At 42.4% G+C, this 243,793-nt stretch overlaps 4 protein-coding genes, 37 non-coding genes and 1 pseudogene across 41 annotated transcripts; 1 reads left to right on the top strand and 41 right to left on the bottom strand.

Annotated features, from left to right (window-relative positions):
• Positions 1–2,112: 2,112 nt before the first annotated feature.
• Positions 2,113–33,551, bottom strand: LOC146625876 (uncharacterized). Its single transcript, XM_085362214.1, has 6 exons — positions 33,510–33,551; positions 31,087–31,192; positions 29,506–30,102; positions 4,843–5,439; positions 3,240–3,836; positions 2,113–2,688 (listed from the first exon to the last, which is right to left on the bottom strand). Exons 2-6 carry the CDS (start codon positions 31,102–31,104, stop codon positions 2,113–2,115), a joined length of 2,385 nt encoding a protein of 794 aa, XP_085218340.1. The 5' UTR covers positions 31,105–31,192; positions 33,510–33,551.
• On the bottom strand, positions 24,228–29,325 carry LOC146625877 (uncharacterized; annotated as a pseudogene).
• Positions 33,552–45,726: 12,175 nt separating the features above from the next.
• Positions 45,727–82,390, bottom strand: LOC146625875 (uncharacterized). Its single transcript, XM_085363007.1, has 6 exons — positions 82,342–82,390; positions 80,365–80,470; positions 78,396–78,992; positions 76,787–77,383; positions 47,713–48,309; positions 45,727–46,343 (listed from the first exon to the last, which is right to left on the bottom strand). The coding sequence occupies exons 2-6, from the start codon at positions 80,380–80,382 to the stop codon at positions 45,765–45,767; spliced, it is 2,388 nt and encodes a 795-aa protein (XP_085219133.1). The 5' UTR covers positions 80,383–80,470; positions 82,342–82,390; the 3' UTR covers positions 45,727–45,764.
• A 9,241-nt stretch (positions 82,391–91,631) lies between these two features.
• LOC146625874 (uncharacterized) lies at positions 91,632–140,832 on the bottom strand. The gene is made up of 6 exons (XM_085363008.1): positions 140,444–140,832; positions 138,430–138,713; positions 129,631–129,646; positions 115,244–115,540; positions 92,799–93,395; positions 91,632–92,247 (listed from the first exon to the last, which is right to left on the bottom strand). Exons 1-6 carry the CDS (start codon positions 140,459–140,461, stop codon positions 91,669–91,671), a joined length of 1,791 nt encoding a protein of 596 aa, XP_085219134.1. The 5' UTR covers positions 140,462–140,832; the 3' UTR covers positions 91,632–91,668.
• Positions 140,833–164,160: 23,328 nt separating this feature from the next.
• On the bottom strand, positions 164,161–164,242 carry trnas-aga (transfer RNA serine (anticodon AGA)). The gene has a single exon. It is a non-coding gene; the product is annotated as a tRNA-Ser (tRNA).
• A 908-nt stretch (positions 164,243–165,150) lies between these two features.
• On the bottom strand, positions 165,151–165,222 carry trnag-ucc (transfer RNA glycine (anticodon UCC)). Its single transcript has one exon. It is a non-coding gene; the product is annotated as a tRNA-Gly (tRNA).
• A 1,353-nt stretch (positions 165,223–166,575) lies between these two features.
• On the bottom strand, positions 166,576–166,657 carry trnas-aga (transfer RNA serine (anticodon AGA)). Its single transcript has one exon. It is a non-coding gene; the product is annotated as a tRNA-Ser (tRNA).
• A 908-nt stretch (positions 166,658–167,565) lies between these two features.
• On the bottom strand, positions 167,566–167,637 carry trnag-ucc (transfer RNA glycine (anticodon UCC)). The gene has a single exon. It is a non-coding gene; the product is annotated as a tRNA-Gly (tRNA).
• A 1,353-nt stretch (positions 167,638–168,990) lies between these two features.
• trnas-aga (transfer RNA serine (anticodon AGA)) lies at positions 168,991–169,072 on the bottom strand. Its single transcript has one exon. It is a non-coding gene; the product is annotated as a tRNA-Ser (tRNA).
• Positions 169,073–169,983: 911 nt separating this feature from the next.
• Positions 169,984–170,055, bottom strand: trnag-ucc (transfer RNA glycine (anticodon UCC)). Its single transcript has one exon. It is a non-coding gene; the product is annotated as a tRNA-Gly (tRNA).
• A 1,353-nt stretch (positions 170,056–171,408) lies between these two features.
• trnas-aga (transfer RNA serine (anticodon AGA)) lies at positions 171,409–171,490 on the bottom strand. The gene has a single exon. It is a non-coding gene; the product is annotated as a tRNA-Ser (tRNA).
• A 908-nt stretch (positions 171,491–172,398) lies between these two features.
• trnag-ucc (transfer RNA glycine (anticodon UCC)) lies at positions 172,399–172,470 on the bottom strand. Its single transcript has one exon. It is a non-coding gene; the product is annotated as a tRNA-Gly (tRNA).
• A 1,353-nt stretch (positions 172,471–173,823) lies between these two features.
• On the bottom strand, positions 173,824–173,905 carry trnas-aga (transfer RNA serine (anticodon AGA)). The gene has a single exon. It is a non-coding gene; the product is annotated as a tRNA-Ser (tRNA).
• Positions 173,906–174,813: 908 nt separating this feature from the next.
• Positions 174,814–174,885, bottom strand: trnag-ucc (transfer RNA glycine (anticodon UCC)). Its single transcript has one exon. It is a non-coding gene; the product is annotated as a tRNA-Gly (tRNA).
• A 1,353-nt stretch (positions 174,886–176,238) lies between these two features.
• On the bottom strand, positions 176,239–176,320 carry trnas-aga (transfer RNA serine (anticodon AGA)). Its single transcript has one exon. It is a non-coding gene; the product is annotated as a tRNA-Ser (tRNA).
• A 908-nt stretch (positions 176,321–177,228) lies between these two features.
• Positions 177,229–177,300, bottom strand: trnag-ucc (transfer RNA glycine (anticodon UCC)). The gene has a single exon. It is a non-coding gene; the product is annotated as a tRNA-Gly (tRNA).
• A 1,353-nt stretch (positions 177,301–178,653) lies between these two features.
• Positions 178,654–178,735, bottom strand: trnas-aga (transfer RNA serine (anticodon AGA)). Its single transcript has one exon. It is a non-coding gene; the product is annotated as a tRNA-Ser (tRNA).
• A 908-nt stretch (positions 178,736–179,643) lies between these two features.
• Positions 179,644–179,715, bottom strand: trnag-ucc (transfer RNA glycine (anticodon UCC)). The gene has a single exon. It is a non-coding gene; the product is annotated as a tRNA-Gly (tRNA).
• Positions 179,716–181,068: 1,353 nt separating this feature from the next.
• On the bottom strand, positions 181,069–181,150 carry trnas-aga (transfer RNA serine (anticodon AGA)). The gene has a single exon. It is a non-coding gene; the product is annotated as a tRNA-Ser (tRNA).
• A 908-nt stretch (positions 181,151–182,058) lies between these two features.
• On the bottom strand, positions 182,059–182,130 carry trnag-ucc (transfer RNA glycine (anticodon UCC)). The gene has a single exon. It is a non-coding gene; the product is annotated as a tRNA-Gly (tRNA).
• Positions 182,131–183,483: 1,353 nt separating this feature from the next.
• On the bottom strand, positions 183,484–183,565 carry trnas-aga (transfer RNA serine (anticodon AGA)). Its single transcript has one exon. It is a non-coding gene; the product is annotated as a tRNA-Ser (tRNA).
• A 908-nt stretch (positions 183,566–184,473) lies between these two features.
• trnag-ucc (transfer RNA glycine (anticodon UCC)) lies at positions 184,474–184,545 on the bottom strand. The gene has a single exon. It is a non-coding gene; the product is annotated as a tRNA-Gly (tRNA).
• A 1,340-nt stretch (positions 184,546–185,885) lies between these two features.
• trnas-aga (transfer RNA serine (anticodon AGA)) lies at positions 185,886–185,967 on the bottom strand. Its single transcript has one exon. It is a non-coding gene; the product is annotated as a tRNA-Ser (tRNA).
• A 908-nt stretch (positions 185,968–186,875) lies between these two features.
• trnag-ucc (transfer RNA glycine (anticodon UCC)) lies at positions 186,876–186,947 on the bottom strand. The gene has a single exon. It is a non-coding gene; the product is annotated as a tRNA-Gly (tRNA).
• Positions 186,948–188,300: 1,353 nt separating this feature from the next.
• On the bottom strand, positions 188,301–188,382 carry trnas-aga (transfer RNA serine (anticodon AGA)). The gene has a single exon. It is a non-coding gene; the product is annotated as a tRNA-Ser (tRNA).
• A 908-nt stretch (positions 188,383–189,290) lies between these two features.
• Positions 189,291–189,362, bottom strand: trnag-ucc (transfer RNA glycine (anticodon UCC)). The gene has a single exon. It is a non-coding gene; the product is annotated as a tRNA-Gly (tRNA).
• Positions 189,363–190,715: 1,353 nt separating this feature from the next.
• Positions 190,716–190,797, bottom strand: trnas-aga (transfer RNA serine (anticodon AGA)). The gene has a single exon. It is a non-coding gene; the product is annotated as a tRNA-Ser (tRNA).
• A 908-nt stretch (positions 190,798–191,705) lies between these two features.
• On the bottom strand, positions 191,706–191,777 carry trnag-ucc (transfer RNA glycine (anticodon UCC)). Its single transcript has one exon. It is a non-coding gene; the product is annotated as a tRNA-Gly (tRNA).
• Positions 191,778–193,130: 1,353 nt separating this feature from the next.
• trnas-aga (transfer RNA serine (anticodon AGA)) lies at positions 193,131–193,212 on the bottom strand. Its single transcript has one exon. It is a non-coding gene; the product is annotated as a tRNA-Ser (tRNA).
• Positions 193,213–194,120: 908 nt separating this feature from the next.
• Positions 194,121–194,192, bottom strand: trnag-ucc (transfer RNA glycine (anticodon UCC)). The gene has a single exon. It is a non-coding gene; the product is annotated as a tRNA-Gly (tRNA).
• A 1,353-nt stretch (positions 194,193–195,545) lies between these two features.
• On the bottom strand, positions 195,546–195,627 carry trnas-aga (transfer RNA serine (anticodon AGA)). The gene has a single exon. It is a non-coding gene; the product is annotated as a tRNA-Ser (tRNA).
• Positions 195,628–196,535: 908 nt separating this feature from the next.
• Positions 196,536–196,607, bottom strand: trnag-ucc (transfer RNA glycine (anticodon UCC)). Its single transcript has one exon. It is a non-coding gene; the product is annotated as a tRNA-Gly (tRNA).
• A 1,353-nt stretch (positions 196,608–197,960) lies between these two features.
• On the bottom strand, positions 197,961–198,042 carry trnas-aga (transfer RNA serine (anticodon AGA)). The gene has a single exon. It is a non-coding gene; the product is annotated as a tRNA-Ser (tRNA).
• Positions 198,043–198,950: 908 nt separating this feature from the next.
• Positions 198,951–199,022, bottom strand: trnag-ucc (transfer RNA glycine (anticodon UCC)). Its single transcript has one exon. It is a non-coding gene; the product is annotated as a tRNA-Gly (tRNA).
• A 1,353-nt stretch (positions 199,023–200,375) lies between these two features.
• Positions 200,376–200,457, bottom strand: trnas-aga (transfer RNA serine (anticodon AGA)). Its single transcript has one exon. It is a non-coding gene; the product is annotated as a tRNA-Ser (tRNA).
• Positions 200,458–201,365: 908 nt separating this feature from the next.
• On the bottom strand, positions 201,366–201,437 carry trnag-ucc (transfer RNA glycine (anticodon UCC)). The gene has a single exon. It is a non-coding gene; the product is annotated as a tRNA-Gly (tRNA).
• Positions 201,438–202,790: 1,353 nt separating this feature from the next.
• On the bottom strand, positions 202,791–202,872 carry trnas-cga (transfer RNA serine (anticodon CGA)). Its single transcript has one exon. It is a non-coding gene; the product is annotated as a tRNA-Ser (tRNA).
• A 575-nt stretch (positions 202,873–203,447) lies between these two features.
• trnag-ucc (transfer RNA glycine (anticodon UCC)) lies at positions 203,448–203,519 on the bottom strand. The gene has a single exon. It is a non-coding gene; the product is annotated as a tRNA-Gly (tRNA).
• Positions 203,520–204,872: 1,353 nt separating this feature from the next.
• trnas-aga (transfer RNA serine (anticodon AGA)) lies at positions 204,873–204,954 on the bottom strand. The gene has a single exon. It is a non-coding gene; the product is annotated as a tRNA-Ser (tRNA).
• A 2,949-nt stretch (positions 204,955–207,903) lies between these two features.
• trnag-ucc (transfer RNA glycine (anticodon UCC)) lies at positions 207,904–207,975 on the bottom strand. Its single transcript has one exon. It is a non-coding gene; the product is annotated as a tRNA-Gly (tRNA).
• A 1,354-nt stretch (positions 207,976–209,329) lies between these two features.
• trnas-cga (transfer RNA serine (anticodon CGA)) lies at positions 209,330–209,411 on the bottom strand. Its single transcript has one exon. It is a non-coding gene; the product is annotated as a tRNA-Ser (tRNA).
• Positions 209,412–227,896: 18,485 nt separating this feature from the next.
• Positions 227,897–231,865, top strand: LOC146625836 (myelin-associated glycoprotein-like). The gene is made up of 7 exons (XM_085362523.1): positions 227,897–227,936; positions 228,173–228,559; positions 230,363–230,668; positions 230,752–231,033; positions 231,191–231,269; positions 231,418–231,457; positions 231,623–231,865. The coding sequence occupies exons 1-7, from the start codon at positions 227,897–227,899 to the stop codon at positions 231,863–231,865; spliced, it is 1,377 nt and encodes a 458-aa protein (XP_085218649.1).
• The last annotated feature ends 11,928 nt before the right edge of the window (positions 231,866–243,793 follow it).

Genomic DNA, 243,793 nt, shown 5'->3' with positions numbered 1-243,793 from the left:
TGAACAATAAACTGGACTGGACTCATAACTCAGATGCCCTCTACAGGAAAGGGCAGAGCAGGCTGTACCTGCTGCAGAGACTCAGGTCTTTTGGAGTGAAGGGCCCACTCCTGAAGACCTTCTATGACTCTGTGGTCGCCTCAGCCATCTTTTACGGTGTGGTCTGCTGGGGCGGCAGCATCTCTGCTGGGGACAGGAAGAGACTGAACAGGTTGATCAGAAGGGCCAGCTCTGTTCTAGGATGCCCTCTGGACCCAGTGGAGGTGGTGAGTGACAGGAGAATGGTGGCTAAGCTGTCATCCCTGTTGGACAACATCTCCCACCCAATGCAGGAGACTGACGGCACTGAGGAGCTCCTTCAGTGGCTGCGGCACCTACGATGTGGGACGGAGAGATTTCGCAGGTCTTTCCTCCCCACTGCTGTCAGACTCCACAACAAAGACTTCAACTGACTAAGCACACACATCCACACATGTGCAATACTCTTTCTGGCATCGTTGTATTATACTCAATTGTAAATAGTATTTGTATTCTATTTTATTCAATTGCATGTATTATTTCATTCTATTCTATTGTGTACAGTATCTCATGGATATATTATTCCAGTGTTTTTTCTTAAAATTTTCTATGCAACTTTGCACTGTCCACTGCTGTAACAAAACAAATTTCCTACGCGTGGGACTAATAAAGGTTATCTTATTTTATGCAACCAAGACTACATATCTCCCGTACTGGCATCCTTACACTGGCTGCGAGTTAGGTTTTGAATTCATTTTAAGATTTTATTATGTGTTTTTAAGGCGTTGCATAGGTTAGGACCCTCAAACCTTTCTGATCTTTTAAATTTGTTCACTCCTATAAGATCACTGAAGTCTGTGGATCAGATGCTCTTAGCTGTCCCAAGGTCCAGATTAAACACAGAGGATAAGAAAGGTCTGGCCTCTCTTATCTGGAAACAAAATTAACAAAATTGATTGAAAAACCTGTTGCAAAAATTCCTTTTTATTTTGTTTTGTGAAGCTACAAACTGATGAACTAGATTACTGGTAGAATGATGTATAAATTAAACATGATTTGCCGTCTTATGCATATTGTATTGATGTATCATGACCAGTGATGTGCAATACCACTGATTTCCTTTCTGATCCAATACCAAGTAAAATTCAGGGTGGTATCGACGATACTGAACCAATACCTAGTAGAAAAACGTATTTTTTTTTTTTATTGTATCTCAAATTTTAGCGTCATCATGATTACAGGACATCAGACTACTTGTTCTTATCACATAATAAAGCTGAATTCATCATGGCTCCTTTAAGTTCAGTAATTACTATGTCCTCTGCCTCATGTAATTAGGAGCTGGTGTGTAGGAGCCATTTTTCTTATTTCCCTGTCTTTAACACTACTAGAAGGTTGCATTTCATTTTATGTACTGGTTATGGCAGTGGTAGGTACAGGGTTATTTAAGGTCAAGGGTAATTCTGTCCAGGTGTTGCTGATGAGAAGGGGCAAACCATTTCCTACTGTGCTTAGTCTAGTTACTTGTTGTCTGTGTTTAAATGGAACTTTAAATGGACGTTGCAAAGGAAATAAAAGTCCCCTTAGGCCCCCTCCTTGATTCAGAGTCTTTCCCTTTTGACGTAAATGGTCTCCTTGACTCTGGTCTCAAACCGGCGTTCCTCGCTGTCCAGGATGTGTACCTGTGTTCCTGGAGGACAGGCGGGTCCATGGACCAGTCCACAGCTGAACACCGTACTTGGGTTAAACTTCCAGTGAAACTGAGGCCACAGCTTAGGACAATAGAAGATTGAAAAATGCTGCCTGGTCTAATGGGTCTCAATCTCTGCAACGTTCAGCTTTCAGAATTTGTCTTAAACAGCATAAAAGCATGGATCCATCCCACCTTGCATCAGGAAAACATTGATGAACTTTGAGCAAATGAAACCACAACTTTAAAAAATGAATTCCCAAAATTAATTGTTTCGACATCTTAAACACAAAATCATAAGTTTTAATACCTACAGCAAGTTTAAGGAAAAATAAAAGATTTTAAAGATCTTTCAACCTTTTTTCTCAAATATAAAACAGCTGATGACACTGACATGCATCTTACTATAATGGGAGTGATTTCAGCCCTGAGTGATCACGGTGATGTTTGCACAGAGCAGACAATGAAGTGAATGTTTTGGCACATTGGTAACAGTGAAAGAGTTTATTAGTAACGTGGGATCGTTTGTGTTTGGAGTATGAACTGAGATTCTTGAAGCTCTTGTCACACTGGTCACAGCTGTAGTTTTCTTCCATGTGTGTATGTTCATGAAGGTTACGATTAGCTGAATGTGCAAAGCTTTTGTCACAGTGTCTGCACTTGTATGGTTTCTCTCCTGTGTGGCCTCGTTTGTGTCTTTTAAGGTTGGTTGCAGTAATGAAAGATGACCCACACTGATCACAGACGTGCTTTTTAACCCCACTGTGAATCAGTTCATGTTGTTTTAATCCACTTAATGTGCTGAAGCTTCTCCCACATTCTTTGCAGTATTTCAGTTCTTCTCCAGTGTGTTTACGCTGATGTACTTTTAGACTGTCTTTTCGACTGAAAGCTTTTCCACAAAGGTCACAAACAAAGTCTTTCCCACCACCACAGTGATGACAGGGTTGAGAACTGGATCCATCTGTGTCGCTCTGCTTCTAAACAAAGACACAAAGACGGTGTAAGTCAGTCCTTCAACATTTTTATCCTGAACGTCGCCTGAAATAAAGAGCAAATAAAAAACAAACAAAATCATAACTGAAATGAAAATCTGAATAATCACTCAGAGCTGCTTTTTCATGCAGTAGAATTGCCAAAACATCAGAATCAGTGAGCTGCAAACTTTCAGCCCCGACTGTGTCTGTGCTGTCGGGTGAGAAAGGCGACAACTCACTGATTCTAATCCGCAGGTCTGCGCTTTGTGCAGAATCCGTGTACCTCCTCTAGTTTACTGTTTGAGCTGTTTGGTGGTTGTCAAAATTTTGTGAGGTTTCACCTGAGATTCGGGCGTTTTGGGAAAAATAAAATTATATTAAAAAACTCGATTCAGGATTTTAATGAATTGATGTCACGTTATCCAAGCCAGACTCGATTTTAATTGGTAAATCGATTATCAAAACCCACCCCTAGCTGAGACAGTTTAATGAGCAGAGTTGTTCCAAACAGTCAGGCTAAAATGACAAGATAAAAATATAATATAAAAACATACCTCACAGTAACTGCACTTGGAGAGTCTCTTTCTGGTGTGGATCTGTTGGTGTTTTCTCAGGTCATGTGGAGATTTAAAAGTCTTCTCACACAGGTCACATTTATAAGGTCTCTCCTCAGTGTGGGCAAACATGTGTTGTTGTAACTGCGTGTTGGTTATAAACTGTTTGCCACACTGTTCACAGCAGTACACATCATGTCTGGTGTGAATGCGTAGGTGTGTATTTCTGCTCTCAATCCGGCTGAAAGTTTTCCCACAGATGTCACAGCTGTATGCCTTAATTCCAGAGTGGGTAACTAGATGCCTCTGTAAGTTGCTACTGTGAGTAAAAGCTCTCCCACACTGATCACAGTTGTACACTTTAACTCCACTGTGGATGAGTTGGTGTGCTTTTAGGGAAAGCTTCCAGGAAAAAGACTTTCCACACAAGTCACAGCTGAACGGTCTCTCTCCAGTGTGGATGACCTGATGCTGTTTTAGTGAATCCTTCCCAATAAAACCCATCCCACACTCATCACAGGTGTGTTTTTTCTCTCTCTTTCTTCTGTGAGGTTTGTCGGCCTCCTGAGAGCGCTGACTTCTCGCTCCATGTTGGTCCTGCAGTGACAGAGATACAAACAGAGGCAGTGAGTGAAATGCAGTCGTGGAACAAACTCAACCTTCAAACTCCCTCCATTAACACTAGTTTTAAACCTGAAGGTGGAGTGTGGCACCAAACACCTTAAAGGTCTCTTATCCCCACCTGCTGGTAGTTCTAACACATTACATCCAACCTGGTGTTAAAAATAATTCATGACTGTTCAAACACTCTAAAATATTTTTCCTTTTTTTCCCTTACTTTTACTCCCCACAGAAAAAAAGACTTTCTACTCATTATATTTTCAAAACAGACTTTTTACTTTTGGTTTGAGGAATTTGAGGGGAGTTATTTCATCACTAAGGGCATCAAACTGATTTGAGCCTGAAAAGTAACACATGAAAGAATCCTGATCGTGTACTAATCACCAGGGTTTGAAACATAAAAAGAGATGAAAGAGGCAAAACTGTGAGTCATAGTCAGGAGTTAAAGTGAGACGTTGTTCTTCTTTCTTTTTTGCACAGCACCTGAACAAACAGGTAATTTCAAATGCAGCGTTTCTATCAACAAACATCAGCAAACACACAAACTGTTTGTGTGCAGTTTGTCTCACAGTGTGTTGCTGGCTAAAGGTCCAGCTGCTGTACATCACAGGGAGAGAAAAGAAAGAGAGCTAACTTCACTCAGAGATGGAGAAAGATAAGACACACAGGACAGGAGAGGAAGAAGAGAGGTTAGATTTAAAGGGAAGGACTGCTCAGTGGGATTTGATCAACTGGAGATTAAAGCTTACATGTAAGTCCTCATGTGTTGAAATCAGATATTGGGTCTGTACATGTTACATTATGGGTTTTTTTTTTCAGATTATGAAACATGCTGCAAAACAATCTGAGGCAGATTAACTGTGCCGCCTCAGATGCAGCCTTTTCCATGCAGTAGAATTGCTAACATGCTAACACAGTTTAATCTGCAGAGTTGTTCCAAACAGTCAGGCTAAAATGACAAGATAAAAATATAAATACATACCTCACAGTAACTGCGCTTGTAGAGTCTCTTTCTGGTGTGGATCTGTTGGTGTAGTCTCAGGTGATGTGGAGATTTAAAAGTCTTCTCACACAGGTCACATTTATAAGGTCTCTCCTCAGTGTGGGTAAACATGTGTTGTTGCAAGCTTGAGTCTGTTGTAAACTGTTTGCCACACTGATCACAGCAGTACACAAGATGTCTGGTGTGAATGCGTAGGTGTGTATTTCTGCTCTCAATCCGGCTGAAAGTTTTCCCACAGATGTCACAGCTGTATGCCTTAATTCCAGAGTGGGTAACTAGATGCCTCTGTAAGTGGCCACTTTGAGTAAAAGCTGTGCCACACTGATCACAGCTGTACGCTTTAACTCCACTGTGGATGAGTTGGTGTGCTTTTAGGGAACCCTTCCAGGAAAAAGACTTTCCACACAAGTCACAGCTGAACGGTCTCTCTCCAGTGTGGATGACCTGATGACGTTTCAGGTGACACTTGGAAATAAAACCCATTCCACACTCGTCACAGGTGTATGTTTTCTCTCCCTTTCTTCTGTGAGGTTTGTCGGCCTCCTGAGAGCGCTGACTTCTCGCTCCATGTTGGTCCTGCAGTGACAGAGATACAAACAGAGGCAGTGAGTGAAATGCAGTCGTGGAACAAACTCAACCTTCAAACTCCCTCCATTAACACTAGTTTTAAACCTGAAGGTGGAGTGTGGCACCAAACACCTTAAAGGTCTCTTATCCCCACCTGCTGGTAGTAGAAACAAATTACATCCAACCTGGTGTTAAAAATAATTCATGACTGTTCAAACAGTAAAATAATTTTTTCCTTACTTTTACTCCCCACATTAAAAAAAAAAAGGACTTTCTACTCATTGTATTTTCAAAACAGTCTTTTTACTTTTGGTTGGAGGAATTTGAGGAGAGTTATTTCATCACTAACTGTGTTATTTAAAGACTGCATGAAGATCCTCTGCAGGTTAGTGCAGGATAAACAGGTTCGTTTGCTGAACCGTGATGGATTTAAAGTAAAGAACAGTGTGACTGGTGCACAGTGACTGTGGTGCTCATGTCAGAGTTAGATTACATCAAGTGTAGCAGAGATTCATTTAAACTGAAGCTCATGATGCTGACATTCATTCACTGAGTTCCACCTTCATACCAACAGTATAGTGTCTAATATAAAGACAGTGTACTGTCAGTGTAGAGAATGGAAATCAGCCAGGACAGCTCATGAAACATCTGCTGACATCTGGTTGAATTCAGTTGTGTACATCCACAGAGAGCAGCAGGTCAGCTGATCACAGCCTGTACTTTAACAGGGCTCTAGAGTGCGACCAATCTGGTCGCAAATGCGACCAAATTTTTCAGTGGTGCGACTAAAAAAAATATTTGGTTGCACCTGTGCGACCAACTGTTCGGGTAACAAAAATAAAATAAAAATCTCTGCAACTCTCTGTGTGGTCAACAACAGACACACATTATGCCCCTATCGTGGACTAAACTAGAGATGGACCGATCCGATATTACGTATCGGTATCGGTCCGATACTGACCTAAATTACTGGATCAGATATCGGAGAAAAATAAAAAATGTAATCCGATCCATTAAATATCACGAAAGCACCTCACAAAACTTGCAACACGCCGTAACTCACCTCAGAACGTTAGCACGTCGGAGCAGTAGGCATCACGTGATAGAGCGGCTGTGGCATGCGGGAGCTGTCGGTGGTCTGGATAGCATTTGGAGCTTAGCTACCAACCCGGCATTTCATCTCCGACAAAGTTATCCCGAGAGAAGTAAAGCAAGTGTGTAAGTCCATCTCTGAATGTTTGTAAAGCATTCCTGCGTTAAGCTTAACAAGCGACTGCCTCTTCTTGCTGCTACTTCAATCATGAAACTGCTTAATAATCAGCTGATTGGCTTTTCTGTCGCGAGTCCGTCTCTCTTGTTTGTTTTTGGCCCACTTTGCACCAGAAAGAGGAAACCAGCGGCTGAACAACAGCAGCACGTTTAAGCTTGATAAGCTTTTGTTAGAATTTATTTAATATTACTTTCTACACCAGGATCTTTTTCTACGTAGCTGACGGCTGGTAACTGTGCAGGGGCGGATCTAGCAAAGTTTAGCCAGGGGGGCCGATAGGGCATTAACAGGGAAAAGGGGGCACAAAGACATACTTTTCTTTCTTATTCTCATTTAAAATGTCTAGCTTTTAATAAATAATTATCTGACACCCAAAGTTTTAATTTGATGTAAAATGAATAGAAGTCAATTACTGTATATAGTAACTATTAAGTCTAATATATATACCCTAGTAAGCTATAGTACTTTTTCCTTTGGGTTCAAGGTTCAAGGTTCTTTATTTGTCACATGCATAGTTATACAAGTATAACACACAGTGAAATGTGGGAAGGTACCATCTGTGCAGTCTGCAATTTTGTTGAAGAAAGATGTTGAATCTATTTAATATTTCTTGAAAAATAATTGATTTCTGTGCATTTTTTTTCACACTGCATCAAATTAAGGTTGATTACGTCGATTAAGCATCATGAGGTGGAGCGTGAGAGGTGGTTCCCTATTTTTTATTTATTTATTTTTGTTGTTGCTGGGAGTTGGAACCCTATTAGTTAGGTTGCTTAATATTTACGCTAAGTACTCTTTAAAATACCAGAATAGGGAGGATGGTGTAGGTTTAAGTTTATTAGATTGATCAGTATTGCTGAACTATGAAATATTTTTTTTTGCATACAGGTATAACAGAATAGCTTTAGTGTAGTTGTTGTTTTAAACTTGAGTATGAACTTATACAAAATGCAGCAAGATATTTAAAAAAAACCAGTTTTGTTGATTAAAAAACACTGTATCGGATTCATATCGGTATCGGCAGATATCCAAATTTATGATATCGGTATCGGTATCGGACATAAAAAAGTGGTATCGTGCCATCTCTAGACTAAACCAATCAGAGATAGTAAGGGGCGGGACCTCTCTGATTGGCCGTGGTCCAGTTGAAAGTGCAGGTGGAAGTGGGAGGTGAGTAGCTTGAATAAAGCGATATCGATTCATTTAATCCTGAATCGACTTTTAAATATAACTGTGTTTTGCCAGAAACGCCAGATTCTCAGATTAAAGCTCACAAAACAATTTCAACAACAACCAAACAGCAAATGAGAGCAGGTACACGGATTCCACACAAAGACGTAAACACAGACCCGACGCATCAGAATCACCTTCGTCTTTCTCGGCTTTCTCACCCGACGACCCGTAGACGGACACGCTGTCGGAGCTCTGTGTTTACGTCTTTTTGCGCTGATTCTGAGCTGCAGGTTTTGTCTCTCCAACCAAAATTCACCGAGCCAGCAGCAAAAGAAGCAGCAAACTGCGCTTCACATTTGATCAATGTCATCATGAATTTTGCTGTTTTGCTTCCACGACTATTAAAATCACACTTCATGCACAGCTAGCTCTCTCTCTCTCTCTGTACTTCAAGAACAGTTTCCCGTCTCCAATCTCTGTTTTCTGTATTATTCATTCGTTTATTACCCAGCAGTCTACCGTTGTTTACAGCGCTGTCTTTTTCTTTTTTTTCACTTAAATGACCTCGGACAAGAAAGCCTAATTTTTCTGTTGTTCAATACTGAAGTAATTTAAACTTTATAGGCAGAATATTGCAGAATATTTTTAAGGTTATCTGCTATAAAAAGCCAGACCAGAAAAATCTCCTTCATGTTTTTCTGTGTTTTATTCTCAGTTACTTTGACACAAAGGCATCTGCTGTGATGTTCACAATTCTGATGAAGTCTCACATGTATCAGTACTGATAAATGATCAGAATTATAATATTTCTGACTGTCTGAGGCTAAGTTGAATCAAATCGGGACTTTGAAAACCGGAATCGAACGGATTATAGAAATCAGTGATGATACCCAGCCATAGTGAGCAGCCTAGGCACGACAGAAGTGGATGTAGCTGTAATAGGAAAAGAAGTATTGATAACTTTTCTGTTAAGTTAAGGCCTGATCCTTCTGAAATTCATAGCCAGTGCTCTGACATGGTGTCATCAATCTTTGAAAGCTGAAAAAGCACAGTGTATCCAGAAAAACACATTATATTATATCAATTATTATATAATTTGTGTGCGCCTAACTTTTGTGCCGGTACGCCTAACTTTTTAAAGTTAGGCGTACCGGTACGCCCATGGCAAAAAGTTAGTCTAGAGCCTGTACTTTAAGAAAATCTACTGGAGCTCTCAACAGAAATTATTGTGAGCTGTGATTCTTTTCCCCACGCTGAGCCACTACAGCTGATTTTAGGGTTCCCACCTGCTCAATCCCACTTTAACCTCTTCCCTGCTCATGTTAAATAAATGGTAAATGGCCTGCATTTGTATAGCGCTTTTCTAGTCCCTAAGGACCCCAAAGCGCTTCACACTACATTCAGTCATTCACCCATTCACACACATGTTCCTGTTTAGAGGCAAAGTCACCCTCTACAGTGTAGGCAACAGAAAATACACATATGTTTTATTTTCCTTCATTTTCTACTTAACTGATTCAAACAGAGAACCTTTATTAGAAATAAAGAGTTTGTACTTCATTTACTAATCTTATTTTATTATTACATTAATAAAGCACAAGGTTCAGTTAACTTTGGATAAAAACATGTGGTTAAAAAGTTCTTCAAGGAGCTACTTTTAGTTTTTTACTCTGATTACATTTCAGAGCCTGTACTTTTTCACTGTTACTTAAGTAAAGAAGGTGAATGAATACTTTTACTGAAGTATTTTTTAACACTAATATCTGTACTTCTAGTTAAGTATAGAGTAAATGTACTTTTGCCTCTGATCATTTCTATAATATTATTTATATCAGTGATGGCCAAATGAAGCTTTCTGAAACACTGAAGCTTGTATTGAAAAAGGTTCATTACTCGAAGCTTTTCAACACAGTCCTCTTTGGTGACATCTGCTGGCCAAAAATATGAAGAGCAGCTTGAATCTACAAATTATAATATAGAGTTTCATAATAATTGCCCACTCTACAGAGCTCAGCTGACAGCTTCTGTCTGATGTTGGGCTGCTGTTGTGGTGCTTTGAACGTGTATTTTTGGGGATGATGAAAAAAATGTTTTGTCTATTTGATTATTAATAATTTTGATGAATAAACCTTCCTTATTTTAACATGTGCTGTGGTCTCTAAAAAACAACATAATATACAACACAGTCATATAACAGGTTGGGAGGATGAGAGTTTTAGACGTGACTGATTATTTGGTGAAACTGTGATATTTTCCTCACCTCCTGTGTTGAGCTCATTGTTTCCTCTGTAGTGACTCAGCTGAGTCCAGATGGCTGAAAATGTTCCTCTGCTGCTCCGTCAGACTCTTCTCCTCCTGCTGATCAGCTGGGACACAAAACAGATCTTTGTTAGGCTCCACACTGCACTGAAGAGTCAAAGTGTCTCATATGTTCATCTGACAACACAAAGTACAAATTTCACTCTGATTGCTTGTAGAAATCTTGTGAGACGTGTTGTGCTGCAAAGTGAGGAAACTCTCTCACTCACTTATACTTCAGGAGGAACTTTGTGACATTGGCTCTAATATTCTAAGCATCCCTTTACTATGACAGGGCCAGAAAGTCCTATTTGAAGGTTTGGGAGAAGGACCATGTTAAAGGTGGATTGGGGTTTATACACTTTGTTATGATACAGGTAAGGCTGTAAGAGCCTGAGAAGGTGTCCTGAATGAACCTCTAAAACCAGTTTTCAGCTAACGACTCTGCTTCAGTCTGGAAAACAGCAACTACAAGTTTAAAGACTCCATCAACAACTCACACCCAGCAACAGCCTGAACAGCTCCTCCTGTGGTTTCCACAAACAGGGACAGACCTGTTACTCCCCCACCCCACACTTTCAACTCCTTCAGCCCCCCAGTCCCACCACCTCCACCATTCCCCAACAACCAATGATTAAAGCTCATTGATCAAATGCTGTGATTGCAGCGACTCACTCACTGTGAACGGTAATCATGGCCATTGATTAATGAGCTTTGATCAGTGGTTTCAGTGCTTTCCTTCCTGCTTTGACTGCAGCTGTGTTTGACACAGGAAGACATTTTTACATTCTTCACGATTATACTTTATTCTTTTTGGGGGAAGTGCAGCTTTAAACCTTCACATGATTCAAGTCAACCCAACAAATCAATCTGAACGATCACAGGTGGGAAAAACTTCTGTAGACAAAATGAAATAAAACCCAACATTCAATCCACAACATGATTAGAAACATGATTCTCCCAAATCACGAAGAGCTGCACATTAACCACCACAATATATTTTATTCTCTGTGCTTTCAAATATGAACACTGTTTACTTTCATCTCTGTTTCATTAGTTTTTGTTAACATCTTCCTGTGCATCACTTTACAGCAGCCACACTCATTAAAATGAGACTTTGTAGGAGTTCACTTCCTCTCATGTGTTCATCCACAGCAGCTGGACAATAAAGTTTATTGTGACCCTGATACTGCAGCAGATCGCTCTCATCCATTTCCTGTTATCACTTCAAATAGAAATGAGGTTGTAGAGGTTTGGTGCAGGCAGAAAAACAGCTGCAGGGACAATGAAAAGACTTTTCTGCTCCAACATCTCCCAGCATGTTGAGCTAATGATTAGCTGGTGTTTTTCTCCAAACACTCTCTCACTCTTCTCTCAACGTGTTCACAATAAACTGTGAACAGACACCGAGGAGAGCAGCAGAAGACCTCATTCAGGAGCTAAACTCAACATGAACTGAACTCACAGTAAAGTTAGCTCGGTGCTTACCTTTAGATGAGCCCACAAACCGAGAGAAACTCCGCGATGAAGCTGGAACTCTTTCCAAACACAGGAAACAGATCAGGGAGCAGAGACCCACGTGGTTCACGCTGATCTCAGCTACGATCCAGGAGACAAGGGTGGGCAGATCGATGCAGATATCGATCCAAACGGTGGTTTAGTTTGTTTTATCATCCAAAATCAGGATTTTACTCGCTTAGGATGAAACGGTAACTCCGTCTGCGTAAACTGTGTCCAGCATGTGATCCCGGAACAGACTTCTTCTTCTTTGTATTGGTAATTGGCGGTTGTCAAACACCAAAATGGTGCCTTACCGCCACCAACTGGTGTGGAGTGAAACGTCGACACCAGAATCCTCCCTCAATGTATACTCTGTTTTAAAAACTGGAATAAGGCCTGACAACTTTCACTTCTTGAACCCTTTTGCAGTAAACTTACGTTTTGAACAGCGGGCGCGTCAACATTATCCCCCTATTCAGCTTCTCGGCGACTCAAAGGTTTGACAGTCACCAATAGTAGTGATCAAACCAGTATGTCCAAATCTTATTCCAGATATGACCACCTCCTCTCTCCTACTCCTTCCTGTGCTTCTCATTTCTCCTACCCTCCTTAAATTTCTTTCTCCCTCCCACTGTTTTTGTCATGTTTCCTTTATTTCTCGCCTTATTATACTCATTATCTCTGTCTGACAGAAGTTAATAGCCAGTTCAGTTAACCCATGTTTTGTGGCTTTCTTCACAACTCTGTCGTTTCATTTCCTCTGACTCCATAGTGAGCTGGAATCCATAAAAAGCCAACTATAAGTCCCATCATGTGTATTTCGTTAAATGTTTGCTGAACCTCTGTTAGTACATCTGCTCTACTTTCTGAGTGGCTACACTGTAAACTGGCCAATGAAGAGCTTCAGTCTGAACAAATGCCTGATTGTAACGGTCACATGTCTTCTACCCACTGAACAGCTGACAGTACTGGAAGCATTTCTCCAGTGTGTACTGACGGTCCACCATTGATCCTTTTCAGGTACCACAAATGCTACCCCGGTTTGACTGGCTGTATTCTTTGATGCATCTGTATATATTTGTACATAATTATAATACTGATCAATGTAAGTCTGTACTGTATGTAAGTTTAAATTAAATTCCCTATTCCTGTTCTTCTTCTCATGTAATGTGAAATCTACTGTGGCATCAGTATATTTGGCTCCAGGGGAATTTATCATCTTTCTGTCTGGTTGGGTTTTTTTTTAGCATCTATTTTTTATTATTTGGTAAGAGTGAATTCTGGTCCACACTAGTTAGTGGTGGCAATGCCCCACCTCCTTATTTGCAAAACGTCAAAAAAAAGTGAGCATGCACCAGGAGAGGAAGACTGTGTCCAAATTCAGGGGATTGATACTTCAAATGCCGTATTTGTAGGCAATTATGTCACAGCGATGCGATGAAGGCTTTCCAAAGTCGAAGAGTCCTCCGAATGTGGTGACGAACGTGTCCTACTTTTCCACACATTTCAAGGATGGGTCTGGTGTATCCTTTGTGGCCCACCATATCCGAGGATTCACTGCAAGTCATACAGGAGAATTTTTCTCATAAGAATACCAAACGAAGTAGGAGTTAATGCTGGAGAGGAATACACTATTAAATTAAGTATATGAAAATCTGGTTGTATAAAAGTTACATTTTTGTAGTGGTTGTGTTGTTAGACTTTGGGCATTTGCATATGGTTTTTACAAAATTAATATAATCTTTGTAAAAACTGCTCGTAAACTAGCTTGTATGGTGGGTCTTGTGATTTTTCATGTATTGCCGCTAACACACAGCTGATTTTGATTTTTAGAATTAACCTTTTTGTGATATGCTTTGGTACCAAAGAGCAAACGGCTCAATTTATTAAAATCAGGCAATAACAATCACCTCTTCACTGGGGTGAAGAATCCAGCCACTGTGGCATGGAGGTACAAGAATAAATCAATTTACACATCATATTGATTTGGGTACAATTTATTAACCCTCATGCTGTACAGAACCTGTGGTGTTGTTAAGGTTCAAAATTGAGGAAGGAGAGTACAAACCACCCTTGGTCCAGAAGCTCTTGGTCAAACAATGATTTTTAATTCACACGTGGGAAGATCACTAGAAACAGCAATTGATCTTCAACTTAATCAAAGCATAAACAGATATTTATACCGTCAGGGCTTAAATTTAATGACGCCCCTTCAACGTCACAGATACATTTTATACATAGATCAAATCAAAACCACAATGACTTTTGACACCGTTTAAAAGAACAATTGTCTTCTATCTTCATAACAGGTGCTTCCTGTCACTGCCGGATGCTCGCCTGTCATCCTGACACCTCAGCAGCAGTTCTGCGACAAACTGCTCTTTTTGCAACCCCAAGCAAAACATGATTAAACTTTCACCTATAAATGATTCTCTAACTGAGTGTGTGTGTGTGTGTGTCTGTGTGCTAACCACAATTGCACCCTGTTTCACCTCGCGACTAGCTCCTGACCTCTAACCAGACAGAGAGACAGAAGCCGCTCTGATATGTAACAACTGAAACTATGTATGTGTCCTCTACTAAATAAATGTTTTAATCAAGAACCCCTACTAAAAGCTTAATACAAGAATATGAACATATAAAAGATATTAAAATGAACTGTTGTGTAAGCATGTATTGCAATTCCTTCTATGTTCTAGTTTTCCCTCAGCATGGATCATCTAGACACTCTCACTAGGTGAAGCTTTAGACCATTAATGAACCTGAACATCAACTCAAATAAGCACAGATATGCATTGTGTATAAAATAGTTAGAACTGCACCTGGAATACAAAGTTAACATTATCATAAACATCTTAAGGCCATCTTAAAGCTATCTGTTACATTGTTAAAGCAATGATCAATTTGAATAACCTAGTAATTCAAATGGCCTCGTCTGGCCTAAACTACAGATTATATTATTAATGCAATGGTAATAATGATGATTATTTAACAATAGCAGTAAAATAATTTCCCTGCTCCACAGTGTCCAGATTGTAGATGGATTTAGGGATAGATATTTGATGGCACCTGTGTGTGCTGCTTGCCGTCAGCTGTTACCTGCTTTGTTTTTGCTAGCTTTGTTTACATCTGTTTTCTTCAAAAATGTCTGTACACTTCTGGTTTATGACTTCCAATCGCTACTAAATATCAGAGCCACTGAGGTAGAGCAATTCCGACTGGCCCAAGGACGTGAAGATTTTCATATCCCACCTGTGTTCGAGACTGTACCACTGTTCCTCCGGTGCGATCCACAATGCCATCCCACCAGGAAGAAATGTCAAAGAAGGCGAGGGCAACAGGGCAGTGTATTGGTAAAATTCAAAAATTGCATGGCTGCTTCACCAACGGCTAATCCTTACGCTGTTCTGAACAAATTTGCCCCGGAGATCAAGTTGTTCATCTACGGGTGATCCCTGGAATTGGTGCACCTATTGGAATTGGCCAGCAACCCTGTATTAGCTAGATTGACTCTGGTTAATGCGAGGTGCTAAAAAAAGATAAAACCTTTATTTTGAACGACTTCTTCACCACTCATCGCTTAAATCTTCTTCTGGTGACGGAAACTTGGCTAAACTTGGGTGAGTTAAGCTCGCTTTCGGATGTTGTCCCTCCAGGCTGTGAATATCTGAAGTCGCCATGAACTACTGGCCAGGCTGGAGGGCTCGCCATAGTTAATAAAACTATTTCAACTGTCAGCATTGGAATGCTCTTCTGCTAGATTAGGGGATACATTGTCCTCAAAAACCTAAATTTTTTGTGGGGTTCCCCAGGGGTCCATTCTTGGCACAGTTCTCTTTTCAATTTATATCCTCTCTATGCGCTCAATTTTTTAAAAAACATGGCATCTCACACCATTGTTATGCAGACAACTCACGGATTTACCTGCCACTGAAACATAAATCTGTGAGTCCTTTGAAGGGATTGCTGGATTGTTTGGAGGATGTTAAGGCGTGGATGGCTTTAAATGTTCTCAGTTTAAACGAACAGAAAACAAAGATCATTGTGTTTGGTCCCTGTGACCACTACGACTTTGGGCCCTTAGGAATTTATTTTGAAAGAGCCCTTGGGAGGAACCTAGGAGTGAGCTTTGATAGTAATCTAACATTTGATAAACATATTAATGCTGTCATCAAGACCAGTTTCTTTCATCTTCAGCTACTTGCAAAGTGAAGCCAATTCTCTGTTTTAGAGACTTTGAGATAGCTATTCATGCCTTCATTTCATCTCACCTCGACTTATGTAATAGTCTTTACTCTGGTGTTAGTCTGTCATCAGTTAGCCGACTGCAGCTAGTCCAAACGCTGCAGCACAGTTACTAACTGGCACATGGAACTACTTTGAACACCGGCGCCCCCGTGCGTGGCAGCTTGTTACAGCAGCTCCGCTCATTCTCAGCTTCTTTCTTATCTCCTCTTTACTTTTGCCATTTTTTTTTTGTATCTAAAGTTTCAGCTGTTAGATTCTGCAGTCATGGACTACCGTTTTGTGCTAGTCTTGGTTGTCTTTCTCTGTTTTTTTTTTCAACTTTTGTTGGCCGTGTTTGGGAACCCGGCACATGGATATGGATCCTTTGTTTAGTGTAGGTATTAGCTGTTACCGCTGCGTCCCGCAGCAGAGCTGCCGGTGGACAAACACGACATTCCCAGCAAGCTGAGAAGGACACAACGTGGGTGTCGTGCTGGGAGGGAGCGCTGTCGGCAGAGAAGGAGACGCTACAGACCATCTGCCCCTTCTGTAATCACTGGAAACGTAAGATCTTTACCAGGCACGTTCAGAGGGGGGGCGCAAGGGGCTTGAGCACCCGTCCCTTTCCTGATGGGAGCCCAAAGTGCCCGTTTGTTGAGGCATTTTTTTTTTATGTGTGTGTACTTGTGGAGTCCTGTCTGTGCCCCTCAAAAATAATATTTAACTATCAATCATAGTTTTTGCTAAATAAAAGGATCTGACTTGCATCAGTCACATGATCGCCATTAACCAATGATTGCCCTTGATGGCAAAACGCTCTGGTTACGAGCGTTCTGCTACATGGACCAGTTGTTGGAGAGGTATTCCAGTATAAAAATAATAATAAGCACAATTGGAATGTTTTGCTGCTGTCAGAAATTTATTATAGATTAAGTGCAGGAGTTGTTAGGTGTGGATAATTACATAATAGTTAATTGCAATAGCAAGTTGTGCCTTGTTCTCAAATGGACACCAAGTGGAGAGTGATAGATGAGATGAGGGGATGTCATATACTGGCATGAATTCAAAATTCTGCTCCTCACATACAAGGTCTTAAATAATCAGGCCCCGTCTTATCTTAATGACCTTGTAGTACCATATCACCTTATTAGAGCACTTTGCTCTCGCACTGCAGGCTTACTTGTTGTTCCTAGAGTATTTAAAAGTAGAATGGGAGGGAGAGCCTTCAGTTTTCAGGTCCCTCTTCTGTGGAACCAGCTTCCAGTTTGGATTCGGGAGACAGACACTATCTCTACTTTCAGTTCTGTTCTAGGATGCCCTCTGGACCTAGAGGTGGTGAGTGACAGGAGAATGGTGGCTAAGCTGTCATCCCTGTTGGACAACATCTCCAACCCCATGCAGGAGACTCTGACAGCTCTGAGCAGCTCCTTCAGTGGCTGCGGCACCTACGATGTGGGACGGAGAGATTTCGCAGGTCTTTCCTCCCCACTGCTGTCAGACTCCACAAGAAAGACTTCAACTGACCAAGCACACACATCCACACATGTGGATTCGATTGTATGTAGTATTTTATTTCATTCTATTCTATTGTGTATAGTATCTCATGGATGTATTATTCCAGTGTTTTTTCTCAAAATTTTCTATGCAACTTTGCACTGTCCACTGCTGTAACAAAACAAATTTCCCACACGTAGGATTAATAAAGGTTATCTTATTTTATGCAACCAAGACTACATATCTCCCATACTGGCAACCTTACACTGGCTGCCAGTTAGGTTTTGAATTAATTTTAAGATTTTATTATGTGTTTTTAAGGCGTTGCATGGGTTAGCACCCTCATACCTATCTGATCTTTTAAATTGGTTTGCTCCTGTAAGATCACTGAAGTCTGTGGATCAGATGCTCTTAGCTGTCCCAAGGTCCAGATTAAACATAGAGGATAAGAAAGGTCTGGCCTCTCTTATCTGGAAACAAAATTAACAAAATTGATTGAAAAACCTGTTGCAAAAAATTCATTTTCGTTTTGTTTTGTGAAGCTACAAACTGATGAACTAGATTACTGGTAGAATGATGTATAGAATGATTTAGAATGATGTTTTTTCTACAGTTGACAGGCTAACAAACCCTCCTGTGTCAGTGGCAGCTGAACTTCATTCGACCATGACCTGCAATGACTTTGCCAAATTCTTCACAGAAAAAATCCAAAAGATTAGACAAGCAATTGGTACATCAACAGCAGATTCAGGATATGTACTGTGTCCACTGAAAAACTGTTTAAACACTAGAGGTGGGAATCACCATACATCCCGCGATACGATATTATCACAATACTTAACGCACGATACGATATTATTGCAATTTTTTAAAATATTTTGCGATATTCAGATTCTGTACATAAAGGTAAACTTTATCAATATTCATTTTATCTAATATCAAAGTCTCACACTCAGTCTTTCTCTCATTTCAGTCAGTTTTATTGTTGACAAACTGAACGGTTTGTATTACAGTCTAGTCCAACTTAACTGAATGCAACAATCTGGTACAATTATAGCTATTCTGAACTATGCAATTTATGAAAACTATGCAGCCCATTCAGCAACTGAAGAATTTGAAAGTAAATTAAAACAAAATATAATTTTACATTAAGTAAAAAAGTTTTAAACTTAATTAAAATAAAACATGTCTTAAATTAAAATAAGTAAACTGTCATGTTTATTGCTGCCAAAAAAAAAAGTTAAACACATTTGGACAGTGAAGGAATGTCAGGATTCTTGCTCAGAAAAAGGAGCTGATCAACATGCTCTGAAGTAAGAGCATGTTCCAGTCCACAAAAACTTTTTTTGTAACAAAATATCGATTTCTGCTGTCCCTGTATCGATACATTATTAGCAAACAAAATATCACGATGCTACACAGTATCGATTTTTTCCCCCACCCCTATTAAATACCATCAAACAGTTTCACCCTATTAACAGCAAAGACCTGGAGGACATCTTAGGTCAACTGAACTCCTCCTCCTGCTGTTTAGATGTCCTGCCAACAGGTTTTTTCAAAAAGGTCTCAAAGAGTCAGACGTGTTACAGATCGTCAACTTTTCTTTAATGTCAGGTGTGTTTCCAGAACCACTAAAAACTGCTGTAATTAAACCTATACTAAAAAAGGACAATCTTGACAAGACACAAATGAACAACTACAGGCCGATCTCAAATCTCCCATTTTTAAGTAAAATCATTGAAAAGCAGTTTCTCAACAGCTCAATTACTTCTTAAAACAGAATAACTGCTATGATGCCTTCCAGTCAGGTTTTAGACAGAACCACAGCACTGAAACCGCTCTGACCAAAGTGTTCAATGACATATGTCTGAATACAGACAGTGGAAAAATGTCAGTCTTAGTTTTACTGGATCTCAGTTCAGCATTTGATATAGTTGACCACAACATATTACTCAAACGACTGGAGAACTGGGCAGGTCTTTCAGGACTGTACTAAACTGGTTCAAAACATACTTAGAAAACAGGAAATACTTTGTATCAATAGGTAACTTCACATCTGAGCAGACAAGTATCACATGTGGAGTTCCCCAAGGTTCCCTCTTGGGACCCCTTCTGTTTAACATTTACATGCTCCCACTGGCACAGATTATAAAGCACAACAAAATAAACTGTCATAGCTATGCAGATGACACACAAATATATATCACAATGTCACCAGGAGACTGAGGCCCTGCAGGCTCTTGGTAAATGCATTGAGGAAATTAATGACTGGTTGTGCCACAATTTTCTCCAGCTAAACAAAAACAAAAATGAGGTAATAGTCTTTGGTGCCAAAGAAAAATGATTACAGGTCACCAGAGAACTTCAATCTATACACCTAAAAACCACAAACCAGGCGAGAAATTTGGGTGTAGTGATGGATGCAGACCTAAACTTAGAAAAACACATTAAGACAATAACAAAATCAGCTTACTATCACCTCAAGAATATTTCAAGGATAAAAGATCTAATGTCCCAACAGTGCATGGAAAAACTAGTCCATGCATTCATCTTTAGTAGGCTTGATTACTGTAACAGCATCTTTACAGGTCTACCTAAAAAATTCAGTCAGACATCTACAGCTCATTCAGAACTCTGCTGCTCGAGTCCTCACTAAGACCAAAAAAGTGGACCACATCAGTCCAGCTCTGAGGTCTTTACACTGGCTGCCTGTCCGTCAGAGGATAGACTTTAAAGTCCTGATGCTGGTCTATAAAGCTCTGAATGGTTTAGGACCAAAATACATCAGTGACCTCCTGACCCAGTATGAACCTTCCAGATCCCTCAGGTCATCTGGATCCGGCTTTTTATCAGTTCCCAGAGTCAGAACCAGACACGGAGAAGCTGCATTCAGCTTTTATGCTCCATATATCTGGAACAAACTCCCAGAAAGCCTCAGATCAGCTGAAACACTGAGTTTATTTAAATCCAGGTTGAAGACTCACCTATTCTCAGCTGCATTTGAATAAAACACCAAATCCACACTTTTAAGCTTAAATTTCAAAACTTACATTTTAACTACTGATTTTATCTACTGTTCTGATTTTATCGACTGTTTTTTAATCAATTTTAAATCATTCTTTTTATTTGTTTTTGTTTTTGAATGTCTCTGTAAAGCATTTTGAATCACCTTGTTGTGGAATTGTGCTATATAAATAAACTTGCCTTGCCTATAAATGAAACATGGTTTGCCCTCTTATGCATATTGTAAAGATGTATCATGACTAGTAATGTGGGATACCACTGATTTCATTTCTGATTCGATACCAAGTAAAATTCAGGCTGGTATCGATGATACTGAACCGATACTGATACTTTGTACAAAAAATTATTTTATTTATTGTATCTTCTATTGTATCTCCAATTTTAGCGTCATCATGATTACAGGACATCAGACTACTTGTTCTTATCACTTAATAATGCAGAAGTCATCATATAATAAAAAAACTTAAGTGGTGCGCTATTTGAACACTTTGCCTGCCTGCAGCATTAAAGGACTCCGCGAGAGACGTCTGTCTCGCCCTAGCAGCACCTGTCCTCTCCACTTCAGTTCGCCTCAACATACACTCATCATATCCTGCGATATGATTTACTCTCAGGTGTTTGACGAGGTTAGTGGAGCTGCCATGACACCTCACTTTCTTACCACATGAATCGCAAACCATGTCTCGGCTGTTTGTGGAGATAAAATACGTCCGCAGATGACCCCAGTTATGCTCAGCCATTGTTGTGAGTGCGCACGCCAGGCTCTGCGACACATTTATACAGCCGTATTTCAAACATGACTATGAAAGGCGGAAGAGGAAGTAGTTCCTTCCAGTGTAGACGATCCAAATGGTATTTCTTTATTTTCTTTCCACTGTGTTCCTCTTAATGATGAACTACAAATTTACCCTAAATTACTAAAATATCGATATTTTAATATGAGAATCGATTCTAGAACATAAGTTACTGGTATTTGAGGAATCAATATTTCAGTATCGATCCACGCATCACTAATAATGATTTATTATGCCTCCTTTAAGTTCAATAATTACTATGGCTGTGTCCCAATTAAGAGACTGCACGTTTGAAGTACGCGCACTACGCGTACTACGTACGGTGCGTACTATAAGTACGAGAAGTGCGGAAGTGAGAGGCTTGTGAAATGGGACGGTATACGCTTCGTCGCGCTGTTCAGGTTGCCTAGCAACCATAATACTAACCGCGAGACACGTTACATACAGCTTTGTTTGACAGAAATGAAGGAGAAAAATGTTTTGTTGGTCATTCATTTTTGTCATGACATCACTTTGATTAGTTGAGTATCTGAGGCTGAGACCACAGGACTGTAAAACATGATAGTTGGGCTTCATTTCTGTGCTGAATAGTCATTTAAGATTAGTTAGTAAATAACAATTAGTTAATGTTGTTCATGAGACTAAAGCCATCTCACTGTGGTAATGTAAATATAATATGGCCAATATTATAGTATTGTCAGATTATTATATATATATATATATATATATATATATATATATATATATATATATATATATATATATATATATATACACACACACACACACATATACATATATCACTGACTTTCAGGTTGTTGTGTTTGTGGATATATGACTGACTTTACTTATTAAACATTCGCACATAAATAAGTGACGTCATATTCAGTACTTTTGACAGTTCACTCTTCGGCCACTCCATCTTATTAGGGAAATTCCACATACATAAATGTAAATTTCAAAACTCAACCCCATCATTTAATTTGTTTTTGATTGAAATTGAATATTACTTAAACTCTCTTAAATTAACTTCCAATAAAAAAGGTTTATCATTGATTGAAATTCATTCAGAAATGTTTAACGAATGAGCTGTCACAACTTTCAAGTACAAAGTTGTTATGAAGTCTGTCACATTCCCCCCCTTTTTTTCTTTTCTATCCTTTATTTATTTATCCTTCTTATTTCATTGTACTGTATATTGTTACTCTTATTTGCCTTGCATGTCTACTGTACAAACTGAACTGGAATGACTGACTGTTCGCTTTATGATTTCAATGAAGTTTGGAAAAAAAAAAACAACCTCTTCGGCCGCTCCCTTCTCCCGTATTTTGCGGCACACTTCTCCACACCCACCGCCGCGCTATGAATTGTGGGATATATGGGACCACGAAGCGTGCACCGGACCACGCTTGATATTTGGGGAAATCGACGGCGCATTTGGAGTATGCATTTGAAGTACACTTTGAATTGGGACAGCCGTCGTCGCGTGGCGGTGACGTAACTGCACTTAAAATGCGTACTTCAAGCGTACAGTCTCTTAATTGGGACACAGCCTATGTCCTCTGCCTCATGTAATTAGGAGCTGGTGTGTAGGAGCCATTTTTCTTGTTTCCCTGTCCTTATCACCACTAGAGGGTTGTATTTCATTTTATGTACTGGTTATGGCAGAGGTAGGTACGGGGTTATTTAAGGTCAAGGGTAATTCTGTCCAGGTGTTGCTGATGAGAAGGGGCAAACCATTTCCTACTGTGCTTAGTCTAGTTACTTGTTGTCTGTGTTTAAATGGAAATTCAAATGGATGTTGCAAAGGAAATAAAAGTCCCCTTAGGACCCTTCCTTGATTCAGTCTTTCCCTTGTCATGTAAATGGTCTCCTTGACTCTGGTCTCAAACCGGCGTTCCTCCCTGTCCAGGATGTGTACTTGTGTTCCTGGAGGACAGGCGGGTCCATGGACCAGTCCACAGCTGAACACCGTACTTGGGTTCAACTTCCAGTGAAACTGAGGCCACAGCTCAGGACAATAGAAGATTGAAAAATGCTGCCTGGTCTAATGGGTCTCAATCTCTGCAACGTTCGGCTTTCAGAATTTGTCTTAAACACCATAAAAGCATGGATCCATCCTACCTTGCATCAGGAAAACGTTGATGAACTCTGAGCAAATGAAACCACAACTTTAAAAAAATGAATTCCCAAAATTAATTGTTTCGACATCTTAAACACAAAATCATAAGTTTTAATACCTACAGCAAGTTTAAGGAAAAATACAAGATTTTAAAGAGGTTTCAAATTTTTCTCAAATGTAAAACAGCAGATGGAACTTACATGCGTCTTTTATGGGATTGTCTAAAAATATCTAAATTCTGGCTCTGCATCAACAAGGAAATGAACTTGATACTAAACTGTAAGATCTGTAAAGATCCGGGTCAATTCTTACCACAGTTGCTGCCTCTGAATAAAAATCTGGACAAAAGAGATCCACATTATTAAATAAGCTTATGTTTAATGTCAGGAGATGTGTTATTGAACTGGATTACGGAGCAGCCCCCCTACTGTAACTCAGTGTTACAAGGAAATTTTTCATAACTTTCAGGTCAGATTTTTAATAAGCTGCAGGAACCCTGTTCAGTGTGAGTGGAGAGCAGCCAAGTCTCCTCCTCTGATAAACCTCCATCTGTGCCACTGAAAACAGTTCATCTGACTGACTGTAAACATGTTTCCATTTGTCACTTCAGCCTTTACTCTGAAATACAGGAAATGAAATCACAGCTCAAACTTCTTCATCCAACTGCTGGAACAAAGCGAACCACTCGACATGAACACTGAAGCAGAACAGTTTAGAAAGCTTAAAATGAGACTAGGGAACCATTTTCATTCATAGTTGCCTCATCAGATCTTTACAGGAGATTCACTCTGAACTCTGTGGAGCCTGATCTCAAGGGTTTTGAGTCTGACCCTGAAACCAGAAGAGGATCTTTCTGTCTCTTTAGATTCACTGTGATCCAGTGATGGGAGTGATTTCAGCCCTGAGTGATCACGCTGATGTTTGCACAGAGCAGACAATGAGGTGAATGTTTTGGCACATTGGTAACAGTGAAACAGTTTATTAGTAACGTGGGATCGTTTGTGTTCGGAGTATGAACTGAGATTCCTGAAGCTCTTGTCACACTGGTCACAGCTGTAGTTTCCTTCCATGTGTGCACGTTCATGATAGTTACGATTAGCTGATTGTGAGAAGCTTTTGTCACAGTATCTGCACTTGTATGGTTTCTCTCCTGTGTGGACTTGTTTGTGTGTTTTAAGCCCACTTGCAGTAATGAAAGATGACCCACACTGATCACAGATGTGCTTTTTAACCCCACTGTGAATGAGTTCATGTTGTTTTAATCCACTTGATGTGGTGAAGCTTCTTCCACATTCTTTGCAGTATTTCAGTTTGTCTCCAGTGTGTTTACGTTGATGTGTTTTTAGGGTGTATTGGTGACTGAAATTTTTTCCACAGAGGTCACAACGAAAGTCTTTCCCACCAACACAGTGATGACAGGGTTGAGAACTGGATCCATCTGTGTCGCTCTGCTTCTAAACAAAGACACAAAGACAGTGTAAGTCAGTCCTTCACCATTTTTATCCTGAACGTCGCCTGAAATAAAGAGCGAATAAAAAACAAAATCATAACTGAAATGAAAATCTGAATAATCACTCAGAGCTGCTTTTTCAAGGCATCTTCCTTGGGGGGCTCAACCCGGGGTAGCGGTCATGTCCGGTTGGGGGCTCTGTTGGCTCTCAGGTGACTGTTTCCTCGCGGCTGCGTGCAGCGGGGCTAGGGGAGGGTCTGTGCTGACGGACGTGGGTTACTGACCTGGTGGCCTGGCTGCCCCTGGGTGGGTCCGGGATGGGCGTGAGGTTCTGGGGGCGCTCCGTCTCTGGGCTGGGGCCCGGGCCGGGCCTCGGGGGCTTGGGTCCTGGTTGGTGTTTTGCCGGGGTTGTGGGCGGGTGGGTGCATGGGGGCCCAGCCCTGGAGCAGGGTGCCGCCGGTGCGTCGAGCCACCTGGGGGGCTCTTCAACTGGTGGGGGAGATGGTCACATCTGCAGGAGCTTTCCTCTCTTCAGGGACTCTCTCTGCAGGAGGGGGAGATACAGGAGAGGTGGAGGAAGATCTCAGCCTGGGCGTTTACTGTCTTATGTAGTCTGGAAGATGAGTGGATGGTGGGGTGGGTGCAGCTTTTTCTGTGGTGGGGTTGGGTGAACTGTCCCGGGCTCTGTGGGGCCGGGAGGCGCTGCTGCACTGGGCCCCGGTCTGGATGGGCCTGGGCCCTCTTTCTCTGGCGGGTCGCGGAGTGTGGGAGTGCCTACTGGGGTCAGCGGGGGAGCTGGCCCCAGGGAGGGGTTACCTGCCCCTCCCTTCCTTCCCTCCCCATCTCCAGCTGCCTCCCTCTTCCCGCTCCACCACAACCACCCACACATGCAGGGCCTTGGAGTAGGGGTATGTCACCAGGGTGCAGAGGAGGCTAACCCCCCCTCTGTCCCCTTCCGGCTGCCTCTGCCTCAATTTTATCCCACAACTTAGACATTCACATTATTCACACTCTCATTACACATACATATAGGATCTTAGGGGTGGGCACAATCACGGAGTCCATATTACCATCAGGGTGTATACCTCACCCCTGGCGTCGTTGCCCACCTCTCAATTTTAAATACACTTAGACATTGAGGGCTATCAGGAGGGACTATGCGCTTACCTGCTGCTCTCTGGCAGGTAGCTCCATGCCCTCCTGGGTTTTAATTGCACCTTAGAACACACATGCATCAACACTACAATGAGCGGGTGGATGGAGGTTTGGAGTCTTCTCCCACCCCCATTCTCTGCGGCCTGCTGGAGCGGGAGGGCTAGGAGGAGTTGGCCGTCCGACTGCGGTCTGGAGTGTGGGGCCTCCCTGCTGCTACGGAGTCGGGGTGGTCTGCCTCTCCCCACCGCAGGGAAAAGGGTAACACCACCTGGGTCTGGGTGCAGTTCCCCCCTCCAGGGGCAAGGGTACCTAGACCCGGTTTGTAGAGTACGCTTGGGGAGTGTGATCGTGTGTACAGCGTCTCTTTATGTCTGTCTCCACGTTGGTTGAGTGTGGAGTGAGTGCATATGAGAGCATGAGGGGGGGAATGGATGTTTGTGTCTGTGTGTGCCTGTATGTCTGTGTCTATATGTCAGGTTGGGTATCAGACACCACCTCTCTGGGGACACCTCAGGCCCTCCAAGGTTTGGAGGCATATCTCCACCCACCACCACTTCCCCTGCCGGTGGCGGACTCCCTCAGGTGTCGGTGCGTTGGTGGTTCTTTGTGTCTGGGGGTGGGCGCCCAGGTACACACCGGCTCACTCCTTGGCGGCCGCTTATCGGGGCCTGGAACCTGGGGCTCGCTTGGACCACTTCGGAGGTGGGGTGCCCCCGGCCTCTCGGCCTGGGGCTCGGTCACTCAGGCACAGCTGGCTGCCGGCGGAGCTCACGGGCGCGTCACTGCAACTCCCCCTGGCTTCTGCTCCGCGGCTGCTGAGTGAACCCTCATCTGGGACTCTCCTCAGCTCTTGCTGGGACAGTGGCGCGGCTGCCCCTCTGTTGGTCTTCCATGGTTTCTTGTGTTCTGGGGGCCTCTGGATGTCTGGAGTTTTGATCTCCTCCATACCTGCTTCATACCCTGGAGGACGGGGCTGTGGGCCCCCCCCACACTCCCTAGCAGATCGTTACATGGAGAAACCTTTGGAATACAAGCACGCTGATCCACACAGGTATGCACACGGGTGTTCACTGCTCGTAGACTTAAATTACACCTTTCTTGGCTACTACTTCGAAGCACATCTGTCCTGCGTGCTGCACAACAACATTGAATATTTAGTATTTACTGCTGTTTACACTTAGCTAGATTAATGCGATGGTGTTGTGTTTAGTATGTTGCTTTGTTTTTTTTGTTTTTTTTGTTTTCTATTCTTCTCTCAACAGGTGATCCAGGAGATTTTTATTTTTTTTCTCCCCCCCTTTCTCACTGTCCCTCTCCCCTTCTGTTTTTCCTTTCCTTCCTCCCTTTCCTATCCCTCACTGATGTCTGTCCCGTCTGTAACATCTGAAAATAAAATATAATAAATAATAAAAACAAAGATCGACCAAATGGACCAATACGGCAATGCCACGAAGATCCATTTGGCAAAGTAAATCCATTGGGTATCCTTGTTGGTCTTCAGACAACAATTCTGATGGCTAAAGAACCAAATGGGACAGGCAAAAAAAAAAAAAAAAAAAAAAAAAAAAAAGAGCTGCTTTTTCATGCAGTAGAATTGACGAAACATCAGAATCAGTGAGCTGCAAGCTTTCAGCCCCGACCATGTCCGTGCTGTCAGGTGAGAAGGGCGACAACTCACTGATTCTGATCCGCGGGTCGGCGCTTTGTGTTTACGTCTTTGTGCAGAATCCGTGTACCTGCTCTCATTTACTGTTTGGTGGTTGTCAAAATTTTGTAAGGTTTCAACTGAGATTCGGGGCTTTTCGAGCAAAATAAAATTATATTAAAAAAATCGATTCAGGATTTTAATGAATTGATGTCACGTTATCCAAGCCAGAATTGATTTTAATCAGTAAATTGATTATCAAAACCCACCCCTAGCTGAGACAGTTTAATGAGCAGAGTTGTTCCAAACAGTCAGGCTAAAATGACAAGATAAAAATATAAATACATACCTCACAGTAACTGCACTTGGAGAGTCTCTTTCTATTGTGGATCTGTTGGTGTAGTCTCAGGTAATGTGGAGCTTTAAAAGCCTTCTCACACAGGTCACATTTATAAGGTCTCTCCTCAGTGTGGGTAAACATGTGGCGTTGTAACTGCTTGTTGGTTATAAACTGTTTGCTACACTGATCACAGCAGTACACATCATGTCCGGTGTGAATGCGTAGGTGTGTATTTCGGTTCCCTAACCGGCTGAAGGTTTTCCCACAGATGTCACAGCTGTATGCCTTAATTCCAGAGTGGGTAACTAGATGCCTCTGTAGGTGGCCACTTTGAGTATAAGCTCTTCCACACTGATCACAGCTGTACGCTTTAACTCCACTGTGGATGAGTTGGTGGTTTTTTAGGGAATCCTTCCTGGAAAAACTCTTTCCACACAAGTCACAGCTGAACGGTCTCTCTCCAGTGTGGCTGACCTGATGAAGTTTCAGGTGACATTTGGAAATAAAACCCTTCCCACACTCGTCACAGGTGTATGTTTTCTCTCCCTTTCTTCTGTGAGGTTTGTCAGCCTCCTAAGAGCGCTGACTTCTCGCTCCATGTTGGTCCTGCAGTGACAGAGATACAAACAGAGGCAGTGAGTGAAATGCAGTCGTGGAACAAACTCAACCTTCAAACTCCCTCCATTAACACTAGTTTTAAACCTGAAGGTGTAGTGTGGCACCAAACACCTTAAAGGTCTCTTATCCCCACCTGCTGGTAGTTCTAACACATTACATCCAACCTGGTGTTAAAAATAATTTATGACTGTTTAAACACTCTAAAATCATTTTTTCCTTGTTTTCCTTACTTTTACTCCCCACAGAAAAAAAAGACTTTCTACTCATTATATTTTCAAAACAGACTTTTTACTTTTGGTTTCAAACATCAAACTGATTTGAGCCTGAAAAGTAACACATGAAAGACAATCCTGATCGTGTACTAATCACCAGGGTTTGAAACATAAAAAGAGATGAAAGAGGCAAAACTGTGAGTCATAGTCAGGAGTTAAAGTGAGACGTTGTTCTTCTTTCTTTTTTGCACAGCACCTGAACAAACAGGTAATTTCAAATGCAGCGTTTCTATCAACAAACATCAGCAAACACACAAACTGTTTGTGTGCAGTTTGTCTCACAGTGTGTTGCTGGCTAAAGGTCCAGCTGCTGTACATCACAGGGAGAGAAAAGAAAGAGAGCTAACTTCACTCAGAGATGGAGAAAGATAAGACACACAGGACAGGAGAGGAAGAAGAGAGGTTAGATTTAAAGGGAAGGACTGCTCAGTGGGATTTGATCAACTGGAGATTAAAGCTTACATGTAAGTCCTCATGTGTTGAAATCAGATATTGGGTCTGTACATGTGACATTATGTTTTTTCTTTCAGATTATGAAACATGCTGCAAAACAATCTGAGGGAGATTGACTGTGCCGCCTCAGATGCAGCCTTTTCCATGCAGTAGAATTGCTAACATGCTAACACAGTTTAATTTGCAGAGTTGTTCCAAACAGTCAGGCTAAAATGACAAGATAAAAATAAAAATACATACCTCACAGTAACTGCGCTTCGAGAGTCTCTTTCTGGTGTGGATCTGTTGGTGTCGTCTCAGGTAATGTGGAGATTTAAAAGTCTTCTCACACAGGTCACATTTATAAGGTCTCTCCTCCGAGTGGGTCAACATGTGGCGTTGTAACTGCGTGTTGGTTATAAACTGTTTGCCACACTGATCACAGCAGTACACAAAATGTCTGGTGTGAATGCGTAGGTGTGTATTTAGAGTTTCTTTCAGGCTGAAAGTTTTTCCACAAATGTCACAGCTGTATGCCTTAATTCCAGAGTGGGTAACTAGATGCCTCTGTAAGCTGCTACTGTCAGTAAAAGCTCTGCCACACTGATCACAGCTGTACGCTTTAACTCCACTGTGGATGAGTTGGTGTGCTTTTAGGCCACTCTTCCAGGAAAAAGTCTTTCCACACAAGTCACAGCTGAACGGTCTCTCTCCAGTGTGGATGACCTGATGACGTTTTAGTAAACACTTCTCAGTAAAATCCTTCCCACACTCGTCACAGGTGTGTTTTTTCTCTCCCTTTCTTCTGTGAGGTTTGTCGGCCTCCTGAGAGCGCTGACTTCTCGCTCCATGTTGGTCCTGCAGTGACAGAGATACAAACAGAGGCAGTGAGTGAAATGCAGTCGTGGAACAAACTCAACCTTCAAACTCCCTCCATTAACACTAGTTTTAAACCTGAAGGTGGAGTGTGGCACCAAACACCTTAAAGGTCTCTTATCCCCACCTGCTGGTAGTAGAAACACATTACATCCAACCTGGTGTTAAAATAATTAATCACTGTTTAAACACTCTAGAATATTTTTTCTTTACTTTTACTCCCCACAGAAAAAAAGACTTTCTACTCATTATATTTTCAAAACAGACTTTTTACTTTTGGTTTGAGAAATTTGAGGGGAGTTATTTCATCACTAAGGGCATCAAACATCAAACTGATTTGAGCCTGAAAAGTAACACATGAAAGACAATCCTGATCGTGTACTAATCACCAGGGTTTGAAACATAAAAAGAGATGAAAGAGGCAAAACTGTGAGTCATAGTCAGGAGTTAAAGTGAGACGTTGTTCTTCTTTCTTTTTTGCACAGCGCCTGAACAAACAGGTAATTTCAAATGCAGCGTTTCTATCAACAAACATCAGCAAACACACAAACTGTTTGTGTGCAGTTTGTCTCACAGTGTGTTGCTGGCTAAAGGTCCAGCTGCTGTACATCACAGGGAGAGAAAAGAAAGAGAGCTAACTTCACTCAGAGATGGAGAAAGATAAGACACACAGGACAGGAGAGGAAGAAGAGAGGTTAGATTTAAAGGGAAGGACTGCTCAGTGGGATTTGATCAACTGCAGATTAAAGCTTACATGTAAGTCCTCATGTGTTGACATCAGATATTGGGTCTGTACATGTGACATTATGTTTTTTCATAAACTGAAAGATGCTGCAAAACAATCTGAGACAAACTAACTGTGTGATTGTATATATACTAAAATACAACACAGTCATATAACAGGTTGGGAGGATGAGAGTTTTAGACGTGACTGATTATTTGGTGAAACTGTGATATTTTCCTCACCTCCTGTGTTGAGCTCATTGTTTCCTCTGTAGTGACTCAGCTGAGTCCAGATGGCTGAAAATGTTCCTCTGCTGCTCCGTCAGACTCTTCTCCTCCTGCTGATCAGCTGGGACACAAAACAGATCTTTGTTAGGCTCCACACTGCACTGAAGAGTCAAAGTGTCTCATATGTTCATCTGACAACACAAAGTACAAATTTCACTCTGATTGCTTGTAGAAATCTTGTGAGACGTGTTGTGCTGCAAAGTGAGGAAACTCTCTCACTCACTTATACTTCAGGAGGAACTTTGTGACATTGGCTCTAATATTCTAAGCAGCCCTTTACTATGACAGGGCCAGAAAGTCCTATTTGATGGTGAGTTACAGTTGTCTGCAACTCCTTTTATTGTATTGATGTTCGTTCCTCACTAACGGTTTCAACACTCTCTCATCCCCATCTGTTTCCTGTTTCTCGTTGTGAGGCCCCATGATCGTATATGACACATCCTCAGTAGGGCCGGGCCATATCATACTGTTCACGGTAATACCGGTGTAATTTTGGGCAACGATAGGAAAATGAAATATCGCGATAGAATATGGGTAAAATGCGCATGCGCAGTGCCTGTGATTACATACGCACATGGCGGCGACGCAGAATGAGAAGAGCGAAAGTGGATCGTTAAATGAAATGGATGAACCAGAATTGGTTTGTAAAAATGCTGCAACTTCAGTGGTGTGGAACTGGTTTAGCTTTCGTCCGTCAGATACACAACAAAGCACTATTTGTGGTAGCGCATGCTAGCGGGCCGCCGTTATTACAGTGTTGTTTGGAAAATACGGCACACTTAAAATCAATCCTTTGATTTTTCTGAAAATCGACAGTGTCCATTATAATCCTGTGTGCCTTATGTAGGAATTCTGGTTGTGTTTACTGACCTGGAAACGATTTTATGTACACGGTGCTCGAAAATCTGTCAAATGTTTCAGTACGACTTTGCTATGCTACGAAGCCACACCGCTTGATGGATTGTCGGAGCAATACGGCTGTCGTAGGCAGGAGCCTCACGGAGTGATACGTACTGTGCTTCAACATAATATTACCGTATTGTGTGTGTATAACCTCTTTTTAAGTTTTGTGGATATTATACATGGTTATGCTGAGGATATGTCGGCCAGTTTCCACTGGAAATGCCTTTTGGTTAAACTGTCAACAAGGAATTTGCACTGTTACATTTTTATATAACTTTAATGCACATAAAAAAAAAAAAAAACAGCTGCTTGTTTAAGTGAAAATACATTGATGTTTTTTTTGCACTAATAAAGTTGTGGAGTTGTAAAGCATTTTGTCTAGTGTCAATTATATTGTCAGTTATATCGTTATCGCAAATTTTCAAATGTATATCGTGATAAATATTTTTGGTCATATCGCCCTGCTCTAATCCTGAGTACATCCTGTTCTAATCTGCGCAGGCACGTATGCAGTTACAAGCAAAACACTACTTTAAATGACTTCCAGTTTAAACCTTCTATCGCCTCTTGATTAATATGGCACTTATTTAAATATTGCAACATTTATATTTCCCACAGTACTGATGGTCTTTGATTAATGAGCTTTGATCAGTGGTTTCAGTGCTTTCCTTCCTGCTTTGACTGCAGCTGTGTTTGACACAGGAAGACATTATTACATTCTTCACGATTATACTTTATTCTTTTTGGGGGAAGTGCAGCTTTAAACCTTCACATGATTCAAGTCAACCCAACAAATCAATCTGAACGATCACAAGTGGGAAAAACTTCTGTAGACAAAATAAAATAAAACCCAACATTCAATCCACAACATGATTAAAACATGATTTCACCAAATCACCAAGAGCTGCACATTAACCACCACAATATATTTTATTCTCTGTGCTTTCAAATATGAACACTGTTTACTTTCATCTCTGTTTCATTAGTTTTTGTTAACATCTTCCTGTGCATCACTTTACAACAGCCACACTCATTAAAATGAGACTTTGTAGGAGTTCACTTCCTCTCATGTGTTCATCCACAGCAGCTGACTAAAGACTAAATAATATTTTTTATGTTCTTGACAAATTTGTTAATTCAGTCGAAGCTGGTCTCTACTTTGGAATCAGGTTTCACGACCTTTTACTTTGAAATTAGGTGTCCGCATATCTCGCCGTAATACTTAGAATACAAAGGAAACACAAAACATGGTGGAGGCTGACTTGACTGTAATTCTCAAACTGGAGGCTGGGTTGACACCAGTAGCATGTTGAGCTAATGATTAGCTGGTGTTTTTCTCCAAACACTCTCTCACTCTTCTCTCAACGTGTTCACAATAAACTGTGAACAGACACCGAGGAGAGCAGCAGAAGACCTCATTCAGGAGCTAAACTCAACATGAACTGAACTCACAGTAAAGTTAGCTCGGTGCTTACCTTTAGATGAGCCCACAAACCGAGAGAAACTCCGCCATGAAGCTGCAACTCTTTCCAAACACAGGAAACAGATCAGGGAGCAGAGACCCACGTGGTTCACGCTGATCTCAGCTACGATCCAGGAGACAAGGGTGGGCAGATCGATGCAGATATCGATCCAAACGTTGGTAGTGGTTTATGATCGATACTTTAGTTTGTTTTCTCCTCTAAGTTCACTAGTTTACTCGCTTTGGATGAAAAAGTAGCTCCGTCTGTGCAAACTGCGTACGGCATGTCACCACGGAGCATGCTTCTTCTTCTTTATATTGTTGGCAAATAACAAAATGGTGCATTACCGCCACCAACTGGTATGGAGATTGAATTGAAACGTCGACTAGCAAAGCAAAGCATGTCAGGGTGGTGTAAAGCCGCAATGCCCACCCGCTCAACACAGGCAACCCAGTATATGACTGTCCCCTCCTTTCTTACTCCCACTGTTTTTGCCATCTTTTCTTGATTTCTTGCCTTATGATACTCTTTGTTTCTGTCTGACAGAAGTTAATAGCCAGGTCAACTACCCCATGTGTTGTGGCTTCCTTCGCAGCTCTCTCTGTTGTTTCATTTGCTCTGACTCCATAATGAGCTGGAATCCATAAAAAGGCAACTATAAGTCCCATTATGTGTATCTTGTAAAATGTTTGCTGAACCTCTGTTAGTACTTCTGCTCTACTTTCTGAGTGGTGTTACGCAGGGCTGTGCAGAGAGGTTTAAAGGGGCGGGTGCTCAAAGTTAAAAAGGGGCACATTGAACCAGGCTGAATAACAGCAACACACATTCATCAAGAATCTAATATGGGAAGGGCAGGGCTGTGTTGATCTGAGACTGTAGACATTAAAAAGTCCATAGGAGAGATGGTAGCTGATTAAACAAGTGTCATGAGATAATAACAAAATGCAAAGATTGGTGACAGCGCTTGGAACCATAAGGCAACAAAAAACTGTGAGAAATAATTTAGACTCTGCCTGTGACTCACTCTTTGCTTCTCTTCTTCCTTCCATCCCATCTTTTCATATATCACTCTCCACTTGCTATGTGAGAACAAAGCACAACTTTCTATTGCAATAAACTATAAGCTAATTATCCACACCTAACAACTCTTGCACTTAATCTATAATAAAATGATGACAGAAAAATGTTATAGCACTGCCTTTAGTAGCCTCACACAGCTCTACTGTTTCCTCCTCATGTCCTTACCAGCCATGTCTGGACAATGTTATATCATGAGTAATATTTTTTTTAAAAATCCATCAAAATAAAACACACACATGCACGCACACACAGTGACATTTTAGACCTTCTTCAGAATACTGTATATACTATGGGCATCATGGTGCTGATCCAGAATCCTTACATTATTATTTATTACTAGAGCTACAATAATAAAGCAATGAGGAGGGGGAAGTAATAAATATGAAATAATGTCATTATGATGATTCCATTTGTTTCACTATCCACTCTGTGCAGGGGCAAAGCTTATTACATGTTTAAACTGTAGAGATACAATAATTTTACTGCTGTAAAATCCAAATTTTGTCTTATTTAAAATATAAATCTAATATAATCTTCTTCTTAATGTATGTTCTTTAAAATACAGCGTGTTTTTTAAAATATTATAATTATAATAATTATTATGTGGACATGCATATTAGATCGTTTTTTAGTGAAATATAATCCCTCCAGAAAGGCAGGAAAAGCCCTGTAACTTACTTTAAAACTAAACATGTTTCTAAATACTTTAAAACTAAATATGTTCCCTAAAACGGTGACAGAGCTACAGACCCATGACAGCCTTACACAGGTAGCCAGCAGCTATGACCAGCACTACTTGTGCAGTTAATAAAAGGACAGGTAATGTTTGTCGCGCTGTTGCACACACAGCACGCTCGTTTGTTTCAGTTCGTCAGTTGCAACAAGACAACTTACCAACATGTACATAATAAGCTAATACTCCTGTGTGCTATACACTACAGTGTGCGCTGTACACCTACTTACTGGTTTTGTCGCATCAGTTTGTGTCTCTGAGTTAACTTGTGTTTCTCCTACAGCTCCGGACCGCTAAAAATGCGCGTGCAAACTCTGTGTCTGTGTGCGTATGCACGAGCATGTGAGTGCCTGTGTGTGCACGTACCTGTGTGTATGTGTGAGTGCAAGTGAGTGAGTGTGCGTGTAGGTGTGGGTGCGTCGTAACAGTCAAAGCACTGTGTGTGTGTCTGTATCTGTGACTTCCTGCCGGTCATATGAGTAATCTCCTCAGCCAAGCTACACCAAATTCCTTTAGACAACACACAAAACACAGTTAAGATATTACATACACTGAGACCCCCACTCTGCATCCACTGGGCCATTGGCCTCTTGTTGTCTTACATTTACAGATAAGGTGGAGAGTCTCCTGCAAACCTACTTCTAAGTTTATAACAATTATGACCGTTTATTAGATTCAGGTTAAAGCATCAGATTCCGCATCCCCCACTGTAGCTTCCTGTCTCCTTTTATGACAGGCAGACCCCCAGTTTCAATAAATTCCTTTGCCTCTACAAAATTACACACACTCTCAGGCCTATAGCTAAGCCAAACTAAAACACACAGACAAATCCTTCCCTATTTCTCTGATCTACTGGTGGACACTCTCATCTAAGCAAATTTAACACATTATATTGTAATAATTGTTTTCTTGTACTCACAGTGGCTACACTGTAAACTGTCCATCATTGATCCTTTTCAGGGACAACAAATGCTACCCCGGTTTGACTGGCTGTATTCTTTGATGCATCTGTGTATATTTGTACATAATTATAATACTGATCAATGTAAGTCTGTACTTTATGTGAGTTTGAATTAAATGCCCTATCCCTGTTATTCTTTTCATGTAATGTGAAATCTACTGTGGCATCAGTAGATTTGGCTCCAGCAGATCCCAGGAACAACATCGGAGATCTCTGCCCAAGGAGCGCAGTCCTAGGAACAGCTAGGATGTGCAGGACCCTCAAGCTCCCAGGCCTCTGGTAGAGGACCTGAGCTTGAAGGATAGACCACCCGCAGGAGCGAGAGGGGAATTTATTATCTTTTTGTTTGGTTTGGTTTTTAACATTTTTGATTATTTGATAAGCTCAAATTCTGATCCACACTCCAAGCCAGATGGTTGGTGGCAGCAAAGCACCACATCCTTGTTTGCCAAATGCCAAAAAAGATAATGATGGAGAAGAAGGGGGCGGAGCAAAGTGAGCTGCTCCAGGAGAGGAGGGCTGTGTCCAAATTCAGGGGGAATGATGCTTCAATGCACTATTTGTAGGCAATTATGTCACAGCGACGTGATGAAGGCTTTCCAAATTCATCGTCTAAATGTGGCAACAAATGCGTCCTACTTTTCCCCAGATTTGAAGGATGGGTCGGGTGTATCCTTCGTGGCCCACCATATCCCAGGATTCATTTCCAGTCATCCAGGAGAATTTTTTGTACACTTTTAAATGCAATTATATGAACATCTGGTGGTACTAATATACATTTTTGTAGTGTTTGTGTTGTTAGGGTTTGGGCATCTGCGTATGTTTATCTTTAAATTAATGTAATCTTTGTAAAAAGTGCCAGTAAACTAGCTTTCGTGTGTCTTGTGGTTTTCATGTATTGCTGCTTACATATGTCGTTGATTTTATTTCCAGATTATGACAAACAGAATTCCAATGAGTTATAGTGATATTGTTGCCAGATGCAGATGAAGTTCTTTTAGACTGTGCCATGTGTTGTGTTGTGTCATGTCAAATGTGTATTCATACCAAGTGGCAGTCCTAGCCTGTTTGGCGCGAACACTCCCTCTGCCCCCACCCCCCACCCCCCCACACACACAGACACAAAACATATTAAGGATTATACATTAACATAAAACTGTTGTCGGAACCATACTGAATTTCGCCAGAGAAACACACACACACACAGACACACATATGAAGAGAGAGAGAGAATGCATTGTATGCAAACGGCTACCAAACAGCCATCATAATTCGTCATACAATGAGAACTGGACGAATCAACGATTGACAACGACTAATTAATATTAAAATCTGTAACATAATGTATTGTTTGGAGTTTAGTCTGTTACTGTTGATATTTTTACCATTTCTTTTTGGAGCAACTGTAACCCACATATTTCCTTAGGGATTAATAAAGTATTCTGACTCTGATTGTTTCAGGATGACCTGCCATCATCCAATCACACATCTGCTTACCTGTATCTTTTGCTCGTTTCTCTTCTTCTTTTCTATTTTTTCTAAACTGAGCACCTGATGGCTTTGAACTTTTCTTGTACATCTTCCATTGGTTTTAATTTTGCACTAGTATGAACACAAATCCCCCAACCCGAGGATCACCACAACATAACCTAACAGACCTACACCTTAGTTCTCAGATTCACTTTGTGTAGGCTTTATTTCTGGGATTTCACACAACCCAGGATTCAAATCATGAATACATAATGGGCTTGGATTTGCATCATTATGAATGAAATGTGCTCTATCTGGAAGCAGCCGGCCCCCCTCCCCTGTCGACAGGTTGTGTGTGAGATCATAAAACTGTAAATTATAAATTTTAAATTGTTATTGATCCCTTTACCCCTGGTCCTAAAGTGCATATTTATTTTCTTACTCTTCTTATATTTGTTGTTTGTTTACTTGCACTGCTGTAACTGGAGCCTCGTCGTCTCGTCTCTCTATATACTGGACTGTATGTAGCGGAGCTGTCAATAAAGTTTACTTTGACTTCAGCAGCAAGCAGGCGCACCGAGGGCTCTCGCGCTCACTTTTCGCCTATAGAATTTCGAAAAAACATCGGTGCAAATTATAAGTCTGTATCATAATGTCTCGTGTTTTCGTGTTTGTTGGTTTTTTTTATTGTTTTATTTTGCCAGTTGGTTATTAAATGCCGCTCTAGCCAGCCAGAGACTCCCCCGCCGCCCCGCCCTCTCCTCCCTGTGCCGCAAGCAGCAGGCGCACCTCGCAAACGGAGGGCGCCCTTACTCCCAGCAAATGGGCGATAGAAAACCGATCGGTGCCTGTGACATTCCCCATATGCGCTGTCTGATGTCGGGGCAACATGAGCACGAGCAATTTATTATTTTTTTTTTTGAATCCGCCCCCACCACGATGCCGCCCTGGGCAACCGCCCGTGTCGTCCGTATAAAAAACCGCTACTGTTCATGCCTCCAGTGTAGGTTGAACCTCAGTATTTGTCCAGCTCCTCCATATTTCTGTTGACCAACACTTTGGCTTGTTCCGGTGTTCCATTGAGTTTAATGAATACTTTACAGTTGGTGGTCCATGTATTCTGAATTTTTCCCTATTTCTTCAAGTAACGTGCTTTCCTGGCAATGTCCGCATTTCTTTTTATCAGATGTTCATTCATGAAGACATCGGCTCCTTTCAGTTTCTTTCCTTGTTTTAACAGTGCTGTTTTGTGTTTTCTGTTAGCAAATCTCACAATGATGGCTGGTTTGTCACCGTCATTTTTTCGGGGTAGAGGGTGGCAAGCCTCAATGTTGTTATAATTCACTTCCACACATTTGTTTGTTTGTTTTTTGTTTTTTTTGCCTGTCCCGTTTGGCTCTTTTGCCATCAGAATTATTGTCTAAAGGCAAAGAAAGATGCCCAACGGATTTACTTTACCAAATTGACCATCCCAGCCTTGCCATAATGGTCCATTTGATTCACCTTTTATTGTTTATTTTATTTTCACTTGCTGAATATGGGACAGACTTGACTGGAGGAAAGAAGGGGAGAAAGAAAGAGGGAAAGAGAAACAGCTGAGAAGAGGGACGGGGGAGAAGGGCAAAAAACAAAAACCAACAGAATGGGCAGGAAAAAAAAAAGAAAAAGAAAATGCATATATCGATCACCTGGATCACCTGTTGAGAAAGAAAAAAGAAAACAAGCAGAAGAGAACAAGAGTAATAGAATAAACAACATCACAATGATATATGGGAATATGACAGTAAATACTAAATATTAAACATCATTGTGCAGCACATAAGATCAACAGAACACAGTGTGCTTTGAGGTAGGAGCCAAAAGGGGTGTAGTTTGTGGGTGTGATCACCCGTGTGTACACCTGTGAGCATGAGCGCGCTTGTTTTTTTAAAAGGTTCCTTCATGTAATGATCTGCTAGAGGGTGTGGGGGGGCCACAGCCCCGTCCTCCAGGGTATGAAGCAGGTATGGAGGAGATCAAAACTCCAGACATCCAGAGGCCCCCAGAACACAAGAGACCAAGGAAGACCAACAGAGGGGCAGCCGCGCCACTGTCCCAGAAAGAGCTGAGGAGAGTCCCAGATGAGGGCTCACTCAGCAGCCGCGGAGCAGAAGCCAGGGGGAGTTGCAGTGACGCGCCCGTGAGTTCCGCCGGCAGCCAGCTGTGCCTGAGTGACCAAGCCCCAGGCCGAGAGGCCGGGGGCACCCCACCTCCGAAGTGGCCCGAGCGAGCCCCAGGATCCAGGCCCCGATAAGCGGCCGCCAAGGAGTGAGCCGGCGTGTACCTGGACGCCCATCCCCATCCCCAGACACAAAGAACCACCAACGCACCGATGTCTGAGGGAGTCGCCACTGGCAGGGGAAGTGGTGGTGGGGGGAGATAGGCCTCCAAACCTTGGAGGGCCTGAGATGTCCCCAGAGAGGTGGCGTCTGATACCCAACCTGACATATAGACACAGACATACAGGCACACACAGATACAAACATCCATTCCCACCCTCATGCTCTCATATGCACTTACTCCACACTCAACCAACGTGCAGACAGACATAAAGAGACGCTGTACACACCATCACACTCCCCAAGCGTACTCTACGAACCGGGTCTAGGTACCCTTGCCCCTGGAGGGGGGAACTGCACCCAGACCCAGGTGGTGTTACCCTTTTCCCTGCGGTGGGGAGAGGCAGACCGCCCCGACTCCGCAGCAGCAGGGAGGCCCCACACTCTAGACCGCAGTCGGACGGCCAACTCCTCCTCCTAGCCCCCCCGCTCCAGCAGGTCGCAGAGAATGGGGGTGAGAGAAGACTCCAAACCTCCCTCCACCCGCTCATTGTAGTGTTGATGCATGTGTGTTCTAAGGTGCATTTAAAACCCAGGAGGGCATGGAGCTACCTGCCAGAGAGCAGTAGGTAAGCGCATAGTCCCTCCTGCTAGCCCTCAATGTCTACGTGTATTTAAAATTGAGAGGTGGGCAATGACGCCAGGGGTGAGGTGTACACCCTGATGGTAACTTGGATTCCGTGTATCGTGCACACCCCCAAGATCCTATATGTATGTGTAATGAGAGTGTGAGTGATGTGAATGTCTAAGTTGTGGGATAAAATTGAGGCAGAGGCACCCAGAAGGGGACAGAGGGGACAGAGGGGGGGGGGGGTTAGCCTCCTCTGCACCCTGGTGATATACCCCTACTCCAAGGCCCTGCATGTGTGGGTGGTTGTGGTGGAGCGGGAAGAGGGAGGCAGCTGGAGATGGGGAGGGAAGGAAGGGAGGGGCAAGTGACCCCTCCCTGGGGCCAGCTCCCCCGCTGACCCCAGTAGGCACCCCCATACTCCGCGACCCGCCAGGGAAATGGGGCCCAGGCCCATCCAGACCGGGGCCCAGTGCAGCAGCGCCTCCCGGCCCCACAGAGCCCGGGACAGTCCACCCAACCCCACCACAGAGAAAACTGCACCCACCCCACCATCCACTCATCTTCCAGACTACATAAGACAATAGACGCCCAGGCTGAGATCTTCCTCCACCTCTCCTATATCTCCCCTTCCTGCAGAGAGAGTTCCTGAAGAGAGGAAAGCTCCTGCAAGATGTGACAACCTCCCCCACCAGTTGAAGAGCCCCCCAGGTGGCTCGACGCACCGGCGGCACCCTGTGCCAGGGCTGGGCCCCCATGCACCCGCCCACCCACAACCCCGGCAACACACCAACCAGGACCCAAGCCCCCGAGGCCCGGCCAGGGCCCCAGCCCAGAGACGGAGCGCCCCCAGAACCTCACGCGCATCCCGGACCCACCCAGGGGCAGCCAGGCTACCAGGTCAGTAACCCACGTCCGTCAGCACAGATCCTCCCCTAGCCCCGCTGCATACAGCCACGAGGAAACAGTCACCTGAGAGCCAACAGAGCCCCTAACCGGACATGACCGCTACCCCGCGTTGAGCCCCCCAAGGAAGATGCCTCCGGGGAACCCCCCGACGCCCTAGGCCTGTCCCTACCCCCACACCAATCACAACAGTGAAGGCGGGACCAAACTATGACCCCCCCACCCCCACTAGGTGATGGAGCTGATCAAAGGAGCCCAGAGCAATTGATCTGATGTGGTGGCAGAGGCTGTATCAAGACTAATGTAATCTAATAGATAATTTCTATATTGGTTAGAATTAAGATTATTTTTATTTTTCCAGTTCATGAGGACTGTTTTCTTGGCTATGCATAGGGCAGTGAAAACCATATGGGCTATATTCTTTTCTGAAGTGACATTATCTAAGCTGCCCAACAAACACACTAAGGGGGAAGTTGGAATGTTACATTTCAGACACTTTGATAAGTCTTCACATATCTCGCGCCAAAACTTCTGAACTGGTGGACAGAACCAAAGAGCGTGGATATAATTGTCCGGTGAATTGTATACACCGGTTTTAAAATGTTAATGACAGGCCACTAAAACCAGAGTTATGATTAAAAAAAAATATTAGCCAAGCTTTTTCTAAATACTTTCGTCACATGTTTTTTAAAAAAGTATTTTCTAAGGACAGCAGAAAAACAGTAAAGAAAGAAAAAGGCCACCTCTTTCCTATTGGTTGAAAAATGTACTATGTCGACCAATTTTTTATAGATTTGGGATTTGGTTGTTTAGGAAGAGGGGAACATTTTGGGAGTGACACCAGAGAGACAGAGAAATTGAGTTTGTACTACGTGGTTTGAGATGTGGGAGATTTGTGACGTTTAGTGTGGAGTGTGTAGTTGGTGTGTTGTGTTGTGTAGTTTTGGCAGATGGCAATGTAAACACAGTCTGCAGGTGGAAAAGAGAAGTGATGAAGCTCCTGTTGTCAGACCTGCAAGTTTATCCCTGTGGTGTTCTCTTCTTTGTTGTGGCGAACAGACACAGATAATTTGTGGGGCATCTTATTGTGACACCAGTGGCCCGTTCTTCGTACGTCGCTTACTACATCCAAGATCAAATGACACATCCAAGACCGAATCATCGCGCTAACCGTGAGCTCGCTAATCCGGTTCTCCGAACACACCTGCTGTTGACGATTAGTACAGCTGGATGAAGTAATGTGAGATCACTGGGTGTCGTAAAAGGGGCTACGCATCGATAGTAGAAACATTGATCGGCAACCCTCTGATTGGCCGGCGAAAATGTCGAAGGAGAGCGCTCGGTATTTTTCGGCAGCAGAGCAAGAACTCTTGAGTGAGGGATTTCAGGAGTTTCAGAGTTTAATCAGAACGCAAGGGAACACTGCAAAGGCTGCAAAAGCAAGGAGAGAGGGCTGGCAGAAAGTTGCTGACAAATTAAACTCGTAAGTGATAATAATAATAACAATAATAATGGAGTGGATTGATATAGCGCTTTTCAAGGCACCCAAAGCGCTTTACAATACCACTATTCAGTCACTCTCACATTCACACACTGGTGGAGGCAGCTACAGTTGTAGCCACAGCTGCCCTGGGGCAGACTGACAGAAGCCAGGCTGCCATATCGCGCCATTGGCCCCTCTGGCCAACACCAGTAGGCGGTAGGGTAGATTTATTATATTACACTATATTATCCAATATTATATTACATTATATTATATTATGTTATATTATATCCCCTTACACATTAGAGCCACAACAGGACCCACTAGAACATGGGAACAAGTAAAAGTGAAATATAAGAATATTCTACAGAATGGTAATATTTATCACTTATATTGCTTGTAGTCTCTTGAAAAGAGACCCTGAAATAATCTGTTTGTTTGTTCATAACAGCAACCAAGAAAAGGGCAGAGCAAAAAAAAGACAGGTGGTGGTCCTGCACCCCCTCGTCAACAAGTTGGTTAAGTGAATAATACCCTCACGGGAATATCGATATCTCTCAATGAGCACACTGTCGCGCTGAGCTAAAGGATCCTGTCTATCCCGCAATATACGCTGAATTCCGAGGACTCTCCTTATCAATCTTGCACCTTCCGCAATGGGTGGCTCGCGTATACGGACAGGACATGGCTGCGACAGGCTTCCCAAATCCACCTTCGCTTTTATAGCCGTGGTCTCTCATCTTGATTACACAAAGTAATTTGCAATTGCTACTCTGAAATATGAATTACATCTGTAATAATCACATACATGTAATAGAATGTTAATAGTACATTTCCCTTTTTTAGGAAATGACCTGTATGTGTGAAATCAATAAATGGATCAGGTGCTGCACTATCTTTAGTTACATTGATGTTATTTATTTATGGTGAAACAGTGGTGGGATATCGCTGTTGCTTTCGTATAAATGAAGCGGACATACCTGCGTGGCCGCGATCTAATCCTGTTTACATAAAGTAAACCTGCTCCCGAGCAGGTTTACGCTTACGGCTCTGTTGCTATGGCAGCAAGTCCCGGATGAGCTTCGGGGAACCGAACGATCCAAGATCACGCGAAATCGTCAACAATCTAATCCAGCTAACCTACTTAGCGAGGTACGAAGAACGGGCCCCTGTTTGTTCTCTCATTTTAGTTATACTACTATTTTTAAATGGTTGTACAAAATAAAAATAAAAAAATGCCAGGTGTGCATTGGCTGCATTTTTAGATAAATAACTGTATATATTTACACAATGTGTGCATAAGTTTTAAAAGTGTACAATTTATATTTGCATTTCAAGTTCTAAAATAATTTACTGAACATGTCTGTGGTTTTTACAGTAAAAAAAAATACTGCTAGGTTTTATGTTTTTTTTATGTGATTTCAGGAATCTTGTGTTAGTACAACAATAACTATATTTAGACACGTGAGTTTGAACTAAAAACAATGATACCAAACAAGGCAGGAAAAAAACAACCTTTCTGATCTTTTAAATTGGTACACTCCTGTAAGATCACTGAGGTCTGTGGATGCTCTCAGCTGTCCCGAGGTCCAGATTAAACACAGAGGAGACCGGGCCGTTGCTGTGACTGCTTTTAAATTGTGGAACAAACTTCACATCAGGACCTCTCCAACACTGGACACTTTTTAAACCCATCTAAAAAACCCACTTTTATTCCTTGGCTTTTAAATCAGGATGAGTTTGTACTACTTTTATCTTACTTCTTACTCAAATCTTCTAATTTTATGATTCCTTTTAACTTTTATCATGTCGTCCTATGTTTTTATCTCTTTTGATGATCTTAAATGTACAGCCCCTTGGTCAACAGTTGCTGTTTTCAATGTGCTATATAAATACATTTGACTTGACTGGACTTGACTATATAGTCAGGAGTGTTGAAATGCTATGGAGGAACTGCAGTATTTGCAGGAGTTAAGCATGCCAGCTAACATTAAATTTCTGATTCAAACTTTTTCATTTAAACTGAGAGAAAAATAGAGAACAAAGGCAAATGAGATTCTCGAGAAGAATGGCCAAAGAGCATGTTTCCCAGATATTGTTTTAGAAAGAAAGTTTCGGATAACAAATGGAGTTTCAACTGTGCAAAATGTTTATTCTGTAAACTGAATGGAGGAAAACCCAGCCAACAACAGATGGCAGACCTGCCAGAGGAAAGAGTGGTTCCAGATCTGCAACCTTTCAGAAACGTTTCAACAAAAGTTGAATTCCAACAATGGCAGCAGCTACTTAGTTGTAATATTACTCTTTCTGGGTCAGAAAATACACTTTTAAGATATTTTGAGGCGTGAATGTAGTTGTGCAAACGTCAGATATCTGCTCGGTTTACAAGACATCACATACTTGCAAAAGTGCTCCGATGTTTTCGGAGATGTATGAAACTTTTGCGAGATCCCGAGTTAGTTTTGTTCATGATCCTACACAGGTCATGAACAAAATGGGGTTTTTTTTTTTCCATTGTGGGCTAAAGCAGTTAATTAAAAGTAGTCTAACATGAATGTAAATGCTGTAATGTGATTATTTTAATAAACCATGTAACTTGGATAGCTTTGATGAACTCTTTGGAGCCTGATCTCAAGGGTTTTAACTCTGACACTGAAACTAGAAGAGGATCTTTCTGTCTCTGCAGATTCACAGTGATGGGAGTGATTTCAGCCCTGAGTGATCACGCTGATGTTTGCACAGAGCAGATAATTTAGTGAATGTGGTGGCACATTGGTAACAGTGAAACAGTTTATTAGTAACGTGGGATCGTTTGTGTGCAGAGTATGAACTGAGATTCCTGAAGCTCTTGTCACACTGGTCACAGCTGTAGTTTCCTTCCATGTGTGCACGTTCAGGATAGTTACGATTAGCTGATTGTGAGAAGCTTTTGTCACAGTATCTGCACTTGTACGGTTTCTCTCCTGTGTGGACTCGTTTGTGTGTTTTAAGGTTGCCTGCAGTGATGAAGGATGACCCACACTGATCACAGAGGTGCTTTTTAACCCCACTGTGAATCAGTTCATGATGTTTTAAGTCCCTTAATCTGGTGAAGCTTCTCCCACATTCTTTGCATTTTATCATTTTATCTCCAGTGTGTTTACGCTGATGTTCTTGAAGCCCGTCTTTTCGAATGTAAGTTTTTCCACAAAGGTCGCAAAAAAAGTCTTTCCCACCACCACAGTGATGACAGGGTTGAGAACTGGATCCATCTGTGTCGCTCTGCTTCTAAACAAAGACACAAAGACAGTGTAAGTCAGTCCTTCAACATTTTTATCCTGAACGTTGCCTGAACTAAAGAACATCTCTGCAGACGTCCAATTACTGTTTCAGTTAACATGCTCAGTTTACTGGGCTGCAATAACTACAATACTACCACCATAATACTACAGTAATACTTATTTCATGTTACAGTAACATCTGAGTTACACTGAAGTACTACCACACTAATATTTTCAGGGTAATTTAAAGGCTACCAACACAGTGCTAAACTACTAATGTAACACTGCAATAATACTAATTTAAAATTAAAAAAAAAAAAATTGTGTGCATGCGCCAACCAGCGCATGTTACAGTTGCTGCAAGGCCAGCAATGTTGTTGGGATGGAGCTGGACTCCCTTAGGGTAGTGTCGGAGAGGTGAATGTTATCCAGGATAAAGACAATGTTGGATTCCCATAATGCATTGCGTTTTCCCCTTCCAGTCCCCTTTCTCACTCACTATATATTAATAGACCTCTCTGCACTGAATCATATGTGTTATTAATATCTGATTAATCTAATTGAAATTGAATTGATAATTCCTCCCACCCACTCCATGACATGCTTGCTAGCCACAGGAGCACGTTCAATGAGAGACTGACATTACCAAAGAGCACCCCTGAATGGCACAGAAAGTCATTCCTGCTTGTGGCAATAGTGTGTGTGTGTGTGTATATTGTGCTATTTCTTTCTTCTTGTGTTGTCTGTTTTTGCTACTGCTTGTACTGGAGCACTGTAACCAACATAATTTCCCGTAGGATCAATAAATTCTGATTCTGACAATACTGCATTAATGACACTGTAACTGTGCATTTAAAGCACTCAGCTGACTGGGACAACAAAAACACTACTACCCCCATGACACTGCAATTATAACATTAAATTAGTATTTTAACACTAGTGTCTAAAAGTACTAAAGTTAAAAACAAGCAATGATACTACTGCTACAATATTACAAAACCGATACAACTTTGTTAACCATAATAGAAGATTACTGAATGTTTGGTTTTGTACTTATTTTCATTTGTGTTTTATTTTATTCCATGTACACCTGACAGAGGAACGAGCCGCTGTAAACAAAATGCCATCTATGCGGAAATAAAAACCATGTTATGATATACCAGGAAACGTTAAATAACACATGAATTATCAATTTTCAGCACTTTTAGTTTTTCATGATCGTGTAAACAAAAATCATAACTGAAATGTAAATCTGAATAATCACTCAGAGCTGCTTTTCCATGCAGTAGAATTGCTAACATGCTAACACAGTTTAATGAGCAGAGTTGTTCCAAACAGTCAGGCTAAAATGACAAGATAAAAATATAAATACATACCTCACAGTAACTGCACTTGGAGAGTCTCTTTCTGGTGTGGATCTGTTGGTGTCGTCTCAGGTGATGTGGAGCTTTAAAAGTCTTCTCACACAGGTCACATTTATAAGGTCTCTCCTCCGAGTGGGTCAACATGTGTTGTTGTAAATGCGTGTTGGTTATAAACTGTTTGCCACACTGATCACAGCAGTACACATCATGTCCAGTGTGAATGCGTAGGTGTATATTTCGGCTCTCTATCTGGCTGAAGGTTTTTCCACAAAAGTCACAGCTGTATGCCTTAATTCCAGAGTGGGTAACTAGATGATTCTGTAAGCTGCTACTGTGAGTAAAAGCTCTGCCACACTGATCACAGCTGTACGCTTTAACTCCACTGTGGATGAGTTGGTGATTTTTCAGGGAACGCTTCCAGGAAAAAGACTTTCCACACAACTCACAGCTGAACAGTTTCTCTCCAGTGTGGATGACCTGATGACGTTTTGGTGTAGACTTCTCAGTAAAATCCTTCCCACACTCATCACAGGTGTGTGTTTTCTCTCCCTTTCTTCTGTGAGGTTTGTCGGCCTCCTGAGAGCGCTGACTTCTCGCTCCATGTTGGTCCTGCAGTGACAGAGATACAAACAGAGGCAGTGAGTGAAATGCAGTCGTGGAACAAACTCAACCTTCAAACTCCCTCCATTAACACTAGTTTTAAACCTGAAGGTGGAGCGTGACACCAAACACCTTAAAGGTCTCTTATCACCACCTGCTGGTAGTTCTAACACATTACATCCAACCTGGTGTTAAAAATAATTTATGAATGTTTAAACACTTTAAAATATTTTTTCCTTATTTTCCTTACTTTTACTCCCCACATTACAAAACAAATCTGTATTTTGTTGCATTTACAAAACAGATTTTTTACTTTTGTTTTTAGGAATTTGAGGGGAGTTATTTCATCACTAAGGGCATCAAATATCAAACTGATTTGAGCCTGAAAAGTAACACATGAAAGACAATCCTGATCGTGTACTAATCACCAGGGTATGAAACATAAAAAGAGATGAAAGAGGCAAAACTGTGAGTCATAGTCAGGAGTTAAAGTGAGACGTTGTTCTTCTTTCTTTTTTGCACAGCACCTGAACAAACAGGTAATTTCAAATGCAGCGTTTCTATCAACAAACATCAGCAAACACACAAACTGTTTGTGTGCAGTTTGTCTCACAGTGTGTTGCTGGCTAAAGGTCCAGCTGCTGTACATCACAGGGAGAGAAAAGAAAGAGAGCTAACTTCACTCAGAGATGGAGAAAGATAAGACACACAGGACAGGAGAGGAAGAAGAGAGGTTAGATTTAAAGGGAAGGACTGCTCAGTGGGATTTGATCAACTGGAGATTAAAGCTTACATGTAAGTCCTCATGTGTTGAAATCAGATATTGGGTCTGTACATGTGACATTATGTTTTTTCAGGTTGTGAAAGATGCTGCAAAACAATCTGAGGCAGATTAACTGTGTTATTTAAAGACTGCATGAAGATCCTCTGCAGGTTAGTGCAGGATAAACAGGTTAGTTTGCTGAACTGTGATGGATTTAAAGTAAAGAACAGTGTGTGACAGGTGCACAGTGACTGTGGTGCTCATGTCACAGTTAGATAAGATAAGATGACCTTTATTAGTCCCACAGGTGGGAAATTTGTTTCGTTACAGCAAAAGTGCAAAGTTATGTAGCAGAAATTAGAAAACACTGGAATGCAATAAAATGAAATAAAATACAATAGAATAATAGAATAGAATAAAATAAAATAGAATACAAATGCTATATACAACTGAATAAGAAAATACAAAAGTACAACTGCTGCAAATCAGCTGCAAAAGTCTTTCTTGTGGAGTCTGACAGCAGTGGGGAGGAAAGACCTGCGAAATCTCTCCGTCCCACATCGTAGGTGCCGCAGCCACTGAAGGAGCTGCTCAGTGCCGTCAGAGTCTCCTGCATGGGGTGGGAGATGTTGTCCAACAGGAATGACAGCTTAGCCACCATTCTCCTGTCACTCACCACCACTACTGGGTCCAGAGGGCATCCTAGAACAGAGCTCTGCCCTTTCCTGTAGAGGGCGTCTGAATTATGAGACCTGTCCAGTTTATTGTTCAGATGAACACCAAGGTACCCGTAGCTGTCCACAGTCTCAATGTCCATACCTTGAATGTTGAGTGGTTGCAGTGGGGGATGTTTGTGCCTGCGGAAGTCTACCACCAGCTCCTTGGTTTTACTAGTGTTGATCTGGAGGTAGTTCTGCTGGCACCAGTCAACAAAACCTTTGGTCAGTTCTCTGTACTCCTTGTCATCCCCATCAGTGATGAGACCGACTATTGCAGAGTCGTCAATAGAGCATCTGTACTTCTACTTAAGTATAGAGTAAATGTACTTTTGCCTCCTCTGATCATTTCTATAATATTATTTATATCAGTGATGGCCAAATGAAGCTTTCTGAAACACTGAAGCTTGTATTGAAAAAGGTTCATTACTCAAAGCTTTTCAACACAGTCCTCTTTGGTGACATCTGCTGGCCAAAAATATGAAGAGCAGCTTGAATCTACAAATTATAATGAAGCTTCATTATAATTGCCCACTCTACAGAGCTCAGCTGAGAGCTTCTGTCTGATATCGGGCTGCTGTTGAGGTGCTTTGAACGTGTATTTTTTGGGGTGATGAAAAAACTGTTAGGTTTAATGTATGTGTTGTAGGTTGCCCTTTAAAAAGCTACACAATGCCATTTAGAAAGCTAGAATGCTTCTGTTTGCTATCTAGGTAACCTACGCATATGACTACGTGCATGACATTGATAAGGGGAACAAGCAGCCTTGAGAAGAACAGATTCTACCAACAACAATCTGGGAGAGCTGCACTCTCATCATATAACCACACACAATGTATAATCACACTTGCACAGCACAATCACTTCGTAACCAGTTATAGTAGTTTCTCATAGGTAATACAGCAACAAGCTTTATGAATATTCATGTGTGTAACCAATAAAAACAACCTGCAGGGGGAAAAGCAAGTTGAAGTGGGTTGGAGACAACTGCTTCCCCCTCGCGAGTGAAAACTTGAGCTCTGTGTGACCTCGTTCCTGAGTGAGTTTCTGTTTATCCAGCAGTATCAGGGGTAAAACTCTGACAAATGTCCATTTGATTATTAATAATGTTGATGAATAAACCTTCCTTATTTTAACATGTGCTGTGGTCTCTAAAAAACAACATAATATACAACACAGTCATATAACAGGTTGGGAGGATGAGAGTTTTAGACGTGACTGATTATTTGGTGAAACTGTGATATTTTCCTCACCTCCTGTGTTGAGCTCATTGTTTCCTCTGTAGTGACTCAGCTGAGTCCAGATGGCTGAAAATGTTCCTCTGCTGCTCCGTCAGACTCTTCTCCTCCTGCTGATCAGCTGGGACACAAAACAGATCTTTGTTAGGCTCCACACTGCACTGAAGAGTCAAAGTGTCTCATATGTTCATCTGACAACACAAAGTACAAATTTCACTCTGGTTGCTTGTAGAAATCTTGTGAGACGTGTTGTGCTGCAAAGTGAGGAAACTCTCTCACTCACTTATACTTCAGGAGGAACTTTGTGACATTGGCTCTAATATTCTAAGCAGCCCTTTACTATGACAGGGCCAGAAAGTCCTATTTGAAGGTTTGGGAGAAGGACCATGTTAAAGGTGGATTGGGGTTTATACACTTTGTTATGATACAGGTAAGGCTGTAAGAGCCTGAGAAGGTGTCCTGAATGAACCTCTAAAACCAGTTTTCAGCTAACGACTCTGCTTCAGTCTGGAAAACAGCAACTACAAGTTTAAAGACTCCATCAACAATTCACACCCAGCAACAGCCTGAACAGCTCCTCCTGTGGTTTCCACAAACAGGGACAGACCTGTCACTCCCCCACCCCACACTTTCCACACCTTCAGCCCCCCAGTCCCACCACCTCCACCATTCCCCAAAAACCCACTAATTAAAGCTCATTGATCAAATGCTGTGATTGCAGTGACTCACTCTCTGTGAATGGTACTCATGGCCATTGATCAGCAGTCTTTGATTAATGAGCTTTGATCAGTGGTTTCAGTGCTTTCCTTCCTGCTTTGACTGCAGCTGTGTTTGACACAGGAAGACATTTTTACATTCTTCACGATTATACTTTATTCTTTTTGGGGGAAGTGCAGCTTTAAACCTTCACATGATTCAAGTCAACCCAACAAATCAATCTGAACGATCACAGGTGGGAAAAACTTCTGTAGACAAAATAAAACAAAACCCAACATTCAATCCACAACATGATTAAAAACATGATTCTCCCAAATCACCAAGAGCTGCACATTAACCACTGTGAGATTATTATTCTATCATATGTTATCCTATGCCTGTAATCGAAATGAGTGAATCATTATACTGCTGTAAGCAGCATCATACTTCTTATTATAGAGAGTATAATTAGTATGTAGCTGTAGTTCTAGTTTGCATTATACTGCTGAATTAAAAAGAATGTGAGAATCACTAGATTTATCAGATAGGTTTGTATTATCCTATACTGTTGATTTACTGTGAATGAGCTACACTGTCTCATGACATTTCATACTGCTGAGTTAAGAAGAGAATACCTTGTGCAGAGAGCACAAAGCACATTCCACAGGAGCTTCACCCCTTGTTGGAAGCAGATAAACAGGTCATAACTCACTGAGAGAGAGAAAGAATGTGAATGTTTAGGCTTTTACGACTTGGTAGGGGCCACTAGAGGCTATAAGAGCTTGAGTAACCCTCCACCAGTTGGAGATTTGCTGTGACCCTCTGCATGCATGTCTCCCCATCCGGATGGTTTGTGCTCAAAGGTGTTGAACTGTATGTAATAAAGTAATTGTTGATTGAGCATTTATACACCGAGTATTGTCCTTCCTTCAGCCCAAAGATCGAAAGAATTGGGAGAAATTAACACCACCACAATATATTTTTATTCTCTGTGCTTTCAAATATGAACACTGTTTACTTTCATCTCTGTTTCATTAGTTTTTGTTAACATCTTCCTGTGCATCACTTTACAGCAGCCACACTCATTAAAATGAGACTTTGTAGGAGTTCACTTCCTCTCATGTGTTCATCCACAGCAGCTGGACAATAAAGTTTATTGTGACCCTGATACTGCAGCAGATCGCTCTCATCCATTTCCTGTTATCACTTCAAATAGAAATGAGGCTGTAGAGGTTTGGTGCAGGCAGAAAAACAGCTGCAGGGACAATGAAAAGACTTTTCTGCTCCAACTTCTCCCAGCATGCTGAGCTAATGATTAGTTGGTGTTTTTCTCCAAACACTCTCTCACTCTTCTCTCAACGTGTTCACAATAAACTGTGAACAGACACCGAGGAGAGCAGCAGAAGACCTCATTCAGGAGCTAAACTCAACATGAACTGAACTCACAGTAAAGTTAGCTCGGTGCTTACCTTTAGATGAGCCCACAAACCGAGAGAAACTCCGCGATGAAGCTGCAACTCTTTCCAAACACAGGAAACAGATCAGGGAGCAGAGACCCACGTGGTTCACGCTGATCTCGGCTACGATCCAGGAGACAAGGGTGGGCAGATCGATGCAGATATCGATCCAAACGGTGGTTTAGTTTGTTTTATCATCCAAATTCACTCTTTTACTCGCTTAGGAAGAAACGGTAGCTCCGTCTGAGTTGTCACTGTCACTACCCGATTCGTACCGTTCACTTTAAAATCATTAATGAGGTTTATCCAACCAATGAATTCTTAAGACGGAAATTAAATTTAGATGTGAACGCCTGCACATTTTGTGAAAATGATATTGAAAGTCTGGATCACTTGTTTTTCAACTGTGAATCAGTGCACTCCTTCTGGACTGACATGTGGAGCTGGCTGCAGTCCAGGAGAATTCAGTTACCACATTTGACGGTGACAGTAATAAAATTTGGAATACTTGCTGAGAATGCAGATTTTGACCTGTTGATTAGGACGATTTTGTTAATGGGAAAAATTTTTATTCACAAATGCAGATACTTTAAAGCTAAACCATGTATAAACAGATGGCTGAATGACTTTAGACTCTGGGCTAAATCGCTGAAACTTGTGAATAACAAGAAAGCCCATAAACTTGTTGTTTTATTTAAAGAGTTTAACCTATGTTAAAAAAAACAAAAAACTCCCTATTTTATAATCACGACTGCCCTTTTTTTGCACGTTAGTTTTTGCCTTTGGTTCGAATCCTTCAATGACTGTTCTTTATTTTTGTGCTAACTCTTTTAACTTTGTGCTTATTGTTGTTGTTTTTGGTTTTTTTTTGTTCGTTTTATTTGTTTTGTTTGTTTTGCTATAATGCTCAACCGAGGATGTAACATAATCGGATTAATGATGGTGCCTTGTATGTTAAACTGTTGTTTGTAAATAAAGTTTAATTTAAAAAAAAAAACAAAAAACAAAAAACCCGATCCGTACCGGAAACCCGATCGGTACCCCGCATGCGCAAAAGGTTTCTACTTCCGGTCGTAGCGTTTTTCGATAGTTATGGGTCAGAGTATCTGTTAAGATGTTAAGAATAACAAGTATATCTTAAAATGTTTGCAATAATGAAGCATTTCAGTACAATGTAGACATAAACGAAAAATAAAAAGAACGTTACGGATCAGGACTCTCCGATCCTTACTGCGCATGTGTAAAGTCTGACCGTACAAATCGGGTCTACCCGATCCGTACCGCGCATGTGCAGATGTTTTCTTCTTCTTTTGTTCGTTTAATGGCAGTTTACTCCCCAGTGTACGAGGATACCGCCACCTGCTGACCGTGCGAATAAACCCTATTATAAACTGAATTATCGTCATTACAAACGTGTGTTAAATCTGATTTAGCGATAGTCGAGTGTGTTTATGCTTGTCTGTGAGGAGAGGATTGCTGGAATAGTGATGATGATGTGCGCTATCACTGTCAATTGTCAGTAAACACTTCATCTGGCTGATGAATCTACACGTGTTTTTTTTTTTCATACTTTAATTAAATTTATGCACATATTACAATCTCTCGTTGGGAGACAAAATTAGTGCAACAACATCTTGAAAAGGTTGAATAAGAAACCAAACGAAATAGTAAAAAAAAACCCCACATATATACATATACATAAATATATGAAGGCCATTTTTATGACATATAACAGTTTCCTTTCTGCGAACACTTTAACATACATGTGGCTTACTTAGTACACCAAAAACACAATCATTAAAAGGATAGAGATTGAGTCCCATTGTCGCATATCAAAGCAGCCTCTTTACATGAATCCCTCAGTAATTCTAAAGATGACAAAAAAGATTTTAATTCAATTTTCAATACAGTTAGGGAAGGTCTTTTACTTTGCCATTTGCATTTGTGTATGTGGTATTTGCCCATAATTATCACCACCTTGTGTAGCATGGACAGTTCCTTAGATGGATCACCATTATTATATAAAACTTGTGTTAGCGTCAGTGGGGTCATCCCATCTATTCTTATACTCAACCAGTCTACTAGATCTTGCCAAAAGTCAGTTGTTACTGAGCAGGAAAAAAACAAATGATCAATACTTTCCACATTTTGTGAACAAAATCCACATGGCTCTACCTCAAACCCAAACCTTTTTCTAAGCATTTCAGCTGCTGGGTAATATCCATTAATTATTTTAAATTGCATTTCTTTGACTTTGGGGGGGATAGGCCAACTTAAAACATGTGTATATTTGTTCGTTATTTTAACGTTACTCCCTTTTAATTTTGTGTTACTGTTAAAATCGTGAAATAATTCATTTTTAAATATTTTGTTTATGGTTTTATTATTACAGTTTTTATCAGTCAAAGGAATCTGATTTAGCTGTAGAGAAGGTAAACTAATTTGTCCCTTAGAGTAATATAAATAGCCTTGTATCAAACTCAACAGAGGTAAGGGGATCGCCTTACAAACCTTGTCATATTCTCTAAGGCAGGGGTGCTCAATACGTCGATCGCGATCGACCAGTCGATCGCAAAGGTAGTATTGGTAGATCGCATGGCATTAAAAAAATAGATGCCAGCCTATCATCCATCCCGTCATTTGATTGATACAGGGAAGCCAGTCAGATGACATCAGATTTTTTTCTGACGCTTAGGTCGCTGCGCATGCGCAAACAGCGGCGCGAAGTGTAGTAAAACTGACAAGCTAGTCAGCGAGTTAACTCCAATTTTTAGCTCTCGGTTTTTTCTCTTAAACCTGGCCGTCAGCAGCTACTGTCCGGACTATGCATCCCTGGCTGATTCAATTCAGTGCAAGTCATCAGAGTAAACTCAGGTAATGACAAAAAATTTACATAGTTAATTGTGTTGTGAAATATTGGATATTGCGGTTATGCATGTATATACATTGTAGATATAAAGAATCCTCAATATATTTATAAATAAGTATATGTTTTGGATTTTTGTAGTGGGTAGATCATTTTGACTTGGTCATTTTATAAGTAGCTCACATGCAGAAAAAGTGTGAGCACCCCTGCTCTAAGGGAACACTGAATGTTAAACTTTGCATTAAAAACACCCACTGAGAGAAACTGTCCCTTTTCATCAAGTAAATCTGTTATAAAGATAATGTTTTTTTCATACCACTCTTTAATGAACAATGACTTCCTATTAATTGTAATGGTCCTGTTATTCCACAAGGTGGAGCAATGTGGTGAAAAGTTATGGGCAAAAACCTTCTTCCAATAAGACAAGACCTGCTTATGATATTCTGACAGTTTCACAGGCAACTTCAATATATCAAAATCACATTTCAGGAGAAAATCCAACCCTCCCACCTTTTTGAAAATATTTTTTGGGATATGGAACCATATGGAGTAAGGTTTCAAGAGGAAGGCTTTTATCCAGTTTATTTTAAATACTCCAACCATTAATTGAAAATCAATTGTCTTTATACCACCTTTAGCGTAATCTTTGACGAGTTGTGATTTTTTAATGTAATGTGTTTTATTGCGCCAAATGAATTGATAGATTATAGAGTTAATCTTTTTAATACTTTTCGGGGTAATGTATAATGAGTAAGCTGGATAAACCATCTTTGAGACGCCCTCTGATTTGGATAATAGATTGCGTCCAAAAATTGTGAGGAACGGATTTCAGCATGAACGATCAGTTCCCCAGAGAGATCCTGGAACGACGCAGGGTCCTCTTCCCAGTCCGACGTAGTTTTATCCAGAAAGGCTCCCGGGCTGTCATCGCCGTGGACCGGCTCTACGTGGACGGACAACTCTACCGCGACCCCGGCACCACTCCATGGCTGTATTGACTGCACACCAAATAAGAATCCGCTGCACTATTCTCTTCACTCACACTCTCTTGTATTAACTTTTGCTTAACTATGTAATATCAGCTTGCTAATTTAGTATAACGTCACTCTCCGCCAATGCCTTAATTGGAATGTTTCCGTTTCTATTTCTTTTTCCCTCTCTCTCTCTTGCTCTTTGGTTTATTTGCTTCTCTTTTCTATCACTATGTCGATCACCTGTTTCCCTATCCATCCACAAACAACACTGTCTATTTCTACATGCTCACTCTGCACGATCACGCACACACATGCATTTAAAGGCAACACATTTACAACAGCCACACAGCGCACACAGATATAGGACACACGCACACATTTGCTCATTTTAGTTATTATGCACACACATAGTCAGACCTATGGAGCTTCTCGCCGCGCATTTTCTTCTCTTTATTTACAAAAAAATTATGTCTTTCCATTTTCCTCACCCGTCTAAGTGAGACACACAGCGTACATCATTAGCCACAAACACACAACTATGGGCACGCTAAGATTTGTCACATGTAATGTGCATGGAGCTGGCTCTAGGGAAAAAAGGTTAAAAATACTTAACCAACTTAAAAAAATTACAGGCAGACGTTTTTTAATTACAAGAGACCCACATGCCTGTCCCAGGTTTGAATAAACTTAAAACGCCTGAGTTTCCTAATCTGTTCTCAGCCTGTTATAATTCTAGACAAAGAGGAGTAGCAATTCTAATGCATAAAAATATTAATTTCACAGTACTCGATACAGTTATAGATCCAGAGGGCAGATTCCTAATCGTCAAACTATCTATACTTAACCAAAAGCTAGGTATTGTAAGTATATATGGTCCAAATGTTGATAACCCCTCATTCTTCCACGTTTTTTTTAGTACACTCTCCGAACACCTAGATTGCACAATTGTTCTTGGGGGAGACCTCAACCTGGGACTAAATGAAGAAATGGATAGGCTCAATACAGCAGGAACTCAGCGTAATTGGCAGTCCACAAATATAATCAAACAGTATATGAGCGACTTTGGTCTTTGTGATGCATGGCGCTCCCTTCACCCCAACAGTAAGGAATATTCTTTCTTCTCACATGTCCATCACTCCTACTCTCGTCTGGATTATTTTCTAGTCAGCAGCTCACTGCTGAGTAACATTTCAGACACTGAGATTCGTCCTATAGCTGTCAGTGATCATGGTCCTGTATCTTTAACACTAATACAGATGAATAATACTACGCCAAGTAAAAACTGGAGATTTAATACATCACTGCTCAAAGACAAAGAGTTTATCAAATACTTTAAAAAGGAGTGGACTCTATATTTAGGCTTTAATGACATACCTGGAACATCAGCATCTGTCCTCTGGGAAGCAGGGAAAGCCGTGATGAGAGGTAAAACAATCTCTTTCTCATCACATAAGAAGAAAGAAGAAAACAAAAATATTCAGGAACTAGAAAAAAACATCAAATTCTTAGAAAAAGCCTATGTGTCACACCAAGATCAAGAAATATTAAACAAAATACGCAAGACAAAACTAGAATTAAATGAAATTATTAATAAAAAGACTAAATTCTTAGTACAAAGACTTCGCCTGCAAAATTATGAACACGGTAACAAATCCGGACAATTTCTTGCTAACCAGTTAAAAATCAATAAAGAAAAAAACACTATATGTGCTGTTAAAGATTTATCTGGGAATACAATATATGATCTTAAAAAAATAAACAAATTTTTTAGGGATTTCTATGAAACTTTATATACACCACAAAAAACCCCATCTAAAAATGAAATTGATCAAGTTCTCGACAACATAACTCTTCCAAAATTATTAGACACCCAAACAATGGCACTGGATTCGCCACTGACACCAGGTGAACTCCAGGAAGCTCTGATAAGTATGCCCAATAATAAGGCTCCAGGTCCAGACGGCTTTTCAACAGATTTTTACAAAGAATTCTGGACGATTCTGGCACCAGTTTTTCACAAGATGTTGCAGGAAATCAAAGAAAATGGTAGACTACCACCAAATATGAACTCTGCAAATATCAGTCTCTTACTAAAACCAGGCAAAGACCCTGTATTTCCTTCAAGCTATCGTCCAATATCCCTTATTAATGTAGACCTTAAAATAATCTGCAAAGCTCTCTCAAAAAGATTAGAGAAAATAACCCCCCTTTTAATTCATCCTGACCAAACTGGTTTTATAAAAGGTAGGCACTCATCAACAAATACACGTAGATTACTTAATTTAATAGACTACTCATGCAGTAAAAACATTGAAACCGTAATATTTTCTTTAGATGCAGAAAAAGCATTTGACAGAGTTAACTGGAAATTTCTATTTGCAACTTTACACAAATTTGGGTTTGGATCCTCTTTCATAAACTGGTTAAAAATATTATATAATTCCCCAACAGCTTGTGTCAGAACAAATGACCAAACATCCTCCAGCTTCTGTCTCCTGAGGGGCACCAGGCAGGGATGCCCACTCTCCCCTTCACTGTTTGCTATTTTTATTGAGCCACTAGCAGCAGCAATTAGACAGGCTACAACAATTTAGGGCAGAAAATGTAAGAATGTAGAACATAAAATCAGCCTTTATGCAGATGATGTGTTACTTTTTCTCCAAAATTCACAAACCAATCTCTCTGGGGTAATTGCATTAATAAATTCTTCCTCAAGTGTCTCAGATTATTCAATTAACTGGTCAAAATCTACAGTTCTTCCGATTAATTGCTCCTTCCATAATTCCTCTCCTTCCCCACTGCAATCTGGAAATATAAAATATTTAGGTATTAATGTCTCTCCTAAGCTTTCAGAATTAACTAAATTAAACCACATCCCACTTTTAAAGACAGTAGAAGGCAATCTGGCTAGATGGAAATCTTTACCCATATTACTCATGGGAAGGGTCGCTGCTATAAAAATGATGGTCTTGCCAAAAATAAACTATTTATTTTCAATGATCCCAAATAAGCCATCACAAGATTGGTTCAGATCTCTAGACTCGTATATTTCTAAATTCCTTTGGAAAGATAAACCCCCACGTATCAGCTTAAAAACACTGAAAAAGACCAAGGATAAAGGAGGATTAGATCTGCCTAACTTTAATCACTAGTTTTTAGCCAACAGGCTTCAGTTCATCTCTAGATGGTTTAAACACACCCTCTTAGATGAACCTTGGATAGATGTAGAACACTGTAATAACCTAGAAATCTCAAACATCCAACGACATGAATGCTTCAAAAGCGTCAGCATCAGCTCTTCTCTGACAGCATGGTGGGAGTTTCTAAAAATGACAGAGTCTTCATTAATCCCATGCAAACGTACACCTATCTGGAACAATCCGGACATATTACAAAACAATAATATGATAAACTTTCCAGATTGGAGTTGCAAAGGAATTAAATACTTGGAACATATATTGGAAGGAACAGACTTTATTTCGTTTGACAGACAAAATATGGGATCAACAAGAAACGATTTTTGGATTATCAACAAATTAAACCCATAGTAAAAAAGAAATTTAATCCCAGTGAAGCTGAATTACAAACACCACCAAGTGTGGTACAATTTTTTTAGTCTAAAACCCCCCAAATTATTGTCTAAAATATACAGAACACTTTCTAAAATAGATGAATCAATATCCCTTGCTATTGCAAAATGGGAAGCAGATTTATCAATCAGCTTAGACCCAAATCTTTGGTCTCAGATATGCTTAAAAACCTTTCAATGGATCAGAAATCCCAGTTTGCAATTAATACAATACAAAATATTACACAGAGTGCACTATACTGGTCATAGGATGTTCAAGATGGGCTATACGCCTTCCAACAACTGCTTGCACTTGCACTGAGATGCACATCACATAATATGCTTAATTGGTAGTAGGCTTTCGAGCCTATACAGCTTGGAGTAAGACAACATGCATGAAGAGGATGATGTGGACAAAATACTCATTTGCCTAATAATTCTGCACTCCCTGTACACCGGACAATTACATCCACGCTCTTTGGTTCTGTCCACCAGTTCAGAAGTTTTGGCGTGAGATATGTGAAGACTTATCAAAGTGTCTGAAATGTAACATTCCAGCCTCCCCTTTAGTGTGCTTGCTGGGCAACTTGGATGAGGTCACTGCAGAAATAAACACGTTGTTTTTACGGCCCTATGCATTGCAAAGAAAATGGTCCTCATTAACTGGAAAAATAAAAATAATCTTAATTGTAACCAATATAAAAACCCTCTAATAGATCACATTCGTCTTGATACAGCCTCTGCCATCACATTTGATCAATCCCTTTGGGCTCCATCACCTAGTGGGGGTGGGGTGTCATGGTTTGGTCCTGCCTTCGCTATTGTAGTTGATATGGGGGTAGGGACGGCCTTAGGACGTCTGGGGAGTCCCTAGGGACGTTTTCCCTGGAGGGCCTAACCCGGGGGATGTGGCCATGACCTGGTTAGGGGCTCTGGTGGCTCTTAGATGGTGTTTTTCTTGTGGCTGCGTACAGCGGAGATGGGGCAGGGTCTGTGCTGGCGGACGTTGGTTACTGGCCTGGTAGCCTGGCTGCCCCTGGGTGGGTCCGGGATGTGCTCTCCTGTGTTTTAAAGGCACTTTAGAACAGCACACAGCAACACTACATATGAGCGGGCGTAGGGAGGTTTTGGGGTCTTCACTCACCCCGCTTCTGTTAGCCATCAGGGCTGGGGGGCTGGGAGGAGGTGCTGGCCGTCAGATTGGGGTCTGGGATGCGGGCCCTCCCTGCTACTGCAGATAAGGAGGTGGTCCGCTTGCCTCCACCCCAGAGACAAGGGTAACATCTCCTGGGTCTAGGTGCGGCTTGCCCCTCTGGGGGCACCTGGACCTGGGATATAGAGTATGTTTGGGGAGTGTGACTGTCTGTGCAGTGTCTACTTGTGTCTGTCTACACGTTGGGTGAGTGCCGAGTATTTGGTTGTGTATATGGGGGTAGGAATGCATGTTTGTGTCCGCGTGCGCCTGTTCGTCTGTGTCTATATGTCAGGTTGGGTCTTAGACTCAACCTCTCTGGGTACATCTTGGGCCCTCTAAAGGACGGAGGCCTATCTCCCCTCACCACACTCCTTGCCGGTGGATGATGCCCTCAGATGTTGGTGTGTTGGTGGTTCTTGTCGACTGGGGCTGGGCGCTCATGTATGTACCGGCTCACTCCTGGTGGCCGATTGGCGGGGCCTGGCGCCTGTGGCCCGGCTGGGCTCCTACCGGGGGGTGGGGTGCCCTCAGTCCTCTGGCCTCTGGGCCTGAAGCTCGGTCCTCTCTGGCACAGCTGGCTGCCGGCAGAGCTCGCGGGCACGCCACTGCAACCCCCTCTGGCCTCTGCTCCGTAGCTGCTGGGTGACCTCTCGTTTGGGACTCTACTCGGCTCTTCCCAGGAGGGTGGCACGGTTCCCCCCCCTTTTGGTGGTCCTCCTCGGGTCCTCGTACTCTGGGGCCTCTGGCTTGTTTTTCTTTCTTTCTTCCCCCTTTCTCACCGTCTCTTCTCCCCTTTGGTTTTCTTTCTCTCCCTCTCTTTCTTTCACTCTTTCTCCCTGTCCTATCCCCCAGTCATGCCTGTCCTGTTTGTAGCAACCGAAATTAAAATAAATACATAATTATAATAAAGGTCAATCAAATGGACCAATATGGCAAGGCCATGATGATCCACTTGGTAAAATAAATCCGCTTGGCATCTTTCTTGGCCTTAAGACAACAATTCTGATGGCTAAAGATCCAAATGGGACAAAAAAAAGAAAAAAAAAGAAAAAATTGTAATATCTCTTGTTAACCAATGATTTAGCGTTTTGGACATACCATCAATTTTGTCTTTTAGGTTTTTTGATTCTCTAGTGTTGATGTCTTTGTTTAAATAAATGCCTAGATATTTGACTTTATTTTTCACTGGAATCGTCCTCATGCTATTTTCCAAACAATCATAAAGTGGCAAAAGTTCACACTTCTTTAGATTCAGACACAAGCCTGAAGCTTTAGAAAAAATTTTAATTACATTCAGTTTCTGGAACTTAATCTAACAATAACAGCTTGTTTTCACAACTCATTGTGGTGTTGTGATGTGACTGTTCAGAGAGTTCATGATAGAAAGACGTTTGCATAAGCAGAAATAGTAAACACTTATCAGTACAACTCAGTTGCATTTCATGACAATAAAACTTAAAAATCCTCTAACAAGTTCAATATCAAAAATATTTATTCCTTCGATGTCTGAATGGTTCACAATGAGGTAAGCCATTAATTGAGTGCAAAGAATAAATAATTTTGGAGAAATTGGGCAACCCCGTCGAATTCCACGGAATACGTCTATCCTAGGTGTTATGCCTGGATTGAGCGAAACATAACTATAAATCTGCTTGTAGAACAGTTTGATCACTTTGCAAAATTTGTTTCCAAATCCAAAAAGTTCTAAAGATCTAAATTAAAAATTATGGTCTATTGAATCAAATGCTTTAAAAAAAACAGTCAATAAATAATATTAAACTTTCTGAATTAATAACGGATCGGTAGTCAATCATATCTAATATTAATCTTATGCTATTATGAATCTGCCTTCCTTTAATAAACGCTGATTGGCACTCATCAATTAATTTGTTTAAGATGCTCTTAATCCTATTTGCATATACTAAGGCTAATAATTTGTAATCATTACATAAAAGTGTTATGGGTCTCCAATTGTGTAGCACTTGTAAATTTTTGTTTGGTTTGGGCAATAAGGTTATTAATCCTGTTTTCATTGTTGGGGATAGTTCTTCATTTTTTAAACAATCCAAAAAGCCATTAAATAACAAATCTTTCATCTCTAGACTATAGAAATAAAATTTATTTTTTCCCCCATGCTCAATCCACTTGGCTTTAGGCCTTAATCAACTACACCTTATCTAGCTGGTGTTACAAAGATTGTAAGTGTTCTGACTCGTCTGCAGTCATACAAGGCTTACCACATAATACAGTGGGGCAAAAAAGTATTTAGTCAGCCACCGATTGTGCAAGTTCCCCCACTTAAAATGATGACAGAGGTCAGTAATTTGCACCAGAGGTACACTTCAACTGTGAGAGACAGAATGTGAAAAAAAATTCCATGAATCCACATTGTAGGATTTGTAAAGAATTTATTTGTAAATTAGGGTGGAAAATAAGTATTTGGTCACCTCAAACAAGGAAAATCTCTGGCTCTCACAGACCTGTAACATCTTCTGTAAGAAGCTTTTCTGTCCCCCACTCGTTACCTGTATGAATGGCACCTGTTTGAACTCATCATCTGTATAAAAGACACCTGTCCACAGCCTCAAACAGTCAGACTCCAAACTCCGCCATGGCCAAGACCAAAGAGCTTTCGAAGGACACCAGGAAAAGTATTGTAGACCTGCACCAGACTGGGAAGAGTGAATCTACAATAGGCAAGCAGCTTGGTGTGAAAAAATCAACTGTGGGAGCAATCATCAGAAAATGGAAGACATACAAGACCACTGATAATCTCCCTCGATCTGGGGCTCCATGCAAGATCTCATCCCGTGGGGTCAAAATGATCATGAGAACGGTGAGCAAAGATCCCAGAACCACACGGGGGGACCTGGTGAATGACCTGCAGAGAGCTGGGACCAAAGTAACAAAGGTCACCATCAGTAACACACTACAACGGCAGGGAATCAAATCCCGCAGTGCCAGACGTGTTCCGCTGCTGAAGCCAGTGCATGTCCAGGCCCGTCTGAAGTTTGCCAGAGAGCACATGGATGATACAGCAGAGGATTGGGAGAATGTCATGTGGTCAGATGAAACCAAAGTAGAACTTTTTGGTATAAACTCAACTCGTCGTGTTTGGAGGAAGATGAATACTGAGTTGTATCCCAAGAACACCATACCTACTGTGAAGCATGGGGGTGGAAACATCATGCTATGGGGCTGTTTTTCTGCCAAGGGGACAGGACGACTGATCCGTGTTAAGGACAGAATGAATGGGGCCGTGTATCGTGAGATTTTGAGCCAAAACCTCCTTCCATCAGTGAGAACTTTGAAGATGAAACGAGGCTGGGTCTTCCAACATGACAATGATCCAAAACACACCGCCCGGGCAACAAAGGAGTGGCTCCGTAAGAAGCATTTGAAAGTCCTGGAGTGGCCTAGCCAGTCTCCAGACCTCAACCCCATAGAAAATCTGTGGCGGGAGTTGAAAGTCCGTGTTGCAAACATCACTGCTCTCGAGAAGATCTGCATGGAGGAATGGGCCAAAATACCAGCTACTGTGTGTGCAAACCTGGTAAAGACCTATAGTAAACGTTTGACCTCTGTTATTGCCAACAAAGGTTATGTTACAAAGTATTGGGTTGTATTTTTGTTATTGACCAAATACTTATTTTCCACCCTGATTTACGAATAAATTCTTTACAAATCCTACCATGTGGATTCATGGATTTTTTTTTTTTCACATTCTGTCTCTCACAGTTGAAGTGTACCTCTGGTGCAAATTACTGACCTCTGTCATCATTTTAGGTGGGGGAACTTGCACAATCGGTGGCTGACTAAATACTTTTTTGCCCCACTGTATGTATGTATGTATGTATGTATATATATGTGTATGTATATATATGTACCGTATTTTCACGACCATAAGGCGCACTTAAAAGTCTTAGATTTTCTTCAAAAAGTACGGCGCACCCTATAGCGCAGTGCGCCCTGTGTGTTGTAATGAGGACGTAGTAGAGAACACCATGAGAACGCTAAAGGGTGAAGTGTGGCCGAGTTGGAGGAAAGACTTGAGCGGTGGATCATCGAGCAAAGAACGAGCGGGAGAAGCGTTTCGACGGTCACCATTCGGCTAAAAGCAGTTTCACTTTCACTTTTTATGAAATGGTGCCATTTTTCCATCCGGACCAGGACTACGGTAGCGCAGCAACTTCCAGCGGATTATAAGGAAAAGCTGGCCATCTTCCGCTCCTATTGCAGCAAACACATCCAGCCCAGCCACATCACTAACATGGACGAGGTCCCGCTCACTTTTGACATCCCAGTGAGTCACACTGTGGAGAAGGGGACCAGCACGGTAGCGATACGCACAACGGGGTATGAAAAGTCTTCTTTTACTGTTGTGCTTGGCACAAAGAGTGGAAGGCAGCGCCGGGCGAGTTACGCCACAATTTGCGAATGGATTGTAGATGCTTGGGCTAACATGTCTGCTGGCACTGTTGTTCGAGCTTTCGCAAAAGCCGGCATCATTTCCGAGGAGCCGCACGGCACGGAAAGTGACTCTGACAGTGAAGAAAGTGAACCTGGAATGTTTGATGGAGATTTAGCGCAGCTGTTCAATTCAGACACAGAGGATGAGGACTTCGATGGGTTTGATTGATGATAAAAATGTGAGTACCAAACTTTGTTTTGCTCCTGCTTTATTTTTAAATACGCACACTTGTATGCTTGTGTGTTGTTGATGATGATGATTACTGGTAATAAAAATGTGAGTACCGAACTCAGGTTTGCTCCCGCTTTATTTTTAAATACGCATACGGTACTTGTATGCGCCCTATGATCCAGTGCGCCTTATGTGTGTGTTAAATACAGTAACGGCACACATAACTGAGACTGCACCTTTTAGCACAGTGCGTCTTATGGTCGTGAAAATACGGTATATATATATATATATATATATATATATATATATATATATATATATATATATATATATACACTGAACAAAAATATAAACGCAACACTTTTGTTTTTGCTCCCATTCCCCATGGGATGGACGTAGAGACCTAAAATTCATTCTAGATACACAATATAACCATCCCTCCCAAACAGTGGTTCACAAATCAGTCCAAATGTGTGGTAGTGGGCACATCTGCTATATTGAGATAATCCATCCCACCTCACAGGTGTGCCACATCAGGATGCTGATCTGACATCATGAGTAGTGCACAGGTGTACCTCAGACTGCCCACAACAAAAGGCCACCCTGGAATGTGCAGTTTTTTGCGCTATTGGGGGTCTGGGGACCCAGAACCGGTCAGTATCTGGTGTGACCACCATTTGCCTCATGCAGTGCAACACATCGTCGCATGGAGTCTATCAGATTGTCAATTGTGGCCTGTGGAATGTTGGTCCACTCCACTTCAATGGCTGTGCGAGGTTGTTGGATATTCGTGGGAACTGGTACACGCTGTCGTATACGCCGGTCAAGCACATCCCGAACATGCTCAATGGGTGACATGTCCGGTGAGTATGCTGGCCATGCAAGAACTGGGACATTCTCAGCTGCCATCTGCCCTGAACAATGTGAACCATGATTCATCCGTGAAGCGCACACCTCTCCAACGTGCCAGACGCCATCGAATGTGAGCATTTGCCCACACAAGTCTGTTACGGCGACGAGCTGGAGTCAGGTCAAGACCCCGATGAGGACGACGGGCATGCAGTTGAGCGTCCCTGAGACGGTTTCTGACAGTTTGTGCAGAAATTGTTTGGTTGTGCAAACCAATTGTTCCAGCAGCTGTCTGGGTGGCTGGTCTCAGACGATCTTGGAGGTGAACCTGCTGGATGTGGAGGTCCTGGGCTGGTGTGGTTACATGAGGTCTGCGGTTGTGAGGCCGGTTGGATGTGCTGCCATATTCTCTGAAACGCCTGTGGAGACGGCTTATGGTTGAGAAATGAACATTCAATGCACGGGCGACAGATCTGGTTGACATTCCTGCTGTCAGCATGCCAATTGCACGCTCCCTCATTGCTTGTGGCATCTGTGGCATTTTGCTGTGAGACAAAACTGCACATTCCAGGGTGGCCTTTTGTTGTGGGCAGTCTGAGGTACACCTGTGCACTACTCATGATGTCAGATCAGCATCCTGATGTGGCACACCTGTGAGGTGGGATGGATTATCTCAATATGGCAGATGTGCCCACTACCACACATTTGGACTGATTTGTGACCACTGTTTGGGAGGGATGGTTATATTGTGTATCTGGGATGAATTTTAGGTCTCTACGTCCATCCTATGGGGAATGGGAGCAAAAACAAAAGTGTTGCGTTTATATTTTTGTTCAGTGTATATATATGTGTGTATATATAATCACTGACTTTCAGCTTGTTGTGTTTGTGGATATATGACTGACTTTACTTATTAAACATTCGCACATAAATAAGTGACGTCATATTCAGTACTTTTGACAGTTCACTCTTCGGCCGCTCCATCTTATTAGAGAAATTCCACATACATAAATGTAAATTTCAAAACTCAACCCCATCATTTAATTTGTTTTTGATTGAAATTGAATATTACTTAAACTCTCTTAAATTAACTTCCAATAAAAAAGGTTTATCATTGATTGAAATTCATTCAGAAATGTTTAACGAATGAGCTGTCACAACTTTCAAGTACAAAGTTGTTATGAAGTCTGTCACATATCCCCCCCTTTTTTTCTTTTCTATCCTTTATTTATTTATCCTTCTTATTTCATTGTACTGTATATTGTTACTCTTATTTGCCTTGTATGTCTACTGTACAAACTGAACTGGAATGCCTGACTGTTTGCTTTATGATTTCAATAAAGTTTGGAAATAAATAAGAAACCTCTTCGGCCACTCCCTTCTGCCGTATTTTGCGGCACACTTCTCCACACCCACCGCCGCGCTATGAATTGTGGGATATATGGGACCACGAAGCGTGCACCGGACCACGCTTGATATTTGGGGAAATCGACGGCGCATTTGGAGTATGCATTTGAAGTACACTTCAAATTGGGACAGCCGTCGTCGCGTGGCGGTGACATAACCGCACTTAAAATGCGTACTTCAAGCGTGCAGTCTCTTAATTGGGACACAGCCTATGTCCTCTGCCTCAGCCATTTTTCTTGTTTCCCTGTCCTTATCACCACTAGAGGGTTGTATTTCATTTTATGTACTGGTTATGGCAGAGGTAGGTACAGGGTTATTTAAGGTCAAGGGTAATTCTGTCCAGGTGTTGCTGATGAGAAGGGGCAAACCATTTCCTACTGTGCTTAGTCCAGTTACTTGTTGTCTGTGTTTAAATGGAAATTTAAATGGATGTTGCAAAGGAAATAAAAGTCCCCTTAGGCCCCCTCCTTGATTCAGAGTCTTTCCCTTGTCATGTAAATGGTCTCCTTGACTCTGGTCTCAAACAGGCGTTCCTCCCTGTCCAGGATGTGTACCTGTGTTCCTGGAGGACAGGCGGGTCCATGGACCAGTCCACAGCTGAACACCGTACTTGGGTTCAACTTCCAGTGAAACTGAGGCCACAGCTCAGGACAATAGAAGATTGAAAAATGCTGCCTGGTCTAATGGGTCTCAATCTCTGCAACGTTCGGCTTTCAGAATTTGTCTTAAACAGCATAAAAGCATGGATCCATCCTACCTTGCATCAGAAAAACGTTGATGAACTCTGAGCAAATGAAACCACAACTTTAAAAAAATGAATTCACAAAATTAATTGTTTCGACATCTTAAACACAAAATCATAAGTTTTAATACCTACAGCAAGTTTAAGAAAAAATAAAAGATTTTAAAGATCTTTCAAACTTTTTTCTCAAATGTAAAACAGCAGATGGAACTTACATGCGTCTTTTATGGAATTGTCTAAAAATATCTAAATTCTGGCTCTGCATCAACAAGGAAATGAACTTGATACTAAACTGTAAGATCTGTAAAGATCCGGGTCAATTCTTACCACAGTTGCTGCCTCTGAATAAAAATCTGGACAAAAGAGATCCACATTATTAAATAAGCTTACGTTTAATGTCAGGAGATGTGTTATTGAACTGGATTACGGAGCAGCCCCGCTACTGTAACTCAAGTGTTACAAGGAAATTTTTCATAACTTTCAGGTCAGATTTTAAATAAGCTGCAGGAACCCTGTTCAGTGTGAGTGGAGAGCAGCCAAGTCTCCTCCTCTGATAAACCTCCATCTGTGCCACTGAAAACAGTTCATCTGACTGACTGTAAACATGTTTCCATTTGTCACTTCAGCCTTTACTCTGAAATACAGGAAATGAAATCACAGCTCAAACTTCTTCATCCAACTGCTGGAACATAGCGAACCACTCGACATGAACACTGAAGCAGAACAGTTTAGAAACCTTAAAATGAGACTAGGGAACCATTTTCATTCATAGTTGCCTCATCAGATCTTTATAGGAGATTCACTCTGAACTCTGTGGAGTCTGATCTCAAGGGTTTTGAGTCTGACACTGAAACCAGAGGATCTTTCTGTCTCTTTAGATTCACTGTGATCCAGTGATGGAAGTGATTTCAGCCCTGAGTGATCACGCTGATGTTTGCACAGAGCAGACAATGAGGTGAATGTTTGGGCACATTGGTAACAGTGAAACAGTTTTTTAGTAACGTGGGATCGTTTGTGTTCGGAGTATGAACTGAGATTCCTGAAGCTCTTGTCACACTGGTCACAGCTGTAGTTTCCTTCCATGTGTGTATGTTCATGATAGTTACGATTAGCTGATTGTGAGAATCTTTTGTCACAGTATCTGCACTTGTATGGTTTCTCTCCTGTGTGGACTTGTGTGTTTTAAGCCCACTTGCAGTAATGAAAGATGACCCACACTGATCACAGATGTGCTTTTTTGTCCCACTGTGAATGAGTTCATGTCGTTTTAATCCACTTGATGTGGTGAAGCTTCTCCCACATTCTTTGCAGTATTTCAGTTCTTCTCCAGTGTGTCTACGTTGATGTGTTTTTAAGGTGTATTGGTGCCCCTCAGGGGTGTGTTCTGAGCCCTCTGCTATACACCCTCTTCACCCATGACTGTATTTCCTCCTGCGCGTCCAATCTCATCTCATTGTAGATTTCCGGAGGAAGGGTCATAACAACCATCTGCCTCTCTTCATTGGCAGTGAGGCGGTGGAGAGGGTGAGCAGTTTTAAATTCTTGGGGGTAACTGTGACCGAGGACCTGTCCTGGGGCAACCATATCACCTTAGTTGCACGGAAGGCCCAACAGCGCCTCTACTACCTGAGGAGACTACGGAGCGCACACATTCCCAGATCTCTGATGTTGAACTTCTACAACTGTGCCATCAGCAGCGTCCTGACGCATGGATTTCTAGTGTGGCTCCCCAGCTGCACCAAGGCCAACCAGCAAGCACTCCAGCGGGTGGTGAAAGAAGCTGGCAGAATTATTGGAACAATTCTGCCAGAGATTAGTAATATCTTCCCCACTCGCTGTCTGAAGGTGCACAGTATCCTGCGGGACCAACATCACCCTGCGCGCCACCTTTTCCACCTGCTGCCCTCAGGGAGAAGGTACAGGTCTATACAGGCCAGAACATCCAGACTGGCCAACAGCCTGTATCCACAGGCTGTGAGGCTCCTGAATTCTGCCCCCCTCCCCTCTCTGCCCCCCTCTCACGGACAATAACCATATCCAACTTCTTAATAGCACTGAACTGGTTTGCATTGGTGCATTATATCTTTATTCTCTCTTCCCCCCCCCCCCCCCCCCCCCCTCCCCTTCTTTCTTAAATAGACAACCATCATATCTCACAGTACAATAATATTGAACGGGTTGCATTGTTGCATTTTGTCATGTTTCTCAGTTCTTTGTCTGAATGTCCTATGAACATTACCTGTCTTGTTCTCATGTTGTTGCTAAGGATTGTCTCATTGCACTGAAGTTACACTGGGTTAAATATTTACACTTGGGTTTTAACCCTTTAAGACCTACCATAGAACCAAGTCCGCCAGAGCTTATATTATATTTTTACATGCTGTGGAGCCATTTTTGGGAGCATTTCAAGTTGCTATATATCAATACAACCATTATAGCCCAGATTTTAATAATATGTATTCATTAAGTGCATAGTAATTACATAAATTGCAAAAAAAGTGCAATAAACTACAAAAAAATTGAAAATCGTTTTTGATTTTTTAACATATATTTGTAGTTAGAGAAATTTAAGAGGCTTATCCCTCAAAACTGTAAATACAAAAAAGTTGCACAAAATAGTTTCCCACCACAGGAAATTTATTTTGAGTGTCTTCATAGTTTTATTTTTGAAATACACCAATTTTTATACACTGCAGGAAAAACGAAAATAAATATTATAGTGCAAATTTGCAAAAAAGCAGCATATGCATCAAAATAAACTATTTCCAGCAGTGCAATATGAGTCCTAAGCATCCCAGAAACGACACAGAAAGTCATAAAGTCAAAGATAACTTTTAAAAAGAGCAGTATAGGCCCTGAGGCCCTGATCGCAAAAAAGACTACATTTCCGCGAAAATGACGTCACTTCCGGTTTCGGCCAGGTAATGGCGGAAATGCAAAAGTTCGCGCTGACGTCTATTCCAACGTAGGAAGTGTTTTGAACAGCTGATCGGACCGGCAAAGCGTGTTTCTGGAATATTATGTTTTTGTTCCTGCAAGCGCTTTTTATGCAGTTTTTGCTAAGCTTTATGTGGAAGGAAACCGTGACCTAGGACAAGCTGATGGCACAATATGTAAGTACAACTCCTCCGGTTTCATATGCAAAAAAAAATTTTGCGCTAGCTTACGTGGTTGCAGAGCTACTGGGATTTAAAAATAGTTACGCATAACAGAGCGTTCCCGCTCCGATCGGCTCTAAAGGGTTAAGGGTTTTTTTTTGTTTTTTTTTTTGTTTTTTTTTTACGGGTGTACGGAAGCCCCAAACGCAATTTCATTGTTCTTTGACAATGACAATAAATAAATACTTGACTACTTGACTTGACTTGACTGCAATTTTTTCCACAAAGGTCACAACGAAAGTCTTTCCCACCACCACAGTGATGACAGGGTTGAGAACTGGATCCATCTGTGTCGCTCTGCTTCTAAACAAAGACACAAAGACAGTGTAAGTCAGTCCTTCAACACTTTTATCCTGAACATCGCCTGAAATAAAGAGCAAATAAAAAACAAACAAAAATCATAACTGAAATGAAAATCTGAATAATCACTCAGAGCTGCTTTTTCATGCAGTAGAATTGACGAAACATCAGAATCAGTGAGCTGCAAGCCTTCAGCCCCGACCGTGTCCGTGCTGTCGGGTGAGAAAGGCGACATCTCACTGATTCTGATCTGCGGGTCGGCGCTTTGTGTTTACGTCTTTGTGCAGAATCCGTGTACCTGCTCTCATTTACTGTTTGGTGGTTGTCAAAATTTTGTGAGGTTTCACCTGAGATTCGGGCATGTCGAGCAAAATAAAATTATATTAAAAAAATCGATTCAGAATTTTAATGAATTGATGTCACGTTATCCAAGCCAGAATTGATTTTAATCAGTAAATTGATTATCAAAACCCACCCCTAGCTGAGACAGTTTAATGAGCATAATTGTTCCAAACAGTCAGGCTAAAATGACAAGTTAAAAATATAAATACATACCTCACAGTAACTGCACTTGGAGAGTCTCTTTCTGGTGTGGATCTGTTGGTGTACTCTCGGGTAATGTGGAGCTTTATAAGGTCTCTCCTCAGTGTGGGTAAACATGTGGCGTTGGAACTGTTTGTTGGTTATAAACTGTTTGCCACATTGATCACAGCAGTACACATCATGTCTGGTGTGAATGCGTAGGTGTGTATTTCGGTTCCCTAACCGGCTGAAGGTTTTCCCACAGATGTCACAGCTGTATGCCTTAATTCCAGAGTGGGTAACTAGATGACTCTGTAAGTGGCCACTTTGAGCAAAAGCTCTTCCACACTGATCACAGGTGTACGCTTTAACTCCACTGTGGATGAGTTGGTGGTTTTTTAGGGAATCCTTCCTGGAAAAAGACTTTCCACACAAGTCACAGCTGAACGGTCTCTCTCCAGTGTGGATGACCTGATGTTGTTTCAGGTGACACTTGGAAATAAAACCCTTCCCACACTCATCACAGGTGTATGTTTTCTCTCTCTTTCTTCTGTGAGGTTTGTCGGCCTCCTGAGAGCGCTGACTTCTCGCTCCATGTTGGTCCTGCAGTGACAGAGATACAAACAGAGGCAGTGAGTGAAATGCAGTCGTGGAACAAACTCAACCTTCAAACTCCCTCCATTAACACTAGTTTTAAACCTGAAGGTGGAGTGTGGCACCAAACACCTTAAAGGCATCTTATCCCCACCTGCTGGTAGTTCTAACACATTACATCCAACCTGGTGTTAAAAATAATTCATGACTGTTCAAACACTCTAAAATAATCTTTTCCTTATTTTCCTTACTTTTACTCCCCACAGAAAAAAAGACTTTCTACTCATTATATTTTCAAAATAGACTTTTTACTTTTGGTTTCAAACTCAAACTGATTTGAGCCTGAAAATTAACACATGAAAGACAATCCTGATCGTGTACTAATCACCAGGGTATGAAACATAAAAAGAGATGAAAGAGGCAAAACTGTGAGTCATAGTCAGGAGTTAAAGTGAGACGTTGTTCTTCTTTCTTTTTTGCACAGCACCTGAACAAACAGGTAATTTCAAATGCAGCGTTTCTATCAACAAACATCAGCAAACACACAAACTGTTTGTGTGCAGTTTGTCTCACAGTGTGTTGCTGGCTAAAGGTCCAGCTGCTGTACATCACAGGGAGAGAAAAGAAAGAGAGCTAACTTCACTCAGAGATGGAGAAAGATAAGACACACAGGACAGGAGAGGAAGAAGAGAGGTTAGATTTAAAGGGAAGGACTGCTCAGTGGGATTTGATCAACTGGAGATTAAAGCTTACATGTAAGTCCTCATGTGTTGAAATCAGATATTGGGTCTGTACTAGAGATGGCACGATACCACTTTGTTATGTCCGATACCGATATCATAAATTTGGATATCTGTCGATATGAATCTGATATAGTGACAGGGGATTTCTTTAAATCACCCTGTAATTCTTCAGCTAAGACACCTGAGTTAGAAAACACAAAGACTGCAGTCGTATTTACACGCGTGGGCAGTCACTTCTGAGATCTGCGAATCTGCGATCTGCCTGCGTGGTACATTTATACATGTCTGTGTGTGTGTGTGTGTGTGTGTGTACAAAAATAACAACGTCACTCAGAGCAACAGAATCAGCACATACACACTTAAGATTATAGTTTCACTTCTGTAAAAAACATGCTCTGCAAACCTGCAGTTTCCTGTCTACACTTTGTACAGAGTGTACTAAAAGCAACGGGTTCTTTCCCTTTTCTACATTTGTACTCAAAAAACAGGAAATGGTTCAGTAGCTGGATAAATTCATCACAAGGTTATTGGGTGAAAAGTCACATAGACGTTTAGCACATTTCATGAAGCTGATCAAATTATATGAAAACAAACATCTCTTGACATATAGTGTGTTTTTAATCAATAAAGCTGTTTTTTTAAATATCTTGCTGCTTTTTGTATAAGTTCATGCTCAAGTAAAAACAAAAAAAAAACAAAAAAAAAAAACTAAAGCTATTCTGTTATACCTGTATGCAAAAAATACACTGCACCCAAAATATTTCATAGTTCAGCAATACTGACCAATCTAATGAATGTAAACCTACTCCATCCTCCCTATTCTGGTATTTTAAAGAGTAAGCAACCTAACTAATAGGGCTCTAAAACTCCCAGCAAAAAAAAACAAAAACAAAAGGCAACCACCCACCCTCCACCTCATGATACTTGCAAGGAAATCAATTATTTTTCAAGAACATTTAAATAGATTCAACATCTTCAACAGATTTGCAGACTGCACAGATGGTACCTTCCCAAAGGAAAAAGTAGTATAGCTTACTAGGGTATATTAGACTTGATAGTTACGATATACAGTAATGAACTTCTATACATTTTACATCAGATTAAAACTTTGGGTGTAAGCTTCGTATAATTATTTATTAAAAGCTAGACATTTTAAATGAGAATATGAAAGAAAAATATGTCTTTGTGCCCCCTTTTCCCTGTTAATGCCCTATCGGCCCCCCTGGCTAAACTTTGCTAGATCAGCCCCTGCACAGTTACCAGCGTCAGCTACGTAGAAAAAGATCCTGGTGTAGAACGTAAATAAATTCTAACAACAGCTTATCAAGCTTAAACGTGCTGCAGTTGTTCAGCCGCTGGTTTCCTCTTTCTGGTGCGAAGTGGGCCAAAAACAAACGAGACGGACTCGCGACAGAAAAGCCGATCAGCTGATCATTAAGCAGTTTCATGATTGAAGTAGCAGCAGGAGAGGGAGAGAGAGAGAAGAGGCAGTCGCTCCATATATCGGTTGTTAAGCTTAACGCTGGAATGCTTTACAAACATTCAGAGATGAACTTACACACTTGCTTTACTTCTCTCGGGGATAACTTCCTCGGAGATGAAATGCCGGATTGGTAGCAAGGCTCCAAATGCTCAAACAGACTGCAGACAGGTCCCGCACGCCACAACCACTTTATCACGTGATGCATACTGCTGCCACGTGCTACGGTTATGAGCCGAGTTACGCCATGTCGCAAGTTTTGTGAAGTGCTTTTTTGATATTTAATGGATCAGATTACATTTTTTATTTCTCTCCGATATCCGATCCAGTAATTTACGTCAGTATAAGACAGATACATAATATCGGATTGGTCCATCTCTAGTCTGTACATATGATTTTATGTCTTTTTTTCAGATTATGAAACTTGCTGCAAAACAATCTGAGGCAGATTAACTGTGCCGCCTCAGATGCAGCCTTTTCATGCAGTAGAATTGTTAACATGCTAACACAGTTTAATGAGCAGAGTTGTTCCAAACAGTCAGGCTAAAATGACAAGATAAAAACATAAATACATACCTCACAGTAACTGCGCTTCGAGAGTCTCTTTCTGGTGTGGATCTGTTGGTGTCGTCTCAGGTAACGTGGAGCTTTAAAAGTCTTCTCACACAGGTCACATTTATGAGGTCTCTCCTCAGTGTGGGTAAACATGTGTTGTTGTAACTGCTGGTTTCTTGTAAAGTGTTTACCACACTGATCACAGCAGTACACATCATGTCCGGTGTGAATGCGTAGGTGTGTATTTCTGCTCACAATCAGGCTGAAAGTTTTTCCACAGATGTCACAGCTGTATGCTTTAATTCCAGAGTGGGTAACTAGATGAGCCTTTAAGTTGCTACTGTCAGTAAAAGCTCTGCCACACTGATCACAGGTGTACGCTTTAACTCCACTGTGGATGACTTGGTGTCTCTTTAGGGAATCCTTCCTGGGAAAAGTCTTTCCACACAAGTCACAGCTGTACGCTTTAACTCCAGTGTGGATGACCTGATGCTGCTTCAGTTTATCCTTCTCAGTAAAATCCTTCCCACAATCGTCACAGGTGTGTTTTTTCTCTCCCTTTCTTCTGTGAGGTTTGTCGGCCTCCTGAGAGCGCTGACTTCTCGCTCCATGTTGGTCCTGCAGTGACAGAGATACAAACAGAGGCAGTGAGTGAAATGCAGTCGTGGAACAAACTCAACCTTCAAACTCCCTCCATTAACACTAGTTTTAAACCTGAAGGTGGAGCGTGGCACCAAACACCTTAAAGGTCTCTTATCCCCACCTGCTGGTAGTTCTAACACATTACATCCAACCTGGTTTTAAAATAATTCATGACTGTTCAAACACTCTAAAATATTTTTGACTTTTTTTTTTTACTTTTACTCCTCAAACAAAAAGGACTTTCTACTCATTACATTTTCAAAACAGTCTTTTTTACTTTTGGTTTGAGAAATTTGAGGGGAGTTATTTCATCACTAAGGGCATCAAACATCAAACTGATTTGAGCCTGAAAAGTAACACATGAAAGACAATCCTGATCGTGTACTAATCACCAGGGTATGAAACATAAAAAGAGATGAAAGAGGCAAAACTGTGAGTCATAGTCAGGAGTTAAAGTGAGACGTTGTTCTTCTTTCTTTTTTGCACAGCACCTGAACAAACAGGTAATTTCAAATGCAGCGTTTCTATCAACAAACATCAGCAAACACACAAACTGTTTGTGTGCAGTTTGTCTCACAGTGTGTTGCTGGCTAAAGGTCCAGCTGCTGCACATCACAGGGAGAGAAAAGAAAGAGAGCTAACTTCACTCAGAGATGGAGAAAGATAAGACACACAGGACAGGAGAGGAAGAAGAGAGGTTAGATTTAAAGGGAAGGACTGCTCAGTGGGATTTGATCAACTGGAGATTAAAGCTTACATGTAAGTCCTCATGTGTTGAAATCAGATATTGGGTCTGTACATGTGACACGTTTTTTTTTTTTTTCAGATTATGAAACATGCTGCAAAACAATCTGAGGCAGATTAACTGTGCCGCCTTGATGCAGCCTTTTCCAGGCAGTAGAATTGCTAACATGCTAACACAGTTTAATTTGCGGAGTTGTTCCAAACAGTCAGGCTAAAATGACAAGATAACAATATAAATACATACCTCACAGTAACTGCGCTTGTAGAGTCTCTTTCTGGTGTGGATCTGTTGGTGTCGTCTCAGGTAATGTGGAGATTTAAAAGTCTTCTCACACAGGTCACATTTATAAGGTCTCTCCTCCGAGTGGGTCAACATGTGGCGTTGTAACTGCATGTTGGTTATAAACCGTTTGCCACACTGATCACAGCAGTACACATCATGTCCGGTGTGAATGCGTAGATGTGTATTTCGGTGCCCTATCTGACTGAAGGTTTTCCCACAGATGTCACAGCTGTATGCCTTAATTCCAGAGTGGGTAACTAGATGCCTCTGTAAGTGGCCACTTTGAGTAAAAGCTCTGCCACACTGATCACAGGTGTACGCTTTAACTCCACTGTGGATGAGTTGGTGGTTTTTTAGGGAATCCTTCCTGGGAAAAGTCTTTCCACACAAGTCACAGCTGAACGGTTTCTCTCCAGTGTGGATGATCTGATGATGTTTTAGATTAGACTTCAGAGTAAATCCCATCCCACACTCGTCACAGCTGTATGTTTTCTCTCTCTTTCTTCTGTGAGGTTTGTCGGCCTCCTGAGAGCGCTGACTTCTCGCTCCATGTTGGTCCTGCAGTGACAGAGATACAAACAGAGGCAGTGAGTGAAATGCAGTCGTGGAACAAACTCAACCTTCAAACTCCCTCCATTAACACTAGTTTTAAACCTGAAGGTGGAGTGTGGCACCAAACACCTTAAAGGTCTCTTATCCCCACCTGCTGGTAGTTCTAACACATTACATCCAACCTGCTGTTAAAAATAATTCATGACTGTTCAAACACTAAAATATTTTTTCCTTATTTTCCTTAGTTTTACTTCCCACAGAAAAAAAAAAAACACTTTCTACTCATTATATTATCAAAACAGACTTTTTACTTTTGGTTTCAAACATCAAACCAATTTGAGCCTGAAAAGTAACACATGAAAGACAATCCTGATCGTGTACTAATCACCAGGGTATGAAACATAAAAAGAGATGAAAGACGCAAAACTGTGAGTCATAGTCAGGAGTTAAAGTGAGATGTTGTTCTTCTTTCTTTTTTGCACAGCACCTGAACAAACAGGTAATTTCAAATGCAGCGTTTCTATCAACAAACATCAGCAAAATTCAGTTGTGTACATCCACAGAGAGCAGCAGGTCAGCTGATCACAGCCTGTACTTGAAGAAAATCTACTGGAGCTCTCAACAGAAATTATTGTGAGCTGTGATTCTTTTCCCCACGCTGAGCCACTACAGCTGATTTTAGGGTTCCCACCTGCTCAATCCCACTTTAACCTCTTCCCTGCTCATGTTCCTGTTTAAAGGCAAAGTCACCCTCTACAGTGTAGGCAACAGAAAATACACATATGTTTTATTTTCCTTCATTTTCTAATTAACTGATTCAAACAGAGAACCTTTATTAGAAATAAATAGTTTGTATTTCATTTACTAATCTTATTTTATTATTACATTAATAAAGCACAAGGTTCAGTTAACTTTGGATAAAAACATGTGGTTAAAATGTTCTTCAAGGAGCTACTTTTACTTTCTTACTCTGATTACATTTCAGAGCCTGTACTTTTTCACTGTTACTTAAGTAAAGAAGTTGAATGAATACTTTTACTGAAGTATTTTTTAACACTAATATCTGTACTTAAGTATAGAGTAAAGAGAGTTTGAAGAGTTTCATAATAATTTCCCACTCTACAGAGCTCAGCTGACAGCTTCTGTCTGATATCGGGCTGCTGTTGTGGTGCTATGAACGTGTATTTTTGGGGATGATGAAAAAATGTTTTGTCTATTTGATTAATAAATATTTTTTATGAATAAACCTTCCTTGTTTTAACATGTGCTGTGGTCTCTAAAAAACAACATAATATGCAACACAGTCATATAACAGGTTGGGAGGATGAGAGTTTTAGACGTGACTGATTATTTGGTGAAACTGTGATATTTTCCTCACCTCCTGTGTTGAGCTCATTGTTTCCTCTGTAGTGACTCAGCTGAGTCCAGATGGCTGAAAATGTTCCTCTGCTGCTCCGTCAGACTCTTCTCCTCCTGCTGATCAGCTGGGACACAAAACAGATCTTTGTTAGGCTCCACACTGCACTGAAGAGTCAAAGTGTCTCATATGTTCATCTGACAACACAAAGTACAAATTTCACTCTGATTGCTTGTAGAAATCTTGTGAGACGTGTTGTGCTGCAAAGTGAGGAAACTCTCTCACTCACTTATACTTCAGGAGGAACTTTGTGACATTGGCTCTAATATTCTAAGCAGCCCTTTACTATGACAGGGCCAGAAAGTCCTATTTGAAGGTTTGGGAGAAGGACCATGTTAAAGGTGGATTGGGGTTTATACACTTTGTTATGATACAGGTAAGGCTGTAAGAGCCTGAGAAGGTGTCCTGAATGAACCTCTAAAACCAGTTTTCAGCTAACGACTCTGCTTCAGTCTGGAAAACAGCAACTACAAGTTTAAAGACTCCATCAACAATTCACACCCAGCAACAGCCTGAACAGCTCCTCCTGTGGTTTCCACAAACAGGGACAGACCTGTCACTCCCCCACCCCACACTTTCAACTCCTTCAGCCCCCCAGTCCCACCACCTCCACCACTCCTAAAAGTTTGATTCTGTGCAGCCATTCCCCAACTCTCTCTGAACGGTACTGTCCTGATTCTTTGATGTTGGGCTGAGAACAAAAAAACATTACTCAGATCTTGTCCAGTCAACAACAATTATTTATTAAGCACATATGTGGGAGATGTACACGACACCACCCTCAGCGTAGTCCAGTAGATCTCAAAGAGGAAGCACTTCGATACACAGTTTTACATGTCAGGGTTCACGCCCCTTCATGCCTAAGCAGATAACATAACATGCACGATAGTTGTCTGCAACTCCTTTTATAGTATTGGTGTTTGTTCCTCACTAACGGTTTCAGCACTCTCTCACCTCCATCTGTTTCCTGTTTCTCGTTGTGAGGCCCCATGATCGTATATGACACATCCTGAGTCCATCCTGTTCTAATCTGTGCAGGCACGTATGCAGTTACAAGCAAAACACTACTTTAAATGTCTTCCAGTTTAAACCTTCTATCGCCTCTTGATTAATATGGCACTTATTTTAAATTACAACATTTATATTTCCCACAGTACTCATGGTCATTGATCAGTGGTTTCAGTGCTTTCCTTCCTGCTTTGACTGCAGCTGTGTTTGACACAGGAAGACATTATTACATTCTTCACGATTATACTTTATTCTTTTTGGGGGAAGTGCAGCTTTAAACCTTCACATGATTCAAGTCAACCCAACAAATCAATCTGAACGATCACAGGTGGGAAAAACTTCTGTAGACAAAATGAAATAAAACCCAACATTTAATCCACAACATGATTAAAAACATGATTCTCCCAAATCACCAAGAGCTGCACATTAACCACCACAATATATTTTATTCTCTGTGCTTTCAAATATGAACACTGTTTACTTTCATCTGTTTCATTAGTTTTTGTTAACATCTTCCTGTGCATCACTTTACAGCAGCCAGACTCATTAAAATGAGACTTTGTAGGAGTTCACTTCCTCTCATGTGTTCATCCACAGCAGCTGGACAATAAAGTTTATAGTGACCCTGATACTGCAGCAGATCGCTCTCATCCATTTCCTGTTATCACTTCAAATAGAAACAAGGCTGTAGAGGTTTAAAGCAGGCAGAAAAACAGCTGCAGGGACAATGAAAAGACTTTTCTGCTCCAACTTCTCCCAGCATGCTGAGCTAATGATTAGTTGGTGTTTTTCTCCAAACACTCTCTCACTCTTCTCTCAACGTGTTCACAATAAACTGTGAACAGACACCGAGGAGAGCAGCAGAAGACCTCATTCAGGAGCTAAACTCAACATGAACTGAACTCACAGTAAAGTTAGCTCGGTGCTTACCTTTAGATGAGCCCACAAACCGAGAGAAACTCCGCGATGAAGCTGCAACTCTTTCCAAACACAGGAAACAGATCAGGGAGCAGAGACCCACGTGGTTCACGCTGATCTCAGCTACGATCCAGGAGACAAGGGTGGGCAGATCGATGCAGATATCGATCCAAACGCTGGTTTAGTTTGTTTTATCATCCAAAATCAGGATTTTACTCGCTTAGGATGAAACGGTAACTCCGTCTGCATAAACTGTGTCCAGCATGTGATCCCGGAACAGACTTCTTCTTCTTTGTATTGGTTATTGGCGGTTGTCAAACACCAAAATGGTGCATTACCGCCACCAACTGGTGTGGAGTGAAACGTCGATACCAGAATCCTCCCTCAATGTATACTCTGTTTTAAAAACTGGAATAAGGCCTGACAACTTTCACTTCTTGAACCCTTTTGCAGTAAACTTACGTTTTGAACAGCGGGCGCGTCAACATTATCCCCCTATTCAGCTTCTCGGCGACTCAAAGGTTTGACAGTCACCAATAGTAGTGATCAAACCAGTATGTCCAAATCTTATTCCAGATATGACCACCTCCTCTCTCCTACTCCTTCCTGTGCTTCTCATTTCTCCTACCCTCCTTAAATTTTTATACAACCATCGTCCCCTCCTTTCTTCCTCCCACTGTTTTTGTCATGTTTCCTTTATTTCTTGCCTTATTATACTCGTTATCTCTGTCTGACAGAAGTTAATAGCCAGTTCAGTTAACCCATGTTTTGTGGCTTTCTTCACAACTCTGTCGTTTCATTTCCTCTGACTCCATAGTGAGCTGGAATCCATAAAAAGCCAACTATAAGTCCCATCATGTGTATTTCGTTAAATGTTTGCTGAACCTCTGTTAGTACATCTGCTCTACTTTCTGAGTGGCTACACTGTAAACTGGCCAATGAAGAGCTTCAGTCTGAACAAATGCCTGATTGTAACGGTCACATGTCTTCTACCCACTGAACAGCTGACAGTACTGGAAGCATTTCTCCAGTGTGTACTGACGGTCCACCATTGATCCTTTTCAGGGACCACAAATGCTACCCCGGTTTGACTGGCTGTATTCTTTGATGCACCTGTATATATTTGTACATAATTATAATACTGATCAATGTAAGTCTGTACTGTATGTAAGTTTAAATTAAATTCCCTATTCTTGTTCTTCTTTTCGTGTAATGTGAAATCTACTGTGACATCAGAATATTTGGCTCCAGCTTATCCCAGGAACAACATTGGAGATTTGAGCGCAGTCCTAGGAACAGCTAGGATGCACAGGACCCTCAAGCCCCCAGGCCTCTGTTAGAGGACCTGAGCTTGAATGATAAACCACCTGCATGGGCAAGAGGGGAATTTATCATCTTTCTGTCTGGTTGTTTTTTTTTTAACATCTATTTTTTATTATTTGTTAAGAGTGAGTACAAGAAAAAAATTATTATAATATGATGTGTTAAACTTGTTTAGATTATAGGAATAAGGAAGGATTTGTCTGTGTTTTAGTTTGGCTTAGCTGTAGCCTGAGAGTGTGTAATTGTTTAGAGAGAAAGGAATTTATGGACACTGGGGGTCTGCTGTCATAAATGGAGGCAGGAAGCTACAGTGTGGGGTTGCTGATGCTGATGCTTGTACCTTTAATAAAAACTCATAATTGTTATAAGTTAGAAGTAGGTTTGAAGGAGACTCTCCACATGCTTATCTGTAAATGTAAGACAACAAGAGGCCACTGGCCCAGTGGATGCAGAGTGGGGGTCTCAGTGTTTGTAATATGTTAACTCTGTTTTGTGTGTTGTCTAAAGTAATCTGATGTAGCTTGGTGAGGAGATTACTTTTGACCGGCAGGAAGTCACAGAGACACACACACACAGTGCTTTAACTGTTACGCACCCACATGCACACTCACTCACGTGCACACACATACACACGGGTACGCGCACACACAGGCAAGAGTGAATTCTGGTCCACACTAGTTAGTGGCGGCAATGCCCCACCTCCTTATTTGCAAACCACGAAAAAAAAGTGAGCATGCACCAGGAGAGGAAGACTGTGTCCAAATTCAGGGGATTGATACTTCAAATGCCGCATTTGTAGGCAATTATGTCACAGTGATGCGATGAAGGCTTTTCAAAGTCGAAGAGTCCTCCAAATGTGGTGACGAACGTGTCCTACTTTTCCACAGATTTCAAGGATTGGTTGGGTGTGGGGCGGAAGGGGCTTGAGCACCCGTCCCTTTCCTGATGGGAGCCCAAAGTGCCCGTTTGTTGAGGCATTTTTTTTATGTGTGTGTACTTGTGGAGTCCTGTCTGTGCCCCTCAAAAATAATATTTAACTATCAATCCTAGTTTTTGCTAAATAAAAGGAAATGACTTGCATCAGTCACATGATCGCCATTAACCAATGGGTATTTTTGAAAATGCAGATTTTTCTATGTGTTTGCACCTTTCGTCCACACGAAAACGGCGTTTTTGGTCACTGAAAACGGAGATTTTTAAAAACTCCGGCCAGAGTGGATATTTTTGAAAACTCAGTTTTTGCATTTACGTGTGGACGAGAAAAACGGAGAAAATGCAGCGTCAAAGATGTGCGCCTTTTTTGATGTCACAGTGTGCGCCACGTTATTGTTTCGGTGAAATGAATTTCTACAATACTATTACTGTTAATTGTGCTCTCTGCAGTGTTTAAATGCTTACATATACACACAGTTACTGTCCCTCCACACATACGACTCGGTTCTGCTTCTATGCCCCAGCTTTGTTTACTTTTTCCCACTGAGGCTTCCAGACTTCTGATTGGCCAACATTTCTGCACGGTTAGGAATATTTTTGCACTGTTGCTTTGGCATGTTCATAGCAGCGTTTTCCTTCATTTCTGCCTTTACGTCTGGACGGGATTATTTTTTAAAACGAAAATGGAAAATCTCCGTTTTCAAAAATACCCGTATACGTGTGGACGTAGCCACAGACTGATGCGACAAAACCAGTAAGTAGGTGTACAGTGCACACTGTAGTCTACAGCACACAGTATTAGCTTATTACGTACACGTTGGTAAGTTGTCTTGTGGCAACTGACGAATTGAAACAATTGAGCGTGCTGTGTGTGCAACAGCGCGACACACATTACCTGTCCTTTTATTAACTGTACAAGTAGTGCTGGTCGTAGCTGCTGGCTAACTGGGTAAGGCTGTCATGGGTCTGTAGCTCTGTCAGCGTTTTATGGAACATATTTAGTTTTAAAGTAAGTTACAGGGCTTCTCCTGCCTTTCCGCGAGGGCTTGTATTTCACTAAAAGCTATCTAATATTCATGTCCACATAATTATGGATGATTATAATTAATATTATATATAATTAATATTTAAAAATCACACGCTGTATTTTAAAGAACATACATTAAGAAGCAGATCATATTAGATTTATATTTTAAATAAGACAAAATGCTGATTTTACAGCAGTAAAATGATTGTATCTCTACAGTTTAAACATGTAATAAGCTTTCTGCCTGCACAGAGTGAATAGTGAAACGAATACATCATGAATACAATATTTCATATTTATTACTTTCCCCCCCTCATTGCCTTATTATTGTAGCTCTAGTAATAAATAATAAGGGAAGGATTCTGGATCAGCACCATGATGCCCAAAGTATATCCAGTATTCTGAAGAAGGTCTAAAATGTCACTGTGTGTGTTTTATGTATATAGATTTTTAAAATTATTATTCATGATATAACATTGTCCAGACATGGCTGGTAAGGACATGGGGAGGAAACAGAGCTGTGTGAGGCTACTAAAGGCAGAGGATTCCTCAGCAGCTGGATTACAAAGAGCACAGGTAACATTAACACATGGACCAGTTGTTGGAGAGGTATTCCAGTATAAGAATAATAATAAGCACAACTGGAATGTTTTGCTGCTGTCACAATTTTTATTATAGATTAAGTGCAGGAGTTGTTAGGTGTGGATAATTACATAATAGTTTATTGCAATAGCAAGTTGTGCCTTGTTCTCAGATGGACACCAAGTGGAGAGTGATAGATGAGATGAGGGGATGTCATATACTGGCATGAATTCAAAATTCTGCTCCTCACATACAAGGTCTTAAATAATCAGGCTCCATCTTATCTTAATGACCTTGTAGTACCATATCACCTTATTAGAGCACTTCGCTCTCGCACTGCAGGCTTACTTGTTGTTCCTAGAGTATTTAAAAGTAGAATGGGAGGGAGAGCCTTCAGTTTTCAGGTCCCTCTTCTGTGGAACCAGCTTCCAGGTTGGATTTGGGAGACAGACACTATCTCTACTTTCAGTTCTGTTCTAGGATGCCCTCTGGACCTAGAGGTGGTGAGTGACAGGAGAATGGTGGCTAAGCTGTCATCCCTGTTGGACAACATCTCCCACCCCATGCAGGAGACTCTGACAGCTCTGAGCAGCTCCTTCAGTGGCTGCGGCACCTATGATGTGGGACGGAGAGATTTCGCAGGTCTTTCCTCCCCACTGCCATCAGACTCCACAGCACAAGAAAGACTTCAACTGACTAAGCACACACATCCACACATGTGCAATACTCTTTCTGGCATCGTTGTATTATACTCAATTCTATATAGCATTTGTAGTCTATTTTATTCGATTGTATGTAGTATTTTATTTCATTCTATTCTGATCCGTGTTAAGGACAGAATGAATGGGGCCATGTATCGTGAGATTTTGAGCCAAAACCTCCTTCCATCAGTGAGAACTTTGAAGATGAAATGAGGCTGGGTCTTCCAACATGACAATGATCCAAAACACACCGCCTGGGCAACAAAGGAGTGGCTCCGTAAGAAGCATTTGAAAGTCCTGGAGTGGCCTAGCCAGTCTCCAGACCTCAACCCCATAGAAAATCTGTGGCGGGAGTTGAAAGTCCGTGTTGCTCGGCGACAGCCCCAAAACATCACTGCTCTCGAGAAGATCTGCATGGAGGAATGGGCCAAAATACCATCTACTGTGTGTGCAAACCTGGTAAAGACCTATAGTAAACGTTTGACCTCTGTTATTGCCAACAAAGGTTATGTTACAAAGTATTGAGTTGTATTTTTGTTATTGACCAAATACTTATTTTCCACCCTGATTTACAAATAAATTCTTTACAAATCCTACCATGTGGATTCATGGATTTTTTTTTCACATTCTGTCTCTCACAGTTGAAGTGTACATCTGGTGCAAATTACTGACCTCTGTCATCACTTTAAGTGGGGGAACTTGCACAATCGGTGGCTGACTAAATACTTTTTTGCCCCACTGTATTATTCCAGTGTTTTTTCTCAAAATTTTCTATGCAACTTTGCACTGTCCATTGCTGTAACAAAAATTTCCCACACGAAGGATTAATAAAGGTTATCTTATTTTATGCAACCAAGACTACATATCTCCCGTACTGGCATCCTTACAGTGGCTGCCAGCTAGGTTTTGAATTAATTTTAACGTTTTATTATGTGTTTTTAAGGCGTTGCATGGGTTAGCACCCTCAAACCTTTCTGATCTTTTAAATTGGTTCGCTCCTGTAAGATCACTGAAGTCTGTGGATCAGATGCTCTTAGCTGTCCCAAGGTCCAGATTAAACACAGAGGATAAGAAAGGTCTGGCCTCTCTTATCTGGAAACAAAATTAACAAAATTCATTGAAAAACCTGTGGCAAAAATTCCTTTTAGTTTTGTTTTGTGAAGCTACAAACTGATGAACTAGATTACTGGTAGAATGATGTATAGAATGATGTTTTTTTCTACAGTTGACAGGCTAACAAACCCTCCTGTGTCAGTGGCAGCTGAACTTCATTCGACCATGACCTGCAATGACTTTGCCAAATTCTTCACAGAAAAAATCCAAAAGATTAGACAAGCAATTGGTACATCAACAGCAGATTCAGGATATGTACTGTGTCCACCGAAAAACTGTTTAAACACCATGAAACAGTTTCACCCGATTAACAGCAAAGACCTGGAGGACATCTTAGGTCAACTGAACTCCTCCTCCTGCTGTTTAGATGTCCTGCCAACAGGTTTTTTCAAAAAGGTCTCAAAGACTTTAGAGTCAGACCTGTTACAGATCGTCAACTTTTCTTTATTATCAGGTGTGTTTCCAGAACCACTAAAAACTGCTGTAATCAAACCTATACTAAAAAAGGACAATCTTGACAAGACACAAATGAACAACTACAGGCCGATCTCAAATCTCCCATTTTTAAGTAAGATCATTGAAAAGCAGTTTCTCAACAGCTCAATTACTTCTTAAAACAGAATAACTGCTATGATGCCTTCCAGTCAGGTTTTAGACAGAACCACAGCACTGAAACTGCTCTGACCAAAGTGTTCAATGACATATGTCTGAACACAGACAGTGGAAAAATGTCAGTCTTAGTTTTACTGGATCTCAGTTCAGCATTTGATACAGTTGACCACAACATATTACTCAAATGACTGGAGAACTGGACAGGTCTTTCAGGAACTGTACTAAACTGGTTCAAAACATACTTAGAAAACAGGAAATACTTTGTATCAATAGGTAACTTCACATCTGAGCAGACAAGTATCACATGTGGAGTTCCCCAAGGTTCCATCTTGGGACCCCTTCTGTTTAACATTTACATGCTCCCACTGGCACAGATTATAAAGCACAACAAAATAAACTGTCATCTGCATAGCTATGACAGTTTATTTTGTTGTGCTTTATAGGCCCTGTACAGGCTCTTGGTAAATGCATTGAGGAAATTAATGACTGGTTGTGCCACAATTTTCTCCAGCTAAACAGAAACAAAACTGAAGTAATAGTCTTTGGTGCCAAAGAAAAACGATTACAGGTCACCAGAGAACTTCAATCTATACACCTAAAAACCACCAACCAGGCGAGAAATTTGGGTGTAGTGATGGATGCAGCCCTACACTTAGAAAAACACATTAAGACAATAACAAAATCAGCTTACTATCACCTCAAGAATATTTCAAGGATAAAAGATCTGATGTCTCAATAGGACCTGGAAAAACTAGTCCATGCATTCATCTTTAGTAGGCTTGACTACTGTAACAGCATCTTTACAGGTCTACCTAAAAAATCAGTCAGACAACTACAGCTCATTCAGAACTCTGCTGCTCGAGTCCTCACTAAGACCAAAAAAGTGGACCACATCAGTCCAGCTCTGAGGTCCTTACACTGGCTGCCTGTCCGTCAGAGGATAGACTTTAAAGTCCTGATGCTGGTCTATAACGCTCTGAATGGTTTAGTACCAAAATACATCAGTGACCCAGTATGACCCTTCCAGATCCCTCAGGTCATCTGGATCCATTTTTCTTTAAATCAGTTCTCAGAGTCAGAACCAGACACGGAGAAGCTGCATTCAGCTTTTATGCTCCTTATATCTGGAACAAACTCCCAGAAAGCCTCAGATCAGCTGAAACACTCAGTTTATTTAAATCCAGGTTGAAGACTCACCTGTTCTCAGCTGCATTTGAATAAAGCACCAAATCCACACTTTTAAGCTTAAATTTCAAAACTTACATTTTAACTACTGATTTTATCGACTGTTTTTTAATCAATTTTAAATCGTGCTTTTTATTTGTTTTTGTTTTTGAATGTCTCTGTAAAGCACTTTGAATGACCTTGTTGTGGAATTGTGCTATATAAATAAACTTGCCTTGCCTATAAATGAAACATGGTTTGCCCTCTTATGCATATTGTAAAGATGTATCATGACTAGTAATGTGGGATACCACTGATTTCATTTCTGATTCGATACCAAGTAAAATTCAGGCTGGTATCGATGATACTGAACCGATACTGATACTTTGTACAAAAAATTATTTTATTTATTGTATCTTCTATTGTATCTCCAATTTTAGCGTCATCATGATTACAGGACATCAGACTACTTGTTCTTATCACTTAATAATGCAGAAGTCATCATATAATAAAAAAACTGAAGTGGTGCGCTATTTGAACACCTTGCTGGTTATAACAGAGGTAGGTACGGGGTTATTTAAGGTCAAGGGTAATTCTGTCCAGGTGTTGCTGATGAGAAGGGGCAAACCATTTCCTACTGTGCTTAGTCTAGTTACTTGTTGTCTGTGTTTAAATGGAAATTTAAATGGACGTTGCAAAGGAAATAAATGCACCTTTAAGCCCCCTCCTTGATTCAGAGTCTTTCCCTTGTCATGTAAATGGTCTCCTTGACTCTGGTCTCAAACAGGCGTTCCTCCCTGTCCAGGATGTGTACCTGTGTTCCTGGAGGACAGGCGGGTCCATGGACCAGTCCACAGCTGAACACCGTACTTGGGTTCAACTTCCAGTGAAACTGAGGCCACAGCTTAGGACAATAGAAGATTGAAAAATGCTGCCTGGTCTAATGGGTCTCAATCTCTGCAACGTTCAGCTTTCAGAATTTGTCTTAAACAGCATAAAAGCATGGATCCATCCCACCTTGTATCAGGAAAACATTGATGAACTCTGAGCAAATGAAACCACAACTTTAAAAAATCAATTTCCAAAATTAATTGTTTCGACATCTTAAACACAAAATCATAAGTTTTAATACCTACAGCAAGTTTAAGGAAAAATAAAAGATTTTAAAGATCTTTCAACCTTTTCTTCTCAAATATAGAACAGCAGATGGAACTTAATTGCATCTTTTATGGAATTGTCTAAAAATATCTAAATTCTGGCTCTGCATCAACAAGGAAATGAACTTGATACTAAACTGTAAGATCTGTAAAGATCCGGGTCAATTCTTACCACAGTTGCTGCCTCTGAATAAAAATCTGGACAAAAAGAGATCCACATTATTAAATAAGCTTATGTTTAATGTCAGGAGATGTGTTATTGAACTGGATTACGGAGCAGCCCCCTACTGTAACTCAGTGTTACAAGGAAATTTTTCATAACTTACAGGTCAGATTTTTAATAAGCTGCAGGAACCCTGTTCAGTGTGAGTGGAGAACAGCCAAGTCTCCTCCTCTGATAAACCTCCATCTGTGCCACTGAAAACAGTTCATCTGACTGACTGTAAACATGTTTCCATTTGTCACTTCAGCCTTTACTCTGAAATACAGGAAATGAAATCACAGCTCAAAATTCTTCATCCAACTGCTGGAACAAAGCGAACCACTCGACATGAACACTGAAGCAGAACAGTTTAGAAAGCTTAAAATGAGACTAGAGAACCATTTTCATTCATAGTTGCCTCATCAGATCTTTACAGGAGATTCACTCTGAACTCTGTGGAGCCTGATCTCAAGAGTTTTGAGTCTGACCCTGAAAGCAGAAGAGGATCTTTCTGTCTCTTCAGATTTACTGTGATGGGAGTGATTCCAGCCCCGAGTGATGACACTGATGTTTGCACAGAGCAGATAATTTAGTGAATGTTTGGGCACATTGGTAACAGTGAAACAGTTTATTAGTAACGTGGGATCGTTTGTGTCTGGAGTATGAACTGAGATTCCTGAAGCTCTTGTCACACTGGTCACAGCTGTAGTTTCCTTCCATGTGTGTACGTTCATGATAGTTACGATTAGCTGATTGTGAGAAGCTTTGGTCACAGTGTCTGCACTTGTATGGTTTCTCTCCTGTGTGGACTCGTTTGTGTGTTTTAAGCCCACCTGCAGCAATGAAAGATGACCCACACTGATCACAGATGTGCTTTTTTGTCCCGCTGTGAATGAGTTCATGTCGTTTTAATCCATTTGATGTGCTGAAGCTTCTCCCACATTCATTGCAGTATTTCAGTTTGTCTCCAGTGTGTTTACGTTGATGTATTTTCAGGGTTTCTTGCCGACTGAAAGCTTTGTGACAAAGGTCACAATGAAAGTCTTTCCCACCACCACAGTGATGACAGGGTTGAGAACTGGATCCATCTGTGTCGCTCTGCTTCTAAACAAAGACACAACGACAGTGTAAGTCAGTCCTTCAACATTTTTATCCTGAACGTCGCCTGAAATAAAGAGCAAATAAAAAACAAACAAAAATCATAACTGAAATGAAAATCTGAATAATCACTCAGAGCTGCTTTTTCATGCAGTAGAATTGCCGAAACATCAGAATCAGTGAGCTGCAAGCTTTCAGCCCCGACCATGTCCGTGCCGTCAGGTGAGAAAGGCGACATCTCACTGATTCTGATCTGCGAGTCGGCGCTTTGTGTTTACGTCTTTGTGCAGAATCCGTGTTCCTGCTCTCATTTACTGTTTGGTGGTTGTCGAAATTGTATGAGGTTTTACCAGAGATTCGGGCGTTTCGGGAAAAAATAAAATTATAATAAAAAATCGATTCAGGATTTTAATGAATCGATATCACGTTATCCATGCCAGACTTGATTTTAATCGGTAATCGATTATCAAAACCCAACCCTAGCTAAGACAGTTTAATGAGCAGAGTTGTTCCAAACAGTCAGGCTAAAATGACAAGATAAAAATATAAATACATACCTCACAGTAACTGCACTTGTAGAGTCTCTTTCTGGTGTGGATCTTTTGGTGTAGTCTCAGGTCATGTGGAGATTTAAAAGTCTTCTCACACAGGTCACATTTATAAGGTCTCTCCTCAGTGTGGGTAAACATGTGTTGTTGGAACTGCGTGTTGGTTGTAAACTGTTTGCCACACTTTTCACAGCAGTACACATCATGTCCGGTGTGAATGCGTAGGTGTATATTTCGGTACCCTATCTGACTGAAGGTTTTCCCACAAATGTCACAGCTGTATGCCTTAATTCCAGAGTGGGTAACTAGATGCCTCTGTAAGCTGCTACTGTGAGTAAAAGCTCTGCCACACTGATCACAGCTGTACGCTTTAACTCCACTGTGGATGACTTGGTGCTGTTTCAGAGCATCCTTCCAGGAAAAAGTCTTTCCACACAAGTCACAGCTGTACGGTCTCTCTCCAGTGTGGATGACCTGATGATGTTTTAGTGAACCCTTCCCAGTAAAATCCTTCCCACACTCGTCACAGGTGTATGTTTTCTCTCTCTTTCTTCTGTGAGGTTTGTCGGCCTCCTGAGAGTGCTGACTTCTCGCTCCATGTTGGTCCTGCAGTGACAGAGATACAAACAGAGGCAGTGAGTGAAATGCAGTCGTGGAACAAACTCAACCTTCAAACTCCCTCCATTAACACTAGTTTTAAACCTGAAGGTGGAGTGTGGCACCAAACACCTTAAAGGTCTCTTATCCCCACCTGCTGGTAGTTCTAACACATTACATCCAACCTGGTGTTAAAAATAATTCATGACTGTTCAAACACTCTAAAATCATTTTTCCTTATTTTCCTTACTTTTACTCCCCACATTAAAAAAAGGACTTTCTACTCATTACATTTTCAAAACAGACTTTTTACTTTTGGTTTGAGGAATTTGAGGGGAGTTATTTCATCACTAAGGGCATCAAACTGATTTGAGCCTGAAAAGTAACACATGAAAGACAATCCTGATCGTGTACTAATCACCAGGGTGTGAAACATAAAAAGAGATGAAAGAGGCAAAACTGTGAGTCATAGTCAGGAGTTAAAGTGAGACGTTGTTCTTCTTTCTTTTTTGCACAGCACCTGAACAAACAGGTAATTTCAAATGCAGCGTTTCTATCAACAAACATCAGCAAACACACAAACTGTTTGTGTGCAGTTTGTCTCACAGTGTGTTGCTGGCTAAAGGTCCAGCTGCTGTACATCACAGGGAGAGAAAAGGAAGAGAGCTAACTTCACTCAGAGATGGAGAAAGATAAGACACACAGGACAGGAGAGGAAGAAGAGAGGTTAGATTTAATCAATCAATCAAAGCTTTATTCACCACATGCAGGTTGCCTTGCAGTGAAATGGGACCCCCCCCGACCTTACACACACAACACAGACATTACATGGGGATACAAGTTGGAGATCGGTAGCGTTACAGAAAAACACTTAAATGTACACTACAATGGGAAAGTACAAGAGGAAAAAAAGAGACCTCTACTCGTGCTGTGCTTCCATGGTAGGACAGCATGAGAACAGGAAACAAAAAACTTCTCTGTACAAAAAGCACATAAATGTCCACAGCACAACTTTGTGAAAGACATGACAAGCCACAGGATTGGGTGAGGAGTGAGGAGTAATCCGAAGCGAACACAGCAGCCGCCCTGCACAGCGCTACCATTCCAGCACACAGACCCGCCGTGTTCCCCCCCAGGAAGCAGGAAACAGGAAACAAGCATCGAAGGCGTTTGGAAAGGGAGGGGGATGAGTGTGTGCTTATCAGTGTAAGTGTATGTGTGTGCGCGTGTCCAGAGTTCAGCTGAGACAGTGTCCTCCGCCCTATCAGGCTAAGTAAACAGTCTTCCAGCCAACCCAGGTGGCCTTGCATGGAATGGGAAGGAACAGACTAAACACAGTCGTTATCAGGGTGTTTTGTTCGGCTCCAGCCTTGAGGCCGCAGCTGGCGCCGAAGGGGTAGCCGCATGAAGTGATGATGGTTTTTACTTTAGTGCGAACAACTCATATGTATTTCAAAGCTGTTCCAACGCTGGTCTCTCAATCTCCCGTTGGAGAGCCGTGAGCTTCTCCATGATGTTATCCAAACTTACGCTCCGTGATGTTGTCATTCTTGTGGTCAAAGAGCAGGTTCTGAGAACTCACGACCGCAGTGCACTTCCCAAGATTTGATCCAATTTGCGCTCAAAGGTGTTATTGGAGCTAGCCCCTCCAGATGTAATCCAGTTTTTCACTCAGAGGTCTTGTTCTGAGTATTCACGGCAGCCATGCGTTCTCCAAGATCTTCTCCGTGCTGCACTCAATGAGCCCATTTTGAGAAACTCACGCCTCGTCCCATCATTTCAATCCCAGCGGGCAGCCTTGTGGGGGTTTGAACAGTCAGTTCCACTTCCGTAATTCTGCGATAAGCCAGGGCCAAGCCAGCTCCGATCAGCAAGAACCCTGTTATCATGGTTCCGAATAGGTAGATATCTTAAGCACTCAGGCTCACCCGAGCCCAGACTTCTTGTTGAGAAGGGGTGTCAATTGCATTCACAGACCAGTTGATCAAATCCATAATTCCTCAAAGGGAAGGACTGCTCAGTCGGATTTGATCAACTGGACATTAAAGCTTACATGTAAGTCCTCATGTGTTGAAATCAGATATTGGGTCTGTACATGTGACATTGTGTTTTTTCAGATTATGAAACATGCTGCAAAACAATCTGAAGCAGAGTGTTATTTAAAGACTGCATGAAGATCCTCTGCAGGTTAGTGCAGGATAAACAGGTTCGTTTGCTGAACTGTGATGGATTTAAAGTAAAGAACAGTGTGTGACTGGTGCACAGTGACTGTGGTGCTCATGTCACAGTTAGATTACATCAAGTGTAGCAGAGATTCATTTAAACTGAAGCTCATGATGCTGACATTCATTCACTGAGTTCCACCTTCATACCAACAGTATAGTGTCTAATATAAAGACAGTGTACTGTCAGTGTAGAGGATGGAAATCAGCCAGGACAGCTCATGAAACATCTGCTGACATCTGGTTGAATTCAGTTGTGTACATCCACAGAGAGCAGCAGGTCAGCTGATCACAGCCTGTACTTGAAGAAAATCTACTGGAGCTCTCAACAGAAATTATTGTGAGCTGTGATTCTTTTCCCCACGCTGAGCCACTACAGCTGATTTTAGGGTTCCCACCTGCTCAATCCCACTTTAACCTCTTCCCTGCTCATGTTCCTGTTTAGAGGCAAAGTCACCCTCTACAATGTAGGCAACAGAAAATACACACATGTTTTATTTTCCTTCATTTTCTAATTAACTGATTCAAACATCCATCCATCCATTCGCTTCCGCTTATCCTTTTCAGGGTCGCGGGGGGCGCTGGAGCCTATCCCAGCTGTCATAGGGCGAGAGGCGGGGTACACCCTGGACAGGTCGCCAGTCTGTCGCAGGGCCAACACACAGGGACAGACAACCATTCACTCGCACATTCACACCTGATTCAAACAGAGAACCTTTATTAGAAATAAATAGTTTTTACTTCATTTACTAATCTTATTTTATTATTACATTAACAAAGCACAAGGTTCAGTTAACTTTGGATAAAAACATGTGGTTAAAATGTTCTTCAAGGAGCTACTTTTACTTGTTTACTCTGATTACATTTCAGAGCCTGTACTTTTTCACTGGTACTTAAATAAAGAAGGTGAATGAATACTTTTACTGAAGTATTTATAACACTAATATCTGTACTTCTACTTAAGTATAGAGTAAATGTACTTTTGCCTCCTCTGATCATTTCTATAATATTATTTATATCAGTGATGGCCAAATGAAGCTTTCTGAAACACTGAAGCTTGTATTGAAAAAGGTTCATTACTCAAAGCTTTTCAACACAGTCCTCTTTGGTGACATCTGCTGGCCAAAAATGTGAAGAGCAGCTTGAATCTACAAATTATAATATAGAGCTTCATTATAATTGCCCACTCTACAGAGCTCAGCTGAGAGCTTCTGTCTGATATCGGGCTGCTGTTGTGGTGCTTTGAACGTGTATTTTTTGGGGTCATGAAAAAACTGTTAGGTTTAATGTATGTGTTGTAGGTTGCCCTTTAAAAAGCTACACAATGCCATTTAGAAAGCTAGAATGCTTCTGTTTGCTATCTAGGTAACCTACGCATATGACTACATGCATGACATTGATAAGGGGAACAAGCAGCCTTGAGAAGAACAGATTCTACCAACAACAATCTGGGAGAGCTGCACTCTCATCATATAACCACACACAATGTATAATCACACTTGCACAGCACAATCACTTCGTAACCAGTTATAGTAGTTTCTCATAGGTAATACAGCAACAAGCTTTATGCTTCATGTGTGTAACCAATAAAAACAACCTGCAGGGGGAAAGCAAGTTGAAGTGGGTTGGAGACAACTGCTTCCCCCTCGCGAGTGAAAACTTGAGCTCTGTGTGACCTCGTTCCTGAGTGAGTTTCTGTTTATCCAGCAGTATCAGGGGTAAAACTCTGACAAATGTCCATTTGATTATTAATAATGTTGATGAATAAACCTTCCTTATTTTAACATGTGCTGTGGTCTGTAAAAAACAACATAATATACAACACAGTCATATAACAGGTTGGGAGGATGAGAGTTTTAGACGTGACTGATTATTTGGTGAAACTGTGATATTTTCCTCACCTCCTGTGTTGAGCTCATTGTTTCCTCTGTAGTGACTCAGCTGAGTCCAGATGGCTGAAAATGTTCCTCTGCTGCTCCGTCAGACTCTTCTCCTCCTGCTGATCAGCTGGGACACAAAACAGATCTTTGTTAGGCTCCACACTGCACTGAAGAGTCAAAGTGTCTCATATGTTCATCTGACAACACAAAGTACAAATTTCACTCTGATTGCTTGTAGAAATCTTGTGAGACGTGTTGTGCTGCAAAGTGAGGAAACTCTCTCACTCACTTATACTTCAGGAGGAACTTTGTGACATTGGCTCTAATATTCTAAGCAGCCCTTTACTATGACAGGGCCAGAAAGTCCTATTTGAAGGTTTGGGAGAAGGACCATGTTAAAGGTGGATTGGGGTTTATACACTTTGTTATGATACAGGTAAGGCTGTAAGAGCCTGAGAAGGTGTCCTGAATGAACCTCTAAAACCAGTTTTCAGCTAACGACTCTGCTTCAGTCTGGAAAACAGCAACTACAAGTTTAAAGACTCCATCAACAATTCACACCCAGCAACAGCCTGAACAGCTCCTCCTGTGGTTTCCACAAACAGGGACAGACCTGTTACTCCCCCACCCCACACTTTCAACTGCTTCAGCCCCCCAGTCCCACCACCTCCACCACTCCTAAAAGTTTGATTCTGTGCAGCCATTCCCCAACTCTCTGTGAACGGTACTGTCCTGATTCTTTGATGTTGGGCTGAGAACAAAAAAACATTACTCAGATCTTGTCCAGTCAACAACAATTATTTATTAAGCACATATGTGGGAGATGTACACGACACCACCCTCAGCGTAGTCCAGTAGATCTCAAAGAGGAAGCACTTCGATACACAGTTTTACATGTCAGGGTTCACGCCCCTTCATGCCTAAGCAGATAACATAACATGCGCCAGTGAGTTACAGTTGTCTGCAACTCCTTTTATAGTATTGATGTTTGTTCCTCACTAACGGTTTCAGCACTCTCTCACCTCCATCTGTTTCCTGTTTCTCGTTGTGAGGCCCCATGATCGTATATGACACATCCTGAGTCCATCCTGTTCATCCACAGCAGCTGACTAAAGACTAAATAATATTTTTTATGTTCTTGACATATCTGTTAATTCAGTCGAAGCTGGTCTCTATTTTGAAATCAGGTGTCCGCGCATCCTGCCGTAATACTTAGAATACAAAGGAAACACAAAACATGGTGGAGGCTGACTTGACTTTAATTCCCAAACTGGAGGCTGGGTTGACACCAGTAGCATGTTGAGCTAATGATTAGTTGGTGTTTTTCTCCAAACACTCTCTCACTCTTCTCTCAACGTGTTCACAATAAACTGTGAACAGACACCGAGGAGAGCAGCAGAAGACCTCATTCAGGAGCTAAACTCAACATGAACTGAACTCACAGTAAAGTTAGCTCGGTGCTTACCTTTAGATGAGCCCACAAACCGAGAGAAACTCCGCGATGAAGCTGCAATTCTTTCCAAACACAGGAAACAGATCAGGGAGCAGAGACCCACGTGGTTCACGCTGATCTCAGCTACGATCCAGGAGACAAGGGTGGGCAGATCGATGCAGATATCGATCCAAACGGTGGTTTAGTTTGTTTTATCATCCAAATTCACTATTTTACTCACTTTGGATCAAGGGCGTAGATTTGGGATGGACGGAAGGGACATGTCCCCACCAATAATTTGATCTCTTCGAGTAAAGAAAAACAAAACCGATAGAAATTTAAAAAAAAAAACAAAACAACAAAACGATCTGTCAGCGTCTCGTTTCACTCACCCAGCGGTGCAGAAAGAGTTAAATTACGTTCTCTACTGGAGTCCTACGTCATGTGACAAATATGGCCAATGTGATTGGCTGAGCCTTTCAGGGAGGTCTGTTTAGTTTTAGCAGCGGCAAGCCTGCGCTGTGAGGAGGAGAGGAGGATGGCAGCAAAAAGATCCTGGATATAAGAAAGTATTTTTTTAATGATGGGTAGATGAGGCCTCATGAAGCGTTTTAGCACAAACTGTATCCATGCTGTGTCGACACAGTTTTGCTGTTTTGCTCCATACTGGCACCTGCTGGACCTTAAATATCATTGCAGGCAACTGACTTGAGACTCACAACAGACACTGATTCAATGACCTAGTCATACTTATATACACTGTATACACTGTAAGGTATTGTACTTTCCATGGAATCATTTTACATCTATATTACAAATATTGTAGACATCTTTAAAACATATTATGAATGACATTAAGTGAAAATTAAAATGAAAGTATTGTGAATGTAATATTACCCATTTGACTCAGAGTTTATTATAAATTTGTATTCAGAAAATTAGGTTTATCCAATGTATTTGCATTCAGTCTATTGCGTTTTTTGTTTTGTTTTTTACACCATTTCCCCAGCTTTGGAAAACTCACAGGAACAGATGAAGCTGGGGTACACAAAAGCTGTAAAGCCAGGTGGATAAGGTTCTGATAATATGTCTTCCTATTCCCTCAGTACGTTACACTCAATCTCCACAATACTAAGGGGTTGGCAGTCCTTTATAATAAAATTCAGGACTGCCTGGTCCAGAACAGTCTTCCTAGATGAAAATAATAAAACACATATTAATTAAAACAAATGATGATAAAGATGTTCAGTGTCTATATAGGCCCACCAGTGTTCATCCTCGGTGTGTTTGTCTCCTCATTTTCATGTTTGGCTCTGTAATGCCTAAACACTGAGGAGGTGCTTTTGTTTGTGTAAGAAAGCTCCGCAGAACAGATGCGACATTTAACCTGCATAAAATGAAATAAATAATTTACACTTCAAGTCACATTGCTGTTTTTCCTATTATGGAAAATAGGACACCTACACCAGGAGATGCCGGACTAGAGCAGCGCAGATACTGAAGGACCCGTCCCATCCTGGCAACAAACTGTTCCAACTTCTGCAATCTGGTAGAAGGTTCCACATCTTCCGGGCAAGGACAGAGAGACTCAAGAGGAGCTTCTATCCCCAAGCCATCCGTGCCCTAAACACACACACCCGCCCTCTCACATCATCTATAATTGACTGAGACAGGACTCTTCCAGACACTAAACCAAGGAACAATGTACATTTCAATTCCTTTAATTTTAAATATGTTTATATTGTCTATCCTGTAAAATAGTCAGATGTCTATTCATATTAATGTACAGAATTCACCTGCTTGCTGCTACTACTGCACATTCACCCAGTGTATATACTATATGTATATACTATATGTATATAGTATATACAATTTTTGCACATGTCGAGGAGCGTGTCAGGCTACATTTCACTGTATGTTATACTTGTATAACTATGCATGTGACAAATAAAGAACCTTGAAGAACCTTGAAGAATGATAGATTACACTGAAACAAAGACAGACAAACTATTACCTTATTTGCAGTTAAAAGATCAAAATGATCCCACACAGCAGAAACATTTCTTTTTCTTTCGGGCTCCATTTTGTTATGGAGAGAGATGTGTATTATTATTATTTTTTTAATCTTTGCGAGAGTAATTTTGTGTTTTTTTGGTAGCGACTCATTCCGTTGGCAGATGCAGATGCGGTACCTTTTAAACACAGATTGGGTCGTTGGCAATGAACGATACAGCAGCTGTGTCGATCACGTGACTTTTTCTTAAAGCGACGCACGCATCGATACAGGCATCGCTAGGTGAGCTTGATACATGCGTCGGTGTGTCAGTGTTGCTGGACCCAGAAACGGCCCTAACCAATCTGGCGCCCTAGGCAAGATTTTAGGTGGCGCCCCCCTACATCAGCAGTGTAGTGTAATGTTGTAACAAATAATATTTCTATTAAATAAGCTTTACTTTGCATTTTAATTAACGTGGGATTATTTTTTGTATTTAGAAATAATAGTACCAACTTTTCTTTTTTTTCAACATTTGTGGCACTGGCGTGGCGCCAGTGCCACAAATGATGGACGGCGCCCTTAGCATTTGCCTATACAGCCTATGCCACGGGCCGGCCCTGACTGGACCCATCACTAGTATTTTTCAAAGAAACCTGTAATTCATTTAAAGTTAAGTTCACTCATAAAATCTGTCCATCATAATAACATTACAGGCTATGCAAGGCAATACATGCCAACCCTCCCGATTTCTCGGACAATCCCGAATTTCAGTGCCTCTCTTATTACTCTTTCTGGATTGCAAAATAAACTTTTAAAAAAAATTTCAGGCGAGAATGTAGCTGTGCAAACTTCAAATATCTGAACCAGGGAGAACAGCAAACTCCCGGCACATCGTTTTAGGCTTTGTCTCACATCAGTCTAAAATTGTATGTAGCCATGAATAACGTGTTGCCATGTCCACCAGGAGAGACTGGACAGTATAGATGTAAAACAAATATGCCAGCAGTTTATCTCAGTTAATGAGAGAAGAAGGCATGTGTTTGGCTGCTTCACATAGTGGACATTCTATCTTATCTTATCTTATTGAGTTGTTGTGTGGGACACCAGTAGTGCATGTCTGTTGCTGCGACAGTAGTTCATGTTTAGAGTAAAACATCCCAGCTCACTGACTTGATAGTGTCACGTCCGGTGTGGCAGACATGTGGAATATATTAGGACCCAAAATGCGGCAGCTCAGGTGCAGGTGAGTATTTATTAAACCAAAAGGAAATACAAACAACAATGGCACTGGGAACATAAAACTAGAAGCTAAACTGGGTAAAACTAACAAAACAAACCAGAAACCAAGATGCAGGGAGGTCCAGGGAAATACATACGGCGAGACGCAGGGAGACCGAGGGGAAACAACACAGCTTGTCGACGGTACGACGCAAAACTGACTCAGAGAAACACAGGGTTTAAATACACTGGGAAGTAACAAGGGGAATGAGACACAGAAGGAGAGCACAGCTGGGGGAAATAAGAACTGACGAGACAAGGAAGCGTAAACTGAACACATTCACATAAGACACGGACCTTCAAAGTAAAACAGGAAGTATGACACAGAGACGCGAACTTGACACGGTGGAGACAGAAACTAAGAAACACAGAGACATAACCAGTAAGGCAGAGGACTCGATGAACCAAAAGACACAGAGGGAAACTCAAACATGCTGACACAGACTTACACAGAACAGAGGGGACACAGAGAGACATGAAGGGCAAGGGATCAAAACTAGAAACCATAGAATAAATCACCTCCACAGGACAAGACTCAGCAGTCCATCTGCATCTTAAGGATAAAGGACACTCTTTCGAGGATGCCAATGTTCACATTTTGGACAGAGAGGACAGATGGTTTGAAAGAGGAGTGAAAGAAGCCATCTATGTCCACTGTGAGCGACCATCTTTGAACAGAGGCGGGGTTTACGACACCAACTCTCTGCCATCTATAATCCAGTTTTGAGTTCCCTTCCCAGACGCCTTAACGCCCACTCACATCCTGGGCCATCTGATCTCAGGAATTCACATGATAAGGTGGGGCCAGGTTTCACAATGAACGCACCCGAAACTCTGGCTGATTGGGACCCACACCCAGTTTCACACCTTGGCTCAGGCGATTAGAGGATCATCAGGGGGTCCTTTTGTCCCTCTGTGGGGGGTTCCTCCCACTAGGTTTATATCTGGGACTCTCCACCATTTGACCTCAGAACTGAAGAAGCTTCACGGATGAGAGGTGAAACGTCTTCAAGCAACTTAAAGAAGTCCAGACGCTTTTCTTTGCAAGCTCCTTTGACTACGATGACCTGGATGACTGAGAACCTTCACAGACATAGAATAAATCACACACACAAGTACAATAATACAAAAATCACAAAGAACTAAAAACACTGGGTCAAGAGACCCAGGACCCTGACAGATAGGGGCAAGAGTGCCTAAAATGTTGCATAATTTTGCTAAGAGATCTGTTACTTTGTGGTAATCTTAGATGAGTAGTTTTATGGACAAAAACCAGCAGGTCATTCAGAGATGTTGGTGTCCTATAACTGAAGTAATGTTGTTAAGTCCTTAAAGTCATATTCTTTTATTGTCATGACTGTATTTTTAAATGGTTTAAAAACACGTAGAATAGCATATGTAGGCAAGTATATTTCTCCTTTTTTTTTAAATCAAAATCCGTCCCCACCAATGCCAAAACCAAATCTACGCCCTTGCTTTGGATGAAAAAATAGCTCCGTTTATGTATATATATATATATATATATATATATATATATATATATATATATTAGGGGTGCAACGATATTCGTATCGATATTGAACTGTTCGATACAGTGCTTTCGGTTCGTTACGCATATGTATCGAACAATACAACATTTGTAATTTATTTTATCAACTTTCCTTCTGACGATGCTGTCTGTGTGGAGCGCTCAGTGAATCTGCGTTCGACTACTCCGCCTAGGCTGCACTGTCGAGCGCAGATCCACTGAGTGCTCCACACAGACAGCATAGTCAGAAGGAAGAGCGCAGGGCACCTCCCCCACCCTCATTCAGATCTGGCGTTTGGAATTATTTTGGTTTTCATGTGACATATGACCCTGAAGGTAAGCGAGTCATGGACTAAAGTAAAACAGTATGTTGGATGTGCCATGCAATGCTCAATTACATGGGTGGGAACTAGTGTGTTAGCGCAGTTAGCTCGTTAACGTGTTGGCCGTCTAGCCCCATGCACGGGGCGACCGGCGGTAGCTCGTTAACGGAGATTTGCCGTGTTGTGGCGTTAAGGTCATTTCAACGAGATTAACCTGAAAGCACTAGTGGGAACACAACGAATATGACTGCACATTTACGCCGACATCATCCTAGTGCAAAGACAAAAACAACAAGCATGCTACTAACTTTAGCCGAGTCATTTAGACAGCTGTTAGCACATGATTCTCCTTATGCTGCTGAGAATATAGCCCAGAAGAAGCGGATAGTATAGCTTTTATTTTGGAAAGAGACATTTCTCTGTAATAAACTCTCTTTTCCAAAGATGCATGATTCCTCAATCAGATACAGGGCTTGCAATATCGCTAGCCTGACGTCCTGGGGCTAGCGATTTTTTCAGTCGGGCTACCAAAATCTATCTCTTCCCTGCCCGTTGGGCTATTGTAGGAAGGAAAAATATATGTCAATGCTTTTGCATTCTTTCAGAAATGTAGCTGGGTAATTATGTCATTGGCATCGGTGAGCCACTGTCAATATGTGACATATTGAAATCGCGTTTGAATTTGCGCTTGTTTTTTTGCTTTCACTTTGCAATTGTGCGAACTGTGTATAGAGAGCGACAGCACTGATCTGTGAGTGATGATAATTTGTGCACCAATTCCTCTGACATCGTCTTATTAATCGTTAGCTTACTATGCAAACATGACAAGTGAAATCTCCCGCAGCTTAAACATGTGAGAGGTTGATCGCGCAGAGAATCGCTGAGCTTATGTGAGTGAGTGTGTAAAAGCAGCAGGATTTATATTTGACTACGATGACCTGGATGACTGAGAACCTTCACAGACAGATATATATTTCAGTTCTGCTGAGCCAAATAAGACAGGTCAGGGTGAAAAAGTGACAGCCAAAGAAAAGCTTACCACAAAACGGAGAAGTTATGACAAATCAGACTATAAGGCAAAAAGAAAGTGCAGCTTTATGGTTTCATGGACAAAATAATTTCTGTGGCTGCAATATGACGAGCTAAATAACCAGGGCTGCACATAAGTGGTCCGCAGGTGCGCATTCGCTGTCAAAATAAAAAACACGCACAAGGGTTAGGGTTAAATTTAAAAACTGTACTTTTGAGTTAAAATATATATTTATAATTTTAATAAATGACAAATTAAAAAGGCATGAACATTTTTTTTGTATCGAAAAAATATCGAACCGTGACACCAAAGTATCGAACCGAACCGAACCGTGAATTTTGTGTATCGTTGCACCCCTACATTTTATATACAGTGGAGCAAATACCAAGAACACAAATCCCTGTGAGCTCACTAGACTCCCATGTCATGTCTTCACCCAAACATTCGTGCTCTCTGCTCTCGTCTTCCCGAACTCCCTGTGTGTGCTTTCCTTTTTCGTCCACGCTCCTCCTACAGGGAAACACTAACTCCCACGGGCATACATGACCAGCCTGACACTACACTTAGACACACACTAACTTGGAGTGTAACTCAACGATCCAGCGTCGAGGAGCTCTAAGCTACACTCCTATGTTACTCCCCTGACAAGTCAGATCAGCTGCAGGTGTGTAAGGTCCTTAGTTGTGGCCAAAAAACAAAACAAAAGCAAAAACAAAGAAACCCTGGTGTATTGGCTCCATTTTTTGATAAATAATTGTATATATTTACACAATGTGTGCATAAGTTTTCAAAATACACAATTTATATTTGCATGGCTGTAGGTGGCTGTAGGTTTGCATGTGAGTGGCTGTAGTTCAGGTGGTAGAGCAGGTCATCTACTGATCGGAAGGTTGGTGGTTCGATTCCTGGCTTTCCCCAGTCTGCATGCCAAATATCCTTGGGCAAGATATTAACCCCAAATTGCTCTCCGATGCATCCATCGGAGTATGAATGTGTGTGAATGTTACTTAGAAAGCAACTAGAACAATGTGCTTGTGCGAATGGGTGAATGCACAAGTTGTGTAAAGCGCTTTGAGTGCTCAGAAGAGTAGAAAAGCACTATATAAGAACCAGTCCATTTACCATTTCAAATTATAAAATAATTTATTTAACATGTCTGTGGTTTTTACAGTAAAAAAATACTACTAGGGTAGTCTTTTGTATGATTTCAGGAATCTTGTGTTAATACAGTGTGTCAATGAAAAAACAAATAAATTCAGACACGTGAGGTTGAGCTACAAACAATGATACAAAGCAAGGCAGGAAAAAACAACCTTTCTGATCTTCTAAATTGGTACACTCCTGTAAGATCACTGAGGTCTGTGGATGCTCTCAGCTGTCCCGAGGTCCAGGTTAAACACAGAGGAGACCGGGCCTTTGCTGTGACTGCTCTTAAATTGTGGAACAAACTGTCACACAAAGACCTCTCCAACATTGGACACTTTCAAAACCCGTCTAAAAAATCCACTTATATTCCTTGGCTTTTAAATCAGGATGAGTTTGTACTACTTTTATCTTACTTCTTACTCAAATCTTCTAATTTTATGATTCTTTCATGTCTTCTTATGTTTTATCTCTTTTATCTCTTTTATCTCTTTTTATGATCTTAAATGTCCATCACCTTGGTCAACAGTTGCTGTTTTCCATGTGCTATATAAATAAATTTGACTTGACTGGACTTGACTATATATTCAGGAGTGTTGCAATGCTATGGAGGAACTGCAGTATTTGCAGGAGTTAATCATGCCAGCTAACATTAAATTTCTGATTCAAACTTTTGCATGCCAAATATCCTTGGGCAAGATACTAACCCCATGTTTGCCTACTGGTGGTGGTCAGAGGGCCCGGTGGCGCCTGTGTCCGGCAGCCTCGCCTCTGTCAGTGCGCCCCAGGGCAGCTGTGGCTACAATGTAGCTTTCCATCGCCAGTGTGTGAATGTGTGTGTGAATGGGTGAATGACTGAATGTAGTGTAAAGCGCTTTGGGGTCCTATGGACTAGAAAAGCGCTATACAAATGCAGGCCATTTACCATTTAAACTGAGATAAAAATAGAGAACAAAGGCAAATGAGATTCTCAAGAAGACTGGCCAAAGAGCATGTTTCCTAGATATTGTTTTAGAAAGAAAGTTTCGGATAACAAATGGAGTTTAAGCTGTGCAAAATGTTTATTCTGTAAACTGAATGGAGGAAAACCCAGCCAACAACAGATGGCAGACCTGCCAGAGGAAAGAGTGGTTCCAGATCTGCAACCTTTCAGAAACGTTGGTCTAGATTATTTTGGTCCACTTGTTGTGAAAAGAGGGCGCAGTATTGTAAAACGGTATGTAGTAGCGTTCACTTGCATAACAAGCAGAGCCGTGCACCTCGAAGGGGATTACTTTTTAGATACTGACTCATGCTTTATTGCACCATCAGAAAAGCTATCACAGGACACAAATGACCTCCAAGCATTAACACCGAACCACTTCCTCGTCATGAAGTGAAAACCAGCTCTTAAGGGCCCCTGAATGATTTTCTCCATCTGGAAAGAACAGGCCTGTTGCAACCTGTAATATGTCCTTTTTCTTGGCATCCTTGCAAATGTCTATTTTTCTTGTTCCTCCTCCTCATCTAGCTCTAACCTGCTTGAAAACCTCAGTGTCTTCATCATAATGCATCCATCCTATTTCTATTTTTCTATTTCTCTTCAGAGCATTTCTTTTATGGGTTGTTTGGAAATGTTCTTTTTGCCATGTGCTACTGCCATCATCTTCAGATAATTTTCTTTTGGACAGTTTGGATTTCAGCCATTCAAAAAGCGCTGACTTGCGGCTGCTGCCCCTCCGTCTGTAAAATCCAAATACTGCTAGACAATCACCGTATGATGGCAAATAAGTCTTCAGCTCCTCATCTGTCATTAGACTTATGACACTGGCATCAATCTAAAGATGGAAAAATAATTTAATTTATTAAAACAACCAGCCTTGAAAATACAATCCTATTTTTAACTTAAGAACAATGAGGAAAAGTTGCATTTCAACCAGTATCTTGTTGGAATTAAGTACCTTCTCATTCTCCAAGGTCTGTATAAATTCCTCAGAGACTTCTCTTTGTTTCAAGAATTCAGTCAAGTCTCCCATGCTGTAAGGAAGGATGTAAATTAAAATTACCTATTATAAAGCCACCATGTTATCATCAAAGTATCTGTGCCTACCTACATTATGAGCTCTGACTATGGTGGGGAAGTGGGAATGGCATTTTTAAGTGTCCATTTGCACTGTAACTACAATCAGCATCACAATACAGTCAATCCCACCTTTTCCCATTTGCCTGGTTACATTTTTATTGGTTTTGTTCCTTATTTATATAGTTTTCAGTCATATTCCCTGTTTTGGGTGATTTGTGGTTTTGTTTTATATAGTGCTGTACACTTATTACGTATGCTTTCAGCAAAACGTCTGTTTCATCAGACGTAACAGGTGTCATTAGCGTGTAACAGAAACCTTATAGGTACCTTTGGTTAACCTTCACATTGCATTCTATTCAACTTTGTATGTAACAATCGCTGTCACACTGTTTTGTATACCTTTTATCCAGTTATCATTTGTAGGAAGGTATTCAAAGCTGAAGAGCCTGGCGCCATTTGTTGTTATACAGTAGCTCACGACACAATCTAGTTTTGAGTGCGCACCCGTTTGATTTATTAACTCAAAAATTTGAGAAAAGTAACTCAAAATTTCGAGTTAGCGCTGCCAATCAGTAATCTACGTGAATGACGTCATTTCCTTGTTACCCGGAAGCTGAAGCCCTCAGCTACAAATGCTACAGCTAAGCTACCGGTATTACATCCAGTCGTGAATGCACAGATTGCTGAGTGTTTTCAGCCTGGCTTCACAAATGATAAAATCCCTGTGTTATTAGCTGAATCACATGGTGTTACTATCAGCAAACGTACTCGCGAAAGCACCAATTTGTTGGGATCCATTTTTGAGTGCGCGTTCCTCTGCGCCATATGCTTCCGGGTAACAAGGAAGCGACCTCATTCACGTAGATTTTTGATTGGCAGAGCTAACTCGAAATTTTGAGAAAAGTAACTTGAAATTTTGAGAAAAGTAACTCGAAATTTTGAGAAAAGTAACTCGAAATTTTGAGTTATGGATACTATTTTTTTGGTTTTTATTTAGTGGCGGAAACCGGCTTCCATATATATATACGTATGTGTAGCCGTTATATGAGGGATTAACTATGTGACTTACTGAAAGTTTGTCTGCTTTAGTTTTTTTTCATTGTCAGTCGATCAATCAATCAATTCGACATGTGCAGGTTGCCCTGCAGTGAAATGAGACCCCCCCCCCATCACATAGGGATACAGGTTGGAGATCGGTAGCGTTACAGAAAAAACACTGAAATATACACTACAATGGGAGGGTATAAGAGGAAAAACAGAGACCTCTACTCATGCTGGGCTCCTGGGAGGACAGCATGAGAACAGGAAACAAAAAAATCCTCTGCACAGAAAAGCACATAAATGTCCACAGCACAACATTATGGAACACGTGACAAGCCACAGGGTTGGGTAGGGGGTGAGGAGTAATCCGAAGCAAACACAGCAGCCATCCTGCCCAGTGCTACCATTCCAGCGCGGGCTCACCGCTGGCCGTGTTCCCCAGGAGGGAACAAGCATTGAAGGCATTTGGAAAGGGAGGGGGGATGAGTGTGTGCTCATCAGTGTATATGTATGTGTGTGCATGTCCAGAGTTCAGCTAAGATAGTGTCCTTCACCCTGCTAGGCTAAGTAAACAGTCTACCAGACAACCCAGGTGGCCTTGCATGGAATGGGAAGAACAGTCTAAACACAGTCCATTATCAGAGTGTTGTTGTTCAGCTCCAGCCTTGAGTTTAGAAACAGACTGTGAGAGAGTGTTCCAGGGAAAAGTAAAAACACCAGACAAGAAAAGGACATAAGAAGCTAAGCAGGGAAGATAAGGGAGAGGAGAGGAGAAAAAGTGCGACCGCCTTCACCGAGAGCCAAACGAGTTTTGTGTATGTGTTGGGTGTGTATGTGCATTACCTTTTATGTTTTATTGTCTAACACTAAATAAAAAGATTAGGAAAAAAAGGTTTTGAATATTTTATTTTTCTTACATTTCAGGTCAGATTTTTAATACAGTGGGGCAAAAAAGTATTTAGTCAGCCACCGATTGTGCAAGTTCCCCCACCTAAAATGATGACAGAGGTCAGTAATTTGCACCAGAGGTACACTTCAACTGTGAGAGACAGAATGTGAAAAAAGTATTTTGGCCCATTCCTCCATGCAGATCTTCTCGAGAGCAGTGATGTTTTGGGGCTGTCGCCGAGCAACACGGACTTTCAACCCCCGCCACAGATTTTCTATGGGGTTGAGGTCTGGAGACTGGCTAGGCCACTCCAGGACTTTCAAATGCTCCTTTGTTGCCCGGGCGGTGTGTTTTGGATCATTGTCATGTTGGAAGACCCAGCCTCGTTTCATCTTCAAAGTTCTCACTGATGGAAGGAGGTTTTGGCTCAAAATCTCACGATACATGGCCCCATTCATTCCGTCCTTAACACGGATCAGTCGTCCTGTCCCCTTGGCAGAAAAACAGCCCCATAGCATGATGTTTCCACCCCCATGCTTCACAGTAGGTATGGTGTTCTTGGGATGCAACTCAGTATTCGTCTTCCTCCAAACACGACGAGTTGAGTTTATACCAAAAATTTCTCCTTTGGTTTCATCTGACCACATGACATTCTCCCAATCCTCTGCTGTATCATCCATGTGCTCTCTGGCAAACTTCAGATGGGCCTGGACATGCACTGGCTTCAGCAGCGGAACACGTCTGGCACTGCGGGATTTGATTCCCTGCCGTTGTAGTGTGTTACTGATGGTGACCTTTGTTACTTTGGTCCCAGCTCTCTGCAGGTCATTCACCAGGTCCCCCCGTGTGGTTCTGGGATCTTTGCTCACCGTTCTCATGATCATTTTGACCCCACGGGATGAGATCTTGCGTGGAGCCCCAGATCGAGGGAGATTATCAGTGGTCTTGTATGTCTTCCATTTTCTGATGATTGCTCCCACAGTTGATTTTTTCACACCAAGCTGCTTGCCTATTGTAGATTCACTCTTCCCAGTCTGGTGCAGGTCTACAATACTTTTCCTGGTGTCCTTCGAAAGCTCTTTGTTCTTGGCCATGGCGGAGTTTGGAGTCTGACTGTTTGAGGCTGTGGACAGGTGTCTTTTATACAGATGATGAGTTCAAATAGGTGCCATTCATACAGGTAACGAGTGGGGGACAGAAAAGCTTCTTACAGAAGACGTTACAGGTCTGTGAGAGCCAGAGATTTTCCTTGTTTGAGGTGACCAAATACTTATTTTCCACCCTAATTTACGAATAAATTCTTTACAAATCCTACCATGTGGATTCATGGATTTTTTTTTCACATTCTGTCTCTCACAGTTGAAGTGTACCTCTGGTGCAAATTACTGACCGCTGTCATCATTTTAAGTGGGGGAACTTGCACAATCGGTGGCTGACTAAATACTTTTTTTGCCCTACTGTAAGTTGCAGGAACCCTGTTCAGTAGTGATGTGACGTTCTGTATCGAGGCTTCGAAGCTTGTGTCGAGTAATGGAGGGGGCGTTTCCGCGATGCGCATATCGAGGCTCGCTTCATTTATGGGAGGAGCTGAAAATGATGACGTCCGAAGCCTCGCTGCCCGGCTGTACCACGTGACTGGTTCATGAAGTGGTTCGAACTTTGCCGCGAGATATGACAGCGATATAAACCCCTCAGACTTCATTCAAAAATGTGGGTGTTTGATGGAGAGTTGCGGTTAGTGAGAGTTTGGAGACAGTTTGGAGGTTTATGAGAGTGAGGAGAGAAAGTCAGGAGAGAATGGAGCCAGCTAAGAAGAGGAGGATGTCCTCCCCTGTGTGGTAACATTTTGATCTTATTCCTCCCAACAAGGTATGTAAATTTCTACAGAAGATGTATTTTCATAATACTGATGGTGCAATACAATATATGTTAAGCTGTCTTTACTTTTGTACAAGGTGAAGTGTTTGCTATGTGCCAGGGAGCTGGGATATAACAACAACACCTCATCCATGCTTAGGCACTACAGAGCTTTGCCTGAGAATAAGGGGAACACCGATTGAGAAGCAAGAGGTGAGCCATCAAATGCCATGATAATATAGCATGCAGTAATGTTACTAAATGATATAACAATATTATACAACTGTAATAAGTTACGTGTGTGATATTTATATTTGTGCTTTGTCTTTATTGTCTTTCCTCAGGAGAACAATCTCAAATAGATGAAGACCTGGTCAGCATGGTGATCGAGGACTCCCAGCCATTTAGCATTGTGGAGGACAAAGGATTTAAAAGATTTGTTAAATCATTAAATCCCAGCTATGTTCTCCCCACCAAAAAGGTCATAAAAAAATTTAGTTTTTACAGAATAAAATGTGAACAGGCAGGACTGAGGCCTCAGTGTGTAGCTGTCCATACCTCAACGTTACAAAAGCACAACCACTGTCCTCACCTCACAGTAAATGATCATTTCCATTTTAAGCATTTCCAAATGATCATTTTCCATACTGCCAGTATAAATATACACAGTATGCTGCCATCACTACAATATAGATGTTTTACACACTCCTTTTGTTGTTGACTGTGTGCAAAAGGCCACACTTCAAATTCTTGCCAACTAATATTTTTATGTCCAGTAGGTGTCCTACTAGAGCAAATGAAGCTTCAAGAAGCTTTGTGCTGGGGTGAACCAATTGGATGAAAAGCTTCAGTGCTTCATGAAGCTTCATCTGCCCATCACTACTGTTCAGTGTGAGTGGAGAACAGCCAAGTCTCCTCCTCTGATAAACCTCCATCTGTGCCACTGAAAACAGTTCATCTGACTGTGACTGTAAACATGTTTCCATTTGTCACTTCAGTCTTTACTCTGAAAAACAGGAAGCGAAATCACAGCTCAAACTATTTCTTTGTTTAACATTTTAAATGTTTATTTAACATTTTCAAGACTTCACGTTCAAAATACATTCAATAAAAACTTGATAAGGTAAGATTATTTATATAGCACAATTCAACAACAAGGTGATTCAAAGTGCTTTACAGAGACATTAAAAAAAATGAAATAAAATGAAAAGCATGATTTAAAATGGATTAAAAAACAGTAGATAAAATCAGAACAGTAGATAAAATCAGTAGTTAAAATGTAAGTTTTGAAATTTAAGCTTAAAAGTGTGGATTTGGTGTTTTATTCAAATGCAGCTGAGAACAGGTGAATCTTCAACCTGGATTTAAATAAACTCAGTGTTTCAGCTGATGTGAGGCTTTCTGGGAGTTTGTTCCAGATATATGGAGCATAAAAGCTGAATGCAGCTTCTCCGTATCTGGTTCTGACTCTGGGAACTGATAAAAGACCGGATCCAGATGACCTGAGGGATCTGGAAGGTTCATACTGGGTCAGGAGGTCACTGATAACATGACAACAGATTTTTTCATCCAACTGCTGAAGCAAAGCAAACCACTCAACATGAACACTGAAGCAGAACAGTTTAGAAAGCTTAAAATGGAACTAGGGAACCATTTTCATTCATAGTTGCCTCATCAGATCTTTACAGGAGATTCCATCTGAACTCTGTGGAGCCTGATCTCAGGAGTTTTGAGTCTGACCCTGAAAGCAGAAGAGGATCTTTCTGTCTCTGCAGATTCACTGTGATGGGAGTGATTTCAGCCCTGAGTGATCAAGGTGATGTTTGCACAGAGCAGATAATTTAGTGAATGTTTTGGGACATTGGTAACAGTGAAACAGTTTTTTAGTAACGTGGGATCGTTTGTGTTCGGTGTATGAACTGAGATTCCTGAAGCTCTTGTCACACTGGTCACAGCTGTAGTTTCCTTCCATGTGTGTACGTTCATGCTTGTTACAATGACATGAGCGTGAAAAGCTTTTGTCACAGTGTCTGCACTTGTATGGTTTCTCTCCTGTGTGGACTCGTTTGTGTGTTTTAAGCCCATCTGCAGTGGTGAAGGATGACCCACACTGATCACAGAGGTGCTCTTTAACCCCACTGTGAATCAGTTCATGTTGTTTTAATCTACTTGATGTGGTGAAACTTCGCCCACATTCTTTGCAGTGTTCCAGTTTGTCTCCAGTGTGTTCACGTTGATGTGTTTTTAGGCTTTTTCTATGGCTGAAAGTTTTTCCACAAAGGTCACAATGAAACTCTTTCCCACCACCACAGTGATGACAGGGTTGAGAACTGGATCCATCTGTGTCGCTCTGCTTCTAAACAAAGACACAGTGTAAGTTAGTCCTTCAACATTTTTATCCTGAACGTCGCCTGAAATAAAGAGCATCTCTGCAGACGTCCAATTACATTTGACTGTTTCAGTTAACACACTCAGTTTAGTGGGCTGTAAAAACTACAATACTACCACCATAATACTACATTAATACTGATACTACTAATATGTTACAATAACATCTGACTTGCACTAAAGTACTACTATCCTAATATCTGCAGGGTACCAACACAGTGCAAAACTACTAATGTAACACTGCAATAATACTAATTTAATACTGCATTAATAACACTAACTGTGTAGTTATAACACTCAGCTGAATGGGACACAAGAAAAATACTACTACCCCCATGACACTGCAATTATAATATTAAATGAGTATTTTAACACTGCTACTATACTACAATACTATTATGTAACAACACAACTTTGTTAACCATAATAGAAGATTACTGAATGTTTGGTTTTGTACTTATTTTCATTAGTGTTTTATTTTATTCCATGTACTCCTAACAGAGGAATCAGGCTCTGTAAACAAAAGGCCATTTATGTGGAAATAATAACAATGTCATTATATACCAGGAAACTGCCTGAACATTAAATAACACCATCATATTAATTTTCAGCACTTTTAGTTTTTCATGATCCTGTAAACAAAAATCAAAACTGACATGAAAATCTGAATAATCACTCAGAGCTGCTTTTCCATGCAGTAGAATTGCTAACATGCTAACACAGTTTAATGAGCAGAGTTGTTCCAAACAGTCAGGCTAAAATGACAAAATACAAATATAAATACATACCTCACAGTAACTGCACTTGTAGAGTCTCTTTCTGGTGTGGATCTGTTGGTGTTCTCTCAGGTAACGTGGAGCTTTAAAAGACTTCTCACACAGGTCGCATTTGTAAGGTCTCCCCTCAGTGTGGGTAAACATGTGGCGTTGTAACAATGTGTTGTTTATAAACTGTTTGCCACACTGATCACAGCAGTACACTTTAACTCCAGTGTGGATGAGTTGGTGTCTTTTTAGAGCACTCTTCCAGAAAAAAGACTTTCCACACAAGTCACAGCTGAATTGTCTCTCTCCAGTGTGGATGACCTGATGCTGTTTTAGTTCATACTTCCAAGTAAAATCCTTCCCACACTCGTCACAGGTGTATGTTTTCTCTCTCTTTCTTGGTTGAGGTTTGTCGGCCTCCTGAGAGCGCTGACTTCTCGCTCCATGTTGGTCCTGCAGTGACAGAGATACAAACAGAGGCAGTGAGTGAAATGCAGTCGTGGAACAAACTCAACCTTCAAACTCCCTCCATTAACACTAGTTTTAAACCTGAAGGTGGAGTGTGGCACCAAGCACCTTAAAGGTCTCTTATCCCCACCTGCTGGTAGTTCTAACACATTACATCCAACCTGGTGTTAAAAATAATTCATGACTGTTCAAACACTCTAAAATATTTTTCCTTTTTTTCCTTACTTTTACTCCCCACAGAAAAAAAGGACTTTCTACTCATTGTATTTACAAAACAGATTTTTTGCTTTTGGTTTGAGAAATTTGAGAGGAGTCATTTCATCACTAAGGGCATCAAACATCAAACCAATATGAACCTAAAAAGTAACACATGAAATAATCCTGATCGTGTACTAATCACCAGGGTATGAAACATAAAAAGAGATGAAAGAGGCAAAACTGTGAGTCATAGTCAGGAGTTAAAGTGAGACGTTGTTCTTCTTCCTTTTTTGCACAGCACCTGAACAAACTGGTAATTTCAAATGCAGCGTTTCTATCAACAAACATCAGCAAACACACAAACTGTTTGTGTGCAGTTTGTCTCACAGTGTGTTGCTGGCTAAAGGTCCAGCTGCTGTACATCACAGGGAGAGAAAAGAAAGAGAGCTAACTTCACTCAGAGATGGAGAAAGATAAGACACACAGGACAGGAGAGGAAGAAGAGAGGTTAGATTTAAAGGGAAGGACTGCTCAGTGGGATTTGATCAACTGGAGATTAAAGCTTACATGTAAGTCCTCATGTGTTGAAATCAGATATTGGGTCTGTACATGTGACATTGTGTTTTTTCAGGTTGTGAAAGATGCTGCAAAACAATCTGAGGCAGATTAACTGTGTTATTTAAAGACTGCATGAAGATCCTCTGCAGGTTAGTGCAGGATAAACAGGTTCGTTTGCTGAACTGTGATGGATTTAAAGTAAAGAACAGTGTGTGACTGGTGCACAGTGACTGTGGTGCTCATGTCACAGTTAGATTACATCAAGTGTAGCAGAGATTCATTTAAACTGAAGCTCATGATGCTGACATCCATTCACTGAGTTCCACCTTCATACCAACAGTATAGTGTCTAATATAAAGACAGTGTACTGTCAGTGTAGAGGATGGAAACCAGCCAGGACAGCTCATGAAACATCTGCTGACATCTGGTTGAAATCAGTTGTGTACATCCACAGAGAGCAGCAGGTCAGCTGATCACAGCCTGTACTTTAAGAAAATCTACTGGAGCTCTCAACAGAAATTATTGTGAGCTGTGATTCTTTTCCCCACGCTGAGCCACTACAGCTGATTTTAGGGTTCCCACCTGCTCAATCCCACTTTAACCTCTTCCCTGCTCATGTTCCTGTTTAGAGGCAAAGTCACCCTCTACAGTGTAGGCAACAGAAAATACACATATGTTTTATTTTCCTTCATTTTCCTTCATTCGGGCTGCTGTTGTGATGCTTTGAATGTGTATTTTTGGGGTGAAGAACAAAATGTTATGTCCATTTGATTAATAAATAATTTCGATGAATAAGCCTTACACATGTGCTGTGGTGTAGTCTTTCTTTGCTTGTGACTTAATAATGTTTGTAAACATAATAGTCTAAAAAACAACATAATATACAACACAGTCATATAACAGGTTGGGAGGATGAGAGTTTTAGACGTGACTGAGTATTTGGTGAAACTGTGATATTTTCCTCACCTTCTGTGTTGAGCTCATTGTTTCCTCTGTAGTGACTCAGCTGAGTCCAGATGGCTGAAAATGTTCCTCTGCTGCTCCGTCAGACTCTTCTCCTCCTGCTGATCAGCTGGGACACAAAACAGATCTTTGTTAGGCTCCACACTGCACTGAAGAGTCAAAGTGTCTCATATGTTCATCTGACAACACAAAGTACAAATTTCACTCTGATTGCTTGTAGAAATCTTGTGAGACGTGTTGTGCTGCAAAGTGAGGAAACTCTCTCACTCACTTATACTTCAGGAGGAACTTTGTGACATTGGCTCTAATATTCTAAGCAGCCCTTTACTATGACAGGGCCAGAAAGTCCTATTTGAAGGTTTGGGAGAAGGACCATGTTAAAGGTGGATTGGGGTTTATACACTTTGTTATGATACAGGTAAGGCTGTAAGAGCCTGAGAAGGTGTCCTGAATGAAGCTCTAAAACCAGTTTTCAGCTAACGACTCTGCTTCAGTCTGGAAAACAGCAACTACAAGTTTAAAGACTCCATCAACAATTCACACCCAGCAACAGCCTGAACAGCTCCTCCTGTGGTTTCCACAAACAGGGACAGACCTCTTACTCCCCCACCCCACACTTTCAACTCCTTCAGCCCCCCAGTCCCACCACCTCCACCACTCCCCGACAACCAATGATTAAAGCTCATTGATCAAATGCTGTGATTGCAGTGACTCACTCACTGTGAACGGTAATCATCGCCACTGATCAGCGGTCTTTGATTAATGAGCTTTGATCAGTGGTTTCAGTGCTTTCCTTCCTGCTTTGACTGCAGCTGTGTTTGACACAGGAAGACATTTTTACATTCTTTTACGACTCGGTGGGGGCCACTAGAGGCTATAAGAGCTTGAGTAACCCTCCACCAGTTGGAGATTTGATGTCTCCCCATCCGGATGGTTTGTGCTCAAAGGTGTTGAATTGTATGAAATGAAGTAATTGTTGATTGAGCATTTATACACCGAGTATTGTCCTTCCTTCAGCCCAAGAATTGGGAGAAATTAACCACCACAATATATTTTTATTCTCTGTGCTTTCAAATATGAACACTGTTTACTTTCATCTCTGTTTCATTAGGTTTTGTTAACATCTTCCTGTGCATCACTTTACAGCAGCCAGACTCATTAAAATGAGACTTTGTAGGAGTTCACTTCCTCTCATGTGTTCATCCACAGCAGCTGGACAATAAAGTTTATTGTGACCCTGATACTGCAGCAGATCGCTCTCATCCATTTCCTGTTATCACTTCAAATAGAAATGAGGTTGTAGAGGTTTGGTGCAGGCAGAAAAACAGCTGCAGGGACAATGAAAAGACTTTTCTGCTCCAACTTCTCCCAGCATGCTGAGCTAATGATTAGTTGGTGTTTTTCTCCAAACACTCTCTCACTCTTCTCTCAACGTGTTCACAATAAACTGTGAACAGACACCGAGGAGAGCAGCAGAAGACCTCATTCAGGAGCTAAACTCAACATGAACTGAACTCACAGTAAAGTTAGCTCGGTGCTTACCTTTAGATGAGCCCACAAACCGAGAGAAACTCCGCGATGAAGCTGCAACTCTTTCCAAACACAGGAAACAGATCAGGGAGCAGAGACCCACGTGGTTCACGCTGATCTCAGCTACGATCCAGGAGACAAGGGTGGGCAGATCGATGCAGATATCGATCCAAACGTTGGTAGTGGTATATGATCGATACTTTGGTTTGTTTTCTCCTCTAAGTTCACTACTTTACTCGCTTTGGATGAAAAAGTAGCTCCGTCTGTGCAAACTGCGCACGGCATGTCACCACCGAGCATGCTTCTTCTTCTTTATATGGTTGGCAAATAACAAAATGGTGCATTACCGCCACCAACTGGTATGGAGATTGAATTGAAACGTCGACTAGCAACAGTTTACTCTCTTTTAAAACCTGGAATAAGGCCTGATCACTTTCACTTCTTGAGTCTTTTTGCAGTAAATCAATAAGATCCAGTTCCATTTTTATGTTACTGAGTTTTTGGATCCGTATAATATATCATGTTCTATAGTTTCCTCTTCTCCACAGGAATCACATTTACCTGTATTATATTTCCCTGTCATGAATAGTGTAGAGTTCAAACCAGTATATCCAAATCTTATTCTAGATATGACCACCTCCTCTCTTTTCCTCTCCTTCTTGTGCTTCTCATCTCTCCTCCTCTCCTTTGAATCATGCATGAAGCTGAATCGCGATGAAGCTGGAACTCTTTCCAAACACAGGAAACAGATTAGGGAGCAGAGACCCACGTGGTTCACGCTGATCTCAGCTACGATGCAGGAGACAAGGGTGGGCAGATCGATGCAGATATCGATCCAAACGTTGGTACTACTTTATTCGCTTTGAATGAAAATCCAGCTCCTTTTGCGCAAACACCTCTCTTGAAGCGTCCACACTTTGCTCCGCCCTTCTTCTTCTTTTACTTCTAGGTGCAGGGTATTGAGCTTTGAGGATCCCAGTCAAACCTAGCTTCGAAGCACATGCTAAAAGCACTTCTACTTGTGTATTTTTCAAAAAAGGAGACCGTACCCAAAATATTAACTCTCAAAAAACAACAATCACAGGACATTTTACAGAGTTCAAATGTGCAGCTGCAGCGCAAATGACAGCAAACACTTTTTGTAAGCCTAACAGCTTCCAGATCATTTATTCTGACAATACAGCAAGAAGGTCATCACTGCTTCAAGCACTGCCTATATGAGCTGGTCAGAGAGCAAGGACAGCAAGCAGTCCTCTGCCCTTGAAGAAAAGACATCTGCCCAAGATGAAGAAACTTCCTCTCCAGAAGATGAGGGGAGAATCTGCAAAGAGGCTGACTGCATCATTCACCACTGATGATGAGTACTAGCCAGTGCCCGAATCCTCTTCTTTGGGGGAGGATTGGTGTTGGGGGGCATGGAGGTGGAGGCTGAGCAGCTGATGGAAAAGAACATAGGGGCATTTTCTGAGACCGAGGAGCCGGTGACTGAGTGGATCACCTGAGATCTACTTTTGAACTTTTTATAATAAAGGAGATTTAGCTGCTGTGCACCCTCACAAACCTGCACAGGGGGCGAAGGTGCAAGGATTGGAGGATTATAGATGAAGTGGAGACTACACCAGAAGAAACCAATACATAGCATGTTGGATGACAACACTGGAAGTTCTCAGGAAGTAACAAATGGCATAGGGTTCAGACTCCAACTGACGGAGGAGCTCTGAGGACAATGTCTTTACTTCGGTCACTTTGGAAGAGGAACTCTTTATATGAAAACTGGCACAGGGGAAACAACCCAGAGCTTCCTCCCCAGCTCCTCCAGTTGCAACAGAGGAAGATTTTGTTGTCTGTCTTTGGCTTCACCGAAACTGCCACGGCGATATCCCACATGCCAAAGCAACGGAGGAATGTGCTTCTTTTGACAGCAGCACACAAGGAACCAGTCAGTGATGGGGAATAAAGGATGCGTGAAAGCAAGAAGCAATCCTGGATTACAATAGGCACAAATACACATTGGATAACTTAGAGAGGATGTTGGCACCTCGAGTTGTAGAAGGAAAACTAACTGATGGCTGATGGCTCTTTTCTCCAATCTCCTGGATGTCGGATGTCTTGGGATACAATGCCTTTGTCCAGCTGGAAACAACTTCACTGAAGTGGGGGAGTCCTCTACAGCCTACAAATGAAGAGTGATCCTGGGAGAGCTGGGACACATGCTGGTGACCTCAACAACTGCAAGACACACTTGTCCCTGATTCTCAGCCACTTCTGCCATTGATCTCAAGATACAGTAGTCTGAACCAGAGTGTGATCCACACTCCACCAACGAAATGAGAAGAAGGTGCAAAAGGCGCACCACCAGGATTGGAACAGCAGCCCCATGCACCAGGTGTAGAAAGTGTACAAAAACCACTCTACTGTGGTTAGCACATCATGCTGCTAATGAGCATACACACAGAAGCACACACTGGAATATAAATTTTGATCATTTTAGTGGTCATTTCAATGGTTATTTGGTCATTAAATTGCCTTTCTGGCCACTAACATACCATGTGTGATTTTCTTTTTGGGTATTCATCTCCCCCGCAAAAAATAAAATAAAGTAAAGATAAATCATTGTTACTGGTACTGGTACTGATTATAATCATGACCTATAGGGCCTGGCACGGTGTAGCTCTAACTTACATCAGTTATCTTCTTCTTCCTTATCGCCCCAGCAGGTCCCTGAGGTCTCGTGATCAGGGCTTGCTGGTTGTCCAGCATACAAGTTTAAAAACAAAAGGTGACTGAGCGTTTGTATCAGTGGCTCCCAGACACTGGAACTCGCTCCCTTTGAGTTTGAGATCTGTGGACTCAGTCATTTCTTTTAAAAAGCAGTTAAAAATGTATCTGTTTATACTTGCTTTTGGTTGATTTTGTTTGAGGTTGTATGTCCATTTCTGCTTCTGTGAAGCACTTTGTGATTTTTATCTTGAAAGGTGCTATAAATTAAATTTTACTTTCCTATACTTTACAACATTACAGGTCAGTTGCAAAAACAATAAAGCTAAAACATGACAAAGATACCGACTGTAAATCATGACATGAGTCCTCATTAAGATCAAGATAACTGGTGACTTTAATGGCATAAATCCAGGATGCCTCTGATGACATGACATGAGCAGTGTTATAATTTATGAAAGTAATGAAGGATTTTATTACTAAAAACATGCAGGAGTGTTTTTTTTTTAAACCTTTAGGGAAATGAAGTTGTGGCTACAAACAAATATATTTTAGCAATTACACAAGTTGTTTAAAGATGGAAGAAAGCATGTTATCTAGCATATCAAGACTATCTCTAGTCTGAAAACTGAAGGCTCTCCCTTCCATTCTACTTTAAAAATACTCTAGGAACAACAAGTAGGCCTGCAGAGCGAGAGCGAAGTGCTCTAATAGGGTGATATGGTACTACAAGGTCATTAAGATAAGATGGGGCCTGATTATTTAAGACCTTGTATGTGAGGAGCAGGATTTTGAATTCAATTCTGGATTTAACAGGAAGCCAAAACAGGAGAAATATGCTCTCTCTTTCTAGTCCCTGTCTGTACTCTTGCTGCAGCATTTTGGATTAACTGAAGGCTTTTTAGGGGGTTTTAAGGACATCCTGATAGTAAGTCCAGCCCGGAAGAAATAAATGCGTGAACTAGTTTTTCAGCGTCACCCTGAGACAGGATATTTCTAATTTTAGAGATGTCGTGAAAATGGAAGAAAGCAGTCTTACGTATTTGTTTAATATGTACATTGAAGGACATGTCTTGGTCAAAAATTACTCCTTACAGAATCTGGTTAGATACCATATTTCTAAGATTTTCAGGACCTCAGTTTGTTCTGAATTAACAAGCAGAAAGTTAGCGGCCATCCAGGTCTTTATGTCTTTAAGACATTCCTGCAGTCTAACTAAATGGTGTGTGTTACCTGGCTTCATTGATTGATAGAGCTGGGTGTCATCAGCATAGCAGTGAAAATGTATGCTATGTCTTCTAATGATACTACCTGGGGGAAGCATGTATACATGTAGGTACACTAGTACCTACTCAGTTTTGGTCATTTTCCATTATAATTAACTACCAACTAATGTGGGTGGAGTCATTATAGCAATATGGTTGAAACTGCTAGGTTTCAAAGATGGCGGTTTTGATTTTCATGAATGAGTCGCTCTCATGACTCACAGAGTGATGCCAATGACTGGCAAAATGGCATCACGCTGCCTGTTTGTCATGGCTGCAGTCTGTCTTTGAATTTTGTAAATAAAGTCTGCACACATACTTGCTTCATCGCTGGGCAGGGATAGCTCAGTAGGTAGAGTGGTACCCCTGTGATCGGAAGGTCGGGGGTTCGATTCCCCTCAACAGCTACCCTGAGGTACCCCTGAGCAAGGTACCGTCCCTACACACTGCTCCCCGGGCGCCCAGTGGCTGCCCACTGCTTCATGAATGAGTGAATGGGTTAAATGCAGAGAGGGATTTTCCCCACGGGGACCAATAAAGTACACTTTCTTAAGCAGGCAAAGGTTATACAAAAATCATACAGTGCGATTCTAAACACAAAATCTAAATGTGAGGATTAACGATCATTTTCCCATTACATCACTTTTATTATTGTTTATCATACAAAAATCACTAAAAGAGTTTTACTTCAACACCAAGTAACATCAACAACAATGAATACTCAGAGAGGTTCATTATGTGCATCATTACAGTGTTAGAGGTACAATTTTACACTTAGTGGTCATCCTTACTCTCACTATCGTCTCTTCTTCATCTGAAATTTATATGCAAAATATTAGTAATAATAATAAGGAAAAAATTTTAAAACAACAGATTACACGTGGAAATATGAAAGAGCTTTAGTTGTTCACCTGCTAAATGAGAGCTTGAACTCTTTAGTTAATCCTCTTCTGTCCGCGTCCTGACCTTGTCTCGTGTACATCATGTGTATGTGTAAGCATGCTGCAAAAAAAACCTTCTGCACTCTACGTCATCCTGCAATATATCAATACAGACAGTAACACTGAATGAAGCTCTTAACTCTCAAAATACGGAGCGCCGACTCAGTTATGAGCACATTCGCATTATGTATATAACAAAACAGCTTTATCTAATACTTTAAATAAGAATCAAATAATACCCCCCCCCCCCCCCCCCCCCCCCACTCTAACAACCACCATACATCAAACACTTCTGATCTAAGGTTTACAGTAGTTTGATAGATCTAGATTCTAACTAGTCAGTGCTCCAAACAATCAGTCACATTTAGCTCTGAAAGAACAAGTTCATTCTCGAGATCCTCAAAGCATGTTTCAGGTCTCGTAAAATCCCTTAATAAAGTGTAATGACCCCAAAATCCTATTTAGGGTGTCAGATAATGTGTCAGGACAAATTAGCTATGTCAAAGGAGCTACAGTTTAACAAACTGCTGTTGATATATTTACTGTGGTATTTAGGATCTAATGCACAGCCCACAAAGCAGTCTACCTGCCATGCAGAGCGTGCACAAGTCATTGTTAGTCAAATGGCTGTGAAATTTGCATATTATTTTTAATCACATCAGAACTAGAGAAAAGTTTGAAACCAAGCAATTCATATACACCTTTCCTGTTTTTTTGATAATTGGAGAGTCATGTAAATTTAAATATTTTGTGACGCAATTAAAAAGTCACACCAATAACCACCTTATTGAACACACACTGAACTTTTCAGGCAAAACTGCCTGGCGGTTTTATCAGGTGTTGTCTGCGTTCCATCGCTGATCCCTCATCAGTGACACAGAGCCTCAACCTGCACGTCACTAAGTTGGTGCTTGGCACACTCTTGTTGGAGGAGGGCGCTTTTTCACCCCTCACTCTCTCGTTCTAATGCAGCTGTGGGTTGAAAGGGCAGAGCACGTTGTACACCCTTGTTGTCTTCCTCAGCGTCTTAACGCAGGGATCTTTCTTAACCTTTGCGGTTTTTTCTGTGTGCTCTGGAATCTTCTTGTGATGAGCAGCAGGACCCCAAATGACATGACTCGGGCCCTTGACCGCTGTCTGGGCTGTCGGCTGTGCCTGGACTGGTCCCTGCTTCCCGCTCTCTGAAGATTTCTGATCAGCACCCAGTTTCAGTCTGGAGCTTCCACCCTTGGGATGATTTCTCCCAGCAATACTCTGGATACTGCACCTGTATTTCCTTACTTGAAGGTAAAACTTCTAACCGTTTTGAAAATATATCAATCATCATCAATCAGCATTCCACTTTCTGTTCAGTGAACTTGTAGGTTATCAACAACTTATCTAATAGCACCTGTAGGGGTTTAATACCTGTACATTAACTGTTAGTCACACAAATCATAGAAAAATCACTGAAAATTGTAGAAAACTGTAGAAAAATCACCAGATAGTTATAGAGTAAACCTGAAATCCCTCCTTTTGATACATTGTCCTTCCCATGTGGCAATTTACCATAATTTCTCATGGTTAGCGCTGGCCAACTGTGGGGAAGAAGGACCCAAATGCTGGACTCTTTGATGAGTGCATTTTATATACAGTGGAGCAAATACCAAGAACACAAATCCCTGTGAGCTCACTAGACTCCCATGTCATGTCTTCACCCAAACGTTCGTGCTCTCTGCTCTCGTCTTCCCAAACTCCCTGTGTGTTCTTTCCTTTTTCGTCCACGCTCCTCCTACAGGGAAACACTAACTCCCGCGGGCATACATGACCAGCATGACACTACACTTAGACACACACTAACTATGGAGTGTAACTCAACGATCCAGCGTCGAGGAGCTCTAAGCTACACTCCTATGTTACTCCCCTGACAAGTCAGATCAGCTGCAGGTGTGTAAGGTCCTTAGTTGTGGCCAAAAAACAAAACAAAAGCAAAAACAAAGAAACCCTGGTGTATTGGCTCCATTTTTTGATAAATAATTGTATATATTTACACAATGTGTGCATAAGTTTTCAAAATACACAATTTATATTTGCATGGCTGTAGGTGGCTGTAGGTTTGCATGTGAGTGGCTGTAGTTCAGGTGGTAGAGCAGGTCATCTACTGATCGGAAGGTTGGTGGTTCGATTCCTGGCTTTCCCCAGTCTGCATGCCAAATATCCTTGTGTGTGAATGTTACTTAGAAAGCAACTAGAACAATGTGCTTGTGCGAATGGGTGAATGCACAAGTTGTGTAAAGCGCTTTGAGTGCTCAGAAGAGTAGAAAAGCACTATATAAGAACCAGTCCATTTACCATTTCAAATTATAAAATAATTTATTTAACATGTCTGTGGTTTTTACAGTAAAAAAATACTACTAGGGTAGTCTTTTGTATGATTTCAGGAATCTTGTGTTAATACAGTGTGTCAATGAAAAAACAAATAAATTCAGACACGTGAGGTTGAGCTACAAACAATGATACAAAGCAAGGCAGGAAAAAACAACCTTTCTGATCTTCTAAATTGGTACACTCCTGTAAGATCACTGAGGTCTGTGGATGCTCTCAGCTGTCCCGAGGTCCAGGTTAAAGACAGAGGAGACCGGGCCTTTGCTGTGACTGCTCTTAAATTGTGGAACAAACTGTCACACAAAGACCTCTCCAACATTGGACACTTTCAAAACCCGTCTAAAAAATCCACTTATATTCCTTGGCTTTTAAATCAGGATGAATTTGTACTACTTTTATCTTACTTCTTACTCAAATCTTCTAATTTTATGATTCTTTCATGTCTTCTTATGTTTTATCTCTTTTATCTCTTTTATCTCTTTTTATGATCTTAAATGTCCATCACCTTGGTCAACAGTTGCTGTTTTCCATGTGCTATATAAATAAATTTGACTTGACTGGACTTGACTATATATTCAGGAGTGTTGCAATGCTATGGAGGAACTGCAGTATTTGCAGGAGTTAATAATGCCAGCTAACATTAAACTTCTGATTCAAACTTTTTCATTTAAACTGAGAGAAAAATAGAGAACAAAGGCAAATGAGATTCTCGAGAAGACTGGCCAAAGAGCATGTTTCCCAGATATTGTTTTAGAAAGAAAGTTTCGGATAACAAATGGAGTTTAAGCTGTGCAAAATGTTTATTCTGTAAACTGAATGGAGGAAAACCCAGCCAACAACAGATGGCAGACCTGCCAGAGGAAAGAGTGGTTCCAGATCTGCAACCTTTCAGAAACGTTGGTCTAGATTATTTTGGTCCACTTGTTGTGAAAAGAGGGCGCAGTATTGTAAAACGGTATGTAGTAGCGTTCACTTGCATAACAAGCAGAGCCGTGCACCTCGAAGGGGATTACTTTTTAGATACTGACTCATGCATTAATGCACCATCAGAAAAGCTATCACAGGACACAAATGACCTCCAAGCATTAACACCGAACCACTTCCTCGTCATGAAGTGAAAACCAGCTCTTAAGGGCCCCTGAATGATTTTCTCCATCTGGAAAGAACAGGCCTGTTGCAACCTGTAATATGTCCTTTTTCTTGGCATCCTTGCAAATGTCTGTTTTTCTTGTTCCTCCTCCTCGTCTAGCTCTAACCTGCTTGAAAACCTCAGTGTCTTCATCATAATGCATCCATCCTATTTCTATTTTTCTATTTCTCTTCAGAGCATTTCTTTTATGGGTTGTTTGGAAATGTTCTTTTTGCCGTGTGCTACTGCCATCCTCTTCAGATAATTTTCTTTTGGACAGTTTGGATTTCAGCCATTCAAAAAGCGCTGACTTGCGGCTGCTGCCCCTCCGTCTGTAAAATCCAAATACTGCTAGACAATCACCGTATGATGGCAAATTGTTAGGGTCCCTGGGTCGTTGACCCAGTGTTTTGTGTTTTTGGTTCTTTGATTTTGTTATTTCATTATTTTCTAGCTTTGCTTTATGGGTTTTAGGATCATTCTTAGTTTAGGTTCTCTGGGTGGGGTTTGGTTAGAGTTTTAGTGTTCTGGTTTTCTGTCTGTGTTCCATAGTTGCTGTCTCCCCTGTCTGCTGTATCCCCACATCCAGTCAGTGTCTGTGTCTACCCTAGTCCCACGTCTTTGTTCCCTTTGTTATAGTGCCTGCCTGTGAGTCTGTGTTATGTTTCCTGTTTTACTTTGAAAGTCCATGTCTGATGTTAATGTGTCTGGTTTTGCTTCCCCTTGGCTCGTTAGGCCTGATTTGCCCCAGCTGTGTTTCCCTCCTGTTACCCATTCCCTGATTGCTCCCTTTGTGTATTTAAGCCCCGTGTTTCTTTGTGTCTGTGTCGTGATCTACTCTCATTTATGCTGTGTGTTCCGTTTGCCTGGTCATGTAAGTTTATTTGGATTTTGGATTTCTGTTACTTTTTGCTAGTGATGGCCAAATGAAGCTTTCCGAAGCACTGAAGCTTGTATTGAAAAACGGTTCATTACTCGAAGCTTTTCAACACAGTCCTCTCCGGTGACATCTGGTGGTGAAAATTTTGAAGAGCAGCTTGAATCTGCAAAATAAAACGGACTGCTCAATTATCACTGCTCACTCAAGAGTGGAGTTCTCTCTGATATTGGGCCACCGTTCCGTTGCTTTGAACATGTAATTGGTTTTGTTTTCTCGATTGGGGGGCTGAAAAAAATGTAATGCGTATCTGCGTAATACATTTTGATCAATAAACTTTCCCTATTTAAACATGCACTATGGTGTGGCCTTTCTTTGCTCATAACTCCTTGATGTTGGTAAATACAATAAGTGAGCAATATATATAATATACATATGATAATGCACAGCACATTATGGAGTATGCCCCTGCTGTGAAGTCCTGCCTCCATCTACTTGTCGTTTAATCACTGGACAGCTGGACAGGTTCATACAAAATATTAGATTAGGCCAATTCCTATACATATTTTTGACCTAGGGGTGGGATTGATTGTGAACTGGAAAGGGAAAATGCTTAGGGGGCTGAGTACGGCTGCATCGTCACTGATTTGTAGAATCATTTTGATTCGATACAGGATCCGATTCAATTTGATTGGAATCTGGAAAGTTTTGCCTCAGTCAGAAATATTACAATTCTGATCATTTAACAGTATATATCCATAATTTCGTATCTATTAAAAGAAAGCTGACACATGTGAGACTTAATTAGAGATGTAAACAGAGAGTTATGAAACCTGCAGCTGCAGAAGCCAGCGGGGAAAAAAGAGGCAAACACAGCGCGGACCCAACGACACACCAAAATCTGATTCTGACGCGTCGGGTCCGCGCTCTGTGTTCACGTTTGTATGCAGAATCCGTAAACCTGCTCCCAGTTACTGTTTTAGCTGCATGGTGTTTGACGACATGTTGTGAGGTTTAACCTGAGATGCTGGCGTTTCAGGCATAATAACGTTAATTTACAAATCGACACGGGATTTTAATGAATCAATATCACTTTATTCAATTTAGCATGGATTGTAATCAGAAAAGCGATAATCAAAACCCACCCCTAATCAAGAACTTGCAAAGTAAAAACATGCTCTATGTCAGGTAGCCCTTTTGTTATTTACATTTAAAAAGAGGATTAGTGTTACTGTGCGCTGGCTGAGTCTGTTTCTTTTCTTAGAAATAGTTTCTACTGCCCTGGAGAAAATCCACTTGCATGGAACAGAAGAGGCTGTGGAGTGCAGGAACCACACTGCAAGCTGGTAGATATGCAGGTATTCCTGGGTCCTGCAGACTATCACCTAAAAACAATAAACAAAATGATTTTCTAAACTGTGTAGCAATGTAATGTACGTATAGTGTCAAATACATTTTTGTAGTCTTCATCAGCTTTAATTCACATGGAAGTGTTCCTAAAGTCATATGCTGTAATGATATTTACATTATGAAAACATGATTTTGGACATTTCAAGTTTTTCACTTCGGCAGATAAAATGAATTGAGCAAAATCAACTCAAAATATTCCCACACGCCAGAATGTCCTCTCTTCCTCGCTGGCTCCATATCTGTCAGTGGAATGATCACCTCGTCGCTATCTGTCACCATCAACACACTCCACGAATCCCGTGGATGATTCACTTCCTTATATCCGTTTGAATCAGGTACCGAAGCAGTTACGTGCGTAATGAAGCTTCAGACGTCACTGGTCACGTGACTTTTGCCAAACGAAGCAAGCCTCGACACAGTGCTTCTGAACCAGTGTGTTGTTTTTTTCGACACACGCTCCGGAGCGTCAGCTTCAAGCGGGCCATCACTACTTTTTGCCATCCAGCAATAAAAGCTGAGTTTTGAGCCATTTTCTGCCTCCGAGTGTCTGCACTTTGGGTCCTTCTACTTCCACTCCTACCTGCACACAGCCTTAACCTGACAGAAGATCACGACCAGAACATGGACCCCGCAGACTCTTTAGCTTTTGGATTAAACGCTGAGATGGAGCGGATGATTAAGCTCCTTGACCGCATTGCTCAGGCCAATGATTTGAGGACCATGGCAGTTGGGCTAAGCGCTGTAGATGCCATCATTCGGAGCAACCCTTGGCTTACTCAGCTTTCTATGGACACTGTGCTGGGCAGCTCCATAGCTGCCTGGAGGGAGCAAGTCAGGGCTGGCGAGCTTGCTCTCTCTACCTCCACCTCCACTTCTTTACCGCCGCTCCAGGACAACACACACTCACCACCTGCCTCGTCGCTACCTCAGACTGCCTCTCCTTCCTCACACCAGCCGGGACCTTGTTCGCCTGCCCATTCGCCTGCCTTTTTCCTGGTGGCCATGTGGTCGGAGGATGAGGAGGAGGTCTCCGTTTCTCCGCCAGTTTCAGTTCCCTCCTTCAGAAGGAAACGACGCCACCGTCGCTCCTCTCCTCAATCTTCTGGTCAGCCACCTGTCTCCGCTGGAGGGTCCGAGGGGCCCGTTCAGCCTCTTGCCTCGTCAGCTGGGGGTCCGGGAGGACCCAGCCAGCACGTCCCAGTGTCTGCTGATGGTTCTGGCGAGGCCGTTCAGCCACCACCGGCTCCTCCGCCTGGTCCGGCCTCCGAGTCTGCAGCTCCGCCTGGTCCGGTCAAAATGCACGGACAATTCTGCATTCCCATATACAGTGGAAAAATGTTCCACGGGCTTCTCCACATTTAAAACATGTATCTGGAATTCTGTTATTATATTTATTCAATTTCACCGGTGTTACATACAGTGGGGCAAAAAAGTATTTAGTCAGCCACCGATTGTGCAAATTCCCCCACTTAAAATGATGACAGAGGTCAGTAATTTGCACCAGAGGTACACTTCAACTGTGAGAGACAGAATGTGAAAAAAAAATCCATGAATTCACATGGTAGGATTTGTAAAGAACTTATTCGTAAATCAGGGTGGAAAATAAGTATTTGGTCACCTCAAACAAGGAAAATCTCTGGCTCTCACAGACCTGTAACGTCTTCTGTAAGAAGCTTTTCTGTCCCCCACTCGTTACCTGTATGAATGGCACCTGTTTGAACTCATCATCTGTATAAAAGACACCTGTCCACAGCCTCAAACAGTCAGACTCCAAACTCCGCCATGGCCAAGAACAAAGAGCTTTCGAAGGACACCAGGAAAAGTATTGTAGACCTGCACCAGACTGGGAAGAGTGAATCTACAATAGGCAAGCAGCTTGGTGTGAAAAAATCAACTGTGGGAGCAATCATCAGAAAATGGAAGACATACAAGACCACTGATAATCTCCCTCGATCTGGGGCTCCACGCAAGATCTCATCCCGTGGGGTCAAAATGATCATGAGAACGGTGAGCAAAGATCCCAGAACCACACGGGGGGACCTGGTGAATGACCTGCAGAGAGCTGGGACCAAAGTAACAAAGGTCACCATCAGTAACACACTACAACGGCAGGGAATCAAATCCTGCAGTGCCAGACGTGTTCCGCTGCTGAAGCCAGTGCATGTCCAGGCCCGTCTGAAGTTTGCCAGAGAGCACATGGATGATACAGCAGAGGATTGGGAGAATGTCATGTGGTCAGATGAAACCAAAGTAGAACTTTTTGGTATAAACTCAACTCGTCGTGTTTGGAGGAAGAAGAATACTGAGTTGCATCCCAAGAACACCATACCTACTGTGAAGCATGGGGGTGGAAACATCATGCTATGGGGCTGTTTTTCTGCCAAGGGGACAGGACGACTGATCCGTGTTAAGGACAGAATGAATGGGGCCATGTATCGTGAGATTTTGAGCCAAAACCTCCTTCCATCAGTGAGAACTTTGAAGATGAAACGAGGCTGGGTCTTCCAACATGACAGTGATCCAAAACACACCGCCCGGGCAACAAAGGAGTGGCTCCGTAAGAAGCATTTGAAAGTCCTGGAGTGGCCTAGCCAGTCTCCAGACCTCAACCCCATAGAAAATCTGTGGCGGGAGTTGAAAGTCCGTGTTGCTCGGCGACAGCCCCAAAACATCACTGCTCTCGAGAAGATCTGCATGGAGGAATGGGCCAAAATACCAGCTACTGTGTGTGCAAACCTGGTAAAGACCTATAGTAAACGTTTGACCTCTGTTATTGCCAACAAAGGTTATGTTACAAAGTATTGAGTTGTATTTTTGTTATTGACCAAATACTTATTTTCCACCCTGATTTACGAATAAATTCTTTACAAATCCTACCATGTGGATTCATGTTTTTTTTTTTCCCATTCTGTCTCTCACAGTTGAAGTGTACCTCTGGTGCAAATTACTGACCTCTGTCATCATTTTAAGTGGGGGAACTTGCACAATCGGTGGCTGACTAAATACTTTTTTGCCCCACTGTATATACACAAAAGAAAAGTATTGTACCATGTTGAGAATTTACCGATTTGAGAGAGCAACCCTTCCCACACCCCAGCCTGTGTAAGAACATACAGGCATCCCTTAACCCCAAAACTACTTCCGCCCTCTTCTTGGAACATGTCCACCCTAAACCGAGGAACTATTCACCTGCATTTAGCAACAGTTGTTAAAGTAATTACAATTGATTAAAAGAATTTAACTAAAGAAAAAAAAAGATAATAACAATAGAAATAAATCCACCTTGTCAAGTTTTTACTCTCACACATTTGACACAATAAGTGAAATTACTAGTAACTCTTATTAAGAGAACAAAACAACCAATGTCTAACCCAGCATTGTATAACAACCCTTTGGCAATATAATAAATTGTTCTGTCCATTATGGTTCATAAATACACTTAGTGTATTTACGAGTTAGTGATCTACCATCATATACCTTATCAAACATCTTGTACTTGATTGAGGCTCTTAATGTAGGCGTCCACGTCCGCTGGTGTATCGAATACATGCGTACGTTCCTCGTTGGTCAAAAGCAGCCTCGCTGGATAAATGATCCGATGTTTCCACGATCCAATCTCCCGCAGCTTCTTCCTCATACCATCATACTGACGCTGATGTCTATATGTCTCTGCAGGCAGGTCCGGCAGGAAGGCTATCTTATTGTCCTTATACGTCAGTTCTTTTGTCGTCCTAGCGGCTTTCATGATGCCTTCTCGATCTCTGTAACTTAAGCACTTAATTATAAAAGTTCTCGATCGGTTTGCAATGGAGCTTTGCCTTGTGATTATCCTGTGCGCTCTCTCCAGGACAGGAGGGGGAATTTTCAAAATGTCCGATATAAACTTCTCCATGAAAGTACGTGGATCTGTACCTTCTTCTTTCTCAGGGATGCCGAGGATTCGGATGTTATTACGCCGACTTCTTCCTTCCAAATCCTCCACCTTTTTAGATAGAAATTTGGCCTGTCTTTCAAGGCATTCCATATCATTTTTCAATAAGGTGATTTCGTCCTCCGCGTTGGAGATTCTTTTTTCAGCCTCGTCAATTCGCCCTCCACATTTTTGTATATCAGCTTGAACAGCTCCTATTGCTGACATAATACCACCCATTTCAGTATGGAACTCTTGCTTGAACAATCGAATAGCGTTTAAAAGGTCCAAGGTAGAAGGCATTTCTGGGTTTGCAGGTTGCTTTTCTTGCTCGTGTTCATGCATAGCGTCCATCTGCCCTTCCTCCACCCCGCTTTCGTCTTGTGCCTCAGACGTAGTTTTTTGTTTGTCCTTTTTCAGTTTTTTAGGCATGTTAGCGTTCTCATATGTTCCCAAACGAACTATGTCAAAACGTAAGTTCTATTTTGGATTTACAGAGAGTATTTAACGAAAAAGACAACTGAGCTCGCGAAGCACGGGTCTCCTCACTTTGCCGCCATTACCGGAAGTCAGGTTTTGAATATTTTATTTTTCTTACATTTCAGGTTCTTACATTTCAGATTTTTAATAAGTTGCAGGAACCCTGTTCAGTGTGAGTGGAGAACAGCCAAGTCTCCTCCTCTGATGAACCTCCATCTGTGCCACTGAAAACAGTTCATCTGACTGTGACTGTAAACATGTTTCCATTTGTCACTTCAGTCTTTACTCTGAAAAACAGGAAGCGAAATCACAGCTCAAACTATTTCTTTGTTTAACATTTTAAATGTTTATTTAACATTTTCAAGACTTCACGTTCAAAATACATTCAATAAAAACTTGATAAGGTAAGATTATTTATATAGCACAATTCAACAACAAGGTGATTCAAAGTGCTTTACAGAGACATTAAAAAAATAAAATAAAATGAAAAGCATGATTTAAAATGGATTAAAAAAAACAGTAGATAAAATCAGAACAGTAGATAAAATCAGTAGTTAAAATGTAAGTTTTGAAATTTAAGCTTAAAAGTGTGGATTTGGTGTTTTATTCAAATGCAGCTGAGAACAGGTGAATCTTCAACCTGGATTTAAATAAACTCAGTGTTTCAGCTGATGTGAGGCTTTCTGGGAGTTTGTTCCAGATATATGGAGCATAAAAGCTGAATGCAGTTTCTCCGTGTCTGGTTCTGACTCTGGGAACTGATAAAAGACCGGATCCAGATGACCTGAGGGATCTGGAAGGTTCATACTGGGTCAGGAGGTCACTGATAACATGAAAACAGATTTTTTCATCCAACTGCTGAAGCAAAGCAAACCACTCGACATGAACACTGAAGTAGAACAGTTTAGAAAGCTTAAAATGGAACTAGGGAACCATTTTCATTCATAGTTGCCTCATCAGATCTTTACAGGAGATTCCATCTGAACTCTGTGGAGCCTGATCTCAGGAGTTTTGAGTCTCACCCTGAAAGCAGAAGAGGATCTTTCTGTCTCTGCAGATTCACTGTGATGGGAGCGATTTCAGCCCTGAGTGATCAAGGTGATGTTTGCACAGAGCAGATAATTTAGTGAATGTTTTGGGACATTGGTAACAGTGAAACAGTTTTTTAGTAACGTGGGATCGTTTGTGTGTGGTGTATGAACTGAGATTCCTGAAGCTCTTGTCACACTGGTCACAGCTGTAGTTTCCTTCCATGTGTGTACGTTCATGCTTGTTACAATGACATGAGCGTGAAAAGCTTTTGTCACAGTGCCTGCACTTGTATGGTTTCTCTCCTGTGTGGACACGTTTGTGTTCTTTAAGGTTGACTGCAGTGGTGAAAGATGACCCACACTGATCACAGAGGTGCTCTTTAACCCCACTGTGAATCAGTTCATGGCGTTTTAATCTACTTGATGTGGTGAAACTTCTCCCACATTCTTTGCAGTGTTCCAGTTTGTCTCCAGTGTGTTTACGTTGATGTGTTTTTAGGTTTTTTCTATGGCTGAAAGTTTTTCCACAAAGGTCACAGAGGAAGTTTTTCCCACCACCACAGTAATGACAGGGTTGAGATCTGGATCCATCTGTGTCACTCTGCTTCTAAACAAAGACACAAAGACAGTGTAAGTCAGTCCTTCAACATTTTTATCCTGAACGTCGCCTGAAATAAAGAGCATCTCTGCAGACGTCCAATTACATTTTACTGTTTCAGTTAACACACTCAGTTTAGTGGGCTGTAAAAACTACAATACTACCATCATAATACTACATTAATACTGTCCATCCATCCATTCACTTCCGCTTATCCTTTTCAGGGTCGCAGGGGGCGCTGGAGCCTATCCCAGCTGTCATAGGGCGAGAGGCGGGGTACACCCTGGACAGGTCGCCAGTCTGTCACAGGGCCAACACACAGGGACAGACAACCATTCGCACTCACTTTCACTCGCACATTCACACCTAGTGGCAATTTGGATTATCCAATTAACCTATCCCCACAAGTTGCATGTCTTTGGACGGTGGGAGGAAGCCGGAGTACCCGGGGGGAACCCACGCAAACACGGGGAGAACATGCAAACTCCACACAGAAAGACCCCGGCCTGATGGTGGAATTGAACTCAGGACCTTCTTGCTGTGCGGCAACAGTGCTAACCACCGTGCCACCGTGCTGCATTAATACTGATACTACTAATATGTTACAATAACATCTGACTTGCACTAAAGTACTACTATCCTAATATCTGCAGGGTACCAACACAGTGCAAAACTACTAATGTAACACTGCAATAATACTAATTTAATACTGCATTAATAACACTAACTGTGTAGTTATAACACTCAGCTGAATGGGACACAAGAAAAACACTACTACCCCCATGACACTGCAATTATAATATTAAATGAGTATTTTAACACTACTACTATACTAAAATACTATTACGTAACAACACAACTTTGTTAACCATAATAGAAGATTACTGAATGTTTGGTTTTGTACTTATTTTCATTTGTGTTTTATTTTATTCCATGTACTCCTAACAGAGGAATCAGGCTCTGTAAACAAAAGGCCATTTATGTGGAAATAATAAAAATGTCATTATATACCAGGAAACTGCCTGAACATTAAATAACACCATCATATTAATTTTCAGCACTTTTAGTTTTTCATGATCCTGTAAACAAAAATCACAACTGAAATCACTTCATTACTTAAATCACGCTGCTGTTATTGTGTATATATTTATTTATATTTCTTCATACATTCTTATATAGTTCTATATTGTGTATTTTGTTGTACAGTTATTTTATTTTCAACTTTAATTTATATATTTTATCTTATTCTCCCAGTTAAATTTACCCTTCATTCTAATTTGTGTTGTACAGTTATTTCATTTTTAACCTTAATTTATATTTTATTCCTTCCTAGTTAAATCTACCCTTTTTAATTTTTCATATTTATTTCCTATCTTATTCATAGCCTTTTCCTATTTTGTTTTCTTTAGGTCACGAGCAGTTGTCCAAGCATTTCACTACATATCGTACTGTGTATGACTGTGTACGTGACAAATAAAATTTGAATTTGAATTTTTGAATTTGAAATGAAAATCTGAATAATGACTCAGAGCTGCTTTTCCATGCAGTAGAATTGCTAACATGCTAACACAGTTTAATGAGCAGAGTTGTTCCAAACAGTCAGGCTAAAATGACAACAATATAAATACCGTAATTGTCGGGCTATAAGCCGCTACTTTTTGCACAAGCTTTGAACCCTGCGGCTTTTAGTCAGGTGCGGCTTTTCTATAGATTGTCCATGATTTTTGTGATATCGTAAGACGATTTGTTTTGTTTGTTCCGCTGTTGTACGGCACTACGTTGCCTGGCGGAAGGATCGGGGTTCAAGAGTGGTATGTTGGTCACATGTCCATCCGCCAGGCAACATAGTGCTGTACAAGTAGCGCGAAAAACAAACTTCAAAGTAGCGCTATGCGTTCAGCGGGAGTCGTGGATGACGAGCGGCGATAAACTTGCGAAAAGCAAGTTGTGCTCAACTCTACCGGTGGATTCTGACAGCGTGGAAAAGTGTGCAAACATCCACGATCACCAACGGATTTCGAAGGGCTGGACTGCTGCATGATGAAGAGGAGGACACCGCCACGGCCCTTCAGAGGGTGTTCGACTCTGACACTGACAATGACAATGAGGATTATCTTTGGTTTTGAAAGTGACAACGAAGGAAAGAAGCTGAGAGTGGATGACGAAGCCATCCTGAGCCTGTTCGTATCCGACACTGGAGAAGAGGACTTTGGTGGTTTTAGTGCGCAGGAAGATGGTGGTGAATGACTGACTTTTCTTCTTGTTAAAGCCGTGTCTCTGCACCTGAGCCTAAAAGGTAGTCTGAATCTATTTTTCTGGTGTGCTGTAGGTTATTGTTATGTACTACATTTGTTACTCATTTATGAAGCACAGCACATGTGCAAATATGTACCCATAACTTGATTTTCAAAATATTAATAAAAGGGGTGTGTCTCCAAACAGCCATCTCTTTCCTGACAATTCGCTTTGTGCATATTCTCTTACATATGATAAGTCAATATTGAAACACCTGCGGCTTTTGGTCAGGTGCGGCTAATGTATGTACAAAACAGGATTTTCCTCTGATTTTAGCTTGTGCGGCTAATATTCAGGTGCGCTTTGTAGTCCGGGAAATATGGTACATACCTCACAGTAACTGCACTTGTAGAGTCTCTTTCTGGTGTGGATCTGTTGGTGTTCTTTCAGGTAACGTGGAGCTTTAAAAGTCTTCTCACACAGGACGCATTTGTAAGGTCTCCCCTCAGTGTGGGTAAACATGTGGCGTTGTAACAATGTGTTGTTTGTAAACTGTTTGCCACACTGATCACAGCAGTACACTTTAACTCCAGTGTGGATGAGTTGGTGTCTTTTTAGAGCACTCTTCCAGGAAAAAGTCTTTCCACACAAGTCACAGCTGAACGGTCTCTCTCCAGTGTGAATGACCTGATGACGTTTTAGTTTAGCCTTCCCAGTAAAACCCATCCCACACTCGTCACAGGTGTGTTTTTTCTCTCCCTTTCTTCTGTGAGGTTTGTCAGCCTCCTGAGAGCGCTGACTTCTCGCTCCATGTTGGTCCTGCAGTGACAGAGATACAAACAGAGGCAGTGAGTGAAATGCAGTCGTGGAACAAACTCAACCTTCAAACTCCCTCCATTAACACTAGTTTTAAACCTGAAGGTGTAGTGTGGCACCAAACACCTTAAAGGTCTCTTATCACCACCTGCTGGTAGTTCTAACACATTACATCCAACCTGGTGTTAAAAATAATTCATGACTGTTCAAACACTCTAAAATATTTTTCCTTTTTTTCTTTACTTTTACTCCCCACAGAAAAAAAGACTTTCTACTCATTGTATTTACAAAACAGATTTTTTACTTTTGGTTTGAGAAATTTGAGAGGAGTCATTTCATCACTAAGGGCATCAAACATCAAACCAATTAGAGCCTGAAAAGAAACACATGAAAGACAATCCTGATCGTGTACTAATCACCAGGGTGTGAAATATAAAAAGAGATGAAAGAGGCAAAACTGTGAGTCATAGTCAGGAGTTAAAGTGAGACGTTGTTCTTCTTTCTTTTTTGCACAGCACCTGAACAAACAGGTAATTTCAAATGCAGCGTTTCTATCAACAAACATCAGCAAACACACAAACTGTTTGTGTGCAGTTTGTCTCACAGTGTGTTGCTGGCTAAAGGTCCAGCTGCTGCACATCACAGGGAGAGAAAAGAAAGAGAGCTAACTTCACTCAGAGATGGAGAAAGATAAGACACACAGGACAGGAGAGGAAGAAGAGAGGTTAGATTTAAAGGGAAGGACTGCTCAGTGGGATTTGATCAACTGGAGATTAAAGCTTACATGTAAGTCCTCATGTGTTGAAATCAGATATTGGGTCTGTACATGTGACATTGTGTTTTTTCAGGTTGTGAAAGATGCTGCAAAACAATCTGAGGCAGATTAACTGTGTTATTTAAAGACTGCATGAAGATCCTCTGCAGGTTAGTGCAGGATAAACAGGTTCGTTTGCTGAACTGTGATTTAAAGTAAAGAACAGTGTGTGACTGGTGCACAGTGACTGTGGTGCTCATGTCACAGTTAGATTAAGTGTAGCAGAGATTCATTTAAACTGAAGCTCATGATGCTGACATTCATTCACTGAGTTCCACCTTCATACCAACAGTATAGTGTCTAATATAAAGACAGTGTACTGTCAGTGTAGAGGATGGAAATCAGCCAGGACAGCTCATGAAACATCTGCTGACATCTGGTTGAATTCAGTTGTGTACATCCACAGAGAGCAGCAGGTCAGCTGATCACAGCCTGTACTTTAAGAAAATCTACTGGAGCTCTCAACAGAAATTATTGTGAGCTGTGATTCTTTTCCCCACGCTGAGCCACTACAGCTGATTTTAGGGTTCCCACCTGCTCAATCCCACTTTAACCTCTTCCCTGCTCATGTTCCTGTTTAGAGGCAAAGTCACCCTCTACAATGTAGGCAACAGAAAATACACATATGTTTTATTTTCCTTCATTTTCCTTCATTCGGGCTGCTGTTGTGATGCTTTGAATGTGTATTTTTGGGGTGAAGAACAAAATGTTATGTCCATTTGATTATTAAATAATTTCGATGAATAAGCCTTACACATGTGCTGTGGTGTAGTCTTTCTTTGCTTGTGACTTAATAATGTTTGTAAACATAATAGTCTAAAAAAACAACATAATATACAACACAGTCATATAACAGGTTGGGAGGATGAGAGTTTTAGACGTGACTGAGTATTTGGTGAAACTGTGATATTTTCCTCACCTCCTGTGTTGAGCTCATTGTTTCCTCTGTAGTGACTCAGCTGAGTCCAGATGGCTGAAAATGTTCCTCTGCTGCTCCGTCAGACTCTTCTCCTCCTGCTGATCAGCTGGGACACAAAACAGATCTTTGTTAGGCTCCACACTGCACTGAAGAGTCAAAGTGTCTCATATGTTCATCTGACAACACAAAGTACAAATTTCACTCTGATTGCTTGTAGAAATCTTGTGAGACGTGTTGTGCTGCAAAGTGAGGAAACTCTCTCACTCACTTATACTTCAGGAGGAACTTTGTGACATTGGCTCTAATATTCTAAGCAGCCCTTTACTATGACAGGGCCAGAAAGTCCTATTTGAAGGTTTGGGAGAAGGACCATGTTAAAGGTGGATTGGGGTTTATACACTTTGTTATGATACAGGTAAGGCTGTAAGAGCCTGAGAAAATGAAAAACAACTATTTTTATAGAGCCAAAAAAAGAAAAGATTTCTAAAGGGAACATTCATTTTATTTATTGTTATTTTATTATTATTTTCCTAAAATGTGTCAAATATATATTTTCTCATCTAAATGTCCACTGAGATGTGTGCCAGGGGGCGGTAATGCTCCTTAACATTGGCTGCCAACCAGCCAATGTCACGACCACAACAACCGTGAAAATAGTTGGATTTACATTGCTGCTCAATCACAGCTGCCTGATTAATGGTTTTCATTAGCAATTTAGCAAAGTTGATGGTGGTGGTGTGTCTGTGTGAGTGAAAGACAGAGAGGGAGCGAGCGACAGATTTTCTGTTATAACCTTCATTTTATGGAGGCACAGTGTGAGCACTCGGGTCGCATCAGAGCATCGGGTGAGACCCTGCATCGTGACCTACCAACTTCTAACCCCTGCGAGTCAATCGTGCAGTTTGAAAATCGCACAGTGTATGTCCAGCTTTAGGTGTACTGTCGTCCGAGACTTGCACCGCAGTGTTGGCGTTTGTTTCCCTGTTGGCCATGCTTCTTGTTGTGGTCATCTGTTGTCTTCCGGTATTTTCTCCGTAAGCGACCTTTCCTCGACCAATGAGATAAGCGGTAATCTGACTTGTCATAGTCGAATTGTCATAAGTGTGCTGTCAGCTCATTGGTCACAAAGCAGGAGAGGGGCTGGGAATTATGTTTTCAAACAAAGCGTTAATTCCATTAAAAGTTATAGACTACTTTTGATTATCACTGTATTACGGGACAAAGTGCGTCCCTTATTAGCTCAATACGGGACGTGTACTTTTGTTTCTAAATACGGGACGTTTTTATTTTTTAAGGGACGGTTGGCAACCCTAGGGGTGAGTAACTCTGCTTTTAGCATGTTAGCACCCTAGCACCACTGAAGGAACAATGGACAGTTATTGAGCATTAATATGCAAATCCTCATGAACATTGAACAACAACCACTGATTAAAGCTCACTGATCAAATGCTGTGATTGCAGCGACTCCCCAACTCTCTGTGAATAGTACTCATGGAAATTGATCAGTGATCTTTGAGTAACGAGTTTTAATCAGCGGTTTCAGTGCTTTCCTTCCTGCTTTGACTGCAGCTGTGTTTGACACAGGAAGACATTTTTACATTCTTCATGATTATACTTTATTCTCTTTGGAGGAAGTGCAGCTTTAAACCTTCACATGATTCAAGTCAACCCAACAGATCAATCTGAACGATCACAGGTGGGAAAAACTTCTGTAGACAAAATAAAACCCAACATTCAATCCACAACATGATTAAAAACATGATTTCTCCAAATCACCAAGAGCTGCACATTAACCACCACAATATATTTTATTCTCTGTGCTTTCAAATATGAACACTGTTTACTTTCATCTCTGTTTCATTAGTTTTTGTTAACATCTTCCTGTGCATCACTTTACAGCAGCCACACTCATTAAAATGAGACTTTGTAGGAGTTCACTTCCTCTCATGTGTTCATCCACAGCAGCTGGACAATAAAGTTTATTGGCTGTGTCCCAATTCACGCTTGAAGTACGCATTTTAAGTGCGGTTACGTCACCGCCACGCGACGACGGCTGTCCCAATTCGAAGTGTACTTCAAATGCATACTCCAAATGCGCCGTCGATTTCCCCAAATATCAAGCGTGGTCCGGAGCACGCTTCGTGGTCCCATATATCCCACAATTCATAGCGCGGTGGTGAGTGTGGATAATTTTGCCGCAAAATACGGCAGAAGGGAGCGGCCGAAGAGGTTTCTTTTTTATTTCCAAACTTTATTGAAATTATAAAGTGAACAGTCAGTCATTCCAGCTCAGTTTGTACAGTAGACATACAAGGCAAATAAGCGTAACAATATACAGTACAATGAAATAGGAAGGATGAATAAATAAAGGACAAAAAAAAAAGAAAAAAAAAAGGGGGGGGGGGGGAATATGTGACAGACTTCATAACAACTTTGTACTTGAAAGTTGTGACAGCTCATTCGTTAAACATTTCTGAATGAATTTCAATCAATGATAAACCTTTTTTATTGGAAGTTAATTTAAGAGAGTTTGAGTAATATTCAATTTCAATCAAAAACAAATTAAATGATGGGGTTGAGTTTTGAAACTTACATTTATGTATGTGGAATTTCCCTAATAAGATGGAGCGGCCGAAGAGTGAACTGTCAAAAGTACTGAATATGACGTCACTTATTTATGTGCGAATGTTTAATAATTAAAGTCAGTCATATATCCACAAACACAACAAGCTGAAAGTCAGTGATATATATGTGTGTGTGTGTGTGTGTATATATATATATATATATATATATATATATATATATATATAATAATCTGACAATACTATAATATTGGCCATATTATATTTACATTACCGCAGTGAGATGACTTTAGTCTCATGAACAACATTAGCTAATTGTTATTTACTAACTAATCTTAAATGACTGTTCAGCACAGAAATGAAGCCCAACTATCATGTTTTACAGTCCCGTGGTCTCAGCCTCAGATACTCAACTAATCAAAGTGATGTCATAACAAAAATGAATGACTAACAAAACATTTTTCTCCTTCATTTCTGTCAAACAAAGCTGTATGTAACGTGTCTCGCGGTTAGTATCATGGTTGCTAGGCAACCTGAACAGCGCGACGAAGCGTATACCGTCCCATTTCACAAGCCTCTCACTTCCGCACTTCTCGTACTTATAGTACGCACCGTACGTAGTACGCGTAGTGCGCGTACTTCAAGCGTGCAGACCCTGAATTGGGACACAGCCATTGTGACAAATACAGGCCATTTCACTTCCTCTCATGTGTTCATCCACAGCAGCTGGACAATAAAGTTTATTGTGACCCTGATACTGCAGCAGATCGCTCTCATCCATTTCCTGTTATCACTTCAAATAGAAATCAGGCTGTAGAGGTTTGGTGCAGACAGAAAAACAGCTGCAGGGACAATGAAAAGACTTTTCTGCTCCAACTTCTCCCAGCATGCTGAGCTAATGATTAGCTGGTGTTTTTCTCCAAACACTCTCTCACTCTTCTCTCAACGTGTTCACAATAAACTGTGAACAGACACCGAGGAGAGCAGCAGAAGACCTCATTCAGGAGCTAAACTCAACATGAACTGAACTCACAGTAAAGTTAGCTCGGTGCTTACCTTTAGATGAGCTCACAAACCGAGAGAAACTCCGCGATGAAGCTGCAACTCTTTCCAAACACAGGAAACAGATCAGGGAGCAGAGACCCACGTGGTTCACGCTGATCTCAGCTACGATCCAGGAGACAAGGGTGGGCAGATCGATGCAGATATCGATCCAAACGTTGGTACTACTTTATTCTCTTTGAATGGAAAAGCAGCTCTCTGTGCAAACACCTCCTCTCATGGAACATTCTTACTTTGTTTCGCAACCCTTCTTCTTCGTCTTCCTACAAATTGTATTTGTCGTTGTCAAACAACAAAATGGTGAATTACCGCCACCAACTGGTGTGGAGTGTGAACTGGAACGTCGACCAGCAACAATTTACTTTACTTTTAAAAACTGGAATAAGGCCTGATAACTTTCACTTCTTGAGTCCTTTTGCAGTAAATCAATAAGATTCAGTTTCATTTTTATGTTACTGAGGTTTTGGATCAGTTACCTTCTCACAGTGTAATATAACATGCTCTACAGTTTCCTCTTCTCTTTTTTGAATGCTTTGAATGGAGGTTATAATCCACCATCACTGAACTAAAATGAAACTCATATGTCGTGTCCAAATTCATGGGCTGCATCCTCCTGAGGTCGCATTTGTAGACCGATTACGTCACAGCGACGCGCCGAAGGCTGTCCAAATTCGTAGACTCCTCCGAATGCAGCCGACAAATGCGTCCTCCTTTTCCCCGAATTTGAAGGATGGGTCGGGTGTGTCCTTCGTGGCCTGCCATATCCCAGAATTCATAGCGCAGCCCAGCCAAACTCCAGTTTCCAACAATGGCGGCCGCTACTAAGTTTTAAAATTACTCATACTAATCTTTCTGGGTCACAAAATAAACTTTTAACATATTTTCAGGCGAGAAAGTAGTTGTGTAAACATCAAATATCTGCTCGGTTTATCAAGATATCGCATATTTGCAAAAGTGCTTCGACGTTTTCGGAGGCTTCTGCTACCCACCAGCTCGATAGCTAGCCGGGAGCTTGAGGGTTACTGATGCGGCCGAGAACGGCACAACTCCCGGCACATCATTTTCAGATCACCGCGGACTTTCGCTGCTCAGGTTAAACGTAATATATAAGTCCCTTAGACAACCTAAAAATGTTATTGTTGGGCTTTTTTCAGTGTTTTGTTTGTTCGTGAGTAAATCGGTGTGGCTGAGATTAAAGTTATTAGATTAGATTAGATAAAATAAATGTATTAATCCCCCTGGGTGGGTTCCTCCTTGGTTTTTACACAGCTGACTAAACGTCAAACAGAAAACTGATTAAACAGAAGTATGAGACAGTCGAGAATTTACGCCAGTGTCTGGTTATATTTTAGATAGCAAGGAGCAGACGGCTGAGTTTATTAAACTCCACCGAGACAGCGGTGACGCTAATCAGAAGGCTAGACCGTTCAATTTCACGGCCGTTTACTTCCAGCCTACCCGACCTTCTGAGGACCCGGCCCAAGTATACCGTGAAGGCCGGGTCCTCAGGAGGATGCAGCCCATGAATTTGGACACGACCTTAATAGGAGGTAATTTTTTCTTAATGGATATTGTCATGGTCCGGGGTCCTTAGACCCAGAGTTTTGTGTTTAATATTGGTATCATCTTGTGTTTTGGGTTAATTCTTGTTTTCTTGTTCTTGGGGGTTTTGTGTTTAGTGTTTTCTATACCTACCCATGTCCTCCCCCAGTGCTCTGTTCATGTCCCTGAGTTTGTTTTTGAATTTTTCTGTTTTACTTTGAAGGTCTCAGTCTAGGTTTGTGTTCTTTTCCTGATTACCTTGTGTATTTATAGTGTGTCTATCTCTGCTTGTCGTTGGTTTGTCTGTGTATCGCTGTGTCTCTAACCCCAACATTCTCCGTGCGGTTTTCCCGTGTTCGTATGATTTCAGGTTCGTTTACTACTTTTCCCCAGTTTAGGTTATTTTGTGGTGGACCACTAGAGGGCTCCACTCACACCCAGTGTATAGGAAGCGTCTTCCGTGGGTTTTGCTGGGATTGTGTAGCGCGGTTAAAGAAGACCTCGGGGTTTCCCCGGCTGAACTGGTCCTCGGCCAGCCTCTCCGGGTCCCTGGGGAATTCTTACCTGAGAGCCCTCCCCCATGTTTCGATACCTCTTTGTTGCCTTTTCGCCCCCCAAGAGACTCATTTCCTGTTCCTGGTCCTGTGCACCACTGCCTGCCTGACACTTTTGTTCCGAGTTTGTTGGACTCTGCTCGTTTCGTTTTCGTCAGGCACGATGCCCATAGGACTCCGCTGCGTCCACCATATGACGGGCCATACAGGGTTCTTAAACCAGGCAACAAACATTTCATTTTGGACTTTGGCGGTCGGCAGGAAGTTGTCTCTGTTGACAGACTTAAGCCTGAACATGTTATGCAAGAGGATCAGGTGGTCCCGGCCCAGGCCCCTCGCCGCGGCCGCCCACCTGCCACTGGGCTGATGGATTCTGTTTTTTCCCCCAGGAGTGACCCAAAATCAACGGAGTCCAAGTCGTCTGAAGCTTTTTCTGACCGCCAGTGCCAGCCTCGCTCCCGGGCTGGGTTGCCCTCTGTCAGTTCCCCACCCCCCCAGTTCAGCCGTTCCGGCCGTTTGCTTAAGCCCCGGGTCCTGGACTAGTTCTGCTGGGTGTTCGGGGGGGGACATGTGTGGTGGACCACTAGAGGGCTCCACTCACACCCAGTGTATAGGAAGTGTGTTCCTGTGTTTTGTGGCGCGATATGCGCAGTTGATGTTGGAGACGAATAAAGAAGGAGTGAGAACTGAGAGCTCTGTGTCGTTGTGCTTACCTCCACAATGTTTCAGTTTTCCTATCCTGCACTAAAACTCACTCGCATCTCTGCGTTGATCTGCATCTTGGGTCTTTCCTTACAACACCACACGACTGCTGCCACAGCCGTGACAATTATATTCATTTCACTTCAATTTTGATTTTATTTTTTATTAATGCATGTATGCATTTCCTTTTATATATAGCACTTATTTACAATAGCAGTTTCCAAGGTGTGTTATTGCAAGGTAAAGGTCATTTTAAACTTTGTAAAAATATTCTACTAATATCTTATATTTTAACAGGAGTGACTGGTTTTAAAAAAGGGATTTTTTACGTCTGTGTAATATTTCTTTAGTCTCTGTTACTCTGTTGTTTCTCTCCATACTCAACCTTGTTTTTGTTTTTCCCCTATAACACACAGTTATGCATCACATATTATAAATCTGACTTTGATAAATATTTAGATCTTCATACATTTCAGGGTCCAAGTGTGGGTTGACTGAAGTGTTTGCTTTTATCCCCACAACATCCTAAACTTTTACTGTTATGTATGAGCAGAAACGAAAAACCAAAAACAACATGATATATGCAGTACTGTCTTCAGCCTCTAGGCGACATTGTTGTTCAGGAAGTATATTCTCCTCTGAATAGCTGCTAAAAGCGCTTGTCTAACCAAAGACTGTAAACAGAAGACAAAAGTTTATGAACTGTAAAACAGAACAGATACACTGAAGCCACAGTGATATTAAACATACAGCACTGACAGTGATGACAGACAACACAGGGCTCTAGAGTGCGAACAATTTGGTCACAAATGCGACCAAATTTTTCAGTGGTGTGACTGTTCGGGTAACAAAAATAAAATAAAAATCTCTGCAACTCTCTGTGTGGTCAGCAACAGACACACATTATGCCCCTATCGTGGACTAAACCAATCAGAGATAGTCAGGGGCGGGACCTCTCTGATTGGCCGTGGTCCAGTTGAAAGTGCAGTTGGAAGAGAGAGGTGAGTAGCTTGAATAAAGCGATATCGATTCATTAAATCCTGAATCGACTTTTAAATATAACTGTGTTTTGCCAGAAACACCAGATTCTCAGATTAAAGCTCACAAAACAATTTCAACAACAACCAAACAGCAAATGAGAGCAGGTACACGGATTCCACACAAAGACGTAAACACAGACCCGACGCATCAGAATCACCTTCGTCTTTCTCGGCTTTCTCACCCGACGGCCCGTAGACGGACACGCTGTCGGAGCTCTGTGTTTACGTCTTTTTGTGCTGATTCTGAGCTGCAGGTTTTGTCTCTCCAACCAAAATTCACCGAGCCAGCAGCAAAAGAAGCAGCAAACTGCGCTTCACATTTGATAAATGTCATCATGAATTCCCTCTGAGCTTTGCTGTTTTGCTTCCACCACGATAAAAATCATACTTCATGCAGAGCTCTCTCTCTCTCTCTCTCTCTCTCTCTCTGTACTTCAAGAACAGTTTCCCGTCTCAAATCTGTTTTCTGCATTTTTCATTCGCTTATTACCCATCAGTCTACCGTTGTTTACAGCACTGTCTTTTTCTTTTCTTTCTTTTTTTTCACTTAAATGACCTCGGACAAGAAAGCCTATTTTTTCTGCTGTTGTTCAATACTGAAGAAATTAAAACTTTTTAAAATTATGCAGAATATTGCAGAATATTTTTAAGGTTATCTGCTATAAAAAGCCAGACCAGGAAAATCTCTTTCATGTTTTTCTGTGTTTTATTCTCAGTTGCTTTGACACAAAGGCATCTGCTGTGATGTTCACAATTCTGATGAAGTCTCACATGTATCAGTACTGATAAATGATCAGAATTATAATATTTCTGACTGTCTGAGGCTAAATTGAATCGAATTCGGACTTTTAGAACTAGAATCGAATGGATTATAGAAATCAGTGATGATACCCAGCCCTAGTGAGCAGCCTAGGCACGACAGAAGTGGATGTAGCTGTAATAGGAAAAGAACTATTGATAACTTTTCTGTTAAGTTAAGGCCTGATCCTTCTGAAATTCATACCCAGTGCTCTGACACGGTGTCATCAATCTTTGAATAATGCTGAAAAAGCACAGTGTATCCAGAAAAACACATTATATGCTGCAATAAATGCACTGCCCAAGTGTCCCCTCTCCCCACTGCCTTTCAGCAGCATGCAACAGCAAACAGGTCGTCAGAGGAGCCGAGATGATGATTAAGTTTAACATTTTCTACAATATTGACAAAGCACTTTAAGCACAAGATTGTTAGTTAATAATTTAGAAATGAATATTGTCTGTATGGACTGCAATTCCCCCCCCCCCAAAAAAGTGCACATGTAAAACTGCGGTGTTAAGCGATGCGGTTGAAAAATTTAAGTGCGCCTTTTGTGCCGGTGCACCCATGGCAAACAGTTAGTCTAGAGCCCTGCAACATTACAGGTCAGTTTAGGTCAGTTCCAAAAACAATAATAAAACAATAACGCTATCAGGATAACTGGTGACATAAATCCAGTATGCCTCTGATGACTGGACATGAGCAGTGTTACAATTTATAAACTGATGAAAGATTTTATTACTAAAAAAATTAAGGAGTGTTTTTAAAATAAAATCTTTGTGGAAAATGAAGGTGTGGCAACAAAAATAAATATATTTGAGCAATAACTCAAGTTGTTCAAATTTGGAAGGAAGCATGATCTCTGGGTTAAGACTGTAGTAACCGGAGGATGAGAAACAATGATGGTTTAATGAGCACTGAATAACAGAGAATTCATTTGTCTTCCATACAGTTACTGGATGTAGTGTTTGTACAGCACGTTTTAAAAAATGCAAAGATGATGACTTTAAATGATCATATTAAATGGTTAATCAGTGACTTTTAAATTATAAGTTTTATTTTCATATTTAGTTGATGGAATTTGTCTTCATGTTGCAACAATCAGGAACAGCTGACAGTGAAATCTCCTTTTGAGCGGGCAGTTTGTTTAAAACCAGAGTTTATTTCAAAAATATCATTAAATGGTGGACATTTTACAGTCTGCACACCCACCTGTAGCTCCAACCCCTCACAAAGTAAAGTGGCTTCACATAGTGGTGAAACCACATACTACAATAACACCACATCTACAGTAAAAACCTGTTAACAATGCTCAAGGGTTACTTGAGCATCCCTCAAAATTTATACCCATCCTTTGCCCTTGGGACCCAAACGGGCCCCATTTTTCACTAGGGTCACACGAGGGTTAACCTGATTGTGAAATGGTTCATACTCTGATCACATCTATATGGTTTAAGTCCAGCGTGAATAATTTATGTCTCATTACAGCTCACAATGTTGTATATGAAGAATCTGAAAAGTAATAAACTGTCAATTAGTGCAATAAAAAGTGTACAGTGATAAAAATGAATATAAAAGAAAATGCTCAAGTAAAGTATTAAGAAATGTACAAACATATTCAACCAACCTGATTAAACTTAGTACTTCTTTACTTTCCACTATGGCAGTCAGCACAGCTCAGTGTTTGCAGTTATAGAACCAGTTTTACTTACAGTGTGTGTGCGCTCTGCTGTTGTGAAACAACAACATTTGAACGCATGAATGCTGAGTCAGGCTGATCCTCGAAAGGATCCAGACACACAACTACAGGATACAACCACAATACTTATTCACAACATCTTAAATGTATAAGCTCAAATATGATGACTGACACATAATGAACCCCAGAAGCAGGTACTATTTAAAGTACAAAACCTAAGAAACAGAGGAAAGGCTGCTGAACACGGAGGCACAGCAGGTGAGCTCGATGAATAGAGTCATGTTTATGTAACTGCTGGATCGAAGGAGCCTGGATGACTGAGAACCTTCACAGACTAACTGCTGGATCATATATTCAGTCAGGAGCTCCTGAAAGTCAAGTTAAAATCTTTACATTTTTCCACCGTTGAACCATTTTCCAGTTAAATTAATTAACAGACACAGTGCATCAGGTGTGAGGCTGGTTTTCACAGAAGTACAATTTGAGTTTTCTCCTTTCCAGCTGCTCCTTTGGTCTCTCCTCATCAGTTCGTCAATTCAATTCAATTTTATTTATATAGCGCCAAATCACAACAAAAGTTGCCTCAAGGCGCTTCATAGATACAGAGAAAAACCCAACAATCATATGACCCCCTATGTGCAAGCACTTTGGCGACAGTGGGAAGGAAAAACTCCCTTTTAACAGGAAGAAACCTCCAGCAGAACCAGGCTCAGGGAGGGGCGGGGCCATCTGCCCCTCCCTGGTTGGGGTGAGAGAAGGAAGACAGGATAAAAGACATGCTGTGGAAGAGAGACATATTTAAAACAGATATGACTCAATGCAGAGAGGTTTATTAACACATAGTGAGTGAGAAAGGTGACTGGAAAGGAAAAACTCAATGCATCATGGGAATCCCCGGCAGCCTACGTCTATTGCAGCATAACTAAGGGAGGATTCAGGGTCACCTGGTCCAGCCCTAACTATATGCTTTAGCAAAAAGGAAAGTTTTAAGCCTAATCTTAAAAGTAGAGATAGTGTCTGTCTCCCGAATCCAAACTGGAAGCTGGTTCCACAGAAGAGGGGCCTGAAAACTGAAGGCTCTCCCTCCCATTCTACTTTTAAATACTCTAGGAACAACAAGTAGGCCTGCAGAGCGAGAGCAAAGTGCTCTAATAGGGTGATATGGTACTACAAGGTCATTAGATAAGATGGGGCCTGATTATTTAAGACCTTGTATGTGAGGAGCAGGATTTTGAATTCAATTCTGGATTTAACAGGAAGCCAATGAAGGGAAGCCAAAACAGGAGAAATATGCTCTCTCTTTCTAGTCCCTGTCAGGACTCTTGCTGCAGCATTTTGGATCAGCTGAAGGCTTTTCAGTGAGTTTTTGGACATCCTGATAATAATGAATTACAGTCGTCCAGTCTGGAAGTAATGAATGCATGAACTATCCTTATGAGGAGCAGCTTCCTGTGCTGCTCCTCATAAGGACGCATCTTATGACATCTCAGTTTAATGTGAGAACTCATTATCGCAATTTATTCATTAAATGTTTACAATTCACCTAGACTTCACCAATTATTGTACTGAGCCTTGCAATTGGATTTTTTTCATCAGCCTCAGCTTATAGATAAAGTAGAAAAAGCTCCTCCTCCTGCCCCTCCCTTATCTCTGGTAGGTTCCTAGCAGGTGTTTGTTTTTCCAGCTAAGCAAACAAAGAAAGAGGCGACCTTGTTTCAGTCACTCTACTCTCTCTTCCAGGATCTCCACCCTCCTCTCTAGCACACCTGAAACGGTCAACTTCAACTTTTTATCATCTGCTGATCAGTTGGAAACTGTTTATGCTGGGAGCAAACATTCAGTCTTTGCCTGAGTGCTGAATCAGCCACGTCAGTGAAACCTCCCATCCAATCTCCCATCAGTAAGTCTGTGTTCCTGTAGCTGCCTCGATGATGACTTACCTGTTTCTCTCCTCTGTGCAGCAGTCCTGCCATTTTCCCGTGTGAGAGAGCTGTGGAGGAGATTCTGTTCCTGTTTGTGAAATTAAAACTCTGGATTCATTAACAAACTTTCCAAGGACCTTGTTAATAAAGTCTGTGGATTTATCCCTGCCTGAAGATTGTGTAAATAGTTTCCACTTCATGACTCCTGCATCTGAGTCCGTCCTGCCTCACTGGATATAAAAAAACAACTTGTTTCAGTATCAGTTCATCTTTTAGTGACTGTTTATGCGGATGTGTGACTTGCAGCCGGAGCATGACCCGTAACAACTGTGCCGTGTTTTTGAGGGTCTTTTCTTTTCTGTGGATGATCATTCCTGGCAGAGCAGGTGAGTTTGTTCCTGCCTTGTTTTTCATTTAAATAACGATTAAGACAATAATGTACAGTAAATGTTGCAGCACAGAGGAAAATGTGTCAAGATACAAACTTTACATTTTAAGACTTCACAATAAGGATGATAATACATCAGTGACCAACAATGTCCAGTGACTTTTGTCACTGTGCTGTAAATATGATCACTAACATCTAACAGCTGTTACTCATGTTGACTTTGAATGAGGACGTAAAAGGCCTGTGGATGCAGCAGGAGGGGGAGGGGAACTATTGAAAAGATGCTTCCTGTCAGTAGGTTAGGTTCAGAGTCTGTTATTCCAGTGACTTGCTCAGAGGTTAAATGAGCTTTCTGTCTGAATTTTCCAAACTCCAGGATGGACAAATTTAGTTTTCAGTAAATCTGCTTTCTGGAGCAGAGCTCTGGCCACTCTTGGACTTACTGAGACTGTGGGGTTAGTGAGAGAGATGTGGGTGCAGGGCTTTTCTGATTTTGCATATAATTTGCATACCAGTTCATGTGGAGAAAGAGAAGTAGGCAAAGCAGGTAATTTTAAAACTGAAAGTTCAGAGCTGAAGTTTTACTTTCGTCACATTTTTATCTGTCCGGCTGGGGTATTCCCATGATTAGGGATGGGTATCGTTTAGGTTTTATCCGATACCAGTACCAAACCGGTACTTTTGAAACGGTGCCGGTGCTTAAACGGTGCTCGAACCGGTGCTTAAAGAATGGAGAACACACACTTTGTCCAAAAACCTCTCATGTTCAGCTGGTTTTTGTAAAAAGATAACAATGTTAGCCTTTTCTGCAGCTATAGGGCATATATGGTATCACTCTTGGCTGGAAGCAGTGCTTAATCAATGGAAAAAACACAAACTTTGTCCAACAACCTCTCATGTTTAGCTGTTTCCCTCCTTTTTCTTTAGTCATTTTAGCCTTTTTGGCCAGGGTGAAGGGAGTATCTGCCATCAAACAAGAAGACAGCCGCATGTAGCTATGATGATGTTTGCTAGTTCACCTTACATGCATTAATTTAATAACGTGGTTAGCCTACTCAACGTAAATTACACACGAGGAACATTAAGCTACTCACGCAGAGAAGAACGGCTGCTGCTGCATCATCATCCTCATCATTTCTGCTACACTGGCAGGGCTAGGGGCCAGGACTCTACTCTTCGGGTTTTTGGGGGATGTTGCAACTCCGGGTCTGATAACAGGCAACCCACCCGCAGTAGATGTGCTCGATGTGAGGTCTCGCAGCAAGCTATCAAGTAGGGCGAATTTCTCGGCTTTTAACAAAATGCTATACATCACCAGGTGTTTCATCAGATTCGAGGTGTTACCTCTTTTGCACAGTATCACCTTAAAGCACTTGTTGCAGGCTGCTGAGTTTGCATCTTTTGCTGTGAAGTACAGCCAGACTTTTGACCGCTTCGCCTTGGGCATTTTTAATCTGTAGCTCTGCTCTAAAAGAATGTACATACCTGGGCCCGCCTACTATCCTCGGAAAGATAAAATGATTGGCTAGAATTCAAAGTGTATGACATCTCAGGGGGAAAAAAAAGCACCGAAATAAAGTCTGGTTACTACCGTTTATGTCAGAACCAGTGCCATGATGGCACCGGTTCTGACATAAATACCGGTACCCATCCCTACCCATGATGCATTGAGTTTTTCCTTTCCAGTCACCTTTCTCACTCACTATGTGTTAATAGACCTCTCTGCATTGAGTCATATCTGTTTTAAATATGTCTCTCTTCCACAGCATGTCTTTTATCCTGTCTTCCTTCTCTCACCCCAACCGGTCGCAGCAGATGGCCCTGCCCCTCCCTGAGCCTGGTTCTGCTGGAGGTTTCTTCCTGTTAAAAGGGAGTTTTTCCTTCCCACTGTCACCAAAGTGCTTGCTCATATGGGGTCACATGATTGTTGGGTTTATCTATTATTGTACAATCTACTGTACAATATAAAGCACCTTGAGGCGACTGCTGTTGTGATTTGGCGCTATATAAATAAAATTGAATTGTATTAAGAGGTTGCTGTGGACTTGTGTCCTCTTACCAGATGTTTCAGATCCTGAGGTGTCCTGTGTTTTTATGGAGAGATGTGTCTTACCGTGCAGTTTCCAGAGTGGTTCTGATGTTTTCATCCACTGGGTTCAGGGGACAGCAAAAATCCTTGTCCACTCCTTCTACCACAACAAAGACCAACTTGGAGATCAGGACCAGCGTTTCAGAAACAGGACTTCTCTGTTCAAGGATCAGATCTCAGTTGGAAATGCCTCACTCCAAGTGACAGGGGTTACAATCCAGGACCAGGGCAGATACAAGTGCCACATAAGCACCATCGAAGGAAACCAGGAGTCATTTGTTAACCTGAAAGTGAATGGTATGAAAAATATGCAGTATAACTTAAAACTATAGAGTCAAAAAGGTAGGCATAAAGAAGTTTTTAGATCTAGTCAGGTATTACACAAAAGGCTCCCTCAGACCAATATATACTCAGGACTTGCATTTTGTGGATATATAATAATGGGTGGATAGTGCAGTGGGGCCACGTGATGGGTGTGCATTCCGTTGAAGCCTACCTCGGAATAAGAAGAGATATGTAACTGAAACAATACTAGTTATGTCCCCTAGATTAACAAGGTCCATGTCAGTTGACATGGACAGGACACACTGAGAAAAGCTCCTGGAACATAAGGGATGAGAATACAGGGCTGGAAACAACTCACTGATCCACACCACACCACCAGGATCTACAGCAATGACATCAGTAACAGCTCCCTGAGGAGGCTGACGTTTAAATGTAATATGCAATAGAAGAAAAAGCTGATCACGAACAACATGCGTTGGCTATACTGAAGCATTAGTTAACTGCAAAATGGAGTCTAATTACAGCTGTGCATCATTTTATTCTGTGCAGTGACAGAATTAAAGAATAGTTCTTTTTGTTTACAGTTCACCTTTTAAGTCTGGGAAGAGTAGATAGTGGGCCTAACTTTGGCCTTCTAATAACTAAAAACAACAACTGTTATTGAATGGTGCATACACCCTTGTCCTCAAACCCCAGTTATTGGCGAATCAAGTTTCTCTTTTGTTTTACAGCTCTGGTGCGTCAAATCATTATCCAGCAGGTAGGGAACAGACTCACCTGCAGCTCAGAGGGGATCTACCCTGAACCTCAGCTCACCTGGTCCACCAGGCCTCCATCCAGCATCACCCCCGAGAACACAAAAGTCCAACAGATTGAACAGCAACTTTACAACATCAGCAGTTTCCTGATATTTCCACACACTGATACAGATCTGGTCTACATCTGCACAGTCAGCACACACAGGAACAACAGGAGGGCAACTTGGAGGCAGCTGAGTAAGTATTGAGTCCAAATCCACAAACTATTTACTTCTGAAATTTTCTTTCGAGAATGCAAAAAGAACAGATTATATTTCATTATGTGGAATAACCCGTCGCAAACCAGATGGGAGCAACTATAAACCAAGATTAATGGGTTAGTTAACTGAGTTTAGCTCAAGGTCAGAGTTTACAGCACTATTAAGGTGGTTAGCCCGGCTGGACACACAACATGCTATGTTCACAAATTTAATTTAACATCAGCTGGAAGGTGAGTATTTTCAAACATTGTGTTCATTTTTCCAACACATTCAGCATGTTATAAATTTTCTGCTGAAGGAAAACTTTTTATATACTCTGGTCCCTCATTTATCGCGGTAGTTAAATTTTTTACAATTACTATTGATGTTTTATGGCTGTAAAACCTCTCACTGCAAAAGGACACGGACCTTCAGAATAAAACAGGAAACTGTCACAGTTCTGGGTCAGTTTGACCCAGTATTTTGAGTTGTCATGTTTTGGTGTGTTTTTGCGTTTTGGATTCTTTTCTTATGGTGGTGGTGGTGATGATGATTATGAATCTATGTTTCAGTTATTCTTGTTTAGGGAGTTGTTCGTAGGTTTTGTTTCTCATGTTTTTTGCAGGTTTGGTTCTAGTTCCATGTGTCATTTTCTGTCTGTCTCTCAGTGTCGAGTCTGCGTCTTTGTGTGATGGTTTCTTGTTCCTGTTTTATTGTGAAGGTCTGCGTCTCATGTGAGTGTGTTCAGTTTTACCTCTTGTCTCGTTGATTACTCCCAGCTGTGTCTCCCACCTGTGTGTAATCTCCCTGTGTTTCTCTGTGTGCATTTAAGTCGCGTCTTCTGTCGTTGTAGTTGCTGGTCCGTCTGTGTATCAACCCTGCTTCATCTGTGTGTTTCCCTGCTGTCAACCGCCAGCTGTTTCTGTTCTGTAGTCAGTTTGTTCCCAGTATAGTTTAGTCTTTGTTCCGTTCGCCTTTTGTCCATTTTAATTTTGTGTTTAATAAACCACCCTCACACCTTTACAAGTGCCTGCGTTTGGATCCTCCTTTATTTTCCACACGGCTCATCTCACTCGCCGTGACAGAAACTAACAGACACAGAGAACCAGAGAAGACACTGAACTGAACAGACAGACTCACAAGCAGACACAGTGACACCATAGACAGAGGGAACTCAGAGCAGTGGGAGCAGGCAGGCACAAAACAAAACCCTAACGAATGGCAAACGGAACCCAAAGACATAACAGAATAAACAAGAACACAGAATATTATAAAGAAACACAAAACACTGAGTCGTCAGACTCCGGACCATGACAGAACCATGTTATAGCAAGGGACCACTGTATGTAACATGCAGAACTAATGTTATGGAAGTCACACAGGAAAGTTAGGGTTTCTTTAGGATTTATTTAGTTTATAGGATAGTGTCAGATCTTAATTAACTGAAAAGCTAAATCTTTAAACTAATAAAGTTGAAAGTTTCAGAGTTTTAGTGTGCTACTGAGATCACAAAGGCTACAATAATCATCTGATGAAGAATTGCTACACTGATTGCGTCTTCAGTACTGCGCCTTGATGAGGAGAGATCAGAAACAGCTGAGCAAAACACTTTGAGGACACCTGCTTGCAGAGGAATACAAACAATGGAGGCGTTTGACCCTCATGTCAGGCTCGCTCCTCCATTACAAACTGTCAGCACTTTCTTTGGATACGTCATCAGAGCTTTGTGCACCTATATCCACACATTCCTGCTCCTAGTTTATTCCGTGTATTTATATTTCTCTTTCTCATAATGTGTTTTTTCTGTCTCTGCTCCTTGTCCTTTATGCGTTTCATGTGCTTTTCTGAATTCCTGTTTTCTTTGACTCATCCCTCTGGACTTTATGTAAGTTTTCATCAACTTTGCTAAAGGTCTAAGGAGCTTGGAAAGAAAAGCACCTGAACCTCTTTAAGTTGCTTGAACACATTTCATCTCTCATCTGAGAGGCTTCTTCAGTTCTAGGGTCAAATGTTCTAGGGTCAAACTGTGAACTGCCCTCTCTGTCCACTGTGAACGAGCATCTTTGAACAGAGGCGGTGACATAGATGTCCACTTCTTGATGCATGCTCAATCATCCAGGTAAGTAAAGCTCCAGAAGTTGATTCTGTTCATCTGGACGTAGCGTTTTATGGGAGAAACATTTCGTCACTCATACGAGTGACTTCTTAAGTCTCAGCTGACTGTGGGTTTCCCCAATCTTATAAACAGTACATTTGCATATGTACTGGAAGGAGGTGGAACATTTGGAGGACTGGTCCAGGAAAAACAATCTCTGCTTAAATGAGAAGAAGACGAAGGAGATGATCGTGGACTTCAGGAGGGGAAGACGTGCACACACACAAACCCATGCACATTGGAGGATCTGCAGTCGAAGTAGTATCCAGCTACAAGTTCCTGGGTATATACTTAGATAGCAACCTCACCCGGGAAAAAAAGGTGATCAGGAAGGCTCACCAGAGGCTCTACTTCCTGAGGAGGCTGAAGCGCTCAGTCCTCATGTCCATTTACAGATGTGTGGTGGAGAGTATTCTGTGCTCTGGCATCAACGTGTGGCATGGACACTGCACTGTGGCAGAGAGGAAAGCTCTACAGAGGGTGGTGAACGCTACACAGAGAGTTGTCGGAGGCAGCCTCGACATACACACATCCAAATGCAGGAAGAGGGCCACCTGTATGATTAAGTACCCCACTCACCCAGCAGACACACTCTTTGTCCCACTCCCCTCAGGCAGGAGGCTGAGGAGCATCAAATGCAAAACTACCAGACTAAGAAACGGCTTCATTCCAGAAGCTGTGAGACTTCTGAATGCATAAATGGACAAGAACTGCTATTATAGCACCTTAATCACTACTGACACTTACTGACACCGTCACTTTATCAGTGCTGGTCATCATGCCCATTTGGTGCTAAAGTATTTATCTACACCTTTAATTATACATACATGCTATACCCATACTCCATACTAGTATTAAGGTTGTTGCACTCTAGTTATAGTAGTATTTATAGTAATATTTATTGTATTGTTTTGTTACTTGTCATTTCATTTTATTTATTACTTATTACTTTAGATTTAATAATGAAGAAACAGAAATTTTTTTGCGTCTTTTCACTCCGGGACCGTGTGTCCATAATTTCGTTCCACCTCATATTAACATGTGATGCAAATGACAGTAAAGCTCCTCGAATCCCTGATTTCTTCCAGTTAATTTGCTTTGTTTTTGTCTTTGCTTGTGTTTTTCAGTTTCAGTTAAGGGTACCTACTCTGAAACAACAACAATTCCCTGCTCCAACTTAAACTCTTCACTAACCGATCTTGTCTGGAGATTCAACCACAGTCAAATAATCCTGAGTCGGACTGGGTCTGATGCCAGCTACACAGTCTCAGAGGAGTGGAAGCAGCATGTAAAGGATGTGTCAGAGTCAGGCAGCCTCACACTGCAGGACTTATCCTCAGATCAGGAGGGAACATACACGTGTGAAATCGGTGACGCTGTGGAGACACACATTACAAACACCTTTCTCAAGTTAGACAGTATTAAAGGTAAGTATTAAAGTTATTAACTGTAAAATCTGTGGAAAATAAAAACATTAGCAAACAAGCATCATGTGGGCTCTAGGTACTGTTGTTTTAAATGTATTTTTGTCTTCCAATCTGCAGACAACAGAGTCATTCCAGTGTGGCTTATCATTCCTATAGTAGTAGTAGTAGTACTACTAGTAGTGCTTCTAATCTGGTACTATAAAACGAAAGGTAAAATAATCTTCTCCCTTCACTTTATTAAGAATTAACTTTTGATGTATAAGCCGTTTGTACTGATGGTTTTTCTCCTTTTTCAGATCAGAAGACAGGCAAGGAGGCGAGAAATGCAAAGAGGTGAGAAGTGACTCGGATGTAAGCCGGCAGTTTTCCTTTTTCTTTTTGTATTGGAATGCACTGAAGCAAGTCAATATATACTGTCTAATTAGTCATTTGGCAGTCTTTTTCATCACTTGAATTGAAACTTCAAAAACATATAGAGTATTATTATTTTCTGCAGAATCATTTTTAAATGTAAGTGTTAAATATTTTTAAATGTTTAAAGATCTATTTCAAAACTTGGTAAGTTGCTTACAGATGCTGACTCAAAACTAATGTTGGTGTCATAAAACCTCTTGCAATGTGCTGAGTTTCACTAAATGAAGTTGAAAATTTTTCGGAAGCAGGGCTTCTGAAAAATTGTATGGCAAAGTCAAGATAAGATCAGAACAACTGTTACGAAAGATCCATTGAGTTTTTTTGATTAGTGAACAACAATACACATGAAAGGAAAAAGTTTGAGTTTGCTAAACGTTAGCACCTTTTTGCTTGCAGAGAAAATTCTGAACCAGACAGAGAAGGCCAAGGCAAAGAGATGACCACAGCAATGCTGTGAAGGCGAAACCCCCAGGAAAGGTCCAGTTCTCTAAGGACAAATTACATTTTTTTAATTAAGATAATATTGTGAAACAGTCATGTGACATGTGACTTTCTTATCATGGAGACAAGAATCTGCCAAAAGTAAAGCACTGTTGCCTGAATGCACCAGTGTTCAGTTTTTTTTCCCTCTCGTATGTCTGAAAGCATCGTCGTTCTTTCCTGTAAATTTCAAGAAGTAACAAAGCAAGACATTCACTTCTGAACCAACTGATGTCGGGCTGTTCACACTGAAAAAAAAGAGTCAGTTCCTCACTTTAGTCCAAAATGATTAATAATGGATAAAAACATTTCACTGGAATATGATGCACACACAATGTCTACAATAGTCCAGGAGGCAAAACATCTTCACAAAGCAAAAGTAAAAGTCCAGTTCAATTCAAATGATTAGTACTAGCATACCTGGACAATGAGGAGTGTTTGTACATGCTCCTGGGTCTTTTGACCCACCGTTGTTTTCTATTATTGTGATGTATTTTGGTTGTGGTTTTCTAACGCTTTGGTTTTTGGCTCTGTTCTTGTCACGCTGGGGCAGCAGTCGTGTGGTGAAGTGAGAAAAGGATCCAAAATGCAACAACACAGTACAAAACAGGAAATGAGGAACAGGGAGCAACTAAAGCCTATACTGGGTAAACTAGTAAACAAACCTGAAACTAGTGATGGCCCACTTGAAGCTGATGCTCCGGTGCCTGTGTCAAAAAAATCGACACACTGCTTCAGAAGCTCTGTGTCGAAGCTTGATTCGTTTGGCCAGAGTCACGTGATCAGTGACGTCCGAAGCTTCATTTAGAACGTGACTGCTTCGGTATCTGATTCAGTGGTTTATAAGCAGGTGAACCATTCGCGGGATTTGTGGAGTGTTTTGATGGTTACAGATAGCAAACCACTGATATTTCTATTGAGAGATTTGGAGCCAGCGAGGAAGAGAGGAGTTTCTGTTGTGTGAGAGTATTTTGAGTTCATTTTGGTCAATAGGGTGGGTTTTCCAGCTTTGTGTTCTTGTTGTTTGCTTTTGTTTTGTGTGTGTTTATTTTATCTGACAACAGGAAAAACTTCAAATGTCAAAAATCTGCTTTTCATAATATAAATATCATTAAATAACTTTAGAAAGACTTCTATTTGACTCTTTACATTTAATGTTATAAAAATATATATTTTATGTTTTAAATAATTTTAAAATGTTAGTCTGCAAAATGTGCAGCAATTGAATTTATTTATTCTCTTTAGCTGATAGTTTGTGGGGCCCAGTTAGAATGTATAACTGCATCTATACCAGTTTCTCTGCACTCCAGCCTCTTCTGTTCCATGTGAAGGGATTTTCCTTAATGCAGGAGAAATTATCTCCATGAAAAGGAACAGGTTCGGCCATCGCACAGTGGAACAAATTCTCTTCTTAAATACAAATGGAAAAGGGTTACCTTAAATGCATCATGTTTTTAATTTGCAAGTTTATAAGCACTTTCCCTTTCCAGTTCACAATCAATTCTACCCCCAGGTCAAAAATATGTATAGGAAAATTTCCCTAATGTAATATTATTTATAAATACACCTGTCTAGCGATTAACTGCATAAGTACATGGAGGCAGGACCTCACAGCAGAAGCATACTCCATAATGTGTTGTACATTATTATATGTATATTACCGTAATTGTCGGGCTATAAGCCGCTACTTTTTGCACAAGCTTTGAACCCTGCGGCTTTTAGTCAGGTGCGGCTTTTCTATGGATTGTCCGTGATTTTTGTCATATCGTAAGACGATTTGTTTTGTTTGTTCCGCTGTTGTACGGCACTACGTTGCCGGGCGGAAGGATCGGGGTTCAAGAGTGGTATGTTAGTCACATGTCCGTCCGCCAGGCAACGTAGTGCCGTACGAAGTAGCGCGAAAAACAAACTTCAAAGTAGCGCTACGCATTCAGCGGGAGGCGTGGATGACGAGCGGCGATAAACTTGCGAAAAGCAAGTTATGCCCAACTCCACCGGTGGATTCTGACAGCGTGGAAAAGTGCGAAAACATCCACGATCACCAATGGATTTTGAAGGGCTGGACTCCTGCATGATGGAGAGGAGGACACCGCCACGGCCCTTCTGAGGGTGTTCGACTCTGACACTGACAATGACAATGAGGATTATCTTTGGTTTTGAAAGTGACAACGAAGGAGAGAAGCGGAGAGTGGATGACAAAGCCATCCTGAGCCTGTTCGTTTCCGACATTGGAGAAGAGGACTTTGGTGGTTTTAGAGCGCAGGAAGAAGAAAGATGGTGAATGACTGACTTTTCTTCTTGTTAAAGCCGTGTCACTGCACCTGAGCCTAAAAGGTAGTCCGAATCTATTTTTCTGGTGTGCTGTAGGCTACTGTTATGTACTACATGTGCAAATATGTACCCATAACTTGTTTTTCAAAATATTAATAAAAGGGGTGTGTCTCCAAACAGCCATCTCTTTCCTGACAATTCGCTTTGTGCATATTCTCTTACATATGATAAGTCAACATTGAAACACCTGCGGCTTTTAGTCAGGTGCGGCTAATGTATGTACAAAACAGGATTTTCCCCTGATTTTAGCTTGTGCGGCTAATATTCAGGTGCGCTTTGTAGTCCGGGAAATACGGTATATGTAACGTGGTATTTTTCAATTATTGTATGTACCAACATCAAGAAGTCACAAGCAAAGAAAGACCAAACCACGGTGCATACTTAAACAAGGAAAGTTTACTGGTCAAAATTATTTATTAAAGTAATAAACAACATTTTTGTCACCCCAAAAAATACATGTATAAAGCAACACAACGGTGGCCCAATATCAGACAGAATTCCACTCTGTAGAGTGAGCAATCATAATGAAGCAGTTGGTTTTATTTTGTAGATTCAAGCTGCTCTTCATATTTTTGGCCACCAGATGTCACCAGAGAGGACTGTGTTGAAAAGCTTTGAGTTAATGAACCGTTTTTCAATACAAGCTTCAGAAAGCTTCATTTGGCCATCACTACCTGAAACCATAAGGACGCGGGGAGTCATGCAGGAAAGACACGGAGAAAGGAAAGTAGATAGAAATGGGGAATACCAAATCACACAGAGTGACGAGGAACACAGGCAGGCACACACTATAAATACACACAAGGTAATGAAGGAATGACACACCAGAGGGGAACACAGCTGAACCTAATTAGACACGACGAAACACAGAACTTCAAAGTAAAACAGAAAACTCACAAACTGTTTTACAAACACAAACTCAGGGACACGGACAAGGCACAAGGGGGAAGAACACAGATAGGGATAATAAAACACTGAACACCAGAACCAAATCCTAACAACTAATACAAAATCAGAAGAAAATAGAAAATAACAACTACACGGGGGCACGTGTGGGGTGGCTAAGAGAGCAATTGAAGGATGCCATGTTTACTGAATATGTGCCTAATTTTGTCAGGACATAGCTGGGTCCATTGCTTCTGCGTGCTCTATTTTCACAAGCAAAGGCCTGGCTCTTTCTCCTGGCACCTTCTCAGGTGATCTCCATGCCTTCTTCTCAAATCAACGTCAGGACTGCCGCAAAAAAGCTGACCGTTGTCAACAGGATTCGAACCTGTGCGGGGAGACCCCAATGGATTTCTAGTCCATCGCCTTGACCGCTCGGCCACAACAACCACATTGGGCTGTGCAACTACATACTTGAAACTACATATAGGGTGATCGTGGCTCAGGGGGTTAGGAATCGCATCTGTAACCGGAAGGTCGCCGGTGCGATCCCTGGGCTCTCTGTCCTGGTCGTTGTGTCCTTGGGCAAGACACTTTACCCTACTTGCCTACTGGTGTTGGCCAGAGGGGCCGATAGCGCGATATGGCAGCCTCGCTTCTGTCAGTCTGCCCCAGGGCAGCTGTGGCTACAACTGTAGCTGCCTCCACCAGTGTGTGAATGCGAGAGTGAATGAATAGTGGTATTGTAAAGCGCTTTGGGTGCCTTGAAAAGCGCTATATAAATCCAATCCATTATTATTATTATTATTGAAAGACATACGTCTTCCAAGTCCTACGCCACACATCTTTCAAGTAGGATGTGCACAACAACGGCCACGCTGGATTGTAAATGCGGTAGCTGCATGACTTTGGTGCGAAAGCTTGTGGTTTTGCAGTTCCGTGAGATTGGTGCAGCACAGCTGCGGTTGAAGCTAGCTGGCTGACATTAGCTTGCTTGTTTGCATGAACAGTAACACACACAGCTGATGATTTTGCCACCGCAAAGAGCTGATCAGTACATGGTTAGTAAAATGTTATCTTCATTCCAAACATTCAGCACAATATTTAAAGTGGGACTGGGTGTCTTTATGAAGAAGTAGCGTGTCCAATCCCAGTTTCATGTAAGAAGGTAGAGGTATGAAGTGATGAGAACTCAAAGCCTGTTTGAACAGTGTCTTTCCACAGCAAACGGTAGCAGCGAGGCCGATGAAGAATGCACCTGGCCTGACATTGTAAGCATTTGCAGAAAGAGCGGAGAACGTTTTTAGTGTAAAACAACACGCAGCCTACACGCTTGAACAGCCCTGCGAGTGGCAACTGCGATGGCCGGGAATCGAACCCGGGTCAACTGCTTGGAAGGCAGCTATGCGCGCCACTATACCACCATCGCTGTGAAAGACTGCAACATCACTGATTCATTGTCCGGCTTATACAGATTTTCAGGACAATTAACAAGGTGGGCATTGTGATTACTCGCTTGTCAGGTTCTAAACTGGTCAAAAGGTAGATCACTAAAAAGACTAGTGCTTTCATGCAACTGCACATTTAATCTCATCAGCAAAGCTTCTTTGCTACTCAAGTGTGGCCTCTCACGCATTTAAACTCTTGCGTGATTTTTAGCACCTTGAGAGTCGCAATGGTCACGCGAGTTCTTCAGGTCACAGCAGACAAGGTGAGAATAGGTGTGAATCTGTCTTGGGACGAATCTGGGACGAGGACGTCTTTGGCTCCTCTTTCAAGTTATTGGACTTTGGCAAAAAGGTTTTACGCTTAATTCAAAAATGAGAGCAAGTGTCTGTGTCCCGAATACAAAGTGGGAGCTGGTTCCACAGAGAGGGGCCTGAAAAGTGATGGCTCTGCCTTCCATTGCACTTTAAAATCCCCTCGGAAGCCAGCAGTCTGAGAGCAAAGCACTCTGTTGGGATGATATGGCACTGTGAGATCTTGTAGACAAAATTGGTGGTGATTATTCAAGACCTTGTGTGTGAGGGCAAGTATTTGGATTTTTATTTGGGATTTAATTGGGAGCCAATGAAGAGAGAAGTCCATATGGGGGAAATCTACTCTGTCCTTCCAGTCCCTGACTGTGCTCTGGATGCAGCGTTTTGGAAAACAGTGTAAAGGCTTTTCAGGAAGCTTTTAGGACACTGTGAAAATACTGAATTTGAATAGTGGAGGCTAGAAGTAGTGAATATATCCTTCCTCTCTATCATTAGATGGAGAGAGTGTACAAAGGCCGGCATAGTGGGTCTGTGGCCACTCTTGCTTGCGCTTTTGCGTGTCTGTCAGCCAGCTGTGGAGAAGAGCAACGTTTTTACATGCAAAGAGCTGTAGTGAAAAGCAGTGTTCCAAACAAGGAAATGTGTCCACTCCTTGTGCTTTTCATGCAGTAATGTTTGAAGCTATTTCTGCTGTTGTCCCATTCCCGGTGAAATCCGCTGTGCCTCCAATCCCGATCCTCTTGCAAAGCAATGAGCATTTGTCAGACGCATGAGTCATTGGCGGTACTCAGACTGGATCCTGGACGACTACACGGGGCACGTGTGGGGTGGCTAAGAGAGCAATTGAAGGATGCCATGTTTACTGAATATGTGCCTAATTTTGTCAGGACATAGCTGGGTCCATTGCTTCTGCGTGCTCTATTTTCACAAGCAAAGGCCTGGCTCTTTCTCCTGGCACCTTCTCAGGTGATCTCCATGCCTTCTTCTCAAATCAACGTCAGGACTGCCGCAAAAAAGCTGACCGTTGTCGACAGGATTCGAACCTGTGCGGGGAGACCCCAATGGATTTCTAGTCCATCGCCTTGACCGCTCGGCCACAACAACCACATTGGGCTGTGCAACTACATACTTGAAACTACATATAGGGTGATCGTGGCTCAGGGGGTTAGGAATCGCATCTGTAACCGGAAGGTCGCCGGTGCGATCCCTGGGCTCTCTGTCCTGGTCGTTGTGTCCTTGGGCAAGACACTTTACCCTACTTGCCTACTGGTGTTGGCCAGAGGGGCCGATAGCGCGATATGGCAGCCTCGCTTCTGTCAGTCTGCCCCAGGGCAGCTGTGGCTACAACTGTAGCTGCCTCCACCAGTGTGTGAATGCGAGAGTGAATGAATAGTGGTATTGTAAAGCGCTTTGGGTGCCTTGAAAAGCGCTATATAAATCCAATCCATTATTATTATTATTATTAAAAGACATACGTCTTCCAAGTCCTACGCCACACATCTTTCAAGTAGGATGTGCACAACAACGGCCACGCTGGATTGTAAATGCGGTAGCTGCATGACTTTGGTGCGAAAGCTTGTGGTTTTGCAGTTCCGTGAGATTGGTGCAGCACAGCTGCGGTTGAAGCTAGCTGGCTGACATTAGCTTGCTTGTTTGCATGAACAGTAACACACACAGCTGATGATTTTGCCACCGCAAAGAGCTGATCAGTACATGGTTAGTAAAATGTTATCTTCATTCCAAACATTCAGCACAATATTTAAAGTGGGACTGGGTGTCTTTATGAAGAAGTAGCGTGTCCAATCCCAGTTTCATGTAAGAAGGTAGAGGTATGAAGTGATGAGAACTCAAAGCCTGTTTGAACAGTGTCTTTTCACAGCAAACGGTAGCAGCGAGGCCGATGAAGAATGCACCTGGCCTGACATTGTAAGCATTTGCAGAAAGAGCGGAGAACGTTTTTAGTGTAAAACAACACGCAGCCCACACGCTTGAACAGCCCTGCGAGTGGCAACTGCGATGGCCGGGAATCGAACCCGGGTCAACTGCTTGGAAGGCAGCTATGCTCGCCACTATACCACCATCGCTGTGAAAGACTGCAACATCACTGATTCATTGTCCGGCTTATACAGATTTTCAGGACAATTAACAAGGTGGGCATTGTGATTACTCGCTTGTCAGGTTCTAAACTGGTCAAAAGGTAGATCACTAAAAAGACTAGTGCTTTCATGCAACTGCACATTTAATCTCATCAGCAAAGCTTCTTTGCTACTCAAGTGTGGCCTCTCACGCATTTAAACTCTTGCGTGATTTTTAGCACCTTGAGAGTCGCAATGGTCACGCGAGTTCTTCAGGTCACAGCAGACAAGGTGAGAATAGGTGTGAATCTGTCTTGGGACGAATCTGGGACGAGGACGTCTTTGGCTCCTCTTTCAAGTTATTGGACTTTGGCAAAAAGGTTTTACGCTTAATTCAAAAATGAGAGCAAGTGTCTGTGTCCCGAATACAAAGTGGGAGCTGGTTCCACAGAGAGGGGCCTGAAAAGTGATGGCTCTGCCTTCCATTGCACTTTAAAATCCCCTCGGAAGCCAGCAGTCTGAGAGCAAAGCACTCTGTTGGGATGATATGGCACTGTGAGATCTTGTAGACAAAATTGGTGGTGATTATTCAAGACCTTGTGTGTGAGGGCAAGTATTTGGATTTTTATTTGGGATTTAATTGGGAGCCAATGAAGAGAGAAGTCCATATGGGGGAAATCTACTCTGTCCTTCCAGGCCCTGACTGTGCTCTGGATGCAGCGTTTTGGAAAACAGTGTAAAGGCTTTTCAGGAAGCTTTTAGGACACTGTGAAAATACTGAATTTGAATAGTGGAGGCTAGAAGTAGTGAATGTATCCTTCCTCTCTATCATTAGATGGAGAGAGTGTACAAAGGCCGGCATAGTGGGTCTGTGGCCACTCTTGCTTGCGCTTTTGCGTGTCTGTCAGCCAGCTGTGGAGAAGAGCAACGTTTTTACATGCAAAGAGCTGTAGTGAAAAGCAGTGTTCCAAACAAGGAAATGTGTCCACTCCTTGTGCTTTTCATGCAGTAATGTTTGAAGCTATTTCTGCTGTTGTCCCATTCCCGGTGAAATCCGCTGTGCCTCCAATCCCGATCCTCTTGCAAAGCAATGAGCATTTGTCAGACGCATGAGTCATTGGCGGTACTCAGACTGGATCCTGGACGACTACACGGGGCACGTGTGGGGTGGCTAAGAGAGCAATTGAAGGATGCCATGTTTACTGAATATGTGCCTAATTTTGTCAGGACATAGCTGGGTCCATTGCTTCTGCGTGCTCTATTTTCACAAGCAAAGGCCTGGCTCTTTCTCCTGGCACCTTCTCAGGTGATCTCCATGCCTTCTTCTCAAATCAACGTCAGGACTGCCGCAAAAAAGCTGACCGTTGTCGACAGGATTCGAACCTGTGCGGGGAGACCCCAATGGATTTCTAGTCCATCGCCTTGACCGCTCGGCCACAACAACCACATTGGGCTGTGCAACTACATACTTGAAACTACATATAGGGTGATCGTGGCTCAGGGGGTTAGGAATCGCATCTGTAACCGGAAGGTCGCCGGTGCGATCCCTGGGCTCTCTGTCCTGGTCGTTGTGTCCTTGGGCAAGACACTTTACCCTACTTGCCTACTGGTGTTGGCCAGAGGGGCCGATAGCGCGATATGGCAGCCTCGCTTCTGTCAGTCTGCCCCAGGGCAGCTGTGGCTACAACTGTAGCTGCCTCCACCAGTGTGTGAATGCGAGAGTGAATGAATAGTGGTATTGTAAAGCGCTTTGGGTGCCTTGAAAAGCGCTATATAAATCCAATCCATTATTATTATTATTATTATTGAAAGACATACGTCTTCCAAGTCCTACGCCACACATCTTTCAAGTAGGATGTGCACAACAACGGCCACGCTGGATTGTAAATGCGGTAGCTGCATGACTTTGGTGCGAAAGCTTGTGGTTTTGCAGTTCCGTGAGATTGGTGCAGCACAGCTGCGGTTGAAGCTAGCTGGCTGACATTAGCTTGCTTGTTTGCATGAACAGTAACACACACAGCTGATGATTTTGCCACCGCAAAGAGCTGATCAGTACATGGTTAGTAAAATGTTATCTTCATTCCAAACATTCAGCACAATATTTAAAGTGGGACTGGGTGTCTTTATGAAGAAGTAGCGTGTCCAATCCCAGTTTCATGTAAGAAGGTAGAGGTATGAAGTGATGAGAACTCAAAGCCTGTTTGAACAGTGTCTTTCCACAGCAAACGGTAGCAGCGAGGCCGATGAAGAATGCACCTGGCCTGACATTGTAAGCATTTGCAGAAAGAGCGGAGAACGTTTTTAGTGTAAAACAACACGCAGCCCACACGCTTGAACAGCCCTGCGAGTGGCAACTGCGATGGCCGGGAATCGAACCCGGGTCAACTGCTTGGAAGGCAGCTATGCTCGCCACTATACCACCATCGCTGTGAAAGACTGCAACATCACTGATTCATTGTCCGGCTTATACAGATTTTCAGGACAATTAACAAGGTGGGCATTGTGATTACTCGCTTGTCAGGTTCTAAACTGGTCAAAAGGTAGATCACTAAAAAGACTAGTGCTTTCATGCAACTGCACATTTAATCTCATCAGCAAAGCTTCTTTGCTACTCAAGTGTGGCCTCTCACGCATTTAAACTCTTGCGTGATTTTTAGCACCTTGAGAGTCGCAATGGTCACGCGAGTTCTTCAGGTCACAGCAGACAAGGTGAGAATAGGTGTGAATCTGTCTTGGGACGAATCTGGGACGAGGACGTCTTTGGCTCCTCTTTCAAGTTATTGGACTTTGGCAAAAAGGTTTTACGCTTAATTCAAAAATGAGAGCAAGTGTCTGTGTCCCGAATACAAAGTGGGAGCTGGTTCCACAGAGAGGGGCCTGAAAAGTGATGGCTCTGCCTTCCATTGCACTTTAAAATCCCCTCGGAAGCCAGCAGTCTGAGAGCAAAGCACTCTGTTGGGATGATATGGCACTGTGAGATCTTGTAGACAAAATTGGTGGTGATTATTCAAGACCTTGTGTGTGAGGGCAAGTATTTGAATTTTTATTTGGGATTTAATTGGGAGCCAATGAAGAGAGAAGTCCATATGGGGGAAATCTACTCTGTCCTTCCAGTCCCTGACTGTGCTCTGGATGCAGCGTTTTGGAAAACAGTGTAAAGGCTTTTCAGGAAGCTTTTAGGACACTGTGAAAATACTGAATTTGAATAGTGGAGGCTAGAAGTAGTGAATATATCCTTCCTCTCTATCATTAGATGGAGAGAGTGTACAAAGGCCGGCATAGTGGGTCTGTGGCCACTCTTGCTTGCGCTTTTGCGTGTCTGTCAGCCAGCTGTGGAGAAGAGCAACGTTTTTACATGCAAAGAGCTGTAGTGAAAAGCAGTGTTCCAAACAAGGAAATGTGTCCACTCCTTGTGCTTTTCATGCAGTAATGTTTGAAGCTATTTCTGCTGTTGTCCCATTCCCGGTGAAATCCGCTGTGCCTCCAATCCCGATCCTCTTGCAAAGCAATGAGCATTTGTCAGACGCATGAGTCATTGGCGGTACTCAGACTGGATCCTGGACGACCACACGGGGCACGTGTGGGGTGGCTAAGAGAGCAATTGAAGGATGCCATGTTTACTGAATATGTGCCTAATTTTGTCAGGACATAGCTGGGTCCATTGCTTCTGCGTGCTCTATTTTCACAAGCAAAGGCCTGGCTCTTTCTCCTGGCACCTTCTCAGGTGATCTCCATGCCTTCTTCTCAAATCAACGTCAGGACTGCCGCAAAAAAGCTGACCGTTGTCGACAGGATTCGAACCTGTGCGGGGAGACCCCAATGGATTTCTAGTCCATCGCCTTGACCGCTCGGCCACAACAACCACATTGGGCTGTGCAACTACATACTTGAAACTACATATAGGGTGATCGTGGCTCAGGGGGTTAGGAATCGCATCTGTAACCGGAAGGTCGCCGGTGCGATCCCTGGGCTCTCTGTCCTGGTCGTTGTGTCCTTGGGCAAGACACTTTACCCTACTTGCCTACTGGTGTTGGCCAGAGGGGCCGATAGCGCGATATGGCAGCCTCGCTTCTGTCAGTCTGCCCCAGGGCAGCTGTGGCTACAACTGTAGCTGCCTCCACCAGTGTGTGAATGCGAGAGTGAATGAATAGTGGTATTGTAAAGCGCTTTGGGTGCCTTGAAAAGCGCTATATAAATCCAATCCATTATTATTATTATTATTGAAAGACATACGTCTTCCAAGTCCTACGCCACACATCTTTCAAGTAGGATGTGCACAACAACGGCCACGCTGGATTGTAAATGCGGTAGCTGCATGACTTTGGTGCGAAAGCTTGTGGTTTTGCAGTTCCGTGAGATTGGTGCAGCACAGCTGCGGTTGAAGCTAGCTGGCTGACATTAGCTTGCTTGTTTGCATGAACAGTAACACACACAGCTGATGATTTTGCCACCGCAAAGAGCTGATCAGTACATGGTTAGTAAAATGTTATCTTCATTCCAAACATTCAGCACAATATTTAAAGTGGGACTGGGTGTCTTTATGAAGAAGTAGCGTGTCCAATCCCAGTTTCATGTAAGAAGGTAGAGGTATGAAGTGATGAGAACTCAAAGCCTGTTTGAACAGTGTCTTTTCACAGCAAACGGTAGCAGCGAGGCCGATGAAGAATGCACCTGGCCTGACATTGTAAGCATTTGCAGAAAGAGCGGAGAACGTTTTTAGTGTAAAACAACACGCAGCCCACACGCTTGAACAGCCCTGCGAGTGGCAACTGCGATGGCCGGGAATCGAACCCGGGTCAACTGCTTGGAAGGCAGCTATGCTCGCCACTATACCACCATCGCTGTGAAAGACTGCAACATCACTGATTCATTGTCCGGCTTATACAGATTTTCAGGACAATTAACAAGGTGGGCATTGTGATTACTCGCTTGTCAGGTTCTAAACTGGTCAAAAGGTAGATCACTAAAAAGACTAGTGCTTTCATGCAACTGCACATTTAATCTCATCAGCAAAGCTTCTTTGCTACTCAAGTGTGGCCTCTCACGCATTTAAACTCTTGCGTGATTTTTAGCACCTTGAGAGTCGCAATGGTCACGCGAGTTCTTCAGGTCACAGCAGACAAGGTGAGAATAGGTGTGAATCTGTCTTGGGACGAATCTGGGACGAGGACGTCTTTGGCTCCTCTTTCAAGTTATTGGACTTTGGCAAAAAGGTTTTACGCTTAATTCAAAAATGAGAGCAAGTGTCTGTGTCCCGAATACAAAGTGGGAGCTGGTTCCACAGAGAGGGGCCTGAAAAGTGATGGCTCTGCCTTCCATTGCACTTTAAAATCCCCTCGGAAGCCAGCAGTCTGAGAGCAAAGCACTCTGTTGGGATGATATGGCACTGTGAGATCTTGTAGACAAAATTGGTGGTGATTATTCAAGACCTTGTGTGTGAGGGCAAGTATTTGGATTTTTATTTGGGATTTAATTGGGAGCCAATGAAGAGAGAAGTCCATATGGGGGAAATCTACTCTGTCCTTCCAGGCCCTGACTGTGCTCTGGATGCAGCGTTTTGGAAAACAGTGTAAAGGCTTTTCAGGAAGCTTTTAGGACACTGTGAAAATACTGAATTTGAATAGTGGAGGCTAGAAGTAGTGAATGTATCCTTCCTCTCTATCATTAGATGGAGAGAGTGTACAAAGGCCGGCATAGTGGGTCTGTGGCCACTCTTGCTTGCGCTTTTGCGTGTCTGTCAGCCAGCTGTGGAGAAGAGCAACGTTTTTACATGCAAAGAGCTGTAGTGAAAAGCAGTGTTCCAAACAAGGAAATGTGTCCACTCCTTGTGCTTTTCATGCAGTAATGTTTGAAGCTATTTCTGCTGTTGTCCCATTCCCGGTGAAATCCGCTGTGCCTCCAATCCCGATCCTCTTGCAAAGCAATGAGCATTTGTCAGACGCATGAGTCATTGGCGGTACTCAGACTGGATCCTGGACGACTACACGGGGCACGTGTGGGGTGGCTAAGAGAGCAATTGAAGGATGCCATGTTTACTGAATATGTGCCTAATTTTGTCAGGACATAGCTGGGTCCATTGCTTCTGCGTGCTCTATTTTCACAAGCAAAGGCCTGGCTCTTTCTCCTGGCACCTTCTCAGGTGATCTCCATGCCTTCTTCTCAAATCAACGTCAGGACTGCCGCAAAAAAGCTGACCGTTGTCGACAGGATTCGAACCTGTGCGGGGAGACCCCAATGGATTTCTAGTCCATCGCCTTGACCGCTCGGCCACAACAACCACATTGGGCTGTGCAACTACATACTTGAAACTACATATAGGGTGATCGTGGCTCAGGGGGTTAGGAATCGCATCTGTAACCGGAAGGTCGCCGGTGCGATCCCTGGGCTCTCTGTCCTGGTCGTTGTGTCCTTGGGCAAGACACTTTACCCTACTTGCCTACTGGTGTTGGCCAGAGGGGCCGATAGCGCGATATGGCAGCCTCGCTTCTGTCAGTCTGCCCCAGGGCAGCTGTGGCTACAACTGTAGCTGCCTCCACCAGTGTGTGAATGCGAGAGTGAATGAATAGTGGTATTGTAAAGCGCTTTGGGTGCCTTGAAAAGCGCTATATAAATCCAATCCATTATTATTATTATTATTGAAAGACATACGTCTTCCAAGTCCTACGCCACACATCTTTCAAGTAGGATGTGCACAACAACGGCCACGCTGGATTGTAAATGCGGTAGCTGCATGACTTTGGTGCGAAAGCTTGTGGTTTTGCAGTTCCGTGAGATTGGTGCAGCACAGCTGCGGTTGAAGCTAGCTGGCTGACATTAGCTTGCTTGTTTGCATGAACAGTAACACACACAGCTGATGATTTTGCCACCGCAAAGAGCTGATCAGTACATGGTTAGTAAAATGTTATCTTCATTCCAAACATTCAGCACAATATTTAAAGTGGGACTGGGTGTCTTTATGAAGAAGTAGCGTGTCCAATCCCAGTTTCATGTAAGAAGGTAGAGGTATGAAGTGATGAGAACTCAAAGCCTGTTTGAACAGTGTCTTTCCACAGCAAACGGTAGCAGCGAGGCCGATGAAGAATGCACCTGGCCTGACATTGTAAGCATTTGCAGAAAGAGCGGAGAACGTTTTTAGTGTAAAACAACACGCAGCCCACACGCTTGAACAGCCCTGCGAGTGGCAACTGCGATGGCCGGGAATCGAACCCGGGTCAACTGCTTGGAAGGCAGCTATGCTCGCCACTATACCACCATCGCTGTGAAAGACTGCAACATCACTGATTCATTGTCCGGCTTATACAGATTTTCAGGACAATTAACAAGGTGGGCATTGTGATTACTCGCTTGTCAGGTTCTAAACTGGTCAAAAGGTAGATCACTAAAAAGACTAGTGCTTTCATGCAACTGCACATTTAATCTCATCAGCAAAGCTTCTTTGCTACTCAAGTGTGGCCTCTCACGCATTTAAACTCTTGCGTGATTTTTAGCACCTTGAGAGTCGCAATGGTCACGCGAGTTCTTCAGGTCACAGCAGACAAGGTGAGAATAGGTGTGAATCTGTCTTGGGACGAATCTGGGACGAGGACGTCTTTGGCTCCTCTTTCAAGTTATTGGACTTTGGCAAAAAGGTTTTACGCTTAATTCAAAAATGAGAGCAAGTGTCTGTGTCCCGAATACAAAGTGGGAGCTGGTTCCACAGAGAGGGGCCTGAAAAGTGATGGCTCTGCCTTCCATTGCACTTTAAAATCCCCTCGGAAGCCAGCAGTCTGAGAGCAAAGCACTCTGTTGGGATGATATGGCACTGTGAGATCTTGTAGACAAAATTGGTGGTGATTATTCAAGACCTTGTGTGTGAGGGCAAGTATTTGGATTTTTATTTGGGATTTAATTGGGAGCCAATGAAGAGAGAAGTCCATATGGGGGAAATCTACTCTGTCCTTCCAGTCCCTGACTGTGCTCTGGATGCAGCGTTTTGGAAAACAGTGTAAAGGCTTTTCAGGAAGCTTTTAGGACACTGTGAAAATACTGAATTTGAATAGTGGAGGCTAGAAGTAGTGAATATATCCTTCCTCTCTATCATTAGATGGAGAGAGTGTACAAAGGCCGGCATAGTGGGTCTGTGGCCACTCTTGCTTGCGCTTTTGCGTGTCTGTCAGCCAGCTGTGGAGAAGAGCAACGTTTTTACATGCAAAGAGCTGTAGTGAAAAGCAGTGTTCCAAACAAGGAAATGTGTCCACTCCTTGTGCTTTTCATGCAGTAATGTTTGAAGCTATTTCTGCTGTTGTCCCATTCCCGGTGAAATCCGCTGTGCCTCCAATCCCGATCCTCTTGCAAAGCAATGAGCATTTGTCAGACGCATGAGTCATTGGCGGTACTCAGACTGGATCCTGGACGACTACACGGGGCACGTGTGGGGTGGCTAAGAGAGCAATTGAAGGATGCCATGTTTACTGAATATGTGCCTAATTTTGTCAGGACATAGCTGGGTCCATTGCTTCTGCGTGCTCTATTTTCACAAGCAAAGGCCTGGCTCTTTCTCCTGGCACCTTCTCAGGTGATCTCCATGCCTTCTTCTCAAATCAACGTCAGGACTGCCGCAAAAAAGCTGACCGTTGTCGACAGGATTCGAACCTGTGCGGGGAGACCCCAATGGATTTCTAGTCCATCGCCTTGACCGCTCGGCCACAACAACCACATTGGGCTGTGCAACTACATACTTGAAACTACATATAGGGTGATCGTGGCTCAGGGGGTTAGGAATCGCATCTGTAACCGGAAGGTCGCCGGTGCGATCCCTGGGCTCTCTGTCCTGGTCGTTGTGTCCTTGGGCAAGACACTTTACCCTACTTGCCTACTGGTGTTGGCCAGAGGGGCCGATAGCGCGATATGGCAGCCTCGCTTCTGTCAGTCTGCCCCAGGGCAGCTGTGGCTACAACTGTAGCTGCCTCCACCAGTGTGTGAATGCGAGAGTGAATGAATAGTGGTATTGTAAAGCGCTTTGGGTGCCTTGAAAAGCGCTATATAAATCCAATCCATTATTATTATTATTATTGAAAGACATACGTCTTCCAAGTCCTACGCCACACATCTTTCAAGTAGGATGTGCACAACAACGGCCACGCTGGATTGTAAATGCGGTAGCTGCATGACTTTGGTGCGAAAGCTTGTGGTTTTGCAGTTCCGTGAGATTGGTGCAGCACAGCTGCGGTTGAAGCTAGCTGGCTGACATTAGCTTGCTTGTTTGCATGAACAGTAACACACACAGCTGATGATTTTGCCACCGCAAAGAGCTGATCAGTACATGGTTAGTAAAATGTTATCTTCATTCCAAACATTCAGCACAATATTTAAAGTGGGACTGGGTGTCTTTATGAAGAAGTAGCGTGTCCAATCCCAGTTTCATGTAAGAAGGTAGAGGTATGAAGTGATGAGAACTCAAAGCCTGTTTGAACAGTGTCTTTCCACAGCAAACGGTAGCAGCGAGGCCGATGAAGAATGCACCTGGCCTGACATTGTAAGCATTTGCAGAAAGAGCGGAGAACGTTTTTAGTGTAAAACAACACGCAGCCCACACGCTTGAACAGCCCTGCGAGTGGCAACTGCGATGGCCGGGAATCGAACCCGGGTCAACTGCTTGGAAGGCAGCTATGCTCGCCACTATACCACCATCGCTGTGAAAGACTGCAACATCACTGATTCATTGTCCGGCTTATACAGATTTTCAGGACAATTAACAAGGTGGGCATTGTGATTACTCGCTTGTCAGGTTCTAAACTGGTCAAAAGGTAGATCACTAAAAAGACTAGTGCTTTCATGCAACTGCACATTTAATCTCATCAGCAAAGCTTCTTTGCTACTCAAGTGTGGCCTCTCACGCATTTAAACTCTTGCGTGATTTTTAGCACCTTGAGAGTCGCAATGGTCACGCGAGTTCTTCAGGTCACAGCAGACAAGGTGAGAATAGGTGTGAATCTGTCTTGGGACGAATCTGGGACGAGGACGTCTTTGGCTCCTCTTTCAAGTTATTGGACTTTGGCAAAAAGGTTTTACGCTTAATTCAAAAATGAGAGCAAGTGTCTGTGTCCCGAATACAAAGTGGGAGCTGGTTCCACAGAGAGGGGCCTGAAAAGTGATGGCTCTGCCTTCCATTGCACTTTAAAATCCCCTCGGAAGCCAGCAGTCTGAGAGCAAAGCACTCTGTTGGGATGATATGGCACTGTGAGATCTTGTAGACAAAATTGGTGGTGATTATTCAAGACCTTGTGTGTGAGGGCAAGTATTTGGATTTTTATTTGGGATTTAATTGGGAGCCAATGAAGAGAGAAGTCCATATGGGGGAAATCTACTCTGTCCTTCCAGGCCCTGACTGTGCTCTGGATGCAGCGTTTTGGAAAACAGTGTAAAGGCTTTTCAGGAAGCTTTTAGGACACTGTGAAAATACTGAATTTGAATAGTGGAGGCTAGAAGTAGTGAATGTATCCTTCCTCTCTATCATTAGATGGAGAGAGTGTACAAAGGCCGGCATAGTGGGTCTGTGGCCACTCTTGCTTGCGCTTTTGCGTGTCTGTCAGCCAGCTGTGGAGAAGAGCAACGTTTTTACATGCAAAGAGCTGTAGTGAAAAGCAGTGTTCCAAACAAGGAAATGTGTCCACTCCTTGTGCTTTTCATGCAGTAATGTTTGAAGCTATTTCTGCTGTTGTCCCATTCCCGGTGAAATCCGCTGTGCCTCCAATCCCGATCCTCTTGCAAAGCAATGAGCATTTGTCAGACGCATGAGTCATTGGCGGTACTCAGACTGGATCCTGGACGACTACACGGGGCACGTGTGGGGTGGCTAAGAGAGCAATTGAAGGATGCCATGTTTACTGAATATGTGCCTAATTTTGTCAGGACATAGCTGGGTCCATTGCTTCTGCGTGCTCTATTTTCACAAGCAAAGGCCTGGCTCTTTCTCCTGGCACCTTCTCAGGTGATCTCCATGCCTTCTTCTCAAATCAACGTCAGGACTGCCGCAAAAAAGCTGACCGTTGTCGACAGGATTCGAACCTGTGCGGGGAGACCCCAATGGATTTCTAGTCCATCGCCTTGACCGCTCGGCCACAACAACCACATTGGGCTGTGCAACTACATACTTGAAACTACATATAGGGTGATCGTGGCTCAGGGGGTTAGGAATCGCATCTGTAACCGGAAGGTCGCCGGTGCGATCCCTGGGCTCTCTGTCCTGGTCGTTGTGTCCTTGGGCAAGACACTTTACCCTACTTGCCTACTGGTGTTGGCCAGAGGGGCCGATAGCGCGATATGGCAGCCTCGCTTCTGTCAGTCTGCCCCAGGGCAGCTGTGGCTACAACTGTAGCTGCCTCCACCAGTGTGTGAATGCGAGAGTGAATGAATAGTGGTATTGTAAAGCGCTTTGGGTGCCTTGAAAAGCGCTATATAAATCCAATCCATTATTATTATTATTATTGAAAGACATACGTCTTCCAAGTCCTACGCCACACATCTTTAAAGTAGGATGTGCACAACAACGGCCACGCTGGATTGTAAATGCGGTAGCTGCATGACTTTGGTGCGAAAGCTTGTGGTTTTGCAGTTCCGTGAGATTGGTGCAGCACAGCTGCGGTTGAAGCTAGCTGGCTGACATTAGCTTGCTTGTTTGCATGAACAGTAACACACACAGCTGATGATTTTGCCACCGCAAAGAGCTGATCAGTACATGGTTAGTAAAATGTTATCTTCATTCCAAACATTCAGCACAATATTTAAAGTGGGACTGGGTGTCTTTATGAAGAAGTAGCGTGTCCAATCCCAGTTTCATGTAAGAAGGTAGAGGTATGAAGTGATGAGAACTCAAAGCCTGTTTGAACAGTGTCTTTCCACAGCAAACGGTAGCAGCGAGGCCGATGAAGAATGCACCTGGCCTGACATTGTAAGCATTTGCAGAAAGAGCGGAGAACGTTTTTAGTGTAAAACAACACGCAGCCCACACGCTTGAACAGCCCTGCGAGTGGCAACTGCGATGGCCGGGAATCGAACCCGGGTCAACTGCTTGGAAGGCAGCTATGCTCGCCACTATACCACCATCGCTGTGAAAGACTGCAACATCACTGATTCATTGTCCGGCTTATACAGATTTTCAGGACAATTAACAAGGTGGGCATTGTGATTACTCGCTTGTCAGGTTCTAAACTGGTCAAAAGGTAGATCACTAAAAAGACTAGTGCTTTCATGCAACTGCACATTTAATCTCATCAGCAAAGCTTCTTTGCTACTCAAGTGTGGCCTCTCACGCATTTAAACTCTTGCGTGATTTTTAGCACCTTGAGAGTCGCAATGGTCACGCGAGTTCTTCAGGTCACAGCAGACAAGGTGAGAATAGGTGTGAATCTGTCTTGGGACGAATCTGGGACGAGGACGTCTTTGGCTCCTCTTTCAAGTTATTGGACTTTGGCAAAAAGGTTTTACGCTTAATTCAAAAATGAGAGCAAGTGTCTGTGTCCCGAATACAAAGTGGGAGCTGGTTCCACAGAGAGGGGCCTGAAAAGTGATGGCTCTGCCTTCCATTGCACTTTAAAATCCCCTCGGAAGCCAGCAGTCTGAGAGCAAAGCACTCTGTTGGGATGATATGGCACTGTGAGATCTTGTAGACAAAATTGGTGGTGATTATTCAAGACCTTGTGTGTGAGGGCAAGTATTTGGATTTTTATTTGGGATTTAATTGGGAGCCAATGAAGAGAGAAGTCCATATGGGGGAAATCTACTCTGTCCTTCCAGTCCCTGACTGTGCTCTGGATGCAGCGTTTTGGAAAACAGTGTAAAGGCTTTTCAGGAAGCTTTTAGGACACTGTGAAAATACTGAATTTGAATAGTGGAGGCTAGAAGTAGTGAATATATCCTTCCTCTCTATCATTAGATGGAGAGAGTGTACAAAGGCCGGCATAGTGGGTCTGTGGCCACTCTTGCTTGCGCTTTTGCGTGTCTGTCAGCCAGCTGTGGAGAAGAGCAACGTTTTTACATGCAAAGAGCTGTAGTGAAAAGCAGTGTTCCAAACAAGGAAATGTGTCCACTCCTTGTGCTTTTCATGCAGTAATGTTTGAAGCTATTTCTGCTGTTGTCCCATTCCCGGTGAAATCCGCTGTGCCTCCAATCCCGATCCTCTTGCAAAGCAATGAGCATTTGTCAGACGCATGAGTCATTGGCGGTACTCAGACTGGATCCTGGACGACTACACGGGGCACGTGTGGGGTGGCTAAGAGAGCAATTGAAGGATGCCATGTTTACTGAATATGTGCCTAATTTTGTCAGGACATAGCTGGGTCCATTGCTTCTGCGTGCTCTATTTTCACAAGCAAAGGCCTGGCTCTTTCTCCTGGCACCTTCTCAGGTGATCTCCATGCCTTCTTCTCAAATCAACGTCAGGACTGCCGCAAAAAAGCTGACCGTTGTCGACAGGATTCGAACCTGTGCGGGGAGACCCCAATGGATTTCTAGTCCATCGCCTTGACCGCTCGGCCACAACAACCACATTGGGCTGTGCAACTACATACTTGAAACTACATATAGGGTGATCGTGGCTCAGGGGGTTAGGAATCGCATCTGTAACCGGAAGGTCGCCGGTGCGATCCCTGGGCTCTCTGTCCTGGTCGTTGTGTCCTTGGGCAAGACACTTTACCCTACTTGCCTACTGGTGTTGGCCAGAGGGGCCGATAGCGCGATATGGCAGCCTCGCTTCTGTCAGTCTGCCCCAGGGCAGCTGTGGCTACAACTGTAGCTGCCTCCACCAGTGTGTGAATGCGAGAGTGAATGAATAGTGGTATTGTAAAGCGCTTTGGGTGCCTTGAAAAGCGCTATATAAATCCAATCCATTATTATTATTATTATTGAAAGACATACGTCTTCCAAGTCCTACGCCACACATCTTTCAAGTAGGATGTGCACAACAACGGCCACGCTGGATTGTAAATGCGGTAGCTGCATGACTTTGGTGCGAAAGCTTGTGGTTTTGCAGTTCCGTGAGATTGGTGCAGCACAGCTGCGGTTGAAGCTAGCTGGCTGACATTAGCTTGCTTGTTTGCATGAACAGTAACACACACAGCTGATGATTTTGCCACCGCAAAGAGCTGATCAGTACATGGTTAGTAAAATGTTATCTTCATTCCAAACATTCAGCACAATATTTAAAGTGGGACTGGGTGTCTTTATGAAGAAGTAGCGTGTCCAATCCCAGTTTCATGTAAGAAGGTAGAGGTATGAAGTGATGAGAACTCAAAGCCTGTTTGAACAGTGTCTTTCCACAGCAAACGGTAGCAGCGAGGCCGATGAAGAATGCACCTGGCCTGACATTGTAAGCATTTGCAGAAAGAGCGGAGAACGTTTTTAGTGTAAAACAACACGCAGCGCACACGCTTGAACAGCCCTGCGAGTGGCAACTGCGATGGCCGGGAATCGAACCCGGGTCAACTGCTTGGAAGGCAGCTATGCTCGCCACTATACCACCATCGCTGTGAAAGACTGCAACATCACTGATTCATTGTCCGGCTTATACAGATTTTCAGGACAATTAACAAGGTGGGCATTGTGATTACTCGCTTGTCAGGTTCTAAACTGGTCAAAAGGTAGATCACTAAAAAGACTAGTGCTTTCATGCAACTGCACATTTAATCTCATCAGCAAAGCTTCTTTGCTACTCAAGTGTGGCCTCTCACGCATTTAAACTCTTGCGTGATTTTTAGCACCTTGAGAGTCGCAATGGTCACGCGAGTTCTTCAGGTCACAGCAGACAAGGTGAGAATAGGTGTGAATCTGTCTTGGGACGAATCTGGGACGAGGACGTCTTTGGCTCCTCTTTCAAGTTATTGGACTTTGGCAAAAAGGTTTTACGCTTAATTCAAAAATGAGAGCAAGTGTCTGTGTCCCGAATACAAAGTGGGAGCTGGTTCCACAGAGAGGGGCCTGAAAAGTGATGGCTCTGCCTTCCATTGCACTTTAAAATCCCCTCGGAAGCCAGCAGTCTGAGAGCAAAGCACTCTGTTGGGATGATATGGCACTGTGAGATCTTGTAGACAAAATTGGTGGTGATTATTCAAGACCTTGTGTGTGAGGGCAAGTATTTGGATTTTTATTTGGGATTTAATTGGGAGCCAATGAAGAGAGAAGTCCATATGGGGGAAATCTACTCTGTCCTTCCAGTCCCTGACTGTGCTCTGGATGCAGCGTTTTGGAAAACAGTGTAAAGGCTTTTCAGGAAGCTTTTAGGACACTGTGAAAATACTGAATTTGAATAGTGGAGGCTAGAAGTAGTGAATATATCCTTCCTCTCTATCATTAGATGGAGAGAGTGTACAAAGGCCGGCATAGTGGGTCTGTGGCCACTCTTGCTTGCGCTTTTGCGTGTCTGTCAGCCAGCTGTGGAGAAGAGCAACGTTTTTACATGCAAAGAGCTGTAGTGAAAAGCAGTGTTCCAAACAAGGAAATGTGTCCACTCCTTGTGCTTTTCATGCAGTAATGTTTGAAGCTATTTCTGCTGTTGTCCCATTCCCGGTGAAATCCGCTGTGCCTCCAATCCCGATCCTCTTGCAAAGCAATGAGCATTTGTCAGACGCATGAGTCATTGGCGGTACTCAGACTGGATCCTGGACGACTACACGGGGCACGTGTGGGGTGGCTAAGAGAGCAATTGAAGGATGCCATGTTTACTGAATATGTGCCTAATTTTGTCAGGACATAGCTGGGTCCATTGCTTCTGCGTGCTCTATTTTCACAAGCAAAGGCCTGGCTCTTTCTCCTGGCACCTTCTCAGGTGATCTCCATGCCTTCTTCTCAAATCAACGTCAGGACTGCCGCAAAAAAGCTGACCGTTGTCGACAGGATTCGAACCTGTGCGGGGAGACCCCAATGGATTTCTAGTCCATCGCCTTGACCGCTCGGCCACAACAACCACATTGGGCTGTGCAACTACATACTTGAAACTACATATAGGGTGATCGTGGCTCAGGGGGTTAGGAATCGCATCTGTAACCGGAAGGTCGCCGGTGCGATCCCTGGGCTCTCTGTCCTGGTCGTTGTGTCCTTGGGCAAGACACTTTACCCTACTTGCCTACTGGTGTTGGCCAGAGGGGCCGATAGCGCGATATGGCAGCCTCGCTTCTGTCAGTCTGCCCCAGGGCAGCTGTGGCTACAACTGTAGCTGCCTCCACCAGTGTGTGAATGCGAGAGTGAATGAATAGTGGTATTGTAAAGCGCTTTGGGTGCCTTGAAAAGCGCTATATAAATCCAATCCATTATTATTATTATTATTGAAAGACATACGTCTTCCAAGTCCTACGCCACACATCTTTCAAGTAGGATGTGCACAACAACGGCCACGCTGGATTGTAAATGCGGTAGCTGCATGACTTTGGTGCGAAAGCTTGTGGTTTTGCAGTTCCGTGAGATTGGTGCAGCACAGCTGCGGTTGAAGCTAGCTGGCTGACATTAGCTTGCTTGTTTGCATGAACAGTAACACACACAGCTGATGATTTTGCCACCGCAAAGAGCTGATCAGTACATGGTTAGTAAAATGTTATCTTCATTCCAAACATTCAGCACAATATTTAAAGTGGGACTGGGTGTCTTTATGAAGAAGTAGCGTGTCCAATCCCAGTTTCATGTAAGAAGGTAGAGGTATGAAGTGATGAGAACTCAAAGCCTGTTTGAACAGTGTCTTTCCACAGCAAACGGTAGCAGCGAGGCCGATGAAGAATGCACCTGGCCTGACATTGTAAGCATTTGCAGAAAGAGCGGAGAACGTTTTTAGTGTAAAACAACACGCAGCCCACACGCTTGAACAGCCCTGCGAGTGGAAACTGCGATGGCCGGGAATCGAACCCGGGTCAACTGCTTGGAAGGCAGCTATGCTCGCCACTATACCACCATCGCTGTGAAAGACTGCAACATCACTGATTCATTGTCCGGCTTATACAGATTTTCAGGACAATTAACAAGGTGGGCATTGTGATTACTCGCTTGTCAGGTTCTAAACTGGTCAAAAGGTAGATCACTAAAAAGACTAGTGCTTTCATGCAACTGCACATTTAATCTCATCAGCAAAGCTTCTTTGCTACTCAAGTGTGGCCTCTCACGCATTTAAACTCTTGCGTGATTTTTAGCACCTTGAGAGTCGCAATGGTCACGCGAGTTCTTCAGGTCACAGCAGACAAGGTGAGAATAGGTGTGAATCTGTCTTGGGACGAATCTGGGACGAGGACGTCTTTGGCTCCTCTTTCAAGTTATTGGACTTTGGCAAAAAGGTTTTACGCTTAATTCAAAAATGAGAGCAAGTGTCTGTGTCCCGAATACAAAGTGGGAGCTGGTTCCACAGAGAGGGGCCTGAAAAGTGATGGCTCTGCCTTCCATTGCACTTTAAAATCCCCTCGGAAGCCAGCAGTCTGAGAGCAAAGCACTCTGTTGGGATGATATGGCACTGTGAGATCTTGTAGACAAAATTGGTGGTGATTATTCAAGACCTTGTGTGTGAGGGCAAGTATTTGGATTTTTATTTGGGATTTAATTGGGAGCCAATGAAGAGAGAAGTCCATATGGGGGAAATCTACTCTGTCCTTCCAGTCCCTGACTGTGCTCTGGATGCAGCGTTTTGGAAAACAGTGTAAAGGCTTTTCAGGAAGCTTTTAGGACACTGTGAAAATACTGAATTTGAATAGTGGAGGCTAGAAGTAGTGAATATATCCTTCCTCTCTATCATTAGATGGAGAGAGTGTACAAAGGCCGGCATAGTGGGTCTGTGGCCACTCTTGCTTGCGCTTTTGCGTGTCTGTCAGCCAGCTGTGGAGAAGAGCAACGTTTTTACATGCAAAGAGCTGTAGTGAAAAGCAGTGTTCCAAACAATGAAATGTGTCCACTCCTTGTGCTTTTCATGCAGTAATGTTTGAAGCTATTTCTGCTGTTGTCCCATTCCCGGTGAAATCCGCTGTGCCTCCAATCCCGATCCTCTTGCAAAGCAATGAGCATTTGTCAGACGCATGAGTCATTGGCGGTACTCAGACTGGATCCTGGACGACTACACGGGGCACGTGTGGGGTGGCTAAGAGAGCAATTGAAGGATGCCATGTTTACTGAATATGTGCCTAATTTTGTCAGGACATAGCTGGGTCCATTGCTTCTGCGTGCTCTATTTTCACAAGCAAAGGCCTGGCTCTTTCTCAGGTGATCTCCATGCCTTCTTCTCAAATCAACGTCAGGACTGCCGCAAAAAAGCTGACCGTTGTCGACAGGATTCGAACCTGTGCGGGGAGACCCCAATGGATTTCTAGTCCATCGCCTTGACCGCTCGGCCACAACAACCACATTGGGCTGTGCAACTACATACTTGAAACTACATATAGGGTGATCGTGGCTCAGGGGGTTAGGAATCGCATCTGTAACCGGAAGGTCGCCGGTGCGATCCCTGGGCTCTCTGTCCTGGTCGTTGTGTCCTTGGGCAAGACACTTTACCCTACTTGCCTACTGGTGTTGGCCAGAGGGGCCGATAGCGCGATATGGCAGCCTCGCTTCTGTCAGTCTGCCCCAGGGCAGCTGTGGCTACAACTGTAGCTGCCTCCACCAGTGTGTGAATGCGAGAGTGAATGAATAGTGGTATTGTAAAGCGCTTTGGGTGCCTTGAAAAGCGCTATATAAATCCAATCCATTATTATTATTATTATTGAAAGACATACGTCTTCCAAGTCCTACGCCACACATCTTTCAAGTAGGATGTGCACAACAACGGCCACGCTGGATTGTAAATGCGGTAGCTGCATGACTTTGGTGCGAAAGCTTGTGGTTTTGCAGTTCCGTGAGATTGGTGCAGCACAGCTGCGGTTGAAGCTAGCTGGCTGACATTAGCTTGCTTGTTTGCATGAACAGTAACACACACAGCTGATGATTTTGCCACCGCAAAGAGCTGATCAGTACATGGTTAGTAAAATGTTATCTTCATTCCAAACATTCAGCACAATATTTAAAGTGGGACTGGGTGTCTTTATGAAGAAGTAGCGTGTCCAATCCCAGTTTCATGTAAGAAGGTAGAGGTATGAAGTGATGAGAACTCAAAGCCTGTTTGAACAGTGTCTTTCCACAGCAAACGGTAGCAGCGAGGCCGATGAAGAATGCACCTGGCCTGACATTGTAAGCATTTGCAGAAAGAGCGGAGAACGTTTTTAGTGTAAAACAACACGCAGCCCACACGCTTGAACAGCCCTGCGAGTGGCAACTGCGATGGCCGGGAATCGAACCCGGGTCAACTGCTTGGAAGGCAGCTATGCTCGCCACTATACCACCATCGCTGTGAAAGACTGCAACATCACTGATTCATTGTCCGGCTTATACAGATTTTCAGGACAATTAACAAGGTGGGCATTGTGATTACTCGCTTGTCAGGTTCTAAACTGGTCAAAAGGTAGATCACTAAAAAGACTAGTGCTTTCATGCAACTGCACATTTAATCTCATCAGCAAAGCTTATTTGCTACTCAAGTGTGGCCTCTCACGCATTTAAACTCTTGCGTGATTTTTAGCACCTTGAGAGTCGCAATGGTCACGCGAGTTCTTCAGGTCACAGCAGACAAGGTGAGAATAGGTGTGAATCTGTCTTGGGACGAATCTGGGACGAGGACGTCTTTGGCTCCTCTTTCAAGTTATTGGACTTTGGCAAAAAGGTTTTACGCTTAATTCAAAAATGAGAGCAAGTGTCTGTGTCCCGAATACAAAGTGGGAGCTGGTTCCACAGAGAGGGGCCTGAAAAGTGATGGCTCTGCCTTCCATTGCACTTTAAAATCCCCTCGGAAGCCAGCAGTCTGAGAGCAAAGCACTCTGTTGGGATGATATGGCACTGTGAGATCTTGTAGACAAAATTGGTGGTGATTATTCAAGACCTTGTGTGTGAGGGCAAGTATTTGGATTTTTATTTGGGATTTAATTGGGAGCCAATGAAGAGAGAAGTCCATATGGGGGAAATCTACTCTGTCCTTCCAGTCCCTGACTGTGCTCTGGATGCAGCGTTTTGGAAAACAGTGTAAAGGCTTTTCAGGAAGCTTTTAGGACACTGTGAAAATACTGAATTTGAATAGTGGAGGCTAGAAGTAGTGAATATATCCTTCCTCTCTATCATTAGATGGAGAGAGTGTACAAAGGCCGGCATAGTGGGTCTGTGGCCACTCTTGCTTGCGCTTTTGCGTGTCTGTCAGCCAGCTGTGGAGAAGAGCAACGTTTTTACATGCAAAGAGCTGTAGTGAAAAGCAGTGTTCCAAACAAGGAAATGTGTCCACTCCTTGTGCTTTTCATGCAGTAATGTTTGAAGCTATTTCTGCTGTTGTCCCATTCCCGGTGAAATCCGCTGTGCCTCCAATCCCGATCCTCTTGCAAAGCAATGAGCATTTGTCAGACGCATGAGTCATTGGCGGTACTCAGACTGGATCCTGGACGACTACACGGGGCACGTGTGGGGTGGCTAAGAGAGCAATTGAAGGATGCCATGTTTACTGAATATGTGCCTAATTTTGTCAGGACATAGCTGGGTCCATTGCTTCTGCGTGCTCTATTTTCACAAGCAAAGGCCTGGCTCTTTCTCCTGGCACCTTCTCAGGTGATCTCCATGCCTTCTTCTCAAATCAACGTCAGGACTGCCGCAAAAAAGCTGACCGTTGTCGACAGGATTCGAACCTGTGCGGGGAGACCCCAATGGATTTCTAGTCCATCGCCTTGACCGCTCGGCCACAACAACCACATTGGGCTGTGCAACTACATACTTGAAACTACATATAGGGTGATCGTGGCTCAGGGGGTTAGGAATCGCATCTGTAACCGGAAGGTCGCCGGTGCGATCCCTGGGCTCTCTGTCCTGGTCGTTGTGTCCTTGGGCAAGACACTTTACCCTACTTGCCTACTGGTGTTGGCCAGAGGGGCCGATAGCGCGATATGGCAGCCTCGCTTCTGTCAGTCTGCCCCAGGGCAGCTGTGGCTACAACTGTAGCTGCCTCCACCAGTGTGTGAATGCGAGAGTGAATGAATAGTGGTATTGTAAAGCGCTTTGGGTGCCTTGAAAAGCGCTATATAAATCCAATCCATTATTATTATTATTATTGAAAGACATACGTCTTCCAAGTCCTACGCCACACATCTTTCAAGTAGGATGTGCACAACAACGGCCACGCTGGATTGTAAATGCGGTAGCTGCATGACTTTGGTGCGAAAGCTTGTGGTTTTGCAGTTCCGTGAGATTGGTGCAGCACAGCTGCGGTTGAAGCTAGCTGGCTGACATTAGCTTGCTTGTTTGCATGAACAGTAACACACACAGCTGATGATTTTGCCACCGCAAAGAGCTGATCAGTACATGGTTAGTAAAATGTTATCTTCATTCCAAACATTCAGCACAATATTTAAAGTGGGACTGGGTGTCTTTATGAAGAAGTAGCGTGTCCAATCCCAGTTTCATGTAAGAAGGTAGAGGTATGAAGTGATGAGAACTCAAAGCCTGTTTGAACAGTGTCTTTCCACAGCAAACGGTAGCAGCGAGGCCGATGAAGAATGCACCTGGCCTGACATTGTAAGCATTTGCAGAAAGAGCGGAGAACGTTTTTAGTGTAAAACAACACGCAGCCCACACGCTTGAACAGCCCTGCGAGTGGCAACTGCGATGGCCGGGAATCGAACCCGGGTCAACTGCTTGGAAGGCAGCTATGCTCGCCACTATACCACCATCGCTGTGAAAGACTGCAACATCACTGATTCATTGTCCGGCTTATACAGATTTTCAGGACAATTAACAAGGTGGGCATTGTGATTACTCGCTTGTCAGGTTCTAAACTGGTCAAAAGGTAGATCACTAAAAAGACTAGTGCTTTCATGCAACTGCACATTTAATCTCATCAGCAAAGCTTCTTTGCTACTCAAGTGTGGCCTCTCACGCATTTAAACTCTTGCGTGATTTTTAGCACCTTGAGAGTCGCAATGGTCACGCGAGTTCTTCAGGTCACAGCAGACAAGGTGAGAATAGGTGTGAATCTGTCTTGGGACGAATCTGGGACGAGGACGTCTTTGGCTCCTCTTTCAAGTTATTGGACTTTGGCAAAAAGGTTTTACGCTTAATTCAAAAATGAGAGCAAGTGTCTGTGTCCCGAATACAAAGTGGGAGCTGGTTCCACAGAGAGGGGCCTGAAAAGTGATGGCTCTGCCTTCCATTGCACTTTAAAATCCCCTCGGAAGCCAGCAGTCTGAGAGCAAAGCACTCTGTTGGGATGATATGGCACTGTGAGATCTTGTAGACAAAATTGGTGGTGATTATTCAAGACCTTGTGTGTGAGGGCAAGTATTTGGATTTTTATTTGGGATTTAATTGGGAGCCAATGAAGAGAGAAGTCCATATGGGGGAAATCTACTCTGTCCTTCCAGTCCCTGACTGTGCTCTGGATGCAGCGTTTTGGAAAACAGTGTAAAGGCTTTTCAGGAAGCTTTTAGGACACTGTGAAAATACTGAATTTGAATAGTGGAGGCTAGAAGTAGTGAATATATCCTTCCTCTCTATCATTAGATGGAGAGAGTGTACAAAGGCCGGCATAGTGGGTCTGTGGCCACTCTTGCTTGCGCTTTTGCGTGTCTGTCAGCCAGCTGTGGAGAAGAGCAACGTTTTTACATGCAAAGAGCTGTAGTGAAAAGCAGTGTTCCAAACAAGGAAATGTGTCCACTCCTTGTGCTTTTCATGCAGTAATGTTTGAAGCTATTTCTGCTGTTGTCCCATTCCCGGTGAAATCCGCTGTGCCTCCAATCCCGATCCTCTTGCAAAGCAATGAGCATTTGTCAGACGCATGAGTCATTGGCGGTACTCAGACTGGATCCTGGACGACTACACGGGGCACGTGTGGGGTGGCTAAGAGAGCAATTGAAGGATGCCATGTTTACTGAATATGTGCCTAATTTTGTCAGGACATAGCTGGGTCCATTGCTTCTGCGTGCTCTATTTTCACAAGCAAAGGCCTGGCTCTTTCTCCTGGCACCTTCTCAGGTGATCTCCATGCCTTCTTCTCAAATCAACGTCAGGACTGCCGCAAAAAAGCTGACCGTTGTCGACAGGATTCGAACCTGTGCGGGGAGACCCCAATGGATTTCTAGTCCATCGCCTTGACCGCTCGGCCACAACAACCACATTGGGCTGTGCAACTACATACTTGAAACTACATATAGGGTGATCGTGGCTCAGGGGGTTAGGAATCGCATCTGTAACCGGAAGGTCGCCGGTGCGATCCCTGGGCTCTCTGTCCTGGTCGTTGTGTCCTTGGGCAAGACACTTTACCCTACTTGCCTACTGGTGTTGGCCAGAGGGGCCGATAGCGCGATATGGCAGCCTCGCTTCTGTCAGTCTGCCCCAGGGCAGCTGTGGCTACAACTGTAGCTGCCTCCACCAGTGTGTGAATGCGAGAGTGAATGAATAGTGGTATTGTAAAGCGCTTTGGGTGCCTTGAAAAGCGCTATATAAATCCAATCCATTATTATTATTATTATTGAAAGACATACGTCTTCCAAGTCCTACGCCACACATCTTTCAAGTAGGATGTGCACAACAACGGCCACGCTGGATTGTAAATGCGGTAGCTGCATGACTTTGGTGCGAAAGCTTGTGGTTTTGCAGTTCCGTGAGATTGGTGCAGCACAGCTGCGGTTGAAGCTAGCTGGCTGACATTAGCTTGCTTGTTTGCATGAACAGTAACACACACAGCTGATGATTTTGCCACCGCAAAGAGCTGATCAGTACATGGTTAGTAAAATGTTATCTTCATTCCAAACATTCAGCACAATATTTAAAGTGGGACTGGGTGTCTTTATGAAGAAGTAGCGTGTCCAATCCCAGTTTCATGTAAGAAGGTAGAGGTATGAAGTGATGAGAACTCAAAGCCTGTTTGAACAGTGTCTTTCCACAGCAAACGGTAGCAGCGAGGCCGATGAAGAATGCACCTGGCCTGACATTGTAAGCATTTGCAGAAAGAGCGGAGAACGTTTTTAGTGTAAAACAACACGCAGCCCACACGCTTGAACAGCCCTGCGAGTGGCAACTGCGATGGCCGGGAATCGAACCCGGGTCAACTGCTTGGAAGGCAGCTATGCTCGCCACTATACCACCATCGCTGTGAAAGACTGCAACATCACTGATTCATTGTCCGGCTTATACAGATTTTCAGGACAATTAACAAGGTGGGCATTGTGATTACTCGCTTGTCAGGTTCTAAACTGGTCAAAAGGTAGATCACTAAAAAGACTAGTGCTTTCATGCAACTGCACATTTAATCTCATCAGCAAAGCTTCTTTGCTACTCAAGTGTGGCCTCTCACGCATTTAAACTCTTGCGTGATTTTTAGCACCTTGAGAGTCGCAATGGTCACGCGAGTTCTTCAGGTCACAGCAGACAAGGTGAGAATAGGTGTGAATCTGTCTTGGGACGAATCTGGGACGAGGACGTCTTTGGCTCCTCTTTCAAGTTATTGGACTTTGGCAAAAAGGTTTTACGCTTAATTCAAAAATGAGAGCAAGTGTCTGTGTCCCGAATACAAAGTGGGAGCTGGTTCCACAGAGAGGGGCCTGAAAAGTGATGGCTCTGCCTTCCATTGCACTTTAAAATCCCCTCGGAAGCCAGCAGTCTGAGAGCAAAGCACTCTGTTGGGATGATATGGCACTGTGAGATCTTGTAGACAAAATTGGTGGTGATTATTCAAGACCTTGTGTGTGAGGGCAAGTATTTGGATTTTTATTTGGGATTTAATTGGGAGCCAATGAAGAGAGAAGTCCATATGGGGGAAATCTACTCTGTCCTTCCAGGCCCTGACTGTGCTCTGGATGCAGCGTTTTGGAAAACAGTGTAAAGGCTTTTCAGGAAGCTTTTAGGACACTGTGAAAATACTGAATTTGAATAGTGGAGGCTAGAAGTAGTGAATGTATCCTTCCTCTCTATCATTAGATGGAGAGAGTGTACAAAGGCCGGCATAGTGGGTCTGTGGCCACTCTTGCTTGCGCTTTTGCGTGTCTGTCAGCCAGCTGTGGAGAAGAGCAACGTTTTTACATGCAAAGAGCTGTAGTGAAAAGCAGTGTTCCAAACAAGGAAATGTGTCCACTCCTTGTGCTTTTCATGCAGTAATGTTTGAAGCTATTTCTGCTGTTGTCCCATTCCCGGTGAAATCCGCTGTGCCTCCAATCCCGATCCTCTTGCAAAGCAATGAGCATTTGTCAGACGCATGAGTCATTGGCGGTACTCAGACTGGATCCTGGACGACTACACGGGGCACGTGTGGGGTGGCTAAGAGAGCAATTGAAGGATGCCATGTTTACTGAATATGTGCCTAATTTTGTCAGGACATAGCTGGGTCCATTGCTTCTGCGTGCTCTATTTTCACAAGCAAAGGCCTGGCTCTTTCTCCTGGCACCTTCTCAGGTGATCTCCATGCCTTCTTCTCAAATCAACGTCAGGACTGCCGCAAAAAAGCTGACCGTTGTCGACAGGATTCGAACCTGTGCGGGGAGACCCCAATGGATTTCTAGTCCATCGCCTTGACCGCTCGGCCACAACAACCACATTGGGCTGTGCAACTACATACTTGAAACTACATATAGGGTGATCGTGGCTCAGGGGGTTAGGAATCGCATCTGTAACCGGAAGGTCGCCGGTGCGATCCCTGGGCTCTCTGTCCTGGTCGTTGTGTCCTTGGGCAAGACACTTTACCCTACTTGCCTACTGGTGTTGGCCAGAGGGGCCGATAGCGCGATATGGCAGCCTCGCTTCTGTCAGTCTGCCCCAGGGCAGCTGTGGCTACAACTGTAGCTGCCTCCACCAGTGTGTGAATGCGAGAGTGAATGAATAGTGGTATTGTAAAGCGCTTTGGGTGCCTTGAAAAGCGCTATATAAATCCAATCCATTATTATTATTATTATTGAAAGACATACGTCTTCCAAGTCCTACGCCACACATCTTTCAAGTAGGATGTGCACAACAACGGCCACGCTGGATTGTAAATGCGGTAGCTGCATGACTTTGGTGCGAAAGCTTGTGGTTTTGCAGTTCCGTGAGATTGGTGCAGCACAGCTGCGGTTGAAGCTAGCTGGCTGACATTAGCTTGCTTGTTTGCATGAACAGTAACACACACAGCTGATGATTTTGCCACCGCAAAGAGCTGATCAGTACATGGTTAGTAAAATGTTATCTTCATTCCAAACATTCAGCACAATATTTAAAGTGGGACTGGGTGTCTTTATGAAGAAGTAGCGTGTCCAATCCCAGTTTCATGTAAGAAGGTAGAGGTATGAAGTGATGAGAACTCAAAGCCTGTTTGAACAGTGTCTTTCCACAGCAAACGGTAGCAGCGAGGCCGATGAAGAATGCACCTGGCCTGACATTGTAAGCATTTGCAGAAAGAGCGGAGAACGTTTTTAGTGTAAAACAACACGCAGCCCACACGCTTGAACAGCCCTGCGAGTGGCAACTGCGATGGCCGGGAATCGAACCCGGGTCAACTGCTTGGAAGGCAGCTATGCTCGCCACTATACCACCATCGCTGTGAAAGACTGCAACATCACTGATTCATTGTCCGGCTTATACAGATTTTCAGGACAATTAACAAGGTGGGCATTGTGATTACTCGCTTGTCAGGTTCTAAACTGGTCAAAAGGTAGATCACTAAAAAGACTAGTGCTTTCATGCAACTGCACATTTAATCTCATCAGCAAAGCTTCTTTGCTACTCAAGTGTGGCCTCTCACGCATTTAAACTCTTGCGTGATTTTTAGCACCTTGAGAGTCGCAATGGTCACGCGAGTTCTTCAGGTCACAGCAGACAAGGTGAGAATAGGTGTGAATCTGTCTTGGGACGAATCTGGGACGAGGACGTCTTTGGCTCCTCTTTCAAGTTATTGGACTTTGGCAAAAAGGTTTTACGCTTAATTCAAAAATGAGAGCAAGTGTCTGTGTCCCGAATACAAAGTGGGAGCTGGTTCCACAGAGAGGGGCCTGAAAAGTGATGGCTCTGCCTTCCATTGCACTTTAAAATCCCCTCGGAAGCCAGCAGTCTGAGAGCAAAGCACTCTGTTGGGATGATATGGCACTGTGAGATCTTGTAGACAAAATTGGTGGTGATTATTCAAGACCTTGTGTGTGAGGGCAAGTATTTGGATTTTTATTTGGGATTTAATTGGGAGCCAATGAAGAGAGAAGTCCATATGGGGGAAATCTACTCTGTCCTTCCAGTCCCTGACTGTGCTCTGGATGCAGCGTTTTGGAAAACAGTGTAAAGGCTTTTCAGGAAGCTTTTAGGACACTGTGAAAATACTGAATTTGAATAGTGGAGGCTAGAAGTAGTGAATATATCCTTCCTCTCTATCATTAGATGGAGAGAGTGTACAAAGGCCGGCATAGTGGGTCTGTGGCCACTCTTGCTTGCGCTTTTGCGTGTCTGTCAGCCAGCTGTGGAGAAGAGCAACGTTTTTACATGCAAAGAGCTGTAGTGAAAAGCAGTGTTCCAAACAAGGAAATGTGTCCACTCCTTGTGCTTTTCATGCAGTAATGTTTGAAGCTATTTCTGCTGTTGTCCCATTCCCGGTGAAATCCGCTGTGCCTCCAATCCCGATCCTCTTGCAAAGCAATGAGCATTTGTCAGACGCATGAGTCATTGGCGGTACTCAGACTGGATCCTGGACGACTACACGGGGCACGTGTGGGGTGGCTAAGAGAGCAATTGAAGGATGCCATGTTTACTGAATATGTGCCTAATTTTGTCAGGACATAGCTGGGTCCATTGCTTCTGCGTGCTCTATTTTCACAAGCAAAGGCCTGGCTCTTTCTCCTGGCACCTTCTCAGGTGATCTCCATGCCTTCTTCTCAAATCAACGTCAGGACTGCCGCAAAAAAGCTGACCGTTGTCGACAGGATTCGAACCTGTGCGGGGAGACCCCAATGGATTTCTAGTCCATCGCCTTGACCGCTCGGCCACAACAACCACATTGGGCTGTGCAACTACATACTTGAAACTACATATAGGGTGATCGTGGCTCAGGGGGTTAGGAATCGCATCTGTAACCGGAAGGTCGCCGGTGCGATCCCTGGGCTCTCTGTCCTGGTCGTTGTGTCCTTGGGCAAGACACTTTACCCTACTTGCCTACTGGTGTTGGCCAGAGGGGCCGATAGCGCGATATGGCAGCCTCGCTTCTGTCAGTCTGCCCCAGGGCAGCTGTGGCTACAACTGTAGCTGCCTCCACCAGTGTGTGAATGCGAGAGTGAATGAATAGTGGTATTGTAAAGCGCTTTGGGTGCCTTGAAAAGCGCTATATAAATCCAATCCATTATTATTATTATTATTGAAAGACATACGTCTTCCAAGTCCTACGCCACACATCTTTCAAGTAGGATGTGCACAACAACGGCCACGCTGGATTGTAAATGCGGTAGCTGCATGACTTTGGTGCGAAAGCTTGTGGTTTTGCAGTTCCGTGAGATTGGTGCAGCACAGCTGCGGTTGAAGCTAGCTGGCTGACATTAGCTTGCTTGTTTGCATGAACAGTAACACACACAGCTGATGATTTTGCCACCGCAAAGAGCTGATCAGTACATGGTTAGTAAAATGTTATCTTCATTCCAAACATTCAGCACAATATTTAAAGTGGGACTGGGTGTCTTTATGAAGAAGTAGCGTGTCCAATCCCAGTTTCATGTAAGAAGGTAGAGGTATGAAGTGATGAGAACTCAAAGCCTGTTTGAACAGTGTCTTTCCACAGCAAACGGTAGCAGCGAGGCCGATGAAGAATGCACCTGGCCTGACATTGTAAGCATTTGCAGAAAGAGCGGAGAACGTTTTTAGTGTAAAACAACACGCAGCCCACACGCTTGAACAGCCCTGCGAGTGGCAACTGCGATGGCCGGGAATCGAACCCGGGTCAACTGCTTGGAAGGCAGCTATGCTCGCCACTATACCACCATCGCTGTGAAAGACTGCAACATCACTGATTCATTGTCCGGCTTATACAGATTTTCAGGACAATTAACAAGGTGGGCATTGTGATTACTCGCTTGTCAGGTTCTAAACTGGTCAAAAGGTAGATCACTAAAAAGACTAGTGCTTTCATGCAACTGCACATTTAATCTCATCAGCAAAGCTTCTTTGCTACTCAAGTGTGGCCTCTCACGCATTTAAACTCTTGCGTGATTTTTAGCACCTTGAGAGTCGCAATGGTCACGCGAGTTCTTCAGGTCACAGCAGACAAGGTGAGAATAGGTGTGAATCTGTCTTGGGACGAATCTGGGACGAGGACGTCTTTGGCTCCTCTTTCAAGTTATTGGACTTTGGCAAAAAGGTTTTACGCTTAATTCAAAAATGAGAGCAAGTGTCTGTGTCCCGAATACAAAGTGGGAGCTGGTTCCACAGAGAGGGGCCTGAAAAGTGATGGCTCTGCCTTCCATTGCACTTTAAAATCCCCTCGGAAGCCAGCAGTCTGAGAGCAAAGCACTCTGTTGGGATGATATGGCACTGTGAGATCTTGTAGACAAAATTGGTGGTGATTATTCAAGACCTTGTGTGTGAGGGCAAGTATTTGGATTTTTATTTGGGATTTAATTGGGAGCCAATGAAGAGAGAAGTCCATATGGGGGAAATCTACTCTGTCCTTCCAGTCCCTGACTGTGCTCTGGATGCAGCGTTTTGGAAAACAGTGTAAAGGCTTTTCAGGAAGCTTTTAGGACACTGTGAAAATACTGAATTTGAATAGTGGAGGCTAGAAGTAGTGAATATATCCTTCCTCTCTATCATTAGATGGAGAGAGTGTACAAAGGCCGGCATAGTGGGTCTGTGGCCACTCTTGCTTGCGCTTTTGCGTGTCTGTCAGCCAGCTGTGGAGAAGAGCAACGTTTTTACATGCAAAGAGCTGTAGTGAAAAGCAGTGTTCCAAACAAGGAAATGTGTCCACTCCTTGTGCTTTTCATGCAGTAATGTTTGAAGCTATTTCTGCTGTTGTCCCATTCCCGGTGAAATCCGCTGTGCCTCCAATCCCGATCCTCTTGCAAAGCAATGAGCATTTGTCAGACGCATGAGTCATTGGCGGTACTCAGACTGGATCCTGGACGACTACACGGGGCACGTGTGGGGTGGCTAAGAGAGCAATTGAAGGATGCCATGTTTACTGAATATGTGCCTAATTTTGTCAGGACATAGCTGGGTCCATTGCTTCTGCGTGCTCTATTTTCACAAGCAAAGGCCTGGCTCTTTCTCCTGGCACCTTCTCAGGTGATCTCCATGCCTTCTTCTCAAATCAACGTCAGGACTGCCGCAAAAAAGCTGACCGTTGTCGACAGGATTCGAACCTGTGCGGGGAGACCCCAATGGATTTCTAGTCCATCGCCTTGACCGCTCGGCCACAACAACCACATTGGGCTGTGCAACTACATACTTGAAACTACATATAGGGTGATCGTGGCTCAGGGGGTTAGGAATCGCATCTGTAACCGGAAGGTCGCCGGTGCGATCCCTGGGCTCTCTGTCCTGGTCGTTGTGTCCTTGGGCAAGACACTTTACCCTACTTGCCTACTGGTGTTGGCCAGAGGGGCCGATAGCGCGATATGGCAGCCTCGCTTCTGTCAGTCTGCCCCAGGGCAGCTGTGGCTACAACTGTAGCTGCCTCCACCAGTGTGTGAATGCGAGAGTGAATGAATAGTGGTATTGTAAAGCGCTTTGGGTGCCTTGAAAAGCGCTATATAAATCCAATCCATTATTATTATTATTATTGAAAGACATACGTCTTCCAAGTCCTACGCCACACATCTTTCAAGTAGGATGTGCACAACAACGGCCACGCTGGATTGTAAATGCGGTAGCTGCATGACTTTGGTGCGAAAGCTTGTGGTTTTGCAGTTCCGTGAGATTGGTGCAGCACAGCTGCGGTTGAAGCTAGCTGGCTGACATTAGCTTGCTTGTTTGCATGAACAGTAACACACACAGCTGATGATTTTGCCACCGCAAAGAGCTGATCAGTACATGGTTAGTAAAATGTTATCTTCATTCCAAACATTCAGCACAATATTTAAAGTGGGACTGGGTGTCTTTATGAAGAAGTAGCGTGTCCAATCCCAGTTTCATGTAAGAAGGTAGAGGTATGAAGTGATGAGAACTCAAAGCCTGTTTGAACAGTGTCTTTCCACAGCAAACGGTAGCAGCGAGGCCGATGAAGAATGCACCTGGCCTGACATTGTAAGCATTTGCAGAAAGAGCGGAGAACGTTTTTAGTGTAAAACAACACGCAGCCCACACGCTTGAACAGCCCTGCGAGTGGCAACTGCGATGGCCGGGAATCGAACCCGGGTCAACTGCTTGGAAGGCAGCTATGCTCGCCACTATACCACCATCGCTGTGAAAGACTGCAACATCACTGATTCATTGTCCGGCTTATACAGATTTTCAGGACAATTAACAAGGTGGGCATTGTGATTACTCGCTTGTCAGGTTCTAAACTGGTCAAAAGGTAGATCACTAAAAAGACTAGTGCTTTCATGCAACTGCACATTTAATCTCATCAGCAAAGCTTCTTTGCTACTCAAGTGTGGCCTCTCACGCATTTAAACTCTTGCGTGATTTTTAGCACCTTGAGAGTCGCAATGGTCACGCGAGTTCTTCAGGTCACAGCAGACAAGGTGAGAATAGGTGTGAATCTGTCTTGGGACGAATCTGGGACGAGGACGTCTTTGGCTCCTCTTTCAAGTTATTGGACTTTGGCAAAAAGGTTTTACGCTTAATTCAAAAATGAGAGCAAGTGTCTGTGTCCCGAATACAAAGTGGGAGCTGGTTCCACAGAGAGGGGCCTGAAAAGTGATGGCTCTGCCTTCCATTGCACTTTAAAATCCCCTCGGAAGCCAGCAGTCTGAGAGCAAAGCACTCTGTTGGGATGATATGGCACTGTGAGATCTTGTAGACAAAATTGGTGGTGATTATTCAAGACCTTGTGTGTGAGGGCAAGTATTTGGATTTTTATTTGGGATTTAATTGGGAGCCAATGAAGAGAGAAGTCCATATGGGGGAAATCTACTCTGTCCTTCCAGTCCCTGACTGTGCTCTGGATGCAGCGTTTTGGAAAACAGTGTAAAGGCTTTTCAGGAAGCTTTTAGGACACTGTGAAAATACTGAATTTGAATAGTGGAGGCTAGAAGTAGTGAATGTATCCTTCCTCTCTATCATTAGATGGAGAGAGTGTACAAAGGCCGGCATAGTGGGTCTGTGGCCACTCTTGCTTGCGCTTTTGCGTGTCTGTCAGCCAGCTGTGGAGAAGAGCAACGTTTTTACATGCAAAGAGCTGTAGTGAAAAGCAGTGTTCCAAACAAGGAAATGTGTCCACTCCTTGTGCTTTTCATGCAGTAATGTTTGAAGCCATTTCTGCTGTTGTCCCATTCCCGGTGAAATCCGCTGTGCCTCCAATCCCGATCCTCTTGCAAAGCAATGAGCATTTGTCAGACGCATGAGTCATTGGCGGTACTCAGACTGGATCCTGGACGACTACACGGGGCACGTGTGGGGTGGCTAAGAGAGCAATTGAAGGATGCCATGTTTACTGAATATGTGCCTAATTTTGTCAGGACATAGCTGGGTCCATTGCTTCTGCGTGCTCTATTTTCACAAGCAAAGGCCTGGCTCTTTCTCCTGGCACCTTCTCAGGTGATCTCCATGCCTTCTTCTCAAATCAACGTCAGGACTGCCGCAAAAAAGCTGACCGTTGTCGACAGGATTCGAACCTGTGCGGGGAGACCCCAATGGATTTCTAGTCCATCGCCTTGACCGCTCGGCCACAACAACCACATTGGGCTGTGCAACTACATACTTGAAACTACATATAGGGTGATCGTGGCTCAGGGGGTTAGGAATCGCATCTGTAACCGGAAGGTCGCCGGTGCGATCCCTGGGCTCTCTGTCCTGGTCGTTGTGTCCTTGGGCAAGACACTTTACCCTACTTGCCTACTGGTGTTGGCCAGAGGGGCCGATAGCGCGATATGGCAGCCTCGCTTCTGTCAGTCTGCCCCAGGGCAGCTGTGGCTACAACTGTAGCTGCCTCCACCAGTGTGTGAATGCGAGAGTGAATGAATAGTGGTATTGTAAAGCGCTTTGGGTGCCTTGAAAAGCGCTATATAAATCCAATCCATTATTATTATTATTATTGAAAGACATACGTCTTCCAAGTCCTACGCCACACATCTTTCAAGTAGGATGTGCACAACAACGGCCACGCTGGATTGTAAATGCGGTAGCTGCATGACTTTGGTGCGAAAGCTTGTGGTTTTGCAGTTCCGTGAGATTGGTGCAGCACAGCTGCGGTTGAAGCTAGCTGGCTGACATTAGCTTGCTTGTTTGCATGAACAGTAACACACACAGCTGATGATTTTGCCACCGCAAAGAGCTGATCAGTACATGGTTAGTAAAATGTTATCTTCATTCCAAACATTCAGCACAATATTTAAAGTGGGACTGGGTGTCTTTATGAAGAAGTAGCGTGTCCAATCCCAGTTTCATGTAAGAAGGTAGAGGTATGAAGTGATGAGAACTCAAAGCCTGTTTGAACAGTGTCTTTCCACAGCAAACGGTAGCAGCGAGGCCGATGAAGAATGCACCTGGCCTGACATTGTAAGCATTTGCAGAAAGAGCGGAGAACGTTTTTAGTGTAAAACAACACGCAGCCCACACGCTTGAACAGCCCTGCGAGTGGCAACTGCGATGGCCGGGAATCGAACCCGGGTCAACTGCTTGGAAGGCAGCTATGCTCGCCACTATACCACCATCGCTGTGAAAGACTGCAACATCACTGATTCATTGTCCGGCTTATACAGATTTTCAGGACAATTAACAAGGTGGGCATTGTGATTACTCGCTTGTCAGGTTCTAAACTGGTCAAAAGGTAGATCACTAAAAAGACTAGTGCTTTCATGCAACTGCACATTTAATCTCATCAGCAAAGCTTCTTTGCTACTCAAGTGTGGCCTCTCACGCATTTAAACTCTTGCGTGATTTTTAGCACCTTGAGAGTCGCAATGGTCACGCGAGTTCTTCAGGTCACAGCAGACAAGGTGAGAATAGGTGTGAATCTGTCTTGGGACGAATCTGGGACGAGGACGTCTTTGGCTCCTCTTTCAAGTTATTGGACTTTGGCAAAAAGGTTTTACGCTTAATTCAAAAATGAGAGCAAGTGTCTGTGTCCCGAATACAAAGTGGGAGCTGGTTCCACAGAGAGGGGCCTGAAAAGTGATGGCTCTGCCTTCCATTGCACTTTAAAATCCCCTCGGAAGCCAGCAGTCTGAGAGCAAAGCACTCTGTTGGGATGATATGGCACTGTGAGATCTTGTAGACAAAATTGGTGGTGATTATTCAAGACCTTGTGTGTGAGGGCAAGTATTTGGATTTTTATTTGGGATTTAATTGGGAGCCAATGAAGAGAGAAGTCCATATGGGGGAAATCTACTCTGTCCTTCCAGTCCCTGACTGTGCTCTGGATGCAGCGTTTTGGAAAACAGTGTAAAGGCTTTTCAGGAAGCTTTTAGGACACTGTGAAAATACTGAATTTGAATAGTGGAGGCTAGAAGTAGTGAATGTATCCTTCCTCTCTATCATTAGATGGAGAGAGTGTACAAAGGCCGGCATAGTGGGTCTGTGGCCACTCTTGCTTGCGCTTTTGCGTGTCTGTCAGCCAGCTGTGGAGAAGAGCAACGTTTTTACATGCAAAGAGCTGTAGTGAAAAGCAGTGTTCCAAACAAGGAAATGTGTCCACTCCTTGTGCTTTTCATGCAGTAATGTTTGAAGCTATTTCTGCTGTTGTCCCATTCCCGGTGAAATCCGCTGTGCCTCCAATCCCGATCCTCTTGCAAAGCAATGAGCATTTGTCAGACGCATGAGTCATTGGCGGTACTCAGACTGGATCCTGGACGACTACACGGGGCACGTGTGGGGTGGCTAAGAGAGCAATTGAAGGATGCCATGTTTACTGAATATGTGCCTAATTTTGTCAGGACATAGCTGGGTCCATTGCTTCTGCGTGCTCTATTTTCACAAGCAAAGGCCTGGCTCTTTCTCCTGGCACCTTCTCAGGTGATCTCCATGCCTTCTTCTCAAATCAACGTCAGGACTGCCGCAAAAAAGCTGACCGTTGTCGACAGGATTCGAACCTGTGCGGGGAGTCCCCAATGGATTTCGAGTCCATCGCCTTGACCTCTCGGCCACAACAACCACATTGGGCTGTGGAACTACATACTTGAAAGACATACGTCTTCCAAGTCCTACGCCACACATCTTTCAAGTAGGATGTGCACAACAACTGCCACGCTGGATTGTAAATGCGGTAGCTGCATGACTTTGGTGCGAAAGCTTGTGGTTTTGCAGTTCCGTGAGATTGGTGCAGCACAGCTGCGGTTGAAGCTAGCTGGCTGACATTAGCTTGCTTGTTTGCATGAACAGTAACACACACAGCTGATGATTTTGCCACCGCAAAGAGCTGATCAGTACATGGTTAGTAAAATGTTATCTTCATTCCAAACATTCAGCACAATATTTAAAGTGGGACTGGGTGTCTTTATGAAGAAGTAGCGTGTCCAATCCCAGTTTCATGTAAGAAGGTAGAGGTATGAAGTGATGAGAACTCAAAGCCTGTTTGAACAGTGTCTTTCCACAGCAAACGGTAGCAGCGAGGCCGATGAAGAATGCACCTGGCCTGACATTGTAAGCATTTGCAGAAAGAGCGGAGAACGTTTTTAGTGTAAAACAACACGCAGCCTACACGCTTGAACAGCCCTGCGAGTGGCAACTGCGATGGCCGGGAATCGAACCCGGGTCAACTGCTTGGAAGGCAGCTATGCGCGCCACTATACCACCATCGCTGTGAAAGACTGCAACATCACTGATTCATTGTCCGGCTTATACAGATTTTCAGGACAATTAACAAGGTGGGCATTGTGATTACTCGCTTGTCAGGTTCTAAACTGGTCAAAAGGTAGATCACTAAAAAGACTAGTGCTTTCATGCAACTGCACATTTAATCTCATCAGCAAAGCTTCTTTGCTACTCAAGTGTGGCCTCTCACGCATTTAAACTCTTGCGTGATTTTTAGCACCTTGAGAGTCGCAATGGTCACGCGAGTTCTTCAGGTCACAGCAGACAAGGTGAGAATAGGTGTGAATCTGTCTTGGGACGAATCTGGGACGAGGACGTCTTTGGCTCCTCTTTCAAGTTATTGGACTTTGGCAAAAAGGTTTTACGCTTAATTCAAAAATGAGAGCAAGTGTCTGTGTCCCGAATACAAAGTGGGAGCTGGTTCCACAGAGAGGGGCCTGAAAAGTGATGGCTCTGCCTTCCATTGCACTTTAAAATCCCCTCGGAAGCCAGCAGTCTGAGAGCAAAGCACTCTGTTGGGATGATATGGCACTGTGAGATCTTGTAGACAAAATTGGTGGTGATTATTCAAGACCTTGTGTGTGAGGGCAAGTATTTGGATTTTTATTTGGGATTTAATTGGGAGCCAATGAAGAGAGAAGTCCATATGGGGGAAATCTACTCTGTCCTTCCAGTCCCTGACTGTGCTCTGGATGCAGCGTTTTGGAAAACAGTGTAAAGGCTTTTCAGGAAGCTTTTAGGACACTGTGAAAATACTGAATTTGAATAGTGGAGGCTAGAAGTAGTGAATATATCCTTCCTCTCTATCATTAGATGGAGAGAGTGTACAAAGGCCGGCATAGTGGGTCTGTGGCCACTCTTGCTTGCGCTTTTGCGTGTCTGTCAGCCAGCTGTGGAGAAGAGCAACGTTTTTACATGCAAAGAGCTGTAGTGAAAAGCAGTGTTCCAAACAAGGAAATGTGTCCACTCCTTGTGCTTTTCATGCAGTAATGTTTGAAGCTATTTCTGCTGTTGTCCCATTCCCGGTGAAATCCGCTGTGCCTCCAATCCCGATCCTCTTGCAAAGCAATGAGCATTTGTCAGACGCATGAGTCATTGGCGGTACTCAGACTGGATCCTGGACGACTACACGGGGCACGTGTGGGGTGGCTAAGAGAGCAATTGAAGGATGCCATGTTTACTGAATATGTGCCTAATTTTGTCAGGACATAGCTGGGTCCATTGCTTCTGCGTGCTCTATTTTCACAAGCAAAGGCCTGGCTCTTTCTCCTGGCACCTTCTCAGGTGATCTCCATGCCTTCTTCTCAAATCAACGTCAGGACTGCCGCAAAAAAGGTGACCGTTGTCGACAGGATTCGAACCTGTGCGGGGAGACCCCAATGGATTTCTAGTCCATCGCCTTGACCGCTCGGCCACAACAACCACATTGGGCTGTGGAACTACATACTTGAAAGACATACGTCTTCCAAGTCCTACGCCACACATCTTTCAAGTAGGATGTGCACAACAACGGTCACGCTGGATTGTAAATGCGGTAGCTGCATGACTTTGGTGCGAAAGCTTGTGGTTTTGCAGTTCCGTGAGATTGGTGCAGCACAGCTGCGGTTGAAGCTAACTGGCTGACATTAGCTTGCTTGTTTGCATGAACAGTAACACACAGCTGATGATTTTGCCACCGCAAAGAGCTGATCAGTACATGGTTAGTAAAATGTTATCTTCATTCCAAACATTGAGCACAATATTTAAAGTGGGACTGGGTGTCTTTATGAAGAAGTAGCGTGTCCAATCCCAGTTTCATGTAAGAAGGTATAGTGTCATGGTTCGGATTTTGAGGAAGAGACTACGACTGGGATATAGTTTGGGTCAGCACAGATCATTTATTAAAACACACATTACAGTGTGGGAAGAGCCGGACTTCTTCTTCGTTTGCACAAAGACAGAAAGCTTTATAGTCATTATGACGTCACACAGTTAGACCTTACTGGCAATGATAACAGTTCCTCGCACTCAAAAAGTTCTCCTTACAGTGGGGCAAAAAAGTATTTAGTCAGCCACCGATTGTGCAAGTTCCCCCACCTAAAATGATGACAGAGGTCAGTAATTTGCACCAGAGGTACACTTCAACTGTGAGAGACAGAATGTGAAAAAAAAAAATCCATGAATCCACATGGTAGGATTTGTAAAGAATTTATTCATAAATCAGGGTGGAAAATAAGTATTTGGTCAATAACAAAAATACAACTCAATACTTTGTAACATAACCTTTGTTGGCAATAACAGAGGTCAAACGTTTACTATAGGTCTTTACCAGGTTTGCACACACAGTAGCTGGTATTTTGGCCCATTCCTCCATGCAGATCTTCTCGAGAGCAGTGATGTTTTGGGGCTGTCGCCGAGCAACACGGACTTTCAACTCCCGCCACAGATTTTCTATGGGGTTGAGGTCTGGAGACTGGCTAGGCCACTCCAGGACTTTCAAATGCTTCTTACGGAGCCACTCCTTTGTTGCCCGGGCGGTGTGTTTTGGATCATTGTCATGTTGGAAGACCCAGCCTCGTTTCATCTTCAAAGTTCTCACTGATGGAAGGAGGTTTTGGCTCAAAATCTCACGATACACGGCCCCATTCATTCTGTCCTTAACACGGATCAGTCGTCCTGTCCCCTTGGCAGAAAAACAGCCCCATAGCATGATGTTTCCACCCCCATGCTTCACAGTAGGTATGGTGTTCTTGGGATGCAACTCAGTATTCTTCTTCCTCCAAACACGACGAGTTGAGTTTATACCAAAAAGTTCTACTTTGGTTTCATCTGACCACATGACATTCTCCCAATCCTCTGCTGTATCATCCATGTGCTCTCTGGCAAACTTCAGACGGGCCTGGACATGCACTGGCTTCAGCAGCGGAACACGTCTGGCACTGCGGGATTTGATTCCCTGCCGTTGTAGTGTGTTACTGATGGTGACCTTTGTTACTTTGGTCCCAGCTCTCTGCAGGTCATTCACCAGGTCCCCCCGTGTGGTTCTGGGATCTTTGCTCACCGTTCTCATGATCATTCTTGTATTTTGCTCGTTTGTGTTGTTGTGTTTGCACATCTCTGTTGCTTGTGGGGCTCGCACACAAGAATTTCACTCGCATGTGCTGTGCCAGTGTGCCTGCACATGTGATGTGACAATAAAAAGTGATTTGATTTGATTTGATTTGATTTGACCCCACGGGATGAGATCTTGCGTGGAGCCCCAGATCGAGGGAGATTATCAGTGGTCTTGTATATCTTCCATTTTCTGATGATTGCTCCCACAGTTGATTTTTTCACACCAAGCTGCTTGCCTATTGTAGATTCACTCTTCCCAGTCTGGTGCAGGTCTACAATACTTTTTCTGGTGTCCTTCGAAAGCTCTTTGGTCTTGGCCATGGCGGCGTTTGGAGTCTGACTGTTTGAGGCTGTGGACAGGTGTCTTTTATACAGATGATGAGTTCAAACAGGTGCCATTCATACAGGTAACGAGTGGGGGACAGAAAAGCTTCTTACAGAAGACGTTACAGGTCTGTGAGAGCCAGAGATTTTCCTTGTTTGAGGTGAACAAATACTTATTTTCCACCCTGATTTACGAATAAATTCTTTACAAATCCTACCATGTGGATTCATGGATTATTTTTTCACATTCTGTCTCTCACAGTTGAAGTGTACCTCTGGTGCAAATTACTGACCTCTGTCATCATTTTAAGTGGGGGAACTTGCACAATCGGTGGCTGACTAAATACTTTTTTGCCCCACTGTATATGGACATCATATGCTACTTTAGAGAAAAACAAGTGTGTAATACATTGTGCATTTTGTGATAGTGTAGCTCTCAGAGAGACTGTCCTAAGACGACCTTTCTGTTCTTATTAAGTGTGTATGTGAACGTGCGTGTTTTACATAACTCTGTATGTGCATGTTTGTGTAAGCCTGCAAGTGACTGCAGGAGGCCCAACTGGACCCTCTAGCTCGAAAGGTGCTTTCGCCACATGATAGAGTATTACATCTAGAATGGGTTTTATCCTACGTGCTCTGAAATAAACAATAAATGATACATGATAAACTGAAGATAAGTAATACAGACTAATGAAGTAATGATGAAATAATGACAGTGCCTGTAAATGATAACCAAGTAACAGTAAAACAACAGGTTTTCCTCGACAATAGGTATGAAGTGATGAGAACTCAAAGCCTGTGTGAACAGTGTCTTTCCACAGCAAACGGTAGCAGCGAGGCCGATGAAGAATGTAACTGGCCTGACATTGTAAGCATTTGCAGAAAGAGCGGAGAACGTTTTTAGTGTAAAACAACACGCAGCCCACATGCTTGAACAGCACCGCTAGTGGCAACTGCGATGGCCGGGAATCGAACCCGGGTCAACTGCTTGGAAGGCAGCTATGCTCGCCACTATACCACCATCGCTGTGAAAGACTGCAACATCACTGATTCATTGTCCGGCTTATACAGATTTTCAGGACAATTAACAAGGTGGGCATTGTGATTACTCGCTTGTCAGGTTCTAAACTGGTCAAAAGGTAGATCACTAAAAAGACTAGTGCTTTCATGCAACTGCACATTTAATCTCATCAGCAAAGCTTCTTTGCTACTCAAGTGTGGCCTCTCACGCATTTAAACTCTTGCGTGATTTTTAGCACCTTGAGAGTCGCAATGGTCACGATAGTTCTTCAGGTCACAGCAGACAAGGTGAGAATAGGTGTGAATCTGTCTTGGGACGAATCTGGGACGAGGACGTCTTTGGCTCCTCTTTCAAGTTATTGGACTTTGGCAAAAAGGTTTTACGCTTAATTCAAAAATGAGAGCAAGTGTCTGTGTCCCGAATACAAAGTGGGAGCTGGTTCCACAGAGAGGGGCCTGAAAAGTGATGGCTCTGCCTTCCATTGCACTTTAAAATCCCCTCGGAAGCCAGCAGTCTGAGAGCAAAGCACTCTGTTGGGATGATATGGCACTGTGAGATCTTGTAGACAAAATTGGTGGTGATTATTCAAGACCTTGTGTGTGAGGGCAAGTATTTGGATTTTTATTTGGGATTTAATTGGGAGCCAATGAAGAGAGAAGTCCATATGGGGGAAATCTATTCTCTCCTTCCAGTCCCTGACTGTGCTCTGGATGCAGCGTTTTGGAAAACAGTGTAAAGGCTTTTCAGGAAGCTTTTAGGACACTGTGAAAATACTGAATTTGAATAGTGGAGGCTAGAAGTAGTGAATGTATCCTTCCTCTCTATCATTAGATGTAGAGAGTGTACAAAGGCCGGCATAGTGGGTCTGTGGCCACTCTTGCTTGTGCTTTTGCGTGTCTGTCAGCCAGCTGTGGAGAAGAGCAAAGTTTTTACATGCAAAGAGCTGTAGTGAAAAGCAGTGTTCCAAACAATGAAATGTGTCCACTCCTTGTGCTTTTCATGCAGTAATGTTTGAAGCTATTTCTGCTGTTGTCCCATTCCCGGTGAAATCCGCTGTGCCTCCAATCCCGATCCTCTTGCAAAGCAATCAGCATTTGTCAGACGCATCAGTCATTGGCGGTACTCAGACTGGATCCTGGACGACTACACGGGGGAACGTATGGGGTGGCTAAGAGAGCAATTGAAGGATGCCATGTTTACTGAATATGTGCCTAATTTTGTCAGGACATAGCTGGGTCCATTGCTTCTGCGTGCTCTATTTTCACAAGCAAAGGCCTGGCTGTTCCTCCTGGCACCTTCTCAGGTGATCTCCATGCCTTCTTCTCAAATCAACGTCTGGACTGCCGCAAAACAGCTGACCGTTGTCGACAGGATTCGAACCTGTGCGGGGAGTCCCCAATGGATTTCGAGTCCATCGCCTTGACCTCTCGGCCACAACAACCACATTGGGCTGTGGAACTACATACTTGAAAGACATACGTCTTCCAAGTCCTACGCCACACATCTTTCAAGTAGGATGTGCACAACAACGGTCACGCTGGATTGTAAATGCGGTAGCTGCATGACTTTGGTGCGAAAGCTTGTGGTTTTGCAGTTCCGTGAGATTGGTGCAGCACAGCTGCAGTTGAAGCTAACTGGCTGACATTAGCTTGCTTGTTTGCATGAACAGTAACACACACAGCTGATGATTTTGCCACCGCAAAGAGCTGATCAGTACATGGTTAGTAAAATGTTATCTTCTTTCCAAACATTGAGCACAATATTTAAAGTGGGACTGGGTGTCTTTATGAAGAAGTAGCGTGTCCAATCCCAGTTTCATGTAAGAAGGTATAGGTATGAAGTGATGAGAACTCAAAGCCTGTGTGAACAGTGTCTTTCCACAGCAAACGGTAGCAGCGAGGCCGATGAAGAATGCACCTGGCCTGACATTGTAAGCATTTGCAGAAAGAGCGGAGAACGTGTTTAGTGTAAAACAGTACGCAGCCCACATGCTTGAACAGCACCGCGAGTGGCAACTGCGATGGCCGGGAATCAAACCCGGGTCAACTGCTTGGAATGCAGCTATGTTTGCCGCTATACCACCATCGCTGTGAAAGACTACAACATCACTGATTCATTGTCTGGCTTATACAGATTTTCAGGACAATTAACAAGGTGGGCATTGTGATTACACACTTGTGAGGTTTTAAAAGAAGTTGAATTTAGATAATAAAAATAACAAAAACACTTTTTACAGTAGCTTCACTCGTGCTGTCCTTTTCTAATGTTGATCTGCCGGTGTTCCTTCAGGTAATCTGGATCTTTAAAAGTCTTATCACATATATCACAATCAATCCTCCTATTTATTTACGAAAGTGAATAGGAAAACTGTATGTTTGTATGTATGTGTTTCCAGCATGTTGCAGATCTGAAAGAATATAACCTCCGTCACCACTATGTGAGTCTTCATGCCGACAAATATGACAACTTTCAAGGACAGTGAAGTAGAGAGAAGGTGAATGAACCGTTGGTGGGTCTGAAGAAACAGCCGTCTGTATTTACTCACAGCCTAGACATCAGTGACAATGCAGTGAAAGCTAGCTACCTCATCGCTAATGAAATTGCACTAGCATCAAAACCATTTATTGAGGGTGAATTTTTAAAAACGTATAATGAAGGCATCGGAGATAGTGTACCCTGAAAAGCGCCAGGCCTTTGTAAATATCAGCCTGACAAGAAACACAGTTGCCAACAGGATTTCTGATCTTTCAGAGGATTTGGACAGCCAGTTGAAGCAAAAAGTAAAGTTATTTATTGCGTTTTCAGTTGCAATTGATGAAGGCATGGACATTACAGATGTTCCGCAACTGGCAATTTTCATCCGCGGAGTTGATGACACATTGACCGTTACAGAGGAGTTCGTGGAGTTGGTGCCGATTACAGATACAACGACCGCAGCTGCTATTTTCACCACACTTGTCGGCGCACTGGACAGGGTTGGAGTGGAGTAGTCCCACGGTGTCAGCCTGGCTACAGCTGGTGCGCCCTCAATGATTGGGAAAAAAGCAGGCGCCGTAACCAAGTTCAGAGATAAAGCGCAATCTGCAAATGGAGTATTTGATTTTTGGGCTTTTCACTGTATTTTGCACGAGGAAGCTTTGTGTTGCAAGTCATTAAAAATGGATAATGTCATGAAGGTGGTCATCCAAATTGTTAATCCCATCTGTTCCAGAAGCCTCAATCACCGTCAGTTTGTCAGCCTTCTCAGAGAAAAAGACCACATCTATGGCCTGCAATACCACACTGAGGTAAAATGGATGAGCTGAGGTGCTATGCTGAGGCATTTCTTTGATTTACAAGAAAAAAATTGAACAGTTCATGGAAGAAAAGGGCAAACCAGTGTTAGAATTTCATTCCGCAGAATGGATGCAGAACTTGCATTTATGGTGGATGTTACAGAGCACCTGAATAACATGAACAAACAGCTTCAAGGATGCAATAAAGTTATCGCGCAGTATTATGACAGCATACGTTCTTTCAAGTTGAAGCTGTCATTGTGGGAGACGCAGCTCACTGGTGGTGATCATAGCTGGACTGGCCATCGGGCATACTGGGCATTTGCCCGGTGGGCCGATGAGTTTTTTTTCTTTTTTTTTTCTCGTAACGGTATAAACACTGAAAGGTGGTGGATTGGCCAGATGCTGGGAGATGTGTAAAAATAACTCAATTGTTGTTTGGTGGTGGCTATTGCGGAGCTTCCACAGATTCAGTAATGTTAGCAAGTGGTGGAGGCCAGCAGGTGGATGATGGAAAGGTGAGGCAGGAAGAGCAGAGACTTGAGGTGGCCGTCGGTCCGAGTGTCAGGTGAACTGAACTTCAAGTGAGAACTTATGACCTGCAGTCTGTCTGGGTCAGATATAAACCAAGTTTAGGTGGAGTTTATTTTCGTTATGCTGACTTTTTACAGTCAGTTACAATAACTCTGCGTACTAGCTAGCATGACGGAGTTTATATACTGCTGGGCGGGTGCTATGATGTTACTGATGTTTAACTTTATTTTATTTATGAGGTAAGTTATTAGAGTTTCCAACCGTCCCGTAAAAAACCGAATCGTCTCGTATTCAGAGAAAATATTCCGCGTTTCGTATTGACCTAAGGAGCACAGTTTGTCCCGGACTTCAGCTAGAATGGAAAAAGACACAAAGCTGGAGTTTTTCTGCGTCTTTACGCTGTCAGCTGTCTCTTCTTCTCTCATCCTCTCCCCCTCCCTCTCCTTTTGCTACCACAATCATGAAACTGATCAATGATCAGATGATCGGCTTTTCTGATGCAAGTCCTGTCTCTCTTGCTTGTTTATTGTCCACTTTGCACCAGAACAAGGAACCCAGAGGAGGTCGCGCTAAACAACAGCAGCACGTTTAAACTTGATCAGCTGTTGTTAGAATTTATGTAATATTAATTTCTACTATCAGCTGATGTTTTCTGGAGCCACAGCTGTAAAGCTGCTGGTCATGATATCGGTTTGGATATGTGGTGAGAGGGAAACATGAAGATGAAACCAGGAGATGTCCTTACTGAATCATCAGAGCTGAACAGGTGATGGAGAAACAGGTTTACCTTTTAGGTGACATGAATGAGTTGAAGGGAAGTTATGAACTGTTTCTGAGAGACAAATAACACCAGGATCCTTTTTCTATGTAGCTGACAGCTGGTAACTGTGCAGGGGCGGGTCTAGCAAAATTTTGCCAGGGGGCCAGGTAGGGCATTAACAGGGAAAGTGGGGCACAAGGACTACTTTTCTTTTATTATTCTCAATTAAAATGTCTAGCTTTTACCAAAAATTATTTGAATCTTACAACAAACGTTTTCATCTGATGTAAAATGTATAGAAATCCATTATTGTACATAGTAATATTTTTTCAGGGTCCCATTATACTGTATAATTAAGTTTTATTCTTTCTCACCTGTCTTTCTGTCTCCTTTCACTTTTTAAAGGTTGCCATGTTAAAAAAATATTTTGTCCTGCCATGCTGTTTATTGATGTGGTAAATGAATAATTTATGAAAATATATCTAAATCTGTCATTTATTATTTTTAATATTCAGTAATGATCATGTCTCACCTTTAGTCTTCTCTGTCTTGATTTCAGGTTTCCACCATATGTTGTAGATAGTTCAGGAGGTTAACTCGACCGAGCAGTCTTTGGGTTTCGGCTAAGTACTGTTTAGAATACCAGAATAGAGAGGATGCTGTAGGTTTAAGTTTATTAGATTGATACATATATACCAACAAGACAGTGTACATCACTGTCACAACAGTGTTTGTTTTCATTCAAAGGCTTTATGGTTTTTCCTATAAAAAAAACCATAGGAATATTCCTATTCCTATAATACCTGGTGGGCTGGTCGCTAGTCAAAATGCCCGGGCCGTTTTTTTGTCCCAGTCCAGCCCTGGTGGTGATGCAGCTCACTTCCCCTGTTTGAAAAATGTGTGCATGACCCAAAGTGTGGTAGACATGAAGCAGTTCAAAGATAAAATAACGGGACTGTTACTGGAGTTTGAGCAATGATTTCAGATTTTTGGTGAACTGGAGAAAGACTTCAAGTTTTTTGCTCGCGTTCACCGTGAATCCCTCTGATCTGCCCATCAGGATCCAACTTGAAATAATAGTGTTACTTTTATATTGTTGGATTGTCATTTATGCTTAGAAATATATACTCATATATCCTTAGAGGTATACACTGTAAAAAAATTTGTAATATAAAAGTATTTTACTGTGTATTTTACAGTTTTGTACTGTTCTTCTAAAATATCATTAAATTTACATCAATAGACTGTGATTTTACATTTCAAATGTAAATTAACGTAAAATCACTGTATTGTAATAAAACATAATTTTCTTGTTTTTTTAAATGTATTTGTCTGTACATATGCATATTTAGATTGTTAAAATACATTCACAAATGTTTGTCCGTTATTTGAAAGATTGAACTGTTTAATTCAAATGTAATGCTATGGAAAAATATATAAAATGATTCTTATAATTTTTTTTTACATCAAATAATTATTATTATTATTGCCATTTAGGGCGATCGTGGCTCAAGAGTTGGCAGTTCGCCTTGTAATCAGAAGGTTCGAGCCCCGTTGTCGAACTGACAACGTTAGGCAAGACACTTCACCTACCACCTACTGGTGATGGCCAGAGGGGAATTATAAAGTGGAATTGTAAAGCACTTTGAGGGTCTCAAAAAGCACTATATGAATGCAATCCATTATTATTTAAACCAACTGTTAACTGTATATTTCTGTACATTTCAGTATTATTATTCATATTGCCGCATTCATGGACCTTGTTTATAGGTAATTTCATTGTTTAATCACATTAAAATGTTCCTAATTTAATGTTTAAAAGCATTTGAAAAAGGCAAAATCCCATGTAAAATTAGGGCAACAAACTGTATTGTCATTACTGAAAATAACTGTAATTTCATGTGAAAGTTATTTACTGTTATTTTATGGTATTATTTTGGCTCCCTAGCTGCCGGAATGTTACCGTTTTTTTAGGATTTTTTTTTTACGGTGTATAATCGATTGCATATTGATAGGATGTGTAGGAGCCATTCTTGGGTTAATACCTTATGTGGTCGCTAGAGGTCACCTTTTTCTGTTTTGATCATGTAAAGGTATTTAAGGTAGACGCACGTACTCGGCGTCAGGTGTGTCATTAATTGTAAGAAGGCAAACAGTTTGTGACCGTTGCGCTGTTATGTTAAGTTGATATGGGAATAAAGACCAAAAAGGACAAGATAAGTACTGCTGGAGTTATTGGACTTTTTACTTAATTCATACATACCAGTGACATCGCGTCACCCCGGTTAACGACCACCTCAGTGGCTTCAAGCATAGGCTTAGCCTCTACAGGATGTCTGATCCTTAGCAGTTAGCAAAGACTCTGTGTGCCTCCCAGAGCACTCTGGCATGCACACACATCCTAAGGTCATGAGAGAGGTTGTACCTTCTCTTACTGATTTATGGTATAGGAGGACACCTACTCTGTATCTGTTTAAGTATAAGACATCATATGTTAATGAACCTACGCATATTCATGTAATCTCAATAAAGAGCAGTGTGGTACTGTGTGGTTGTGTGTTCATTGTCCTCAAAATTTTAAAATAACTTGAATTAATAGCTATGTTGTGCTTTTGGACACACTGTCCTTGGGCTCCAACTTTATGTTTATATGTTTTATGTTGATGTGCTACTGTTTCTAATTGATTATATTTATATATTTAACCTATTCTTGACTCTGTGTTTTTTGCACTTGTTTGGGGATTTCATTATTTTTATCTACATTTCTGTCTGAGAAATGACACCCTGATATAGTTCTGTGATCTGTGAAACAGTTTTGCAAATCACTGAGGCACTGTGTGTTTGTGTGTTCTTTGTCCTCAGAGTTTTCAAATAACTTCCGGTGTTTTATGAATAATAGCTATGTTATGCTTGTACTATTTTGAACATACTGTCCTGAGGCTCTAGCTTTATTTTTTATGTTGATCGCATTAAAACAAAAAAAACAATGCTTGTACCAACATTATGGACTCAATTGCTCCTCTAAAATGTAGATGGCAAAAATTTAAAACTCAGCCTTGGCTAAATAAGGCCACTCGTGGCGTCAGACAGGAATGCAGGAAAGCAGAACGAAGAAAGATAAGCTCCACGGTCCTTTTGAACCACCTACATGTTCATTCTTTTTCTCCGAATTTAAAGCAGTCTCATTATCCCATCTTACTGATATAATAATGCACATGAAACCAACTATGTGCCCCTTGGGTGTGTTACCTACGCCATTTCTCAGAGATGTGCTGAAGACAGTCGGCCCCAACATCCTCGCTATTGTAAATGGCAGTGTTTCAAATGGAACTGTCCCTCATTCATTTAAACAAGCTGTTGTCCAGCCACTTCTAAAAAATCCTGGTTTGGACCCGTCAGTATTTGGCAATTCTAGACGAATCTCTAAGCTGCCATTTTTGTCTAAGGTTTTCGAGAAAGTTGTCCTCCACCAATTATATTCATTCTTAGACACACATAATATTCTGGATAAATATCAGTCTGTTTCAGAGCCTTCCACAGCACAGAGTCCGCTCTACTGAAGGTGTTCAATGATGTGCTTTTAGCTGCTGACTCTGGAAAAAGTACAGTTTTAATTCTTCGAGACCTGAGTGCAGTATTTGACACTGTCAACAACACAATCTTATTAAACTGTCTAAAGACGTGTCGGCATTCAAGGCTCTGCTTTAAAATGGTTTGCCTCTTATTTGGAGAGCAGATCATACTCTGTGATGCTGGGTAACAAATACTCTTTCCCATCTATACTCAGTTGTGGAATACCTCAGGGCTCTATTCTGTGCCCCGTCTTATTCTCCCTATACATGCTCCTATTAGGCTCCATGCCTTCGTATCATCACGTCTTGACTACTGTAACTCTCTTTATTCAGGCATCTGTCACTCAGGCCTGTCCCGCCTGCAACCTGTTCAAAATGCAGCCGCAAGGCTCCTAACGGGTACCAGAAAGAGAGAGTATTACTCCAATATTCGCATCTTTACATTGGCAGCCAGTTAAATATAGAATTGATTTTAAGGTTTTATTATTTGTTTTTAACTCTCTCTATGGTTTGGCTCCAGGTTACATTTCAGATCTCCTTAGCTTGCACCTACCCACTTGAACTCTGCGCTCCTCCAGTCAGATGCTTGTATTAGTTTCACGCTCCCAGTTCAAATCTAGAGCCACTCCCACATTCTTTGCAGTAGTTCAGCTTGTGTCAAGTGCATCTTTTAAGGGGATTACAGTGTTGTGGTTTATTTTATATCAAATTTACATTAGCAGATTTAACAAACTTTTAGGTGATTTTTATCCAGTTTGACTTCAATATTCTGTACATTAAGTTTTTATGTCCCCTTGGCTTTTAAAATGAAAGATAATTTAGATGTTTTAAAATCACTGTAACAGTATTTCCTCTATGCTGCTCAAGGCTAACAGGTGTTTTTACCTGGTGGCAGAAGATTTTGTGCCTCCAAGTTTAAAAAATTTATAATTCAGATTCCATTTCCCAATGCTGCAGTTGAAACATTCATGTAAATGAGTGATACATATGAAAAAAAGTGGGATCAGAAACAAAAATTAGAACGGGCTGTTAAGGGCCGACTTCTTGTGTCAAACATTAAAAAATAAAAATAACACAGTAACTCCAGTTGTAGTCTGTTTGTGGTGTGGATCTGCTGGTGTTCTTCAAATCAAATTAAATCAAATCAAATCAAATCAAATCACTTTTATTGTCACATCACATGTGCAGGTACATTGGTACAGCACATGTGAGTGAAATTCTTGTGTGCGAGCTTCACAAGCAACAGAGTTGTGCAAAATACAATAATGTAAACAAGCAAAATACAAGAATGGCTACATCTGAAACTAATAAATATATGTACAATATATAATAGTATATGCATTTCTGGATGTGTATACTAAATATTTTTCTACGTGTGTGTGTGTGTGTGTGTGTGTGTACACATATTTTACAAATTAAATAGAGTAAACAATGAATAGAATATATAAAATAAATAAAATAAAATATACAGAGTTGAGACATGTGCAAAACAGTGGCATTACTGTACAGTATGGAGTGCATAATGTTAAAGTTCCAGTAGTGAAGCTGAGGTGTCTATGAAGTGTTCAGCAGTCTGATGGCCTGATGGAAAAAGCTGTCTCTCAGTCTGCTGGTACGGGACCGGATGCTGCAGAACCTCCTTCCTGATGGAAGCAGTCTGAACAGTTTATGGCTGGGGTGACTGGAGTCCTTGATGATCCTCCCCGCTTTCCTCAGGCACCGCTTCCTGTAGATGTCTTGGAGGGAGGGAAGCTCACCTCCAATTATCCGTTCAGAGCACCGCACTACTCGCTGGAGAGCTTTGCAGTTGTAGGCGGTGCTGTTGCCATACCAGGTGGTGATGCATCCAGTGAGGATGCTCTCAATGGCACAGTGATGGAAGGTCCTGAGGATGCGGGGGCTCATGCCGAATCTTTTCAGTCTCCTGAGAAAGAAGAGGCGCTGCTGCGCCTTCTTCACTGTTTTGTTTGTGTGTACTGACCACGTAAGATCCTCAGCCAGATGTACACCAAGGAACCGGAAGCTGCTCACTCTCTCCACAGCAGCGCCGTTGATGGTGATGGGGGTGTGTACTTCTCTGCACCTCCGGAAGTCCACTATCAACTCCTTTGTCTTTGCGACGTTGAGGGTGAGATGGTTGTCTTGACACCAGTGGGTCAGGGCGCTGACCTCCTCCCTGTAAGCCGTCTCATCACTGTTGGTGATAAGACCCACCACTGTAGTGTCGTCCGCAAACTTCACAATGATGTTGGAGTTGTTAGTGGCTGTGCAGTCGTAGGTGTAGAGTGAGTACAGGAGAGGGCTCAGTACACACCCCTGTGGAGCACCAGTGTTCAGTGTGACGGGGGATGAGGTGATGCTGCCCAGTCTGACCACTTGGCGTCTGTCAGACAGGAAGCTAAGGATCCAGCTGCAGAGGGAGCTGCTCAGTCCTAGATCCTGCAGTTTCCTATCCAGCTTCGAGGGAACGATGGTATTGAATGCTGAGCTGTAATCTACAAACAGCATCCTCACATACGTGTCTCTCTTCTCCAGGTGTGACAGGGCAGTGTGTAGTGTCAGGGCTATGGCATCATCAGTGGACCTGTTGTGGCGGTATGCGAACTGTAGAGGGTCCAGTGAGTCGGGTAGTGCAGAGCAGATGAAGTCCCTGACCAGCTTCTTGAAGCATTTGCTTACGATGGGGGTCAGGGCTACAGGTCGCCAGTCGTTCAATGAGGAGATGGTGGAGGATTTGGGTACAGGGACGATGGTGGCCATTTTGAAGCAGGCTGGGACTACAGACAGAGAGAGGGAAAGGTTGAAGATGTGTGTGAACACTCCAGCCAGCTGAGCCGCGCATGACTTGAGGACGCGGCCGGGAATCCCGTCCGGACCAGTAGCTTTGCGCGCGTTCACCTTCCTGAAGCACCTCCGCACATCCTCCTCAGACACAGTGTGCGCACTGACGTCATCCGCGGTGCGCACACTGTCCGGTCTCATGGTGTTCGCTGTGTCGAATCTAGCGTAGAATACGTTTAGATCCTCACACAGAGAGGCCGTGGTCTGCGGTGTGCTGGTTTTCCCTCTAAAGTCTGTGATCGTGTTTAGTCCCTGCCACATACTCCGAGGGTTGTCAAACTGTTGCTCCACCCTGTCCCTGTACTCACGTTTGGCTGCTTTGATCGTCTTCCGGAGTTGGTAATGTGCGTGTTTGTAGTCCGATGTGTTCGCGGAGGCAAAGGCGGTGTTCCGTGCCGCGCGAACATCTCCGTTAATCCAGGGTTTTTGATTTGGGAAGGATTTAACTGTTCTGGATGGGACGACATCTTCCACGCATTTCCTGATAAATCCGCAGACTGAGTCTGTGTATTCATCAATGTCCCTAGCAGCCACGTGAAACATTTCCCAGTCCGCGTGATCAAAACAGTCCCGCAGCGCAGACTCCGATTGGTCCGTCCAACAGTGCACCGCCCTCCGGGTTGGAGCTTCCTGTTTCAGCTTCTGCCTGTAGGCGGGCAGGAGCAGGATGGAGCGGTGATCTGATTGGCCGAATGGGGCGCGGGGGAGGGCTTTGTACGCATCCCGGAAAGAAGTGTAGCAGTGGTCGAGTAGCCGATCTCCACGAGTGTTAAAGTGGATGTGTTGGTGGAGTTTGGGTGAGACTTTCTTCAGGTTTCCCTTATTAAAGTCTCCGGCTGTGATAAACGCTGCCTCTGGGTGTGCGGTTTCCTCGCTGCTGATCGCGCTGTACAGTTCCCTGAGTGTTCGGTCAGTGTCGGCTTGTGGGGGAATGTAAACAGCCGTAATAATCACTGCTGTAAATTCCCTCGGTAGCCAGAATGGCCGGCACTTAATCATCAGGTACTCTAGGTCCGGTGAGCAGAAGGATTTGACCGGGTGCACGTTCGCATAATCACACCAGCTGTTGTTGATCATGAAACACACACCACCGCCTCTGCTTTTCCCAGTAAGATCCTGTGACCTGTCCGCGCGATGCATGGAGAACCCCGGTAGTTGTATTGCGGAGTCCGGTACCTTGTTCGATAGCCAGGTTTCTGTGAGGCAGATCACGCAGCAGTCCCGCATCTCTCGCTGGAATGAGATCCGTGCCCGAAGCTCGCACAGCTTGTTCTCCAGAGACTGCACATTAGCCAGTAATAAACTGGGTAAGTAATAAACTTCTTTAAGTGAAACTGGATCTTTAAAAGTCTTCTCACACAGGTCCAATTTATAAGGCCTCTCCTCAGTGTGGGTAAACGTGGGGTTTTAAGTGGGAGTCTGTTGCAAACTGTTTGTCACACTGATCACAGCAGTACACATCATACCCGGTGTGAACATGTAGCTTTCATCTCAGTAGCCAGCGGAAAGTTTGTCCAGGGAAGTCACAGCTGTATGGTTTAACTCCATAGGGTATAACTTGATGACTCCGCATGTTGCAGATGCGAGCCAAAGCTCTGCCACACTGATCACAGCTGTAGGTTGAACTGTGCCCTGGAGGAGTTTGGGTCTTTTTAAGGTTCCAGACTCAGTAAAAGACTTTCCACACAAGTCACAGCTGAATGGTCTCAGTTCACTGTGGACGAGTTGGTGTCTTTTTAAATGTTTAATCTTCTGTGTTTGTCGGCCTCCTGAGAGCGCTGACTTCTCGGTCCGTGTTTGTCTTGCAGTGACAGAGATACAGACAGAGGCAGTGAGTGAAATGCAGTCGTGGAACAAACTGAACCTTCAAACTCCCTCCATTAGTTAAAACGAAGCAGTCACTGAACACCTATTACCACCACCTACTGGCAAAAATAGAACATGACATCCAACCTGTTGCAAGAAAAAAAATCCCAAAATTAAATATGTATTTTTGCATAAACTATTTTTTTTTTAACTTAACAACCACTAGCATATACAAAACTCTTGCCCATTACTGTAGCTTATGTACAAATATTAATCGTAGCATTGTATCACATTCAGAACAGTAGTAAGTGTGTGTCAGGCTTATAGATTTCATATTTTCTATTTTAGTTTGACATGTAGTATGGTAATATCTGCTAGTACAGATTATAAAGAATTACAGTAGTAAAGCTTAGAAAAGCCAAATACTTTTACAAATACATTTTTCAGTGTCACTCTGAAACAGGATGGGACAACACTACAAATGGAAGACAGCCATCTTAGAAACCTTTCATTAAAAGGGTTTGTGACATTAGTTGTTGTTCTGCTCTGTGAGTTTGATGAGTTTGTCTCTCACCTTCTATACCCTCTGCTCAGAGTGACGCTAAAGCTTGTTGTGGACCTTGAAAGCAGGTCAAGAACTATTGCCACCAGCTGAAGTCCAAGACAGTGGAGTCTGTTGAACCAAAGATAGAGACTATTGAAATTCAGATTTCAAAGTTTGGAGAGAATGACCTGGTTCTAGCCTACTATGTTAGGAAGAGCATCTGGAAAGAGTAGCTGGGAAGTTGCCTGAAAGAAAGATAGGTGGAATGGGGAAATCATACACATGTGCTCTGTTTCAGTTTTGTGGTTTTGTGGTCAGTTTAAAGACTGAAGAAAAAACAGAAGCAAAGCATGTTGGAGCCTGAAGGTGGCGCTAAAAATCCAAAAAAGGGACATCAGAGCAACTCCTAACAAATTAGCCTTCTCCAAATGAAATGTATTCAATAAATTAAACCAGAAAACAGAAGAAGAAATTACAGAATATTTGGTGTTTCCAAGAGGTACTAATACACAGAATGGCAAACCACATGACTGAGTGCCTGTATTAACACAGGTTGCAGGAACTTTACCTGCAGCTTCCTGTTGACCAGCTTCCTCAATGTGCTTAAATGTTTCTGCTTTAATTTAATGAGTCAATTATCAGTTGAGCCACTTGCACCAAAGCAGGCATTTAAATGTATATTTCTATCACTGTGGTCCTTTCAGCACCAAAATAAATCATAAATCATCATTCAACTTCAATTACTCCCAGGAGAAAGTAATTAGTTACACTACTCCTTACATTACTTTTGCATTTCTCTGTGAAATGAACTAAAAAGCACTGTCTCATTGATTATTTATTATTATTTAACAATATAAACTCATAGGGTACAGTCCTACACAACAACACAGATCTCTATTCACACAACATCTTTTTAGTATTTAGGTATGAAGATGGAGCCGACAGCACCAAGAAAAGATGAAAGCCAACACAAATAGACCTATTTGAATTGCTCACTTTCTAATGATGTCCGCCAACTATTTCCTTGCCATGTTAATTACACTTTCCACTGCTTCCCCACACTTCTACATGCCTAGTGTTAGTAACAGCAGTTACAAAGTGACTGGATGTCACCATGGATGAGTCCATTTGTCATCGCAGTAAATGACATCTGGCTTCCAGTAAGAGAGGGGGAAGGAAGGGTGTATAAGTATAAAATGAACATGAAGAATGCATATGGGGTTCTTCCTTTTTGTCTTCTGTGAGATCTTCAGTGAGAAATTCTGAAGATTCGATTTCAGACATTCAAAGCTAAAAATTCTAGCAGAGAAACCAAAGAGATCAACCACTGTTCAAACTGTGAACATTGTTTTGTATATTTTTGGCTTTTTCATCTCAATTCTTGCCACGTTAGATGATTAATTTTGAAAGATTTTGATTTGCATCATACTTCCACTGAGTGCCCAGGGGATGTTGTTTCCTGTTGGGTGATTGCTTTGTCCTCTCCAACCTTTCGCCTCCAAAGGATCAGAATAAAATCACTATTAGCTCAGAGTAGGTTAGTAAGTAGAATTAAAATTATTTGGTAGTTATAATTTGCGTTGGTCCTGCTAAAGTGCATCAATACAATTTCTACCTGCAAACTGTGAAATGACTGGACCCACACAGTGGCTTTAAGATTTATTTTTATACAACAAGCACTCTCCACTACACACACCTCTCGCCAGTCTCCTGCATAACAATAAGAAGGGGAGAGAGTCATTAGTCCCATCAAAAATCGTGAAATCGTAAAGGGAGAATTTTTTCCCCTCTGTTACAGATTCTTTTTTTGAAGTGCCACTTTGTCCTCTGTTTTCTTTTTTGGGGGAAGGGGGGGGGGGGGGGGGGGCATACACTGAATTGATACTATGTTTTTGGGTAATTGGCTCTATTGCAATTATTTTGTAAAACAAAACAAAACAAAAAACCGTACCTTAAAATAAAAATAAAAATGCAGAGTCCTAACTTCTATATTAAAAAACACACACACACACACACACACACACACAAACATGGACCGAAAGCTCAAAATAGCCACTGGTCTCAGAAAACACATATCAGAACTGATAAGAACAAAGCAGAACAGACAATGCCAAAGGAGAGTACATAAACTGCTTCATGTTCAAGGGAACTACTGAGAGATTGAGGAATATGTTTGCATGTGAGTGGAGGGTTCAGAACAGATGAATCTAGAGGCAGGTGGGAGTTGCAGCTTTCTAAAATGACAGCAGAGTGCATGATGGGAACATAAAAAGCAGACTGACTGAAAAAAGAAAGACAGAAATCCAATCACAGGTCTGTTTGCTTTGACATTACAACATCCAAACAGAGTGTTTCACTCGCTGTCTCTGCAGAAATCACACAGTGACTTTTACTTTGTCGTCTCTCCTCTGTGTCTGATCATTTGGTAAGAAAACATTCATACAGGTTACAAATTTTGTGCCTGGTAACGAAAAAAGGCTTTAGTTAATGGTGTTTTTTTCTTGTTTTTTCTTTTTTAAGTACTTTACAAAATGAGGCAAATTCCTGTTTTTGTTTCTTATTTGTGTAATTATTTCTTTCTTCATGTTTTTCCAGGTGATGGGTTTTATGACAGACATCACGTTACTGAGTCTCCTCATTATTCCAAGTGAGCCATCTAGTTTCAGTCATTTACTGTCTGACAGATCAGAGCAGAAAGAGATACTTTACAAAGTCACACATTTTATACTGAAGATGTTGACAGAACAAGAGATAAAAAGCAAACCCACGACTCTTAAAGTCAAATTGTTCATCATGAATTTTCTCTTTATCTACATTTCTATATTTTAATGATATTCTGTTTTTCAGGCACTTTACTGGTCCAGCAGCACTAAAGTTGCATGGGATTTGTAAACAAGATCCACTCAGAGCTTCCATCTCTGTTGGTGCAGTGATGAAGAGGTTTGTAGGATCAGGACAAGAAGCCAAAGTTTGACAGCACAAGACCTGTGTTTGGAGCGTGGATTAAAAATAATTATGAATTTGGCAATAATCCAAACAATGTGATCTTCAACAGCAGTGGGACAGTTTACATCTATCCAATGAACATTACATGAGATTTGACAAAAAAAAACTGCACCACTCTGTTTTCCACTTTAACCACAGATTATACAAACACATACTACTTCAGAATCGTGAACTTGCCCTACAGATGTACAGCTGTTTGTGATCCTCTTCAAATAACAATTAAAGGTAAGAAAGTTTCCTCTCATTCTAAAAAGAATAAAGAAAAATCAGCTGCAGCTTTTGTGAGTCAGCTGCTTCTGTTATACTCATTTTCCATGAACAGAATCAACTTTTGGTGTTTTGGAAATTTATTTACCTGGATGATTGAGAATGCATCAAGACATTTAGTATAACACATTATTAGTCCCAGCAGAGGTGCTGCTCTTACTTTTCTAATCTCTTACTATTTTAAGAGTCTTTAGAAGGCGTTTCTGGATTTGCAGATTATAAACTGCCTTGTGGATAAATTGTTGAATCAATGTGCACTGCTGCACTGCTGCACTACTTCACACTTATATTTCATCTACGTCTATCTGGTCATGTGTCTTTTATGTTCTCTGGTTAGTCTGTCTTGTCTTCTGTGTTTTACTGTTATGTCCATGCCAGGGCAGAAGTAAATTTTCTGGGGTGAAGTTGCTGTTCGCCTTGATCAGCTAAGACTACAGATTATAGATGAAGTCAAGAAAAGTAAAAAGAATCCTGTCCTGATTACAAAGCTGATGCACACCACTTTGGCCTTGCGAATCAAAGAGATTATCAGTGATGACCTACCAGTGGGTCAGATCCTGGATCGCTGGCTTACTCTGAAATTGGAGTCTCAGGTAAAAATGTATATAGATGTATCTAACAAGATGTATTTTATATTGACTTCTGTTATCTGGCCTGTCTGAACAAGTTATTCCTTTGTAGTGTAAGGATTTTGATGTACTTTGCAGAGATTTGTAGATTAATTGAAACTTGTAAATGTAAATTTATCCTGTGTGTTCACATCTGTGTATAATTCCACAGGATTACACACCTTTACCTGAAGAACCACTTTTGTGATTTGTTGGACCAACATGCTCCCCGGCTCCAGAGCTTAATCTGAAAGAAAGCTGCTTGTTCACACATTCACAGCTAAAAATTCCAGCAGAGAAACCAGAGGGATCAACCGCTGTTCAAACTGTGAACTTGCAATTTTGTTTAGTATATTTTTTGCTTTATCCTCTCAATTCTTGCTGTGTTAGATGATTAATTTAGAAGGATTTTGTTTTGCATCATTTTTCCACTGAATGCCCAGGGGATGCTGCTTTCTTATTGGGTGATCATCATCAACTCGGGACACAGTGATACGTGCATCTTTGGATTTGGTTTGCTTTGTTCTCCAAACTTTCTCCTCCAAAGGATCAGAATAAAATCAGTGTGATGGCCAAACCCGTGGCCACACTCTAAAGTCGGTAACTTTTGTATTTTCATTCATTTGAACATAGTAATACATTTTAGTTTCCAATAACTTTATTGATTGGTTTGGATACATTTGTTCTATTTGTAAGCGCGCACATTTAGTTTACTTATGTATTCATACTACTTCATTTCTTTGCTTTCTGACTAACTTTTGTCTTTTTATTTCTTACCTGCCATCATCCCTGGGAGTTGCTGGACAAAAGATGGTAGCCAGGGTTTGAAACCATTAAATATGAAGGAAGATAATTGGACCACACCACCACTTCCTGCTGAAGGGGGAATGTGTGTTTTCTTTACTTTAAAAACAAAGTATTTGTATTTAATTAATTATTTGAGTTTAGGGTTTAATGGGGTTTTTGATTTTCTTCTTTAGTGTTTAGTTTATTAACAAACTAGATTGTACTGCATCGTTTGTGATTTATGATTGTGTTTTGTTTGTTACCCCTCATGTGTCACAATGGTCTGATCAGCCATTATATATACCCTTGTATGTCATTTCATGTTTAGGTCAGTTATGTATGTTTGGGCAGTCATTTGGTTTGTTAAGGTTGCAGTCTTTGCCTGAGTTCAGTTTTGTTTCTTTGACCTCTTTTATGAGCTCAACATTTATTATGCTTATAAATATAATTTTTGGGGGTTAAATAAATGGAAACTATATTTTTCTAATAATTCCTGGGCTCCTCCTGTTTTTCAACTCGGTCCATCACAATCAGTATTAGCTCAGAGTAGGTTAGCAACTGTTGGGATTAAATAATTTGCAGTGCCTCAATAATGCTATGCTTTTTTATTAATAAGTGTTATATAGTTATAAAGTGTAGTATTAAGTACACAGCCCTGAAAAAAAAAGGCATGTGAACATGTGTCCTCGTGAGTACAAAGCTGCAGACTCTCACTCATGCTTGCCTGGGAAAATGCAGATAAGAGGGGACCATCTCTAGTGGAAAGTTAATGGGACACTGTTTTTTAGACTAGAATGAGAGAGCTTCTGTAATAAAACTTTTAGGGGCACACCAACATTTTGAGATCCGTGGCAGTGTGTCATGCAGGACGCATCTCCCATCTAGAAGTAGTATGAAAGAGAAATAAAGAGTTAAATGGTCAACTGAGCAGTAAATATCGACTTGGTGTCGATATTTACACAACATAAGTAGAATGAAAATGATTTGATTGTTATACTTATACACTCACCTCTTGCCAGTCTCCTCTGTCACTATAAAAAGGGAAGAGAGTCACTAATCCCATCAAAATCACCTGTCCACTTTGACATCCCAGCAGTGCCCCATACGCTCAGCAGCAGCAGGCTAGAGACCACACCCCTGCCACATGGACATTAATTTGGCAATCTTTTGTGAAAGTGCTGCAGATTTTTTTTAAGGCATGCCACTTTTGTCCTCTATTTTCCTTTCTTTCTTTTTTGTGTGGAAAATACAGTGTACACCATGTAGATACTATGTTTTTGGGTAATAGCTGTTTGGCAATTATTCTGTTGCTGTAAGAACCCCCCCCCCCCATTTTTTTCTAATATTTTTAGATACAAATAAAAATGAAATGTCCTTATTTAGCAAATAAAATAAAACAAACACACGGACACTAAGGTCAGTCTCAAAAAACTCAGAACAGACAAAGCCAAGGGAGGCGTACATGGAAGGGAACTACTGAGAGAATGAGGAATATGTTTGCATGTGAGTGGAGTGTCAGGTGAATCTACAGGCAGGTGGGAGTGGCAGCATCTGAAGTGTCAACAGAGTGCATGATGGGAACATAAAAAGCAGACTGACCGATTAACGAACAACAGAAAACCAAAATTATCACAGGTCTGTTTGCTTTGACATTACAACATCTAAACAGAGAAGTGTTTCACTCGCACTGCTAAAATCACACACTGACTTTTACGTTGTCGTCTCTCCTGTGTAGCAGACTGATCATTTGGTAAGAAAACATTCATTCAGTTTATTAATTTTGTGCATTGCAATGAAAAAAAAAGGCTTTATTTGATTTTTTTAGTTTTTGTTTTGTATGTGCTTTACAAAATGAGGCAAGTTCCTGTTTTTGTGTCTTATTTGTGTAATGATTCTTTTCTTCATGTTTTTCCAGGTGATGGGTTTTATGACAGACATCATGCTACTGAGTTTCCTCATTATTCCAAGTGAGCCATCTCATTTCAGTCATTTACAGTCTGTTAGATCAGAGCAGACAGATACTTGACAAAGTCAAGAAAATGACTTTGTCAGATACTGACAGATACTTGACAAAGTCAAGTATCTGAGGATGTTGAAAGAACAAGAGATAAAAAGCAAACCCACGACTCTTAAAGTCAGATTGTTCATCATGGATTTTCTCTTTATCTACATTTCTATATTTTCATGATATTCTGTTTTTCAGGCACTGTGGCTGCTTGTCCTCCAAACACACACCTGTTCATCACTGCACCAACAGAGATGGAGGCTCTGAGTGGATCTTGTTTACAAATCCCATGTAACTTTAGTGATGCTGGAACAGAAAAGTTTGACAGCACAAGACCTGTGTTTGCAGTGTGGATTAAAAATAATCATACTGATTTGAAAAGTCATCCAGAAAACGTGATCTTCAACAGCAGTGTGACATTTAACATCTATCCAATGAATATTACAGGAAACCTGACACAGAGAAACTGCACCACTCTGTTTTCCAATTTAATCACAAATTATACAAACACATACTACTTCAGAATTATGAACTCAGCGTTCATGGCAACAGCTGTTTGTGATCCTCTTCAAATAACAATTAAAGGTAAGAAAGTTTCCTCTAATTTCTATAAACAAAGTATAATCAGCTGCAGCTTTTATTCGAAACAACTAAAAAAGAAATTATGAACAAATGTAACAGAAATGAGCACATTTAAGTGTTTTGTGTTTAGCTGGAAACTCGGAAAATTAAGGCGGCTCAGGACAATAATTAGTCTTCTGGGGTCTTTATTGTGAGCAGTAAAATTGGGAATCAGTAAAAAAAACTGTAGTAAAGACAGAAAAAAAAATAAAATAAAAAACAAAAGAGAAGAAATCCTGCATACAAAGAAAAAGTCACTGTTTAAAAGCATATTTATGATTTTTTGTTATGTTTAAATTGTCACGGCAGGGTGTGCTGGTGTGTAGATGAGGTAGATCCAAAAGCAGACACGGTGAAGACAGAACTATGTTTCCAAAAATAAAGCGAGCCTTTATTGTGGCTGATGGCATGAGAACAACTCTAGAGACACACTGAAACTGGGAAAACTAAGGGGACTATGAACACTGTATAAACTAAAAGACAATGACACTCTGTGAAAAGATTATGAAATACTATGAATACAGAGTAACTAGGGATGCTATGAAACACGCTGAAACAATGAGGGTAAAACTGTAAAACCTGTGGCAAAGATAACAGACGACCTGACAAAAAACATTAAGAGACAAAGGACTTAAATATACACATAATGTGATTAGGGGGAGTGGAGACACATGAGGAAATAGCTGACTAGGATGAACATAATGATGCACAGGAAATGTAAACCAAAAACACAAAGACATGGAAACTGGACTTTCACAATAAACAGGAAAACATGACAAGACGCAGGCATGACACAAACTTGACAACATTAACCAGACAGGCAAGAAACATGACCAATAACACACAATAAACAACAAGGGGAGTTTTAACACAGGGAAAGATGACACAAAGAAATTAAGAAACAAAGGACTAATGGCAACCTAGAAATTGACTGGATGAGCTAAACTGAAACTAGAACACAAATTAATACAAAATGACACATTAACAACATACACACGGTACCCAGTACCGTGACATAAATAGTCTGGTTTCCATGGAAATTTCACAAGTTACTGTTCAACAAACTAACGTCTTGACACAAGTCTCTCTCTACATCTCTTCCCCAACCTTTCCTGCACTTACAGGGGACATAAAAGGAAGAATCCTGTCTGTTAGTGATTAAAAACTAAAACGGCATTTGCATATTTGTCACTTCTGCATGTTTCAACTGAAATAATATTTTATGATAAGACAAAGACTGAATAAAAATTGCAGTTTTTGAATGATGATTTTATTTTTAAGGAAAAATGTTATCCAAGCCCCTGTGTTAATACTTAAATGTCTTGGCAGCAAGAACTGCAAGTGTTTTTGATAGCTGGTAATGAGTCATTCACAGTGCTATTGAAGAATTTTGGTTCCCTCTTCTTTGCTTAATAATTTTAATTCAGCTACATTTTCCAAGCATGAACAACTTGTTTAAAATCAAAGCATTACATTTAATTTTGGATTTCACGTGATAAACGTCACCTTCATTCAGGGTTTTTTTTTTACTTTTTATTTTTTTGAGTCACAGACCATAACACAACCACCACCATCTTTTACTCAGGTTATCTTTGTCTAATATTAAACTGAATTTTAATCCGAAACTTTTAAGTGAGACAAATATGCAGGATTTCAGGAAGGAGGACAATACCTCACTTTGGTTTTTAATCCATTGTTGTGGCTGATCTTCATCTGTTTCTTGACGGTATTATTAGTTTACAAACTGTGTTTAATGTGAAACCACAGATTCTCCTTGGAGGCCCAATATTACAATCTCAGGTGATCTGAAGGAGAAGGAGTCTGTCACTATAACCTGCTCAGCTCTCACTCCCTGTCCACACTCCCCTCCTCAACTCACCTGGAATCTCCAACAAGACTCTCACAGCAAAATAGAGGAAAACACAGATGGAAGCTTTACAACTAAAATTCAGCAGAACATCACTCTGTCAGACACACATGATGGAAAGAAGATCAGCTGCTCTGCCAGATATCCTGTGAACCAAGGAAAAGACACCAAGACAGCAGAGACAGAAGAGACTCTCAGTGTTTCATGTAAGACAATCAGAGTTTGTTGTTGAACTGAATCTTAAAGGACAAAATGATGTATGGGATATCTCTTTCTTTTTTCTCTCCAGATGCTCCTAAAGACACCTCAGCATCCATCAGTCCAACATGTTTGGTGTCAGCAGGCAGCTGGGTGAAGCTGACCTGCTCCAGCAGAGCCAAACCTCCAGTCAGCAGCTTCACCTGGTTCAAGAAGAGCAGAGATGGAGCTGTGAAAGTATCTGAAGGAGAGATTTACAGCTTCAATGTAACAGATGGAGGAGTTTATTACTGTGTGGCCACTAATGATCTGGGTAATCAGACATCAGCAGAGATTAACATGACTGTTAAAGGCCCATTGCCTAAAGAGGAAAGTATGTGCTCCCATCATTTTTTAAAAACTTTTTTGTATCTATTATATCTTTCATTTAAAAAAACTACTTCAAGTAGTAACGAAGCACAGCCTGAATCAATATGTCAACATAAAATCTTTTTTTTTTTTGTTACTTCATGATTTCTGTGCTTCAACAGACAAACTGTGGCAACATATTGGCGTAATTATTGGGATCATTTTACTCTTAATCTTACTCTGCTTGATAATCTTTGTTTGGTAAGTATCACACATGAAAGTAGAAAACACATACTGTTAGTGTCAAAGATATTTTATCTGCAAATTAAAATATCTGTTTTCCAACAGATTAACTTTATTCACAATTATATTTAGTAGAGTTAATTTAACAGCCTCTTGTGTCTTCCAGCTGGTTAAAATCAAAGCATCAAAGACAACAACAGACTCAGGTAAGGGAATTAAAACAAAACAAAACAAAAATCTATCTGCAGGATAACTGACTGTTCTAGTGATTATTTACAGTAGCATCTTTGTCAGAGCAGTCTGATCATTTAATGTAACAAAAAAAATAACAGAGTCAGCTTAAGGAATATTCTATTATTTTAATTCCATAGATTCAAATAAATGAAAAGCAGGTTGTTGAAGAACCAGGAAGTAAAACAGAGGAAGTTGAAGAAAACATCCATTATAGTGAGATTAACATTTCCAAGCATCAAGCATCCTCTGACTCAGTGCAGGACAGAGGACAGGAGCAGGACACAGAGTACGCACAGGTGCAAATCAGCAAGCCAGAAAACAACTTAACACAGAGTCCTCATGTCCAGGAGGAAGTCTATAGTGAGGTGAAGAAAATTTAAAATGTTGTAAAATGACATTACTTCAGCGTCGACATACACACATGGAGCCTTTCTGTGGGTCAGTTTCACAGTTCAGTGATGACAAAGAAACAACACCCTGCAACTTTTCATGTTCTGTTTTCATTTTCTTGTGTTCATGAAAAATCTGAATAAGCAGAAGTTTCAGCACTTCAATAAGGAACTGGTTTCACATGTCAGCCGATTCTGTTCTGTAAAACTGAAAATCAAAACCTACACATGCTGCAGCTTCGTTTGAGTTTTTTCTGCACTCTGCACTCAACACTTGTGTCAAGCTCACGTTTCCCAGTCTATGCCTCTCTTTTATTTTGACATTCTTGTGTTCCATGTCCAGTGTGTTTCATTTTGCTTCCCTTGTGTCATCATGTTTATTTTGTAATGGCTGTTTCCACTTCCCCCATTATCCCTCTGTGTATTTCAATCTTCTGTCTCCCTTTGTTTATCTGTTTTTATTTGTGTCATGTCACTGGAATTCTCAAGTCTCATCATGTTCATGTTTCTCAAGTCTAGTCCTAGTTCACCCAGTATAGGTAATAGTTTAGTTTTCAGCTTTGTGCGCCTCTGCCATTTGCTTTTGTATTTTTTCACGAGCCGGCTCGCTTTTTGTTAAAGAGAGGACAGCTGATGCCATTATGCATCAGACTGTCAGGGTTCATATGCCTTTTTCAGGATTCAACGTCCCTTCTCAAGCTTTTCCAGCCCCCCCCCCCCGTTAAAATGCATGTTTCAATTTGCATCACCTCAGTAAGGCCATTTAAACAAATCATCCTAGGTGAACTTTGTTCCTTTGTTCCCCTTTTGTTAAAAATGCACCACACAAAAATACTGCAAAAGGAAACGGTCCTCTTATATACATAGTGTATAAACTCAAAATGCACATTTCACTTAAAAGTTAAGATGTGAAAATGTGAACAAATCAACTGTTAGAGATTTTCTTCTCCTGTTGAAAAAAAAAACTAAATAAATGCGTTTTCTCATCAGATACTGATGCTTCTTTCCTGTGTGACAAAAAATAGGAGACATATGTTTGTTTGTTTGTTTTTTAAGTTAATTCCCAATAAAACTGTTCTATTGCTAACTACATTGCTGTCTGTATTATTGCTGGAGTCCTAAATGATCACCTTTGAAGTGTTTGTGCTAATAACATCATGTACAGTCAGACAGGAGAACATGGAGAACAGCACTGACTGGGAGGCTTTGGACAGATCACATAGTTCAGTTCAACATATAAGACTTTAAGGATGCACAAGCATCTACTTAAAATCTATTGAATTTATCATCTGTGATATTATTATGTACAATTCCAATGTATCTTGTTTATCTCCCTTAAATAAACAGAAAGCCTTAAAGTATGAAATATTCATGTACAAATACACATATAAATGTGTGTACTGTCTGAGTGGCTGATTGTGCCCCACAGGCCTCAGTGTGAGCTTGAAGACATTTATAATGTTTAAGTAGTTTAATGTGCAGGTGCTGACTAGAAACATATTTTGAATGAAAGCCGGGGAACTTTGGTAGCACAGAAACAAGTGGCTATACCCTCATATTACCATTGTTTCACCCAAAGGCACCAAGTTAATACTCAAAAAAGCTGCAGCAATAAACACAAATATAAACAGTACTTGGTGACAACTTTACTTTTAGCCTTTAACCCTCTGGGGTCCAGGGTATAACTGGCCGTTTTTGACTACTTTTGATTTTGCCTCTATAGTTCACCTTTAAAAACGGTTTATCTTGCCAATCTGTTATTTTCTCATTTTGACAAACAGCATCAGCACAATTTATTTAAATTCAGACAAAATTTAAAATACGAGTAGAAAGTGATATTTTTGACTGTAAAAACCACAAGCATGTTTAACGAACATTTTCATAACTTGAAATGCAAATAGAAATTGTACATTTTTTTAAAAAAGTTTTGCAAATAACAAAGTTATATGGTACTATTTACTTAAAGATACGGCCAAGGCGTTTTTTATATAACCATTTCAAACTATTTACAGAACAATCAGGTGTTCTGCATCAAATAAGAAGGCACACAAATTATTTATGCAACTCCAAAAAATAGTTTGTGTCCACTATAACACAGATGAGAACAGCACAGGGATAAATCCTGCAGGTCTGACAGCAGGTGTGTCACCTAGCGTTTACACTGCAACCTGCCTTTGGTGGCTTTTTTGCAGCAACTGTGACGTTCACTAGTAGAACAAAACAACGACTACACTACACACTAACTACACAAGACAACACACTAACTTGAGACTCCAAACATGGTAAACATCACAAATCTCTCACGTATCAAAACACTCTCTCTCTCTCTTTTGCTCACTCTCTCTCTGTCGCAGGTCACTCCTAAAACTTCCACCTCTTCCCAAGTAACCAAATGGCACATGTTGCCATGTCATTTTTTGATTGGTCGAAATGGTACATTTTTCCACCAATAGGAAAGAAGTGTTTTTTCTTTCTCTTTTTTCACTCACAAGCAAAGCGTGTTTGCTAGCGCTCTCCATAGAAAACGCCGTTTATACCGTTTCTTCCCAGAGTAAACGCCACTATTTTATTCAGAACCCCCTCCAAAAAACTTCAGATTTACATGACCTATCAACACAATTTAAAAACTGGTATATAGTTTGAAGTCCGCACGTTCGATCCAAGTTGAAATAGATACTCTGGGTCCGTCGACCCGAGAGGGTTAACCAGAAAGCCTAAATTGGCTAGTTATATATTAGGCTAATGTTTAAAGCTTTCACTTGAGTAAATTAACTCACATTACTGCTAAGTAATGTTACCTAAATTCACAGCATATCCCATAATAGTGTTGCCATACTGCATCACACTCAGTGCATTTTTTTTTTTTTTTTTTGTCCCGTTCGGATCTATAGCCATCAGAATTGTTGTCTTAAGGCCAAGAAAGATGCCAAGCAGATTTATTTTACCAAGTGGATCATCATGGCCTTGCCATATTGGTCCATTTGATTGACCTTTATTATAATTTTATTTATAAAGAATTCATTCTATTTTCAGTTGCTACAAACGGGACAGACATGACTGGGGGATAGGACAGGGAGAAAGAATGAAAGAAAGAGAGGGAGAGACAGAAAACCAAAGGGGAGAAGAGACGGTGAGAAGGGGGGGGGAAGAAAAAAAAACAAACAAACAAAAAAAACAAAACACCTGGGTCACCTGTATGGAGAAAAAAAAACAGAAGAGAAAGCAAACAACAAAGAGCAACATAATAAGAAAAAAAAAAGCACCATCACAATAAACCAGCTAGCAGTAGATATCAATAGTTACTAAATAATAAACGATATTGTGCAGCACGCAAGATAGACAGCGCACAATGTGCTTTGAGGCAGCAGCCAAGAAAGCTGTAGTCCACGTCTGTGAATACCCATGTGTACACCTGTGTGCATACCTGTGTGGATCAGCATGCTTGCATTCCAAAGGTTTCTCCATGTAACGATCTGCTAGGGAGTGTGGGGAGCCACAGCCCCGTCCTCCAGTGTATGAAGCAGGTATGGAGGAGATCAAAACTCCAGACATCCAGAGGCCCCCAGAACACAAGAGACCAAGGAAGACCAACAGAGGGGCAGCCGCGCCACTGTCCCAGTAATGTCCCCAGAGAGGTGGCGTCTGATACCCAACCTGACATATAGACATAGACATACAGGCACACACAGATACAAACATCCATTCCCACCCTCATGCTCTCATATGCACTTACTCCACACTCAACCGACGTGGAGACAGACATAAAGAGACGCTGTACACACGATCACACTCCCCAAGCGTACTCTACGAACCGGGTCTAGGTACCCTTGCCCCTGGAGGGGGGAACTGCACCCAGACCCAGGTGGTGTTACCCTTTTCCCTGAGGTGGGGAGAGGCAGACCGCCCCGACTCCGCAGCAGCAGGGAGGCCCCACACCCCAGACCGCAGTCGGACGGGCCAACTCCTCCTCCTAGCCCCCCCGCTCCAGCAGGCCGCAGAGAACGGGGGTGAGAGAAGACTCCAAACCTCCCTCCACCCACTCATTGTAGTGTTGATGCATGTTTGTTCTAAGGTGCAATTAAAACCCAGGAGGGCATGGAGCTACCTGCCAGAGAGCAGCAGGTAAGCACATAGTCCCTCCTGCTAGCCCTCAATGTCTATGTGTATTTAAAATTGAGAGGTGGGCAACGATGCCAGGGGTGAGGTGTACACCCTGATGGTAACTTGGACTCCGTGTATCGTGCCCACCCCCAAGATCCTATGTGTGTGTAATGAGGGTGTGAGTAATGTGAATGTCTAAGTTGTGGGATAAAATTGAGGCAGAGGCACTAAAACTTAAAACGCTGGCTCAACAGACCCAGGAACATGACAGTAAGTTAGTTTCTCTTTTCTTTCTCTTAGACTTTTAAGAGGAGGGGTGCACATCAGCAGTTTTCTTGTGTTTTTGTTTGTTTGTTTTTTGTTGTGTGTTTTTTTTCTTTATTATTGATAGGTTTGTAGCTTAAACACATGGTCTGTCAATACGTAACACCGGTCTCGCCCTCTAGCTGCCATCAGCCTAACTACACTGACCGGCTGCATTAACATCTACTGTACAATGCAATTACACCGCATCTCCCCTTTCTAGAATCAATGGGTAGACTACCATTGACTCACCAGACCTTAGAGGGTTATTCTGCCTCTGTGGCTGGAAGGTCTGGTCCTTGCTTACCTGTAAGGAGTACTATATAATGAAAATCTTAACTCTAATTAACCCGTTAAGTAACACAAATTCTCACATGCTAACTTGTCACACCTCCTGTATTTCCCAACTTCTGAACATGCATATCTGAAAAAGACAACCTTTTAGCTTTTACACTGTTACCCATATTGTGCAAACAATACTACGAAAGAGGGGTATTCTTGTATAAAACAGTCCTTTCCATCTTATCCGTTACAAGTCCAATCTGGTTGGTCTCACAACCACTCTTCCGGATCTGGTTCTGGGTGTAGATGGAAGCTCTGGAGAAACTGTCTCTGGCATGTCCGTTGAGCACTGCTCCCAGGCTTCTGCAGATTCTGGCTCCCCATTATTGCTCTCAGTTTGGTCTGGAGAGTGTTTCATGGGAACAAGATGCCGACGATTCCGCCTAATTGTCCCACGAGGTCCCTCCACGAGATATGATCGTGGTGTGGAGTGGCTGCCAATGACGGTGCCACTGGCTCTCTGGTCTGTTATCCACACTTCTTGGCCTGGAGTGAGTCTATCGAGGCTGCGTGCGCGATGACGAAGGTTATATGACTGTGCCTCTTTAGACCTCCTGTCCTTTTCCCTCCGGGCGACAACCACACTATCAGGAAGTGCAGGGTCTAGCAGAGATAGCAGTATTGGCACTGTGGTGCGAAGCCGTCTCCCCATCAAGAGTCGGGCTGGACTATAGCCATTCTGCAGTGGGGTGGCTCTGTAAGCGAGCAGAGCCAAGTGTGGATCAGCAGCTTTCCGCAATAGATTCTTGACAGTCTTAACTGCTCGTTCGGCTTCGCCATTGCTTTGGGGATATTTCGGGCTGCTTGTAATGTGACAGAAGCAATACACTTTTGCAAATGTCTCAAAAGCTGCCCCTGAAAACTGTGGCCCATTATCTGTTACCAGCTGCTCGGGGATCCCATGACGTGCAAAAATCCCTTTGAGATGATGGATTGCGTCCTCTGACCTTGAAGGTGTGAGAGGGGCAATCTCAACAAATCTTGAGGCATAATCCACAACAAGAAGGTAGGTTTTCCCTCTCAGCATAAACAGATCGGCTCCTAGCTTTTGCCACGGCCGCCCCGGATACTGTGATGGAATCAGCGGTTCTGTGTGGTTTTCTCTCACTTGGCAACATGTCCGACAGTTAAGGACAAGCTCATTTATCTGCTGGCTTAGCCCTCTCCAACAACTCCTTGTCTTGAAGTGTTTCTTTTGCTTTCACTGGAGATCGTGAGAGCGTGTCAGCTGTCCACAGGTGTTTGCCTGGTACATGCGAAATCGAGTAGGAATATCGCATGAGGCGCATCCTAAAGCGTTGAATTCTGGGAGGGAGCGCATCCAGAGTTTGTGCCCCCAGCAGACTTAGCAGCGGCTTATGGTCTGTCTCCATTTGAAAGTGTTTGCCAATAAGAAAGTTGCGGAACCGCTCACAAGCCCAGCTCAGACCTAAAGCCTCCTTTTCAACCTGAGCGTATCTCTGTTCTGTTGCAGTGAGGGAGCGTGACACGTAGGCAACAGGTCTCCACTCCTCATCCCATCTTTGAAGCAACACACCCCCTAAGCCATACGATGATGCGTCCGCTGACACCTTGCAGTCACGGCTTGGGTCATACATGGCCAACACTGGCGGTGATGTGAGCACATCTTTCAGGTTCTGAAATGCTCTAGCCTGGTCCCATCTCCAGCAGTTTTTCTTAGACAGTAAGTCTCTTAGAGATTTGTCCCTCTCTGCGAGCTGTGGGATAAACTTTCCAAGCTGGTTAACCATTCCCAGAAAGCTGCTTATCTCACTCACACTTTGTGGCTTCTTCATCTCCCTCACAGCCTGGGTCTTGCTTGGGTCAGGGCTGATACCGCTGGCTGAGAGAACATGCCCTAAAAACGTCACCTGCTGTTTCGCGATGTCGCACTTGTTAATGTTTAGGGTGATGCCAGCTTTTTGGATCCTGCCCAGCACAGCGTGTAGGCGAGAGTCATGCTCCTCCTGCGTTCTGCCCCAGACCAGCACGTCGTCCATGTGGCAAACCACCCCTTCCATACCATCTGTGACCTCTGTGACCATCCTGTTCTGGAAATGCTCCGGTGCTGAAGCAATCCCAAAGGGCAGTCTCTTGAAGTAATACCGCCCAAACGGTGTGATGAAAGTGGTGTATTTGGCTGAGTTTTCCGTCAGAGGTATCTGCCAAAACCCCATGTTAGCGTCCAGCTTGCTGAATATGCTGGCACCAGTCAATCTGCCCAATGTTTCCTCCACCGATGGCAGTATGTACTTCTCTCGACACACTGACTCATTGAGGTGTGTAAGGTCGACACATATGCGTACATCTTCTGTCTTCTTCGGTACCACCACCATACCTGAGCACCAATCAGTTGGCTCCTCAATCCTGCTGATCACCCCTAGTTCTTCCATACGGGCCAGCTCCTGCTTAACTTTGTCCATCAGAGGTAACGGGATTCTCCGTGGCATCTTCAAGGAAAAAGGTTGAGCTCCAGGTTTCAGTTTGATGTCGTACGGCTGACGTACTTCACCGAGACCACTGCACAGCTTTGGGTAGCACTTTTTAAGCGTCTCTATAGTTATGCTCTCCAGACGAGCCACAAGCTTCAGCTTGCAAATGGCAGGTCTCCCCAGCAAAGCAGTGTGCATGTGTCTGATAACAAAGACATCCTCAAGGATTTCTTTGTCTCCCTTCTTCCTCAGTGCAAGCTCACTGGCACCAACAACATCCAAACGACTCCTCCCGGGACCCAGCAGAGCCTTGGTTGGTTTGTGGAGACTGGGGGGGTGGTTGTGTCTGTAGAGCTCCTTAAACACCTTAAGGGGTAGGACTGTCACATCGGCACCTGTATCAATTTTAAATGACACGTTTTTGTTGTTTTTGCTTAAGTCGACAGTCCACGGCTCACCCTCACACTTAACACTGCCCAGGAACAAACCGTGTTCATCCTCTTCAAGCTCATGCACTGTTTTTGGTGCCCTGCATACACGCCTGTAATGTCCTTTTTTCCCACATGCATGGCATTTCACTTCATTCGCTGGACAATCCTGCTTTGAATGGGATGGAGCGCCACCACATTTCTGACAGGTTGGCCCTTTTTTGCCGTCTTCTCGGAATCCACATGTTTTAGCTTGACGACTATTAGTCTGGAGTAGTTTGGTTCTAACAGGCTTACGACTGATTTTATGCACTCTATCTACTGACTTAGCATCGCTAGCCTCAGCTCTAGAGTGACCTCGCAAGGAGGATTGTTGTCGCTTTACCTCTTCACTTTGCCTCGCCATGTTGATAGCTCTCTGCAAAGTCAAATCTGGGTCAAGCTGCATGCGTTCTGACAGCCGTTTGTCCGTGAGACCGACAACGAGCCTATATGGTATCAGTTCATCATGTAGCACTCCATAGTTGCAATGTTCTGCTAGTGCATACAGTGCTGTCACAAAAGCATCCACTGTCTCATTGTCTCCCTGTCGGCGCATATTGAATTTGGCGCGCTCATAGATCAGATTTTTCTTCACAATGAAAAAAGCCTGGAAACCATCACGTACCCCCTCGTACGTTGTCCTTTGCTCCGCTGTTAAACTCAGACCGCGAAGCACATCGTCCGCCTCGTCTCCCATGCAGTAAATCAACGTGTTGACTTGGTTTTCCTCCGAGCTGACGTTCAAATTACTGGTGAGACGGAATCTCTCGAACCTCCGTATCCATTTGGACCACTCCTGCGGTTTTGAAAAGTCAAAGGATTCCGGTGGCTGGATGCTGAATGTCGCGCTCAGCCCCGCCCAGCCCCGCCGGTGCTCTCTGTGCAGTCTCATCCACCATATTCTCCCCTCGTATTTCCGCGAGCTCCGCCAGACACAGGTTCATTCAGTCGAGGTTATATGGATCAGTACAGGACTTCTGACACCATGTCGTGTTATTCAATTATACGCGGGTCCACTGTACGATTCATAACCACACTTTATTTCCTTGTTCTTGCTCTGCCCCCACATAACATAACATTCTCTACAGAAACACCGGTCTCGCCCTCTAGCTGCCATCAGCCTAACTACACTGACCGGCTGCATTAACATCTACTGTACAATGCAATTACACCACAAATAGTAAATGTTAGTGATGGCCAAATGAAGCTTTCTGAAGCACTGAAGCTTGTATTGAAAAACGGTTCATTACTCGAAGCATTTCAACACAGTCCTCTCTGGTGACATCTGGTGGCCAAAATATGAAGAGCCGCTTGAATCCACAAAATAAAACCAACTGCTTCATTAAGATTCCCCACTCTACAGAGTGGAATTCTGTCTGATATTGGGCTGCCGTTGTGTTGCTTTGAACGTGTATTTTTTGGTGGTTAAAAAAATGTGGTTTATTTGTATAATAAATAATTTTGACCAGTAAACTCTTCTTGTTTAAACATGCTCCATGGTGTGATCTTTCTTTGCTTGTGACTTCTTGATGTTGGTAAATACAATAATTGAAAAATACCACATTACATATAATATACATATGATAATGTACAACACATTATGGAGTATGCTTCTGCTGTGAGGTCCTGCCTCCATGCACTTATGCAATTAACAGCTAGACGGGTATATTTATACATAATATTATATTAGGGAAATTTTCCCAGACATATTTTTGACCTGGGGGCAGAATTGATTGTGAAATGGAAATGGAAAATGCTTATGAACTTGCAAATGAAAAACATGATGCATTTAAAGTAGCCCTTTTTCATTTTTATTTAAGAAGAGAATTTGTTCCATGTGCGATGGCCGAACCTGTTCCTTTTCGTGGCGATAATATCTCCTGCCTTAAGGAAAATCCCTTCACATGGCACAGAGGAGGCTGGAGTGCACAGAAACTGGTAGAGATGCAGTTTTACAGTCTACCTGGGCCCCACAAATTATCAGCTAAAGAGAATAAATAAATTCAATTGCTGCACATTTGGCAGACTAACATTATTCAGATTAATTAAACAATAAAATATATATTTTTACAACATTACATGTAAAGAGTCAAGTGGAAGTTTTTCTAAAGTTATTTAATGATATTTATATTATGGAAGCAGATTTTTGACATTTTATCTTTTTCCCGTTTTTAGATATAATAAACACGCACAAAACAAAAGCAAACGGCCAGAAACAAAGCTGGAAAACCCACCCGATTGACAAAAATCAACTCAAAATACTCCCACACAACAGAACCTCCTCTATTCCTCGCTGGCTCCAAATCTCTCAGTGGAATGATCAGTGGTTTGCTATCTGTCACCATCAAAACACTCCACAAATCCCGCAAATGATTCACTTCCTTTTAAACCATTGAATCAGCAGTTAGGTTCTAAATGAAGCTTCGGACGTCACTGATCATGTGACTCTGGCCAAACGAATCAAGCTTCGACACAGTGCTTCTGAAGCAGTGTGTTGATTTTTTTGACACACGCACCGGAGCTTCAGCTTCAAGCGGGCCATCACTAGTAAATGTCAAGGTGAATCATGTGACACCTGTCGGACCCACGTGACCGTAAATGCACAGACCCGCAAAGCTGTGAATCCTGTACCAGACGGAGGGCAGTATGAATAGAAGTATCACCACTACAAATGCAATCAACTGTACTAATATGACTCTTCCTGAGCCGCAAACAGAAATGTCAACATATACCAGGCAGGAATGTAGCTGTGTCCGCAGCAAATCATATATACATTTGCAACGGTTATCACACCTGCCATGTCAAATATTTTAAAGGGGATATTTTAAAGCGCCCTGAGACGACTTTTGTTGTGATTTGGCGCTATCTAAATAAAACTGAATTGAATTGAATTAAAAATATGACAGAGAACCCCCTGACCCCAACCTAGGGCCTGATAAAGTAAATGTTTTGCCCCAGTCAGTGCTGCCCCCATCCCGCAATAAACCGTTTTGCCTGACATTTCAAGGTTCAAGGTTCAAGGTTCTTTATTTGTCACATGCATAGTTATACAAGTATAACACACAGTGAAATGTAGCCTGACACGCTCCTCGACATGTGCAAAAATTGGGGGGGGGGTGTAGAGGAAGAACATTATATATATATATACATACATACAGTATATACACTGGGTGAATGTGCAGTAGTAGCAGCAAGCAGGTGAATTCTGTACATTTATATGAATAGACATCTAACTATTTTACAGGATAGACAATATAAGCATATTTAAAATTAAAGGAATTGAAATGTACATTGTGCCTTGGTTTAGTGTCTGGAAGAGAGTCCTGTCTCAGTCAATTATAGATGATGTGAGAGGGCGGGTGTGTGTGTTTAGGGCACGGATGGCTTGGGGATAGAAGCTCCTCTTGAGTCTCTCTGTCCTTGCCCGGAAGATGCGGAACCTTCTACCAGATTGCAGAAGTTGGAACAGTTTGTTGCCAGGATGGGACGGGTCCTTCAGTATCTGCGCTGCTCTAGTCCGGCATCTCCTGGTGTAGGTGTCCTGAAGCGGGGGGAGAGCAATCCTGCAGCAGCGTTCTGCTGTACGGATCACTCTCTGGAGAGCTTTTTGGTCCTTCACACAGCTGTTCCCAAACCACGATGTCATGTTCTGTGTGAGGATGCTCTCCACAGCGCCTGTATAGAAAATCCTGAGGATCTTTGGAGAGACCCTGAACTTCCTCAGTTGTCGTAGGTGATACAGGCGCTGCCTAGCCTTTTTGGTCTGGACCTGAATGTGGGCAGCCCATGTCAGGTCTGAGGAGATGTGGACACCAAGATACTTGAAGGACTGCACCCTCTCCACTGGAGCTCCATTGATGATGATGGGCTTGTAGTCTCTGTGCTGACCCCTTCTGAAGTCCACCACCAGCTCCTTGGTCTTGCTGACGTTCAGCTGGAGGTGGTTGTCCTGGCACCACGATGCCAGATTCTTCACTTCATCCATGTAGGCCGCCTCATCGTTGTTGGAGATGGCACCCAACACCACTGTGTCGTCAGCAAACTTCACAATGGTGTTGGAACCATGGGTGGCCACACAGTCTGAAGTGTAGCGGGAGTAGAGCAGTGGCGAGAGGACACATCCCTGAGGTGCTCCTGTGTTGATGGTGATGCTGTTGGAGAAGCACCTGCCCACCCTCACCACCTGAGTTCTGCCAGTGAGGAAGTCCAACACCCATGCACACAGATGGCTGTTAAGTCCCAGATCCCTCAGCTTTGTGAACAGTCTGCAG

Source organism: Diplotaxodon limnothrissa, linkage group LG9, assembly GCF_057381915.1.
Source record: "Diplotaxodon limnothrissa isolate DT_005_m linkage group LG9, D_limnothrissa_male_GT1.1, whole genome shotgun sequence".
NCBI classification, from domain to species: Eukaryota; Metazoa; Chordata; class Actinopteri; order Cichliformes; family Cichlidae; genus Diplotaxodon; species Diplotaxodon limnothrissa.
The sequence above is the reverse complement of the archived record's forward strand: the minus strand, read 5'-3'. Positions and strand labels throughout refer to the sequence as shown.

Bases quoted from the DNA above. Each gene is read 5' to 3' on its own strand.
- LOC146625876 (XM_085362214.1), bottom strand. The intron at 5,440-29,505 runs GTATGTATTTTT...CTGTCACTGCAG, and splicing joins CGAAGCGCAGTTACTGTGAG to GACCAACATGGAGCGAGAAG. The intron at 2,689-3,239 runs GTATGTTTTTAT...GTCTTTGTTTAG, and splicing joins CCAAGTGCAGTTACTGTGAG to AAGCAGAGCGACACAGATGG.
- LOC146625875 (XM_085363007.1), bottom strand. The intron at 77,384-78,395 runs GTATGTATTTAT...CTGTCACTGCAG, and splicing joins ACAAGCGCAGTTACTGTGAG to GACCAACATGGAGCGAGAAG. The intron at 48,310-76,786 runs GTATGTATTTAT...CTGTCACTGCAG, and splicing joins CGAAGCGCAGTTACTGTGAG to GACCAACATGGAGCGAGAAG.
- LOC146625874 (XM_085363008.1), bottom strand. The intron at 93,396-115,243 runs GTATGTATTTAT...CTGTCACTGCAG, and splicing joins ACAAGTGCAGTTACTGTGAG to GACCAACATGGAGCGAGAAG. The intron at 92,248-92,798 runs GTATGTATTTAT...GTCTTTGTTTAG, and splicing joins ACAAGTGCAGTTACTGTGAG to AAGCAGAGCGACACAGATGG.
- LOC146625836 (XM_085362523.1), top strand. From the start codon at position 227,897: ATGACAGACATCATGCTACTGAGTTTCCTCATTATTCCAA. The intron at 228,560-230,362 runs GTAAGAAAGTTT...GTGAAACCACAG, and splicing joins TCTTCAAATAACAATTAAAG to ATTCTCCTTGGAGGCCCAAT. The intron at 231,270-231,417 runs GTAAGTATCACA...TGTGTCTTCCAG, and splicing joins TGCTTGATAATCTTTGTTTG to CTGGTTAAAATCAAAGCATC.